A 255,836-nucleotide genomic window follows, 5' to 3' on the forward strand; every position below is an offset into this window, starting at 1 on the left:
CCAGGGCTGCTGCAATGAACAGCTGGGCAAGCCTTTGGAGGCCGAGATGTGAGAGGGCATCGGAGGAGGGAGGGAAGGAAAGAAGGACAGAGGCTACTATTGTCCGCAGCACCCCTGACCATCATTCAAGGCACTCCAGGGTACCATGGCACACTGGTTGAAAACCACTGTGCTGGCCCCAAGGGTTTGTCCATGAAGCGAGGTCCAAGTCCAGTCCTGGGTCTAGGGGTCCAAAGGAGGTCAGTCCAGTGGGGAGCGAGGCAGGGAGCAGGTCAAGGTCCAAGGCAGGTTCAGGCACAAGGTTGCAGGTTGAGCACACGCTTGCAACTAAGTTGCTCACGCAACTTGGGCTGGGTCTGGCTGGCTTTTATCTGGCCCTATGCTTAGGGCGGTCCCGATCCTCCGGAGACTCGCCTCTCCTCCGGGCCTGGAGGCGAGCACTCCTCCTGCAGACACTTAACTCCCTTCGCCTCTCTGCCCTGAGCCTCTGTAGCTCAGGAGAGGCTGGTGGGTTACTGGACCCAGGGGCTGCCTCAGCTTCCTCTGAAGAGACTGGGAGTGGAGCACCTGCAGGCAATGGGTCCTCCCTCCCATCAGGAGCCAGAGCAGACTCTGCTGATGCCTGCACCTGGGGATCCAGCACAGGTGGGGATCCTTCAGGCTCAAGCCCTGGCCCCGGCTCAGCTGGTTCTGGAGGCAGGGAATCCTGTGCAGGCTGGGATCCCTCAGGTTCAGCATCAGAGTCTGACTCCCAGGCCATCACAACCACCATCCTCCACTATCTATCACTTAACTCAGCCCATGCTGGTTCTCTATGGAAAGTTAGCATTGAACAGGAAGCCTTCCTTGAAGGAACAAAATGTTTCATTGTGGCAATTACCGTACTTTTCCGTGTATAAGACAATGTTTTTTTCTTTTAAAATTATGTTTAAAATTTGAGGTTGTCTTATACATGGATAGTGCATAGGGAGGACATGAGATTGGTTGCTGCCGTGAGTCAGAGATTGTCAGCGACTATTTGGCGTGTTATTGGTGGCTGTGTTGATTGGCTGTTGCTGCAGCAATAGGGTGTGCAATTGGCGGCTCAACAACTCTGGGCAATTTCCCACCATTTTCTCAATTTGGAGTCCCCCCAAATAGGGGGCGTCTTAAACACGGAGGTGTGTTATAAACGGAAAAATATAGTAATGTGCCCACAGAATTTAATACATGCCCTTCTTCCCCATATGTTTTCCTGGAACATATTTTCAACACCAGGGTGAAGCCCCAAACAAGGGAAATAATAATAGTCTATTCCCTAAGCCACTGAGTATTCACAGCCCACTTCTACACATCATCTGAAGGTTAAGGGGAGATGCTTCTTAGCTCGGAAAGTGTACTATCTCTCTGGTGGGCTGCAAACCTGTTGGGAGTTTCTTTAAAAAGAAAGAAAGTTTTGCAAACCTCTGACGCAAGAATGAAAAATATGAGAAAGGGGTTGAAAGAGTATTCATTATAAAAGAAAATCTGTCAAAAAAAAAAAAGGTTCAGTGCAGCTGCTGAAGAACTGCTGAACCTACTTAAGAAACATGGTTTATCCAGCGAAAAGCAAAGTAAGCATCACACAAATTAGTTACATACCTTTTCCATACGGTAAAATCAGCAGCAATCAAAATGGCGGATACAGGAAACAAACAGTTTTAGCAAGCTTCTCAGCAGAAGCATTTGAGAGCAAAAGATGGACACACACACCCTCCCAACAAATAACCCACAAAGAACAAGTTAAACACCACAACTTCTCAGATTGAGGAAGTGAGTAAAATGATGGTGGTTAGCTTTGACAGACAGGAAGTGTACAATTATTATAGCGTTCCAAAGCTGTAGCTTAAGAAAATGTAGTTTTAAAAGTCTGAAGATCTCATATTCAACAAAAACTATGCAATAACAAAATACCCTTTACATTTAGATGAAACAGAAGGGAATAATTATATCTGAAAAATAGGGGTTGTCATGTTTAGTTTAGAATAGGCAGCTATTCTGAAAGATTTCATGTTATTTCAAACTTCACGGGGACAGTCTAGAAAAAGTAATGCTCTGTAGAGTTACCTTAGGACTGTATAACTCTAAAGTGGGGGTGGGATAATTTTTATTATTTCTTTTTATTATTATTAAATGTTTATACCTCCCTTCATCCAAGGATCACAGGGTAGTTTGCAATATAAAAACACAAAAATATATAACATAGTAACAAACAAAAGCAATATCCGGCCACACAGTATTTGTTTGTTTGTTTGTTTGTTTATTATTTATTGTTAATTTTGCTGCGTTAAATGTGCAGTCTGTAGTTGTCTTCCTTTGCAATGTTTTATTTTGAAATATTTAAGATAATATTTCAGTTTCCTGTTAATTATGGTGCTTTGAATGTATACTTTATATTTTATTTTGTTCAGTCATGTTTTATTCTAGATTGTTGTAAACCACTTTGAGAAATAATTATAAGTTATGTTTTGCAAGATCTTTATCTCCATCCCCATGCCCCGGGCCCATGTTGACTCATTGGCAGAACCATCCCCCAGTCAATCAATCATCTGGTGTCAGAATGACATCAGGTGGTTGATGTCAGATGGTGTGGCACTTTCTGCAGCATTTCCCAACCACCTGAAAATCAGCTACTCCCTTGAAGTTGATTTGGCAAAATTTGGACTCTGTAAGTAAGGATCAATTGACTTTAAATTTTTTTAAAGATTTGGCACGGAAGGAGATGCAAAAAGGAAGTCCGTCTCCCCCGATTGCGGCAGGACTATTGTAACGGGACTGAAAAGTACAGCCGAGAACTGTTTGGAGTTTTAAAAGTTCAAAATTTGGACTGTGCAAGCCCCCTGAAGGGTAAAACCTTGTGGGGGGGCAAGAAAGTTGGATTTATAAGCTGTTTTAAAGTCTTAATTGAAAGAGGAAGCCCCGCGCGCCCTCTGGAATGCGGAATCCGGGTCAGTCTGCGGGCAGCCATTGTGACGTAACGGACTGAGGGAACTGCTTGATACATTGTTTCCAACTTGAATCTACTGCTACTTTGAAGCCTGTGGAAGCCCTTATAGGACTTTGGAAGGTTTTAAAGAAGCAATACAAGTAACGGATTTGTACAAAGACTTATTGCAACTTTTTTGACTTTGCCTAGACAAAAAAGAAGCACTGCTTCTTCAACCAGTTACTGGTGGATTACAAAGTTGATGGTAAGGGTCCCCCTAGTGGCTACAAATAACATTGTTTTGGATGTTTTGAATAGAGGGTGAAGCTATTGGAAATCTCAGAGCCTAAAAACATCTGCAGCTGTGTGACCTTGAGAGACTGAGATATGGAGGATGACAAAACAACACCAGCACAAGCTGTGAGATCAAAAAGAGACCAAAGGAAAGGCTCAGTAAAATCATTTGGGGAACAAATATTAGCTCAGCTTGCAGTGTTGACAGCAAGCGTTAACGCAAATACAGAGACATTGAAGCAAAACTCTCAGGAGGTTAGAGAGAACACTGAGACTCTTGACAGACTTGGAAAGGAAGTCGGTTTGATGAAAACTGAAATTAAACAAACAAAGGAACAACTAACAGAAGTGCAAGTACAATTAAACACCTTAGAGAATGTCAAGTTGAAGGAAGTTGACAGACAGCAGGAAAACCTTCAGATCCAGATTGCTATGCTCGAACTTAAGGAGAAAGAGACTAACTTGAGGATCAGATCGCTACCAGAACTGGAGAAAGAAGATCTAAAGACTTTCCTAATTGAACAATTTGCAGAATTTTGGGACCTGGACGAGGAGGAGCTGAATAATACAGTGGTGAAGGCATACAGATTTGGAGGAAAGAGCAAGAAAAGGAAAACAGTGAATGATTGCATGATTGTTTTCCGAAGTAGGCAAGACAGAGATAAAATCTTGGAATTACATTACGCAAAGAATTTGGTGATTGGGAACCAACAGATAATACTTTTTAAAGACATTCCACAGCTTCTCCTCGACTTAAGGAGAAAATATACTGACGTGACTACAGTTCTGAAGAAAAAAGGAATCTTTATCCGCTGGGAGTTCCCACAAGGCCTATCTTTTAAGTTTAAGGATAAGATCAGTTGAAGAGAAACAAAAGTTTCTGGATAAATATTCGGAGGAATTCGACACAAGGAAGTGCTTCTGGGAAGATTGGGAAGAAGCGCTTCTGGGAAGAAAGGACATTCCAAAATGTGATAGAAACTTGGTTTTATATGCCACAACAGCAGCTAGAGTTTTAATAGCTAAGAACTGGAAGACAGAAGAATTACCTACTATCGAAGAATGGCAGATGAAAATGATGGATTATATGGAGCTTGCAGAAATGACCAGGAGAATCCGTGACCAGAGAGACGACGCGGTGGAAAAAGAATGGGGAAAATTTAAATTGTATTTAAAAGAACATTGCAAGATTTAAAGTTAGATTTTTTCTTTTGAAGAAAGGATAGGTTGTAGAATTAAAGATGAGTTAAATGATTTGGATTTAGGAATAAGTTAAGAGATAGAGGTAGATATTGATATATTGATATAGCATTGAGTAAGAGATAAGAGATGATAAAAGAAATGTTGTTATTAGAAAAACATAGTATTAGTTTAAATGGGAAGTTACTCAAAGATATTTGCAAGGGACGCAGAAGGAGGAGACAGGAGGAAGTCCGATTAAGATGTGAGAAAAATACAGTTTGTTAAAGATAATGAGATTTTTGTAGTTTTTTGTCTTTTTTCTAAAGGAATAACAAATCCACATAAAGGTAATGGTAAAGGGACCCCTGATCATTAGGTCCAGTCATGTCCGACTCTGGGGTTGCGGTGCTCATCCCGCTTTATTGGCCGAGGGAGCCGGCGTTTGTCCGCAGACAGCTTCCGGGTCATGTGGCCAGCATGACAAAGCCGCTTCTGGTGAACCAGAGCAGTGCACGGAAAAGCCGTTTACCTTCCCGCCAAAGCGGTACCTATTTATCTACTTGCACTTTGATGTACTTTCGAACTGCTAGGTGGGCAGGAGCTGGGACTGAGCAACGGGAACTCACCCCGTCGCAGGGATTTGAACTGCCGACCTTCTGATTAGCAAGCCCTAGGCTCTGTGGTTTAGACCACAGCGCCACCCATATCCCTATGTTTATTACCCTGCCGCAAATGCTTTTTTGCATAAATAAATAAATGAATTTTCACTAAATTAATCCTGGTTAATTTTGGCACCTGCAAGTTTGAGAGCTGTGTGTGTGTGTGTGTGTGTGTGTGTCAAGTCTGGCACGCCCACCCCTTCACACAAAGAGTACATAAAGAAATAGCACACATATGGTTGTATAATTATTTGTTTGGTGTTTGGATGATATGGCTTCCAACTGATTGGTCTTGTGTCTCAGCTGATATGGAGGGCCTTGTTTAAGAACAGGCCATCCCCCCTGTGGCTTACAATGAGTGGGAGGGGGGAATCAGTGAGATGGTGTCAAGCGCCTTTGTGGCACTTTGATTGTCTTACACCAGCAACAGGTTTCTAAACAATGTTGTCAATACCACTAATAATGAAACATATGTTTTAGATATTTTTCCACATATATTATGCTCTTTTTGTGATATACAAATGACATGAGAAAACTTGGTATACTTATTTGTATAACATTATTCTTGTTTATTAAAAAAAAACTGCCTGAGAATAGTAGTAGCAACATTGTGGGTTCGTTTGGGCGCAGGGTTAGCGATGCACACAATGGCGCGCTCTGGCACCACCTTCAAGTTGTTAATGCATTTGATTTTAGCTTGTTAGTGACTTATTTTGATGGGCTGGGGAGTACTGTTCTGGTTAGTATTGTGTTGTGCTTCTATATGTATGATTAAGCGGGGCTGCATTCTTTCAGTATGGGGTGGCTTTGTAGGGTTGCTGGGGTCTAGTGGGGCAGGCTGTGTGGGGGAGATACTTGGGGTAGGTCTGTGGGGTGGAGTGGGGGAGTGAGTAGGTTTTTGTTTGGGATGTATGGTTGGGGTGGGGGGAGTTTAGAGGGATTGAGAGTGAGTTTTGGAGTGGTGGGGGGACAGGATGGGATGGGGGTTGATGGGTGGGCATGGTAGGGGTGGAGAGGGAATGGGGGATTTTACCAGTCTGTCAATTTGGGTAAGTGTCTGGTTGCCACGTCTGGCTGTGGTTTTCATCATGCATTTGGCATTCGGAGTGTGAGGTCAATGGGTCTTGTTGTCTTTGTCAGAGGTTTCTTTTGGTTTGGAAAGTGTGTGTGTATGTCATTTTGGAGCATTGTGAGACGAAGAAGAGAAGAGTTTGGATTTGATATCCCGTTTTATCACTACCTGAAGGAGTCTCAAAGTGGCTAATATTCTCCTTTCCCTTCCTCCCCCACAACAAACACTTTGTGAGGTGAGTGGGGCTGAGAGACTTCAAAGAAGTGGGACTAGCCCAAGGTCACCCAGCTAAATCAGTATACAATCAGCAGCACAGAAACGGCGCACACAAATCTACTAAACCATTCCACGTATAGAATTCTATATTGGTATTCCAATCAACAAGAAAGCAATGCAAAAAGTCAAACAAAGAAGCCACAAACAGAAAACTCATTCAAGTTGGTACAACAGGACAATTTCAGTCTTTAAATGTCTTTAGCCAGGCTCCTGTAGATATTGACGAAAATAGATCCAGTCAGATGATATGTACAGATGTTAATAGATGAAAGCAAGTCCAATCAGATGGAATATTGACGATGTGACGCACAATAATTAAGTGTCCATTATGACAATGGAACCTCCTTTGTCTGCAGGTTTTTTCGTAATTGAACGGTCGCTTGCCAGATTATTTATTATTTCTTGTTGTTCTTTTGTTATATTGTATCGGGTGGGGATATGACGTTTTTCCAATTTCTCTAAATCTTTCAATATTTCGTGATAAAAAGCTTCTATCCTGAAGTCCTGATTATGAGGAATAAAGGTTGATTTGATTTTGAAGGGAGTACTAGAATCCACAATGTCAGTTTTAGATTGAAATAGTAATTTTAATTTAAGTTGTCGAATCATTTTATACATGTCAATACGAGTGTTTATGGCTGAGTACTTTTGAGTGGGAGCAAAATTTAAACCTAGACTAAGCACTTTCACCTCAGCAGGGGAAAGTATACGGCTTGACAGGTTAACTACGGTTACCTGTTCTTCCCTCTGCCCCTGCGCCTGGGAGGGTCATATTGTGCATGTTGTCTAGATCTCACTTGTCTAAATTCAGATGCTGAGTCGGATTATTCTTTACTGGAAATACTGCTTCCATTCTCTCCTGGATTGATGGTATTGGTTGTTACAAGGTCACCCAGCAGCTGCATGTGGAGGAGCAGGGACGCGAACCCAGTTCCCCAGATTACGAGTCTACCGCTCTTAACCACTACACCACACTGGCTTTGTTTGTTTGGTTCTTTTTTCCTTCCAACTTTCCCCCAGCTGTCTTCCATTTTTCCATTGTTGTCTTCTCCTGTCAGGTTCATGATTGCCATTTGGGTGGGGTGGGGGTCAAGGTTGAGGCCAGGGGCGTACCCAGGATCAAAACTAGGGGGGGCAGGCCATGGTTGTTCAGGTTGTGACATTTCAGCACGGAAAAGGTGAATGAAACCAAAATTTTAAGAAAATTATATATAATTATAGCAGTGCTTTATTACGGTAGTTATTACAATGATTTGCTTGAAAAAAAATAATTTTTATTCTAGTTACATGTCTTATACTAATATCATTTTTCTTGGGTTTGAAGAAAACTTGCTCAAAACTTTTGTTTCAATCCAGACCCCATCCACATCCATTATTAAAAAAATAAAGGAAAAACGCACAGATTACCTGAAACAGCTGGCAGCAGGCTCGGATATGGTTGGCTGCTGCAAATGGCGCTGAGCCAGCTCAGTCCATCCCTCTTCCTGCTCTCAGCCATGCAGAGCTGCCCGCCCATTGGCCTGTGCCTCAGCGATATTAGCCAATGGCTGCACCGGGAGGAGGGAGGGAGGAGGGAGTATGCAGTGAGGGAGAGGGGGGGAAATGGTGCTGAGCCGGAAAAAAATGCTTCTGAAAAAAAAATGTAGGGGGGAAAATGCTTTGATAGCCCTGCTGTGTATAGTGTGGGTCCTGCTTGTTCCTATGAATGGGGTCATGGACTTCTGCCCCCAAAGTCCTGCCCTGACGCCACCCCATCCCCCGTTTCCAACAGAGCTGGCCAGATGCCCCGCTTTCCCTCTGTCCCCAGCAGTACCTGAAACTGCCCCTTTCCAAAGAGGCTTCATACATATCCAAACTGCCTTTAGCTACCCCGTGAACCTTGACACGTGCAGGAGAGATGCTGGACCCCCTCCCCCCGAAAAAAAACATGGGCCACGTTTCTGCTCGGTCGGTAGAGTGGACATCTCCTCGTCATTCTGAGGCCCTGCCCGTGAGGTTTACATTCGCACCATCACCACTACCATCATCATTTGGGTCTTGCTGTGAACTTACTGCCCTGCGGGAACAGAAATGCACTCTGCACATTCTCAGAGGCGCCCTGGTTTCTCTTCTTGACTCCCAACGGAGAAGCAGCCAACAGACGGGGACCCAGCCAACGTCTAAGAATATCTCCCCGCCGCCCTGCCAATCCCAGAAGGTTTTGCTGTGGGGGTTGCTGGCGGTTGGGAGGAAGAGGCGCTCTGCACTTGGCTCAGAGGCGCCGGAGCCTCGGTTTCCGTTGCCTCCCGTGGCGCACAGAAGCAGCGCTCTACTTACAGACTTTTCGGGGTGCAAACAGCACCCCAGAATGGATTGCGTCCGTAAGTAGAGATACCACTGTATTTAAAATATTTATGCACCTGCTCTTACATTCAAAATTCCCAAGACAGTTTATAAGAACTAATACAAATTACTTTAAAAACAGTTACAGGTGGGTAGCCATGTTGGTCTGCCATAGTCGAAACAAAATAGAAAATTCTTTCCAGTAGCACCTTAGAGACCAACTGAGTTTGTTCTTGGTATGAGCTTTCGTGTGCATGCACACTTCTTCAGATACCAGATGCACACTTCTTCAGATACCAGATACTTCAGATACTTTAAAAACAGTAATAGGCAGTACTGAAAACAATCTATGTGCAGGTGGTTAGGCAGAGGTTAATAAAGCCTGGGGAGATAAAAAGGTCTTTAGAAGGAAGAGGATGAATGAGTAAAAGCTTATTTATTTGGCACAGAGAGGATTGCCATACTCAACTGTGAAATAAGCAGTGATGCTCCTTCCCTGCCTGCTCCACAGAGCTGTGAGTGCCATGCAGCCTGCCCTGTGCCCACTAGGCCAACCTGTTGCAGCGATGGACTCTGTTTTGTTAGCAGTGAAGGTTCATCTGCCAGTCTGGTGGGCCTCTGTAGTGTGGTCTAGTGGTTAGAGGATCAAGATGAGCAGTGTTCAAAGCCACTCATAGACCCAGACTCTTAGCCTAACCAGGGGTCAGCAAACCTTTTCAGCAGCAAACTGTCCCTCAGACCTTGTGGGGGGCCAGGCTATATTTTGGAAATAAAAAAAATCAACTAATTCCTATGCCCCACAAATAACCCAGAGATGCATTTTAAATAAAAGCACACATTCTACTCATGTAAAAACACCAGGCAGGCCCCCAAATAACATAGAGATGCATTTTAAGGACACATTCTACTCATGTAAAAACACGCTGATTCCCGGACCGTCCGTGGGCCAGATTTAGAAGGCGATTGGGCCACATCCAGCCCTGGGCCTTAGTTTGCCTACCCACGGCCTAACCTCTTCTATAGGCCTGTTGCACAGATAATGGGGGAAAGAGAAATGTATGGGGAGGGAAAGATGAGATAGAAACCTAATAAATTACTAAATGCATAGGATGGGAAGGGTGAACTCTCATCCTTGGCCTCAGGCAGCAAAATGTCCTGCACTAGCCCTCAGGGGAACAGCTCAGCTGGTAGAGTAGGAGACTTTCAATCTCAGGCTTGTGGGTTTGAGCCCCATGCTGGATAAAAGATTTCTTCGTTGCAGGGGGGTACTTGGACCAACTCTACAATTCCATGAAATGCACAAGCCCCATTGATTGTCACCACCACCCCAGTTTTCACCAAAGAAAGCTTCCTTACTGCTTTCAGAAAGCAGTAGCCAAGGGAAGTGTCATTGACTGGGTCTCTGCCTGGGGGCCAAGGGGAAGGGAAAAGGGAATGAAGGGGCAGCAGACCACAGGCTGAAGACAATAAAAGGCGAGAAAGCGACGAAGGAATGAGAGGAGGGGAGAAAAGAAAAGAAAAGAAAAGAAAAAGAAAAGTTGAGTGAGGAAAATGGCAATGGCACAAGAAAGGAGGTAAAGTATGAAGGGTGGAGTGGAGAAGGCTGAAGGAAATATATCTGGGGCTGGGGTGGAAGAAATGGAAAGGACGCAAAGAGGAGCAGGAAAGGAGGAAGGGAAAGGGACAGAAAGTGAACGAGAAACAGGAGGAGGCTGAAGGAGACCGGCAGCGCAAAAGGAAGGGAATATGAGGAGCAAGGGGAGAGAAAAGGGGCGAGAAGGGGAAGGGGCAAAGGCACGCAGGCACCCGATGGAGGGGCAAGGGCGAGAGAGAGAGAGAGAGAGAGAGAGAGAGAGAGAGAGAACCGGGCAGGGAGGGAGGGAGGCTGAGGGAGGCGCGAGAGGGAAGAGCGAAGCCTGACGCAGCGGTGGCAGCACAGTGAGCGGCTCTGCAGTCCCCGCCGCTGTGAGCGCGTGACAGGCACAACAGCCGCTCCTCCTTCGCCTCCGGGACAGGAGCTGCCTTGGACAAGGGGGGGGCAAAGGGAGGAACTCGGGCGGCGGGGACAGCAGCCTCCTCCTCCTCCTCCACTGCCTCCCCTTCTTCTCCGCTCCTCTCTTCCCGCCCTGCTTCTTCTTCAGCATGATTGACACCGATCATTTTTGCTTCGGGGGGGGGCAGCTGGCTTCTAGGGGGGCAGCTGCCCCCTGCTGCCCCCCCTGGGTACGCCCATGGTTGAGGCCTTTTAGCAGTTCTTTGGGTTTGTTGGTGGCCATGATTGCATTGTTTGGGTGTTTTTGATGAGGTGGAAGGGGAAGCCAAGGGCTTTCTAGCGGTTCCCTCACTGTGAGAAGTGAGGTTACAGGGAAACAGACGGAGGGCCTTCTCGGTAGTGGCGCCCATGCTGTGGAATGCCCTCCCATCAGATGTCAAGGAAATAAACAAATATCTGAATTTTAGAAGAAGTCTGGAGGCAGCCCTGTTTAGGGAAGTTTTTAATGTTCGAAGTTTTATTCTTTTTTAGTCGTATGTTGGGAGTCACCCAGGGTGGCTGGGGTATTATTATTATTATTATTATTATTATTATTATTATTATGCCCCATTGGTACTTTAGTCTTGCTTTCTGAGGAAGTAAGATACGAGGCTGTAGATATTTTTCTTTGATTCAAGATTTATTGGGAGAGATCTTGTAGGGTCATGATGGGAGTGTTCCCATGTCTATGGTGGTTAGCTTCTTGAGGTTGTTACAGATTTTGTCTTTTTTCCTGTAGCAGGTGAAGCATACTATGACGTATTGAGGTTGGGGGGGGGTAGTTTATGGCATAGGTCTTAGAGCCCTGTGTGCCCTCTCCACATCATCCACTTTGAGCTCCAGGTCTGGGAACAGTTTTTTTTAGCTAGTTTATTTTTATTTTTATTTTTTTTAATTTTTCTTTATTAAAGATTTTCTTGGTTTACAAAGTTATAATGTCTCTCATATTTTTCCATAAAACATTTTTACAGATCAATTTTAGTGGTTGAGACATTAGGGAGAGAGGGGGGAGAAGGAAGTGGGTGGGATGGGTGGAAGGGTGGGGTGGGGAGATGATGTTTCTATTTTCCTTAATATATGTAGGCTTTGGTATCAGCGTTGCTTGTGTTGGTTCTCTGTTGTTTGCTTGTGTTTCTTTGGCGGTGAGAGGTTGTGATTGGCGTAGGGTTTGATTGTTCATTTGTGATTGGCTGTGATGGTCTTTGGTTTCCTGTGTGAGTGGGGTGGGTGGGTGTTTTGGATCAGGTTAGCCATATTGATTTGTATGCTGTCGGTAGGTTTTTGTCATTGTCTTGTTGGGCTGCGTGTGCGATGAAGGGGGACCATACGGGGGTGAAGGTGTCTTCTTCTGTTTGTCCCCGTGCTAGTTTTAGGTTGCTGGTTAATTTTTCTAGTAGGGCTGTTTCCCATACTGCTTGGTACCATTGGTCCATAGTTTATGATGAAGCTTGCTGGGCTTTTTTCTCCTCTTCTTTGGGGAAGTTGTGGAATCAGATGTTGTAGCATTTGCTGCGGTTCTCAAGGTCGGCTAGCTTGTTTCTCATGTCCAGATGTACTTCTGAAGATACCGGTAGTTTATTTTCTCTTCTTATATCTCAGTGTTCTTCTCCAGTGTAGTGATGGGCTATGGGCCTTAAATGTTTCAATATTCGCCTCTTCTCTCTGTGCCTTTGTTCAGCTCCTGCTATTGATTTAAGAACTTTTCTTGGACTGTGGTAGCTGCATCAACAATGGTGACAAGATGAAAGATAAACAAACAAACAAAAGGACAAACAAGGAAACATACAAAAAACAAACAAGAGTAAAGCCAAAAGGAGAGAAGGGTGGTTGAGGATTTTACACACACACACATCTAGAAGAGGGGGGGGGGGAGAAAAGGGAGGTGTATGTGGAGAGAGAGAGAATAAAAATGCAAAATAAAAATTAAGATAAAAATATAAGAATAAGTCTAGGACATTAAGATAAAAGTAAAAAAAAAGCAAAGAGTCAAGTTAAAATTCAAGGGTAAAATAAAAAAATAAAAAATAAAAATGAGGTAAAAACAACAAAATTTAAAAAGTGAAAAATGAAAGTTGAAAAATGAAGAGTGAAAGATGAGATAGCATAGGAATGGTTTCTTTTGTGGGTGGTGCACATCAGTTACAGGTGAGAGATAATCTAAAGTTAGAGTAAAAGGAAGGAGATTTTAAAAGTAAAAGAAAAATGGAAATTAAAAAAATAGAAAATATGTATATGTAAACACAAACACACAAAGTAAAAATAAAGGATGTATGTGTAAGAAATAAAATCATAGAGGCAGAAAAAAATTAAGTTTCAAAATAATAGAAATAATGGTGGCTGGCTTGTGGCGTTTTCCTTGGCCCATCACCAGCCTTCTCTATTCTCCCTGGCCTGGCAGGTGGCTTGCAGCCAGTAACTGTACATGTGGAGACTATTTATTTACTGATTTATTTTTGTGGGCGCTTAGCTGGTTGGCACCTCCCTCTCCTTGGCCAGGTGATTCTGGCTCTCCTGGTGGGTTAGGTGCTGCAGCCTTCCCCCACCTCCCCAATTCAGCTGGTGGTGTGCAGTGGGTAAAATTTAAAAAGAAAGGGGATATTAAAGAGAGAGAGAGAAAAGGGGGGTGGGAATAAAAGTAAAGCTTTTAAGTTTGGCCAGCGATCGGGACGCTGGATTCGGAGCTCTGGTGCCTGGGTCCCGAAGTGGGGGAGCTGGGGGGCGAGACCTGTCTGGTTTTGCCTCCCCCCCCCCCACATGCGCACTGAGGCTGGTGCCAGTCAGGAGAGGTTTCACTCCAAAGTGACTAGAATGGACAAACCTGGTGGTGGTTAAACTGTCCCGGGAGACCTGCAGGGCTCAAGGGATAAGGCGATGGCCATCTCCTCAGGGGGAAGCCTATTGGGAGAGAGCACCGTTTCAGGCTTCCCTCCTGGGCACCACAATCTTGATCCCTCTCGCATGTCCTCAGGTGCCTCAACCTAGACCCCCACACACACCTTTCTCAATTCCTTTCCTACATGTCTCCTTACTTTTCTTCCTTCTCCTGGGGGTTTTCTGGGCAGCCCTGCTTTGGGGTAGCCTGGGATCTACCAGAAAGCGGGGGATGCTCCCCTCAGTCTGCCATCTTTAGTGGAAGTCTGTATTTACCGGTAACTGATATAAGAGGAAGGTACAAAACTGGGCCTTCTCAATGACTGCACCTAAGCTGGGAAACACTCCTCCTTAGGTTTTTGCTTATGGTTTCCCCCTAGCATTAAAAATCTGCCCATCCATGCCTAATAGCCTACTACTGCATAGATTGCAGTTTGGTGCTGATTGCTGGTTTTTACTTTAGCAGGCTGTTTTCATTCACTTCAGTCTTTATCTGTTTGATTATGTGTTTTGATAGTACTTTTTGTTGGAATTGTATGTTTTATTGCTGTTAACTATCTTGGGTGCCTCAGTGTGGATAGTCAACTGAAATAAGAAATAAAACAATTAAAATAATGAACTACCTATTATGGTGCGGGTGGCACAGTGGTCTAAACCACAGAGCCTAGGGCTTGCTGATCAGAAGGTCGGCAGTTCAAATCCCTGCGACGGGGTGAGCTCCCGTTGATCGGTCCCAGCTCCTGCTGTTCGAAAGTACATCAAAGTGCAAGTAGATAAATAGGTACCGCTTCGGCGGGAAGGTAAACGGTGTTTCCATGCGCTGCTCTGGTTCACCAGAAGCGGCTTTGTCATGCTGGTCACATGAGCAGGCTGTGGTAAAGGGACCCCTGACCATTAGGCCCAGTCATGGACGACTCTGGGGTTGCGGCACTCATCTCACTTTACTGGCCGAGGGAGCTGGCATACAGCTTCTGGATCATGTGGCCAGCATGACTAAACTGCTTCTGGAGAACCAGAGCAGCGCACGGAAATGCCATTTACCTTCCCGCCGGAGCGGTACCTATTTATCTACTTGCACTTTGACGTGCTTTCGAATTGCTAGGTGGGCAAGAGCTGGGACCAAACAACGGGCGCTCACCCCGTCGTGGGGATTCGAACCACTGACCTTCTTTTCTTTTCTTTTTTTTTTTTATAAAAAACTTTATTTTATTTCAACATATTACAGAATATTTAAAAAAAAAAAAGGAGCACATTGCAGGAAAAGGAAAAAAAAACATAAAGGTAACCACTTTACATATCCAATCAAATTGCAAACTGCTTATCAAAACGTATTAGACTATTACAAAGTATCATCTTCTTCCCGCTTAGCTTCTTTCCCCTTCCCTCTTATCTCTGCGTTCCCTCCCCCCCTCTCCCCCCCATCTTGACTTCTCAGCTTACCCATCACTGCCTGATTGTTCTTCTTTCCTCTGTCCGCATGATCTTTCCTTTATTCATAGTCTATTAATCTCGGTTGTTTGGGTCTTTGCTAGTCTGTCAGGAGGCTGGTCTTCCCTACCTGTAAGCTAAAATAATCCTTTAATGGTTTCCAATTTTCCTCTCTTTCTGAATTACTTGTTCCTTTTAACTCTTCATATTTTTGCGCCAGATTGTAATATGTTAACATTTTAAGTTGCCAATCCTCCTTTTCTGGTATAATTTGTGTTTTCCAATTCATTGCTATTAATAGTCTCGCTGAGACCGTAGCATACAAGACTATCTTTCTATCTTTTGGCTGAAATTCATTACCCACCATTCCTAGTAAAAAGGTCTCCATACTCTTCTTAAAGGGATATCTGATTATTTTTTCATCTCTATGTACACCTTCTCCCAGAATACTTTGATCTCCTTGCAAAACCACCACATATGTGGGTAAGTCCCTACCTCCTTCTTGCATCTCCAGCATTGGTTGGATACATTTTTATACATTTTAGCTAACTTGACAGGTGTCAAGTGCCATCTATATTGCATTTTTAGAAGATTCTCTTTGATATCGTAATTTGGTGTCAGTTTACTATCCTTTTTCCATAGGTTTTCCCATTTCTCCAACCTGATTGGCTTTCCCACGTCCTGCCCCCATCGTATCATCGTTTCTTTAATTTGTTCATCCTCTGTTTCCCATTTTAATAATATATGATATAAATTTTTTATATAATCCTTTTCCTTGTCTAATAATATTTCTTCTAATTTCGATTTCCCTTTCTCAAAACCAATTTTTTTATCTTCCTGAAATCTCTGGTTTAACTGAAAGTATTGAAGCCAACTGGTTAAAAAAGTTTTGATTAAGTTATAATCTTTTAGTTTCAGTTCGCCGTTTGCTTCCTCCAAGATATCTTTATAAGTGGGCCAGTTGATTTCCATATTTCTCCTTTTAGATGATACGATCTCCAGGGGGGAAAGCCACCAAGGTGTTTTCATCTCAAAGAATCTTCTATATTTAGACCAAACTGTAAACAATGATTTTCTGATGATGTTAAACATAAATACATTTTGTTTGTTGATCTTTTCTTTCATGAGGTACCAATGCCAGCCGAACCCTAATCCGTCGCTCTCCAAGTCTAGAAGGTCATTATTCTTTAGTTCAATCCAGTCTTTAATCCAATATATTGCCGCTGCGTCGTGATATAGCTCTAGGTCCGGCAGCCCGAACCCACCTCTTTCCCTTTGGTCAATTAAAATTTTGTATTTAATTCGCGGCTTTTTACCATTCCAAACAAACCTGGATATGTCTTTCCTCCATTCCTTGAAGTGGTCTGAGCCTCCTAACAGTGGTAGGTTTTGAAATAGGTAGTTCATTTTGGATAGCACTCCCATTTTGATCAGTGAGATTCTGCCTAATAACGAGATTTTTAATTTCGACCATAAGTCCAATTTTTTCTTTATCTCTTTCCACTTTTCCCCATAATTTTCTTTTACCAAATCTAGATTATTAATCGAAATGTGGATGCCCAGATACTTTAACTTTTTGGAGATTTTTATCCCGGTTAATCCTTCTAATTCTCTTTTGTCTCTTTCTTCCAAATTTTTAACTAGCATTTTAGTTTTATCATAATTTATTTTCAAGCCTGCCAATTTGCCATACTCTTTTATTACTTGTAGTGTGTTCGGAATGCTATGCAGAGGATCTTCCGTGGTTATAATTATATCGTCGGCAAAGGCTTTGATCTTATGCCTCTTCTTTCCTATCACCACTCCCTTTATGCTCTCGTTCTCCCTTATGTTCCTTAATAAGACTAATAGTACAATTATAAAAAGGAGTGGTGATAGGGGGCAGCCTTGCTGTGTCCCTCTTGTTATGTCAATATTTTCTGTCAACTTATTGTTAATAATTAATTTCGCTTTCTGCTTTTCATAGATAATGTCAATTGCCCGTTCCATATTTTCTCCTAAATTTACTTCCTTTAAAACTTTCTTCATGAATTGCCACGAGACTCTATCAAAAGCCTTATCTGCATCCAAAGACAATATTGCGGCTTGTTTTCCTCTATTATTCTCCAAGCATTCCAATATATTTACTATATTTCTGATATTTTCTTTTGTTTGTCTACCCTTGATAAAACCAGCTTGATCTTTATGAATTAGGTCATCCAAAATGTTGTTTAATCTATTGGCCAATATCTTGGCGAAGATTTTATAATCACAGTTCAACAAAGATATTGGCCTGTAATTCTGTGGGGATTCTAAATCTGTGTTCTGTTTGGGTATAAGCGTAATTAATGCCTCTTCCCAGGATGAGGGTATTGCCCCTTTCCTAAAAATGTCATTCATTAATTCTTTCATTGGTGTTATTATTATTTCTTCCAAATTCTTATAATACTCAATTGGTAGCCCATCCGGCCCTGGTGACTTCCCTTTCTTCATACTTTTGATGGCTTCCTTTATTTCTGTTAAGGTGATTTCTTTATTCAGCATATTGGTTTTTTCTTGTAGTAATTTCGGTAGTTTATATTTATTCAGAAATTCTTTAATATCCTTATCCTGTATATTTTCTTTTCGATATAAAGCCTTATAGAAATCTTCAAAAACTCTCATAATTTCCTCTGTCTTATTTATAACCTTCCCTTCTGATTTAATTTTATTTATAATCTTCTCATTTCTTCTCTTGTTCATTTGCCAACTAAGTAATTTGTTGGGCTTGTTGGCCCATTCGAAATTTCTATACTTCCAGGTCTGGATTTGGTACTCTATTTCCTGGTCTATGATATTTTGATACTGAGTTCTTAAGATTTTAAGTTCATGTTCTACTGCCTTTTTCCCAGTTTTATATAGTATTTTTTCTTTAGATTTTATTTCTTCTAATAGATCTTCCTTATTTTTTTCTTTATTTCTTTTGCTTATAATGTTTTGCTGAATAAAGTACCCCCTCGCCACAGCCTTACCCGCATCCCACACTGTTTTTGGCTCTACCTCTCCGTTGTTATTTAATTCAAAGAATTCTCTCATTGTCTCCTGAGCTCCTTTTTTAATTTTGTCGTTGTTTAATAAGAACACATTTAGACTCCATTTTTTGTTTTTCTCTTGTTTTCCTTTGTCAATTATCAGTTTTATGGGGTTGTGGTCTGAGAGTGTTTGAGGTCCAATTTCTATTTTTTGAGTAATTAATATCAATTCTTTCGGCATCCAAATAGTGTCTATTCTGCTGGCAGTTTGGTGTCTGTGCGAGAAGAAGGTGAAATCTTTTTTTATGGGGAATTTATGCCTCCATGCATCTATCAAGTTAAAATTTTCCATCATTTCTGAGAATATTTTTGGTAATTTATAATCCCTTTTTTCCCCCTTGGTAGTTTTTGTTTTATCTAATTCGGGGTCGGTAACTCCATTTAGATCTCCCATAATTATAATCCTTTCTCCCAAGTAGTTTAGTAGCTGGTTTTCCAGCTCTTTAAAAAAAGCAGTCTTACTTCCATTGGGAGCATATATCCCAACCCAGAACCATCTTTCCCCTTCTACCACTGTTTTGATTATTATAATTCTTCCCTCTTTATCGTTCCAGACTAGCTCTGGTTCCCATTTTTTTTTAACATAGAACACTACCCCTCTTTTCTTGCATTGGTGTGATGTAATAAATTCTAATCCTAATTTCCCATTTTTTAATACTCTTTCGTGTTTCTTATTTATATGCGTTTCCTGGAGACAAACAATGTCCCAGTCCTGCTTTCTTAATGTGTGAGTTATCCTATTTCTTTTTTTTTATTGTTCAATCCGTTCACGTTCCAGCTGATCGCTTTAAATTTCATATTTATTCGGTCAAGTAAGGGTAGTTTAAAAAAGAACCAAGGGTTCCCCCTTTTTTACCTCTGCCACTCAGCTAGAGATATAGATTAATGTCCTGGGTATGTTATGTGGGTCAGTCCTTTTGTTCTTCCTCCTCTTCCTCTTCTACTGCGTCTTCTCCTTCCGCGTCGGTCACTACGATGCCTTCCTCTACTTCTTCTGCTTCTTCGTCTTGGTTGTGCAGCTTTCCTTTGATGAGTTTTGCTTTTCCTCCTCCCAGTTCCTGTGCGTATGTCCTCGAGAACCTTTCTGCTTCCAGAGGGGACTCGAACCTTCTTCTTTTTCCCTTTTTCCCTTCTGATCAGCAAGCCCTAGGCCGGGGGTCAGCAACCTGCGGCTCTGGAGCCGCATGCGGCTCTCTGACAGGTCTCCCGCGGCTCCGGCATGCCCCCTTTCAATGCCCTTTCAATAATAATTAAATGGTTATCTGCAGGGGGCAAGAACCGGCCCGCGTGCCAGGCGCTGCCAGCAACCCTGCGGGAAGCTTTCCAGGCAGGTTTCCTGCACTCGAAGCGAGCCGCGCTGACGGGAGAAAGGCATCGCCGACCTTTTCATCTCTCTTCTCCCACCTCTGGCGCAGCGGCGAAGTTTGTTTTGGCCCGGCGGGATGAGCCTTCCTCCCTCCTTCACGCCCTGAGGGCGGGCCCAGCTCCCTTCGCCGACTTCGCCAACGCTCGCATTTTAAACCCCCTGAAGGAACAGCACCATCTTTCTCATTTAAAATGCAACAGAGATTTGGCCCACGAGGGAAAAACCCACGAGGGGAGATTTAAAGGGCCAAAAAAACAATGAATAATCCGCATCAACATTGAACAGCTGGGCGGTCTTTCTCAGCCCTCTCGGGGTTCCCGAGGACAGACCCAAGATTGATGTCCACCTTGACCACTCCCAGAGAGAGGAAGCGACTTCTTCACACCAATAAGCGTGTGGGGAGGGCTGAGCTTTTACCACCTCAGCGTGCCGATTGGCAGGACAGATCGCTCGCCTTGGCGCATAGGCTTGGAGCCAGGGCCTTACCGCCGAGGTAGCCACTGAGGATGAAGGCGGGAGGCGGGCACGAGAGAGCGACGCTTCGTCCGGCCAATGAGCCGCTGGGGAACCTGTTCCTGTTTGAGGGGAACGTGCCAATGAGGGTGGTGTTAGGGCGGGGAGAAGAAGGAGCTGGGCTTTGCGAGTTATCGAGAGAGAGAGAGAGAGAGAGAGAGAGAAAGAGTTGGGATAATAAAGGCGGCGGGAGGTGGCGGCGGCGATTGGAGCGGCCCCTGTTCTGAGCGGCCGCTGTCGGGCGGAATCCTTTTCAAAGCGGCCGTGCGGAGGGCGGAGCAGGCGGGCCAGGCGTCGCCGTGACGGGAGGGCGGTGATGGTCGCCGACAGGATGAAGTAGAGCTGCTTTGGGGCGGGGGCGGCGAAAACGTCCGGGCTGCTTCTGAAACCTCCTCTGCCAACCGGTGCTTCGCCAGCGCTCGCTGCGGGCGGTGTACATGCTGAACGACGGCCCCAAGGGTGGCTCGGGGGCCCGGAGCCCCGAGGCCGGCACGCTGCAGTGCCTGGCACGATCCCCCCCCCAAAAAAACCTGTTTTTTGCTTTTTGCCTTGCTCTCCCACCCCCCCTCTCTTTTTCTTCCTCCCCTCCTTTTTTAATCCAAGGGGAGAAATCCCATTTTTAAAACAAACAAACAAACAAACGAAAAACAAACACCCCCCACAGCTGCTGCAGCCACTCTATTTGAATTTTTATTATTACCCTTTTCTCCCTCTATCCCCCTTTTTCTTTTCTCTTCCCCTTTTGTTTTTGTTTTCAAAAAAAGGAAAAAGAAGAAAAATATTTTCCCCCTTTATTTTTATTTTTTAAACTACTACATATTTTTAATAGATATTCTCCCCACCCCACCCCACCCCCAATTTATATTTTTCCACCCCACTTTTCCATTCCCACCCCCCCCTTTTTCTTTCTTTCTTAGTTCGCTTGCCAACCTATCTTAGAGGGGGAAGCCCTCTCTCCCACCCACCACACCCCCCCAAAACAACTTTGAGCTGAACCCCAAAAACAGGGGTAGATCACTGCTGAAAGTAGATCACAGTTTCTTGGGAGTTGGCCACCCCTGGTATAAGACATGTAACTAGAATAAAAATTAAAAAAAACCAAGCAAATAATTGTAATAACTACTGTAATAAAGCACTGCTATAATTATATATAATTTCCCTAAAATTTTGGTTTCATTCGCCTTTCCGTGCTGAAATGTCACAACCTGAATGACCATGGCTTGCCCCCCCCCCCTAGTTTTGATCCTGGGTATGCCCCTGAGTCAATGCAAAAAAGTAAGAACTTGTTCTTGTTGTTTTTACTAATTATACTTTGCATTGGCTCCTATATGTTATTTATTATTATTGCATTAAGGTAAGAAACAATATATGCAGCGTTATATTTGTTTTAAATGTCGCAATGGTTTTGCGGCTCCCAGTTTGTTTGTTTTTCCTTTGGAAACGGGTCCAAGTGGCTCTTTGTGTCTTAAAGGTTGCAGACCCCTGCCCTAGGCTCTGTGGTTTAACCCACAGTGCCACCCACGTCCCTGGGAATGTTTCCTCTAGAGGGCAGCAAAATTCAGTGTTCTCCGATATTTATTTTAACTCCTTGGCTCAGGCAGTATGGTAGCATGTTTAAACGCTGTAAATAACTGCTTAGTGGCTGCTATAAATGCCAGTTCTCATCTGCAGTCCAAATACATTCTCACTGTGGGACTTATTCCTCCTGAATAAATCTTGCCCACACTCAAGCTAGCCCAAAGGAAATTGCTCCAAAATATTGTAAAGGGTATACTGTGGAACTTTTTCCCTTGTTTCTGTGCACATTAGAAAAAACATCAGAATAGCTCTCACTATCAGTCCTGATGACTGATACCTTATTAGAACAGACACTTATGACACCACTCACCACACTCCTGAGAGCTTCATCAATACCAGTGCCCACCCACCTGCTCACCATGCTGATAGCTACTTTGTCAATATTTATCAACTCCTTGGTACTGCCACCTGTCATACCATTTAACATGCTACTAGTTCCTTTTTCTTCTGTGGAGTCAGCTCTCCAGTATGATATTATCCCTCCATTAGATCTGACCCAAGCTTCATGAACAGCATCAGCCTCAGCTTTAGTTTTGGTAAAGCTTATTGAGGAGGGACATTCAGCACCCCTTCAGCCTTGAGTTCAGCTTCTTTAGGTCTTGTGTCCTATGCTTCCAGCACTGGCTGGTCACCTCAAATATGGCAGCTATGTAGTTCCTCCATAGATATCAACATGGGAGGCTAGAATGCTGCAAAAGACATTAGTTTATTTCCCCACAGTCTATTCTGGCATAAGCTTTTATTGTAGCTGAGCCCTGACACTGGATGTAAAGTATACTAGAGAAAAAGTTACAGGGAGGAAAGCGAAAGGCTTGTGCCCTCCCAGCACTCCACATCCTATTTTTATTTATTTTATTTCAATTATTTCTATACAGCGTGATCACAGTCACCTCTAAGTGGGATATAGGAGATTAAACCATAAAATCAGAACTGAATTAAAAGTCTGCTGGAATAATAATAATAAGTGCTTCATACCAGAGCAGTCAACCACCAATTTAATGTTGCTGTTGTTGTTTTTTTTAAAAAAACCTAACCAATATCTTTTTAACCAGTTAACCAAGTAATATGACTTTTATTGCTAGCACCAACCAGCAAATGAATGAATTCAGTCGCAATCTAATAAATGAATCTCTATTAAAAATCAGACAGAAAGATACATATAATTTTATCTGAGTCCCAAACAAGACATCACTTCAACAATGCACTACAGCAAATTCCAATAATTGAGGTCACATGTAATAAATATTTAGCTGGACTTTCTATTTAGATATGTGTGACATCCATTTGGCATTTTAAAATCTTGGGTAAGCTGATATGGGGCAATTCTGAATTTTGTTTCTACTTTTGATTAATTTTGCAGGTGCAAGTGATGATAGTAGATTTCTCAGAACATCAAACAGAGTGGTAGCCCTGTTAGGGACTCTTCAGATGCCCCTCCTATTGTGCAATTCATGGTGCTTTGTGCTCACATTACAGTATTGGGATAGTCATATACGATCCTGCTTTCAACACTTTTTGCACCTATAAAGGTTTTCAGGCAGTTATGCTGCTTATTTTCCTTCAGTGCATATCTGAAGTTCCTGTTGAAATCCTGTAACTTTTCATACCAAATGTTTGCTTTAGTTGTGATTTTCAGCCCCTCTGTACAACAATGTGGTCACTGAACATCTAATAAAGCAAAATAAACCAGAGAGGTAATCAACAGTGATCTGGTGGCACTTTAAAGACTAACAGGTTTATCACATCATAGCCATTTTACAAACATACTATAGTAAAGTCTTTTTGTTGAGTTATTTTAAAACATCAAGAAGTACTAGACTGGCCTTTCTTCAGATCTTCGGCGCTGTGAACACTTCATGTCCAAGAGTAGCCTAACCCCCACTAAATCCCAGACCAGCTGAGATGGGGATATCGGCAGAAAACCTCCTGAAGGAGGAGCACAGTTTGAAATCACTCGGTTCTGCCCTCCATCGGACCGAGCAGCACCAGAAAGTGAGTCTGTGCAGGAACAGGTGCGATTCAGCGTCTGCACTTCAGGCTCCAATCCGAGCTGCACCGCTCGCCTCATTCAGCGGCGATCGGGGCTCAAGTGCTGCTGGAGAAGGGCGCGTGGCTTCAGAAAGCGGCTGCCCTTCCTCGGGTGGGGATCGCGAGGAGAGCTGCGGAGGCCGCGAGGTCCGCTTCGAGGCCGGGAAGAATGGCAGCAAAGTGGGTCGTGGCTGCGGCTGGATCGGCGAGGCGAAGGGGGCGGCCAAGGGGCCCCTCAGAATGCTCTCGATGCTGAAGGAGCAGCTGCGGGGGCCGCGGCGAAGGCCCCCCTCCGCGCCAGGCCTCTTCGGCGCCCCCGGGGGCCGCTTCCCGGCGGGCAGCAAGGAGCCAAGCGGCCCCGCTCTCTCGGGCCGCGGCGGCGGCGGCGGCGGCGGCAGTGGCAGTGGCCAGTCCGGCAGAGCGCAGGGCGCTGCGCGGATAAGGGGGACACCCGGCGGCGGGAAGAGCAGGATCCCGGCGACGGGGGCCGCGGGCGAAGGCAGCGGGGGCCGCTTGAAGCGCTTCCTGCGCCGGAGGAAGCTGCCGTGGCGGAACATGCCCTGCGCGGCCGGGTGCAGGCTCCAGTCGCTGCCTTTGCCCGCGCGGCCGGGCTCGCGGGGCACCTTGACGAAGCAGTCGTTGAGCGACAGGTTGTGGCGGATGGAGTTCTGCCAGGCGGGGAAGCGCTCGCCGTAGTAAGGGAAGCAGTCGCGGATGAAGGCGCAGATCCCGCTCAGCGACAGCTTCTGCCGCGGGCTCTGCAGAATGGCCATGGTGATCAGCGCGATGTACGAGTAGGGCGGCTTGGCCAGCGCCTTTGCCGCCGCCGCCGCGTCGCCGCCGCCGCCGCCGCCGCCTGGCGCCTGGCCGGCTCGGGCGCGGCTCGCGGACGCCTCCTGTCGACGGAGCAGTGCCCGGCCGCCCGAGACGTCGAGCTCTTCCTCCGCGTCGTCTTCCTCTCCATCGGAGCCCGGGCAGCGGAGCTGCTCGAAAGCTGCCTCCTCACTCATCGGAAGCAAAGTCCGCGCAGCCGGCCCCCGAGGGGAAACTGGTGCCAACCCGCCCCCCTCTCGCTCGCTCTACCCAGGGAGACCCGCGGGGACTTTCCTTACCCTGGAAGAGGGAGGGAGGGATCCTGCTGCCCATTGGCTGCCACTTGAGTAGGCAATGGGGGGTCGGGGAGGGGAATGAGCAGCTGGTGAACACGGGTTGGAAATCAAAGCACACGAGGTTTTTCTTTCATTAGTGAGGTTCTGAACATTCCTTAAAACAGGATATAGCCTACAGCAACAGGCAACTGGGGAAACGGATCATGTCTCACCCACAAGGACGACATGGATGTCATCTCTCCTCCCAAATGTGAACACAACACGGAAAGCAGGTCCAGCTGTCATGAGCAACTGGTCACCATCAGGGATGAGGATGTGTGTCCCTATTCCTATCGGCAGAGCATTGGACTAGAACGGACTTTGAAAGTGGATGTTCAACTGCAAGTGCAGCTGCATCCGCAACGCGGGCAGAAGGCTGCCTAAGGTCCTGCCTAAGATTGACTGCCTCAGTCAATCATCTTTAACCGAGGTGACCCCTGAAACAATTTAGAGCCCAGTACAGCAGTTTAAAAACAACTACTTATAATTGCACAAGTCAGGGTTCAGAAAGTATTCAGGAGTACCAAGATTTGTAATCTCAAATCAAAATCTGAATTTGTTTTCCAGTCTTAAATACAAAATACAAACAAACACAAAACTTGCTACCAAAATACGTGAGGGTGGGAAAATAAGGGAAAACTACTTAGAACAACACGATAAAGCAGTGGTTCCCAATTGGTGGTCTGTGGACCTCGGGGGTGTGCATAACCCACCCAGGGGGTCCGTGGCTCCATTCACATAACAAAAACTACCATAGAGATATCAACGTTTTCAAAAGTAGGGGATCCATTGCTTGGCTTTTGAAAAACAGAGAGTCTGCAGTGCTTAGCTAAGTGGGAACTACTGCGATAAAGCATTTCGCAGCTCTCTAGAGAGCAAGCCAAGATGGGCACCACCACACAGAAAGATTATATAAACGGAAATTATTATCTGCATGGGGGGGAAATAACCAGGGAACATCCGAGGTGTAGCATAAAGAAGAAAACAATTAGGGGAAATGCTGGGGGAACAGCCATGCTGTGTTTATAGTAGTGCCCCCCCCAATTGCATCAACGAAAGAACAACAATTTATCAAAAACCTGGGTTAGAAAAGGATTCTTTACTATCCTTCCCACTTCTCCTGCCAACAGCATTCCAACAGATGTCCAAGCAGACCAAATACGATCATATAGATTTATTATATATATATATATATATATATATATATATATATATATATATATATATACACGCACACACACACACACACACACACACATTAATATAAAAGCACATTTAGTACCAAACAAGACTACTGTCGTTCACTCATGTACTCTGTACGTATTCCCATACTAACCTTAGGCGAATTTAGCCCGCACTCCAAAAGGAAGTAGATGGAGAAAGGGTGCAAACATATATTCTGCTCCCTTGAACAAGGGAAGCGATAACATGAGAATATTAGAGGGTCAGAAAAATCAAATAATTATCGAATAGTATATTCTAGCAGGAGGTACTACAGAGTAGTTGTTCTTTAACAGGAATTTTAAAAGAACTACAATTACTATTTACAATTTAGGAAGCAGCTTCAAGGAAAGTTAATTTAGCAGTCCCCCAAGTGCCATTTAAAAATCCTGCCAAATATGGTGCCCAGTTTTCTACTGAGTGCCTTGAGTTACTTGATGAAAGTACAGTAAAGCACTTTGATTGCAGATCCATACTAATCTGTATCAAGTTGTAGAACATGAGCTTAGCCACACTTTGTGTTTCTTGCTTACTGTTGTGCAAACGATACTTTTTTATTTCATTTTTAATTTCGAAAATTATTATGTTCTGCAAGCTTATTAAACGAAAGTAAATATAAACAGGGAGTTCTTTTGAGCATGTTCAGGGATTATGTTTTTTTTAATGTTTTAAAAAAGAACTGTCTGATTCCATTCAAATATAATATAGTTTTCCTATAAAATTAACACAATGCCATCAGCATACATATATTGCATACAAGTATCAAAGTATATATTTCCATATATTAGCATAGTACGTGTATGACAGTACAAATATCAACCGAGAATTGTCTTGTTAGTAACATCACAATCTTGAAGAACGCGCCCGTTTTCGCTTCCGAATCAGAAGCTGCCGTTTAAAGACTGGCCGTCCAGTCCTAGGCAGTCTGACTCCGAAGCGCACCAGAAGCGCAGCCGACGGAGGGGGAGCAGCGAACGGTGTCCGACCCCCGGGGACACCCGCCGCCCCCTCGAGCAGCCAAGGCTGGGCCGATCGCTTTGGGCCCCTGGGGTGCAAAAGCCCAGCAGCGCCCCTGACCCTCCGTGGACGTCAGAATACGCGGCCAGCCCCTAAAACCTGCCTGGGCAGCTGCTTCGGTCGGGCCGAGTCCTCCCTGCGCCAGAGGCGGCTTACTCCCCGGGAAGCGCGTTTAGGATTGGGGCCGAACAAGAAAGAAAGGCGCGCAGGAGGAGCTGCACGAGGCCGCGGAAGAGCTTCGAACTTCTGGGGGCAACGCGGGCAGCCAGTTGCCGCTTCCCCGTGAGGACGTCTCCATCCTCCAGAGGCAGCCCAGGAGCCCCGTCCCAACATCTGCCAAATTCTCACGAGCGCTGGCTTCGAGTGGCAGTAGGAAACCAGTAGGAGAAAACTTCAATCTCCTAGGACATTCAATACAAAATCTCAAAGTAGCTGTCTTACAAAAGAATTTCAGAAATAGACTGGAAAGAGAAGTTGCTGAATTGCAACTTATTACCAAACTTAAAACCATGGAGAGACCTGGTCTGAATAGAAACATTGGATTCTTATCTCATTATACATGATAAAGCTATTTTTAGCCATCTCACCCCATGCTTTTTCCTGTAAGACCAATTGCAGTAGACTAGTTAACAGTCTTCAACAGGTTTACCACACCTATCAGTCAATCACCCATCTCCCACCATCCGAGTCATACCCCTCCCCACCCTCTCTCACTATATAGAAGGGTCTGGTGACTTCTGTTTCAATGTATCTGAAGAAGTGTGCATGCACACGAAAGCTCATACTAAGAACAAACTTAGTTGGTCTCTTTTTTATTTTGTTTCGAGTGGCAGAGCAGCACGAACTGTTGGGGGGGGGGAAAGCAGGACATTGTTAAAAGCAGCTCCGCCACGGGATGCTCATACCCATCGGAGCCCCCCAGCCGCCCCCACGTCTCCCGTTCAACGTTATTGTCCGTCCCCACAAAATCCCTCTATAATTTTTGTGAAGTGTAGGATGCTTCCCCCATTACGGAATATTTTCTCACCTGTTGGTTCCCCCTTATCTCTGTGCCTCTCTCTCGCCTCCTGCCTCTCCCTCCCTATGACGTCATAATGAGGGTGATGCAACAATAAGCGCGTTGCCGCCAGGAGATCATCGCAGGAGCGAAACCACTTCGGCATGAGGCTGCTTCAAAAATCCGGAGGAATTGTTTCGGTATCTGGCTCGCTTAAACATATTCTCAAGAGTTTCCAAGCACGTGAATGACTTTGGCCGCCTGATACCTTTTCGGGCTCTCCCCTCTTGCTCCAACGCTGTAGCCAAAAGCAAAGCGGGAGCGTGGCTGGGGGGACGCAGCGCGTTCAGGGCAAGCGCAGAGAAACATTTACGTGGAAAACCACTTCGCTGTTCTTTCAATGCACCTTTTGTGATTCAAAAGTAATTGCAGAGGTCACAACTCGCGCATTCTATTTTCTAGTTACATTAAACTTGTTGTTTAGTCGATTAGTCGTGTCCGACTCTTTTAGGTAAACTGCTCATTTGGTCTTTAAGGTGCTACATTATAATTTTTAAATTCTTTTGGAAGGATTCTTTTAAAGACGTTCTTAGAACATATAACTTTTTTGAAGACTTGATTCATTTAAGGGAGTTTTTAGGTTTTCAAGAGGAGTCTTTTTAACTATCTTTTAAAATAATTGTTTTAATTTATGGATAAGATTCTTCTTCTTAAGGTCCACTACAGGAGTTTTAAGGGACGAGAAGCCCTGGCAAGTTTAAAGCAACCTGGGGCTGGGGAAGTTTATTAAGATTTAAGCCAAGCCTGAAATCCTTTTACAGCTGTTAAAATCGTTTCCCCTTCGTGTCCGGGCTCCAAGAAGGGTCGCAGCCCTGGCAATTCGCTTAGAGAGACGCCGCCGTTTCCTCTCCTATAGCAGACAAGAGGAAACGCGATGGCGGGAGGCGCGAAACGGAGCTGCAAGTGTCGCGTGAGCGGCGGGTGTCTCGCCCGTGCGACGGTTTCGTGGGGCCGGTGGCTGCCCGCTGACACATCGCTTCGGCAGCTTTTCCTCCGTCCTCTTCGTTCAACTTCCAACCGCGAGCTACTTCTATTCTGAAAGAGGGGAGACACTTCGGACTGAAGCATCTCCGAGGCCAGGCAGGGACTTCTTTTCTGGAGCTCCAAAACTGGCCAGACCTTCCAGCGGTTATGGTTTCCTTCTTATTTTAACGCGCGAGGTTCACACTCTCGTCTTCCAAGCAACGTAGATACTTATCTTTGTTTTTTTTTTGTTTTTTAAAGTTCACTTTACATTTTCTAAGTGCAAAGGAATCTAAATCTATCCTTTACAGCAGACAGCGAAACCCTCCCGATGTTGCTGAGCTCCAGCTCCCATCAGTCCCAACAAGCATTGCCAGTGCCCACTGCAACAAAAATCCTGGCTATAGCCATGGATTAGAATAGAATTTAAAGTAGAAAATAAAATAAACACAATAAATTCATTCTACCCTGTCCATCTGGCTGGGTTTCCCCAGCCACTCTGGGGGAAACAAACTGCATTAGAATGACTTAATAATGGAACAAAACCCATACATAATTTTAAAATAGATTTGGAGAATTATTAAGGCTATATTAGTTTCAACCTTCAGTTGCTGCTCACTGGGATCAAGAAAGACCAGTCACACAAAAGACACAGACTAGACGAGAAATACTGTTTTGAAATGATGTTGCGTTCACAGTGATGTAATTGGGAGAGTAATGGGAGTTCTCTCATTTCCACCCCCCCCCAGGAACTACCGCTGTCTCCCCCTCCTCTGAGCTTGCTCTGGCAACAAAAGGTGAAATGCAAAAGTGGGAGACCTCTCCGAAAGGTTTACTGGTGCCTGTAATGTACCAGGAGACTCGGAAATCCCTTGAGAAAACAGTAGCCTCCTGGATGCTACTGTCCAGCACTCAAAGCTATAGGGAATGCGCCAAAGGAAGCCTTACCCCTTTTGCTGATGAGACTCCCACTGCAGGTCACGTAACGACAGAGGCAATGGGCAGGAGCCATGGCAAAGGGAGGGATGGCATGTAATTTGATTTGCAGAAGAAAAACAAACTGATCTTAGCGTTGTGTTTACTGTGACCAAACATTCCATGACTTTGGCACAATCTGTCTTGTTTGATCCATATGGATTAATTTTACAACAATTCATTTAATCAGGGTATTGTTTAAATTTTTAGTTCTTGTTCTTTGCCTCCTGCCACACTCTTTGTTCTTTGCCTCCTGCCACACTCATCCTAGACTGATGGATGGGAGGTTGCCCGCCCTTGATGGGGTTATATTCCCTCTGAAGAAGCAGATACCTAGCTTGGGGGTATTACTGGGACCATTGCTGTTGCTTGAGGCTGAGGTGGCCTCAGTGGTGCAGTGCCTTCCATCAGCTTTGGCTGGTAACCTAGCTACACCCCTATCTGGATAGCTGAGCTTCTGCCATCTATGTTCTGGTAATCTACTGCAACGTGGGACTGCTTCAGAAAATAGTTCAGAAACTCAGCTGGTGTGGAATTCAGTGGCTGGGTTTATCAGTGGAGCAACACAGTTTGACCTGACTGCACTGGCTGCCTATTTGTTTCCGGATCCAATATAGAGTGCTGGTTTTCACCTATGAAGAATTATAATGGCTCAAGGACTGCCTCTTGCCATATGAACCGACCCAGACCCTGTGATCATCATCTGAGGCCCTTCTTCATGTGCCTCCTGAGGTCCAGAGGCAGCAACAAGAGGACAGGCCTTTTCTGTGGTGGCTCCCTACTTGTGGCAAGGCTCTCCTGGTGCCTTCAAAAACATTCCTCTTCTCCCAGGCCTTTGGGCTAATTAGCCCATCTATGACCTTTTAAACTGTGCTTCGTGTGTGTGCAAGTGTGTGGGGAGTTCTTTGTTATTATGGTATGTATTTTTGTGTTTTTATATTGTAAACTGCCCAGTGATCTTCAGATGGGTGGTATAGAAATAATAATAATAAAAGGACAAAAGGAGAAAGAGGGAGGGAGGCGAGGTGGAGGGAGTGGATGGGAGAGAAGGACATCTAGTGGCAAAAAGTGGTAATTGCAGGGAAGGGAAATTTTATTTTTTTCTCTTTCTTTTTATATACACCCAGCTACATTTAGATTAGAAATCTTTTTTATATACACCCAGCTACATTTAGATTAGAAATCTACATTTAGATTTAGAAATCAGATTGATTATATTCTCTGCAGCCAAAGATGGAGAAGCTCTATACACTCAGCAAAAACAAGACCTGGAGCTGACTGTGGCTCAGATCATCAGCTTCTTATAGCAAAATTCCAGCTTAAACTGAAGAAAGTAGGAAAAACCACTGGGCCAGTAAGATACAATCTAAATCAAATTCCTTATGAATACACAGTTGAAGTGAAGAACAGGTTTAAGGATTTAGATTTGGTGGATAGAGTGCCTGAAGAACTGTGGATGGAGGCTCGTAACATTATACAGGAGACAGCAACGAAAACTATCCCAATGAAAAAGAAATGCAAGAAAGCAAAGTGGCTGTCCAATGAGGCCTTACAAATAGCGGGGGAGAGAAGGCAAGCAAAATGCGAGGGAGATCGTGAAAGATACAGGAAATTGAATGCAGATTTCCAAAGAATAGCAAGGAGAGACAAGAGGGCCTTTCTAAACGAGCAATGCAAAGAAATAGAGGAAAATAACAGAATGGGAAAAACCAGAGATTTGTTCAAGAAAATTGGAGATATGAAAGGAAGATTTCGTACAAAGATTACCACAATTAAGGACAAAAGTGGAAAGGACCTAACAGAAGCAGAAGACATCAAGAAGAGGTGGCAAGAATACACAGAGGAATTATACCAGAAAGATATGGAGGTCTCATACACCCCAGGTAATGTGGTTTCTGACCTTGAGCCAGACATCCTGGAGAGTGAAGTCAAATGGGCCTTAGAAAGCCTCGCTAACAACAAGGCCAGTGGAAGTGATGATATTCCAGCTGAACTATTTAAAATTTTAAAAGATGATGCTGTTAAGGTGCTACACTCAATATGCCAGCAAATTTGGAAAACTCAGCAGTGGCCAGAGGATTGGAGATCAGTCTACATCCCAATCCCAAAGAAGGGCAGTGCCAAAGAATGCTCCAACCACCGCACAACTGCACTCATTTCACACGCTAGCAAGGTTATGCTTAAAATTCTACAAGGCAGGCTTAAGCAGTATGTGGACCGAGAACTCCCAGAAGTGCAAGCTGGATTTCGAAGGGGCAGAGGAAACAGAGACCAAATTGCAAACATGCGCTCGATTATGGAGAAAGCTAGAGAGTTCCAGAAAAACATCTACTTCTGCTTCATTGACTACGCCAAAGCATTTGACTGTGTCGACCACAGCAAACTATGGCAAGTTCTTAAAGAAATGGGAGTGCCGGATCACCTCATTTGTCTCCTGGGAAATCTCTATGTGGGACAAGAAGCTACAGTTAGAACTGGATATGGAACAACTGATTGGTTCAAAATTGGGAAAGGAGTACGACAAGGCTGTATATTGTCTCCCTGCTTATTTAACTTATATGCAGAATTCATCATGCGAAAGGCTGGACTGGATGAATCCCAAACCGGAATTAAGATTGCCGGAAAAAATATCAACAACCTCAGATATGCTGATGATACTACCCTGATGGCAGAAAGTGAGGAGGAATTAAAGAACCTTTTAATGAGAGTGAAAGAGGAGAGCGCTAAATATGGTCTGAAGCTCAACATCAAAAAAACTAAGATCATGGCCACTGGTCCCATCACCTCCTGGCAAATAGAAGGGGAAGAAATGGAGGCAGTGAGAGATTTCACTTTCTTGGGTTCCATGATCACTGCAGATGGTGACAGCAGTCACGAAATTAGAAGACGCCTGCTTCTTGGGAGAAAAGCAATGACAAACCTAGACAACATCTTAAAAAGCAAAGACATCACCTTGCCGACAAAGGTCCGTATAGTTAAAGCTATGGTTTTCCCAGTAGTAATGTACGGAAGTGAGAGCTGGACCATAAAGAAGGCTGATCGCAGAAGAATTGATGCTTTTGAATTATGGTGCTGGAGGAGACTCTTGAGAGTCCCATGGACTGCAAGAAGATCAAACCTATCCATTCTCAAAGAAATCAGCCCCGAGTGCTCACTAGAAGGACAGATCCTGAAGTTGAGGCTCCAGTACTTTGGCCACCTCATGAGAAGAGAAGACTCCCTAGAAAAGACCCTGATGTTGGGAAAGATGGAGGGCACAAGGAGAAGGGGACGACAGAGGATGAGATGGTTGGACAGTGTTCTCGAAGCTACTAACATGAGTTTGGCCAAACTGCGGGAGGCAGTGAAGGATAGGCGTGCCTGGCGTGCTCTGGTCCATGGGGTCACGAAGAGTCGGACACGACTGAACGACTGAACAACAACAACAACATTTAGATGGTCTGGCTGTAGCTCTCCAAGTAAAGGAGAGGAAAGTAAGAATTGAAACAAAGGGAACAGAGGTTTGAGAGGAAAAAGAGGAACATACAAAGGTAATTTACTTAAAATAATTTACAGGGAAACAAACATAAAGTAAATATGGCAGCAAAAAAATTACAATCAGTTGCAGGAAGTGCAACTACCACACAGATGAGGAGTTCGGTTATAGAGACAGAACCAAAGGTGGAGATTGCAGATATTTTAATGGATTTGAGAAAAGAGTTAAAATGTCGGGAAATTTGAATAGAACACCAAGACCAGGCATAGGCAAACTCGGCCCTCCAGATGTTTTGAGACTACAATTCCTATCATCCCTGACCACTGGTCCTATTAACTAGGGATCATGGGAGTTGTAGTCCCAAAACATCTGGAGGGCCAAGTTTGCCTATGCCTGACCAAGCCAAAAAGGCTCATAATAGGTGGGGGAAATGCCATAATCCTTAAGGAAATCTCGTTGAGATTGCTGAAAAAGAGATCCAATTATAAAACCTTAACTGATGCTCTGAAGACTAACAAGATTGCATGGGAGTTCCCTGAATGTGTCTCTTTCACTGACAAAGGCAAAAAGCAAAGATGTAGAAGCATAAAAGACATGGGAAAGTTCTGGAGGAAATCTAAAAACAAACTGGGGAAGAAAAAGCCTGAAACAATAAGGGGACAAGGAGAAGGAGAAACAGACTCGACTGGAAAGGATGAAGATTCACAGGAAGAGGACAAAAAAGATACAAGGTGAAACTCGAAAAATTAGAATATCGTGGAAAAGTCCATTTATGTAAGCAATTGTTTTCATTAGCTACTGGAGTTTAATATATGAGATAGACTCATGACATGCAAAGCGAGTTACAGGTGGGTAGCCGTGTTGGTCTGCCATAGTCGAACAAAATAGAAAATTCTTTTCAGTAGTACCTTAGAGAACAACTGTGTAGAACAAGCACAGTTGGTCTCTAAGGTGCTACTGAAAAGAATTTTCTATTTTGTTCATGCAAAGCGAGATATGTCAAGCCTTTGTTTGTTATAATTGTGATGATTATGGCGTACAGCTGATGAAAACACCAAAGTTGAAATTGTTAATTTGGGGTTCTCATCAGCTGTAAGCCATAATCATCACAATTATAACAAATAAAGGCTTGACATATCTCGCCTTGCATGTCATGAGTCTATCTCATATATTAGTTTCACCTTTTAAGTTGAATTACTGAAAGAAATGAACCTTTCCACAATATTCTAATTTTTCAAGTTTCACCTGTATTTATAAAATATTCACATTTAAATAAAAACAAAATAATGTTTAACTTGGAATGTAAATGGACTAAATAATAAAACAAAAAGGAATAAGATTCAGCATATATTACAAAAAGAAAATTTAGATATTGTTTGTCTGCAAGAAACAAATGTAACAAGAAAACATAGAAGAATATTGATGAAATACAAAAAATAAGGAAAGGACTTTATCACATCAGACAAGATAAAAAAACGAGGTGTAGTTATTTATGTAAAAGACAAATACGACCCTAAACAGCTATTTAAAGATGAGGAGGGAAGAGTGATGGCTACACAGATAACATTACAAGGCGAGAAAATAGTCATAATTGGAATCTATGTACCCAATGAAAAAAATCGGTAATGCCAGAAGTTAGATTAAGATAGGATATAAGAAGTAGTTAGAAATGTATTATGTTTATTTTTATTAGGATTAAGATTTCTAATAAATAAATGATGATTATTGTTTATAAAGATTAAGATTAGATGAGAATGAGGATTTTACAATGTTATAAAGTTACTAAAGAAGATTAGAAATGAACGCAGAAGAGAGGATGTGAGGAGGTCCCAAAATAATGTTAGGAATAAGATAAGAATAGTTGAATAAGTGTTTGTTTGTTTGTTAAGATTTTTGTATTTTTTGTAGTTTTTGTTGTTTTGTAATTTGTAATTTGTATTTTGTTTTATTGTTAAAAACTTAATAAATTCTTATAAAAAATCGGAAGAGAAATTGTTTGATTTAATGGACAAAAAATTAATTTTAATGGGGGATTTGAACGGGGTAGTCTCACTAGAAATGGACAGGACAATAAGAAAAACAGAATCAAGAGAAAGTAGACTACTCCTGACATTCTTTAATTTGGTGGATAATTTAAAATTGAATGATGCACGGTGAGCTAAACAATTATTTGAAAGAGAATATATCCATTATTCAGAGCCAAAACAAGCTGCCGGGAGAATCGACTCGATATGGATATCAAATGTGTTGACATTGAGAATAAAAACAATGGAAATACAACCAAAGACTTTATTGGACCACAATCCAGTAGTATTAGAATTAAAAGGAGAAGAAAACTCCACATTTAGGTGGAGATTAAATGAAAGTCTTTTAGACAATCAAGTGACTATCAAAAAAGTGGAACAAATGAGAGATCTCTTTATTCAGCAAAGTGTGTACCAAAGGAGAATTAGAAAAAGTAAGAAAAATGAAATTATGGATAAGTTGATTAAAAATGAAAAGAATTAATTAAAAAGCCAGGGAAAGAAACAGTAAAACAGAATATAAAATGTTACAAGCACAATTTTCAGTGTTAGCAAACCAAGAAATTGAATGGAAAACTAAATGGTTGGGACAGAGGAATTTTGAATTTGCAAATAAACCTGGGAAATTTAATGAAATTTAATAAAATAAAATCTGCTAAACTGTAGAAAAATCAAATTTTAACAGCAGTGCAAAAGCTGAAAACAGCTCCAGGACTCTGGCTCATTCATTATAAAAATGAAGTGCTGAAAGGTACTTTCTTCAGAAGATGACATTAACCATTTCCTCCTCTCTTAGTCACAGTAGCTATAAAGGCATCTTTAAGGATATCTCTATCCAAGTTTCTACCTATAGAGAGGACAACACAAAAAAGAAAAACATTTTAAATGAATATTTTGCATTATTAAATAAAACCTAAGCAATCAACACTATTGAAACAAAGCAAGCACTTAGTACAGTGGACTAGCCAAGTACCACTCAAACGACAGATATAGGGATACAGGGCAAGTGTCCCAGCAAAAGAGCAGCATAGCCTCATTATCTTGTCTAACCTGTTGCAAACATTTTCTTTCCCACCTCAATACAAGGATATTATTGTAAATAGTTGAACATATAAAATAGGGGTCTGAAACCTCTCATATTTCCTAACCCTTCATTCATATTGGGAAAGTTCATTTTGTTACCTAATCTCCCTGCTTGTAGTTGAGCAGCAATTGGGGGCAGGAAAGCAGGTAGTTAAAAAACAGCAAATGGTACAAAAGTCCAGTGTGTTCCTTGGATCTGCCTCAGCTATAGACTCAGACAGGACAAAATAGATGTTCACCCCAAGCTTATTTGCACTGCCTCCACCCAGGTGAGAGCAACCCTGGCTTCCGGATTTACCATACTTCACAAGGAAGAAGTCTGCCTAAAAAAATCAGTGAAGCTACTCTGCTGTGAACAAATTGCTATTGATTGAGATGCATGATAAAAACTTACTTGTGGATAACGACAGGTCCAAGTCTTTAGATACAAGACTGTCCAGATTAATTTATAAGCTGAGGAGTGCCATACCATGATCCCCGCCAACACATTATTCACTTCCCTCTAGGTGCATTTTTCTACTAAAGCTTATTTCTAGTTTTAGAACCGCACTGAAGGAAAGGTGTGCAGAGATAAACTACAAATAGGTAGAGAACGTGTCATTCCCTGTTCATGTGTTCCTTTAGCTCTTTTAAATAGCTCTTCCCCACAGCCTGCTTTATATGTCATTGGAAGACACCCCACATTTTAAAACACTCTTCTGTAGCTTGGGCCACAGAGAGAAAAATAGACATGCCAAGAAAAAACAAACAGCACTACTGAAAAGACCTTAACAGCTTGATAGAAACTTGACATTATCTCAGTTTTTTTAGAAGATCTTGCACAGCACTGTATCAAGAACAATTTTATGGATTATCTTTATGTTTTTGTATAATCATTTGGCTTTGCTCAGTGATTTTGTACAATAGGCCTATGAAATGTATAAACTGCTCTTACCTATTACAACCAATCTATTTGTTCGTTCAGCCTCCTCCTTCCATGTTACAGTGGTTTCTTCTAGATCATATAGCTCATGAACACCTTGGACTATCACCTGATGAGGTTTGTTTTTGATAGACACAAGTCCCTGGTTAGAAAGAATATAAATAAGTTACTGGAAAAGGAAAGTATCTATAGATTTAATTTGAGGTGTGGTAATATTATGTAGCCAACACAAACACAAAAATAACATTGTCTGGTGTTCATTCTAATTACTTTGAAAGATTGAGAAAAGGCTAAGCTCATTACAGCAAATACAGAAAGTATTTCTGATGCAAGTGAAAATCTAATTCTGTAACAAATTGATATAACATTATTGTACTTTGGGTTTTTTTAACAATTCCAATACATCTGGGAAAATGTTGTCCTCACATTAAGAATGGTGAATTTAGCACAGACCTTAGAAACTGGGGCATGGGAGGAGGTAACAAGTATGCACAAATATTCTACTTAACTGGACAACAGTATAGAATCATAGAATTGTACAGTTGTAAGGGACCACGAGGGGTATCTAGCCCAACCCCCTGTAGTGTAGGAATCTTTTGCCCAAAATGAAACTCAAACCCACAACCCTGAGATTAAGAGCCTCATACTATACCAACTGAGCTATAGGTCACCCTCAAGCAAAGAAGGCCTGCTCAGTGATCATGGAATGCCCCTCTTCTACAACACTGGGTACTAGTAGAAGTTCTGAGCTGCTTTGGAGGAGCCCACAACATGGCTTCTTCCCACACCACCACTGTCCTAGATTAGAGGTAATGCTTATGTAGGAAGGAGTGATATATCACAGATTCCTCCCAGAAGGTTTAGAGATTCAGATGTAGCTGCAGGCAAGTGCCATGCTGCTTGCTCCAACAGAACTAAGCTAAATCTCAGTATTCAAATGCTACTGATTCAACAGATACATCTGAATTGACACACACTAATTTACGCTTATGTTTGCTGTGCATATAGTCACTTTTTGTGCCCAAGCAAACAAGCAAACAAACAAAAAAACAAAACACAAACAATGCTTCTGAAGACAAGTTTAGTAGGACTGAATACTGAACCTTGAGTCTTATTACTTCCATGGGGTTACCTCTCTTGTCTTTTACATTCTTCTCCCACAGAAGATCCTATAAACAGAAAGGGGATTTTAATAATGAGGCATTCATAATGTGATACACAAGAGTGTGCATGTTCCCTTTTCTGTTCTATGCCTAGTAGATGAATAACAGATTCACAGACTTGTAGAGTTGGAAGGGACCTCCAAGTCATCTAGTCCAACCGCCTACAATGCAGGAATCTCAACAAAAGCATCCATGACAGAGAAATTCACAAGTGATTATGCTTTTAAAGCAAAGCACTTACTTGAACAAACACATTCAGCTCTTCTTCAGTTGTGCTTCCTAGCACTTCAAATGTGAATGTAACAATACTCTGAAAACAGAAATGTAAAACTTGCTGTGATAAGCTCTTTAATAAGGGCAAAATACACCTTAATTAAAAAGTTTTAATGCATATTCATGGCAGTGTACAAAAACAAAATGAAATAAAGCCATAAAACCTGTAGAACGTGTGTGTGCATGTGCGCTTTTGTAATACCCTGGAATGCAGTCTGAAAGTCCGCAATTAAACATAAGCATAGTATCAGCATGTGCCCCCTCCTCCTAGTGCTTTGTATAGGCTGAAATCCCCTGCCAACACTTTCCTATCACATATTGAATTTGTAGTTTATACTGAGGTAGTTATCTGAAAAATATTTCAAGTGGCGTTTCACACATTTCCAATCCACATGACAGCTTTATGCAATACAGCACCAAGCAATGGTGTTTACTCCTGCATGGTAACATTGAGGAACACTGCAATACTAATACAAATCCACGTCATGATGATGTTTGTTGTGAATCCAATTCTGACCACTTCTTTGCTAGTACAATATATTATTACACAGCCTCATTAAAATTGGACATTTTTCATATATTAGTTTCCATTTGGTCCACATAAAATTGTGCCTTTGAAATAAATGGTATCCCCGAAGAAGCGTCTCCACCCCCATCGTTCAGCCCAGACAGTGAGGTCCAGCTCCGAGGGCCTTCTGGCGGTTCCCTCACTGTGAGAAGCCAAGTTACAGGGAACCAGGCAGAGGGCTTTCTCGGTAGTGGCGCCCACCCTGTGGAACACCCCCCCATCAGATGTCAAGGAAATAAACAACTATTTGACTTTTAGAAGACACCTGAAGGCAGCCCTGTTTAGGGAAGTTTTTAATATTTTATTGTGCTTTTAATTCTGTTGCTGGGGGAACCCAGCCAGATGGGCGGGGTATAAATAATAAATTATTATTGTTATTGTATCTGTATCATCATCATCATCAACATCATCATCATTAGTTTTTCCTTTCAACTCTCCTAATGTAAAAAAATCCCATTTGGTTCTAAAGCAAAGAGGGTCACTCAATCCTCAGGAGAGCTTGAGATACACAGAGAGCTGCAATTGGGTGTGGAGAACGACTGTGCAAATGGAGTTTTGCTTGCTGTTCTATGTATCCAGCCTTAATACTAAGACTGAAAAAAACACAAAAATTTGCAAATACATTAGCAGCAATGTCTTTAAAATGTTGCAGGTTAAAAATAAGCAATATGCTGTAAAAATATACCTGCACATGTGCACAAAACTACTAAGTTTTCAAGCTCTTAATTGCTTCTTCCCTTTTTACCATTAATTAGACTGACTTTAGCACATTTCCCTGTATCCCAAGATGACTGATCAAGTTATGAGGGGTGAAAAAGAAAAGATACAAATGCATTGTTATGTACATTTTATAAATGAAATAGATACATACTGTATTTTTCGCTTCATAGGGCGCACCTAGTTTTTAGAGGAGGAAACAAGATAAAAAATATTTTTTTCTGGTTTTCCTCCTCTAAAAGCCCTGTTTTTTTGAGGATCAGTTAAAAGTTTTGCAGCTTTTTTTTGCAAAGAGAAAAGCCCTGTTTTTTTGAGGATCAGCTAAACGTTTTGCAGCTTTTTTTGCAAAGGGGGAAAAGCAAAGCTCCTTTTGCAAAGGGGGAAAAGCAAAGAGGAAAAGCCCCATTTTTATGGGGTTCAGCTCACATTTCTGCAGCTTCTAAAGGAAAGGGAGCCTTTTCTACAGTTTCCAGACAGATAATCTAATCAGCCAGTCACATGTAGCTGGGGAAACAAACAACCTCCCTCTGCAGCACATTCAACAAAGGAGGGCGGGGCTGAAAGGGAGCCGGGACTCTTATCTCTCTCCCTATCTCTTGCTGATCAGCTGCTGAGCGGGGTCCTTTCAACACCCCCTTTTCTCTTTGTAAAATAGAAAGAATGATCCTCTTTTGGCCCCTGGGAAATTCAGCTCCAGGGACCACCATTCGTTCCATAAGACGCACAGATATTTCCCCTTACTTTTTAGGAGGAAAAAGGTGCGTCTTATGGAGCGAAAAATACGGTAAATAATGTGTAAATAGTTACAAACACTTGCCTAGCAAATCAAGCTTAATGTAGAGCTGCTAGATGGATGTAAGATAAAATAAATACCTTATCAAGGTGTGGTTTAGGTACTTCCTCAAGCTGCAGTTTCTGCTGCAAACTTAAAACAAGTAGAGCACAGTCAGCATTATGTTAAGCAGAAATAAATTCTAAGTATCTAATATTGTGAATATAAAATTCATTTAAAAAGCATTTGCAGGATATTAAGCTGAGCAGTCAGAGGTAAATTGGCAAGTGTAGAGTCAAGATAACACCAGAGACAAACATTTTGGCTGTGTACAGATGTTAGAGCAGTGGAAACTCTTGTTGTAGTGACACAGATTCTTCCACCCAGGTCAATCTTCCATTGCAGGGAATACAGCAGCTAGTCCCCAATTGAAGGCTGCTAGTTAAATGCAATTCCTCCCCAGCAATTTCCACCTTTGCTTTTCAGGTTACTGCATGTTAAAGTGATTGTGCAACTGACTAATTCGTTCCCGTGACCTTAATAATTAAATGGAATTCATAACTCCATCCCCAGTCCTAATGGCTTACAGGTGAAGATGGCGACAAATAAGACTGCTTGTCTTTGAGCTCCATGGTTTTGTTTTAATCTTGAATAGTTGAAAAGTCAGTTGGCTCAGCAGTTAATGTTAATTCCTCTAATGAAGGCTTAGCTCACTGGTCACTTGATACAGACTTCTAACAGCAGATATATATGCTCCCAGGCAACCTCAGCTTCCTCCATAACAAAACCTTGACTAGGCATAATCACAATCTTGGCATAATAGAATCGGCCACAACAGAGCCTGAAATTCCCTCACTGTGGGAACTTTTATGTGATCCTGTCTAAACAGACAGCAGAAGGAATCTTTAGCAGAACTGATGCATTGAAAAAGGAAGTTTGGGGTTTGAATGCTATAATTAGTACACTGGTTGGTAGGTCTGGGCAATATATCGTTCAAAACTGGTTTGAAGTCTGATTGATACTGATTTCATAATTTTTGACCTGGCAATATATTGTGAATCATGGTGTGTATGTGTGTGCTAAGCAAAAATCACAATGTAGGAAAAACCATGAAGCCAGCCAATGTTTCTCTCGATTCCTGCAGCCCATTAAATCTGCCGGCTCAGCTCTCTCCTGCCTCCTGCTGGGGGCAGCAAATCACAAGTGCAGGCGCCGACAAAAATCACAATGTGAGGAAAACCATGCACAGCTCTATCTTTATTTCAGACATAATGATATATTGCTATATTGCAATGTTCAGCTGTGATATATCACAATGTTGAAAACCAGATATCGTCTAGCCCTACATGAGTTAGTGGAGACAGGAATTCTGACTGTAGTCCTGCAGATAAGACCTACCAGTAAAGAAACTGAAGTTAGTGATGGTTTGAAGGTACATCAAGATGGGGATAGGTCTGAGTTCATAAGTGCTTATCAGATTCAGTAACCAAACAAAATGACCTCTATCAAGACTGGAACTTGAATACAGAAACCTGATTTACACCAATATGGCCTATTGTGAGACGGAATGCCTCAAAATAAACTACCAGAAGACCAAAATTCTTGCTTTTGGGGAAAAAAACCAAAGCTCAGAAACTGGAAACTTCAAGGCCAAAATTTGTAACAAGTCTCGAATTATAAATATTAAGGAATGGCAGTCCAGGCGCCAGGATCCAACAAAATCCATGTTAACTCAAATGGGTGTTCCGGAGAAAGACCTGCAAATGCTATTCTTAAATTTTTTAGAACTCAATGAGATTTCTATGTCCCCGCGGCACTAAAATTATACAAAGCCAAAACGCTGGCACAGCTCCTATATGGCTCCTTTCTGGGCCCACCTCCCTCCTTGTTCATTCCCCTTGAAAGTGTGCAATTCAAACTCCTCAGAGCCCTTCTACAAGATCCCAGATGTGTCTCCAATGCATGGGTCAGGCTAGAAACAGGGATGATGAAAGTCGAAGCTCACATCAATTTGTTTAACATCAATATATAAGTGGCTAACTTTGAAACTGCTCCCCCGAGGAATAGCCCCATTGATTCTGAGCTACCAGTTTCAGTCTGGCTGGCAGACAGCAGTCCTAAACACACTCCAGAAACTGGGCTTGCTCCCCAAACCCTCTTAACTATGGGATTGGGCCAAGCTAGATCTGTGGTTAGGCAAAGAATCATGGACATAGAGAGACAACAGGACTGTACAAGGGTTCCCGATTATAAAATCATAGAAAACAGGAGATACGTAACCACTCCAGCAACACATCTCTACTTCCTTACATCCTTACATCCAGAAATGCAAGAAGGGCTTTCACTCTCGCTAGAAGCTCGGCCCTGCCCTCACCGGTTCTGGAAGGCTCCTATGGAAGAGTCCCGTACGCACAGAGACTTTGCACATGCCCATTAGGGGAAATAGGAAGCCCTGAACATATATTTTTTAGATGTCCTCTTTACGCTGAGATTCGTAGAGAAACCATCAATCCTTTGCTGAAGAGGCTTGTCAATCTTACAGACAAGTCTAAACTAAATTCTCTCCTCATAGGCAAAGATCATAAAACAGCCTGGCTGGTAGCCAGATTCTGTGCCCCGATTTGTAAGCCCAGATCATCCTCTAGAATAAAATAGCTTTCTAGGGAAAAGCTGAAGTTCCTTTTCTTTTTATGGTAGCCCAAATCTCAGTTGTACGGATGTATGTATATATTTCAATTTTAACTCGTGAGCTATAGAGAGCCAGTGTGGTGTAGTGGTTAAGAGCGGTAGACTTGTAATCTGGGGAACCGGGTTCGCGTCTCCACTCCTCCACATACAGCTGCTGGGTGACCTTGGGCTAGTCACACTTCTTTGAAGTCTCTCAGCCCCACTCACCTCACAGAGTGTTTGTTGTGGGGGAGGAAGGGAAAGGAGAATGTTAGCCGCTTTGAGACTCCTTTGGGTAGTGATAAAGCGGGATATCAAATCCAAACTTTTTTATTGCTGCAATTTATTTTAATTGTATATTCTATTTTTACGAATGCTGTCACTTTTGTGTTATGCGAGCTGGTCTTTGACCTTAATAAATTACTACTACCAATATGAATATTCAAGACATGGGAGGTGTTTTCTACTCTCAGCTTAACCTCTTCAGATCCAAATGGATGAGTGTGATAATAACCCACTTGCTGCCTTCCAAAAAAATGATCTCGGCCGGTCACCTAATCTAATTTGTTCAAGTCCCAATCTGGTGTCTTTCGGTGAAACTCTGAAGGCTTTAGGTAGGCATTCCACTACTCCACTACTCCACTGTGCAGCCAGGAGCAAAAGGAAGTGAACACTGGATTAATAAATGTACTTGGAAAGGTAGTGTATGAGGGGGAAAGTCTTGTTCTGGAAAGAGGTCCCCAGATGTTCTACAGGTGATCATTCATGAATGGTCAGTGAGGCTCCAGTACTTTGGCCACCTCATGAGAAGAGAAGACTCCCTAGAAAAGACCCTGATGTTGGGAAAGATGGAGGGCACAAGGAGAAGGGGACGACAGAGGATGAGATGGTTGGGCAGTGTTCTCGAAGCAACTAGCATGAGTTTGGCCAAACTGCGGGAGGCAGTGGAGGATAGGTGTGCCTGGCGTGCTCTGGTCCATGGGGTCACGAAGAGTCGGACACGACTGAACGACTGAACAACAACAACAGAGAAGAAACCCAGCGGAATAGTGAAAACAGGCTCTGAACTGCAAGCAGGAATTCAAGCCATTATAGGGGCTTTCCTGGATTTCAGAAATAGTTTACATTGTAAATACCTGTCTAATTGTGACCAGAGAGTCAGTATCGAACTAAACTTTCAGGATCCTGATGTATGGGATAAGTTCTGATTTCTAATCTATATGTTTGCTGACCAAGAGCTATTATTTGAATAAAAAGTTATCCAAATAATCCCACCCCCAATGACAAGTTAGATATCCATCCCCCTTTCTAGAGAAAGGGAAATGCAATCTGGAAAAGGCAGTTTGAGAGACAGGAGCATGAAGTTCTCAAGCTACAAGATTTCTGCCTTTGTCTATTATCCTAATAATACTCAGATATGCTCCAATAAGCAAGAAGGGAAGATTCATTATATTGACTTGAATGCAGGTAGTGGGGGGAAATATGCCCAGGTTAGAGGCCCAAAACTCCTACCCTGCCAGCAATCCATTTCCCAGAAATCAAAGGGATTATCCATTAACAAACGATCAGGATAAACCCAGGCCTAGTGGTAATTATAGAAAAGCAAATGATGATACCTTCGGCTCTCCTCTAAGATACCATAACTGACTAGAAAGCATCCAAAAGATGTTGGGAAATTGGATTTTTAAAAGGCAAAATAATATTAGAATTGATGCTGTCTGAGATGTACAAGGGAAACTGTGTTTTAATGGTCAGGAACTTGGTAAAGTTTTTTTGTATTATGGATGTATTTTCTGTATTCTTTTATTAATACTATTGTTAATAATGGCCTTTGGCTGGAACTGAACTGAACTGAACTGAAATAATTTTAATGTAATGTTTGCAGTTGAATTATCTTTACTTAATACTGTAAACAGAAATTCACCAAATAACTACATTTTTAGCTCACTCCTTCTCTAACTTGGGTACCTCCGGGTATAGAGTGGTATATAAATTCAATTAATAATAATAATAATAATAATAATAATAATAATAATAATACCTAAAGACCATGGGTTGTATCCAATGCTAGTTGTAATCAGAGTTGACTCACTGGAGTTACTAGACATGACTAATTCTGATTCAATTAGTTGTCTATAACTGGCTAATTATGGCAGTTCTGAACCTGGGTGTGTACCTGAGACTGCGCTACATGTTGAATTCTAAATCATAACTCCACATAATTCTTATGTAAAAGCTAGCAATCTGCTGATCAAATATAACAGTGTAAAATAAAATCTTACCTTTTTCCTGACAAACTATCAAAAGCATGAAGATCTAAGACATCAGAGATGTCAACTCTAAGAAAAAAACAAATAAATTTACTTTTCCCCTACTGAAGCGTTTTTTGGGTTGCATGCAGCCTATGGATGAACAGAAGGCCTCTTTTACATAAAGGCTTTCCCGCTTTCCTTCTCCCCCCCCCCCCCTGCAGCCCCTGAAAAGCTTCTCTTGATGGTCAAGGGACTCTCAATAAATGTCTGGGATCTAGTGGGGAGAGGATGTATACTATATTATATTAAAAAGACAACTGCAAAACAGAGAAAGGAGTCCTATGGAGTGACCACTTCTTTTTAATTTAAAGCAAGACCTTTTTCTAAGAAAAATCACTGTAATGCACAGATAACAGCATAAGCAAATATTCTCTTTCATTTATGGCCAGCTGTGTTTCAACTATCTGCTCTCTGCAGTGCTCCAAAATCTGTATTCAATAGAAGAAAGGCAGCATGAATGGAATGTAGGGGCTGAAAAAAGCATATCACGGTTACAAGTAGTAAGGATATTTTGAGTTCCTATGGCTCAGTTCAGACACAGTAGGAAACACAGGCACCAACTCCTAGGGGCCGAGGTATTTGAGGGGTCCACCCCCCTAGTTAATGGGCATTGCCATTCAGATGGTGTGCGCACCGCAACTTGTAATTGATTATGTAGGGCAGGGCTTACCTGGGCTCCCTCAATATTTTATTCAAGTTGGCACCTGTGGTAGGAAAATACCGTTTCCTGGACTGTATGAGTTCAGGAAATGAGCCGCTGTGAGCCTTGGACTTGCATGCTCCCTCTCCTTCTCTTTTGTGCTTATGTAAAAGAGAAGTTTTTAATTTTAAACTAGCCACAGTACCCTGTCACTTCAAAACCTGGGGAACTGCAGTTTTAATGCTGGGTTGAGAACAAGCCAGGATCTAAAACTTTGGTTTTAACCTGGCTTGTTCCTATGAAGCAGTTTAAATATAGTTTAAGAATTAGAAAAAAAAATTAAGTTTGTTATTTTGTTTTAAAATATACAACAAAAAAATCATACTTCTGTTCCAGTTTTTTAAAAATCTATTCAACAAGCAACTACATATAGCGCTTAGAAAATATTCTGCTTTGGACACATAATGAAATGATCAGATCTTAAGAATTGCTCAGCACCTCCTACCAACTTCTACTGCTAGTTCTGGAAACTGAACTCTTTTGAGAAGTGTCATATACATTGGCCATATTAACAATACTGTTTATACAGTGCCCTGTGGGAAGAATAGCTCTGATCAACAGAGAATGTAAATTATTGGCAAGGTAATATACCCACAAAATAACAGTGCATTAAAAAAGGTGAGCTATAGTACTTTATATTTCGAGGCCCCTTTAATAGTATTTTTAAAACAAGATAGTAAAGTTTTTGAAGCTATTTTAACACTTCCCTCCTTCCTACCTGAATTACAACGTAAGGTAAATTAACATGGCTGTCACTACAGAGAAGAATCTTCATAGAGCAACTGTTCAGGGCATAAAGCCTCTAGCATGGAGCAGATTGCAGGCAGAATTCCTAATAAGTTCTATCAATGGTTCTGTTAACAGGATTAAAATGTCTGGAAATGCAGTATTCAGCTGGTTACCTTGCAATATATATATATATTGCTTGTGAGCTCATGTATATGCACCAGCAGAAATGTTTGTTGCACTGTATTTTGGTGTTGCTGTCAGATAAAATATAGGATTGTCACACATGACCTTTGATGCCCACACAACTGCCTACCTCAGAAAATATATAAAATATATTATCTTGCTCCATTTTATACTGTGCGATTCATGCAAGGAAGAGGCCTGCACTGCTATAAAGTCCATTATGTTTGCTTATGGTGCTTAGGAAAATACTTCCCAGAACAAATAGGATAGTTAATACGATACAACAAAGAAAATTTACTAGCTTTAGAAGTATTTCTAGCTTTAGAAGCTTTCTCCCCCATCACTGTTGCATTGATAATAATGATATAATGCTGTATAAACATATTTATGACAGTATCTAGTGACTGCTAATTTTCAGCCTGTTTTGCATTGAGCTACTCTTTACAACATTTAGGATGCTGCTTATGTTGGTCTGAATGTTCTTCTCTCAATAAAATAATTTATTTGAAACTTTAACCTTATCTTTACTGGACTACATGCTTTTTATTCCTTTCCATATCAGTGTTAGGTTTTAAAATCTGACATTATAACAAAAAAATCAGCAAATATTCAGTCATTGGATTATAACAAGGAAGTTTATGTAAACTTTCAATAGGTTTCCTCATTAGTTGTCCTCTGCCCCTTTTTGGGAGGGGACATTTTCAATCCAAAAGTAGCAAGGCTACAAACACTTTCACTGTGAAACAGCTACCGTATGTAACAGTCATTTAGTTACTGAAAATAATTTTTTCCATATTTTTTCATATTTCTTTCAGTGTATCTACTTTCCTTTGATGTAATTCTTTAAGCATACTTATAATGGAGGGCTTGGGATCATGATTTATGAATTCCCTACGGAACTCTGAGCTGCTAGCTAAGCAAGGGGAATTTAAGGTAAAGGTAAAGGGACCCCTGACCATTAGGTCCAGTCGTGTCCAACTCTGGGGTTGCGGCGCTCATCTCGCGTTACTGGTCGAGGGAGCCAGCATACAGCTTCCGGGTCATGTGGCCAGCATGACTAAGCTGCTTCTGGCGAAGCAGAGCAGCACACAGAAACGCCGTTTACCTTCCCGCCGGAGTGGTACCTATTTATCTACTTGCACTTTGACATGCTTTCAAACTGCTAGGTGGGCAGGAGCTGGGACCGAGCAACGGGAGCTCACCCCGTTGCGGTGATTCGAACTGCCGACCTTCTGATCAGCAAGCCCTAGGCTCTGTGGTTTAACCCACAGCGCCACCGGCATTTAGAGTAGGACTTTTTAATTTCTGATACCAACTCCTAACTTGCAGATAGGACTTAATTCAAATTAATATGGAGATTATTTACAAATGACCCAGTTGGACACTGTTAGAACAGAATATCTGACTAGCCAAGCCTTTGCTTTGAATAGTGTAATGTGGGGTAGCCTACAAAAAGCCATTGGAAGGCTACACCAGCCTTGCTATGGTCCTTAGTAAAGCAGAACAGACAAAAGAATTTTCTTGTTTTCCACACAGCCTCCAGCTTCCAAGCAACTGGTATAGTCAGAGAAGGAAACGAAACCAAAACCGAACAGGTACCGGGTATGGGCCATATGTTGCCTTCCTTGATCAAATATACATTTCATATCAATATGTAGCGATCACAAGAGGAAGAAAAAGTGGCAATAACTATTTCTAATTTACATTATCATTACCTGGATCTCTTAGTTTCCAAAATTTTGACAACTCCATTTATTGACCTAACATCATTGAAAAGAGAAGAAACATAAATTTAGATTGTGACAAGAACATTTGTACCCAGCCATATATATCTTTACCTATATCTGATACTCTTCAATGCTGGGAGCGTAAGTTCTCAAGAAGTAAAGACACTAACAAAACCCTGAAAACTCTATGCACAGTTTGTGAGGATCTGGGGCAAGTCAAGGAAAAACTGGGGGTAGAGGGGTTTTCGGCCTAATGGTGTCAAACTTCAGACTCATGGCGCACTGTGGGTAAGCAAGGACACATCTGTCAATTTAGTTTTCACTCCATTTCTCATTTTTCCAACTGTAAGTTCAGTTCACTCCTGTTGCATTTCTCCACCCAAAGCATGAATGAAAATCTGTATGCATTATTCTGCACAGACACATTTTTACAAGTAATGTTCCCTAATATAATGTGGTTTTATATGTTGTGCATACTTAAGCATTTTGTGCATACTTTTTGGTTGCACTCAACATTTGGATAAGTTCAAATTTTGAAGAATACCTATTTTTGATTCATTTATTGGTTAGGTACAAACCATTTTTTATTCCATCCCCAACTACACGCACCATTTTACACTCCTTAAATTGTGTCCAAATCTGCTATTAGAACATGTCATTGCCCCTCTTTATTATAAGGCCACAAATGCCTATATTTTAGAATAACTTGAGTACTGATCATTTCTCCTTCTTGAAAGACTGACACTGATCCATGTAAAACCCATCAGAATTAAAAAAGGATTATGCAGCTACTACACTAACACTTTAGAGTCTGCTTGATGCAAGCTAAACATCAAGCTTGCAGCAAGTAAATACAGCTGAGTGCTCTCAAGAAAGAAAGCATACACTTTCCTCTTGAGTCCTAACCCATACTGTCATAGTAATCATGCAATCTGCAATTCCAGTTGCTACCATGCATAGATATGAAACAGGTAGGAGTCGAAGAAAAATTCACCAGCACCTATAATTTATTCCTGCTTACCTGACAGCTGTTCTCAGTTTCATCAGTGCTTCTTGAGAAACCAAATCGGTTTTATTGAGGATTATAAGATCTGCTAATGCAATCTGTCTACACAAGAAAGAGTGAACATGAATAAATAGGAGGTGCAAGAGTGAACTTTTCATTGTCTATCAATACAGGTTTGACCTTTTTGCCACTGTTAACAGAAATTCCATTTATACTGTATTGGCCTAAATATAAGCTGCACTTTCTCCCCAAATTCCGACTATAAAAAGTTAATGTGTGGCTTATATTCGCAACCTTATGGTATGCAGCCAGGAGTGCAGGGGAAACAGGGCCAGGAGTGTGGTGAAGCAGCACCCTCCCCGCACATAGTTCCCCACCCTCTCCCCCAAGGCAGGGAAGGGAGAGAGCCAGGAAGGGGAAAGGCCACTGGCAACACAGCACAGCCCCCCCATATGCAGCCAGGAGCAGCAAGGAATGGAACGGCTTATATTCAGGTATTTTTTCTTTTTTCTTCTCCCCCCCTCCAATTTTAAAGCTGTGGCTTATATTTGGGTGCAGCTTATATTTGGGCCAATATGATATATCAAGACTAGGGTTGTGTTATGTTGCTGCAAAACCCTTCACATAAATTGCCCAAGTAAACTTTACCAAGCTCAGCAGATTGTAGATGGGGGTGGGCTGAAGTTGAGAGAAGGTGTCAGAAGTATTTATGGAGTTCATGACTAAAGTGAGATTTGAATCAGGCATATACCAGTTCACACTTCTAGCCACTGTCCTATGCAGTTTTTCTCTTATTCATGTCCTTAAGAGCAATTTGTCTATATGGCTAGCATCCATCATTTTTAAAAAAGATACAGTGAAATGCTGCTGGCAACTTCACAAAAAGTGGAGTACAAATAAGAAAAAAAGAATACTGGAAATGATATTTTAAAAAATAAAACTACCACAAAGAAACTGGTACAGCAGGATAAATCCACAAAATTAAAACAGCTAGAACAAGCGAGCCAGGTCTAGAAACTAAAACTCAAAATTAATAATGTCCTTGGTCAAGGCTACCTTACAATACTATGCTTGCCAATAAACAGTTCAGGATTCACACACATAGAAAATGGTCGTTGTACTAATACCTAGCTGCTTCATTGATAAGGCCACTGGGTTTTTCTTCTATGAGATGCTGAACAAAGATTAAAAAAGACAGTTACAATAGGAAAATTATTGATTTTATTAACTAAATTGCTGGCAGATACTGAAGGCATTTTATGCAGCAAGTACTGAGGTCATCATTTAGCATAACTGATTTAGAAGGAAAGCTTGGGTTACTTGCAACCATGAATTTACACATTCAAAGTTTTAGGGACCATGTTCTTCAAAGGATGTGAACTAGCTTAAGAGATAGTATGCAAGGTGAAATGCTTTGAGGCCCATGTTATCCAGCTGTCATAATTCACAGACTTTTGGATCTGTCTCAACACTTCTGACTTTGAAACATTTACAGATGGTTTTTGCACAGGAGACAAAATCCATGGGTTTGTGTGTCCACAGAAGAAATAAATAAATTCATTAATGCAATATTGTATGGTATTGGGACTAAATGACCCTTGGGGCCCCTTTCAACTCTACAATTCTATGATTCTATAATGTACATACAGTCATACCTCATGTTGTGAACACTGCGGGTTACGCGTTTTCGGGTTGCGCTCTGTGCCGAACCTGGAAGTACTGGAACAGGTTACTTCCGGGTTTCAGCGCTTGCGCATGTGCAGAAGCACTAAATCGCGCTTTGCACAGAAGCGCCGAATCGTGACCTGTGCATGCGCAGACGTGGGGCTGCGGGTTGCGAACGCGCCTCCTGCATGGATCGCGTTTGCAACCCGAGCATCCACTGTACTACATAATTATGTTCATGCCTGTTTAAAAGTAATTTCTATTAAGTTCAAAGAGAGCTTTCCCCATGTATATACATATAGGACTGCACAGTTAACTTATTCATCTACATGATTATCCATGTTCCAGGACCATAACTGAAATTATTTTAGATTTATGCATATGCTTCAACCTTTACATAGCAGTGACAGTTATACTAACGTACATCATGGGCTCCCAAACTGTAACAAGTGCTTTACATCTACAAACCCCAAATAAATTTATTTACTTTTCACTAACTTAAGATAAGGCGTAACTTATTTACAAACAGCAATGTTTCAATAAGGAAATTCAATATAAATATTTTTCTAATGTAGGCATTTTTTTTCAGCAGCCCCTGAATGGGGAAAAAAACAGCAAACTTCTTTTAACTAGTACAGGTTGCTGCTACTTTAAATGCTACTGAATCCTCAAAACGATTTCATTGCACAATGTGTATTTTCCTGACATCTCCAGTCAAAACTGTTATCTGACTAAGTGGTTTGAAGAGTTTGTGCAATAACAGGATGACGAGAACAAGACCTCTCTTTTGACCTTTTCTCTGTAACTCCAACATTCATTTATTCTTTTGCATGAAATACTGTCAGGCTTTGTAGATTTGCAAAGAACAGTGTCAGTAGCATCACTTTAGGTCCTCAGAGTTGGGACCTGTCACTGCAAGTTGTCCAATCGTTTGCCTTTTGATTAAAACATGAATATTTCAGATTGCTGGGTGACAATCCCATTAGAGTGATAGCCCATGATATCAATTACCACTTCAGTTTCAATTTGGCTTGCAAGCCACAGGATACAATTTCTCAGCTTTACATGGACTAGGCTAGATCCATGAAGCGTGACACCTCTAAATTGCTGCCTATTATCCTAGTGTCATTGTTGTATTGCCTCCAGAATTCTTTAAATTGCAAGCCAAGGTGGAAGTCAAGCTTTGAAACCAGAGGAATTGGAATAGTGCACAAATTCTCTACACAAAGCAAAAGTTATTTGGCATATAACTGACAAAATTCAAAAGCTGCTATCACACTGACAGCATGTCAATATTTGTACCTGTTTATTGATTTAAGAATGCAAGATGATGCATTGAATTCCAAAGCTACTGAATATTATACATTTGTTATTTCAAAACCTTTTTGGAGTCTTTCTTTCTTTGCTGACTAGGATAAGGATAAAATCTGTTTTTATTTTGTGTAGTCTAGAAAAAAGATGCAAGGAACAAGTACTTTTCTCTACTGAGTAATGATTGCAGTCTTACTACTTTACCTGTAGTCCATACTTTGCATCAACAACAGATATGATACCTGCAAAAAGAAGTTTGTAGATACGAGTTTGAACTTAAGGAGCACAAACAGCAAAGTGAAGTCAAAGTTGCTCTTCAGCTTTTCTACATAGAAGTAGGAAAAACCATCTCTAAACCAGTGGTCAGCAACATGTGGCTTGGCTTTGGGCTAGTTTTATGTAGGTGATAAGGAGTCTAAAAGAAGAGAAGGAAAAGGGAGTGGGAAACCGGAATGGGGAATCAAAGTGAATGGAGCAAAGGGAGGAAAAGGGAGGAAAAATCCTTGGCAAGTGTCTAGTTCAGACCTCCAGCAAGAATGTAGTGTCCCTCATCCATCAGCCTGTTGGAAGCGGAGAAAGAGAAGAGAGAAATGGGGTGATCCCGCCCACTTTTGGTTCTGGTCCTGCCCACTGCTAGAAGGCAGCCCTGAAAAAACTAACCATAAGACAATGTGACCCTCAACAGAAAGGTTCCCTATCCATGCTCTAAACTATAGAACCTAGCCATTTTACCCACCTTCACGGATACTGCCTAAAATCATTAGCACACATTATGCACAATGCTATCTTGAACTCATAATGTACATACACTAGATCAGGGCTAGGCAACCTAAGGCCTGGGGTTGGATCCAGCCCAATCGCTTTCTAAATTTGGCCCGCAGGCAGTCTGGGAATCAGTGTGTTTTTACATAAGTAGAATGTGTGCTTTTATTTAAAATGCATCTCTGGGTTCTTTGTGGGGCATAGGAGTTCGTTTTTTTCTTTTCTTTTCAAAATATAGTCCAGCCCTCACAAGGTCTGAGGGACAGTGGATCGGGCCCCTGCTGAAAAAGTTTGCTGACCCCTGCACTAGATTAAAGAGGCTTGGGAAGAGGGAGAGACCTTTTACCGGGGTAGGCAACCAATCGACTTCTAAATCCAGCACGTGGACGGTCTGGGAATCAGTGTGTTTTTACATGAGTAGAATGTGTTCTTTTATTTAAAATGTATCTCTGGGTTATTTGTGGGGCCTGCCATAGTCTGGCCCACCACATGGTCTGAGGGACGGTGGAGAGGCCCACAGCTGAAAATGTTTTCTGACCCCTGCCTTTGACACCAATGTAAGCTGGGGAGGGAAGAGAGAGGAGGGGAGAGAGTGAAAAGTGAAGGGGGGGAGTATGTGTGAATGGATATGTGAGGAGTGAGAAGATATAATGCATGTATAAGAAACCACATAGTGCATGTGTAAGAAACCACAACTGTGGCCCCACCTACTGTCTGCTCTGTGCCAACACACTGCTGGGATGTATCCTCCCCCCTCCCCAAAGAGTGGCCCTTGTGGGAACAAAGTTTCCCAAACAAGCACTAGAAAAACAATTGAGTAACTTGGATTTAATTTCTTACCATCAAGATAAATGTCACTTCCTAATTCAGCATCAACCCAAAATATGGAGGCAACAGCACCTATCAATACATAAAAGTAAAGGTAAAGGTACCCCTGACCATTAGGTCCAGTTGCCGACGACTCTGGGGTTGCGGTGCTCATCTTGCTCTATAGGCCGAGGGAGCCGGCGTTTGTCCGCAGACAGCTTCCGGGTCATGTGGCCAGCATGACTAAGCCACTTCTGGCGAAACCAGAGCAGCGCACGGAAACGCTGTTTACCTTCCCGCCAGAACTTGCACTTTGATGTGCTTTTGAACTACTAGGTGGGCAGTAGCTAGGACCGAACAATGGGAGCTCACCCTGTCGTGTGGATTCGAACCGCCGACCTTCTGAACGGCAAGCCCTAGGCTCTGTGGTTTAGACCACAGCGCCACCTGCCTCAGTACATAGCTCAGGATATATATGCATCACCAAAGGTAGGTTTTTAAAAACTGGTTTAAAAAATTACTTTTCTGCAATTCTTAAAGGCTAAAGAAAATCAGAAAGTCAGGGGGGAAACCCAGTGGTTAATTTTAGGCCAAATCACAGAGCTTACTTGCCACGAATTATTCAAAGGCACATAGAAACATATATTTGATCTGCATTACAAGTACTGAAAACTTCTACCCAGTATCTTGGGCAGTTTTTTGCACTTAAAACAGCACCACTGTTAAGAAGGCAACATTTTTAGCCAGCCTACCTTCAAATTGTGCATTGATAAACACACCATGGCTTAGATATTACAATTGTCATTTCTGACTTGTAGCTGCCATCTGTATGCATGGGAGTGCTCTTTCCCCTAAATTTAAAATAATGTTCAGGACAATCGTCTCTTAGAAGTTATGGCTATAGATATCAATGATACATACTGTCAAGCAGGCATGTAACACTATTATGGAATAGAATTGTTTAGAAATTATGAATTGAAGAATGGAATTACTAGGTCTGAAATCACACACTACTCTTACCCATGGTTGGAGTTAACTATTATATACAGAATTAAATTCTTCTCACCAATATGATTATATGGGAACATCTCCAACCTACATAAAGAACCATGGCTGCAATCCTAACCATGTCTACTCCTAAGTAAACCTCACTGAATTCAATGGAGCTTACTCTTGAGTAAGTGAAGTTAGGATTGTAGTGCAGATCATCACACCTGTAAAGTTTTAAAGCATATTGGATTCCCTGGAGTTAAGGGATACCCATTTTTAATAAACAACAGTCTGAAAACTATTTAGTAGGAATCAGTAAAATTCCTTATCTTTTCTTTGTGGAAAAGTGTGAATACATGAACATTTATTACTGAACAGTAAAGAAATAACAAAACTTCTGCAGGATGCTATATTTAGAAAAATAAGAAATCAAAATTTCTATTGACATAGGCTGATTTGACATGCACTTATGTCACAACATGAAGGATGTAAGAAACAGACAGCAATGAAAGTATTTTATTTTTCAAAGGCTCACAAATATAATTGATTCCAGGGCTGTCTTAAAAAATGAAACACACAGGCATAAACAATAACAGCTGAAGACTTTCCAATGTCTGAAGCTGTCCACCTGAGGTGACAAGATGTGGTCTCCCAAGCATCACTGGGTGTCATGACTTAAATACCTGTCAGCTGTTTACAGTGATTGCTCATGCAATATATAGCAAGAGCCACAGAATCTAATGGTTTCCAGGTACCTTTGATTTTTTTTTCTCAAATGCCTTAATAGTTTTTCAACTAAACTGAAATAGGATTTGTGTATAACAGGAGCAGAATCAATGTTCTTTCTTTTGAAGAAAATTATTTTACCATTACAATTATTTTGCTTTGAAATGTAGAGTGTCAGTCTCCTTAACAGGAAACAACTGAATTGCAAAAAGGAATTTTATTCACCCTCCTAGCCAACAGCTCAGAGGTTTAATTAAAATGGTCCATAAAATATTTAGTCAGCTTTTATTCATCACAGTGAATGTTTAGGCTTAATTTTTTGCAATGACTATGTACTGCTGGACTAGTAAACAACAAATATGCAACTTCAAGAAGTGTTTAAAAAGCGTATTATACTAGAGTACATTTGATTTCACTGAAGCCCCCAAGGGGCTAGAATTAAATAAGAAATATTCCATCTAGCTTCTGTATCTTGTAATAGGTCTAGACACACAGCTTTTCCCATGGAAAACAGGGCATACAGCCAAATCCTAAACATGAATTCTTAAGCATTTTTTTAAAATCCTGGCTTTCTCAGATTAACTTTTAGACCAAATATAATTATAGCTGTTGTGGGCTGGTCTGAGATGTTTTGTCTCAGTAAGCAAAATGCCCAAAGCCACCCCCAAAGTCACCACCACAAGTGTCCCCTCACCTGCCCCCACGCTACTGCCAATGCACTGTGGCAGCAGTGTGAGCCAAGGTGTGGCAGGGCTGGCGGCAGGGACGGGGGTCAGACCTGCCACCCGAGGCAAATGGCTTCACCTCGCCTCACTGACAAGCCACTCCTGGATACCATAAATGTGTGTGTGACTAGAGGTTTGAGAGGAGCAAGAAGATTCTGCATTGATGTTGCTCTTTAGGTTTCAAAAATGCTCTGTTTGTGGTTGGCTAGTGTGAGAATAGGATGCTGGACAGGTCTTTGGTCTGATCCACCAGGTTCTTGAATTGTGGGGGTTATAAGATGCACTATTTACAGAAAGGATGGTTGTTGTGGAATCACCATCGGCTACTCGTTTCCTGACAATTCCATTTTTTCTCTTTTGTATCCAAGCTACATCTACATCCTGACCGACAGGCACAACAGAATTCCCACCCAAAGCATTTCTGCTCATCCCATAAAGAAAAATTCCAACCCAGATTCTCAACACACAATCCTAACCACATCCTACTGAATTCCATGGGGCACTCTTAATCCATCCCCTTCCCCAAATTATAGTTACCTGGATCTGCCAATCCAGTTGTCTCTAGCAAGATGTAGTCAAACTTGCCTTTCTTCTGCATTAAATTTTCAATAGCCTTCAAACCATTGTCCCTGCATGAAAAAAGAAATCATTTAAAAGGAATTATCTTTATTGCTATTTATGCTACAGTACTTTCTAAATGAAAACACAATACTATCCTAAAACCTATTGAGTATCCAAATTACAGGTAGAAATCTACATGGTAATAAATTTTATTGTAATTCACTTATAGAACTTTGGTTATTGGGCAGCAAAAAGTGTAGCAAATAAATAAAATAACAGTAATAAAATGTCTCTCTCTAGCTGGTTCACCAGCTCTTTCCTTACCTGAACTAAGATAGCATGGCTATAGTACTACGTGCTCTTACAACCTCTTGCTTAGACTACTGTAAAGCTCTCAACTTGGGTCTGTCCTTGAAGGTGGTCTAAAAACTGCAGCTGGTGCTGAATGTGGCCTCCAGCTTGTCGACTGGCTCCACAAAATGGGATCATGGAATAGCTCAGTCAGTAGAGCAAGAGACTCTTAATCTCAGGGTAATGGCACAGAACAAGGACCTTTTGCATAATGACACCCCAAATGCAGAGCTCCTTCCCCACAGTTGTCCTCTACTGCTTTTAGGCATTGGCTTAAATTGCATTTGTTACTTCAGACCTATGGGGATTGATGTATGATCTCAACTGCTGCTAGACTGTTTGATCTTTGAGGTCTTTTTCTGATACTTATTTTATTTATTGTTGGCTCTTATATTCACTGTTTTAAGTAGGTTGCTATGTACTGCCCTGAGAATCTTTGGGTTGAAAGCAGAACACAACTTCAATAAACAGCAATATATTATGTATTTTTTTAACACTGGAATTCTTACCAACTGGTTCCTGCCACAGGAGAACTACTTAATAACTACAGGAGAATCAAGCTCAACTATGAAGACAAAGGAATTAAAAAAGGATCAATTTTACAGTCAGTGGTTGTTGTTTTTAAAGGTAAAAGGTAAGGTAAAGGACCCCTGAACAGTTAAGTCCAGTCAAATTTGACTATAGGGTGCAACACTCATCTCCGCTTTCAGGTCGAGGGAGCCAGCATTTGTCTGCAGACAGCTTTTCCAGGTCATGTACTGGTGTGCTTTCGAACTGCAAGGTTGGCAGGAGCTGGGTTTGCAAAGTAATGGGAGCTCACCCCATTGTGTGGATTCAAACTGCTGACCTTGCAATCGGCAAGCTCAAGAGGCTCAGTGGTTTAGACCACTGTGCCACATGGGTCCTTTACCTTACCTTAAAAAAAAACCCTTACTTTACAGAACAGCATAGACATCCATTTCTGAGTTCCAGCCATTCTTCATAGAGTTCTCCACCCTGACTTACAGCCAAGGATTTTTCCAAGGCACTTCCTGAAAATACAAGAAAAACACTACCGTAACACTATGTCTTACACTCAATTTTCATTCTCTCTGATAAAAGTGAGAGAGCAGGCACAATGATCAAAACTCCAGCAGTCACAAAGCAGAATCCAAAATGCCTTGGCTTATATTCTTCTCAGACTAAGCCATTATACCTCAACTGAACTATAAAGGGTGGCCAAAAAAATCCTAGCCTAAGTCCAAATCAAACTCCATTTTAATTAGGCTAAGAACCTTTAATACTTCATACTGCCTCATGCTTCAGTTATAACATACTAACATGAATAAGAGGTAAGAAAGAGGAAACTCTTCAGAACATTTGTATTGCTGAGCCTCTCCTTTAAACTAGATGAAGACCATGGATTGCTATCTGAATGAAGACTTGACAAGTGAGGTGTGCACCTTTTACTAAACAAAATGATAATTCAGGTAGGGTTTAATTTTGTTCCACACCTCATAAAGAGCAGTCTTGATTATGATATCCTGTAACAATGCTATCCTAGCTGAGCAAACAGCTGGAAAAAAGCTGCAGTGAAAACTTCCTTATAGTATAATATGTTGCAGAAATCTCCTGAATCAGTCATGCTATGGCACAAGTGTCTATCTGACAAAAAAGTATGCACTAAAGATCACACAGATGCACTGTCAATGTCCTCCAGAGAATGCTACCTGAAAATGAGAGCAGACAAATAACCCTTCCTTTCCTCTTATAAGTGAAAATGAGTGTTTCTACTCTTCCTAATCTCCAAGGAGTGGGAGGGCAGGCACTAAGTTCCAGTTCCTCACCTCCAAGCAGTAAAACATAGGGAGCAACAACAACTTCCAAAGTGGTTGCATGTTTTGTACCTAGTTATCTTAAACAACCTCTGAAAAATTACTGGTAGATCATGTGTCCAGCTGTGATCTTTTCTGGTCTAAGGAAGAATCCTATTCAATCCTAGGAAGGAGATACTTCATATCTTGAAAAGTCAGCTAAGAACATTTGGGCTTGTTCTCCTTTGTGCTGGTTGAAAATACTATGTGTTCAGCCTGCAGGGATTAGTCTAATACCAAAGAACATCTCTCAAGGATGTAAGTGTGCAAAGCGTTTCAAGAGCATTTTTCTTTTTATAAGATTTAGGCTCTGATATACAAAACCTCTTTGTTTTATGCATATTTATACATACCTTCACCAAATTCATTTAGAATAATTGCTATCCTCTTGTTGTGCTGTTCTGTCAAAATATAATTAAGAAGAGTGGTTTTTCCAGCACCTAAAAAACCAGAACAAACTTATTATGCAAAGAAAAAAGGGGGGGGAGAAGAAGAAGAAGAAGAGTTTGGATTTGATATCCCGCTTTTCACTACCCGAAGGAGTCTCAAAGCGGCTAACATTCTCCTTTCCCTTCCTCCCCCACAACAAACACTCTGTGAGGTGAGTGGGGCTGAGAGACTTCAGAGAAGTGTGACTAGCCCAAGGTCACCCAGCAGCTGCATGAGGAGGAGTGGAGACACGAACCTGGTTCCCCAGATAACGAGTCTACCGCTCTTAACCACTACACCACACTGGCTCTCATACATATACATATGTATGGATACATATACAACTTAGAAATAAAAATATGCTTTCAGATAGAACTTTACAGGCAGTGACCAGAACTTCCTGAAATGTTAATCTTAATTCCTGATCTCTTCACAAACATTGCACATACTGTCTTAAGATGGACCTCATGTTCTTAATATAAATTTATGGGACACAGCACATTTTTCAAGCTACACTAAAAACATTTCTTTCTTTGCTTCATCATGTAATTTTAACACCCAGTGTGTGTATGTATGTATGTGTGTTGATCACTACAAACCCATTTCCCACTATTTATAAACAACTACACCAAACAACAGAAAACTCCTAGATTTGATATGATGGCATATCTTCAGAAACTTATGAAACAAACTTTGAAACTAGGAAATAGACTTCAATGTACTTTGGTCAAATTTCTGGGGGCTAAAAATGCAATTTTAATAAGTTATTGATTCAGTTAAAGTTATAGAAATGTCTTTTGAGTTAAAAATGATATTTCTTAGTGGTCAAGAAGGGCACCATGACTCTACGCCCTTAAAGGATGCCAAGGCACCATCATCACCTTGCTGTCAAAGAACTCGAAAACTTCTTTGTGATAGCAATTTAGCCCTGTATAGATGCTCAAATCCCACAAAGTAGGGAATCAGCATCATGACTGATATTTGCATCTTGACTTCTGATTTCCCTAGAGATTATACAATGCATGTAAGCTTCTGTGCTAATTTAGGTGATGGGCTGCTGCAAACTAATTCTCCATTTCACAAAGAGAACCAGTAAGGCTTCCACATTTCTTTGCTTCTAGAGCCAGGCTTGATGCTCCAACTGCCCTAAACATCCTTGCTCTCTAATCACATCACGTCAACAGCACAGGGATTTAATCCACAGCACAATTTATTTATTTTTTTACATTAGTTTAAATTTCTTACATGAACTCTATTATACTCCTCTCTAGTATAGAGCATATACAAGGAAAACAGAAGACACGTGCAAAAATTGATGTAATACTACTTTTAAATAAAACAAATCATAGCTCCATATAATAATAAAAATGCATTATTAAAAATGCACCCTACAGTGACAATTCGGCATACAGTTTATTACCTAAATAGCCAGTAATAATAGTAACAGGAATCTTATATGGAATGTCCTGTCCTGCATGGTCCTTTATATGCTGTTCTCTTATTGGAATCAGCTCAGGGCAATCCTCTTCTTCCTCCACAGTAGAGCCTTCCATTTCTGAGTCACTATAACCACCTGCCAATCAAAGACAAGTTAAAAACAATGGGGAAGGGCTCAAGAAGGGAAGCCTTTAAACACTAGGAACCAAAGGGCTGTGAATAAGAGACCCTGAAACTCTAACTCTTCACAACCATGTGTGCTGCGTGTCATTTTTGCCCCTCACATACAGGTGAAACTCGAAAAATTAGAATATCGTGGAACGGTTCATTTCTTGCAGTAATTCAACTTAAAAGGTGAAACTAATATATGAGATAGACACATGACATGCAAAGCGAGATATGTCAATCCTTTATTTGTTATAATTGTGATGATTATGGCATACAGCTGATGAGAACCCCAAATTAACAATTTCAACTTTGGGGTTTTCGTCAGCTGTATGCCATAATCATCACAATTACAACAAACAAAGGCTTGACATATCTCGCTTTGCATGTCATGAGTCTATCTCATATATTAAACTCCAGTAGCTATTGAAAACAATTGCTTAAATAAATGGACTTTTCCACGATATTCTAATTTTTCAAGTTTCACCTGTATTCCTCATTAAAGCATCATGAAGCTTCCCCCTAAATCTATATTAAAGCCAGTCTCCTACCTTGCACGCACAATAAAGCAAAACTATCCAGAATGGGGCCATTCAGATAAGAAAAGGTCAGTTGCTCATTGCCTTAGTTTTCAATTGCTGCATCACTAAGAGCAGGACTTGGTGTGAGATGTTCCACTTTACTTTCTCCCATTATACTGAATGGCTCCCATTCACTCCTATAGGATCAGGTCAAGTTCTGCACTTGAACACAGCCTCAAAGCAAGGAAAAACCTGCAGACCATGTGATCGCTGAGATCAACACTGTGTGCAGTACATACTTCAACTGAAGGCATAGCTGGGGGGGGGGCATGCACCTATCACCATTCTGTCTGGCTCTCTAGCAGATTTGGAATTCCTCAACAACAGTTGTTTTAAACTACTTTCTTTGGACCCCAAGTGTTCAGAAAAATCTGTCAAAATCTTCAATCATTGAAAACTAGGAAGTTAAATAAAAAGTAATATTAGGGAGTACCTTTCATGTGGTTGAAATATTTTGCAAAATTACAAAGAACATGACTTTTTCCATCTTATTTTTAAAAGTCTAAAGTAAAATATTTAGTTATAGGTAGGTAGCCATGTTGGTCTGCCATAGTCAAAACAAAATAGAATAAAAAATTCCTTCCAGTAGCACCTTAGAGACCAACTAAGTTTGTTCTTGGTATGAGCTTTTGTGTGCATGCACACGAAAGCTCATACCAAGAACAAGCTTAGAACAAATTAAGATCATGGCCACTGGTCCCATCACCTCCTGGCAAATAGAAGCGGAAGAAATGGAGGCAGTGAGAGATTTCACTTTCTTGGGTTCCATGATCACTGCAGATGGTGACAGCAGTAACGAAATTAGAAGACGCCTGCTTCTTGGGAGAAAAGCAATGACAAACCTAGACAGCATCTTAAAAAGCAAAGACATCACCTTGCCGACAAAGGTCCGTATAAAGCTATGGTTTTCCCAGTAGTAATGTACGGAAGTGAGAGCTGGACCATAAAGAAGGCTGATCACCGAAGAATTGATGCTTTTGAATTATGGTGCTGGAGGAGACTCTTGAGAGTCCCATGGACTGCAAGAAGATCAAACCTATCCATTCTTTTTTTTTTTTAAATTGATCTTTTTATTAATCATATACACAGTATTTTACAAAGATGTACGGTAAATATTCCAAATACAAATAAGAATAAAAACTTTGAACAAAAAACTGTCAAACCTATCCATTCTCAAAGAAATCAGCCCTGAGTGCTCACTAGAAGGACAGATCCTGAAGTTGAGGCTCCAGTACTTTGGCCACCTCATGAGAAGAGAAGACTCCCTAGAAAAGACCCTGATGTTGGGAAAGATGGAGGGCACAAGGAGGAGGGGACGACAGAGGATGAGATGGTTGGACAGTGTTCTCGAAGCTACTAACATGAGTTTGGCCAAACTGCGAGAAGCAGTGAAGGATAGGGGTGCCTGGCGTGCTCTGGTCCATGGGGTCACGAAGAGTCGGACACGACTGGACGACTGAACAACAACAAACAAGGTGCTACTGGAAGGAATTTTTTATTTTATTTTGTAAAATATTTAATGAAAGTATTCTGCAAAAATATATTCTGATTATTTCTACTTTTAGTTTAGTATTTTTATTTGTTTACTTGATTGGGGGGAGGCAGCTCCCCCCCCCCCGCCTACACCCGAACCCTTCCTTAGTAAAGGGCAAACATCCAGCGCTCCAGAGGGTATTCTCACCAGGGGCGAAAGCTGCCCTCCATTTACTGAGAGGAAAGAGGCCTGGAGGTTGAAGAATAATGTCGTCACCCTTTTCAACTCATCGGAGCCAGAGATACTGCGTGAGGTGAGGATTAGAAACGCAAAGTAGATTCCGAATCGGGTCCCCGAAGGCGGAGGGTCAGGGTCGGGTCCCTCTGGGGAATTCCTCTCTCTCCCGCGCGACCCCAAAGGAGATTCGGAAGCACTGCGCAGATCTCGCGGAATCCCGTGCGATCCCGCGCGCACTGATTGCGCGAGGAAGCCACGCTACACTCTGCACATGCGCAGGAGTTCCTGCAGAAGAGGCACCTATTGGACGGACAGCCGCCCTTCCTTCTCTCGCGCACCTGCAAGCTCCTCCCCGTCGCCTCGCCGCTTCCTACCCAGCCACGCACGCATGCGTGCCTCCGCTTCCTTCCCAGCAGTGGACCCACCATGCGAGGAACGTCGGTTCCTTCCTCTGCCTGCCGTACAAGAGGCTGCGACGGACCGCGTCATCGGAGACGTCAGAGAGAATCTTGCGATGTCAGCATCGGCGTCACAGGAAGAAGGTTCGGGGAGGCAGCGGACCCCTCCTCTCACTCAAAGAATTTTGGGCCCTGTAGTTTACAGAGCTTCAGCTCCCAGTGAAACTTAACAAACTACAGTGCCCAGAATTCTATAATAGCACCTTTTAAAAAAGAAACACACACACCAGTGAATTAAAAAAAATAATGCTTTTAAACTCAATTGTGAAAGACCCTGCTTGGGTGAATTGCTCTGCATGGCAATACCAGGCCCCTTACTGTGGATGGAGCACAGTGGGATGGATGTTTCTGCAGAAAAGGTGTTTTGCCTATAGCTAAGGGTGGAAAGAGCAATGGGTTGGTACATTAGAAGCACCCATATCAAATGGCAAATTCTTCTGCCCAGCCATATAGAGCTGGCAGGCAAACAAAGAAACAAACAATTAGTAGTAGTAGTAGTAGTAGTATATTGTAGAGCTAGAAAAGGTTCTGAAAAGGACAACCAAAATGATAAAAGGGCTTAGAGCAATTCTGCAATAAGGAAACAATATCTGGGGCTTTTTAGTTTAGCGAAAAGGTGGATAAGTGTATGGTGGAGGTATGTACAATTATGCCTGATGTTGAGAAAATAAATAGAACGTTTTTCTCCCTTTCTCATAAAACCTGCAGTTATTTAAGGAAGTTAGATGTTGGAAGGCTGAGGAAGGGGACACAACACATAGTTAAGACTATGGGATTTACTCCCACAAGGAATAGTGATGGCCAGCAACTTAGATGTCTTTAAATTAAGTTTACAGAGAAATTAATAGAGTGGGCCCTGGGCTCCTTTGGGAAGAGGGGCAGGATATAATATAAAGTGCCTCTTAATACCAGTTGCTGGGAATCATGAGTGGGAAAAGCACTGTTGCGTTCAGGTCCTGCTTGTGGCCTCACAGGCATCTGGCCGGCCACTGTACAAAGATGCAGGACTAGATGGGCCTTTGACCTGACCCAACAGCACCCTTATGTCCTTAAGGCACCAGACTCCTCCCTCCATCAACTGTAACATGACATTTGCTGCAGAAGAGAAGAGAAGAGAAGGAATGCATGGCCACTCTATCAGTGCAGCTGAGATACCAGCAACTTTTGGTCCCCCCCTTTCAGCACTTTCCCATTTAAGATGGTTATTAAAACAACTTGGAACTAAGAAGTCAAAACTGGGCTTGCTTGTTTCCTTCTCCCACATCCACTTTCCTTTTGTGTCGTCTTGTTGTATTGCAAGCCTGACAGGAAGGACTGCCTTTCTCAGTGACTTACAAACTGTAAAGTGCTGCTGTTGTGACTGCTTTGCAGTCTTTTTAGCGGTGGACGCCCTCACATTGTGCAGTAAATCTTGCAGTTGAATTAAAATAGATTGAGGAAATCCTTCAAAGAAGACAATTTCTGCTTAGAAAGCGAATCTGGATGTGGGGTTCGAGTCATGATTTTCACTGTAGCGATGGAATAAAATTATTATTAAAAAGCTTGACACTACAGCTGTTGCCATTGTGTGGAGCAGCTCTGTATGCTGCTAAGGGTTGTTTTTCTTTTTACCACTCCAGCACGAACATTTTCTTCTTTTTCAAAGGCGTTTACTGCAATTATTTTGGAAGACTAGTAACTCTCAAGCGCCTATAAGAAAACGTAGAATGCTCACGTGTGTGTGTGTGTGTGTGTAAAAATGTTACTCTTGCACTGGCACCTTTGAGGTGGGACAAGAGATAAATGATGTTTGCATATACTTTCATAGGGGAGAGTGGGGAAACAATACTACCTCTGGGGATTGGGAACAGTGGAAGGAAGAAGAAGAAGAAGAAGAAGAAGAAGAGGAGGAGGAGGAGGAGGAGTTTGGATTTCATATCCCGCTTTATCACTACCCGAAGGAGTCTCAAAGCAGCTAACATTCTCCTTTCCCTTCCTCCCCCACAACAAACACTCTGTGAGGTGAGTGGGGCTGAGAGACTTCAGAGAAGTGTGACTAGCCCAAGGTCACCCAGCAGCTGCATGTGGAGGAGCGGAGATGCGAACCCGGTTCCCCAGATTACGAGTCTACCGCTCTTAACCACTAGGGGAGAGGGGGGGCACCTTTCAACAATTTTTACTTAAGAATTATTTGTGAAGTAATACTGATTTAAAAACTAAAGTTCTAAGTACCATTAACTAAATTGATACTTGAGGTATCCTCTCAATTTTTGCCATAGTTTCTAGACAAAGGCAAAATACCAAATTTTACATTTTTAATGAAGCATGTACTTTGTTGAAATCTGCCCCTCCTGGGGGGCAGTTATCAACGGGAGGTGGGGTACATTTCAACAATAGAAAAAAATCTACTAATTTCATACATTTTACCAAAATAAACTTCATTCACAAAATAATATAGTTATTATTATATAACTGCAGTGATTCCTGGATTGCTGTAAGGTTCTCAGTTAGTTGCTCATGAGTAAGCAGCCAGAACCCCGCCTACCATCCTTTCTTTTCACCCCAGGACGTCTTTGGGGCGACGGTAACTGCGTTCCCCCTGTATCGCCCTCGGGAGTGCTGGGACTCTCTTGCATCCCCAGAGCCTCTACTCTCTTTCCCCTGTGAACTCTCCCCCTCCTCGCTGGACGTCTCACAGCTCCTTTCGCTACCAGAGGAGGAGTTGCTGGCAAGGTGGGACTGGGGCTCTCTGTAGCATCCAGAGAGCCCTTCCACCACCTTGCACTGCAGCAGGGACAATTCCCTGACATAATCTGAAAGAGCCAAAATAATGGGGCTAAACATTTTAATTATTAGGATCTTAATATTAAAATACATGTCTTAAACTGTATGGAAAGTAGCATCTTAAACTTTTCAAATCTCCTAAATTTATACTTTATTTTTTTTAATTCAAAAACAAATAATAAATTATCTTGAATATTTTAAGTGATTATTAAAATTTTAAGAGGAAAAAAGATTTTATTGATGCTTCTAATGATTTCTTTGTTTATAAATTCTATTTAAAGCAACAGTAGGCCTAACAAAACGAAGTTGAGTGTTTTAAATGTAACAACCCTGATTAGCCCTAATAGTAGTACTATACACTGTTACAGGCTTAGGCTTATTAATAAGGCAAACCGCAGGAGGAGGCAAGCTGAACGCGATGAAAAAAGAAAGTATCGTGGAAGGAGACTTTTGCTGCAGAGCTGGTTTGAGACCTCTAATTCAGGAAAGAAAGGATCTCTAATTCAGGAAAAGGATCTCCCCTCCCCATTCCCCCAAGCACGCGTTACCCCGGCTTTGCTCCAAACAAATCCACCCCCTCCCCCCAAAGTTGTCATTTTACAAGCACCTGAAATCAGGTTTTGTTTTCCTTTTTTTAAGAGAAAGCTCTTAAATCGCCAGGGGTTTTTTCTTTGTGGGGTGGGGGGTGGGGGGCAGTTGTGGGGAGGAGTTTGCAAAAGAGAAAAGTGGGAAAGTTGCCATTTGGGGATCAAGAAGGAACAGAAGCATGTAAAAGTAAAAAGACAGCAGCTTTGGGAGGAGAAACCTTCGAAATCTTTTTTTTAAAGGTTTGTGTGTTTTCTTTTAAAAAAAGGTTTGTGTGTGTTTCAAGAACCTCCATTCAGAGAGAAAAGGCAGAATGTTACCGAACAAAAGATCCTCTTCCCTGACTCCCTCGCCTCTCGCTGGCTTTTGCATAGCTGAGTGCCTGGAAGGCATTTCTCATGCTTCCCCCCCTCTTCTCTCCCCCACCCCCACTCCCCAGTAGACTCCCCCCCCCCAAAGTTGAAGACTCTTTGCAAACACCGATCGGATACTCTCCATGCACACGAAAACGCATGCGCGCACACACACACACCACCCGGTTCTCCACGAGGGCGCTCCATTCTCTGTTCGCCCACGAAAACTTTCCTCCTCCACCACCACCGCCGCCGCCCCCCTCTCCTGCCTGCGCTCTGCCTTTGAGAAAACAGACGGCAGTTTTGCAAAAGAAATAGAGGTTGGGGGGGGGTGAGGACATGTGCACCCCAGCAACTTCCCAGAGTTACTTTTCCTGGTCGGTTTCATTTTCTTCCTCGCAGCGTCAGCAGCGCCGGAAGAAGAAGAAATACAAAAGAAAGCTGCAGGGACGCCGGACGAGGGGCGGGGCCAGCGAGGAGGCATCACGGGCCGGCCAGCCACTAGCGTGGCGCCTCGCTAGCCCCCCCGCCCCGCCCCCTCCTCTCAGGGCCACCCCCCCCCCCCCAGCCCAGCAGCCTCGAAGAAGAAGAAATACAAAAGAATGGTGCAGGCGCGCCAGCCGAGCCGAGCGAGATCTTGGGCTCAGCTTTTGAGGTGTCGTCGATCGCGGGGGCGCGGCCCCGGTGTCACCCCCCCCCCCAGCAGGCAGCCACGGCCCGCGCCCAAAACCTCGCTCGCTCTGCCGGCAAGCCTGCGGCTTTCTTTTGTATTTTTTCCTTCTTTACAGGCTGACAGGCGGAGGCGAGGGGCGGGGGCGCGGCCCCAAGTGCCACCCCCTCCCTCCAGGGCGGTACCCGGGGCGGCCCGCCCCCCCGCCCCTCTTAGCCCCGCCCCTGTTCACACGCGCCCACCAACAAGGTCCCCTGGTAGGCTGCAGGTGCCACCCTCGTTTGCCACGAAGCAGATGCCCGGGACCCCCGCGGAAGCTGGGATATCCGGTCCCCATTCCCACCCCACAATGTAGGAGAAAGCGAAGGGCAGGATAGGCTAATATCGCTGAGGCACAGGCCAATGGGCGGGCAGCTCTGCATGGCTGAGACCATTGGCCTGTGCCTCAGCGATATTAGCCTATGGCTGCACCGGGAGGAGGGAGAATGCATGAGGGAGAGGGGGGGGGGAATGGTGCCGAGCCGGAAAAAAATGCTTCTGGAAAAATATTAGGGGGAAAATGCTTTGAACCGACGCTGATCATTCTTGCTTGGGGGGGGGCAGCTGCCTTCTAGGGGGGCCCCCCGGTACGCCCATGTGTGATTAATTTGTATTTATTTGTCTGTTAAATCCCCAACCTGGGCTGTTGCTCTTCCCCCACCCCCAGGCACAGAGGCGCAACCTTTGGAAGCCACGTGGGCTTCTTCGTGTTATCGGCGTTTTGCGTTTCGCACGCGCTGCTGCTGCTGCTTCTTCTTCTTAATGTCCAGCTGTACTTCCCAAACTCCATCCCGAGGAGCCCCCCCCCCCGCCCAATATTTTCATTGGATTGAAACCCGAATCTTGTTCACTGAGCGATCATCTCGAGTTTTCCCCCGCAGGGCCAAGACCAAGGGCGGCGAGAGCGTTTCTGAACGGAAGGGTTTGCAAAAGAGCAGCTTGTGCAAGCAGCGGACACGTTCTGGCAACTTAATTTTAACGGCTTGGCCACGGAGTCTTGCGCGCAGCTCAGATGACAAGGGCGGCTCGGTCATTTTGGCACATTATTATTCAGAACAGTCCCAAAAAGCTAAGAAAGATGTTCGGGGAATGGAGGACGAGATCTCACAGCGCAGCGCACCGTCCCCGATCGGGCTTCCAGCCATTAACGCACGTGGAGATCTCCCAAGCGGGACCGACATGTGTTGACCTTACCCCTTCAGACTTCGGGCGGCTGCCGTTCTTAAATGCTTTCTCATAAGGAAACAGATTCCTCCCAAAACGAAAGAAACGTGTTCGATGGCACTTAGAAGCCGTTAAAAAAGGAGTAATAATATTAAAAAATGGCGTTACGTTTTAACAAGCTAGGCAGAGCCGGTCTGGAGTCCGGTCAGTGCCCGGTCTGGGAGCCACAGGTATGGCAGGATACATTCCATGATGTGAGAAACGGCAGGCTAGAAAATGTATGAAGACTTGCACCTAATAATGAAAGCCAGCACCTCAGGGGAAATGGTTCAGCTTCGTCCTCTCCCCGATGAGCTAGACTTATTTTTTAACTTGCAGGGATGTTTTTATTCCAAAATGTGACACACACCCTCCCCGTCTGAGTGGTCCAACCCCCGCCCGCCCTTCGAGCCTCCAGCCCCGCGTGCTCCGTTTGGCTGCGCTCCTTCCGTTGCGGGACAGCGGCTGCCTCCGGCCGGGAAGGCAGCCGCCCGCCGCGGCAGAAGCGTCTCTGGCCCCACCCCGTCGCCTGTGGATTTCAAGGAGGAAGACAGAAAAGACGGAAGTTTCTTCGGTACAGATGAGGCGCCCTGAGCAGGGCTTTAGGTAGAGCCGCCGCCCCTGGCGGAGGAGACCCACCGGCTTTCTCATCGCCGGACCGTGACACCGCGGGGCGATCGCAGCCCGGCCGCTCAGAATGGCCACTCTGCCCAGCTCGGACAGGAGAGCCTTTGCTCTGAAAATCAACAGGTAAGGGCACCTGACGGCATTTCCCCAAGAGCTGCTGTTGAGAGGCCGCGCTGGCCGGGGAAGCTCCGGCCGAGACGCGTCAGGAGAGCAGATCTGCCGCTTGCACAGATCTGCCCACCGCCCGGCACTCCGCCGCAGATTCACGGTCCCCTGACGTTAAGGAGAGGCTAAGCAGAGCGCGCGCGCACACATGCTCCGAAGGAATTTACTTTTTTGCGGGGGGAGTTGAAATCAGTCTCCCTCATTCCAGACTTGTTTGCGCTTGGCATTGGGTTAGAAATCTAGATGCAGATTGTTGTTTTGTCGATTTTGAAGGAGAAGGCCTCACCTCCTGGGGAAAAAACCCTGATCGTATTATTATTTGCACAGAGAGGTGGTAATAACTTCATAGAAGGTTTTTATAGCTCTGAGAAATAGGAATTCTCAGTTGCAGCCAGACTCTAATCCACAAAACTGGCATACTTCCATTAAAAAAAATCCTGGTGAAAATGCTGGGATTATGCCAATTAAGTGCAATTAAGGCTGTAAGTAACTTGTGGCTTGTTGTCGCTTTAATGTTTCACCTTTTCCATACACCATTAATAACTGTGCAAGCAGAAATTCAACAGGCACCACTTTCCTAGGCATGTTGTTCAGTCGTTCAGTCATGTCCGACTCTTCGTGACCCCATGCACCAGAGCACGCCAGGCACCCCTATCCTTCACTGCCTCCTGCAGTTTGGCCAAACTCATGCTGGTCGCTTCGAGAACACTGTCCTAGGCATAGAAATACAGTAATGAGTACACTCACCTGCTGAATATATGGTTAACACAAACTTAAACTAACTCTTGACCTGTTAAGGCCCAGGAAATGGCATGGGGTAAAAAAAAGAAAAAAGTTCTTTGAAACTCTGCTCAGTTTAGGCCCCCCCCCCCCCAATTTTGGTATCTAATAATACAACCCTAATCCTATTAATCCCAGTAGAGCATACTTTCAGGCAAGACAATTTTTCCTACCAGAAAAAAGTATGGAATTAAATTTACTTTTGTGGATGCATACTTTGATCACTTTATTATATATCCTACTGTCCATTTGTCTAAACCACAGAGCCTAGGGCTTGCCGATCAGAAGGTCAGCAGTTCGAATCCCCGCAATGGGGTGAGCTCCCATTGTTTGGTCCCTTCTCCTGCTCACCTAGCAGTTCGAAAGCATGTTAAAGTGCAAGTAGATAAATAGGTAAAGCTCCGGGGGGGAGGTAAACGGCGTTTCCGTGCGCTGCTCTGGTTCGCCAGAAGCGGCTTAGTCATGCTGGCCACATGACCCGGACAAACACCGGCTCGCTCGGCATATAGAGCGAGATGAGCGCCGTAACCCCAGAGTCGTCCGCGACTGGACCTGACGGTCAGGGGTACCTTTACCTTTACTGTCCATTTCAATAATGTTGTTTGTGGATGAACTAATATAACATGTTATTAAATCCTTTATGTTGCTTTACATGACTAGTGAAATCATAGACGTGGAGAGTTTATTTCAGTTCTTTTATTTAAATCAACATAAATTTATGTCCTGATACAGGAAGGGAGAGCCTAGTTGGTCATTGGTATAGAATAAATGTGGGACGAGATGCACTTTTGTCTGCTCCAGTAATGCAATTCATATTTTCATGCTCTTTTGTCAAAGGTGTAGTGTAGTGTAGTGGTTAAGAGCGGTGGACTCGTAAGCTGGTGAACCGGGTTCACGTCTCCGCTCCTCCACATGCAGCTGCTGGGTGACCTTGCACTAGTCACACTTCTTTGAAGTCTCTCAGCCCCACTCACCTCAGAGTGTTTGTTGTGGGGGAGGAAGGGAAAGGAGATTGTAAGCCGCTTTGAGACTCCTTAGGGATATCAAATCCAAATTCTTTTTCTTCTTCTCCTCCTTCTCCAATAATCACTGCCATCAGACTGAAGAATTCCAGGTTGTACTACAAGGTTATCCTGCTTTTTGTACCAGAATCATGCACTTTCTGTGTTTATAGAGCAAATCTCCCTTTCCTGAGCAAGGTTCTAGAGTGGGTGGTTGCAGACCAGCTCCAGGCACTTTGGAGCAAACTGATTTTCTAGATCAATTTCAGTCAGGGTTTAGGCCTGGTTTTGGCACAGAAACATTGGTTTGGGTCACCCTGTATGATGCCCTCTGTCGGGAGAGAGACTGGGGAAATGTGTTCCTGTTACTTCTCTGTGACCTTTCAGTGGCTTTCGATACCCTCAACCATGGTATCCGAATTAGGGGTGGGTGACACTGCTTTGCGGTGGTTGCAGTCCTACTTGGATGGTCATTCTCAGAGAGTGTTGCTTGGAGAGTATTTTTCAGCCCCATGGAAGCTTCGATGTGGGGCTCGATTCTCTCGCCTGTCCTGTTTAACATCTACATGAAACTGCTAAGTGGGGTTATCTGGAGGTTTGGAATATGTTTGTCAGCAATATGTTGATGACACACAGCTCTACTTCTCCTTTACATCTTCAGGTGAGACAGTGGAAGTGCTGGGCCATTGTCTTGTCTTGATAATCGACTGGATGAGAGCCAACAAAGTGAAGCTCAATCCAGATAAGACGAAGGCACTGTTAGTGGGTGGTTCCCTAGACCGGATGGCTGGGAGGTTGCCTGCTCTTGATGGGGTTACACTTCCTCTGAAGGAGCAGGTTCGTAGCTTGGGGGTACTCCTAGATCCTTTGCTGTCACTTGAGGCTCAGGTGGCATCAGTGGTGCAGAGTGCCTTCCTTCAGCTTTGGCTGGAGCTCAGCTATGCCCCTATCTGAACAGGGATAGCCTAAATACTGCCGTCCATGCTCTGGTAACCTCAAGGTTAAATTACTGCAACACATTATACGCAGGGCTGCCTTTGAAGATGGTTCAGAAACTTCAGCTAGTGCAGAACTCAGCAGCTCACTGGGACAAGACGATTTGAGCATCTTACACCAATCCTGGTCCAACTGCACTGGCTGCCGATTAGTTTCTGGGCCCAATTCAAAGTGATGGTTTTGAGGTATAAAGCCTTAAACAGCTCAGGACCGCAATACTTCTTCTTTTTAATCAAAAATGTATTAATTTTTACAATTTTAAGCACATTTCATAACAGTTAAATTTTTCCATAGTCCCCCCTCCCACCGAAGGGAGAAATTATCCAAACCCCCCTCTCACAGGACCACATATTAATACATTTCAAATTTAACCAATTAACATATAGAAAATCATTGCTTAAGCCTGGCCCTTCTCCTAGGCCAGACATTCTTGCTTTTCTCAATTTCATTATCGATTGACTTCCTCAGATCCCCCCTGTTGATTTCATAGACAAACCTAATTAACAGTTTTTCAAATCAATTCTAATTTTACATCACAATAAATTATTTCTTTATCTTTTTAAACAAAATCATATATCAAACTTAATTCCTAATACTTTTTACTCAACCTTAGCCTCTAGATACTTCTGAACCTTTCTAAAACCCTTATCAAATTTTACCTATTCAAACTAATTTTATAAACCTAAATTTTTCTTTTTTCTACCCCCTTCCCTCCCTCAGGTCTCAAAATGTTTGGCTAATAATTCTTAACATTTCTCCATTACACCAGCATTCAAGTCCGTCCGTCTAAACCATATTGAGAGAAAGATATCAAAAACATGTCCTTTTTAACCCACTCCAACCCTCCCCAAAGCCTGGGCCCAAAAGTTAAAACATGCTGTCTTCTCTTTTTGTCTTGTCTCTTGCAAAATTGTCTTCCGTGTGGCATTCTCATTACAAAGTTTGAACCAAAGTGGTTGTACCTCTTTCCTTTTCTTCAGAAATGTAAAGCTTCCATTGTTTATTTCATTTCCATCATCTTCCTCTTTTTGAAACATTCCTTTTGGGTCAACATCAACCTCCACATTCTTTAGCAGGGAGTTTCTGGCTGGTTTTTCCTCTTCCTCCTCAATTAGTACTGGTATTGTCACATCCATACTTTCAATATTTAACTCCAATCCACAGCTCTGCAAAGTTAAATTCAGAAGTCTCACAGCCAGTTTCATCTGCTCCACGTTCTCTACCATCTGTTGCAAAAGTTCCAAAGTCTTTTCCTGAAAATCCACCAACCATTTTTCCTTAGTCATATTCAAGGTCAAAAAACAACTTTGTAGTCTAAACGATTCTATTTTGCTGCATCCGCAGCCATTTTTGCTTTGTTCTTGCCAAACCTTTCAAGACCTCTGGAAGGAAAGAGTAATGCTTTTTCAAAGACAGATTTCAGTCCAAATGAATCCAAAATCCACCCCCCCTGAACAGTTCAGAAGCCTTCTTTGTTTTTACACTTTAACAACAGCCTCGGATACAATGTTGCACTGTTCTTTCTGTTTCAACTGTCAGGGACCGACCTCCGTTTTTAAGTCCCTCCCCAAGCCTAATTGTTCTTTATCCTTTTTAGTAGATTAATACTTACAAAGTCCAAATACAATCCAAATTCTGGAGAAATTGAGCACTCCTTCTGCCAGCAGCTACTACATCTCGCTGCGGAGGTAGTGCTTGATCCACAGCACCTGCGACTTCTATCCCGCTCGCTCTCGGCAGCCCTTACTAGGGCTTACCGGAGAGTAGGGGAGGCGCGCTGGGTGCCCGCTGGATCCCACGTCTCCAGGACGTCCTTCCTGGAGTTTTTCCGGGGGGTCGCAGCGCAGTTGTGACTCCCCCTTCTCCCACAGCGATGGAGAAACCTCGCAGCCGAGGTTTCTCCCGACTGGCCAGAATGGCGCCCAACCGGAAGTCCAGGACCGCAATACTTCAAGGACCGCCTGTCTCCATACGAACCTACCTGGACCCTGAGATCATCCTCTGCGGCCTTTCTTCATGTGCCTCCTCCTTGAGATGTCCAGAGGGTGGCAACACGAGAATGGGCTTTCTCTGTAGTGGCTCCTTGTTTGTGGAAGGCTCTCACCAGGGCGCTTGCCAGGCACTTTCATTACACACCTTTAGGTGCCAGGCAAAAACATTCCTCTTTAACCAGGCATTTGGCTGATAAACATCTAGGTAAAGGTAAAGGTACCCCACCCTGACCATTAGATCCAGTCACGAACAACTCTGGGGTTGCAGTGCTCATCTCGCTCTATAGGCCGAGGGAGCTGGCATTTGTCCACAGACAGCTTCTGGGTCATGTGGCTAGCATGACTGAGCCGCTTCTGGCAAGCCAGAGCAGCGCACGGGAAACGCCGTTTACCTTTCCGCCGGAGCGGTACCTATTTATCTACTTGCACTTTGACGTGTTTTTGAACTGCTAGGTTGCGGGGATTCGAACTGCCGACCTTCTGATCAGCAAGCCCTAGGCTCTGGTTTAGACCACAATACCCCTTTAAAGTGTGTTTGTGGGAGGGGGAAGTTATTGGGGTTTTAAAATCATGTATTTTGTGCTTTTATATTGTATTTTTATGTTGTGAACTGCACTGAGATCTGCAGATGAAGGGCAGTATACAAATTTAATAAAAATAATAACTCATCTGGTTGAATGCCTATATTTAAGGATCTGGTGACTTCTGTTTCAGTGTATCTGAAGAAGTGTGCATGCACACAAAAGCTCATACCAAGAACAAACACAGTTGGTCTCTAAGGTGCTACTGGAAAGAATTTTCTATTTGGTTAGAGCTACCTTAAAATTAGGTTGTGGCTTCTACATGTTTGAAGGATTTGCTAGGTATATAGAAGCATATAAGTTTGTCGGTGAAAATAAAAACTTTTTCTTAAAATGGCAGACAAGGAGCTGTGAGCTTCCAGGACACCTACAATATGTTGAGGTGTTGTTGGGGGAAGAGGTGGGGTAAGGAAAAAGGGGGAGGTTGTCCTGCTCAGGCCTGTAAGCCGTATAGCAAACATCCTAAAGGTAGGGGGTTATGTTTGGCAGGGGATCTTTCAGAGAAGGGGAGGAGGAAATGGCACCTTTTGTGTTTCACAGTATCCAGATCCACACCCACCTGCCACCATTCACAATTACATAGTTATAAAATACTGAGATCTTGAGTTGGCAGCCAGTCCTGCCAACCTCCTAGTAGATTTTGTTTTGTATAGGATTTCTTGAGTCTACTGATACGTTCAGGGACACCCTGCTATTACGTGATACCATCACAGCTCACTTAACTGCTGGCTGCCTGATTTCATGACAAAACTGTACAATTTTGAACAGTAAGGGTTTTTTGAACAGCTTTGTGGTCACTGCCAGCCTTTCCTGTGTGCTGTCTTCCACAAGTGTGTGTCATAAGGGATACGACTTGTGCGCACCAGGGACCCTGGTGGATTGTTGTGACACAGCAACTTCCTATTTCTGAGTTTCCAGTTTTGAACAATATTTGTATGACTGGCAAAACATTGTACCAAATATCCATCCTGCTGTTATGGTGCTGGCATTAATAATCTACACAATTTTGAGATGTCTGCTACTTTTGTTATCTTGCCTCATGTCTTGCCTTGGTAATGGACTGGATGAGAGTCAATAAACTGAAGCTCAATCCAGATAAGACAGAGGCACTGTTAGTGGGTGGTTCCCTAGACCGGATGGCTGGGAGATTACACTCCCTTTGAAGGAGCAGGTTTGTAGCTTGGGGGTGATCTTGCATCCACTACTGTCACTTGAGGCTGAGGTGGCCTCAGTGGTGTGGAGTGCCTTCTGCCAGCTTTGGCTGGTGGCTCATCTGCCCCTATCTGGACAGGGGTAGCCTGACTTCTGTGGCCTGTGCTCTGGTAAGAACTCTGAATATGGCTCAGAAACTTCAGTTGGTGCAAAATTCAGTGGCCAGATTGCTCACCAGAGTAAGGCGATTTGAGCATTTAACACCAATCTTGGAACAACTGGACTGGCTGCTGATTAGATTCTGGGCCCAATTAAAAGTGCTGGTGTTGACCTATAAAGCCTTGCACAGCTCAAGACTTCAATGCCTTAAGGATCACCTTTCCCCTTATGAACCGACCTGGACCCTGCGCTTGTCATCTGATGCCCTTCTCTAGGTTCCCCTCCCAGAGAGTTTTGTTTTTTTTTTTTTTTTTTTTTAAGATTTTATTATTTTCTATTAAGACAAAAGGAAAACATAACATAAACACCAACATTAACAATACAGAAATACAATACATAAACACAATCATACAATTACAATAAAAAGAAACATATACAAACCTTTAAACTAACACTTATCCTCTTACTGTTCTTGTTACTATCTTCTTTGTTTTAGGGGACTTCCCCCATTCCCTCCACTGTCTTCAAAATCATATATATCTTCTAGGTAGCTTTGTATCTTATTCTATTCACATTTGCTCAGTTTTTAATATACTTTTCTTTACTTAATCATGTCTTAACTTAAACACCAAATCTTAACATATTTTCCAACAAATAAATCTTTCACACAAAAATATCTTGCTAACAATTTTATCTAGCATAAACCTGCTAAAGCCGCTATTCTATTTAATTCTGCTCAAATATTCAATTTTACTGATTTAACTAGGTAGTCTTTGAATTTCTTCCAATCCCGTGACACCTTCTCCTCCCTCTGGTCTCGGACTCTGGCGGTCAGTTCTGCGAGTTCCATATACTCCATCATCTTCATCTGCCATTCTTCCACCGTTGGTATCTCTTCGCCTTTCCATGTTCTTGCCAATAAAATTCTAGCTGCTGTTGTGGCATACATAAAAAACACTCTATCCTGACTGGGTATCTCTTCATTAGTTATGCTCAGAAGAAATGCCTCTGGTTTCTTACAAAAGGTAACCTTCATTACCTTCTTGAGTTCGTTATAAATCTTATCCCAGAAAGCATTTACCGCTGGGCACAACCACCACATATGAAAAAAGGTACCTTTCGCATGTTTACATTTCCAACATACATCTGACATTTTGGTATTCATCTTTGCTATCTTAACTGGTGTCAAATACCATCTGTAAACCATTTTCATTATATTTTCTCTTAAACTATGACAAGCAGTGAATTTAATACCTTTTTGCCACAATCTCTCCCAGTCATCCATCATAATATTATGTCCTACATCTTTCGCCCAATCTATCATTGCCGATTTAACCAGTTCATCTTTCGTATGCCACTCTAGCAAAAGATTATACATTTTGGAAAGGTTTTTAAAGTTCGATTCTATCAGTTCTGTTTCCAGTTTTGATTTTTCTACTTGAAAACCAACTTTTTTGTCCATTTTAAATGTTTCATACACCTGATGATAATGCAGCCAGTCGGGGACCTGGCTTTTCACTTGATCGTAGCTTTTTAGCTTAAAAGAGTCCCCTTCCTGCTGCAATATGTCCATATATCTTAACCAATTTGCAGACATGTTCGGTCTCTTATAGGCCTTGGCCTCCACTGGAGAAATCCATCTAGGGGTCTTTCTCTCTAACAAGTCTTTATATCTAATCCAGACCTGATACAAGGATTTTCTAACTATATGAGACTTAAAAGTTCTGTGGATCTTAACCTTGTCATACCAAAGGTATGCATGCCAGCCAAACATATTATCGTGTCCTTCCAAGTCCAATACATCAACGTTCTCTAGTTTAAACCAATCCTTTAGCCAGCAAAAGGCCGCTGCTTCAAAGTAAAGTCTTAAGTCCGGCAGGGCAAAGCCTCCTCTCTCTTTAGAGTCTGTTAGAATCTTAAACTTAATTCTTGGCTTTTTGCCCTGCCATATAAACTTTGATAGGTCCTTTTGCCATTTCTTAAAGCAATCCAGTTTGTCCAAAATTGGTATGGCTTGGAATAAAAACAGCATCCTTGGTAGGACATTCATTTTTATCACGGCAATTCTTCCCATTAACGACAATTTCAATCTTGTCCATATCTCCATGTCTTTCTTTATTTCCATCCACAGTTTTTCATAATTGTCCTTGTACAGGTTCAAATTCTTAGTTGTGAGATTGATACCTAGATATTTTACTGTTTTAACAAAATTGAGGCCAGTGCCTTCCTGTATTCTTTGAATTTGTTCTGCACTCAAATTTTTTCCTAAGACTTTGGTTTTCTGCTTGTTTAATTTGAAACCAGCTACAAGTCCAAATTGTTCAGTTAATTCCAAGGCTCTGGGGACACTGCTTTCCGGTTCCTGCAGGGATAACATCAGATCGTCTGCGAAGGCACGTAGTTTGTATTCTTTCTCTCCCACACGAATTCCTTTTATCTGTTTGTCCTTTCGTATCATATTTAGGAGGACTTCCAGGACCGTAATAAAAAGTAAAGGGGAGATAGGGCACCCTTGTCTTGTTCCCTTTTCAACTTCAAACTCCTCCGATATCACACTGTTTACTATTACTTTAGCTCTTTGTTCTGTGTAGATGGCCTTAATGCCATTCAAGAATTTTTCTCCAACTCCCATCCTTTCCAAATTCTTTTTCATAAATGTCCAAGAAACTTTATCAAATGCTTTCTCTGCGTCAACAAACAGTAGTGCCGCATCTGTGTTTATGTTTCTCTCCAGTTTTTCTAAAATGTCCACAATAATTCTTGTATTATTACTAATTTGTCTTCCTGGCAAGAAACCTGCTTGGTCTCTATGTATATAATCTTTCAACACTCTTTTCAGCCTTGTAGCCAATACATTTGCAAAAATTTTATAATCCACATTCAAAAGGGATATTGGACGGTAATTTTTCATTTGAGTCTTATCAGTATCTGGTTTTGGAATCAGTGTGATAAAGGCTTCTTTCCACGTCTCTGGTGCCCTATCTCCTTCTAATATTTTGTTGCAAACTTCTCTTAGCGGCTGCGATAGCCAGTCTTTCAATGTCTTATAGTATTTTGCTGTTAATCCATCCGGTCCTGGAGCCTTCCCTAGTTGCATGTTGTTTATTGCGTCTTCTATCTCCTGTGTCGATATTGGGTGGTTGAGAGTAACTAGTTTTTCCTCTGGGACTTTTTGCAATCCATTCTTTTCCAGAAATCGGTCTATTTCTGCTTCATCTATCTTCTCCTCCTTGTACAGTTGCTTGTAGAACCTTTGAAAACACCATCTGATTTCCTCCGGTTTCTCCACGTTTTTTCCATTTACTACCAGAGTATTGATGACATTTACCTTTTGTCTTTTCTTCAATTGCCAAGCTAGTAGTTTTCCACACTTATTGGCCGATTCAAATGTTCTTTGTTTCATCATTCTCACTTTCCATTCAATGTCCTGATTCATTATATTGGCATATTGGGATTGCAGGTATTTGATTTCTTTTTGGATTTTAACACATCTGGGGTGTCCTCTTAATTCTTTTTCCTTTTCTTTGATTGATTTCAACAATCTCTCCATTTCTGCATTTTGTTGTCTCTTCTTTTTTGCTTTTTCACTAATGAGAAATCCCCTCATTACAGCTTTACTTGCATCCCAGGCAATTCTTTTCTCCACTTCGGAGCTCCAATTTATCTGAAAATATTCTTTCATCTTTTTCGCCGCTCTTTCTACTAGCTTGGTGTCTCTCATCAAAGCGTCATCCATTCTCCATCTAAAAGAATCCTTGGAAATCATTTTTAGATTTAACTGTACCGGATTGTGATCTGAAAGAGTTTTAGGACCAATTTCTGCCTTTTGTATTTTTGGAGCCAATTCATTCGAAATCCAAATATAATCTATCCTCGACCATGACTTCTGAGATTCGCTGAAATAAGTTGCCTCTGTGTCTGTGGGGTTTTTTAACCTCCAAGAATCCACCAAATTCAAATTATCCACCATTTCGAAAAAGGTCTTTGGGAGTTTCCCATCATTCGTTAATTTAGTTCTTTGAGATCTGTCCATTAATGTGGAAACTGCACCATTAAAGTCTCCAAGGCAAATTAATTTGTAATCCAAATAGTCCAACAGCAGATCATGTATTTTCTTATAAAAAATTGACTTTCCATCATTTGGTGCATAAAGTCCCAGAATCAAAAGTTTTTCACCTTGTATATTAATTTCAATTGCGATGTATCTCCCTTCTTCATCTTTAAATAGCTGTCTTGGGCTGTATTTCTCCTTTGCATATATCACTACTCCTCTCTTCTTGACCTTGTCCGATGATAAGAACTCTTGGCCTAATTTTTTATTCTGTAATAATCTTCTATGACGTCGGGCTATGTGGGTTTCCTGTAAACATATTATATCCAGATTCTTCTTTTCTATACTATAAAACACTCTGCGTCTCTTTGGTCTCTGATTCAATCCCCGGACATTCCATGTCATTAACTTGAGCGCCATTTTCCTTTCTTTAGTCTTCTCCTCCAGTTGCTTCTCCTTTCTTGTCTTTCTCTGATTCCTGGCTTGGACTTGGTAGACTTGGTAGTCCCGGCGGTGGTGGAAATACCTCTGGGAACCTGTAAAGTTGTGCTGGGTCGAGTGGAGTGCCTTTAAATTGTTCCAGATGCTTGTCCAGAAACTTTTGCTTCTCCGCCAAGGATCTTATTCTTATCTTTTTTCCTTCGAACGTAAATGCCAGGCCTTCTGGGAATTCCCAACTGAAGGGGATTTTTCTTTTTCTAAGCTCAGTTGCCAGGTCGTTGTAAGGAATTCTTTTGTCCAGGAAAAATCTGGGGATATCCTTATAAAAAATTACTTTATTCTGCTCTACCACCAGGTTGTTTCTATAATGCAAGTCCAGAAAAAAGTCCCTATCGTGTCGGTCGTGACACACAATCAAACAGTCACTAACTGTTTTGTTACTTTTCTTTCCTCTGGAACCTCTTGGGCCAAATCTGAAGGCCTTCACTATGCGCGCTGAGACGTTAACTTCTTCTACCTCCCAAAATCCTGAGAATAAATTCACAATATAGGCTTTTAGGTCTTCCCCTTCCAGTTCTGGAAGACCCCTCAAGCGGATGTTGCCCTCTCTCTGGTGTAGTTGCAGAAAAGCGAGAGACTCTTCAACAGTTCTCTGTCGTGTTCCAATATTCTCTATCTGCTCCAAATCTAAATTGTCCAATTTTTCTTCCACCTTTTTTATTTTTTCCTTGACCACTTTAATTTCCTCTGAGTCCTTTTTCAGGGTGGTCACCTCCTGCCCAATCCTATTAATTTCTTCTCTATTTTTCTTTACGTTCTCCTCAATTTGCCCAATTGATTTTTCCAGGGTCTGCGTAGAATTTTTAATATCAGCTTTTATGTCAACTTGCAATTTTTCTATTGCTGAATTCACTGCTGTATTTCCTGATGAAACTTGATCTTGTGTCTGCTTCAACCCTTCAGTAACGCTTTTCAGTCCTGCAGCAATTTCTGCCACACTAGCAACCAATTTCTCCATTTGTTCCTGCAGAGTTAGGGAAACAGAGCCTCTTTTTTGTGCAGAGCTAGCACCAGTTGTTTTTGATCTAGTGTCCATGTCCTGTGAGCTCTGCAATTGTAATCTCAAGGTCACTCCAGTTGCTGTGGTAACAATCTCAGACATTCACAGCAGAAGGCCAACAGTCCCAAAAGTAAACACCAGGTGGCCAGCAGCTCAGTTCTGAGAACAAAGAGACTGCTGAGCCTGGAGCCCACACCAGTCCCAAAAATCCACCTTTTAGGCAAAGAGTTAAAGTTTTTCAAAATATAAATTCCTTAAAGCCAAGAAGGGTTTATTTTCATATAGCCCAAGTCAGTAACAGTTTCTAACTTGCAGTGTTACCACCAAGGTCCATAAAGTAACTTGTATCTGGTTACAAAGAAGTCAAAATGTCTCCACTGGTAAACAGTCACTGAGACACCAACAAAGAAAAAATGGCAGCAATGTATCACAGCCCGCTACTGACCCGGAATCCTAATCCAGAGGGTGAGGGGCATCTTCTTTTGCCATATCAACTGTTTTTAAGTCTTTAAACATCCTTTAAACAACTTTTAATCCACTTTTAAAAAGTTTGGCAGAGTTCGCAAAACTTTCCCGTTAGTCGCGGCTTTGATCTTTTAGCGCTACCAAGCTCGCGCAAACAGTTCAAAGGGAACAGGCTTCCTTTTGCAATTCCCTCTGCAAGCGATGCTCTTTAAACTTGTAAAATAATCCAATTCTTTAACTTACAGAGTTTCTTTGGAGATTTCTGTGTAGGAAGTGCCGGGTGCTCAGGTCTGGCGGGATCGCTGCTTTGATCCTCCGCAGGCAGTCGCTTCTTCAGTCCCGTGCTGGGGCTCCGCTCGCCCGATTCTCCCCCTTACGAGGGTAAATCAGGAGCGGAGACAGCACGTCTGGGACCCACGAAGCCGTCGGTCCACGGGACGCTCTTCCCGTGGCTTTAAGGGACCCGTGGCGCAGGCACGGAGATCCCTATCGCCTAGCGGAGGACGGAGCCGTCGGACTCCCGTCCGCCATTGACTCGGCACCTAACCGGAAGTCCCTCCCAGAGAGTTTTGGAGGGTGGCAACAAGAGAACAGGCCTTTTCTATGGTGGCTCCCCAATTGTGGAATGCTCTCCCCAGAGAGGCTTGCCTGGCACCATCATTACATGTCTTTTGGCACCAGACAAAAACATTCCTCTGAATAACTACCAAAGAGACTGCCTGCTTCAAATCTGTTGCTTCCTCTTTGCAGTCAGTAGATTCACACACACACACGGTTTTAAATATTTATGTAAGATACAGAATGAATGGAACATAGTACTTCTGAATAAATAAAGATTGCTCAGAGTGTAGTTCCACCTAGCCTTTGGGTTGGTTTCAGTTTAACCCTGATGTTTCGTTCTTTTGGTGTGATTGGTGGGCTACTTAAAAATGAGGCTGCAGTTTAGATTTAATTTTAAATTGTATTTTAATCTGTATTTTAATGAATTGTTTTATGTTTTTGTTGTGATTTTATTGGTGTTAGCCGCCCTGAGCCCGGTTTGGCGGGGAAGGGCGGGGTATAAATAAAAAAATTATTATTATTTATTATTATTATTAAATCCATACTTGATGTAGTATTGTAATCGTTTTCTTTCCACCATGGTCTTAGGAATAAACTCCCACCAGCCCAAGCCACCTTGGCCATGGTTCAAGCATTCTAGGGGTGGCCCACAAATTCCCCACCCCTGATCTAAGGGATTGTTTTGCTTTGTAGTCACTAGAGGCTAGACATAGAAATATTGATAATTCACGCTCTGCTAAACATTTCTGCTAAACATTTTTATGGGATTCTTAAATTGGTGGTTTGATTTGACTTCTTTCCCTTTTCTTCACTTGCTATATAGGCATAGAAGCTCCACTTGATTTATCTTGCTGTGAGTTCATTATGCCTCGTTTAGAGGCCATGAGCATATTTTTATACAAATACTGTACATGCAGGTCTCACTATCCAAACACAATGTGTTCTCAGGAAATCATTTGTTAGGCAAGCATTTACATAACGAGTCTGCAATTTCCATGGATTTCTATGGGAAAATTTCTAATGCGTACCTAACCACAGAATGTTGACCCCAAAAGGATGATAAAACCATGGAAAATTATCTGAAACCTTGCAAAAGCTAAACAAGGAAGGAAAAAATGCTCTATTATTTGTTGAACCTCCCCCCTTCTCCCCCGGGTTTCTGACAAAGTGGCTGCTGAGGACCAGCAAAACACAAAGAAGTAAGGCTTGTTTAAGGTGCTTATTTATTTATAGTACTACATGCTACATGTTTGGAAATCTGAATTTGTTGTCTGTATTTGGGTGCTAACTCCTCATGTTTGGATAAGTGAATTTTTGTATGACAAATGTTTGGATAGCAGGACTTGTATGTATCCTTATGTGTCAAAATACTTAAAGTAAAATAGGACCTAATTTGGGAATGCTTGGTATCTTCTTCCTTCTTATGTCAAAGGCATTCCTCGGCAGAAATAAGACGACACTTTGTGCAGCAGGCAAACCATGGACCGTTGTCTCAGCGAAGTATCAGCAACCCTGGTTTCTCTTCTCTTCAGCTAGTAAGTATGGAGCTCGTGGTGCATTTCTGTGCTTTTTAAGTGGCGTTAGTTCCAGTTAACACAAGGAACGGAGCTTTGAGTGTGTGGGATGGGCTATAGGATGGAATTTGGAGTGGAGAAACTAAGTAGGGAAGAGGTTATGCACATTTTACCTCCTCCCTGAAAAAACTCAACAACTTTGACCTGAACCCCGAAAAGGGGGTAGATAGCTCACTGCCATTTTTTAACTCTGTGAGTAGATCGCAGTCTCTTGGGAGTTGGCCACACCTGCTATAAAACAATGCTGTTAATATGTTTGCATGTAACATACATTATTACATAAATAGGACAGCCCATTCTTCAGAGATGTTGTTTGACCAGAGGCGTAGCAAAGGGGGGCGATCCGCCCTGGGTTCGGGGGGGGGGTGACACTTTGGCCAGCCCCCTGCCCTGCCCCGCCGGATGCAGCCTTTTCCCCCTTCCAGCAGCTATTTTTCTTTTTCTTTTTTAAATAATATTTATTGAACAGTTTTTAAACAAAACATATAACAACAACATCAACAATTAAGACACACTACATAAAAAAGAAAAAAGACAAAAAACTACAAAAATCTCATTATCTTTAACAAACTGTATTTTTCTCACATCTTAATCGGACTTCCTCCTGTCTCCTCCTTCTGCGTCCCTTGCAAATATCTTTGAGTAACTTCCCATTTAAACTAATACTATGTTTTTCTAATAACAACATTTCTTTTATCATCTCTTATCTCTTACTCAATGCTATATCAATATATCAATATCTACCTCTATCTCGTAACTTATTCCTAAATCCAAATCATTTAACTCATCTTTAATTCTACAACCTATCCTTTCTTCAAAAGAAAAAATCTAACTTTAAATCTTGCAATGTTCTTTTAAATACAATTTAAATTTTCCCCATTCTTTTTCCACCGCGTCGTCTCTCTGGTCACGGATTCTCCTGGTCATTTCTGCAAGCTCCATATAATCCATCATTTTCATCTGCCATTCTTCGATAGTAGGTAATTCTTCTGTCTTCCAGTTCTTAGCTATTAAAACTCTAGCTGCTGTTGTGGCATATAAAACCAAGTTTCTATCACATTTTGGAATGTCCTTTCTTCCCAGAAGCGCTTCTTCCCAATCTTCCCAGAAGCACTTCCTTGTGTCGAATTCCTCCGAATATTTATCCAGAAACTTTTGTTTCTCTTCAACTGATCTTATCCTTAAACTTAAAAGATAGGCCTTGTGGGAACTCCCAGCGGATAAAGATTCCTTTTTTCTTCAGAACTGTAGTCACGTCAGTATATTTTCTCCTTAAGTCGAGGAGAAGCTGTGGAATGTCTTTAAAAAGTATTATCTGTTGGTTCCCAATCACCAAATTCTTTGCGTAATGTAATTCCAAGATTTTATCTCTGTTTTGCCTACTTCGGAAAACAATCATGCAATCATTCACTGTTTTCCTTTTCTTGCTCTTTCCTCCAAATCTGTATGCCTTCACCACTGTATTATTCAGCTCCTCCTCGTCCAGGTCCCAAAATTCTGCAAATTGTTCAATTAGGAAAGTCTTTAGATCTTCTTTCTCCAGTTCTGGTAGCGATCTGATCCTCAAGTTAGTCTCTTTCTCCTTAAGTTCGAGCATAGCAATCTGAATCTGAAGGTTTTCCTGCTGTCTGTCAACTTCCTTCAACTTGACATTCTGTAAGGTGTTTACTTGTACTTGCACTTCTGTTAGTTGTTCCTTTGTTTGTTTAATTTCAGTTTTCATCAAACTGACTTCCTTTCCAAGTCTGTCAAGAGTCTCAGTGTTCTCTCTAACCTCCTGAGAGTTTTGCTTCAATGTCTCTGTATTTGCGTTAACGCTTGCTGTCAACACTGCAAGCTGAGCTAATATTTGTTCCCCAAATGATTTTACTGAGCCTTTCCTTTGGTCTCTTTTTGATCTCACAGCTTGTGCTGGTGTTGTTTTGTCATCCTCCATATCTCAGTCTCTCAAGGTCACACAGCTGCAGATGTTTTTAGGCTCTGAGATTTCCAATAGCTTCACCCTCTATTCAAAACATCCAAAACAATGTTATTTGTAGCCACTAGGGGGACCCTTACCATCAACTTTGTAATCCACCAGTAACTGGTTGAAGAAGCAGTGCTTCTTTTCGTCTAGGCAAAGTCAAAAAAGTTGCAATAAGTCTTTGTACAAATCCGTTACTTGTATTGCTTCTTAGCACTTCATGAATACTGTGTACAACATGAGCTGCAACTAAATTATGCTAAGACTAAAGTTATGGTTTGCTCTGCTCGACCAAAATTGCTCTCGTGGTCGATGAATGGTGTTACACTGGAACAGGTTAACAGCTTTAAATATTTGGGCGAAGTGATCCGATCAAATAGGTCCTTTGTAGCTCATAAAGAGTATATATTTGCTAATGCCTCTAAAGCAGCCATGATGATCAGATCTTTATATGCTAAGAACCAGGCCCAATCTGTGAAAGTTGCCTTGAGGCTCTTTCAAATGAAAGTTCTCCCTCTTATGTTGGCGGGCATATCTTTGGGAACACGCAGGGACTTTCTTAGATTGGAAGCTGTCCAAACTCGATTTCTCAGAGCTATTCTCAGGATTCCCCCGTCTGTAGCGGGTGCAGTCATGAGATTAGAAGTGGGTTGGCAAGCCTTTCGATATGTGGCCCTAAAGACCAAGCTTTGGTTATGGCTTAAACTTTGTTTTAACCCGGTAGGCATGGCACCCCTGATACTAAGGGATGATTTCCAATCTATGTGGGAAAAAGAAATTTTAAACGAAGTGCAGACTTGCGGACTGTCACAGCTCTTTCTGGAGTCCATGACATTCTCTCATGCCAAAGCTGTGATCTCTCAAAGACTGAGGGACATTGCAAGACAAGAGGACATTGCTTGTGTGAAACCAGGGATGTTTTTGGGGGAGCAGATCTTCCGGAATTCACCAGCCCCTTACCTGGTGGAAATCCAATATGTAGAATATCGCAGACTCCTCACAGCAGCAAGATTAAACGTCCTGGAAACAGAGGTCCTGTTGGGAAGATATAAGGGAGTCCCATATGCTCTGAGGGTCTGTCCCTGTGCCTCGGGAAAGGTTGAATCAACCGAACACATTCTCCTGACCTGCCCATTTTATGTTGCTCTTAGACAGAAACTGGTAGCTCCACTCTTAGGCCACCTTAGCCTGGTAGATGGAGAATGTCAGGTTTCGTTTTTGCTGAATAATTTTACTGGCACCACAACTTTTGAGGTGGCCAAATTTCTTTTTTTGGCCCTTAAACAGCGTAAGGTCAAAATCGATGGTATCGATATGGGTTTTTATGTATAATTTACTTTTACTGTATGTTTTAGTGTAAACCCCTCTGAGTTGTCTCAGGTTTTTAAAATTTGTATGGATGATTGTGTTCTGACTGACGGTCGAATAAATTGTTATTGAAAACCTTCCAAAGTCCTATAAGGGCTTCCACAGGCTTCAAAGTAGCAGTAGATTCAAGTTGGAAACAATGTATCAAGCAGTTCCCTCAGTCCGTTACGTCACAATGGCTGCCTGCAGACTGACCCGGATTCCGCATTCCAGAGGGCGCGCGGGGCTTCCTCTTTCAATTAAGACTTTAAAACAGCTTATAAATCCAACTTTCTTGCCCCCCCACAAGGTTTTACCCTTCAGGGGGCTTGCACAGTCCAAATTTTGAACTTTTAAAACTCCAAACAGTTCTCGGCTGTACTTTTCAGTCCCGTTACAATAGTCCTGCCGCAATCGGGGGAGACGGACTTCCTTTTTGCATCTCCCTCCGTGCCAAATCTTTAATTTTTTTTAAAGTCAATTGATCCATACTTACAGAGTCCAAATCTTGCCAAATCAACTTCAAGGGAGTAGCTGATTTTCAGGTGTTTGGGAAATGCTGCAGAAAGTGCTACACCATCTGACATCAACCACCTGATGTCATTCTGACACCAGATTATTGATTGACTGGGGGATGGTTCTGCGAATGAGTGAACATGGGCCCGGGGCATGGGGATGGAGATAAAGATCTTGCAAAACATAACTTATAATTATTTCTCAAAGTGGTTTACAACAATCTAGAATATGTGGATCATAATACGGAGAGTGATCATCTCCCACTGACTTTAGTGTTCGAAGGCCCCTCTCTTAATAAACCCATGGCCAAGCAATATTATACCCCTATCGTTAACTTGGGTATACCCGCACCCAGAAGGATCAAATGGACCTCTAAATTCAATGCAAAGTTTACCCACCTCCTTCATGCAGGGGACATGAAGACTACCCACTCTGCCATTGTGTCAAATAATTCTTTGGACAAGCCCTTGGACCTGTTTAAGAAAATATCAGATAGGCTGAAAACCCATCTCACAACAGAGATATCAAACATCACCACAAAGAGGGTACAGGACCCAGCGAGCTGGTTTGACATGGAGTGTAGGCTAACAAGGAAACATCTGAGACTTGTCTATCGCAAATATAGGCATACCGGAGAACCCTCTTTATTTACTGCATACATTGTTCTAAGACGGAACTATAAACTATTAAAGGAAAAAAAGCTGAAAGCTGAGAGAAATGCCTGGCAGAGCTTGGTTAAGGCCTCAAAGGAGAAAGACATATCTTGCTTTTGGCGTACCATCTCGGGTCTTCTGGACCAGGAGCGCAGTGGATTCATCTGCATGGTTGAACCCCAAGAGTGGAAACGTCATTTTCAATCCTTGTTCCATGACGAGGAAGCCCAGCACAGTACGATAAGCCTGAGCTTAGAGAATTTACCACAATGGCCCCCAGTTTCTGTAGAAGAGGTCGCAGATTTAATAGCACAACTCAAAAACAATAAACCCCTGGCATAGATTACATTCCGCCAGAACTTCTGAAGAATAACATTGGCTGGTGGGCTCCCCTATTGGCGGCGATATTCTCACATATCGACTTAACAGGCTCATATCCAGATTGCTGGGCCGAGGCAATAATTATTCCAATCTATAAGAAGGGTCCTACGTCCAACCGGATGAACTATAGACCCATCAGCCTGCTTCCCATACCCAGCAAATTATATGCCAAACATCTCGAGATCAAACTTACTAGTTGGATGGAGTCTGAGGCTATCCTGGCGGAGGAACAAGCGGGATTCAGACAACGCAGATCGACTATAGACCATTGTTTTATCTTAGCACATCTAATAGATAAATATGCTAAGAAAACGCGCGCGGGGGGGTGTTATATGCAGCCTTCATCGATCTGAAGGCCGCGTTCGACTCAATCTCACGAGTCAAACTTTGGGCAAAACTAAATAAAACTAACATGGATAAAAGGCTATTATTTCTAATTAGTGGCCTATATGAAGACTCCAAGCTGTACGTTAGAACTGCTCCGAATGGACAACTCACAGGCCCAATCCCAGTTTCTAGAGGGGTTAGACAAGGATGCATTTTGGCCCCAGCCTTATTTAACCTATACATTAACGATGTGATTAAATGCCTAGCAGCCCCGGAATATCATGCCCCCAATTTAGCCGCAAAACCAATTACAATGCTACTATACGCAGATGATGCGGTTCTACTATCACGAACAAAAATAGGCCTTAAAAGTTTGATAAGAGATTTTTCAGCATACTGCAGGAGAGAGCAGTTGGTGGTGAACCACCAGAAAACCAAGGTTGTGGTTTTCGCGAGAAAACACAAAATACACAGCTGGAGAATGGACAATCAACCAATTGAACAAGTCAAAGCCTTTAAATACCTGGGCATCGTTTTCCAGTCTACGGGGCCGTGGGTTGCACATCATAAATATGCCAGAGAGAAAGCAACCCAAAGCGCCAAGACATTGTCCCGCTTTTTTTATACCAAGGGTAGCAAGTACATTCCAGCAGCCATAGAAGTTTTCAAGGCAAAACCTCTAGCGCAGCTAACATATGGGGCCCAAATCTGGACGGGGACCCAATGCAATCTTCTTGAAACGGTTCAATCTAACTTTTTAAGACAAATCTTTGCCGTTCCATCTTGTGTACCAACTGCAGCAATACGCCTTGAAGCTGGTCTCCCATCTGTGGAAACACAGATCTGGAAAAGAACTCTTAATTATTGGCTCCGCTTAAACCAAAATCCAACAGGACTCTTGCCCCAGGTGATACGGGATGCCCACGAAAGCGCATGGTTCAAAATGGTGAGACTCAAACTTCTCTCATGCGGTCTACATGCTCAGCATTTGTTAATGTTGGGCCCCTCTAAAGCAAAAAGCTTAATTGATCAGCGCCTGATGGATTTCGAGCAACAAAACAACTTGGCCAAAACAAAGAAATTTTGTGCATGGTTTGCCCACCTGCCCCCCTCGCACTTCGATGCCCCGGCATCTTATCTGCATAATTTAAATATCCCAAAGTATAGACGTGCTTTTACGTTGGCAAGATTGGACGTACTACCCTCTGCCGTGCTCGAAGGCCGATATCAGAAACTCCCCAGGGAGAATCGACTCTGCCCGTGTGGAGATGGAAACTTGGAGACAGCGTCACATGTTCTTCTGACCTGCCCCTGTACAAAGACCTGAGGAGCGAGATTATTACTCCCCTCCTACTTTCCATCCCAGGTCGCTCATCAGTGGCTGCAATGTTTTATTTGTTAGCCTACCAGAACATCCAGACAACAGAGAAGGTCGCCAGATTCATTGAGAGGGCAATGAGACTAAGGGCCACAATTTGAAAGACAACTCGAACGAGGCCACCATTTGAACGGCCTTTTAGCCTGGGGGTTTCATATGATTTATCAGTATATTTATATATTTGTGTACTTGACTGGTCTTTCTCCAGTATTTTTATCTTGTTTTATCTGTATTTTTAGTCGCAATGGCCTGTTGGCTACATGAATAAAGTTTGATTTGAATCTAGAATAAAACATGACTGAACAAAATAAAATATAAAGTATACATTCAAAGCACCATAATTAACAGGAAACTGAAATATTATCTTAAATATTTCAAAATAAAACATTGCAAAGGAAGACAACTACAGACTGCACATTTAACGCAGCAAAATTAACAATAAATAATAAACAAACAAACAAACAAACAAATACTGTGTGGCCGGATATTGCTTTTGTTTGTTACTATGTTATATATTTTTGTGTTTTTATATTGCAAACTACCCTGTGATCCTTGGATGAAGGGAGGTATAAACATTTAATTAAAAAAAAAAGAAATAATAAAAATTATCCCACCCCCACTTTAGAGTTATACAGTCCTAAGGTAACTCTACAGAGCATTACTTTTTCTAGACTGTCCCCGTGAAGTTTGAAATAACATGAAATCTTTCAGAATAGCTGCCTATTCTAAACTAAACATGACAACCCCTATTTTTCAGATATAATTATTCCCTTCTGTTTCATCTAAATGTAAAGGGTATTTTGTTATTGCATAGTTTTTGTTGAATATGAGATCTTCAGACTTTTAAAACTACATTTTCTTAAGCTACAGCTTTGGAACGCTATAATAATTGTACACTTCCTGTCTGTCAAAGCTAACCACCATCATTTTACTCACTTCCTCAATCTGAGAAGTTGTGGTGTTTAACTTGTTCTTTGTGGGTTATTTGTTGGGAGGGTGTGTGTGTCCATCTTTTGCTCTCAAATGCTTCTGCTGAGAAGCTTGCTAAAACTGTTTGTTTCCTGTATCCGCCATTTTGATTGCTGCTGATTTTACCGTATGGAAAAGGTATGTAACTAATTTGTGTGATGCTTACTTTGCTTTTCGCTGGATAAACCATGTTTCTTAAGTAGGTTCAGCAGTTCTTCAGCAGCTGCACTGAACCTTTTTTTTTTTTTGACAGATTTTCTTTTATAATGAATACTCTTTCAACCCTTTTCTCATATTTTTCATTCTTGCCTCAGACGTTTGCAAAACTTTCTTTCTGGAAGTGACAAGCACACAATTTTAGAGCAGCAAATTATGCACAATTTACATGGATGGAAAGCAAAAACACATGGCACAGCCTGTGTTTATCCACAAGTACATTTAGATTTCGTTTATTAATTTTAGAACTCTTTGCAGCCTAATGTGATAGAATTGTGTGTGCCTTATATAAATTCCAGAGGGGCCAAAAGTGGATCCAGTTTACAAAATCTGATCCTAGAGTATATTTGTTAGTCTTTAACTAACCTCAAGGTGTCATAAGGTATCATAGTACATTGTTCTTCTCAAATGAAAATGGGTGTGTTCAGTTATGAACATGTAAGCGCCATTGACTTAAAAAGGATTTAAGCTTGGAGAACCAAGCAATGGATTGTGAAGCAAAAGACTTCTCTGATAGCTTCCTTTGATTATACCAAAACAGTTAAAAGGTACATCTAATGGAAAGCTTGTGTCCTTGAAAGAAATTATTTGACTGTGAAAAATGTTATATGGTGAAATAATATTTTTGGCTACTGTCCAGTAAATGAATGGGATTTAAGCACCCTAACATGTAGTAAGATTGCAGTCTCAACAGTTAACTTATCTAAAGCTGCTTAAGAACCTCAAGTGGCATTGTACTTCTCCACAAGAAGGGTTGCGATCACACTAGGTTTGGCAAGCAGATACAGAATAAGAATGCTTTTTTTACAGCACACCATTTCTCTTGGTCACATCTCTTGAAGCATCTTTTAAAAAATGAACTCACTGAAATGCAAAAGCACTTTACTTTTCATTTTATACTAGCAGTTAAGCAAAACTTCAGTGAGATTGAGAAAATAAAGCAAGGACTTGAAAAAAATAAAACTTAATTTATACTTATCAAAATATTCAACCCAATAAGTTATTGACAGGACTGTTTAAAAAACTGGTGAGGTGAGCAAGGATGTAAAGAAGGGCTCACTTTTTAATACTATCTCAGGATAGAGAATGAGTTTCCAGCAGCAGGATAGAAAACATGCTAATTTCCAGGGTTTAATTTGAACCCAGGCTCACCAGGACTAACTGTGCAAGCCTAACAATGTCTATTCAGAAGAAAGTCTTATTGAATTCAGTGGGGCTTCCTCCCAGGTACGTGGGGTTAGGATTGCAGCCATAGTGCTTAAACCAGTTTCAGTATGAAGGCTATTTTGAAGAGCATAGGAAGTCCTGAGAGTGTCCCCCTTCATTAACTAGAAATGCTTGTTCACACATCCTTGGATGTTTTTAGTCACTACCCTTTTCTTGGCTAGATTGCACAGTGATATCTAACCCGTCAAATAATGTTGCCCTTTGCAGTCTCCCACCATTGGGAGCTATGTGAAAAGTAATGTTTTTAGAAACAACTTGCTTTACTTCTGACTTACAGTTAAGAATACAGTGGTACCTCGGGTTACGAACTTAATTCATCCCGGAGGTCTGTTCTTAACCCGAAACCGTTCTTAACCCGAGGCGCGCTTTCGCTAATGGGGCCTCCCGATGCCGCCGCGCCAAATGTGCACTATTTCCGTTCTCATCCTGGGGCAAAGTTCGCAACCCGGAGCAACTACTTCCAGGTTAGCGGAGTTTGTAACCCGAAGTACCACTGTAGCTCCTTCAACCCTAGGCCTTTTACCCTCAAATTATCATGACACCTCCAGATGACATTGCTAAATCACTGCATTCAATATTTTATGTGTTATCCTACTTTTTCAGACTTAACTTTGGGTAGGTTTTGCTTTTTTTATATAAACACAGTTGCTGTGTCATATTGCCTACTTACTGTGGAGAGGCTTTTGAGGATTTTAAGGGATTCTGTTTCTTTAATCAAAAGCTTCCTGCTTGCAAAGTTTCACTGCTTCCTGTTAATTGCTGGGGGATTAATATTAATTCCCTTGTAATTATCTAGCATCTGGGGATACTGTTATATTGAAGTAGTGCTGTTTTTCCATAAAAAGAAAGAAAAGGAAAAATGGTGGAAAGGGAGCAAATAATTAAAGCCAGTCAGTGCTTTATTTCGGGGGGGGGGGATGCAGGGATACGCATACCCCTACACATTTGTGAATCTAAGCTTGGCCTCATTGAGGGGCAGTATTTCAATATGACTAAGATAATGAGAGTACCCCTAAACATTTTTTTTTTAGAAAAAAAGCACTGATTAAAGCCCACCCACCCAAGAAACAGAAGGCTGATCCATGTTTGCCCTACTGCTTTTCTTCAGGAAAACCTGGGGGCACCATTAATTTAATTGGGTTTACCCTAAGTAAAACTTAACTGAATATAATCCATATTCATTGACTGTACTTAGAACATTCCTATATAAAAAAGTTATGAACCACTTGTTTCTGTTTTGTAACATCTAGCCTCAGTTCTATGATGCTGTAGAACCAGTGGATTTTGAAGGTTTCCTAACAATGCAGCTGAATAACTTGGATTTGGAACTCCTGCAAGAACTTGGTGACTTTCCTGAAGATGATTTGGAGGTAGTCTTTACTCCAAAGGAGCACAGGACCTTGCAGCCATCATTGCCAGAAGAAGGGTACGGAAACAGTGATTACTTTTTAAAGAAACTCCCAACAGGTTTGCAGCCCACCAGAGAGATAGTACACTTTCCGAGCTAAGAAGCATCTCCCCTTAACCATCAGATGATGTGTAGAAGTGGGCTGTGAATACTCAGTGGCTTAGGGAATAGACTATTATTATTTCCCTTGTTTGGGGCTTCACCCTGGTGTTGAAAATATGTTCCAGGAAAACATCTGGGGAAGAAGGGCATGTATTAAATTCTGTGGGCACATTACTATATTTTTCCATTTATAACACACCTCCGAGTTTAAGACGCCCCCTATTTGGGGGGACTCCAAATTGAGAAAATGGTGGGAAATTGCCCAGAGTTGTTGAGCCGCCAATTGCACACCCTATTGCTGCAGCAACAGCCAATCAACACAGCCACCAATAACACGCCAAATAGTCGCTGACAATCTCTGACTCACGGCAGCAACCAATCTCATGTCCTCCCTATGCACTATCCATGTATAAGACAACCTCAAATTTTAAACATAATTTTAAAAGAAAAAAACATTGTCTTATACACGGAAAAGTACGGTAATTGCCACAATGAAACATTTTGTTCCTTCAAGGAAGGCTTCCTGTTCAATGCTAACTTTCCATAGAGAACCAGCATGGGCTGAGTTAAGTGATAGATAGTGGAAGATGGTGGTTTTCAACCAGTGTGCCATGGTACCCTGGAGTGCCTTGAATGATGGTCAGGGGTGCTGCGGACAATAGTAGCCTCTGTCCTTCTTTCCTTCCCTCCCTCCTCCGATGCCCTCTCACATCTCGGCCTCCAAAGGCTTGCCCAGCTGTTCATTGCAGCAGCCCTGGCTACAGGCTCCCCAGGAGAATGGTGCCTCTGGGGCTGCTCAGGCGGTGCTGGGTGCCAGGAGCTGAGGCAGCCTCAGAGTAAGCAAGCAAGCAAACAAACAAGCAGGGGAGGGTGCCCAGCCAGCCAGTCCGCCAGTGCTTGCTGTTGGGAATGGACAGACTAGTGGGAGTCTGGGCAGGCGGGCAGGCACTGCATTGGCCTTTCTTGTGCTTGCTGTATGCAAGGCCTGCCTGGGAGCTGAGTGCCTGGTGCTGAAGGGGAGCCTTTCCCACACACAGGCCGGCCCAGCAGCACCCGCTGCTTCCACTGCCGCCTCCCAAGGTGAGTAAGGTGCTGGCCTCACGTTCATCTTTGGCCAGTCTCTGTTGGGCCGCTAAGGCTGGGGCCATCCTCTTCCCAGGCCCCTGTGGGGCAGTGTGAGGAGGCACCTCTCTTTGGAGCAGGGGAGGGGCAGGAGACCAGGGGTGGCAGCAGCAGTGAGAGGCTGCCAGCTCTGCAGGCAAGGGGGGACATAACTGGGCTCCTGAGCCCCAAAGGGGTGCTGCAGAATGAATGTAGTTGTCAAGGGAGGTGTGAACTCAAAAAGGTTGAAAACCTCTGCTTTGGGGGATTCACTCCTCATCCAGCAAAGCTGCAGAGATTGCATTTTGAGCTGGAATATCTGTGTAGGATGAAGGGAGAGATGCACTCATGTACTCAGATTTGAGTGGATGTATAATTATCAGGATTTGGAGTGATGTACTGTATCACCCTTACCAAAAGCAATAAGAGGAAGAATGGTACAGATGCTGCACTCCCCGCCCCCCACGAAGCTAACAGCAGTTCCCTCTCCCTGTCTCTGTTACAGTGAAACCTCGGTTTTCAAACTTAATCCATTCCAGACGACTGTTCGAGTTCTGAAATGTTTGAAAACTGAAAATTAAATACAGGAGCCTCAATACAATAGGGAACCTCAAAACGGAAGCTGCCTTGGAAGTTCTACTTCTGAGGCGTGTTTGAAAACAGAAGCATTTACTTCTGGGTTTATGGCGTTTGGGTTCCGAAATGTTCGTGAACGGAGACATTCGAAAACCGAGGTTCCACTGTAAAAGCTCGATGTTGTACCTCTCATTCTACCCACCCCTCCTTCAGAATTAGTAGCTATAAAAAAATGATTTAGATTATTACATTTATCCCAGCCCAACTGCATTGGCTGCCAATTAGTTTCTGGGTCCAGTTCAAAGTGCTGGTTTTGAAATATAAACCCACAGCTCAGAGCTGCCTCTCTCCATGTGAACCTACCCAGACCCTGCAATCACCACATGAGGCCCCACTCCACGAGAGGCTTGGCTGGTGACAACACCAGAAAAGGCCTTTTCTGCAGTGGCTCTCCATTTGTGGAATGCTCTCTCCAGGGAGGTTTGCCAGGCGCCTCCATTACATACCTTTAGGCGCCAGGCGAAAATGTTCCTCTTTAACCAGGCATTTGGCTGACTGACATCAAATGTATTGTGGGGTTATTTCTTTTGGGGTTTTTTATTATGTATTTTGTGTCTTGTATTTTTATGCTGTGTACCTCCCTGAGATCTACAGCTGAAGGATTGTATACAAATCTAAATATATAATTAAATTAAAAAAATAAGGACAGGATTAGACACCTTCTCCTAGAGTGCCACTGCCCAAATCTAAAAAACAACAACATTTGCTTAGGGTTACTAATTAAATCTTCCAAAAAAATTATGTGGGGAGGAACATAGTCATAGCTCACATATTACATAATGTATAGGCCCTCAACCTGGATGTGACACTTGACGTGCCACAGTGAGTGCATTGAAAAATCCCTTCTGGATCAGACCAAAAGTCCATATTCTGTCACAGTGCCCCCCCCCCCGAAGCCCAAGGAGAGTCCACAGGCAGGACACGAGTGCAACAGCACTTTCTCCACTTCTGAGTCCCAGCAACTGGTATCCAGAGGAATATTGCCTCTGACAGAGTTTTAAAATTGTTAATAGTCACTGAGAGGGTGGGTTTACATCAGAACTGTGGCACATAACCAGTGAAGATCCCACCCCCCCACTTCCCCACTAGTACACACACAGTGGCTGTTCGTTCCAAAGGCATTATTCAACTGGAGAGGAAGGAAAGGTTCCCCCCTTCCTGCACATGGTTCAAACTTCCATTGAAAGTCAGGTCACAAACCTGACAGCGGTTAGCCATTTAAAAGGCCCAAGTAAGTTTGTCAGGGGATGTATTTAGCACCATGTTTGGCCCTCAGTCAAGGGCAGCTTTCAGTGAGGCAGCCAGGCCCCTCAACGTTCTGTGGCGGCTGTGCATGCACGCTGTGGGGCATGCTCGCATCACATGAAGCCGGGTGGCGCCTGCAGGACACGTCAGCATGGCAGTGCATGTGCCCTCAGTTTAGACCATTGAATGACTGGCTTATAAAACATGTAAAAAGTGAGGTATAAATATGAAGCTATCTGTCACGGCAACCTTGCCTTTGGTGTTGCGGTGAGATAACACCCGGCTCGTTTCTCGCTTTTGAAAGCATTTTATTGTCCTTACTAATTACAGAGCTATAATTCACGTCTACACTCCATTAAAACAAACATCCTAACTGCTATCTTCCGTTACGCGCCTTTTCCAACACAATAACCCCTTGGTGCTCCGGAAGTGACGCGTGAATCTCTTCTTCCCGCTTTTGTTCCCCTCCCCCTGTTTATTACTGACATCAGCACTCCCCCTTTCTTCTGGCGATACCTCTAAGAGATTGCTGTCCTCATCGTCGGACGTATCTGTTGAGATTAATGGGCCCGGTTCTCGATACCTCGCCCCCTCCCCCTGCCTGTCTGTTTTGCTGCTTTCCCTCACTGATCCTCCTCCCACGCTCCTCTCCCTATCCAGGCTTGTCTCCGTGACATCCACTCCCTCCTCCAAGCCCCCTTCCTCCCCGGAGTCGCTGGACTCAAGCGGATGGTGTATGATCGTGCTAACATTCTCCACTTCCCCGTTCCCATGCTGCCACTGTTCCGTGCGCGGTGGAGTGACAAACCCCAGGAAGTCTGTGTCCTCATTTTCATCCGACTCAAACACCGTCTTCCACTGTTCCGTCGTAAAGGGTGCGAATGACACTACCTCGTCCACCTCCTCCTCTGACCAGTCTGGATGGGGTTCCTCTGCCTCCTCCCCTCCTCTGGACCCTTGGTCCCCCATGCCCTCCTCCTGATGTCCCTGCCAACATTCATACCCCGGTGGGGCTGGCTTTTGTGGGTATAACGCATGGAATTCAGCCTTGAGGTATTCCTCCTGAATATTATCATGGCGCATCCATGTGTTGTTCTCGGGGTCCTCCCCTTCCCAGGCTACCAAGTATTCCACCTGCCCCTCCCTCCACCGGGAATCGAGGATCTCAGTGGCCTCATTGCCTGCCCCCACTTCCTCCACTGAAGGCCCTGTTGTCACCCCCCCTTCCCCTTGATAAGGGTGCCCTTCCCTGTATGGTGTTAACAGCGCTCTGTGAAACACGGGGTGAATTCTCATGTCCTCAGGCAACCTCAGCTTGAAGGCTACGGGATTGACCTGGCCCACTACCTGGAAGGGTCCCAAACGTCTGTGCTCTAACTTCCTGCACCTGCTTCTGGTGGGCAGCCCCCTGGAGGACAACCACACCCTGTCCCCCACCCTGATGGCCTCCCCCTCCCTCCGATGCTGATCCGAAGCCCTCTTATAGGCTTCTTTGGCCCTGTCCAGCGTGCTCTTGAGTTGCTCGTGCAGTTGGAGCATCTCCTCCGCAAAATTTTCTGCCGCTGGCACACTCGGGCCCCGATCCTCTCCCCTCGGGAACGACTTCGGATGTCCTCCATAGTTCGCAAGAAAGGGTGTCATCCCTGTGGAAACATTAACTGAGTTATTATAGGCAAATTCCGCTAAAGCTAGGAACTTTGGCCAGTCCGTCTGTCGTCGGCTAACGTAGCAACGTAGGTACTGCTGCAGTATAGCATTGGCCCTCTCTGCCTGTCCATTCGTTTGCGGGTGCCTGGCCGTCGACAAGTTGAGTTCCACACCCAAGAGCTCCATGAGCTTGCGCCAGAACCGCGACGTAAATTGGCGGCCTCTGTCGCTCACGACCCTCGATGGTACTCCATGCAGCTTGAAAACGTTGTCTACAAACAACCTGGCTGTCTCCTCTGCCGACACCGCCCTGGGACAAGCCACAAAATGGCACATCTTGGTGAGCATGTCCACTACGATTAACACTGCCGTCTTGCCCTTCGACGCCGGCAGATCTGTCAGGAAGTCAATGGACACCATCTCCCATGGCCTCCCCGGGGTGGGCATGGGATGCAACAGTCCGGCAGGGGGTCTATTGTCACTTTTGACCCGTTGACACAAATCACAAGCTTGCACGTAGCCTTTGACGTCCTCCTGCACCCCTGGCCACCAGAAATCCCTGGTGACCAACTGCAAGGTCTTTTGCTGTCCCGGGTGCCCTGCCGAAGGGCTATCGTGCAGTTGCTTGAGAACCTTAGCCCTCAAGTGATCGCCCGGAACATATAATGCTCCCTTGTAGAACAACAGTTCATCCTTGGCTACGAAGCCGTCGTCCACCCCTGTACCTTGTTGAAGGTCTTTGAATTTCTGCTGCGCAAACGCATCTTCCCTAGTTAGACGTCGTATGAGAGACTCTTGATCCCTGGCTCCAGCGCACTGCCATCGGCTGGGTGGCATCACATGTCTCTCCTCCGGCACTCCCTCGTCCTCTAGGTACTGCGGCTTGCGAGACAAGGCGTCCGCCCTCGCATTCTTGTCCCCCGGGACATAATGGATCCTGAAATCAAAGTCGGCAAAAAATTCCGCCCATCTGAGCTGTCTCTGGTTGAGCACTCTGGCTGTTCTCCAGTACTCCAGATTCTTGTGATCCGTGTAGATCTGGATCTGATGGCGGGCTCCGATAAGGAAATGCCTCCATTTTTTGAGCGCCGCTACAATGGCCAACAGCTCCTTATCCCAGATGGTGTAGTTGCGTTCCGATTTGCTGAGTTTTCTTGAGAAAAACGCACAAGGTCTCCAGTCGCCTGCTGCATCCTGTTGCAGCAGTACCGCTCCTACCGCCCTGTCCGACGCATCAGTTTCCATGCGTATGGGCCGCTCCGCGTCGAGGTGCAGCAGCTGTTCCTCTGAGGCGAATACCTTGCGTAACTGCTCAAACGCCTCCTGCGCCTCTGGAGTCCACTGAAACTTCTTCTTAGTACTCAACGTGTCGGTTATTGGGCTAGTGAGCTGCGCAAAATTCCTGATGAACTTGCGGTAGAAATTGCTGAACCCAATGAAGCGTTGTACATCTTTTCTGGTCTTGGGTGTTTTCCAATCCAACACTGCCTTTACCTTCTCCCCGTCCATTGCCAGACCTTTGTCCGACACCCTGTACCCCAGAAAGTCCACTTGCCGCACATGAAATTGGCATTTCTCCAGCTTCGCATACAGTTGATGCTGTTTCAACTTCTGCAACACCTGTCTCACATGCTGCTCATGCTGCTTCTCATTTTCCGAATAAACCAAGATATCGTCCAAGAAACATACACAGCTCCGGTACAACAAGGGACCCAGCACATGGTGCATAAAGGCTTGAAAGGTGTGTGAGCCCGCCTGGAGGCCAAAAGGCATCACTGTGTATTCGTAGGTGCCAAACGGGGTAAACATAGCTGTTTTCCACTCATCTCCTTCTCTGATCCTTATGAGGTTGTAAGCTCCTCGTAAGTCCAACTTCGTGAAAATCTTCCCTTTTCGCACTGCCGCCAACAAGTCGTCGATCCTGGGCATCGGAAAGGCGGTCGGTTTCGTTCGCGAGTTTAAGATCCTGTAGTCACAAATAAGGCGTTTTTGTGCCGTATTTTTCTTGTCCACGAAAAAAATCGGACTTCCTCCCACCGCTTTCGATTCGCGAATGAATCCCCTTTCCAAGTTCAGTGTGAGGAATTCCTTCAGCTCCTGCAACTCCTGCTCCGACATAGAATACAACTTTCCTGCAGGCAACTTTGCCCCCGGCAGCAACTCAATTTGACAATCATACGGCCTATGGGGGGGCAGTCTGTTGGCTTCCTTTTCACTGAACACTTCCTTGAAATCTTCATACTGTGGTGGAATTCCCCTGGAGTCTTCCAACCGTACCGTGGCGATCCTCCCCTCCGTCTCCGACGTTTCCACCTCCATCAGGCAATTCTCCGTGCAATGCGAAGATCCGAAGGTGAGCGACCTCTGGTGCCAGGCAACGACCGGATCGTGAAGATCTAACCAGCTCATGCCCAATATGATTGGCGCTCCGGACAGGTGTGTGACATTGAAAGCAATCACTTCCTGATGCCTCGAGACGCTCATCCTCATGGGCGGTGTCTGATGTCTCACTTGGCCCCCCAGCAGCTCTCTCCCATCAATTGTGGTCACCACCAGGGGAAAATCCAAAGGCAGTAAATGGATCTGGTGGGCCTTGGCGAAGCTTTCGGACATGAAAGAGGCTGAGCTGCCCGAATCTAGTAGAGCTTCTACCTCTAGGGGGTACCCGTTTGGCAATTCCAGCCGTACCCTCAGCACAATTCCCGGCCTGGGCTCCCTTGGAGTCACTGCACTCTGCTGTTGTGGGGGGTTTACTTGCGTGCCGCCTGGTCGGTCTGCTCCTCTCTTTTTTCCAACCAGGCGTTTGGCGTCTCCCTGCTCCTGTGCTTCCCCACTCGCCTCCTGCCCCGCAGCCGCTGCCATCCCTTGCCACACTCGCTTCTGCGAACAATTACGGGCTAGGTGTCCCGTCCTGTCACACACAAAGCATTTGCGCGTCTCCTTCTCCCCCTTGCTTAGCAGCTCCCTGCGAGGTTTCTCTTTGAGGCTTTCTCTTGTGTCCCAACGACCGATTTCCATTGGCTCTTCGGGGGGCAGATGCTGCCTGTTTCCCTGAACCGGCTGAACACCCTGGGAAGGCCTCCTGTAAGCATGGAATGTCTTACTGCCCGGTACATTTCGCCCTTCCCATTCCCTTAGTTCCTGCCGAACCCCCACTTGCAGGGCCAGTTTGATATAAGCATCCGTATCCTTGGGTTTCGGTCCCCTGCTTATTTCATCCAAAATTTCCGGGTTCAGCCCCTGCTGAAAGAACGCTTCAGTTTGTGGGGCTAAAATCTCCCATCCCAGTCTATGGCAGAGAAGGGTAAATTTAGCCACATAATCTCTCATTGTCCCTTTCCCTTGTCTGAGACTCATGAGTTCCTGCTTTGTTATCTCTTGATCAATGTCACTTGTGTAATGAGCCGCCATGGCATCCAAGAAATCCTGGAGATTCCCAAGCGCTGGGTTGTTACTTGCCAAAAGTGGGCGTACCCATTCTCTCGCTGACCCCGTCATGTGTGAAATAATAAAGGCTACCTTCTCAGCATCAGTCTCAAAGTCTCTCCCTCTCACCCTCAGGGCATAATCAACCTCAGTCCTGAACCCCAAATATCCCCTGGGGTCCCCATCAAACTTACTCACTGATGCCAGCTGTTGCCTCTGAGTCACCACTGCTGTGGCTCCTCCTCCACCGGTCTTGCGAGCCTCATCAAGCCTAATTTGAAGATCTCGTAAATCTTCCTCCAGTTTAGCAACTCGAAGCTCAGAACGCTTATTTATCTCTTCCAAATCATCAGCTCTGGCTTCTTCTTCCTGCCGAACTTTCAAAATTGCTTCCTTGGCTTGAATCTCCCAGCTGGCCCTCGCAGCTTTCAGCTTCTTTTCGACCCCTTCCATATCTCCTTTCCAACAGTCCCACAGCAACGCAGTGGAGTTAGGATGTGTTGTCACGGCAACCTTGCCTTTGGTGTTGCGGTGAGATAACACCCGGCTCGTTTCTCGCTTTTGAAAGCATTTTATTGTCCTTACTAATTACAGAGCTATAATTCACGTCTACACTCCATTAAAACAAACATCCTAACTGCTATCTTCCGTTACGCGCCTTTTCCAACACAATAACCCCTTGGTGCTCCGGAAGTGACGCGTGAATCTCTTCTTCCCGCTTTTGTTCCCCTCCCCCTGTTTATTACTGACATCAGCACTCCCCCTTCCTTCTGGCGATACCTCTAAGAGATTGCTGTCCTCATCGTCGGACGTATCTGTTGAGATTAATGGGCCCGGTTCTCGATACCTCGCCCCCTCCCCCTGCCTGTCTGTTTTGCTGCTTTCCCTCACTGATCCTCCTCCCACGCTCCTCTCCCTATCCAGGCTTGTCTCCGTGACACTATCTGTGAAATAATATTGATCTCTCAGTTAGGACAGGTTTGTTTTAAAAATTAGATATAAGTTTCATTAGTCTTAAGAAAGCAGAATATATGTGTGTGTGTGTGTGTGTGTGTGTGTGTGTGTGTGTGTGTGTGCGTGCACAATAATACTAATTACCACAAGAGAACACAACTGGGTATGTCCATTTTCTGTGATTTAAAACTGCTGTTAAACCAAGGAGTAACAGCACAATCTTGTGCATTTTCCCCCCAAAAGTAAACCTCACTTCTGAGTGGGCTTAATCCTAAGTAAGTGTGCATAGGATTGCAGTCTAAGTCTTTCTCTAATTCAGTGGGATTTGCATTTGAGTATACCTACATAGGATTTGGTTACAATAACCCTATAAATAATTCCATGTCTAGCATGAGAAACTGTGCTAGTAGCTAAGAGATAAAAGTACAAACCACCTTTGAGGCAAGTACATTTTTAAATACCTGACAGTGAAACTTCAATGACAGCATCTCATATGCAACAATTTGCCCTTGTAAAAAGATTGGTCAGCAGACTCCATTGTAGTTCAAATATTCAAAAGCAGGTATGGCTGGACAGAGATAGAGACTTTACATTGCAGAGATCACAGGTATCTTGCAGAGAGCCAGTCTATGGTATTCCTGCAGCTTTCCTATTAAATTGGAAGTCTCCCACAATAACACCACCTTCCAGATCAGTACAGTGGTAGCTCTGGTTACAAACTTAATTCGTTCCGGAGGTCCATTCTTAACTTGAGGTACCACTTTAGCTAATGGGGCCTCCCGCTGCCGCCGCACCGCTAGCACATGATTTCTGTTCTCATCCTGAGGTACAGTTCTTAACCCGAGGTACTACTTCCAGTTTGCCGAGTCTGTAACCTGAAGTGTTTGTAACCCGAGGTACCACTGTATTCTAAAGGGGCTATAAATCTTATGAAATATTTGAATCTGAGAGTTTCCATACTTTATGACAGATCAAGTCTGGTACACTCGAGCCTGGTACATCAGCAACAGAGGATGCAGATGGAAACTGGACTGCAATCCATTTCAGATACTGTAGGAACTATCACTGTTCACTATTGACTTAGGAAACTAATGAAAACATTTTGAAATTCACTTTGACGCTCTGCTGACACCTTGTGGTCTTTTCCTGCTGCTATATTGACACATGCAAGCATCTGCCACACATGAGCCACTCACTTCATTTGAGCTCTGTATTAATATAGCTGCTCCCTCCTCTATCCACTAATCACTATATTCTCTTTTCACTATATTGTGGGTGGGACAGAGTAAGAATTTTTTAATCTACCTGTGCTTTGGAGAGAATTTAGAATTTAGAAGAAGTTATGGATAAAGCTGACTGGCACTGCATTTTGACATTTGCTGAGTTACCCATTACAGTACTGCAAACATCAAGAATGGGCAACTCAGCAAATTAAGTACTTAGCAGGTGCAACGTTACCCCCTGGCCAAATATAAGAGTGAACAGATGAAGATGTCTAATGCTGAGTCTCTTTGTTGGTCTGTCTTGTTCCGTTTAGTACTGCCTACTTTCCAGATGTTGCTGCATCTGTAGCTCCTGTCCTCCCTGACCAGTGGCCATGTTGGTTATGGACTGCTGGAAGTTGGAGTGTGAGGGCACCAGGCTGGGGAAGGTTACACTACCTGATCCTTTAAAACCTAAGGAGCCTGCAGAATCAGGCCAATGGTCCATCTAGTCCAGCAGCCAGCCAGATGCCTATGGGAAACCCACAAGCAGGATCTGAGCACAAGGGCCCCCTCCCCTCCTGTGGTTTCCAGCAACTGGGATTCCCAAGGAGACTGCCTCTGAACAGGGAGGCAGAGCATAGTCACCATGGCTACTAGCCACTGATAGGAAAGACCCAAGCATCACTTAGCAATTCCTCATTCCAGGCTTGAGATAAACGAATGTTTATCTCATTTGAGGGACACAGGTGGTGCTGTGGTCTAAACCAGTGAGCCTCTTGGGCTTGCAGATCGTAAGGTCAACAGTTTGAATCCACACATCCAGCTCCTGCCAACCTAGCAGTCTGAAAGCATCCCAGCACAAGTAGATAAATAGGTACCACTGTGGCAGGAAGGTAAACAGTGTTTCCATGTGCTCTGGCTTCCTTCACAGTGTCCCGTGTGCCAGAAGTGGTTTAGTCATGCTGGTCACGTGACCCAGAAAATCTGTCTGCAGACAAACGGCGGCTCCCTCAGCCTGAAAGCGGAGATGAGCACCACATCCCATAGTCGAATTCGACTAGACTTAACCGTCCAGGGGTCCTTTAGCTTTTTTACTTTTATCTCATTTGAGCCAGAATGCATTCTCCCTCCACTCCAGTTTTTCCACTCCAAGAAGACCAATCATTTAGTCTCCTGCTGCTCCTCACTTCACTGGCTGGAGATTGTATGGATTATTTTTTGGAGCTTAAACAATATACTCCTTTTAAAAATGATATTTGTATTTGTGTGGTTTATTATTTGACTTTGTATGGTTTGTTCCTTTTTAGCTATAATTCAGGGGTGGGGAACCCTTTTGAACCCAAGGACCACATCCTCTTCTGAACCATGTTTGAGTGGGGGCAGTTGCCAATGGGGAATGGGCCAGAACAAGAAGCTGTCAAAGGAACAAATGTAAATGTTACATTTGTAATGGTAGGCAATTTCTACACACTCTCGCACACTCCTCAGTATCTTCCTTGCAGACAAGCTAGGGGCATACTCAAAGTTTAAAGATGCATTTTGGCAAGGCCAAAACACTTGGGGAGTAAATTAGTGCTGTTGAGGGATGTGACTTGGGGAGAGTTTTAAAGGCTAGATAGAGAAATTTAGCAGGTTGTGTTTGGCCCCCAAGCCTGGAGTTCCCCATTCATACTCCTAAAAAATGAGTTGTGCATTGTAATTAGCTATGCATATTAATATTCTTGTACCCTCTCCAGGGCTGAGTTGGATCCGCATGTCCGGGATTGTATTCAGACCTATATTCGTGACTGGCTGATAGTGAATCGAAAGTAAGTGCCACATTTGCAGCAAAGAGTCAAAACAAGGATTTTAAATATTTTTTCTTCCCAGAGGAATATTAACACCTTTTGTTTTGACTAGTCCCTTAACTTGTCAAGAGGTAGGATTAGTTTCTCACTAGATATTCACACTGGCTCAGTCTAGAAAGGCCTGGCAACTAGAAGGAGGAAGGACCATAGCTCAGTGGTAGAGCATTTGCTTTGTAGGCAGAAGGTCCCAGGATCGATCCCCAGCATCTCCATGCAGGGCTGGGGGGGGGGGAACTCTTGCCTGAAACTCTGGAGAGCAGCTGCCAGTCAGAGTAGGTAGTGCTGAGTCTGACTCAGTATAGGGCAGTTTCCAATGGCGTGGCATAATTTTGATGGTTATTTGCCTGTCCTGGTATATTTTGAAACATGAAAGCAGCAAAGCATTAAATGCTTACAAAGGAAGTGTCTACATTTTCACCACATGAAAACAATTCTCAGACATTACAGCTTCATAATAAAAACTATCCAGCACTCTTGTCTTTAATGCTATGTAGTTAATTGCATGACCTCCTACATTTCTCCAATGAAAATAGGTACATCCCATTCCATAATGATAATTTTACTATTTATACCCCACACATCTTACTGGGTTGCCTCAGCCACTCTGGGCAGCTTTCAACATATATAATAACACAATAAAACATTAAACGCTTTTAAAAAACCTATACAGGATTGTCTTCAGATGACTCGGGGGTCGGATAACTCCATACCCTGCAACTTTTCTCCAATAAAATGAGGACATCATAAGGAAAAGTGGGACATTCTAGGATCAAATCAGAAACCGGGATGGCTTCTCTAAATCAGGGATGTCCCTGGAAAATAGGGACACTTGGAGGGTCTGCAGTTGTTTATTGTAGCATATTTGTTATGCAAGACAACAAAGCATTTCAGTGTATTGCTGTTGCTTTGGAAAGAAAGAAACCTGAATTAATCAACATGGTAGGCCTGGCTGCAAAAAGTTGTTTTCTCAGTATCTCAAAATGAAAGCGGCTCTGCTCTGGTCATAGCTATGGGGACACCCATGGAGAGTCTTGGGTTTCATTCTATCAGTAAATGAAGCTGCTTGTAGAGCAGAAGCTCAGTGGGACCTAGTACTATGGGTGGATGCAGGTGACGCTGTAGGTTAAACCACAGAGCCTAGGGCTTGCCGATCAGAAAGTCGGCGGTTCGAATCCCTGCGATGGGGTGAGCTCCTGTTGCTCGGCCCTTGCTCCTGCCCACCTAGCAGTTCGAAAGCACATCAAAGTGCAAGTAGGTACTGTTCCGGCGGGAAGGTAAACGGCATTTCTGTGCGCTGCTCTGGTTCGCCAGAAGCGGCTTTGTCATGCTGGCCACATGACCCGGAAGCTGTACGCTGGCTCCCTTGGCCAGTAACGCAAGATGAGCGCTGCAACCCCAGAGTTAGACACGACTGGACCTAATGGTCAGGGGTCCCTTTACCTTTACCTTTAACTAGGCCAGAAGTAAGACTAGATACAACCAAAGCAATGGCAGTAGTCTCTTGGTGGCTTCTGCTGGAACACATTGTGGCTTGGAAAGTTGTGCAGAGTATGGCGTTGTATGGAGACCGTTGTAAGGGCAGCTGCTGTCTTGTATCACTCCACATGCCATATACTTCATGCCTCTGACCTTTCTGAGATGTCCTTGCCCAAAACTTCATAACAAAATTATTTGAGTGACTTTTGGAGCAGGGCATTCTTTTGATGAACAATATAAATATAACAAAATAAAAAATGAAAAAATTCCTTCCAGTAGCACCTTAGAGACCAACTAAGTTTGTTCTTGGTATGAGCTTCTTATCTGAAGAAGTGTGCATGCACACAAAAGCTCATACCAAGAACAAACTTAGTTGGCCTCTAAGGTGCTACTGGAAGATTTTTTTCTATTTTTTTATTTTGTTTTGACTATGGCAGACCAGCACAGCTACCTACCTGTAATATAAATATAAACATGGAATATCTTTTGTAATCTGCTTTAAGTTGAACTTCATAATAAGGATATAGCATTTCAGTATATTATGATAAATTTATATTCCTTTTAGGCACATCTTATGTTAATTCATTAGACTGGCACTATTTATGGATGCCATGATATTTCAGCTGAAGTTATTTATTTGATAGTGATTGTGCTTTACCCTCCCCCCCCCCTTTTTATTGAAATCTAACTTGCTATTTTTTATTATTTAAGAAACCAAGGAAGTAATGAGACATGCATCTTAACAAAAAGGGGATCCAGGAGTGATTTCCACAAGTCCCTTCAAAAGCAAACATTTGAATCTGAAGTTTTAGATGACCGTGATTCCAATTATCAGGTATTTTCCTTTGAGATAGCTTCTGGCCTGGGCTGAACAGGGAAGAGGGGTAGAACTAGCAGCAGCAGCAGCAGCAGCAGCAGCAGCAGCAGCAGCAGCAGCAGTATCAGTATCATTTATTTATACCCTGCCCATCTGGCTGGGTTTCCCCAGCCACTCAGGGCAGCTCCCAACTAATTGCATTCTTGCCCGCTACATACCAGATACCTGTATGTATTTGGTACATTAGACAAACTAGATATTTAATTCATCACTTGCTCTTTGGTAAATCTAATGACTCTAAAGGGCAAATCACTTGTAATTTTTAATATTGTTGCACAACACCCCAATCTCCAAGCGATGTGAGATTCCAGGGGTTATTAGAATTCAATCACTTCTCTTGTGAGAACCCAAACTCCTGCCCATTTTTGCAGAGGAGAAATGATCCCACAAAAACGAAGGGGGATATATTTGGCTTGGCCTTAGTCTATCAATATCATCTGTTACTTGTTTTGGGGAATAGTTATTTCAAAAGTATTATTGCAGTGAGTTGAAAAAGAATTATGGCAGAGAAATACTGAGTATCTTTAACATCTGCGAACTAAAGTGATTAATGATGTTGCCTCCTACTTCATGCCCTCTTGAGCAGACAGCTCCCAGGCATTTAAAAGTCCTCTGTGATGACTCCATTCAAGCCACACTCACATCTGGGGACTTTGACCTGCGCAGCCTACAGCCAGATGCTCGTCTGGCAGACCTGTTGCAGCACATTAGTGCAGAAGACTTTCAAAGGCAAAATGAGGAGCAACGGCAAGCCAACAGGCCTGCAGAACTATTTGCACTGTATCCCAGTATAGATGAGGTGAGCCATAAACCTGCATTGCACAGTTGCATGCTTAACAAGGAAATATCTCACAAAGATTTAAGATTCAAACAAGAGTTGTGAGCTTGCCTCAGTCTGTGCCCACAAAACATCTCACCATTGTGCTTTGCTTGCTGTCTCTGTTTTGACCACATTATGTTAGCGCAGGTTTTTGCCAACCTGGTCGTGCCAGATGTTTTGGGCTACAACTTCCAGCATCCCCAGCCAGAGCACCAGGTTGGCAGAGGCTGTAGATAGGCAACATGCTCTTGGAACATGTCTCTGTTGGTGCAGTTATATTCCTCCTTAAGTTGAATTGGAACAGTAGCATGACACAATGTGTAGTTCCATGTGATGTTTAAGAGGAATCAACTCGGGTTGACAGCAGCTCTACATGCTCTTGTCAGTGGTGCACTTAGATAAGTTTAGACTCTGAATTTAATATGTTTTCAGGGGGAGGTTCTTTCTATAGTAACATTCTTTGCTTCCAAATGTGGTCATCCAGCCTTCTGTCCTGCATTTGGGGACCCTCCTTCTCATGATGCCGAATAGAGCCTTGGATATCTGCTCCAAAGAGTGCACATATTTGGAACAGATAGTACATTTTACCATGACTGTATAGGGGAAATATGTGTCACACACAGATCCCACAGCCTAGAAGTGTGCCAAGTGTATCCAGTAAAGAACCTCAACCTGTGGAATACCAGAACCTCAGACAAAGCCTGAATTGTGGCTTTTTGCCATGATAAATGAAAGCCTGTTATGGCCTTGTGGATCAGCCTTACTTTGCTTAGGTTTCATGTGCAGATATCTCATCCTTTCATTAGAACTGGAAGGGTTTGTGAGGTGGGTTGGCATTTCCGACTTCAGCTGAAAGAGTACATTAAAGGGATTAGCATGTGGGTTATAAATTAAATTAAAAGGATTAATGACTTTGCTCCAACTTGTTGGTGGCAGACTTGTTGGTTGAATTACCTGAAACATATGGTTTGGGAGATCTGTATGTGAATATCTTACTGAATGTTACCAAACTAAGTCATGCACAAAGTCAAAAGTAGGGAGCGTTTTCAGACGGAGGACCTATTCTGCTCTTGGAAACATTCCAAGTGCCACATGCCAGGCCAGAGGCAAAATTAAGGCCTGAGGTTCCCCACCCCCTTCTCAGAGGAGACCCATTGAAATCAATGGACTTAAGTTACTTGTGTTCTTTGATTTCAGTGGGTCTGCTGTGGATATGATTTAGTTGGCTATCACCCTTGTTGTTTTGTGTGCACCCTGGGTTACATCTGCTTTTGTTGGTACTGATAACACAGAAGCATCAAATATTTGGATCAAAAGGAACTGTTCCATCTTCGAATATTTTCAAATAATAATTATTTGATTGGGAATACTTAAAGTTAATTTCAGTGTGTATATAAATATAACGGGTAGAGTCCGCCTTATATATATTTAGATTTGTAAGAATGTTAATTAATCATATATTTCATAATCCATATGTTAAATATAAGCATGGTTAATATATGACTCAGGTTGGAGTGATAATAATTGTTAGTATATCTAGTTTATATTAAGCCTTCCAAACAAATTTGCTAAAGATACAATAGATGACAAGAAAACCTATAGATTAAAGTTATAATGAGAATTATAAGTATGAATGTCAAGGGGTTAAAGGAAAAGAAATAAAAACCTAATACTCAGATATCTACAGTCATTAAAGGCTGATATAGGTCTATTACAGGAAACACATTTGACAGAACAAGGGGCTCAAACTTTGAAATGTCAATGGGTAAAAGAAGTTTTTTCAACAAACAGACAGAAATGCTAGGGGAGTCACAATTTTATTTAGGAAAGGCTGGAAATACAGTGGTACCCCGCAAGACGAATGCCTCGCACAACGAAAAACTCGCAAAACGAGAGGGTTTTGCGAGTTTTTAGTTGACTCGCGAGACGAATTCGTCTATGGCTGTTTTTCGCAAGACGAATTCGTCTGGCGAGGTACCACTGTGAGCCGCCGGAGCCGCGTTTTAAGGCTCCAGCGAGCGCTGCAGCTTTAAAACGCGGCGTCGCGCCGCAGCTAAAAAGGCTTACCTTTTGGCTCCGGTGGTGGGGGGGTGTTTTCTGCATCGCGCCCGCCATTTTGGATCGACTCAGACATGCGCAGTCGATCCAAAATGGTGGGCGCGACGCGGAAAACACCCCCCCACACACCGGAGCCAAAAGGTAAGCCCTCCCGACCGGCACGGCACTGCGTTTTAAGGCTCCAGCGAGCACTGCAGCTTTAAAACGCGGCGTCGCGCCGCAGCTAAAAAGGCTTACCTTTTGGCTCCGGTGTGTGTGGGGGGGTGTTTTCCGCGTCGCGCCCGCCATTTTGGATTGACTGCGCATGTCTGAGTCGATCCAAAATGGCGGACGCGACGCAGAAAACACCCCCACCACCACCGGAGCCAAAAGGTAAGCCTTTTTAGCTGCGGCGCGACGCCTCGTTTTAAAGCTGCAGCGCTCGCCGGAGCCTTAAAACGCGGCGCCGTGCCGGTCGGGAGGGGCGCGGCTTACCTTTTGGCTCCGGTGGGGGGGTGTTTTCCGCGTCGCGTCCGCCATTTTGGATCGACTGCGCATGTCTGAGTCGATCCAAAATGGCGGACGCGACTCGGAAACCCCCCCCCCACCGGAGCCAAAAGGTAAGCCTTTTTAGCTACGGCGCATTTTAAAGCTGCAGCGGGCGAACAGTTCGCTCGCTGCAGCCTTAAAATGCGGCGCCGCGCGGCTCTGGTGCCGGCCGGCGCCCCTTCCGACCGGCGCTCCCTGACTTTTTTCCCATAGGAACGCATTAATTAAATTTTAATGCATTCCTATGGGAAACGGTGCCTCGCAAGACGAAATTTCCGCAAGACGAAAAGTCTTGCGGAACGAATTAATTTCGTCTTGCGAGGTACCACTGTAATAAGAGAGAAAGATGGTAGTTGCTTAATAATTGTAATTAAAACAGAAGAGACAGAAATAGCATTTAAGTTACATATGATAGAATACAACAACAAATAATACCTTTAATTAGAAATGAAAATAACATCATAGTGACCCCATCAATAGATATTAATAATGATTTTTTTAAATTCTACAAAAAATTATATGAAGGGCCAGAAAATATATCAGAGGATGAGGTGGAGAACTTCTTTCAAGATATTAAACTACCAACTATTGAAGAATATCAAAAAGATATGTTATTAGCACCCCTAAATATATCAGATATTGAGAATGCAATAGAAACAATGGGGAATGGGGAATCACCTGGACCAGACGGCTTTGCTATAGAATGGTATAAAATATTCAAAAATCTACTAGTCCCCAGACTTCTGGAAGTCTATGAGGAAATAGCTTATAAAGGTACAGTGGTGCCCCGCTAGACGAATGCCTTGCTAGACGAAAAACTCGCTAGACGAACAGCATTCGTCTAGCGGAAGCTGCCCCGCAAGACGAAAAAGTCAATGGGGCTGCTTCGCAAGACGAAAAATTTTCGTCTTTTTTTTCCGTTTAGTGGAGCGCAGCTGTCATTGCCGCTTCGCTAGATGAAAAAACCGCTAGACGAAAAAATTCGCAGAACGAATTATTTTCGTCTAGCGGGGCACCACTTTATATCGGCTACAACATTCAATGAAGCTTTAATAATAATTATACCAAAACCTAACAAAGACCCTACTAAATGTGCAGATTATAGACCAATATCATTAATGAATGTTGATGCAAAAATTTTGAATGCAATATTGGCTGCAAAATTACAAAACGTTATTCAAGATTTGATACCTACCCGGTAATAATCAAACAGGTTTTATAAAAACAAGACAAGCTACAGATAATATCAGATTAATAATAGATTTGATAAATTTAAATAAAGATGAAGAGGAATTTATGATATTGTCATTAGATGCAGAAAAGGCTTTTGACAGAATATATAAAGAATTCATAGGGTTTGTGTTATGTAAATTTGGTTTCCCTATAGAATACTGTAATTGGATTAAAATGATTTATAAAAACCCAACGTCCCGGATTGTTACAAATGGAAGAATTTCGAATTTGATTAGTTTAAATTGAGGAACGAGACAAGGATGTCCTCTTTCTCCATTATTATTTAATCTATGCTTGGAACCATTAACAAGAGCAATAATTCAGGATGAGCATATCAAGGGTGTAAAACACAACAAAGATAATTACAAAATTGTATTATTTGCAGATGATATCCTTTTATTTATTACAAAACCAGAAGATACAATTCCAAAAATTATGGAAAAAATAAAAACCTTTGGCAAAATATCGGGATATTCCATAAATTGGACAAAATCAGAGATTTTACCAATAGGGCCAAGGGCTACAGTATATAGAAACCATCAATTTTGGATGTGCAAAGACTTTATTAAATATTTGGGTATAATTATTTCATCTGATATAGACCAAATTGTAAAATTAAATTTGAATCAAATTATAAATGAGATTTCTTTTGATATTGAAAGGTGGGGACCTCTAAACCTCTTCCTTTGGGGAAAGGTTAATGTCTTCAAAATGAATGTTGTTACAAAGCTTTTATACATTCTTAGAGGATTACCAATATATATCCCCAAATTATACTTCCAAAAAATAAATCAACTATTTAGATCGTGTCTGTAAGGACTCTCAGTGGTTGCTCATGAGGAATCAGGCTGACTCTGAACTTCTACAAACTAAGTTCTTTATTGTGCAGATATTTACAGTGGAGCTACAGTAAAGATGTCCAGCTCATCCCTCTGCAGAATCCAGGAATGTCCGTTTCCGGTTCTTGGTCCAACATAAGAGGCGCGGGATTCTGAATCCTCGCCTCCCCCTTCCACGTCCTTCCTCCCTGCGAAAACAGGGCACGGGAAAAGGTCCTTGTCCCCCACTTCCTACTTGGTGCTGAGGCTCTCCAACGCTGTCACAGCCCCTGCCCATCTCCCCCTCCCCACTGGAGGAGCAGTCGCTTCCTCCGCTCGAGGAAGACGACGAACTGCGTACTGGGGATGGTGGTTCCCTGTACTGCAAATGACCCAGGAACGCTACCTGCTGTGGCGAGGGGGGTTTCCTGACAGTGTCTGTGGGGGGTACAAAGCCACTTAAAATATCACTACATAAAATGCAACTCCCAGCTAAGGAAGGTGGCTTTGGGCTCCCAAATCTGGAATCATATCACCAGGCTTACCTGCTGAGTAAGACTAATTCTTGGAGAGCTAGCAAGAATCCCATTTGGGCTTCTCTCGAATATAGTTTCTTTGAACCTCTTGTAGGGTGGACTAAACTTGGCTCCAATTTTATGAAATATCCCATTATCCTGGAGACTATTAAAGCACCTTTAAAAATTTGGATGAATATAAATAAAAATAATAAGGATGACTCCTATCAGCATGAGAAATTAACAATATGGGCCAATCCAAAATTAAAAATTGGAAACCAAGTAATAATTGGGCAAAATTGGATGAAAAAAGGTATTTATTTATTTTTTTAAAAAAAGAATACAAAAAACAAAACACTACAACAAAAACTACAAAACTACAATTACAGGTGGGTAGCCGTGTTGGTCTGCCATAGTCAAAACAAAATCGAAAATTCTTTCTAGTAGCACCTTAGAGACCAACTGAGTTAGTTGCTGGTATGAGCTTTCGTGTGCATGCACACTTCTTCAGATACACTGAAACAGAAGTCACCAGATCCTTAAATATAGTGGGGGAGTGGGGAGGGGTATTACTCAGAAGGGTGGTGGGAATGGGTGATAGGCTGATAAGTGTGGAAAACCTGTTGACGACTCTAAACGGCTGCAATTAGTCTTGCAGGGAAAGGCAAGGGGTGAGATGGCTAAAGATAGCTTTGTTATGTATAATGAGATAAGAATCCAATGTCTTTGTTCAAACCAGGTTTCTCCATGGTTTTAAGTTTGGTGATTAGTTGCAATTCAGCCACTTCTCTTTCCAGTCTATTTCTGAAATTTCTTTGTATTAAGACAGCTACTTTGAGATCTTTTATAGAATGTCCTGGGAGATTGAAGTGTTCTCCTACTGGTTTCTCTGTCTTGTGATTCCTGATATCAGATTTATGTCCATTTATCCTTTGGCGTAGGGTTTGGCCTGTTTGTCCAATATAGAGAGCTGAAGGGCACTGTTGGCATTTGATTGCATACACAATGTTGGAAGATGAGCAATTAAATAGTCCTGAGATGGTGTGTTTGATGTTGTTGGGACCAGTAATGGTGTTATCCGGGTTTATGTGGCAGCAAAGTTGGCATCTGGGTTTATTGCAGGCTCTGGTACCAGTGTCCATGTTGAGTCCTGTTTTTGTATTATTGTGGGTGAGGAGCTGTTTGAGATTGGGTGGCTGTTTGTAGGCGATGAAGGGTCTTCCTCCCAAGACAGAGAAACCAGTAGGAGAACACTTCAATCTCCCAGGACATTCTATAAAAGATCTCAAAGTAGCTGTCTTAATACAAAGAAATTTCAGAAATAGACTGGAAAGAGAAGTGGCTGAATTGCAACTAATCACCAAACTTAAAACCATGGAGAAACCTGGTTTGAACAAAGACATTGGATTCTTATCTCATTATACATAACAAAGCTATCTTTAGCCATCTCACCCCTTGCCTTTCCCTGCAAGACTAATTGCAGCCGTTTAGAGTCGTCAACAGGTTTTCCACACTTATCAGCCTATCACCCATTCCCACCACCCTTCTGAGTAATACCCCTCCCCACTCCCCCACTATATTTAAGGATCTGGTGACTTCTGTTTCAGTGTATCTGAAGAAGTGTGCATGCACACGAAAGCTCATACCAGCAACTAACTCAGTTGGTCTCTAAGGTGCTACTAGAAAGAATTTTCGATTTTGTTTTTACAAAACTACAAAAAATACAAAAAACAAACACTTATTCCACTATTCTTATCTTATTCCTAACATTGTTTTGGGACCTCCTCACATCCTCTCTTCTGCGTTCATTTCTAATTATCTTTAGTAACTTTATAACATTATAAAATCTTCCTTCTCAACTAATCTTAATCCTTATAAACCATAATCATCATTTACCTATAATCTTAATCCTAATAAAAATAAGCATAACACATTTCTAACTACTTCTTATATCCTATCTTAAAATAACTTCTGACATTACTGTAGCCTTATATGTCCTCTGATTTTAATTCCAAATGTCTATCTTTTCACGTCGTTTCAAACAGTCTTTAAATTTCTTCCAATCCTCATGCACTGTTTCTTCCCTCTGGTCTCGGAGTTTTGCGGTCAGTTCTGCGAGTTCCGTATAGTCCACCAACTTCATCTGCCAGTCTTCCACTGCTGGTAGCTCCTCAGTTTTCCAGTTTTTAGCTATTAAATTTCTAGCAGCTGTTGTGGCATACATAAAAAATGTCCTATCTTTGTTGGGAATTTCATAGTTGGACATGCCCAGCAGAACGGCCTCTGGTTTCTTAGTAAATGTGTTTTTCAACACTTTTTAAAGCTCATTATATATCTTCTCCCAGAAGTCATTTACCTTTGGGCACGTCCACCACATATGAAAGAAGGTACCTTCTACTTGCTTACATTTCCAGCATTCATTACTCAAACCATCTTAGCCAACTTTACTGGAGTTAAATACCATCTGTAGATCATTTTCATAACATTTTCCCTTAACACATTGCATGCAGTAAACGTAGTACCTTCCCTCCACAATCTCTCCCAATCCTCAAACATTATGTTATGTCCAACATCTTTCGCCCAGTCAATCATAACTGATTTAACCATTTCATCTTTCGTATGCCACTCTAGCAACAAATTGTACATTCTGGAAAGATTTTTAATACTTGGTTCTATTAGCTCCGTTTCCAACTTAGATTTCTCTGACTCAAAGCCTTGTTTCTTATCCAACTTAAAAACTTCATTTATCTGATAATATTGCAACCAGTCAGATACTTTCTCTTTCAATTGTTCATAACTTTTCAATTTAAAATTCTGACCTTCCTGTTCTAATATATCAGCATATTTCGGCCAATTAGCAGGCATATTAGGTCTCTTACAGGCCTTAGCCTCAACTGGTGATATCCATCTGGGGGTTTTCCTCTCTAACAAGTCTTTATTCCGAATCCAAACCTGGTACAATGCATTCCTAATAATGTGAGACTTAAAAGCTTTGTGGGCCTTAACTTTATCATACCAAAGATAGGCATGCCAGCCGAATACATTATCATGCCCTTCCAAGTCCAAAACAGCAGTATTTTCTAGCTTAAATCAATCCTTTAACCAGCAAAAGGCTGCAGCTTCAAAATAAATTCTGAGATCTGGAAGTGAGAATCCACCTCTTTCCTTCGAGTCAGTCAAGATCTTGTATTTTATCCTAGGTTTCTTCCCCTGCCAGATAAATTTAGATAGATCCTTTTGGCGCCTTCTGAAACAATCCAACTTATCAATAATTGGAAGCACTTGAAATAAAAACAGCATCTTTGGTAGTACGTTCATCTTAATAGCTGCTATTCTGCCCATCAAAGACAATTTCAGTCTCGTCCATATATCCAAATCTCTTTTTATCTCACTCCACAATTTCTCGTAATTATCCTTGAAAAGGTTCAGATTCTTGGGTGTTAAGTTCACTCCCAGATATTTGACCTTGTTAACAAAACTAAGTCCAGTTTGAGCTTGTAATTTCTGTACCTGCATAACTGTTAGATTCTTAGTTAAAACTTTGGTCTTTGCTTTGTTCAGCTTAAATCCTGCTACCTGTCCAAATGATTCAATTGTCTCTAACGCTTTAGCCACACTGGTTTCTGGATCTTGTAGGGAGAGCACTAGATCGTCGTCAAAGGCTCTCAATTTATATTCTTTCTCTCCCACCCTTATCCCCTTTATCAGCTGTTCTCTTCTAATCATATTCAGAAGGAGCTCCAGGACTGTTATAAAGAGTAGAGGGGAGATAGGGCAACCTTGTCTCGTTCCTTTTTCTATTCTAATTTCTTCAGATATCACATTGTTTATTATAATTTTTGCTTTTTGTTCTTTATAAATGGCATTTATACCATTCATAAATCTTTGACCGGCCTCCATCTTTTCCAGATTCTTCTTCATAAAACTCCAAGAAATGTTGTCAAAGGCCTTCTCCGCATCTATAAACATCAAAGCAGCTTCTGTATTTATATTCTTTTTCAATCTTTCCAATATATCCACAATATTCCTTGTGTTACTGTTCATATGTCTACCAGGTAAAAAACCTGCTTGGTCTTTGTGGATATATTCCTTCAAAACTCTTTTTAACCTAGTGGCCATGACATTTGCAAAAATTTTGTAATCCACATGTAAAAGTGATATTGGTCGATAATTCTTCATCTGTGTTTTATCAGTTCTGGTTTCAGAATCAGTGTGATATATGCTTCTTTCCATGAGTCTGGTATTTTGACATTGAATCAATTAACTGATGAAAATTATAAATTTGTGGAATATAAGACTTAGCAAGTAAAGTATGGATTAACTAGTGAAACGCAATGGCAATACATCCAATTGAAACATACTGGATGTTGGAGAGGCAGTTTGGCCCTGATGCTATAGCAGCATCGGAAACACCTATGCTGCTACAAGATTTAATCTCTGCAACAAAAACAAAAAACTCTACACTTGCACTATATAAAACCGTACTGAACAGGAAGAAATATGATTTAGAATATGATAGACAAAAATGGAGTGAAGAGTTAGGGGTACAGATAACAAATGATATATGGGAGTCAAGTATAAAATGAACAGAAATAGCCTCTATGGATTTAAGACTAATACTTATTCAACAGAAAATAATATTTAGAGTCCACTGGACTCCAGCAAAACTATACCAGAAGAAAATAACAAGTGCAGACAACAGCTGGAGATGTGGAAGTAAAAAGGCGAAGTTAGTACATATGTTGATTAATTACCCGATGATAAGATCATTTTGGTGCGAGGTAAGGATATTTATAGCAAGTGTAATAAAAAGGAATTGTTATTTAGGGGAACTGAATTTCATTCTAAATTATATTCCGGAAACGTGAGAGATTTCAGGGGGTCAAAAAAAATGGATGTACCGTGCTATATTAGAAGCAAAAAAACTTGTTTTGATGAATTGGAAGAGCCGTAAAAAGATTCCATTGAGCACATGGATTGATAATATGGACAGATTAGCTACATATGAACGAATTGCATGTCGTCGCAAATTAAGAATGGATAAATATGAAGAAATCTGGAATGAATGTTTAAGCGATAAGGCGGACAGTGGTGGGAGGTAGAAGGAGGTGAGAGAGGTGGGGAAACAGTGTTTTAAAAAAGGTGTAGTCATAGGTATATCAGTGTATTCAAATTTGAATTGCCAAATTGTGCTATTATTGTTATTACTAGTGGTTTAAGCCCGTTAAAATAACGGGCGCTAGAACATATGTGGTTTGGGGTGAGGAACCTACAGCCCTCCAGATATTGTTGGGACTCCAACTGCCATAAGTCATAAGTACAGTATAAAAGCCTCTAAGCAGAGTCCTCTCGCATCAATGGTGATTTAATATGAAGCTACCAAAAGAGCCTTTTCTTTGGACAATCCACAAATTGTCACATGAAATAATTTATGCAGCATGATGACACTGGGGAAGTGAGCTTCCTAAATGTTTAGGACCGCTTGAAGGCTTTTAAAGGGAACTTTATTATGGCTTCTGCCTCTGCAAAAAAATAAAGTTGTAATTGCAGTTTCATTCATTTTTTTCTTTTATTATTCTTGCTGACCGTCCAGGGCTGGATTTAGGGAAGCCTCAGCAGTTCCCCTCCACAGGATACTGAGCTGAGAGGGTGCAAAGCCCATTTAAAAAGCAATTTGTGTGGAAAATAAGAAATATAGGAGGTCTCTTGGGACTTGTTTTACTGCTTGGGAAAATTTCGACACTTCCCACGGTTTGTTTGTTTTTTTTACACTTTTGTGAGCCGCACTGCAACCGGCCAATATCAATACCGCTTTGGGGGGGGCAGTTAATATGCCACAAACTACTGTAATATTCCTACTGAGAGGAATAGACGCTTTAAAAAGGGGGTAGGGAGAAAAGCATTTAGGAAGCAGCCTCATTTATTTACATGAGGAGTCTTTAATTATGGCGCCTCAGCTGAGCAGCCTGTTGAAGTCATGGGTCTGCTTAGGAAGTCAATTTTTACTGTTTTCTTCTAGCAGGGGAGACACTTTAGGAGGATCTCATCAACATGCAATCAACAGCCATAAACTGCTGTTGATGAGGCGCTCCCTTTAGGCTCCTCGTGGCAAGTGTGGCGGCGGCGGCGGAATTGCGGGCGCGGTGCATGCGGTCCTGAGGCGGGCTGCACCCGCCGCCTCGTCACTTGCACTCGCGCGCTCTCTTTCCCTCGGCGGCTAGTCCGCCGCCATGTTGCTTTGGGCCCTGGCTGCTCCCGCCCGCCCCTCAGTCTATTGTCGCCTGCCCCTCGCCCTCGCGCTGGCCGGGCCCCGGCAGGAGGCGGATAAAGAGAACCGCAGCCGGGGCGAGTAGAGACGCTGAGGGACACGCCGCCGCCGCTACTCTCGCCGCTCGCGCCATGTCCGGCAAGGAGGGGAGGAGGTGAGACACCTGTCAGGGGCTCTTGGCCCGGACAGGCCGCCGAGGGCCGCCCGAGCTGGCCGGCGTGCTCCCTCCCTAGGGCTGCCCGGGACCTGTCGGCCTGCCTGCCTGGGTGTCCCCTGGAGGCCGAGCGGGCGGCGGGAAGCCCGGCTGGTGGTGGAGCCGAGCGCGGGAACCTTCCTCCCCCGCCCACCCCGCGCAGTGTCTCAGGCACCACCGCCGCCTGCAATGGCGTGCAAGAGGCGAGTCGGAGGAGGTTGCTGCTGCCGGGCAGGCTTCGGGCGGCGGCAGCAGCACCATTGCCGGGAGGTGGCGGGCCGGTGGACAGCACGGCGGCAATAGTAGCCTGAGCAGCAGGAAGAGAAGTGGAGGGAGATCGAGAGGCGGCGGGGCTTTTGGAACTCGACTCTTCCGGGTAAGGTGCCGCGGTGAGCCCCCCCCCTCCCGCTCTTTGCAAGGCCTCGGGGCTCGGTTTTCAGCGGCGAGAGCAGCAGCGTGACCTGCCTTCTTGGCCTCCCCTCGTCCTCTGGAGCGGGCGTTCGGATTCAACCGCCCCGCTTGAACTGCCGACACTGCTTGCGCCCATCTCTCTCCATCCAATCCCTGTGTCCGTGGGGCACATGCGCAGTAGCGCAAACCCAGAGACACACGGACTGGACGCAGAGACACTTGCATTTTATATATATAGATGGTTTTTATTGTTTGTGTTTTTTTGGTTGATGTTTGTATCGAAAAAATGTGTGTTTGTTAATAGGAGGATGCTGTGGAAATACGACCGGTGCCTGAGTGCCCCAAGGAATATCTGGGCAATAGGATATTGGTGAAAGTACAGACTCTGAAGTAAGTATCTCTGTAACTTCTGGTTCCACAGGGCATGTTTTCAGGTTTGGACATTGTTCCATCATGTGACCTTCAGAGGTTGAGGTTACACCTGCACATGCAGCAGAATGAGGTAGGATACTTCTGAGATGGTAGAATGGACTCTGCAACTTCAGCCTACAGATGTGAGATCATATTAGTGGATTCTTCTCTTATTTACCTTTTTTTTAAGGGAAAAATAAAATTAGCAGATCAGTGAGAGGACAGGTCTTGAACTTTTCTCTCTAACATGGTAGTCTTTTGCTTGTGTGAAATGTTTCTGATTCTCTCACAGTCAGTACACCATCTACAGAGGTAGCCTCCTTCAGGATATTAAAAAAAAACCTTCTCCTGTCTTAGTTTAACTGAAGTTTTTTTTTCTTTGAATGCCACGAAGAGGGGAGAAACCCACCTACGGATCTGCTCTTTTCTGCTGGATTGAAAATAATAATACCATATTGGCCTGAATATAAGCCATACTTTTCCCCCCAAATTCTGACCATGAAAAGTTAAAGTGCAGCTTAAATTTGCAAACTTACAAAAACTGGCTTTTATGATATCGCTGCTGAAACAGACATACACTAAAACGGAATGGGTGTGAGTGCTGGCGGAATTTTAAGGGAGCGGCTCATATTCAGGCCCATACGGTAATATGGAAAAATTGCCAAAATGCACTAATAATAGTGAACAATTAATAGTAACCCATATATTCCTCTTGATATTGTCACTGACAACCATTTTGCTCATATCTGACAACATGCTCTTCTTTTTAAAAATGGAACAAATTTAAGTTAACAAAGACCAAATGTAATCTCAAATGCTATTTTACTATGGCAGAAGTCAAAATATAGTGGAGTGATAATCAAATGTGTATCTCAGATTTTATCATCAACATCTGTCAGGGACTGGACTTAAGGGGGGGGGGGAGATTGAGGAGACTGCGCTCCTCCACCTGAAGCTTCCAGAGAAGAGGAAGACAGTATTGATTTACAGCAGGGGTTTGAGGAAGATCCCAGCTCAGAGACAGGCAAACAGAAGAGTTGGGATGTGTTGGGAGAAGAGAAGGGGGAGACAGAGACAGAGCAGCCAGCTGACATGTTGTCACTGGAGAGTATAGCTGACCCCCCCCCCCTTATCTTTGAACTTGTGTGAGAGCAAAGGATGCAGAGACAGTTGGCCTCGGCAGACACTGTAAGGGGAGGTGCTGTTGCTAGGAAGGGAGGGGGGAGGAACTCAGTTGGAGCAACGCCATTAATTTATTTCTCTCTCACCGTGATGATTAAATAAACTCATTAGTAAGGCCTCTCTTTGTTATTCCCTGCTTCTTGCTGCCACCAGGGGAGGGATAGAATTCCCTGAGCCTGACATCGTCATCTACAGTTGGTCATAGGCAGAAACAGCCAGGTCTCTGTCCCCAAGGAGCTTACAATGTAAAATGGACAGTGGAGAAAAACAGAAGGAAGGATGGAGAGAGACGGGTCGGAAGTGAAGAATATGCAAAGCACATACACTTAAAACTTGGTTAGAGTAGGGAAGGAGGATTAAAGGAACCAAAACTTGAGATAAATTAATGTTGCCAGTGCACAGATACTGCACATTAACCCTTGTGTTGTGTTTTGTTTACATGTGTCAAATGTGCCTAGTTATTTATCAGTGCCCCATCTTTTCCTGTTTCAGATTTGAGATAGAAATTGAGCCACTATTCGCAAGCTTAGCCCTCTATGATATAAAAGAAAGGAAAAAGGTAAGAGTGCAGATGAACAAAACCAAGGGTACCATATTTTCCAGCGTATAAGATGACTGGGCATATAAGACGACTCCCAACTTTTCCAGTTAAAATATAGAGTTTGGGATATACTTGCCATATAAGACTACCCCTCTTCCAACACACACCAAATAAAACGCACACCAGTCCCAAACCATCTTTTCTGTTACTCCATATTGTCTTGCAGCAGCGCAGTTATTATGTTCCATGGCAAAGTTTACAACTTTAAGTTTGAAACTGGCTTCAGATTTCTTTCTTCTTGCTGGTAGAGCCATGATGGGGTTTTAATTGCTGGACATTTGTATACTGTATGTACCAGTGGCACCGCTTCTGGTTGGGCTGCAGGAAGCTCCTGCAGCGAATCAGAAGCCGTGGATGCCTCTGGGTGGGCAGCAACAGCGGAGATGCGGCCATGGCTGTTTTTTAGCTCCCTCCACCGTATGCAGCGATCGCAGATTCTCCAGTCCGGCTCGGAAGTTTCAGCACCCGGCGTATAAGACGACCCCCGACTTTTGAGAAGATTTTCCTGGATTAAAAAGTCATCTTATACGCCGGAAAATACGGTAATGATAAAATAATGTAAACAAGGCATTAGTTTATAGTTACCAGATTTTTTTCAATGAATCCGGGGACACTTCTTTTTCTTTTGAAGCTGAGTAGCAACAGGGAATCAGTAGTGGGGATGGTGAGGCAAAAGACCCTGGGCCCAAGCACACATGCATATTGTATAAAGGTGCACAGCCCTTCTTTCACACCCTGTGAAACATAAATGTGCAGAGTTTTTTAAAATTGGGCAATGGCGCACCGCCCGCCCGTGACTCCCAAGCCTTCCCCGATCTCCTGCCCCCTTCCCCCTTTGTTTTAACAGATTGGGGGAGGCTCAGGAGTCGCGGGCAGGCAGCCGTTGCCCAGGAGGGGCACAAGGTGCACGGTTTCTCTGCCAGGTAAGGTGCCAAGCCCCTTCTTTTGCTCCCTGTGAAACATAAATGCACAGAGTTTTTAAAAAACTGGGCAATGGCTGCCCACCCGCAACTCCCGAGCCTCCCCCGATGAGTCAAAACAAAGCAGGAAGGGGGCAGGAGATCTGTACTGCCGGACGTCCCCGGTTCCCCTTCGGCAGTGGCGGCAGCCTCAGCATCCAGGAGCCAGCCTGGTAGCGCAGTTGGCTTCGGGAGCTGCTTGCTGCCATGGTGCCCACCATTTCTCCTCGCCTGAAGTACCAGCCCAAAATGGTGGGCACCACAGCAGCAGGCAGCAAGCAGTTCCTGAAGCCAGCCAGAGCTAACTGTGCTACCAGGGAACATTCCGGAGATGGAATTTTTCCGGGGACAGATTTGCAAATCTGGGGACGTCTGGTAACCCTACATTATTTAACAACATCACCCCCTCCCACATTTCAAAATTGTTCACATATGAATTGTTGGGACTGTGCTTTGGGTGGCTACAGATGACTGTGGGAGATAGGAAGCCACATGGAAAGTTGGTCATGTGAGCACCTGAACACATGGTGAGGCAACCTTTACCAGAGCTCTGCAATCAGTTGAAGCAGTAAGGTAACAGAGGCATGGGACGTGTCCAGATGTGATAGGTAGCCATAGATTTCCCCGTAGCTGCATGCATGGTGCAACAATATACTGACAAATGGTCATCACACGGTAAATATCCTTTGGATGTACCCTATCCTTAAGTTTGTGCGACTCAACATTTTCACAACTGACTATAGTTTATGAACCATAATAATCAACCATAATAAGCTGCTTGCCATGTCTTGCAAAATAAAATCAGTCTGTATGAAATTAATTCAGCAGTTTCTAAAATGTGCTTTGAAAAAACCACCATTTATCCACTGCAATTAATTAGACACAGTGATGGATGAGTGAGAACTAATTTTGGCGGACTTTTGAGATTCTGTCTCTGGGTTGTATCCAGCGCTAATTAAATTGAGAGCAGGCCTGTTGACGGGCATAACTAATTTAGGGCAATTGATTTCAGTGGGTCTGGTCTGAGTAGAATTTACTAGGCTAAAAATCAATATGTGCATTTGTGTGATTCTATCATTTTAACCTCACCATAATCCTGCAGAGGGACCATTGGGATTAGAGAGAGTTCCTGAGTGTAAAAATCCACATTTCTCTGGCTCCCCATGAGCCAAAATGTCCACTGAAGCTGGAGGCTGTGCAATCTCACCTCTAAAGCAACTTGCCCTGTTTCAGTGCTTAAAACAACACCCACACCAGAATTCACACACACATTAGTATAATAGTAGTAGTAGTAGTAGTAGTAGTAGTAGTAGTAGTAAACTTTTATTTGTATCCCGGCCGAGACCGGGCTCAGGGCAGCTAACATCAAATATATAACATTGATATAAAATCAAACAATAATTAAATCATCTCTAAAAAACAAGTCAGGATCAAATTAAAATCTGAATTAGATGGCTTTCTGCAGGATTAGAGTTGGGAACAGTAAATGCTCATCAGGCCCAACTGTGTACGCTGATCTTATATGGGCCTGTGAGAATGCTGTGATTGTTTACTTATGATAGGTTGCACACCAGTTCCTGCAAGAGTTGTGAAATATCTTTTTGTTTTTACATTTTTTTAAGATCTCAGAAAATTTTCATTGTGACTTGAACTCTGAACAGTTAAAAGGGTTCTTGCGATCACATTCACCATGTATTGACTCATCTAGTCAGGCAAGGTCTGCAGTATTTTCTGTAACATATCCATCTCCAGATATCTATCTAGTTGTGAAGGTAAGTCATATTTGTATCCTAATTATGGATTTTAAAATTGTATTTTCTGACTCTTAACTAGAACTGATGCAGAATAAGCAAACTTGTGTATATCAACTTTATGGAAAGATCAGACATGATAAAATTCTCTTGAGTCTACTGAGCATGACCTGATTCACACTAAGCCAAACGAAGACTTAGCAACACCATGTAGACTTGCAGGCTCCTGGAGAGGAGCACACAGCCACTTGGCTCCTGCTCAGTCTTATTTGCTGCCACGCCATATGGAGCATCAGGGGCACATGGTTAAGCTTTTTCTTCACCAACCAGATGTTGTAACAAAGATCAAACCTGATCAGGGAGTAGAGAGCTTAACTGCAAACCTTGGTTCAGATCACGCACTAAGCCAGGGGTCAGCAACCTTTTTCAGCCGTGCACCGGTCCACTGTCCCTCAGACCATGTGGTGGGCCGGAGTATATATATATTTTGGGGGGGGGGGAATGAACAAATTCCTATGCCGCACAAATAACCCAGAGTTACATTTTAAATAAAAGCACACATTCTACTCATGAAAAAACATGCTGATTCCTGGAACGTCTGTGGGCTGGATTGAGAAGGCGATTGGGACGCATCCTACCCCTGCACTAAGTCAAACCTTGGCCTAGCTTAGTTTAGTGCGACAGTGAAAAGGACTGGGGAGAAGCAAAATGCTTCATTCTCCCTGGGCCCTTGCATATTCATGCAGCCTCTCTAAGCCATAGTTTGGCTTACTGATTTATGTGGATCAGCCACCTCTCTAAAGCAGGGGCAGGCAGTTAGGGCCCATGATCCACATCTGGCCCATTAAGTATTTTCTCCAAAGATAAGCTTCCCCCACCCCCAGAAAAGTTTCATAGGGTGACAGTACATAGATAAGTTGATGCTGTCCATGGGCTTATCATGCTGCCAATTATTTTTATTGATTTTCCAAATTACAGCCCAATTTTTACAAATTATTAGCAAATTAATACAGTTTTATTTAATGACTTTCCACTCACCATTGTCAATGCGTCTTAGTTTTTATGTTACTGCATTGGGTTTGTGCTCCACGTTTAGTCCAGATAATATTGTATTTTGTGGGGAAACAAGGCCAATCCTGGCATTGAAGTCACCTCCCAAGACAAGCAGAGGGTTGGGTGACAGAGAGTCTATACTTTCAAGTACCGGTAGTTGGTCAAGTTTTTCCCAATATGATCTCAGTTCCCTGCAAGACTTTATTGGAGGTACAGATACAAATAAGTATTTCTCCGGAGACTATCAGAAAGGGACAACACTAAAAAATTAGGGGTGGTCAGCGAGGGACATTGTTGAATTGATACATTAAGAGATGTTGACACCAGCACCGCCAGCCCCCCGCTAGGCCTTCCACACAGTTTTAAGAGCTGGTTGAATGTAATTTGTAAAACCCTATAATTCAACCTTAGTGCCCTCTTTTGCCCAAGTTTGTAGATAGGAACAGAAATCACTGTCTTGGATCTTGTTCGACCACCCTGTTACATTTCATGAGAGAAGTTTAATTGTTTTACAGTGGTTTACTCAATTGCTGGCTAATATACTCTCGGAGTTTACCAGTTTTTGAGGCAACAGTATCGCTGATGCTAGTGGAATGATGCAGAAAAGGTAAAGGTAAAGGGACCCTTGACCATTAGGTCCAGTCGCGGATGACTCTGGGGTTGCGGCAGTCATCTCGTTTTACAGGCCGAGGGAGCCAGCGTACAGCTTCCAGGTCATGTGACCAGCATGACAAAGCCGCTTCAGGCGAACCAGAGCAGCACACGGGAACGCTGTTTACCTTCCCGCTGCCACTTTTTACTTGCACTTTTTGGCGTGCTTTTGAACTGCTAGGTTGGCAGGAGCAGGGACCAAGAAACAGGAGCTCACCCCATCGCGGGGATTTGAACCACCAACCTTCTGATCGACATTCCCTAGGCTCCATGGTTTAACCCACATCGCCATCCGCGTCCCTGATCCATATGTCCGTGTAATAAGAAAAAATCTGCCCTTATTCCCTTATGGGGTACACAAGAGCCCTTGCAAAGTCCTTTGAAGGTTCTCCATTGGTAGGAGTAAAAAACAGAGGCCAACCAGAGAAGATTGAGAAGCAAAGCAGCTAGTAAGCTTGATCTTTATTGAAGCTGTTGCAACAGTGGTGATTTTCAGGGAAAAGACCCAGAACAATGCAGGCATGCTCTTATAAAGACATTTCAAAATCCCTCCTGGAGTCTAGCCCACCCCCAGAAAAAGCATCCAATCACAGAAGAGGTGTAACCCAAGACCCCCCCCCCCAATACATCAGAGCTACATCACAAATTGGGGAGGGTCAGAGGAGATAACTTGGGAATTTTCCACACCTGTGCCATCTCTCCCTGACCCCTCCCAGACACACATTTCTGCAAAACAAAAGGTTTCCTCCCTGGCTGGTAGGACTAATGGCTGTCCTTTGTGAGGGAAATGGCCCATCCTCAGGCAGAGACTTCTCACCTCCTCCCTGCAGATGAAAACACTTGGCCAGCTAGGAGTCAAAATGGAGTGAGGCCTGTCTTTCTGTGCTGTTTTCAGACATGTGGCCTTATTTGTTTGGTAAATTAATAACAATTATTATATATATATATATATGAAAGACCTTGAAATTCTTACAACATCCGATTATTTCAGTTGTTGTACATAAGGTACTCACGTTTGTGTTCGCTGGGCCTTTTCTTTGCAAATTGCTCACCAGTGGGGATTCCTTGGGCGTAGTTCCTGACTCCTCCTCATCTAAGTATCTCATCTTTGTCCAGTACTCCAGTGGTTCTATAGTTATCATTCTGTTGTGGCCATTGGGTCTATTGTCAGTCTCTACCTCCAATTCTTTAATCTCTTTCAATGTCTGACTCATAAGATCAAGCCTCTTGATGACTGTTTGTTGCTCTTCCTGAGGAAGGTTCCTAAAGGAGCTGAGAAAATCCTCTTCCAAAGGATTTACAGTGTGCTCAGATTCCTGAAGATGATTGTCTAGAGGAATCAGCTGTTCCATTTGGCTCACCTTGTTATTTTGATGTTGGGCATGATTCTGTGAATTCAGCTCGGGCATGTTTAGCCTGGAGAAGAGAAGGTTAAGGGGTGATATGATAGCCATGTAAAAGGATGTCATATAGAGGAGGGAGAAAGGTTGTTTTCTGCCGCTCCAGAGAAGCGGACACGGAGCAATGGATTCAAACTACAAGAAAGAAGATTCCACCTAAACATTAGGAAGAACTTCCTGACAGTAAGAGCTGTTGGACAGTGGAATTTGCTACCAAGGAGTGTGGTGGAGTCTCCTTCTTTGGAGGTCTTTAAGCGGAGGCTTGACAGTCATCTGTCAGGAATGCTTTGATGGTGTTTCCTGCTTGGCAGGGGGTTGGACTGGATGGCCCTTGTGGTCTCTTCCAACTCTAGGATTCTATGATTCTATTCTATGTCTGTTTCCTCCCCACCTGTCAAGTTTTTTTTTTGTTTTTTTGTTTTTTGCAATGTCATTACTTCTATTGAGGATCCAGGTTTTGGTTTTGTGGGCCCCTCTGTAGCACCAGTCCTCATCTTACATAAGGGTGCAACAATAGAATTGTGAAATACCCGGGTTGGAAAAACTCCTCTGCTTAACAATCTGATTTTAGCTTGTGAATCTGTGAGGGCAGGTTTAACATAGGTTGGGCGACAACGATTTATAGCCCTGGGGTTTTTGAAACAAGGCCAAAAACATCCCTCGGCAGTGGAAAGCTGACCTCAGAAGAGAAACGCTGAGTCACCAAGTGCCTTAAGGTGCAAAGCTATATGTTACTCAGACTCTTTCTTTCTTTCTTTTGTAAATCCAAATTATGGGATACGGGAAACGTCCTAGAGACCCCGAGGAGACACTGCCCCCTTCCCTCCTGAGATCTAAACAAACAAGGGCTGATTCATGACACTTTAAAGAAGGGAGAAACTTGCTGGAATGTACTTATGCAGTAGAAACTCGGAACCGCTTCAATCCCTTGATTGACTCTGTGCCAGCACTTAAAGATGAAGAGCAAATTATGCCTCAGATAACAAGCATTGTGACCAACAGTAACAGAGACGGCCCTCCTCGGAAGGAGGAATCGGACCTTGGCACGGCTAATCATATGACATTTGAACAGCTACATCTAATAATCAATACCCTGCACTGTATATTCAACAGAATTGAGGGCCTTTCCTTCCAGTTGCATAGCTTACAACAAAAGCTAGTTACTACTCCACTGTCGTCAACCTGTGTCAAGGTACCAGGTGAGAAAGGGGAGAAAATGTGGACGAGGTGTTTACCCTTAAATAACAAACATACTGACAAATTCAAATACAACCTTAACCTCCAAGTAGACCATCAATCCTTGATTCTCCAAACAAGGAAAGTTGGTCTAACTATTCAAAATGGGGACTCAAGATGGCGAACTTTGGGTGGAGCCAAGGAGCTCCTGAGGGCGCTCTTAAACATTGAGGTATCACAAATAGACCTCTGTGCAGTCCTCCCCCTTGCCCACCATCGCAGATCCCAGAGAGTGCTTCTTGCGTTTCAATCTTCAAGAATTCCCTCCATCATAATACGAAGGAAAATATTTTTTATCACGTCATGGGATAACACCAACGAGAGTCTTTATAGACTCTACACTTAAACCTCTATTGTTGAAGGAAATATCTAAAGAGATCTCAAAACCATCCAATCCTGAAACACCAATGGATGACGAACCGGGTGTTCCGATACAGGAGCAGAGCTATGTGGCCTCCACCCCTCAAATAAAGAACAGTGATTCTGTGGAAATTGGCCTGACGCCACCAGAAGAAATTGAACTTATTGCCTCCTTTGCTGATTTACCAGAGACGGAACAAAAAGAGATTATTGACAGGCTGGACTCACTTAAACTCCAGCTTATCAGGAAGCTCAGCAGCAGACCGTCTTGAAAGAGTGAACATTATATCCCAGAGGAACCAGATCATATGGAACTTGAAATAACTAATCCCAGATGTACGTCGGCAATGGAGGATAAGGTACAACTCCAAGAAGTAACCACTGGCCCCTTCCTTCAAGTAGAACAACCCTCCTTACTTCTAATAGATCTACACGATCCGCCCTTGTCAAACATATCTGAAGAAGGCGTTCATGACATATTACAGCTGGACAAATCCCCTTCCACCCATTCCTCGATGCCGGACCTGGAACTTTCATATAGCACCGATCAACCAAGAGAAGATAAAATTTTGCCAACTCTCCCAAATAGTCCACTCTCCCAGTCTTATTCTTCATTGCGGAGAAACACGGACTTAATAGCAAGACCAGAGATGGAACTGATTGAAGATCCAACAGGTCATATAAATCAAGTAGTCCAGAAGACTAGCAGCAGACCCCAGAGAGGACAAACATCTGCCATGCTAGTTGGGTTGCACAAGTCGGCCCACCAAACTTCTCTGGAAAAGGCGGCCTTTTACGCCCGAGGATCCACTCCTAACAGAATAAGTGGCCAGGATCAACAGCTAGACAATATTGGCAATCCTCCTACATAGTCTCGATGGGGGGGTTTTCATCAGAGGAAAATAACTGATTTCTTTGCTGCCCCGTTCCTTCCTGTATCAAATTTGAGCCAACCTTCCAAATGACAGTTAGAAAGAGCTGGGAATTTTCAGCCTTCAATATTAAGTTGGAACATTGTGGGGTGGAAAAGTAAAAAATCAGATCCAGAATTCCAAAAATATATAAATTCTTTTCCCATTATTTTATTACAAGAAACCTGGGTAGAGGAGGAACTTGTGATAAATGGTTTTGAGCTTATATCTCTACCTGCTAGCCCTTCATTGAAAGGTGGCCGCCCTAAGGGAGGTCTCATAATTGGCATATCTCTTAAACTACGGGCAAAACTCTCCCTTGTGCATGCCTTACCGCCTTATGCCCTTACTGGGCTGATCTCTGGGGGAAAGTTTTCTTTACTGATTACAAATGTCTATCTTCCTCCAGGAGGCTTAATTGCCGAACTCACTTCTAGATGGGAATCCCTAGAATATTTTTTACTATCCGGTTATCTCAAGTTTCCAAATGTTCCATCTATTATAGGAGGCGATTTCAATGCCTGGATAGCCTCAAATCGGTAGGCTCTTATGAAGTCCAAATGGTGGGTTGACTCCGGTTCTCAAAACTATGATTTAGACCATACCCCCCCCCCCCAGAATTTCTAAGGATATAAAGGCTAATGAAGCAGGAGTGATACTTTATCAGATGGCCACTCGCCTAAATTTAATAATATTAAACGGCAGGTGTCCTCCTGATATACCGGGAGAATTCACCCACCTGGGACCAAAATCAAATAGTGTCCTAGATTATGTTTTGGTTTCTCGAGATCTATTTCTGAATGTTGCCCTCTTCAAAATTGATAATGCTCAATTCAATGACCATCTACCTCTGATAGTTAAGTTATGTGTTGACTGGCAGCTGACTGAGCGTTTCCATCCAATCTGGGTGAACGAGGAGTCGACTACCAAAATAAGGGCGACTAAATGGTCTCCCGCCCTTGCCCAAAGATATGCGGATTTTATCCAAAAAGAACATCCTGGGGTCCAGCCGGACATAGGACTAGCCACATGTGACCCCATCAAGTGTTTGAATTTTTTCTCCTGCCTGACAGGAGTTTTAACTTGTTTTTTTAATTTATCTGTGTATAGTGCTAATAAGGATTTTAAACTTGGCGCCCCTTGGTTCAACTCCTCCTGCAAACAAGCCAGACTCCATCTACGTACTATATATAAGGACTATAAACTTTCTGGTGCTTCTACTTTACCCCCAGCTTACTCCCAGGCTAAAACGGCATACAAACAGGCCCAGAAAATGGCCAAACGGGAGTGGCAATTAAATCGCTGGCAGACGATAGTAGCGGCCTCAAAATCTCAAAATTCCCGGAAATTTTGGTCCTTAATAAATAGAAGAACGAGGAAATACCCCTTGGCGGTTATTCCGGCCCCTACTTGGGAACAGTTCCTGAGAAAGTACTTCTCCGTGGCAGAGACCTCAACCACTCACTTGGGTCCGTCTTTTAGTTCCCTTCCTGTTCGGCCAAATACCGACCCCACCGAAATTCTTGAACTGATAGCGCAGCTGAAAATTGGTAAGGCCCCTGGGCCGGATCTGATTCCGGCTGAGGCTATAAAGCTTCATTCTGTATGGTGGGCAGGGATACTGGCTAAAGCTTTTGATGCAATTAATGCCACTGGCTCAATACCAGCAATATGGAAGGAGGCCATTATAATTCCTATCTATAAAAAAGGCCCCCCCGGTGACCCAGGGATCTACAGGAGCATTAGCCCGTTATCAATCATCGGGAAAATATACGCCCGTTTTCTGTTGGTAAGGTTGATGAAGTGGTCTGACGAGGCTAATTTGATTGGCCACAAACAAGCCGGTTTTAGATTAAACCGATCCACAACAGATCAGGCTATTGTCCTACATCACTTAGCCCAGAAATATTCGACACCCCGACGGAGCCAGCTATGCGCTGCCTTCATAGATCTGAAGGCGGCGTTCGACAGTATCCTGAGAAAAATACTATGGGATAAACTTGCCCATTGGGGAATTGACAGAAGACTTTTGTGGCTTATTTCCCAACTTCATGATGGGTCTGTGGCCAGGGTGAGACTAACACCTGCTGGCGATCTAACTAACCTTGTGCCAATAAATAGGGGAGTACGCCAGGGTTGCATTTTAGCACCATTTCTTTTTAACTTATTCATCAGTGACATGAGGAAGCCTCTAGCCGACTCACACAAATTCATCCACGCTCCGCGCATAGCAGATTATCGTTGCCCACTACTTTTCTGAGGGGGCGTTATACATCCCTGCGGCTTTGAAAGTGTACAGCATTAAAGTGTCGGCCACAATGGCCTACGCTGCCCCTTTATGGGCCGCTTTTGCAAATCTCGCACCTTTAGAGTCGCTTCAAAGCCAATTCTTACGTCGACTCTTAAAATTACCATCATGCGTAAGTAATGCAGCCATTCGCCTAGAAATGAAGATCTCCTCAGTGGAGTCAGTTTTGTGGAGGCGAGCTTTGATTTACTGGCTAACCCTTTGGCATAAACTCCCGAACCACTATCTTATTCAGTGCATGTGGCGGGATGATTTCACAAATCTGTGGGCTGGAAAAATCCATGCCAAATTGCTGACCTATGAGATCTCACCTTCTGAATTACTCAAATTGGATCTTACTGCAGCAAAAAGGTGTATAAATCAAAGTCTGGATGATGTGGAGCTATATCAAAATCTCTTAACTGGTGGGGGAGTTTGTTCGCCGTTAAATATCGGCATTACCCCTATCTACAGAGTTCCATCTTATTTAACATCACTCACGGTTGCTTCACATCGTTATGCCTTCATTAGAGCTAGGTTTAATGTTTTTCCATTGAACGTGCCGAGTCATAGATTTACTAAGGGCCAAGTTTCTCCTATGTGTGCCTGTGAAAATAAATCAACTGAATCTCTACAGCATGTAATGTTCAATTGCCCTATGTACAGATCGATACGTGCCAGTATATTAAATCCGATAATTCAGTCCATTGCTGATAAGCCAGTTGACCTACGTCTTGCTTGGGTTCTCCAAGATGTGGACCCTTATATAACTCTACAGGTTGCTAGATTCCTAACAGCCGTCATCTTGCACAAGAGACAAAATGGGATGTCAGCCGGTTACTGATAATTAGATATGTTTTTCAAAAATAGACATTGGTTTTAGTTTTGGGTGCCTAAATTTTAACCTTAATTCTTTTTAGATATGTTTTATCAAAGTGATAATATTGGTCCTTGTGAGTTTTGTTATTATATCCGCAGCCTGTATTGGGTCGTCGTTTTATTTGATTTTATTTGATTTTTGATTGACTGCTTGTTTTGTATTGTATGATTGTATTGTATGATGGGCGCAAATGCCGAATAAACATCTATCTATCTGTGAGGGCAGTCTAGTAGAGGAAAGAGTTAAGATAATTTTTTGGTCAAAACAAAATAAAAAATAAAAAAATTCCTTCCAGTAGCACCTTAGAGACCAACTAAGTTTGTTCTACTGGAAGGAATTTTTTAATTTTATTTTTTGTTTTACTGTGGCAGACCAACACGGCTACCTACTTGTAACTACAGTAAAAAAAATTGGATTTGGTTTGTGGTATTCAAGGGTTCAGTCCCAACTAAGTCGGTCTCTGTAAGTCCAATACCAAGTAAGCCCAATAAATGTTGTTTGGAGTGCTGGGCACCTTTCCAGTTAGGAGTTTGACCTGGCCTTCCACAAATTGTCATGCAGATCTTTTTTGGTTGGAAGGTTAAATAAGAAGAGTTTGTTTTAAGAGCCTCTGCGTGTTCTACGTCGAGCTTAGGGGTCTGCTCTTGATGTCGCCATTTCACTTTGGTGCTTTGGTGTTCTGTTAGTGCCTGCTTGTTATGATCTGATAAACTGTGGGCCTCTTTGGATAATTGGGTTATTTGAGAGGCAGTACCTCTAATTTGTTGCAAGATATGCTCAACCGTTCTTGCAATTAGAGTTAATTGAGTGCTCTCCCTACTTGTTATTCCTTCCTCTCTTAGAGGCACAGGGTCAACTTGCCCCATTGTTGGATCCAGTTCTACGCTCTGCCCTTGAGTATTCTCCTCATGTTCACAGTCATCTTTAAGGGGAGAAAACTGGTTTTTTGTTGGAACTGTAAAAGCAGATTTGTTAAAAAAAATTCCTGCATTTTAGATTATTTGGGAGTTGGTGAAAGAACTGCCTCCTCTGGGTCCCTGTAGCATTTGCTAGCAGGCATTGTATTACAGTGGGGAGTAGACAAGGAGAGGTTTCCTTAACTGAAGAGAAGAGAAAAAATAGAAAGTGCTCTGTTTGTTCAATTTAAGAGCTTCTCTGTGTGGTGACTGCCAGGAGTTCCAGGAACAAAGTATAAAAGGGCGTTGGCGGTTAATAACTAACAGCTGGCGGCCTGCCCAGGGGGCTTCGCAGAACTTGCCCAAGGTGTTTCTCGTAGCATAGATAAGAAGGTGCTGATAGAATCTCAGTAGGTTGGTAAGTTTAAAAGTAGAAAAGGAAAAAAAGGAAAAATTACTTCCCTGGGTAGCAATTGGTGCTAATTACAGTCCTGTTATCTGCAGAGCTCCGAAGCCTGCTTGCCAAGCCGTAGCCATCTTTGAATCCCCTCTCGTTACTGCGTTGAATATTTTAAATTATTTCCAATTGCAATCCATTACTCAAAATTATCACTTAATCATCAGCTGTATTCTTGGCAATTTCCATTCAAGTTGGTTTGTTTATTCTAAGTTCCTTTTATATATTTATATATTTATGATTCCGAACCCTCTCCAGAATACAAGATAAAAAGTGAGGCAGGGACATAGGGATAATATTGATATTAACAAGCAAAAATGGAAACTGCGTGTGATCTGAAATGAAGAAAGGAGGGGGAGGGGAAGCTCAAGTTTGACTGTGTTCGAAAGACAGAGTAATTCCCCTCACCTATGTTTAAAAACAACAGACAAGGAAAAAGAGACTGAGATTTGTGTGTTCTACTGACAGAATGTAATATAAAATAAAGTTTAACTGAGCCATAAATCTCTTGCTGGAAGGAAAATAATTTGGGGGCTGTGATAAGAACGCTGCAGAGGTTCTGGGAGGTGGAAAGGAGTATTAAATCTTCAGCATATTCGAAAACTGCCCACCTTTTTCTAGGCTGAGGGAAATATGGCGAAGATCTGGGCAGCGTCACTGTGGAGAACACCTTCAGTGTCTTCATGGAGTCCATCTCTTTCTGCATTGCCTGGTGCCACTTCTTGGCTTCCGGCTCAGGCAATTTCTGCACTTCTTCAAAGCTCTCTGGCTCACACAGAGCCATACAAGCCCACACGCTAGTGGCTGTGTACCTTTCAGGAGGAATTCCTTTCCTGGTTCTCTGGGACCTCCTCAGTGTGTCATCGGAGTCCCCCTCTGACCCAGACGAGCTGGACTCTGCCTGTGAGTCCCTGACGTCTGGTGACTCTCCTACTGACCTGCTCCGCTTGAATGGTTCCCCTGGACCAGCCTCTGGAGACGTTCTACTGCGCTTGAACTATCTTCCAGATCTAGCCTTTGGAGAAACTGGTGCACTCCGCGGCTCTTGCTTCGGAGTAGCTACTGGACGTGGTGCAACCTGGCCTTGGTTGGGTGCTCGGCCCGAACCACCAGAAGCGCCAGGAGTGGCAGCACCACCACCTCTCGGAGCTGGACCAACGGCCGGGGCTGGTCCGCCAGCTGGACCTGGTCCACCACCCGGACCACCACCCGGACCACCACCACCAGCCGATGGTGCACCTGCTTGTCCCACATCTTCAGGACCTTCCAGAATGTCAGTGAGAACTTCTGGATTGCCGTGAACACGTTTCCACCCCTCCTGCTCGCAGAACTCAGCACTGCAGCTGAGCACTACCCTAGACTGATCCTTCCCCTCAGGGTTGACGAACCTCCAGGCCTTGGAGGCTGGCTCGTACCCGACGAAGATCATCTTTTGGGACCTAGGTCCACCTTTACGGCGCTTGGCTTTAGGCAGCAGCACATAAGCCTGGCAGCCGAACACTCTCATGAAGTGAACCTTTGGCTTTTTGCCATACAACAGAGCATAGGGCGTGTCACCTACCACCAAATTGTAGGTGCGGTTCAAGCAGAAAGAAGCACACTTCCATGCTTCAGCCCAGAACTTCTGAGGCAACTTAGCATCGAAAAGCATGGCTGACACCGCCTCTTGCAGCGTCCTGTTCCTCCTCTCAGCAACTCCGTTCTGGGGAGGAGCATATGGAGCTGACAACCTGTGCTTGATACCTTTCTGGCGGAAAAACCCCTGCAGTGCGGACCCTAAGAATTCCATTCCTCGGTCCGACTGAAAGCTGTGAACTTTGCAGGAAAACTCAAGTTCAACCGCAACGACCCACTCCTTGATCATGCTGGCCGCCTCCCCCTTGTGTTTGAGCGGAATCGACCAGCCTACTCTCGAGTGGTCGTCCGTGAGAGTTAGAATGAATCTGGCTCCGCCCATGCTGGGCGTCTGGAAAGGACCACAGAGGTCTGCATGAACTAGGGCAAAACACTCCGTGGTGACTCTATCTGACCTAGGAAAATGGCACGTTTTTACCTTGGCCTGTTTGCATGCTGCACAGTCAAGAAACCGTGAGCATGGTGAAAACTCGCACCCTTGCGTGTTACCTGGGGCCTTCTTTACGTACTGCCAATTCCTATGAGAAAAGCGTCGGTGCCATAAGTGTAAACAATCGCGATGCATCGGCGTATTGGCGCACAGCGCCTGTGCTGTGTCAGAGGTACTGTTACCTGTTTCCAAAACAAAAACTCCATCATCATTACAAGGAACACTGACCAACAGTTTACCCCCTTTAGAGATGGTACAGACATCATTCTCCAAATGAACCACATACCCATCCCTTAAAAGAGAAGACACAGACAATAAACAGCGCTTCATGCCTGGAAGAACAAAGCATTGAAGATCAGCCTGTAAAAAATCAACAAAGACAGTAGCTTCAGTCTGTAGCTTTTTCTTTGAACCATCAGCAAGGGAAACTTGTTTGCCTCCAACAATGTCCTTGCAGTCCCGAGCATGGTCACCAGATGGCACAAAATGATGCGATGCTGCTGTGTCAATCAGGAACTGTAACTTAGCAACAGGAACGTCCTTGACGGTAGCCATAGCAGCAGCAAGATAACGTGGGTCTCCTCCAGTCGAGCCCCCACCTGTGCCTCTCCTACGTGCGTTTCCAGGCTTGCCGAAACCTCTTATCTGTGTGTTGACATTAGCAGTGCCTCTGGCCTTGCAGTCTCGTTGCAGGTGGCTACTCGAATTACAGAGATAACAGCGACGTGTAGCAGCATAGGCCTGCACAGTAGACTCATCATGGCTTTTGTTTCTAGCTGCCCCCCCACTCCTGCTGGGAACAGGGCAGCCTCCAGCATATCCATTGCCGGAGTCACTGTGCCTCCTACTCTCCTCCTCCTGTAAGCGTCCCGCAATCAACCGGAGATTAAGATCTGCGGCTGGCATGGCTTCCAGAGTAAGACAAAGGCTCTCATACTCATCAAAAACAGAAGTGAGCAAGATATACGACTTCTGCTCCTCCGTGTACGTGATGCCCAAAAGCCTCAGCTTTTCCAACGTGGCTATCACCTTTTGCACATGGTCTTGGACGCTCTGTCCATGAGCCAGTTTTAAGCCATACAGCTGCCTGGTCAAATGGATTTTTGCACCAGCTGTAGGTCTCATATAAATTCCTTCCAGCCCGTTCCAGATAGCGTGGGCACTCTCAAGTCCAGCTATCAGGGGCAATTGGGAACCTTCCAGGGCCATTATGAGCATTCCCCTGGCTCTCTCATCCCTGCGTTGCTCAGCTTGCGCAGCTGCGACCGCTGCAGCTCCAGCGCCAGCAGCAGCTTGGACAGGGGGGTTTTGCAGGGTCTCACTAAGCCCTCTGGCAAGAATCCAAGCTTGGGCTTTGACTCTCCATTCCAAATAATTTTCTCCATTCAGTGGAGGAAAGGGGCAGGAAAAGGATTCATTTCCTTCAGCAGCGGCAGCCATTCTCTCCCCCCGGGGCTTTCCTACTTACTGCTGTAGAACTCAAGCTCCCGGCTCCGGATTAATGGCGTCGTCCCACCAGCGAATGCTTGCCAGCCCTGGCTGCACTCCAGCTGGGTTTCACTGCCTTGGCACGCTGTCCATTCCTCCCTTCTAAGACGATAGCAGGCAGGCAATTAGCAAAGCCATAACCTTTTGTGTTGCGAGGGGTCAGGAGCAATAAACCCCCCCCCCCCCCCGCGTTCAGAAGCCATAAATCACCAAAATGGGTCCGGCAGGCTTCCCGATCACGCAGTTCCAAAATACTTTCACTTTCATAGCAGAGTTTAAATGCACAGCGTTCATGAAGCGAAACCCCCTGCAATATCGTCTTTGTTAAATCAGCAGTCTTTAACAAACGTACACTGACTCCTCCACTGTCAGCAAAGCAGATTTATTACAGCGTAGCATAAATCAAATGCCCGGAGATGAGGCGTTCATGGCTCCTCTCCGGTACAAGCAAAAACGAAACCAACCTTCTCACACAGACTTCAGACTCGGTCTGAGAATCATAGAAGTCTCATATTACAAAGTATAACATCACACGTCAGTTCCTGTGTGACGGCGTAGCTAGATCTGTGTGTAACCCTTTCAGATCCTCACAATGTAGCTGTTGCCTAAGGGATTATTATTATAACTGAAATGTAACTAAATAATAATAGTAAATTCCTTCCAGTAGCACCTTAGAGACCAACTAAGTTTGTTCTTGGTATGAGCTTTTGTGTGCATGCACACTTCTTCAGATACACTGAAACAGAAGTCACCAGACCCTTATATATAGTGAGAGAGTGGGGACGGGTATTACTCAGAAGGGTGGTGGGAATGGGGGATTGGCTGATAGGTGTGGAAAACCTGTTGACGACTGTTAACGACTGCAATTGGTCTTACAGGAAGAGGCAAGGGGTGAGATAGCTAAAAATAGCTTTGTCATGTATAATGAAATGTTGTTGTTGTTCAGTCGTTCAGTCGTGTCCGACTCTTCGTGACCCCATGGACCAGAGCCTGCCAGGCACGCCTATCCTCCACTGCCTCCCGCAGTTTGGCAGTGATGAAATGTAACTGATATTAATTAAGTTACAGATAGGTAGCTGTTTTGGTCTGCCATAGTCAAAAAATAAAATAAAAAAATTCCTTCCACTAGCACCTTAGAGACCAACTAAGTTTGTTATTGGTATGAGCTTTCGTGTGCATACCAATAACAAACTTGGTCTCTAAGGGGCTATTAGTAGGAATTTTTTAATGATATTAATTAGCATTATAGAACACAGTGATATAAGATTGGAAATGCACCCAAACCATCATGCGGGGAGCCACTTTAACTAAAATGTATTAATTGGAAGTAGATTGGCATTTTGAGAATTGTATAATTTGGGAATTAATTGTTATAGTTATAATTTGGCTATTATTGGAGGTATATTAGAGAATTAATTTAAAAAATTTACAAAAATGAGAAACACCGATTTAAAGCATTTACATACTTTTGTAAAGCTTCAAGTGATAATATAATACTGCTTTCATTTCATTCTCTGTATGGCAATTCTAGTATATAATTTTCATTGACCTTAACCTCTGCCATTTATATCAATCATCACCATTTCCAAAGATGACCCTTTCTGGGTGCCTGCAGTGCTGTTGTGGTTGTTATTCAGTGCATAGCTGGTTTCTCAAGATTAACTCAGCCCCTCCACTCCCCAGTTCAGCACTTCTCTTTTTAAAATAATAATAATATTTTTTTTAATTTTCACCAGCTTAGCACCTCCATCCCATAATACTCCAAAAGCAACAGTCCTTGCCTTACGCACATCTTTTTCAACAAGTCTGAAGATCTTTCCATTTTCTTCTCCTTTGAATCTCATCAGCACAGGGAGGGAAGGTATTTCTCTCAGTACTGACCCAGGTTGTAATTGCGTGGCTATATCCCTCCCTCCCAGGTGAATAATGACACAGGACACATTGAATCGAATTAAATGGGCGTAAAGGCCACAACTTTATTGGTTACGGATGTTGAGCGGCATTGGTTGGCTTAGGCATTGGATCCTAACCACTATATCTGACCCCCAACCCGAGTGTTGGAGGTCCGTGAAGGGTTAACCATCAAGGGCAGCACCCCTGACACTTATGAAGGGGAACTGCCCCTGTGATCACTGTTGGGGCGTGGCTTAGGCCCTAACCTCCCTAGGCTTCAGATGGGACCACGCCCCCGGAAACCTTTTAAAGGAATACCCTTCCAGTGAGGGGCAGGTGATGGCGCTACCTCCCCTTTTAACCTCTATTGATGTTATCCAATGCCTAACCGCCAAAACCAAAGTTGTGACGAATTGCTACAAGGTAGGTGAAAAAACCCAATTTGGCTAGTCCAATGGGAAAAAGTCCTACCTGGCCCCCCAGCCAAGTGAGGCGACCAACCAGAGTCCATAGCAAAGTCAATAGCTAACCTAAAGGGTGGGTGGGCGGGAGAACCGATGCGGCTGGGGGCAGCGAAAAGAGAGGGGGAAGGATTCCCGCCGTCTCGAATTAAAGGGTCTGTTTTCCCCTCCCCTCGGCCGACCTGATTGGTCGGCCACTGGGGAGAAGCCTCGGGAATCCACCAATCGTGCAGGGGCTGTGTATCAGCCCCTGCACGCGTGCTCGGGTCGTGATGCCCGCAACGCCACCTCCTGCCGATAGGCAGAAGTGGCTTTAGTAACTATAGCTTATGTTCCAAATTTTACTATGTTGACATATACTAGCAATGTACTTTATTAAATTTCATTTTCTTTTCAGTTTTTTGAAATCTATTTTTTCTTTTATTTTCTTTCCTTTTTGGTAGATTGAAAAAGTTCTTCAACAAGGTGAAATTGGAGATTGTGCAGAACCCTACTTGGTTCTAAAAGAAAGTGAAGTTGGGAAGGTACATGTGATATAATAAAGACCTGCTCCCCTGATACATCTGTCTGTCAAAGATGGCTTGCGAAAGCTTAAACCAGAAATATTATTAAAGTGCTCCTATTTGAGTCTAAATTCAGTGCCTCAGGACTGTTGTGGTTTTTATCTATGTATAATAACTGGGGGGCTATGTTTCTGCTCTCTCTGCTTACACACTCCACCTGCCATTCCCCCACATTTTGGCTTATCGTTGATTTTATTTATATATTGGCTGTTTCAAATAGTCATTTTTATCTGTTTTTCTACTGATGATTTTGTTGTTTTTTATAAACCAATTTGAGGTTTGTTTCCAATCAAAACAGTATATAAATCTTGTGAAATAAAGAAATTAATAAATAAAATAATGAATTAGCAAACCCTGTAGACTTTCCTCTTCCCATGCAATTAATAAGCTCACTTTTCTCCTTCCCAATCCCATTTCTGAAGCTATTTCTCTCTTCTATTCTGCCGCTTTGCTTTTCTCTCCACCCCTGTTCTAACAACCTTAATTTATGGCATCTATAGAGGAATAAACAGAGGTTGCTAGTGTGTGTTACAAACTAATTTTCAGAGTGTTTGGATCCATGTCTTATTTTAGCTAACCCCTTTTTCTGCTTTCTTTCAGACCAAAGAAAAAATTGAGAAATTAAAAGTGCATGCTGAGTCCTTTTGCCAACGTTTGGGAAAGTATCGTATGCCTTTTGCTTGGGTTCCAATAAATTTAGCAAATTTCTTCAGTGTTTCAACACTTGAAAGAGATATAGCAGAATTAGAAGTTTTAAATGGTAAGTTTAAATGTTGTGTGTACAGTATGTGTACATAATAATTAATACTAAAACAGGAAGTTTTAACAATATAATGTCAAGGAAGTGGCTTTGCTCCGGCCTCTAGATTATAATGTAATTTGTGTCCTGTATTTGTAAAGCACGATTTGGAAGATCCATGAAGTCGGCAGTTTACAAGGATATGAAGGAGAAAAACATATGGCAAATAATAACAGGTTACTCTCCAAGGCAATGCAGCCCTCCACAGGGGAAAAAACCCAGTCTTCAGTTGGAGCTTAAAAGTGCACTACATAGGCACAGTCACCCTTTACAGCAGCATTGCTAAGATTATTTTATTAACACTTGTTGTGAGAGTCGGATGGGAAGCCATTGACTCTGTTCAGACCCAAAGGAATAGTACTAAACTTCTCAGTGAGATGTAACTCAGCAATTTCACACTGCTGCCTTCGCTGATATGTTAGTTTATAGCAATGACAGGAACAAGCCCTTATGGAAAGGCTTTCTTACCCTGTGGTAATACAGAGCTTGACCTTTAGCCCTGTAACAGGGGAATCATAATCTCACAGCCTCTGGTTATGTTTTCAGCAAGGCTGTTATGGAAATGAATGAAGTATGGAGGTGTTTACAATTTTCTTGAATTAAGTATGTGATATTCTTTATTTACTGCTTAATTGTAAGACTTGCTTCTATGAGCATAGTTGTCAACCTTTCCCTTTTTTGCAGGAAATTCCCTTATTCCAGCCATAGCTGGAATAGGGAAGGTTGACAGCCTCCCCAGAAGGGAAGGCAAAAAAGGGAGGGTTGACAGCTATGTTCTATCTATCTATCTATCTATCTATCTATCATCTATCTGCATTAAGTGATGTCTTCCAGCTTCAAGATGGGATGATGGAAAATGTAAGCAAATGAGGAAGTCTTTCAGTTTTTTACATCCCGAAAGTGTGTAACATAACAATACAGTAGTAAAGTGATTCATTTTTTTAAATTGAAACCAAGATGAATTTGAAATTTTTCCTCTGAAGGCAAAGGGTCCACTGGTGACAGAAAATCAATGGCAATGCAAGGTAGAAGACTTTCTGAAAGAAGCCTTGTGTTGGAGGATGTTCCTGCCTTGCCAACCTTCAAAAACACCACTCTGACTTTCAGCACATTTTTTAAACAGGTATAGTATAGACTGACATTTTCAAGATTTTTGTGGTTTCCCCCCTCCAGTTACCCAGAAACAAGTAGCCAAACAAAATAAGTAAGAGGAGTACTTTTACCACTGTATTTTTGGGTAGTGATGTAGAGGAAATTGAAAATACCAGTATGCAGTTTCTGAGTTTTTCTTGTCTAATAAATATTGAAAACAAAAAAGTTCAGCATTTTTAATTCTGTTGCAGAATTATGAATTGTTTAAGCTGTAACTTTAGCCCTACTTCCCTGGGAATAAGCTCCACTAATTCAGTAGGACTTGTTTTGAGTAGACAAAAGTTCTCTTCTGTCAAGGCAGTTAAAATAACTTGGTTCCCATCAAACTTACTTTTTCAAATTATGTACCTTTCAAAATGAGTAAAATTTTGAATATATTATATTTTGCTTAGTTTTTGTGATTGTTTCTTTTTGAATGCTATATTTTTTTAAGTGAACACAAGGGATAAACTGAGTTGTATTTAACAGTGATACATAATTAGTATCAAGGTACATGATAAACATGGACATGGAACATTGATACCTACCAGGCCTAAGTCACCCATCATGTGTTTCATATATAGTTAGCTGCAAAAGAAAATATTTGATTTTTTATCATGAGACTGTTATCAAATTTCTCACTGTTTACAGGAAGGAGATCGGCTGACTGATGAAGACTTATTCAAGTTCTTAGCTGATTACAAGAGATCGTCTTCTTTGCAGAGAAGAGTGAAATCTATACCAGGTACTTTTAATATTAAAGCTAGGTCCAGCCATATACAGTGACTGGATTCAGACAGGCTTTCCCAGCTCCATAAGCGATGGCTTATTATCCTGGTTTGTTCACTGACATTAAGCCACTGTCCACCATTTTGGACGCAGTGAGGAACTTGGGATTAATACAAGTCAGGAATGAAATACCTAAAGATAGATGGCTGAAGGAAAAGCATTCTGCACAGCACTCCTTCCCTGCTTCATAAACCCTGGTTTGTCAAGCTGAGAAAGATTATCCAAACCTGGCCAAGTTTGTTTCTTGGGATTCCTCAGGTGTTGGAGCAGGCAAACAGTATTCCTGCTATTGGGGATTTGTGCTGGACTATTTGCCTTGAAGGATTCATCCTGTTCTCCTTGCCACCCCGGGCTTCTCTTAGCACTCCTTCTCCTGGGTGGAGGCTGAGGCTACCTTACCCCAGTTCATGTCATTCTCCTACAGTTATAATTTTCCCTAATCAATGCTTTACCTCTGCTCCCCATTCCCATTTGTTCCCCACTGCATCATATCGTAGGTGCTCCTGTGAGAATCACCTCATGCCAAATATCCTGTGGAGGATGGTGTACCTAGTGTTCACACTCTCAGCCATCTCAGGCTGTGTACATGCTAAGACTATATGTGAATCGGAGTGTATTGACCTGTCTCGTTTGTTAGATTTGGCATTTTCTTCTGTCTTGTTTATTTTTAATAAAGCTTTTGTCTTCCATGTTACTATATTTTGTTAAAGGATTGCTCAAGTTGGAGATCTCCCCTGTTTCAGAAGCTCTCAGTTGCTGCCTCAGCCCAGAGTTGTTGCTGGTGAAGCCATTCCCTGAAAACCGCAGTCGGCCTCATAAAGAGATTCTGGAGTTTCCAGTACGAGAAGTCTATGTCCCCCATACTGTATATAGGTAAGAGGATTAACATGATCAAGGTAAATCCTTTCTCTTCCTGAATTAGGACCCACATATCTAAATCAAATGAGCTAGACCTCTTGTCTAGTTAGTCATGGGTATCCCAAGGCTGGCCCTGTCATTAGGCAGAACAAGACAGGTGCCTCAGGCCATAAATACTGAGGTATGTAGGGGGGCAGTGACAACAACTCTTCTGGCCATTCCTCCTTATCCTCCTTTTCTTGAAGGAAAAAGCCATGTGTGTCATGCAGCTTGCCCAGTGGCCCTTAAACTAGTTTGCTGTCCTCACAGTGGAGAATGCAGTTCTGTCTCCTGTTTTGAAATTCAGTTCAGCATCTGGTCCAGTTGGCCTTTGTTGGTGAGACGAAGGTGGTGCCATCTTGTCCTCTGCCTCCAACAGCATAATGGCTTGGTCCAGTCCTATGTGTGTCAGTGTTTAACAAGAAACAAATTTAGTTTGTAGGAGACAATATGCACCTACAAAGTTCAGTATTTCAAGTCATAATATTCCTGAGTGGAAAAGGGCACCCAAGCTATATGGGCCCACTAAACTTTGGCCAATGGTTGTAGTTCATTGGGCCATGGGTTTCATTCTTTAGAGCAGTGTTCGGGTGAGTCAAGTATGAAGACATATGGGGAAAGTGATTCATAGCAAAGTTATCAGACGATAAATGTTGAAGACTGTGGAAGTATGACTAGGTGAGGTTGTTGAATGCCTCCTCAAACTTTATTTGTGGTAATTCTAGTGACAGAGAATAACTACTGCATGTGGGGTGCAGTGGCTCAGTCAAGATGCACACTGGGAGAGGATTTGAGAAAAGTCTTGCCCCTTTCCTGGGAGCCACTGCATTTCCATAGAGAAATCTGCCTCCTTTTCTGAGAATAGCTGCAACTGTGAACAATTGGGAGAAAATGTTAAGTGGCGTTTGAAAGGATTAATAATGTCCTCCTTGTGTGTTCAGTGCCCCTCTGCATATATCCCAGCTGTCTTTATTTACCCAGGATAGCCACTGACTTCTGGTTATGTATGGTTGTCCACATTTGGAGAGATAGGGAGTGGGGGATGCTCTTCTAAAATACTGGTAAGGTGAATTGCTTGGACCTCCTACCCATCTTACCTCCTGGTCTTGAAAGGTTAAATCTGTGAGACTGGGCAGGGGGTATGGAAGACAACTGCCATCTGTCCCGAGTCTGTGTGCATGCCAGTGCATGTCCATGAACACTTAATACATCATCCAGCACACTGCCTGCAGTTGCACACATTGCAGCAACTGATGATGTTTGGTTTGAATAGTCAGCAGCCTATCATCAGGCAAATAAGTGTTTTCCCCCTGTGTCTATTCAGTGTGCTGTTTGCTTATAAGTCTGTGCAGAATAGGCTATGAATGAATGAATACAGCTTATAAACGACTGAGACTTTTGGAACGTGCAGTGGGAGTGCAGTGGTTGGGCAATCTGTTAGCGATCCTTGACATGAAAACAAGAGTCTTACACAGTACATTGTGTGCTCATTTCCAGCTGTGAAATGTTAAGAGGGTGTGCATGCCAGATACCGAACAATTATTAGCACCCACTGCATTCACAACAACAACAACAACAACAACAACAACAACAACAACACCAATTTATTATTTATACCCTGCCCTGGACACAGAATTGTCCAAAATGACTCCCAGGCTGCGCACCTGGTACTTCAGGGGCACAGTTACCCCATTCAAGACCAGGGAGTCCTCCATAACTGCCCCCCAAAACAGTATTTCTGTGTTGTCAGGATTCAACCTCAATCTGTTGGCCACCATCCATCTTCCAACCGCCTCCAGACACTCACACAGGACCTTCACCGCCTTCACTGGTTCTGATTTAAAAGAGAGGTAGAGCTGGGTGTCATCTGCATACTGATGATCACCCAGCCCAAACCCCCTGATGATCTCTCCCAGCAGCTGCATGTGGATGTTAAAAAGCATGGGGGAGAGGACAGAACCCTGAGGCACCCCACATGTGAGAGCCCAGGGGACTGAACACTTATCCCCCCACCACTTTCTGAACATGGCCCAGGAGGAAGGAGCAGAACCACTGTATAACAGTGCCCCCAGCTCCCAACCCCTCTAGACGGTCCAGAAGGATGTTATGGTCGATGGTATCAAAGGCCACTGAGAGATCCAGCAGAACTAGGAAATAGCTCTCACCTTGGTCCCTAGCCCGCTGGAGATCACCGACCAGTGCGACCAAGGCAGTTTCAGTCCCATGATGAGGCCTGAATCCCAACTGGAAGGGATCCAAATGGTCCACTTCTTCCAGGGTTCCCTTTAAATTTGCTCACCAGTGTGGCTACCTTTCTCCCTATCGGCGCAGCCTTAGCTTGCTGTTCCAGCAGTCTCCTCTCCTCGAGCCTTGCTGAAAGATCGGTTATGCGTGCCTCCAACTCTGCGTTGCGACGCCACAAATCCTCGAGCTCCCCGCCAGCCCCTTGCTGATCGCCATCGCCACTGTCCCCAGCGGCTCCACACCCCTGCTGCCCGGCTCCCTCTTCTTGGCTCATTGTGGCACTGACCCTTTGCGATCATGAGAAACCTCAATGACTTCCGGGATGCTGTGAGGTTTCTGTAGTGGTTTCTCACGAGTAAGGAGGCTGGATTCTGGTCCGTCTATTTACAGGTTTTATTGTGCAAGTATATACAGTACAATGCAGAGCTCAAGAGTTCGCGTCCACCTTAGTCACTCTCAGATCCTGGAAGTGGCACTTTCCTGGAGTGCCCCCAGCAAAAGAACTTCGGCACCCCCAGTCCCCCCCTTCCCTCTTTGCGTTTCACCCCTCTACGTAATTGGGGCAACAGAAACGTCATTGCTCCCTCCTTTCTAGCCTGGCTGGGTGTGTGTCTGGGCTCTGGAACATCCCCCAGCCCTCTCCCCTCCGGGCTTCCCTCCTGCCTTTTGTTTCCTCTGGATGCTGTCCCACTCTCCTTGTGGCGCTGGGGCTCTGTGTCCTTTGACAGCCCCTGCACCGCCCCGCTGGTCTCTGACGGTTCCCTGGCAGTGACCAAGACAAAAGTGGGCATCCCCATCTTACTCCAGTGTGTGCATGTACACACATACAATACAGCACATCCCACTCAAATGCATGCATTCACCACACACACAGAGACACACATTCATAATTTGCATTTAACACACACATTCTCTCAGAGGATCTCCCAGCATAATCCCTGCAATCCCTGTTTCCTTCCTGCAACTTCTGCTTCTAAAATCAGTAATTTGGATCAAAGTATATATTCCTCTGTTGCCCACCCCCAAATAATCCAGAGAAATTCCAAGTACACCTTCCTTAGTACCAATTGGCATTAATGCCAAACCTCTTGCTGTAATATAGTTCAAGCGGCCTTTGTCTGGCTCACTTCTCCAAAAGGATATGGGAGAATGTGATGCTAATGTCTAATACCAAGATGGAGGTCTATCAAGCCGCTTTATGGAAGTGAGGCATGGGCACTGGTGCCAACTTCAGGGTGCCCTAGTGCCACAATTCTTATGTTGGGGGGCCTGGCCTCTGCCCCCCACTACCTTTGCCCCTCCCACCACTGTGGTGCCCCAGCACCGCCCAATCTTCTTCCCCCGCCACCACCACTCACCAGCACCGCCTTAACTCCAGCACTCAGATGCCGTAGTGGTGACTGAGCTGGGGCCTGTGTCTTCATCATGGGACCTTTGTTGGGACCCACTGTGTCCACAGATGGAGGTTTCGCAGTGGCTGGAGTCCTCATGGCGGAGGCGCAGGCCCCGGTCCAGGTGGGTGGTGGCACTGGAACACGCAGTGTGTGCATGCTGGGCACCCACGGTGTGGGGCCCAAGTTGGCGCAGTGTGGGGCAAGTTACAACTGTCAGGAGTAACACCTCAGCTCATTCCACATATGCTGCATCAGGAGGATTTGGGGTATCAAATGGCAGGACAGAATTCTAAACAAATGCAAAAGTGACATAAAATTATCTCTTGGTTTTCTGAAATTTCATTTCCCCCCAGAAATCTTCTATATGTGTATCCACAACGGCTGAATTTTGCAAACCGCCTGGCTTCAGGCCGAAATATTACAATTAAGATACAGTTTATGTGTGGAGAAGACCCTGCCTGTGCAATGCCGGTAAGATTGTCTATTGTGCATTTCTAGCCAAAATGAAAATAGGCAGCATTTTAAATTTAAAAGTAGTCCAATTTATGACAACATATATTTACTAGGTGGCAAAACAGATCAGATAGTAGCCGAGCTAATTAAAGCTGAAATTAACTATGGTGAGATCTAATACCACCAATTAAAGCCACTTCTGTTAACAAGTCAACTTTAATTTTTATATTTCAAATTGGCATTTGCATGACCTGAGCCTGATCCAAACCTGAGCCTGTCTTCAAATGAATGCTTAATACTGATGCATTATGTTATAACCATAAGCTGTATGTCTTGGTCACTTTTTAATTGATGTTGTTTAATGTATTATGTTTTGTCATGTAGGTGATTTTTGGGAAATCCTCAGATCCAGAATTTGTTGCAGAGGTTTGCACACCAGTTACATATCATAACAAGTAAGGTTATCATTACCATCTATGGCATGGGTTGGCAAACTAAGGTCTGCAGACTGGATCAGGCCCAATTGCCTTCTAGATCCAGCCCGCAGACGGCCCGGGAATCGCTGTGTGGATCGCCGGCACGTGCGTTCTTTCCCTCTTCTTTTCTTCTCAGGGATGGAGCAATCTTGTCCCACGGTGGGAGTTGGCTCGCCCGTCTGCCCACCTCAGCAGGGCAGCGCTGTGAAGGGGGCATGTGACACTGGCTGCCAGCTGCTGCTGCGTTTTCCTCCTGCTCCTCCTCCCTCTCCCTTAGCCTGCCCTTCCTTCCTTCTCCACGCCCCTTTTCCGCATGCTTTCTTTCCTTCCTTCATTCCTCCCATGGTGTTCATTCAGGTGGGTCGCAGCTGCCACTTGCGCGTTGGCGGGCGGCTCTGTCTTCTCCGCGTTGCCTTTCGGGAAGCAGCAGCAGCAGGTGGTGGGTAAAAGCTCTGGCGACGCCCCAGTTGCTCTACCTCCATCCACGGCTCCTCCGCCAAGGCTATTGCTTCTGTCTTCGCCAGCCAACGCAGCCTTCTGCCCTGCCACAGCACCTGGCTGGCTGGAGAAGCCCAACTGCAGCTGGGACAGGTAAAGCAAAGCATCTTGAGGCCTCTTTGCGGGCGAGTGAAATTTGTTCACCGCCACAGCTTAAGAGGCTCCAGAGAGGGCTCCGGGACACTGCTGCTCCTGCTGCTCCTGTGAGTGTTTGGGAAGACAGCTCCCTCCTCCAGCCAATTCCATCGGGCCTAGGAGGCACACATAGCCTGAGCAGCTCTCTGCAGCAAGCGGCGCAAATGTTTTTAATTTTTTTAAAGTGTTCTTCATCTGCTGTACCTTGAATGGTGGTTTTAAAAAAATATTATTTTGTTTTATTATTTTCTTTCTGTTTGGGGAGGGACAAATGTTTAGTCAGGGTGGGGAGTAGTTTAATTTTAGCATAATTGGTTCTTGCTTTGTTTTTACTTTCACTATTTAATTAAGTTATTGTATAGTTTGTATTTTGCTTTTTAAAGGGAAAGGGTCAGGGCTGCCTAGGAGTGGGCCTCAGCCAACAGAATAGCTGGGGCAGGTTCCACCGGGTGTGTGTGTGGTGTAATGGGACACCTGATCTCAGGGATCACGGGCAAGAGGAGGAGTTACGCCAGGACCAGACCATATCATTACCGAGGAGGCAGGTTTAGTTGTTGTTTGAAGACTATCCCTGCTTCCAGGTCTGGTCTTGACAAGATGGATACTGGAATCAGCAAGGGAGACCCACATAACCTGAAGGTGCTGCTGTGCAATGCCAGGTCAATGATTCATAAGACCACTGCCATCCCCAACCTGATTGTGGATGGAGGACTTGACCTGGCATGTGTGACAGAGACTTGGTTGGATGAAGCAGATGGGCCTGTCCTTGCTGCTGCTTATCCACCAGGTTTCTCTTACGCACAGTAACCCAGGTCATGTGGGCGGGGGGGGGGGGGCTGCAGTGATTTTTAGGAAGTCATTAGTTTGCACCAGGCATCCTATTGGGAAGACCCAGTTTTCTGAGTGCATGTTCTGGAAGTTGGGCAATAGGGGCAGTACAGGATTCCTTTTTGTATACCGACCTCCCCGCTGCACCAAGGATTCCCTGCCCAAGCTGCTTCAGCTTGTTCTGGAGACACCTAGTTTGGTTGTCCTGGGGGATTTTAACATCCATGCCGACATGAACTTACAAGGGGCCGCTTGGGACTTCATGGAGAGCATGGCCTCCATGGGGCTGTCCCTGAATAGGTTTGGCGCAACTCATAGCTGCGGACATGCCTTAGACCTAGTGTTCACCTCTACAGATGTTGGTGATCTGACACTAAGTAAAAGCGAAACGAAAGAAGTGCCATGGTTAGAGCACTTCCTGGTGCAACTGGACTTCTCTAAGACCCTTCCCCTCTGCAGGGAGGTGGGACTGATTTGGATGTTCCGCTCATGCCACTTAATGGATCCAATTGACTTCCAGAGATTTTTATCCCATGTTGACGGCCTCTCAGCTGATTCCCTGGTTGCCTGCTGGAATGCAAAGTTAACCAGGGCTATTGACTGTCTGGCTCCGAAGTGCCCTCTCTGGTTGCATGGAGCCCGGACAGCCCCGTGGTTTCCCCCGGAGCTGAGGGTGATAAAACAATCGTTGAGATGGCTAGAGATGGTGGTGGAAAACTCATTTTGAATCAGACCAGACATGGGCCAGAGCTCAATGTCAAGCCTACCAAGTGGCAATGGCGATGGTGAAGAGGACCTTCACTATTGCATCTGCAGAAAACAACAGCAGGAGACTCAGGCGGTTCACAATTTATTGCAACTACCTTAGTCACCGGAGCCTGGTAGGGACCCCAAGATCTCCTGCAATGCTTTTGCAAAGTTTTTTTGCAGATAAAGTCACTCAGATTTGGAAGGAGGTGGGAGCAGGGCTGGGGCGGGAGAGTGCTGGAGTCCTGACTAGTCATGTTACACAGGATCAATTCCAATCTGTTACCTCCGAGCATGTGGACAGGCTGCTTGGACGAGTGAAACCGACCACCTGTCTTTGCCCATCCTGGCTAATAAAAGTGAGCAAGGAAGGGTGATGGCCTCTGTTGGGTGGTGAATGCTTCCCTCTGCGAGGGAGCCTTCCCAGACCTGCTGAAAGAGGTAGTCTTTAAACTGCTTCTTAAAAAAACATCTTTAGACCCGACCAATATGGCCAACTATCACCCAGTCTCAAATCTACCATTCTTGGGCAATGTCAGGTTTAGCACTTCTCCCACACAAGACATGGAAACGCTGGCAGTTTAAGTAGCTGAGGTTTATTTCTCAATAACAGGCTTACAGCAGTCCAAGCTTCCACAACTCATCCTTCGCCGTCGGAGTCAGTTGACTTGACTGGCTTCTAACCCCTCTCAAGGCCAGATATACGCCATGTCCTCCCCTGCCTCCTGCTGGCCTGTCTCTGCTCTAATTGCTTGCTCCACCGCCTACTTCTTGGCGACTCAGGTGCAGCCAATTACTCCTCTGAAGTTGGAGACTCGTTGTTGTTTAGTTGTGTCCAACTCCCCGTGACCCCATGGACCAGGGCACGCCAGGCACTCCTGTCTTCCACTGCCTCCCGCAGTTTGGTCAGACTCATGTTGGTAGCTTTGAGAACACTGTCCAACCATCTCGTCCTCTGTCGTCCCCTTCTCCTTGTGCCCTCAATCTTTCCCAACATCAGGGTCTTTTCCAGGGAGTCTTCTCATGAGGTGGCCAAAGTGTTGGAGCCTCAGCTTCAGGATCTGTCCTTCCAGTGAGCACTCAGGGCTGATTTCCTTAAGAATGGATAGGTTTGATTTTCTTGCAGTCCATGGGACTCTCAAGAGTCTCCTCCAGCACCATAATTCAAAAGCATCAATTCTTCAGCGATCAGACTTCTTTATGGTCCAGCTCTCCCTTCTATACATCACTACTGGGAAAACCATACGGACCTTTGTGTTTGCCTTATAAGGGTTCTATTTACGATACAGTGTCTTGTAGTATCCAAAATGACCCGCCGTAGGGTTATCATGACATTGTTGTAGCACTCGAGCCCGAAGTTCTCCCGCCGAAACATAGAGCACCTCCCCCTTTAACACCTCCCTCTTTCTCGCTGAGGCCCTCGACACTGTCCCCACTTCCTTGCACCGCTTCTAGTTTATCTCATGCGAACTCATCTTCTACCACCTGCCTCTTAAACTCTGCAAGGCCCGCTACCTGTGCCGCTGCTAGTTGCAATTGGTGTGGTTTCAACACATATCTCAACCCGGTGTCTGACTCTCCCTCCAGGTATTCGGGCTTTCGGGACAGAGCGTCTGTTCTCTGATTTTGATGTCCCGGTACATATCCGGAAGTTGAATTGGGCAAAAAACTGCCCATCGGATCTGTCTCTGATTCAGGTGCCTCACAGTTCTCCAGTGCTCCAAGTTCTTGTGGTCAGTGCGCACCTCTACCTGGTGTTGGGCCCCTTTGAGCAGATGCCTCCACACGCCCAGAGCTTCCTTTATGGCAAGCAATTCTCCTTCCCAAATGGTATAATTCTGCTCCAATGCATTCAACTTCTGAGAATGAGACACACACAGTCTCAGATCTCCATGCCTGTCCCTTTGTAGCAGCACCGCTCCTATTGCTCTTTCTGATACGTCCGTCACCACTATCATTGTCTGGTATGGGTCTGCATGGTGCAGGTACTCCTCTGTGGCAAACGTCTCTTGTGCTGCCTCCGTCCAGATGAAAGGCTTCTTCCCCCTTAAGCAGTCTATTTTTTAAAAAAATAATATTTATTGCATTTTTTTAAAAAAAGCAACAAACAAAACACAGCATACAAACAAAATACAAAAATTTCACAATCCATCACATTACTATTTTCCATTGTGTGGGGACTTCCCTCAGTCCCCCTCTCTGAGCTGCATTGTCCAATTATCTCCTATAGCAGGTTCCTCTTCTCAAATCTTAAATTTTAATAAAAAGAAAATCAGTCAATTCTGTCCAAAAATTAAATCATATATATTACCGAAAACCTATCTGCACTTCCATAAGGATACATTATATATTACAATACTTCTTCAGATACTCTCTAAATTTCTTCCAGTCTTCTTTCACCTTCTCTTTCTGGTCGTGGATCCTTCCAGTCATCTTGGCAAGTTCCATGTATTCAAATATCTTTATCTGCCAGTCATTTATCGTAGGCATCTCTTGCGTTTTCCAGTGTTTGGCTATTAATAACCTAGCTGCTGTTGTGGCGTACAAAAAGAATGTATAATCTTTCTTTGGTATCTCATCTCCTATAATTCCAAGCAAGAACCTCGGGGCAAGTCCACCACATGTGGTAAAAGGTACCTTATTTTTCCTTGCATTTCCAACACTTATTATCAGATACATGATGCATTTTTGCCAATTTCACTGGTGTTAAATACCATATACATCATTTTCAGCATATTCTCTTTCAATAGATTACAAGCAGTAAATTTCATACCTTTTTCCACAGTCTCTCCCAATCATTCAACATAATCCTACATCTTTTGCCCAATCAATCATCACTGACTTCACTTGCTCATCTTTTGTGTGCCACTCCAGCAACAAATTATACATTTTAGATATATATATATTTTTTTTTGTATCAAGCAACTCTGTTTCCAAACGTGACTTTCAAATGAAAAACCAAAAATTTTCATGTCCGTTTTAAATACTTCATTAATCTGATGATATTGTAGCGAATCATTTAACTTGTCTTTAAGCTGTACATATGGCTTTAATATATATTTATCTTCTAGCTCAATCAGGACGTCTCTATATTTTAGCCATTTGGCCTCTGTACTCAACCTTCTATGGGCCTTAGCCTCCAACAGTGAAATCCACAAAGGTGTTTTTCTTTCTAACAAATCTTTGTATCTAATCCAAACATTATATGATTTTTAAAACCTCTGTGGGCCTTTATCTTATCATACCAAACATAAGCATGCCAACCAAACACATTATCAAAACCTTCTAACTCCAAGAGATCTGAATCTTCCAAAGTAAACCAATCTTTTAACCAGCAAAATGCTGCAGGTTCATAATAAATTTTTAGATCTGGCAGGGAAAATCCACCTCTCTCTTTTATATCCGTTAACAATTTATATTTAATTCTTGGCTTCTTCCCCTGCCAGATAAATCTAGATAGTACCTTCTTCCATTCACTGAAACATTTCACCTTGTCTATTATAGGGATCACTTGGAATAAAAATAGCATTCTTGGTAGCACATTCATCTTAACTGTTGAGATCCAGCCCATCAGAGATAATTTCAGGTTTGACCATATATCTAAATCTTTCTTAATTTCATTTCACAACTTTTCGTAATTATCCTTGTATTAATTCAATTTTTTTAGCAGTCAGTTTTACACCCAGGTATTTCACCTTTTTCACAAAACTCAAGCCAGTGGCTGCTTCCAATCTGGTTAACTTCATTTTTAATGTTTTTACCTACAACTTTAAAGGTAAAGGGACCCCTGACCATTAGGTCCAGTCGTGGCTGACTCTGGGGTTGCAGCGCTCATCTCGCTTTATTGGCTGAGGGAGCCGGCGTACAGCTTCCAGGTAGTTTTTCTCTTACTTAGCTTAAAACCAGCAAACTGCCCAAATTCTTCAATGAGATCCAGTGCTTTAACAGCACTGGTCTCTGGTTCTTGTAGAGTCAAAACCAAATCGTCGGCAAAAGCTTTTAATTTGTACTGCTTTGACTCTACTCTAATGCCTTTTACATCAACATTCTTTCTTATCAAATTCAGCAAGACCTCCAGTACAGTTATAAATAAGAGAGGGGAGAGTGGGCACCCTTGCCTGGTACCCTTTTCAATTATTAACTCCTCTGAAACCACATTGTTAACTATAACTTTTGCTTTTTGTTCCGAATAAATTGCATTAATGCCATTTTAAAAAAAATTTGGCCAACCTCTATCTTATGCAAATTCCTTTTCATAAAACTCCAGGATACATTATCAAAGGCTTTCTCTGCATCAATAAACATCAAGATTGCTTTATAATCCTTTTTTTGCCTCCAACAGTTCTAAAATATCCACAATATTTCTAACATTATCCTTCATATGTCTACCACGTAGGAAACCCGCCTGGTCTTTATGAATGAAGTCACTTAAGACATTCTTCAATCTTCTTGCCAATATATTTGCAAAAATTTTGTAATCCACATTTAATAATGAGATTGGTCGATAGTTCTTTACTTACATTTTATCCGTATCTGGTTTAGGGATCAGGGTAATAAAGGCTTGTTTCCAGGTTTTGGGTGCTTTGCCTCCCCTCATGATTTTATTGCAAACATCAGTTAAAGGTTGAATTAGCCATTCCTTTAGCGTTTTATAATATGTTGCCGTCAGTCCATCTGGCCCTGGGGCCTTGCCAATTTCCATCTGGCCTATTGCCATCTCCACTTCTTGCATCATTATTGTGTCATTGAGAAGGGTCCTTTTTTCTGTGGGAATTTTCTGCAAACCTTTAGAATCCACAAACTGATATAGTTTGTCCATGTCCTCTTTTTCTCTTCTATACAGCTGTTTATAAATTTTCCAAAAAGATGATCTGATCTCTGCAGGGTTCTCAATATTTTTTCCTGCATCCACAATGGAGGTAATTGTATTCAATTTCTGTCTCTTTTTCAATTGCCAGGCAAGTAATTTACTACATTTATTTGCTGATTCGAATGTCCTCTGTTTCATCATTTTAATTTTCCATTCAATTTCCTGATTGACAATTTGAGAAAATTGCGTTTGCAAGGCCTTAATCTCTTTTTGGACTTGTTGATTTTTTGGGTTTTTCCTTAAATCCTTTTCTTTTTCTTTCAACTGTACTAGGATCTTGTCCTTTTTATCATTTTGGGCCTTCTTTCTAATTGCATTTTGTTGTATTAGAAATCCTCTCACCACTGCTTTGCTTGCATCCCAAACAACCCTTTCTTCCGCTTCTGTCCTTAAATTCAGTTCGAAATAATCCTTGAGGATCGTTTGGGCCTTCTTCAATATTTGATCATTCCTAAGCAGTACTTCATTCATCCTCCATCTGAAAGAACCCTGCAGAGACAACTTGATTTCCAGCAATACTGAATTATGATCCGAACAAGTCTTTGATAAGATATCTGTCTTAGCGATTCTTGGAGCAAGTTCTTTGGATAGCCAGATGTAGTCTAGCCGGCTAAATGACTGATTAGCTTCAGAGTGGTATGTGTAATCTTTTCCCATCATATTCCTTAATCTCCAACTGTCCACCAGGTCAGAATTTTCCACCAACTCAAAAAGGTTTTTGGCAGTCTTCCATCGTTTGTACACAACTCCATTAAAATCTCCAAGTAATCCCTCAAGCAGTCTAAGTGGAGTCGTCAGCTGAGAATAGATTCCTCTCTGCTGGGCGTGTCCCTAACAGACAAGGTGATTGAGTGGGTGGTTGCTGAACAACTCCAAGCATGCCTGGAGGATGCGGACCATTTGCATCCCTTCCAGTTGGGATTCAGGCCTCACCATGGGACTGAAACTGCCTTGGTTGCGCTGGTCGATGAACTCCGGCAGGCTAGGGACAAAGGTGAGAGCTGTTTCCTAGTTATGCTGGATTTCTCAGAGGCCTTTGACACCATTGACCATAACATTCCTCTGGACCATTAGAGGGGCCAGGAGCTGGGGACACTTTTATACAGTGGTTCTGCTCCTTTCTCCTGGGCCGTTTCCAGAAAGTGGTGGTGGGGGATGAGTGTTCAGACCCCTGGGCTTACTTGTGGGGTGCCTCAGGGTTCCGCCTCCCATGCTTTTTAATATCTATATGAAGCTGCTGGGAGAGATCATCGGGGTTTGGGCGGGGTGTTCATCAGTATGCAGATGACACCCAGCTCTACCTCTCTTTTAAATCACAACCAGTGAAGGTCCTGTGTGAATGCCTGGAGGCTGTTGGAGGATGGATGGCAGTTAACAGATTGAGGTTGAATCCTGACAAGACAGAAGTACTGTTTTGAGGGGATGGGGTGGGCGGGTGTGGGGGACTCCCTGCTCCTGAATGGGGTAACTGCCTCTGAAGGACCAGGTGCACAGCCTGGGAGTCATTTTGGACTCACAGCTGTCCATGGAGGCACAGGTCAATTCTGTGTCCTGGGCAGCTGTCTACCAGCTCCATATGGTATGCAGGCTGACACCCTACCTGTCCACGGACTCTCTCGCCAGAGTGGTGCTTGCTCTAGTTATCTCCCGCTTGGACTACTGCAATGTGCTCTGCGTGGGGCTACCTTTGAAGGTGACCCAGAAACTGCAATTAATCCAGAATGCGGCAGCTAGACTGGTGACTGGGAGTGACCACCAGGACAATATAACAATGAGATCTGCATTGGCTCCCAGTACATTTCCAAGCACAATTCAAGGTGTTGGTCCTGACCTTTAAAGCCCTAAATGGCCTCGGTCCTGTCTACCTGAAGGAGTGTCTCCACCCCCATTGTTCAGCCCCGACACTGAGATCCAGCGCCAAGGGCCTTCTGGCGGTTCCCTCATTGCGGGAAGTGAGGTTACAGGGAACCAGACAGGGGGCCTTATCGGTAGTGGTGCCCGCCCTGTGCAACGTCCTCCCATCAGAGGTCAAGGAAATAAGCAGCTATCCTATTTTTAAAAGACATCTGAAGGCAACCCTGTTTAGGGAAGTTTTTCATATTTAATGCTGTATTGTTTTTAACACTCGATTGGGGTCCACACAGAGTGGCTGGGGAAACTCAACCAGATGGGCAGAGTATAAATTAATAATAATAATAATAATAATAATTATTATTATTATTATTATTATTATTATTATTATTATTATTATTATTATTTCAAAATATAGTCCAGCCCCCCACAAGGTCTGAGGAACAGTAGACCAGCCCCATGCTGAAAGTTTGCTGATCCCTGATCTATGGCCTCATATATGAGAAAAATTCTTTAGTTAGGGAGGCTCACCTGGCACCTTTGTTACATATCTTTAAGCACCAAGCAAACACATTCCTCAACTCCCAGGCCTTTGGCTAATTAAACAATCTGTGGCTTTTTAAACTGGGGGAGGGCATATTGTTCTGTTAGTTACTAGGTTATGTATTTTTGCGTTTTTATATTGTAAACTACCCTGTGATCCTCAGACGAAAGGTGGTATAGAAATTTAAATGAATGAATGAATGAATGATTATTATTGGGTTGGGTTTTAAAAACCAATTCATGGAAGAAAATCAGTGGTTAAGATGGCTGCATCAGTTGCTCTTAAATATTAGATGGCAAAGGGAAGAAAGTAATCAGTCAGGAATAGTCAATCTCGAGCCCCCAGTCAGTGGCAAATCAAGGTCAGGTGGTATCCGGTGTGGAAAATTTCTTGCCTCCCCCTCACATTGGGAAAAAAATTTGCCTGCAGAAATGGTTTGACTTTATTTAAAAAAAAATTTTTACACACTTGATCTTAGCCAAAAGGGACTTCCGGCGAGACGCCATTGCTGACGGTCGAGGGTCGTTTCGGCAGCGAGACGACCCTGGCCTTCCTGGGGGTTAGGAGCTCCGCTACCGCACAGCGGGCTCCGTTAAACCGCGGGTCGAGCATCCCGCGGCGTGGGCTCTCCAGCTGGCCCCATATTGCGCTGAACCCTTCTCCCGTTCCCCATGTAAAAGGGGCGCGGGAGTGAAGGAACAACGGCGCAGGGCTGTGGAGGCTATGCCCCAGCCGGGAAGGCGAAGTGGCGGTAGCCGCCAGCAACGAGCGTGTCGTTCTTACCTAATCTGAAGCAAAAGATGAAGAACCCTGTAAGCCGTAAGTACGGAGTTTAATTGGACTGAAAATTTTTAATTGGCTTTCCGGGAGGAACGTTAAAAGGAAGCCCGTTCCTCTCCCTGCCGAACGGAAGAAAATAACAAGGTTTCTAGCTGATACAATGTCTTCACTGAGCTCTCTTTTTGACAAGTACGATCGGTTGAATCCCCGTCAGGGGAGGATTAAGATGTTGGAAGTATTTCTTCTTTAAAGCTGTTGGTTTACAATTTCTGCACCCTGATTAGGGGGGAAATGGCGGCTGAAACTTGTGGCTTAAAGATGGAAAAGTACTGAACTTTGATATTCCCTGCCTACTTCTACCATGCTTGGTTTCGTTTTTAAACTGGCTTTAGATCCGGGTATAACCCAAGAACAAAGGATAATTCTGTTGAAGTTAGAACTTTTAAACCAGAAATTAAAACTGTTGAACCAGAATGCTGATGGAAAGTTTTTTGGAATCGGAAAGGCTTCTGAGAACTTTGCTAAATTGGAAAGAAACCTTGCCAGAGAACTTGAGGAAATATTTGAGGAACAAGATACAGTGACTATGCAACTCCAAGAAGAGGAAAAACCCTGTTGGTGTGAGAGGTCCAGGGTTGTATTGAGACATATTATATCCGATTTCTGGGGTGAGAGCCCAGAAATGAAGGAAAAACAATTTTGGAAACTACAATTAGAAGATGACTGGAAGTTTGAAACGGAGATGCTGGACGGTGACGTATCGTATTTCCTGAGGAGCTCTGCAAGGATGTTTGTGGACAGTATCTTGGCCTTTGGATACAAAGAAAAAGAGGATATTCTGGACAATGATGTTGGAAAGGGGTGGAGAGAGGTTTGGTGGGTGATCCCGAGATGGCGAGGGAAAATGGCAAGAAGAGGGGTAGGGTGAAAAATCTTTAAAATGTAACTAGGACGGCTCATCATGGTACCCTGAAGTCAGTATGTTAAGAATTTTTTGATTTGGTTCTGAGAAGAGATACTTGGATTGTTTCTGTATAAGAATAGTGTGATATTATATAAGGTTAGAATAAAAATATTAGCAGCAGTTTTAGTAAAATAAGGAGTTAAGATTTGTTTTAAGAAGTACCGTATTTTTTGCTCCATAAGACGCACTTTTTTCTTCCTAAAAAGTAAGGGGAAATACCTGTGCGTCTTATGGAGCGAATGGTGGTCCCTGGAGCTGAATTGCCCAGGCGCCAAAAGCAGATTGTGCTTTTTATTTTACAAAGAGAAAAGGGAGTGTTGAAAGGACCCCGCTCAGCAGCTGATCAGCAGGAGATCGGGAGAGAGATAAGAGTCCCCGGCTCCCTTTCAGCCCCGCCCTCCTTTGTTGAATGTGCTGCAGAGGAAGGTTGTTTGTTTCCCCAGGACATGTGACTGGCTGATTAGATTATCTGTCTGGAAACAGTAGAAATGACTCCCTTTCCTTAAGATTTTTCAGAAATGTGAGTTAAACCCCATAAAAACAGGGCTTTTCCTCTTTGCTTTTCCCCCTTTGCAAAAGGAGCTTTGCTTTTCCCCCTTTGCAAAAAAAGCTGCAAAACCTTTAGCTGATCCTCAAAACAAAAACAAAAACAAAAAAAACCCCTAGGGCTTTTCCCTTTGCAAAAAAAGCTGCAAAACTTTTAGCTGATTCTCAAAAAAGGCCTTTTGCCTTTGCAAAAACAGCAGCAAAACCTTTAGCTGATCCTCCAAAAAAACCACCCCCAAAACCCCAGGGCTTTTCCCTTTGCAAAAAAAGCTGCAAAACTTTTAGCTGATCCTCAAAAACAAAACAAAAAACAAAACAAAACAGGGCTTTTAGAGGAGGAAAACCAGAAAAATATTTTTTTTTTCTTGTTTCCTCCTCTAAAAATGAGGTGCGCCCTATGGTCCGGAGCGTCCTATGGAGCGAAAAATACAGTAATATTTTGTATTATGAAGCTACATTTTGTATTAAGAAGTTATATTTGGATATTTTGATGGTAATTGATTTAAATTTCAGAGATGAGAAAGTTATTAAAGTAAATTAGAACTGGAAGCACAGGAGAGAAACGGGGGAAGTCCCCTAATTAGATTTGAAATAAGATTTTAATTAGTGAAAGGAGTGTTGGTGTTCCAGTGTGGGTTTGTATTTCTTTTATTTCTGTTTTGCTTGTTGTATTTGTCTTATTGTATTTGTTTTTGTTTTGTTGTGGAAAACCAATAAAATCTTTGTAAAAAAAAATAAAAAATTTTACAGAGCCAAAGTTGTTGAGCTTTTTGGGGGGAGCGGGCGGACAGTTTCGGTAGTGGAAAGCCTGCATGTGCCAAAGCCACAGCATCTCTCACAGATGTTGAGTGTCACGCAGCATTTTGTCACCCCCTCGGAGGTGTCACCTGGGGCAGAGGCACCTTGCGACGCCTCAGGGCAGATGCTGCACCTGATCTCCGCCGAGGTGGCTGCCAGATCCCTTGCAGGAGAGGGAAGGTGGTCTCAGTTCCTACTGCTGTTTATTATAACCTCAACTCTTGTGAGCATCTGTTTAGGGAGCAACCCTGCGCTTTGTTCCTACCCTCCCCCCCCTTCTCCTCTTTAAGGTCCTGATGTGATGGGTTGTAAAACAGTTCAAAAGAAGTTGAATGAGTTGCCTAAATTCTCCAGGATTTTCTTTCTTAACAGTTCCCCCCACGCCACCCAGATTTGTTGTCATCAGTCCTTCCTCCCTCTCCTGTGTCATAGTTACGCTGGGGAAATGCTGTGCCTTTGATGGAGTTTTATGCCAGGGATGCCCTCCCTCAAATTAAAACAGGACAGAGAGTGGGCTTGAGATGGGAGCAGGGAGGAGGAGGAGGAGGAGGGCACAGGTTTGCGGGACAGGCGGGAGAGTTGGGGTGTGTGTGTGGGTGTGGGTGTGCTTGCCACCCTTCCTGTTGTGCTCTGAGCGCTGGCGGTGGGCTGATGCTGCCGGCTCAGGGAGAGCTGTGTGTGTGTGTTTGCATGCTGACTTGCCAACCTTCCCATGGGAACTGGAACTGCTGCACCCTGCCTCATAGGAGGAGGATTCCCCCCCATTAGGAACGGGATCCTAGCCTGCACCCGTTTTTGGCAAATGGGGATGCCGGCTGGGACTTGGGCTGCGCCAGGGGGCAGAGTGGGCAGAGCCGATGGAGGTAACATGTATTTTGTTAAAAATATTGATTTATAACAAGCTCTTCAGGTTTTATGGAAGCGACTATCATTTGTTATTATTTTTATCATAAGCTCAGCCAAATATAATATGTTTAAGTTGAAGAATGACCATGGGAGAGTGTGGTAGATAACTACCAGTTTTTGATATTGAAAAGTGGATCAAACCTTGCTGGAAGTTGGACATGCCTGGTCTAGGACATCAGGTGCTACGGTATTAAACAAGCAATACCAGTCTTGATGGACCACTGATTCACCCTAAGGCTATGAGAGCACAATAGAGGCAGGAATCTTCAAGGCAACATTTTTAGCATGGGAGCATTATCTTCATTTTTCTCCTAGTATCAGACTCATTATTAGGAAGTAGGTAGAGCAGGGCTTGCTGCTTCTTTTTTGATTCTTTAGTCAGAAGGCTTTGCCCAACTGTTGCACTGCCAGAAGGCTGTGTTCTTTTGCTGTGCTCTTTTGCTGGACAGCCATCACTTGGGAATTGCTGGATGGAGCATCTTTGTGATGGATAATGAGTAGTTTAGTGGGGCTGGTTGTGTTGGTGAACAAGGTGTATAAATCATTGTCTTCCTGAAGAGTGAATATTTCTGCAAAGGAGTGGTGAAATTGATCTAATAAATTTGTTATTCTGATCCACCAAAGATTTTTTGAACAAAATAGTGGCACTGAAATATGAAATCTTCAGAGGTGGCTGATGAAGCTACAGTGTTGCCAATGGCTGCATAGTGCTTAAAAAGCCAGGAGAAGGCTGCAGGTTCACAGGCTCCTCTCCACCTCCTTGGTCAAGTTGGAATTCCGCTATTCGGCCTTAACACTGCTACATATGTTTGTTTTATTTTTTGTTTTCAAATGTAGATCTCCTGATTTCTATGAAGAAGTGAAAATTAAGCTGCCAGCTAAACTCACAGAAAAACATCACCTGCTGTTCACATTTTACCACATCAGTTGTCAGCCAAAGCAAGGAGCCTGTGTAGAAACTCTCCTGGGATATTCAGTAGGTCAATTTTGGTTCATGTTGGCAAGTTCTTAAGGAAATAGACATTTTCCACAAAGCTCAACAATGTTCCACTGCAACAATTTCCCCCTGCAAAACTTGCAAAAGATTTTTCAACCAAAGGCAAAATTATTTGAATTTCTTATGCATGGATGCAAGATTTCAAAGGAGCATGAGTGAAATATAATCCATCACACTATCATGTTTGTAATGTGTGTGACAAAAGCATACTAGAACACAGCTGCAACACACTTGTACATATGTGAAAGGCATATGTAACATAGTTCAAATGACAATAAAATGAGACACGCATAGGTCACAGACAGATGTGCCAGTGCCTGTTGCATCTGTTGCATGTATGATAGTGTATGGACTGGGTACACATGTCTTAGTTCCCACATATAACTCATGTATATCACACCTGTCATAGGCATGTGGCATGTCATCCGTCATCCCAACTAGGAATGACTCCATCCAGGGGCAGCTGCAGCTCTGGTGTATAAATGTATAGCCTACCAAGAAGAGTACTCTGCCTTCATTTGGTTGGACTCTTAAAAAGCTATTCATGATTTTTGATTCAGAAACTAATTAATCACTTTTAAAGAATGAAAGATGGTGGCAGTGATCCACATAACATGTCTACAAAGTAGCTATCGAAGAAAATAGACTGTAAAAGTCTTTACAGTATTCACTATAGGAAGGAATACAATATCAGTTGGTATTTAAATCTTTTACTCAAGAATATAATTAAGCCAGATCAGTATCCAGCATCATATGAAGTAATAATATAACACTGCTTTTCCATTCATTTCTTCAGTGGCTGCCAATTCTGTTAAATGATCGTCTCCAAACAGGCCATTATTGCCTCCCTGTTGCCTTGGATAGACTGCCTGCCAACTATTCCATGCACTCAGCAGAGGTAATGGACAAAACCACAGAAAGAAACAGTTTACCCTTTTAAACAGACATCAAGTATTCAGTCTGAACAATTTATTTTCGGTATAATGCATAGGTGGGCCACTTTCCTTCAAGGGTAATCTGGGTGGACCCAGAGACAAAAGTGTTCTGCATTATCTAACCTGGAATAAAGATTGTCCAAGTCAATTGACTGACTTTTTCCCAAGTCAAGCATCCAGGATAAAAGACAGGGGTGGCAGGCGCGCCGAGTTCCACCCAATATTGGGGGGGGGGCTGGTACGCATGCATGATGTCACATGGTGGGAGGAAGCCCAACGGGGCCTAGTTGCAGCTGCAACCTGACAGGGCCTGCCAGGCTGCGGAATATTGAGGGGCCACAGCCTTCCCTGGTGTGCCGGGGGGGGGGGCACCATTTATTTTTTATCAAATAAAATACCACCCCTTCTAATTGTTCTGAAACTTAATAAAAGGAAGAAGAAACCACTTTGGGGGAAAATAAGGAGGGAAACAAATAGGAAGGAAAGAACTCTGATGAGATGGAAAACTGAGGAAGCTTCCTAGGCCCTTTTTTAGGGGGGTTATTGGGTTGTTGTTGTTTTTATTCTGATTATGTATTTTGTGATTTTGTATTTTGATTTTGTTCTGTGAACCGCACTGAGAAAAAGAAAGAAACCTTCAGGAGGTGTAAGGGGCTGTATAAAATGAAGTCCAGGCCACAAGTTGCCTACCTGCATACTAATATTTGCCTTCCTTAAATAGAGTATCATATATAAATGCAAGGGGTGTATACACTAGGGGTGCAATTCAACATTGCACTAAGATGAATTTATCAGCTTGCCAGGCAGAATAACCCTCTTCTGCCATGTGCTGTTCTCGGGGTTCTCTTGGCACCACCAGAGCTACACAGGGTGGAAGCAAGGTTGGAAAATCCCATGCATAGGAATCCTACTGAAGGGGTTCATTAGGTGGATCCTGCCCTATGTATGTTAAATCTCAGCAAAGATGAAGAGATACTGAGGGGGGCGGGAATTTTTCTATATGCAAGCACAGCCACTAGAGTAGCTACAAAATGGAAATCACAGAATATACCTACCAAGGAGGAATGGATTTGTAAGCTAAATGAATATCTAATCTTGGCAAAATTAACTGCTATAATAAGAAATCAATAGAACCAAAAATTAAACAAATTGGAAATGCTATGAGGACTATATGGAAAAGCACTGTTCAAAAAAAGATATTCTAATATGCCTAGACTAAAATGTGAAGTATGTGACAGAAGAGAATTCAGTAAAGAAAGAAAATAGAAATAATAAAAAACTGGGGAAGATCACAGAATGCAAAGAATACTGTAATATATGTACTGGAAGGAAATCGAGGGGGGGAGGGAAGTAAGAGGAGAGAGAAAAGAACAAACGAGTGATTAAGGATACAGAAAGGGGGGGAGGGAAAATGGTGGTGGAATTGACAGATCTGTAATGTATTGTAATGTATTGTAATACAACAGAAAACTAATAAATAAATAAAAATGCAATTTTAAAAAATCTCAGCAAAGTCTCTGGAAGTAATATGGGGAGAGACATAATCTGGTTCTCCAGCATGAAACAAAAACCCAGATGAATTAATCACATACTGTAAGCCATATAAAATGCCATGCCATAATCACAGCAACCTGATAGGCTGAGAATGACCTGGACTGGATTGCAAATGTTAATGTTGGGTGTAAACATTACGTGTTAATTGCAAAAAAGGCCAAAAACTTAGTAGAATTGTATTGGCATCTTGAATACATTGTGTGTGTGTGTGTGGTTTGATCAAGTTGTTTTATCTTCAATACAGAAAGTTCCTCCACAATCTCCTCCAGTTAAATGGGTTGAAGGACACAAGGGAGTGTTTAATATTGAGGTGCAAGGTATATCATCAGTTCACACACAGGTGAGGATTTAATTTTTACCTAGAGACTGGCAACTGAAATCCCAAGCATCAGAGGAGTTATTTCAAGTTCATCACTTGGATAAAATGACTTACTTAAAAAAATTCTGGCATTAGAAAAAACATTTGTTGGAATACCTGAAGCCTGAGTTAGAGCTGTCACTAGCTTCCAATTCAAGGAAACCCAACTTAAAATATAATGCAACTTGCTTATTTGTGTGGTTCCATGAGACTTTTTTTTAGAGTCTTAAAAACCACAATGCAGCACAGGTGCTGAGCAAGACTGGTTTGCAGTCCTGTTGTGTTCCCAACGAAGTTCTCAAAGAAGCCCCCTAGACGAAAATGGTGTCATAACTTCCAATTGAAATCATGTGCATTGCCCTTACAAGTATCCATGAAAAGAACCAAGGAGAAGGTGTCAACTTCCAGTAAATTTGGAGCCTGTTCATATACCAGTTTTAGCGGAAGGGGTGCTTCATAAGCCTTTCTCATTAGACCATTTTAGGCATGAACCCCCAACACACACAAACCGGTTCTTCTGCTACTTGGGTGTGTGTGGTGTGTGTGTGTGTGTAATGGAATATGGGTGCACATTAAGTTCAACAAAGTTTATTCATGTGTATCTTAGAATAGGGTTGTGCTTCAAATGGGGAAATAAAACCTGTTCCAGGATAAAAGGTATGATGTGGTGTTCTCCAAATGTAATCTTAGTTTCATTGCTTTGTTGGCTTTTTCACTTTAAATTAAAGCAGTTAAGATTACAATCCTGAAAAAATTACACAAAATGATGTGTTAGATTGACTTAATGGAATTGTGAGTAGGATCACATTGTCATATTTTTAAATGTTACTGAGAAGTTTCTAGATTCTGGCACAAATACATAAATAGCAGACTAGCGTGATTGCATTACAACTTAATTTCTATAAATATTGTCCTGTATTTCAAAGCAGTTTTGAATTTTAGAGAAATATCAGACATAATTAAACATTGATCCCTTATGATTTCTTACCATCTTCCATTTTCTGTTTGGATTAATAATTAGTAGTGGAATAGATTCCCCACATCATATACATCTTTCTGGCTTATATTTATAGGACAATCACCTGGAGAAATTCTTCACCCTGTGCCATGCACTAGAAAGCCAAGTTGCATTCCCCATTCGAGTGCTGAATGAGAAGATCACAGAAGCCACTCTTGAACATGAACTAAAACTCAGCATTATCTGCTTGCATTCCTCCCGCCTGGAGCCCCTTGTGTTGTTTTTACACTTGGTGTTGGATAAACTCTTCCAGTTGGCTGTCCAGCCTATGGTTATAGCTGGCCAGACAGGTACTTATCATTGTAGTTTCATAAAGTGATGCTGTTGATGGCCAAACCCCATCATACTTTCTGCAGCGTTTTGGTTTGGTTTTACAATAAAATGCTATTTGCTACATAAATAGGAAGAAAAGTGTTTTGAGGAATGTATTTGCACAGGGGTGTCTGTGATAAAGTGGACTTGGATCCTTTTATACATTTTCTTTGATGTATCAGAAACTAAGTGTTTTCTTTTTGTCTCCAGCCAACTTCTCCCAGTTTGCTTTTGAATCTGCAGCTGCGATAGTGAACAGCCTCCACAACAGCAAGGACCTGAGCAAGGACTTGCATGGCAGAAACTGTCTCCTAGCATCTTATGTCTACTATGTCTTCCGCCTTCCTGAAGTACAAAGAGATGCTATCAAGCTAGGTATTGTTTTTGGGCTTCTAGTAAAAATAAGCTGCTTATGAACTGAACCTTCTGGTTGTGGGCAGCAATTAAGAAGGTCCTGAAACCCTCTTTGCTCATTTATAGCTCAATCATGTGGATAAGTGCTCAGAAATAAATTGCAGTGAGTGCTGCTGGTCTTAACTCCAATTAAGGGTGCACAAGGTAACAGCGTCACTGAGGATGAGCCAGATGAGGAGATGTATGTGACATAGTAAATGCTATGTATGTTGAGTGATGCAATGTCTGAAATTGCATCATCACTAAAGGACCTCTGGACAGTTAAGTCCAGTCAAAGGCGACTGTGGGGTGTGGCACTCATCTCGCTTTCCGGCCGAGGGAGCCGGCGTTTGTCCACAGATAGCTTTTTGGGTCATGTGGCTAGCATGACTAAACCACTTCTGGCACAATGGGAAACCATGACGGAAGCCAGAGCACACGGAAACTCCATTTACTTTCCCACCGCAGTGGTACCTATTTATCTAATTGCACTGGTATGCATTCAAACTGTTAGCCTGGCAAAAGCTGGGACAGAGCAACGAGAGCTCACCCCGTTGCGTGGATTTGAACCTTGCCAACCTTTTGATCAACAAGCTCAAGAGGCTCAGTGTTTTAGACCACAGCGCCACCCATGTCCCTGATGCATCATCATCACTGTCAGGTGGATGTCTAATCTTTCACCAAGGGCAATGACATACCTCCACAGTCTTCCATGACTTAAGGATGGAACCTAATACATAGATTATAAGCACAGAAGAATGACATAAAAGTATATGTACATCTGCAGTGGCCTGCCAATCCTCCTCCCATGTGTGGAGTGGACAGAAGAGGCTGCCTAGGGAGCCAGGGCATCGCATGAGGTGCTGGATAGCACGTGGATGAGCATCACCACTTGAGTTAGGAGCAAAGGCTGATAGGACATGGGCTACAATAATGTTTTCCTCTTGGCAGGTGCAACAGGCAGCACTAACCCAATTGAATCTCGTTATTACACGTATGGCCGCACCACAGCTATCTCCGTGGGCTCTCGACTCTTGCAAAGCCGGGTAACAAGCTGCAGTAATCCAGACATTGCTGGGACACAGGCTTCTACTGATGAAGAAGTCAGAAACATGTCTTCCAAGGTAAGGGGCAAGAATAAGATCCTGGAAAGCTGAAATTCAGGATGGGTTTCATTTTTGGTGCTTATTGTTGCTACACCCAGTAGCTAATGTAGTGTAGTTTATTGGAGCAACTAGAGTCGCTTCATGGACTAAGCACTAAGTGTTAACAGTTGTTTAACACTTATAGCAAGCATTATATTGCTTATGTTTACAATTATTGGATCATCAAATGGCTAGAGCCAGTTACTGATCTCATTTGAGGCTTTGAGGCAGGTAATGCAAAGGATGCCAGTGTTTTTTACAGTAGCAATCATTACTTTGCATTGCAGAATATAGGAAATCACAGAATACAAACAAAAGAGGAATAAAATCCCAAATGCACCTCAAACGTTCCAAATAACTTCATAATAAAACAGGGCAAAAATACAAAATCTGCACTAACTTTCATGTAATGCCCTTCTGGTTGTTGTTGTTGTTTAGTCGTTCAGTCGTGTCCGACTCCTCGTGACCCCATGGACCAGAGCATGCCAGGCACTCCTGTCTTCCACTTCCTCCTGCAGTTTGGTCAGACTCATGCTGGTAGCTTTGAGAACACTGTCCAGCCATCTTGTCCTCTGTCATCCCCTTCTCCTTGTGCCCTCAATCTTTCCCAACATCAGGGTCTTTTCCAAGAAGTCATAGAATCATAGATTTGGAAGAGACCACAAGGGCCATCCAGTCCAACCCCCTGCCAAGCAGGGAACACCATCAAAGCATTCCTGACAGATGGCTGTCAAGCCTCTGCTTAAAGACCTCCAAAGAAGGAGTCTTCTCTTCTCATGAGGTGGCCAAGTATTGGAGCCTCAACTTCAGGATCTGTCCTTCCAGTGAGCACTCAGGGCTGATTTCCCTAAGAATGGATAGGTTTGATCTTTTTGCAGTCCATGGGACTCTCAAGAGTCTCCTCCAGCACCATAATTCAAAAGCATCAATTCTTTGGCGATCAGCCTTCTTTATGGTCCAGCTCTCACTTCCATACATTACTACTGGGAAAACCATAGCTTTAACAATACGGACCTTTGTCGGCAAGATGATGTCTCTGCTTTTTAAGATGCTGTCTAGGTTTGTCATTGCTTTCCTCCCAAGAAGCAGGTGTCTTTTAATTTCGGGACTGCTGTCACCATCTGCAGTGATCATGGAACCCAAGAAAGTAAAATCTCTCACTGCCTCCATTTCTTCCCCTTCTATTTGCCAGGATGTGATGGGACCAGTGGCCATGATCTTAGTTTTTTTGGTGTTGAGCTTCAGACCATATTTTGCACTCTCCTCTTTCACCCTCATTAAGAGGTTCTTTAATTCCTCCTCACTTTCTGCCATCAAGGTTGTGTCATCAGCATATCTGAGGTTGTTAATATTTCTTCCGGCAATCTTAATTCCGGTTGGGGATTCATCCAGTCCATCCTTTCGCATGATGAATTCTGCATATAAGTTAAATAAGCAGGGAGACAATATACAGCCTTGTTGTACTCCTTTCCCAATTTTGAACCAATCATTTATTCCATATCCAGTTCTAACTGTAGCTTCTTGTCCCACATAGAGATTTCTCAGGAGACGGATTAGGTGATCAGGCACTCCCATTTCTTTAAGAACTTGCCATAGTTTGCTGTGGTCGACACAGTCAAAAGGTTTTGCGTAGTCAATGAAGCAGAAGTAAATGTTTTTCTGGAACTCTCTAGCTTTCTCCATAATCCAGCGCATGTTTGCAATTTGGTCTCTGGTTCCTCTGCCCCTTCAAAATTCAGCTTGCACTTTTGGGAGTTCTCGGTCCACATATTGCTTAAGCCTGCCTTGTAGAATTTTAAGCATAACCTTGCTAGCATGCGAAATGAGCGCAATTGTGCGGTATTTGGAGCATTCTTTGGCACTGCCCTTCTTTGGGATTGGGATGTAGACTGATCTTCTCCAATCCTCTGGCCACTGCTGAATTTTCCAAACTTGCTGGCATATTGAGTGTAGCACCTTAACAGCATCATCTTTTAAAATTTTAAATAGTTCAGCTGGAATATCATCACTTCCACTGGCCTTGTTGTTAGCAGTACTTTCTAAGGCCCATTTGACTTCACTCTCCAGGATGTCTGGCTCAAGGTCAGCAACCATACTACCTGGGGTGTATGAGACCTCCATATCTTTCTGGTATAATTCCTCTGTGTATTCTTGCCACCTCTTCTTGATGTCTTCTGCTTCTGTTAGGTCCTTTCCTCTTTTGTCCTTTATTATGGTAATCTTTTTCCAAAATTCCTTTCATATCTCCAGTTTTCTTGAACAGATCTCTGGTTTTTCCTGTTCTGTTGTTTTCCTCTATTTCTTTGCATTGCTCATTTAAGAAGGCCCTCTTGTCTCTCCTTGCTATTTTTTTTTTTTTTTTTTTTTTTGAAATCTGCATTCAATTTCCTGTATCTTTCACTATCTCCCTCACAATTTGCTTGCTTTCCCCCACTTTTTGTAAGGCCTTATTGGGCATCGACTTTGCTTTCTTACATTTCCTTTTCATTAGGAGGGTTTTTGTTGCTGCCTCCTGTATAATGTTACGGGTCTCCATCCATAGTTCTTCAGGCACTCTGTCCACCAAATCTAAATCCTTAAACCTGTTCCTCACTTCCACTGTGTATTCATAAGGAATTTGATTTAGATTGTATCTTACTGGCCTAGTGGTTTTCCTTCAGTTTAAGCTGGAATTTTGCTATAAGAAGCTGATGGTCTGAGCCACAGTCAGCTCCAGGTCTTGTTTTTGCTGACTGTATCTTTGGCTTCTCCATCTTTGGCTGCAGAGAATATAATCAGTCTGATTTCAATGCTGCCCATCTGGTGATGTCCATGTGTAGAGTCGTCTCTTGTGTTGTTGGAAAAGAGTGTTTGTGATGACCAGCTTGTTCTCCTTACAGAACTCTTATTAGCCTTTGCCCTGCTTCGTTTTGAACTTCAAGGCCAAACTTGCCAGTTGTTCCTTTTATCTCTTGACTCCCTACTTTAGCATTCCAATCCCCTATAATGAGAAGAACATCCTTCTTTGGTGTAATTTCTAGGAGGTGTTGTAAGTCTTCATAGAATTGGTCAGTTTCAGTTTCTTCAGCACCGGTAGTTGGTGCATAAACTTGGATTACTGTGATGTTAAAAGGTCTGCCTTGGATTCGTATTGAGATCATTCTATCATTTTTGAGATTGCATCCCAGTACAGCTTTCACCACTCTTTTGTTGACTATGAGGTCCACTCCATTTCTTTTACGGGATTCCTGCCCACAGTAGTAGATATGATAGTCATCCAAACTGAATTCGCCCATTCCCGTCCATTTTAGTTCACTGATGCCCGGGATGTCAATGTTTATTCTCGCCATCTCATTTTTGACCACATCCAACTTACCAAGGTTCATGGTTCTTACATTCCAGGTTCCTATGCAATATTTTTCTTTACAGCATTGGACTTTCCTTTCACTTCCAGGCATATCCGCAACTGAGCGAACTTTCGGCTTTGGCCCAGCCGCTTCATCAGCTCTGAATCTACTTGTACTTGTCCTCCGCTCTTCCTCATCTTCCAGCGTCATAACTTTTATATGCCTGTTGTCTTTGTCCATGGAGTTTTCTTGGCAGGGATACTGGAGTAGCTTGCCAGTTCCTCCTCCAGGTGGATCACGTTTGGTCCTTCTGGTACCTTCAGCATTGTTTAGGATCAATTGGCAATAAATCCCTATGTTAGAGAGTTGAATATTAAAAGCAGATAACTTCTCCAACTATTTCCACTATAAAACTTACTTTATTCCAGAGGTGTGTTGTGTCTACGTAACAAATGAATCTGACCCTAAAGTCTATGCAAGAAAGGTTCACTCAATGCTGGATGGGATTGAGAGTCAGCATGAAAACTGGGAATATAATCCTAAACTGAAAGATATGAGGCCAGTTGTGTATTTGCATTGTTTAATTTATTGAGTGTATAACACTTGCACACTCCACCACGGGTAATGGTGTTCATGTTCTCTTTCTTTTTAAATATTTGTATTTTATTCAGCATTCATAAAACATATAACACATAAACAACCATAGCCAACTGAAGTACTATTGGATACAACATTGTGATATATAATGTCCAGTTGATTTAATTCTGTGTGTCCCTCCAGAGAAATCCATGAGTCAAAGGTGGCTATTGGGGGAATCTGCTGTATTAACATTAGAAATGAAACAAAGCACTCCATTCCAAAATTGTCAGCATGTCCTCTTGCCTCCTTCATTTGGCAACTTAATTTCTCTGCCAGAACAATTTGTTAGAAATCTAGTATACCATATGCTAGTATACCACCTGTGTAGGGTTAAACCAAGTTTATTCTTCCAGTGTAAGCAAAGTTGCCAAGCAGTCACCATAAAAAGTCACCATGTCTTTATTTGGTAAGACTGTGTGTGTTCAGGCATTCATTCACTTCTGGTAATTTTATCCAGGTTGCAGATCGGAGCTTTAACCGGATGTCTTGCTATAGTGAGCCCACCAGTGATATGTCAAGCCCCTGTGGAAGCCCTCGACCGTCCAATAAAAAGGTAGTCTGCCACATAATGCAACACCAGTCACTGATGAGGTCTGCAAGCACACCAGTTTTGGCAATAAATATTCCTGTGAAGAAAAAGGAAGGTGTGGAACCCTTTGCATGGAGGGTTGTACTGGGCAGACAAATGAACCATTTTGCAGAGATTCAGGTGATCAGTAACTGAACACCTAAGTCCAATCATCTTTGGATAAATTACTTTAAGGGTCCATTTGGACCAGAATAGTAGCATATGAAATTGAAAAATAAATAAAACCAATGTGTTTACAAAATTACTCTTAAACAAGTGATCTCTACAATGTAACAGAGTGGTTTAACTAAAAAAAAAAAAAAAAAAAACCTTTTTGGAAATATACTCAATCAGCTTTCTCCAGTGCAGCAGAAAAAGAGTGAAAGGCAAATGATAAAAGGACTGAAGTTACCAGCAAATCACCCTGGGGGGCTGCGGGGAGAGTGGCTACGAATGGCAGGAAGCCCAGTGTTCAAGGGAGGCAGCATATGGCCAGGCAAATGAAAAGAATGAGCCCATTTTGGTGTTCACGCCTAAATGCCCAAGTGCATTCAGCCAGCCAGAATGTTCAGCCACATTTGAAATATCTTATTCGAAAAATGATGCCTACATTGATTTCAACATTGCTTTAAATAATGGTAGTGGCTCCCGTGTTGTTTTTATGTGCCATTTTCCTTATGCATATATATTTTTTATGAAATTAAAGATTAAAAATGGTGTCTGGATTCCATGGAATTTGTAGGCCAACCTGGCTGCACATTAGCCAATTTACCGTCGCAAGGTCTCTGGCAGATTCAGCAATGTGTACCTAATATTGTAATACCTCCAAATTATTTTGGCCTTCAGTAAATGAACTTAATATTTAATATATTTATATTTATGTATTTTGTTTTGTTGGTATTGTTAATTCATTTTACCCGAGATGTTAATGATCACCGCTGCCCTGTTTTCCTTCATGCTGTTCTGCCTCAAACCTGCTACTTAGGGTTGCAGCTACCTGCTTTTTCATCTACCAGTTTTCTCTGTTTTCTATGCATGTGTGTGTGCACTAAAAAGGTTCTCATTTTAGATTTCCCCTCTCAGTGTTATGTTGTGTTGAGGTCCAATGTTGAAAACCAGATTATCCTTTTTTTGTTTGTTTTTAATATACTGTGTAGCACTTCCATGAAGAGTTAGCACTTCAGATGGTAGTCAGCACTGGCATTGTGAGAGAATCTGTCTTCAAGTATGCCTGGTTCTTCTTCGAATTGTTGGTAAGATTTTATAACGGTGCTTTGTTTTCAGTAACCAGGCAAGTTCAGTGCATTCTCATTGTTGGAGGTTTTGAAGAGGCCCAACTGAATGAAGGTGAAGAACGTTTTAATCCCAACATGGTTCCTTGCCCCTCGTAGCTGTTGAGCCTTTCTCTGTAATCATATGAAAGTGTGAATTATGGGCAACCTATAAATGATAACAGCTTAGTCAGGAAAGGGGCTGTGGTGAGGGAATAGCTTTCAAGGAATCGGGACCATTTCTCCAACAGCACAGTAGAGAGTTCTTTAGGCTCTGCTTAAACTCTGGGTCACTGATAAGCCTGTGAGGATTTGACTGCCAGTGAAAGGGAGGAAAACTGACTCAGCTGAGCTGATCACTTGCACAGCAAGAAACAAAAGGAGAGAAATTTAAACATGATGTGTGTGTGGTTCATTTTTAAAATAAAACTCTGTGTCTAGTGTTACATTTAACTATGGAAACCATTCACCATGTTTGCACACCAGGATTTTGTGGATCAGATGTATGCCACACCAGAAGATGCTCGCCTGATGGAGCGGAGCCACAACACTAGCTTCCTGGCAGTTGTGTCACTGCAGGGAAGGCAAGGGCTGATATGGTGCACCAGTGAAGTCAATTTAGCAATGCCGCTGGTGCGCCCACAGCACCCCAACCTCCCTGCCTTTCCTCCTCTCACTCAGTAACCCAGATGCCAGAAAACTAGCATTGCAGTTCTGTCTCACTCGGCAAGCCTCTCATGTGCAGGCAGAAGCAGAAGTACAAATATAGGCCAATTTAAACATGACACCAGTTGCATGAATCCCTACACTGATGTCGTCGTGATTTTTTTATCTAAAAAAACCACCAGTATTATATTAAAATCAAGCCAGGGGGCTTGTGTATTATTGCATTATATGCAGGAATTCTGGAAATTTGGGTATTGATTCTGAGTTGAGAATTTGCCTATATGTTTGAATACTTGACATTCCTTGCAAAGATTTTTGGTAAGATTTTAGAGGTTTTTGTCTCAGGTTTCAGGGAATGCAGGAAAGGCTTGAGGGTTTCTTAAGGGGCTCCAGAATATGCTGATTTTCTCAAGTTCCCAGTTTGGCCCCATTTCAAAGCCTCACATTTGCTTATTCTTTTAAAGATCAAGAGCATGGCTCAGTATGTTGATAACATGAACAAACAGGATATGCCCCGCCGAAGTAGATTTTCCAGTCGCTTCAAGGATGACATCACCACTATAGTGAATGTGGTCACCTCAGAGATTGCAGCACTTTTAGTCAAACCTCAGAAGGTAATTTTCTCTCATTAATCAGCTTCATTGGATGACTACTGGCTCTAGTATTATAAAAGGCAGAGCAATCGAAAAACTTCCCTTTCTCTGCTTTCTCTACTCCATCGATAAGACAGAAAGACATTCTGAAATTTGGTAGAAATGGTTTGAACACCAATAAATTGCATTCCAAGGTATTTGTTTTGAAGGAAGTGAATAACTTTTGAATATGTTCCCCACAACTGTTACACTCTGATTTATGTTCTCTTTCATATTGCTACGTGAGCAGACCAACAAAGGTATTTTAAAATATATTCATTTTCTTACATTTACATCCTGCTTTTCTTGTGTCATGAAACCCAAGGTGGTATCTCAGGTGCTGGTCAGACCTTCTTGGCTGTAACAAGATGGTAGCCTCGTGTGTCTTCAGAACATACCATGGGACCTAATCATTAAACGTAAATGGAATTTCTGTGTGCTGTGGCTTCCGTCAGTGTCCCATTGCACCAGAAGTGGTTTAGTCCTGCTGGCCAAGTGACCCAGAAAGCTGTCTGTGGACAAACGCCAACTCTCTTGGCCTGAAGCGAAAGGAGTGCCAAACCCCATGGTCGCCTTTGACCGGATTTAACTGTCCCAGGGTCCTTTACCTTTACCTTTTTCACTATGGGACCTAATTATTATATAAGGCAGTCAGGTTAAGAACTTTCTATTCTTGCAGGCTTCAAAAATGTAACAGCAACAAATTTGATATGGTCTTATACAGATTTTCTGCCCTAAAGTGGCAAAGTTCCAGGGCTTCAAAATAATTTTGTATTTTAGGATGATTTTGAAATTTGAATTTTATAAGACACCAGGATTAATTTTATTGAAGGGTGGATAATAAATTATATAAAGATTACAAAACCCATGGATTTTACACCATTGAGATTTATTACTTCAGAGCTGGCCCAATGCATTTTACTACCTCAGGTTGAACAGAAAATGACATTTTCCTCACCACACACACCTTCGCAGGTCAAGGTTCATTGTACTGAAGGCTGGCCAAGTTATTTTGACATGAGGCAGACAATTGGACAAGTGCTTCTCTGGCAGTAAAAGAAAAATAGTAATATATTAAACAAGGAACAAATACTGCCCTTTTGTGACTCTCAAACATCCTCATGCTGCTTAATGCTAAGGCTGGCCAATGTCTTTTATTAAAATCAGTCAAGCTTTAGATTGCCAAACAGGTTTTTGCACTTTGTGTTACATGTTAAAAGTATTATCATGATTAATTCAATGCAGAATGAGCCTTAAATGACAAGTTGCCATTTTCATTTACAAACGCTAATGTTGTTAAGTTTCTTGCAAGCCTGTCAAAGTTGTGGTTTCTGGGCTATTAGCTGCATGGCAGTCATGTTATGTGGCTTTCCAGGTGCTTGACAAACTTGCATGGCTGGTCAAGAAGGCACTCACATAAACAATGACCAGAAAAGTCCACTCTGATTATTTTATAGGTTTCCCCTTTCAAAATATGTGTAAAAAGAAAGCTAATTTTAAGTGTAGTAACATATATTAATTATTATTTTAAAGGAAAGTGAACAAGCAGAAAAGATCAACATTAGCCTAGCATTTTTCCTGTATGATCTTCTATCTCTCATGGATCGTGGATTTGTGTTTAACCTCATCAAACACTACTGCAATCAGGTAGGCCTTACTGAAACCTCCACCAGAACATGGAGCACCATCCAAGGAAGCCCCACAATGTTCAGTGGGAATAGTGTGCCCTCCCTAGTGTGCATAGATGGCAGCCTTAGTTTCAGTTCATTTCTTCATATAATTAACTTCTGTTTTAATTATATGGCTGGGACAGTTCCAGTTAATAAGCCCTATTAGCTTATTAGAGCTGGATAATCAGTTCCTTGAAAGTCATCCTGCACATGCAATGCTAATTCATTTGGCAGAAGGCTTCTTGTTAGTCAAAAAGCCATATTGGAAGAGAGGTGGGGTGTCTGAACAAGTGATCATCCAGGGGGCTTCTGGACTATTATACAGGCCCATGAGGACTGTGTTATGAGGGCATGGTCTTCCTGAATGTCTGAGTCAACGTTTAGTCCAGTGGGGTGGTGTCAAGCAGAGAGCAGTTTCTGTCAGAATCTGTTAGGGGATGAGTCTTTCCCCCACTCTGACACTGATAGAGCTTGGTTCTTAGACCTTTGTCATTGAGCCACATACCGTATACACAGATGGTAGTCTTATACAAAGACTTTTGGCTTGGGCGATTTGTCTGCTTGGACAAAAAAGGCTTACCGGTAAAAACTTGGAGAGTGATCAGCCAAAAAAAGCTCAAGAACTTGCTGCCGCTGCCACTGATCGTCCCCAGGACATGGCTATCTCAAGCTGAGCTCCTCTGGTGGCAAGGCCCTGCAAGCTGAAGACGGCTCTCGCCCAGTAGCTGTCACTGTTTGTTCTGCTGCTGCAGCAGTAACAGCAGCGAAGCGCTCAGCTCCACCATTCAAGCATCAGGCGGCAGCAGGTGGAGGAGTAAAAAACAAGTCACAGCAAAATCCACCACCAACCCAAGCACTGCTGTTGCTGCCGCTCTCATCCGCCAGCCAGCCAGATCTGAATGTGAGCGAGCACGATCCCTCTGCTGAGTCCCAGCCCCCTCCCCTCAGGACACACACAAAAATGCCCCCAACCCTTCACTGCCTTTCCTTCAGGTAACCCTCCCTGGAGTTGCGTGGTGGTGTTGCTGCCCTCGCCCAACCTCCCCGCCTTGGAGAGCCCTGCCTCTCCTCTCACACACAATGTGCTTACTCTGGACTAGTTCAGGGACCATAGGCCCCCCTGGGCAAGGCGGCAGTGAGAGACTCCTCTCACCCTCGCTGGGCTAGGGACTTTTGGGGGAGGGGGGAGCAGGCTGGAGCGGGCCTCCTGCCTGTCCTCTGCAGGCTTTCTCTTCCACATGCCTCCTTGCCCCCTTTCAATGCTACAGATTTCCATCTGCTTGTAAGCTACAATGTCATTCATGGTTTTGGCAACCCTAATTTAAAATATTGATTTCTTAATTTGGGGTTCAAAAAATAGGGGTCATCTTATGCATGGGGTGTCTTATGCATGGAAAAATATGGTATTTTGTTTTTATACTTTTGCGCAAAGAAAGCTAAAGCTCTCTCATCAACTTCCTGTATCCAAAATAAAGTGGATGAAAAACACTTCAAAGCTTGCTGATGTAATACAGTTGTGTGAAGGGCCTCTGTATGTGTTTACTTTGCTGTTGGTAACAATTGCAAGTGTTATTTTTAATTTTACAAGCAAGGAACCTACTTTCCAGACAAATTTTCTAAAGCATTGCATTAGTGGAAAGTCGGTCAAGTGATAAAACTTTATCGCTAGCAAAGAACATCAAACCATTAGATTCTAATGGATGGAAACTTGCAAGATGCAAGTATTAAAAGGAGCATTTTACAGTATTTGATGCTCCTTCATTATTTTTATTAAACAATAAGTGATGCTAAAGTGAGGCAGGATATTTCTTTCTGTTTATACAATTATTCACTCTAGTCATGTTTTCCTTTGTAATTTCTTTTCAGTTGTCAAATAAACTTAATACTCTTCCAACACTGATTTCCATGAGGCTGGAGTTTCTCCAAATTCTCTGCAGTCATGAACATTACCTCAATTTGAATCTCTTCTTTATGACTTCAGGATCTGCTCCAACATCTCCCTCTCCTTCTCTGTCATCTCAGGTAGTTCCCCACTCCTACAGTTTGCTATGTGCGATGAAAGTATGAGTAAACATCTACTGGGTAGTGTTATGAATTTGGGGTGTTAAGCTGTGTGCTAGAGTCTTCTAATCCCTGGATCCAGCAAGTGTTAGAATTTAACCAAGGGTTCTAATGACTGGAATAGCCAGGCTAATCTCTGGTAAGGTTATAGCCTGGGTGATAGCCTGGGATCCCTTAAGGGGGGTTTGGTGCAAAATGGCAAATGAGCTCAAGTTGTATATACAGTCATACCTCGGGTATGCATTTTTCATACCTTCAGGTTGCATTTTTTTGGGTTCCGAACATGGCAAACCCGGAAGTAAACACTTCCAGGTTTTGCCCTGCGAGCATGCGCAGATGCATTCTGTGTGTTTTGCACATGCACAGAAGCATTCTGCGCAGTTTGCGCACGCGCAGAAGTGCAATATCGCCGCTCGGGTCACAGACTTTTCGGAGTGCTAACGACACCCCGGAATGGATTGGGTCCGTAACACGAGGTACCACTGTATGTGTAAATAAACCATACTGTATATCATAAAGACACCACAGTTGGCACTTTGCCTCATTCCCAAAGGAAACACGAACCTTGGGTGAGTGCCTGGAAGCCCTGTAATCTCACACCGCTTGGTGATTGGGGTGGCAGGCAATACTATAATGTTCAGCTTGTCATGTTGTTTTTATTGGTTTTATTTTATTTTATTATTTCTGAGCAGAAATGGCTCAATTGGTGAGGTGAAGCCACAGCTCTACATTCCTGTTCATGTAGTCACTGCCACATACCAGGACAGGGAGAGATGGTGTAAGATTTGGGGCTGCTCAGGTGTTCTGGCAGGAGCACCAGATTGGCTCCATTGTTGTTCCCTCACAGCCAGGTCCATAGGAAGGGGGTGCCCCAGGTGTCATCCTTGGCATGTGTGTGACAAAATGGCACACTGCGGGGGGCAGCGGCCTGGCCTGCAGCGGGCCTGAGTCACACATCTCTCCTGGGTGACGCAGTGGCTCGGGCCCGGTGCTGCCAGAAACGGCAGCGTGGGGCTTGCGTCCGCCAGGCAGACTGTGGGCAGGTTGCCACGCCGCCCTGCCCCCACCGCTCCAGGTACCGGAGCAGCTAGTTACGGCTCTCCAACACTCATCCCTCCCCCAGAAGGATCAATGACTCTGCATACAGGAGGTCAGGTGTGGTGCCAGCCTCCCCCACTGGCCACTACTGATTTGTGCAGAGAATAAAAAAGGTTTCACAGCTTTGCCTTGTCTGAAATGCAAGTTCTGTAGCTTTTCAAGCAGGAGAGCACTTACCAGTTCCAGAACTGCCAGGTCATTCCATGTCATGCCACCCACCGTCTCAGATTTTGATGAAACTTGGTGTACACCCTTCCCTTATGGTTGAAAGAAACCCCCTTAATTTTTTCCCCTCTTTCTCAAACTGTTTCAATTTTATAGCACTTCAAAGTTTCATGAAATCTGCGTTTCTGTCCCTCTTGAGATCCTCGGCCTTGTGTACATTTAATTTTTTTCTCCATAACCAATGATTTGAAATTTTACACAAAGCTCAATAACATGATGAGGATTTCAGGAAAAAATACACCAGCACTCAAAACATTTTATGAATGCCTTGCCTTAAAAAAATTATCAATGTAGTTTTTTGGGTGGAAAAACTAGGTTTAGAAAACCTAAATTTTCAGCATGTGCGCATGATGAAATCAAAAGGTTTTGATGGTGAAAATTATTGCAAAGACATGCTATTTCTCGACAAAGAATGAAATTTATGGGTTTTTATGTATTGTAACAAAATTTTACGTTTTTGGGACATTGTGGAGGAATGGCTACTGGGTACAACGTTTGTACAATCCATAGCTGTGACAGAAGAAAATTAATGAAACAAAGTTGTTCATCTTAAAATTTAAAATAATATTGGATATTATAGGTTTGTTTCTTTCTGAAAGTGCAGAATTGTTTTTGGTTTTGGGGTATTTAAAATTATGAAAATTGAAGACTGGAGTAAATTTACAGAATATTTAAAGGATCATTGTAATCAATTAACAATGCTAGCAGTATTGTAAAAAGTACCTTTTTACTTTTGTTTAAAGATTGAGCTAAATTTAAAAAGAAAATGTAGATTCAAAAAATGTATAAATGCAAGGATATATGAGGAATTTTGAAAGCCATGGGCGGGATGGAGGGAAGTCGCTAAGCTGAAATGAGCAAAAAAATTAATTGTTGTTTAGTCATGTCCGACTCTTCATGACCCCCTGGACCAGAGCATGCCAGGCACGCCTATCTTTCACTGCCTCCCTCAGTTTGGTCAGACTCATGTTGATAGCTTTGAGAACACTGTCCAGCCATCTCATCCTCTGTCGTCCCCTTCTCCTTGTGCCCTCAATCTTTCCCAACATCAGGGTCTTTTCCAGGGTGTCTTCTCTTCTCATGAGGTGGCCACAAAATTAATAGAATGAATAATTTTATTGTATTTGAATATATAAAATGGAAATGCAATAAAATATTTTTTTTTAAATTATGAAAATTGGCAATATCATGAAATAAAAAAAGGTCAGAAACTTTAAATGCTGAGAATTAGCCCAAGGTAATAAGACCTAGCAAAAGAAAGATTAAAAGAATTTAAAATTGTGCATTATATTCAATTATGCAACATTACATGATCCCCAATTTGTTTTTCAGAATATTATTGCATACAAAGACATGTCTATCTGAGGGAGGTTGGAGAATTAAGTTGGCATGCCATCTTGAAATAATAGGTGCATGGAGACTTTTTAACGTTTATGTTAAATATTGTTGTTCAGTCGTTCAGTCGTGTCTGACTCTTCATGACCTCATGGACCAGAGCACGCCAGGCACCCCCATCTTTCCCAACATTACAATGAGGCAGTTTTATGACTGCAAATACATTAATAACAATGAGGACAACAATTAAACTAAAGTAAAAAATTACCATAACAGAACATGCGCTGGATTATGGAGAAAGCTAGAGAGTTCCAGAAAAACATCTACTTCTGCTTCATTGACTACGCAAAAGCATTTGACTATGTTGACCACAGCAAACTATGGCAAGTTCTTAAAGTAATGGGAGTGCCGGATCACCTCATTTGTCTCCTGAGAAATCTCTATGTGGGACAAGAAGCAACAGTTAGAACTGGATATGGAACAACTGATTGGTTCAAAATTGGGAAAGGAGTACGACAAGGCTGTATATTGTCTCCCTGCTTATTTAACTTATATGTAGAATTCATCATGCGAAAGGCTGGACTGGATGAATCCCAAGCCGAAATTTAGATTGCCGGAAGAAATATCTACAACCTCTGATATGCCGATGACACAACCTTGATGGCAGAAAGTGAGGAGGAATTAAAGAACCTTTTAATGAGGGTGCAAGAGGAGAGCGCAAAATATGGTCTGAAGGTCAACATAAAAAAACCTAAGATCATGGCCACTGGTCCCATCACCTCCTGGCAAATAGAAGGGGAAGAAATGGAGGCAGTGAGAGATTTTACTTTCTTGGGCTCCATGATCACTGCAGATGGTGACAGCAGTCACGAAATTAGAAGACGCCTGCTTCTTGGGAGGAAAGCAATGACAAACCTAGACAGCATCTTAAAAAGCAGAGACATCACCTTGCCGACAAAGGTCCGTATAGTTAAAGCTATGGTTTTCCCAGTAGTAATGTACAGAAGTGAGAGCTGGACCATAAAGAAGGCTGATCGCTGAAGAATGGATGCTTTTGAATTATGGTGCTGGAGGAGACTCTTGAGAGTTCCATGGACTGCAAAAAGATCAAACTTACCCATCCTTAAAGAAATCAGCCCTGAGTGCTCACTGGAAGGACAGATCCTGAAGTTGAGGCTCCAGTACTTTGGCCACCTCATGAGAAGAGAAGACTCCCTAGAAAAGACCCTGATGTTGGGAAAGATGGAGGGCACAAGGAGAAGGGGACGACAGAGGACGAGATGGTTGGACAGTGTTCTCAAAGCTACCAACATGAGTTTGGCCAAACTGCGGGAGGCAGTGGAGGATAGGGGTGCCTGGCGTGCTATGGTCCATGGGGTCACGAAGAGTCGGACACGACTGAACGACTGAACAACAACAAAGCCGTGTTGGTCTGCCGCCGTCGAAACAAAATAAAAATAAAAAACTTCCTTCCAGTAGCACCACTGGGGCCAACTAAGTTTGTTCTTGGTATGAGCTTTTGTGTGAATGCTCACTTCTTCAGATACCAGACACCAACTAAGTCTGTTCATACCAAAACAAACTTAGTTGGTCTCTAAGGTGCTACTGGAATGAATATTTTTTTGTATTCATTTGGTAGGGCAGTTCTCCATTTGCCCTAGTAGACCTTCCAACACTGCTAATAGCTGAATCAAACAGTCTTGACTCCCTTGTTGCCCTGTAAGGATATGAGCCACTACAGATCAGGAACTACACACCTAAGACCTATTTCATATTTTGCACAGTAGCCGATTTCCATGGGTGATTCTCATGGTAATGTAAATGCATGCATTGACCTCCTGAATGTCTCCAAGTGGCTGTAGTGGCTAATGGGGCATGAAAATAATAATAATAAGGCAAATTCCATACATATAAATTATTATGTAAACTTTAAAGTCTACAGTTGGACATGTCCTGTAAAACATCCGAAAAACATGACAATTTTTTGCATTCTTGGGGTTTTTCATCAGAATACAGAGATAGAAGGGAAAGACCTGAGTTCATGAGTGCCCCATTGTGGTAAAACAAAATGAAATGAGTTGAGAGCAGTGATGTGGACCTTTGTTGAGCTGGACAGTTTTATGTTGATGCTATTTTTTTGAAAAGATTTAAAGAGTTTATAAGGAGCAATATTTTCAACAAATGTTTTAAGTACTTAAAGAATGTTCAATTGTGTGATAGTGGTGAGGGCAGCTCTCTGTTACTACATGCATTTGAATTGAATGCAATCACCGATTTTCTTTTTCTTTTGCAGAATTCAAGTTCCTGCTCAAGTTTCCAAGATCACAAATTTGCCAACATGTTTGACCTGACAGCAGAATATCGGCAGCAACATTTCCTAACAGGGTTACTCTTCACTGAACTGGCAGCTGCCCTGGACACAGAAGCAGAAGGGTAGGTTTTGTTTCTTCTTCTTTTTCCGGAGAACATGCTATGTGAGCAGATTATAGGAATTGACAGTGCCAGATTCCTTGTGCTGAGTCCTTCTTTCTTACTGTGTCAGGGCTGGGTTGAAGTTCCCTAGCTCCCTAGCAGTCGAAGGGCAGAACTACATGTGACCCTGAGTGCAGCCCCACTCCACCTGCAAACTGCCAGTGAGGGGGTGAGATCCAAATCAGTACCCTAGTGTAAGGGGTGGAGAGTTTAACCATTTGCCCCTCTGAATGCACTCTGAATCTGGATTGTGTCCTCTCTCCAAAGGGGACTGCAATTTACATTGCAAAAAAAGAAGCCCATTCATTTAACATGGTTGCAGTTAATATCATATGTTATTTTCATATTTAGTTATCCCTTGAAGCCTGCTTAATCCATACTGTCAACATATGCACCAGTCACAAATGTTGTTCTCTTGTTTGTGCTGACAGAATAAGCAAAGTGCAAAGGAAAGCTGTCAGTGCCGTCCACAGCCTGCTGAGTGCCCACGATTTGGACAAATCCTGCTTGAAACCAGAAGTGAAAGTGAAAGTTGCTGCCCTTTATCTGCCCCTGGTTGGAATAATTTTGGATGCACTTCCACAGTTACATGACTTTACAGGCAAGATAAGTTTGTTGTTGCTGCTGTTGTTAAAGTACCTAACATTTTCAAAGTGTTGCACAAAGATTTTAAAAATACAGTCCCTGTCTACAGGCTTACAAGCTAACAGACTAGGAAGGGATTGTTGTTTTGGTCAAACTTCAGAGATAATGTATTTTGTCACCCCATAACATCATGGGGGGTGGGAGGAGCACAAAATGTTGGGAAAGAGTAAAACCGGGTGACAGTTTGGGGGAAAGAAAAAGTTATTAGAGAAGATGCTGAAAGAGTTGGAACAGAAGAGAGAGACAGAGAAGATAGACAAGACAAAAGAAAAGGAGAGATAGACAAAGCAATAAGAACAAAAACAGAAACTGCTGTTTGACTAGCAATAATTAACGAACACTGTGGCATTGGCTCAGTTGGGTCCTGGTCATTTATGAGTTTTATTGTTTTTGTTTATTTGTTGCTTTTCGTGTTAACTGATTGGTTATATGAACTGCTTTTAATTTATAAGACAAATATTCCTATTCACTAGACTTCAGAGAGATTCCCACACCTATAGTCCAGAAATGTATATATTGCACATGCCTCCAACTACAGAGAGCTTTGTAGTAATGGCAGCTTCTTTTTTGTATTCTTGGTGTAGACACACAAGTGGAAAAACCTGTGCCTGCTGAGTGCATTCCTGAAACAGTGTTAGTCTATAGAGACTTCTTGGTGGCAAGGTCCAACCTAGTTCCAGTGCATGTGCAAATGCTTGGTTCCACTTGCTTAGTTCTTCTTCCACAGCTGCAGTTGTGACATCATGAAGAACATTCCCTTGGTCTGCAGACCAAGTGAGCAAGACACTGAGTCTTTGTTTCTATAGCTCTCCCTCTCTTTCCTTTACATTTCCCTCTCCATTGGTTTTGTGATTTTGTTTTCTTCCCTTCTTTGTTCCCCCCTCCCCGCACCTTGTGGCATAGCAGCCTACATTTAAGAAATGCAAAAGTTGAGATGGGAAATTGGCCATCACTGACAGTCACAAGTCTTTTGAGTAGAGGATTTTGATGGCTTCTTGTGAGCATTGCCAAAAAATCACTAAGCAGGCTTGCCAGAACCATTTACTCTTTCTCTCAATTGTGCTTTGGTTATTACCACCTTATTTGGTTCTGGCCAAAGGCTGTGTACCCATTAGCATTGAATCTGGCTCCAGTGCACTCTCACCACTGGCTTTTGAATCTGTGTGCACACAACATTACCCATTATGAAGCACTATCTTGTACAGTGGTATCTTGGTTCTCAAACTTAATCCATTCTGGAGGTCCGTTCCAAAACCAAAGCGTTCCAAATCCAAGGCACGCTTTCCCATAGAAAGTAATGCAAAATGGATTAATCCATTCCAGAATTTTAAAAACAACCCCTAAAACAGCAATTTAACATGTATTTTACTATCTAACGAGACCGTTGATCCATAAAATGAAAGCAATAAACAATGTACTGCAGCCACACAATCAATCAGTAGCTGAACTGGGTTCCACACAGTCACAAAACAAAAAAAGAGTCACAAAAACACAAAATAAGTAGCAAAAACACTCCAAACGGAAATGTGGCACTCATGAAGTGTGGCACTCATAACGGAAGCATGGCACTCAAATCAGAAGTGTGGCACTCAAATAGGAAGTGTAACACTCAAAATGGAGCATGTTCAGCTTCCGAAAAAAGTTCGCAAACCGGAACACTTTATCAATGACTTGGATGATGGGCTTGAGAGCATCCTGATCAAGTTTGCAGATGACACCAAATTGGGAGGGGTGGCTAATACCCCAGAGGACAGGATCACACTTCAAAATGACCTTAACAGATTAGAGAACTGGGCCAAAGCAAACAAGATGAATTTTAACAGGGAGAAATGTAAAGTACCACACTTGGGCAAAAAAAATGAAAGGCACAAATACAGGATGGGTAACACCTGGCTTGAGAGCAGTACATGTGAAAAGGATCTTGGAGTCTTGGTAGACCATAAACTTGACACGAGTCAACAGTGTGATGCAGCAGCTAAAAAAGCCAATGCAATTCTGGGCTGCATCAATAGGAGTATAGCATCTAGATCAAGGGAAGTAATAGTACCACTATATTCCGCTCTGGTCAGACCTCACCTTGAATACTGTGTCCAGTTCTGGGCACCACAGTTCAAGAAGGATACTGACAAGCTGGAACGTGTCCAGAGGAGGAAAATTTAACTCAAGGAAAATTTAATGAAAATGATCTATAGGTGGTATTTGACACCGACCAAACTTGCTGAAATGTATAGGACCCAAGATAAGGTTTGCTGGAAATGTAAGGAAAAGGAAGGGAATTTCTGTACTAAGATCAAAGCCTTCTGGAATATGTTATATAATGAATTGAAAAAGGTATTTAAAAATACTTTTAGTAAAAAAGTATAATAGGAGATGAAATTCCCAAAAGGGATTTAAATATATTTATGTATGCTACCACTGTGGCAAAGACACTTCTAGCCCAGAAATGGAAGCAGCAGGAAGTTCCAACGTTGGAAAAGTGGCAGACCAAGATGATTGAATATGCAGAATTGGCGAAGCTGACAGGGAAAATCCAAAACCAGTGTGACAAACTATTTGAAAAGGACCGGAGTAAATTTTTACAATATATGAAGGAACATTGTAAACATTTGAAAATGTTTGCAGGATGGATTTAAAATATTTTGTAATGTTAATATTAGATACCTGTTTGGAAATATTTGAGTTGATTTATAAGCATAGAAAGAAGCTAAATAGGGTAATATGACCATTAGGTCCAGTCGTGTCCGATTCTGGGGTTGTGGCGCTCATCTCGCTTTACTGGCCGAGGGAGCCAGCGTACAGCTTCCGGGTCATGTGGCCAGCATGACTAAGTCGCTTCTGGCAAACCAGAGCAGCGCACGAAAACGCTGTTTACCTTCCTACTGGAGCGGTACCTATTTATCTACTTGCACTTTTGACGTGCTTTCGAACTGCTAGGTGGGCAGGAGCTGGGACCGAGCAACGGGAGCTCACCCCATCACGGGGATTTGAACCACCGACCTTCTGATCAGCAAGCCCTAGGCTCTGTGGCTTAACCCACAGAGTTATAGAGAAATGCTAAGATGAAGGTTAGTATTTATGGAAGCCGGGGAATGGGAGGGGGGAGTCAATGCTCTGATTGAGCAAAGATTTATGTAATGATAAAATTTTATTTTGATTGTATTAAAAAAAAGAAAATTTAAAAAATATTATAAAAATAAAATAAAATGAGAGTTGGCAAATGTGTCCTCTTTTTTCCTTCTCAAACTACGGCAACCCTACTTCAACATAACCACGGACTGTCTAACTTGTTGCAATCAAGTTTTTCTATACACATATTAATGGAGTTTTTTCTGGAAGTATGGAAACTGTTGCCTTAGTAAAGCCTTTAACTGGTGCTGACACAACTTATGCATCATCCTTTCAAACCTTTGGCAGTATGCCTTCCTTCTTTTTTGGAGTGTAGCCTTTCTTGGGGCAATTAAAGCTTCTGAGGATGTAGGGTAACTTGCAGCTCTGCACTCCAGTCCTCTCTTCCTGACATTATATTGGGACCAGCTAGTCTTCCATCCAGATTCTTATTTTCTGCCAAAGACTTTGTCAATCTTCCACCCCAACTTTATATTACCTTTTTTCTTGTCCCCTGCTCTGTGTTGATCGTTGATCTTTGTGTTGATTGGACCTTGTTCTCCTAAATAAAAAAAAACCCTAATATTGTCATTGTTAATGCTACTCTGTATAAAGTTCACAAACTTTCTCCTCGGTTGGTTACAAGAGTGCTCATCGTCCCCTAAGAGAACGTTAATCCCAGAGCCATGTAGAACTACAACATTGTCACAGCTCTTGACTTTCAAATTCCACTGTGCTCTTGATACTTCAGCCTGTGCTGATGTATTTTTTTGAGCAATAATCCTCCAATGTGTTAACTCTTTAGGACAACCTCCTACAAATTTCAGGTGAGAAAGCTTGCTAGTCTCCCATATGTGTGTCTACACAGAGACCATGAAGAAGGATGGATAGCTTAACCTTAACTGAACTTCTCTTGAGTGGTCATTTGTGGAGTCACACAACTTTCCCAGCTGCACACTGTGGTTAGATATTTAATGTTGGTATGACAATCTTTGAACTGAGCAAAACCTCTTTGGACTTGCAAACTGGAACTTAATGATAGAGTATGTGAAGATGCACTGCATAGACATAAGTATTTCCATATGAATGGTTCTACAGATGACCATTCTTAAGAACTTCAGTTACAAGTGTGCAACATATTTTCTGATATAGTTTCAGATGGTCGCAATGGGAAAGGCCGCATCGGATCTCCAGATGAAGAACAAGAAGCTGCAAGCCAAATTAACCAAAATATTGCTCTGGCCATTGCTGGGAATCAGTTTAATCTCCTACGGTCCTATGGTTCATCTGTGTCCACATTGGTAGGTCTACCTACACTATGTGTTTGCATAATTTTTCTTGCTTTGTTACTCCCTATTACTGACCCAAATTCTAGGAGCCAACTTTTTGGGATTTATTATGTTCTTTCATTTGATCTAGTGGGCATACTGGGCATATTTTCCGGGGGAAGGGCCGTAGCTCAGTGGTAGAGCATGCATAAGGTCCCAGATTCAGTCTCCAGCATCTCCAGGTAAGGCCGCAAGAGACTCCTGCCTGAAGTCCAGGAAAGCCACTGCCAGCCAGTGTAGACAGTACTAAGCAAGTTGGACCAAATATCTGTCTCGGTATCCAGTAGCTTCCTATAGCTCTATGCTTCTTGAGCCTCCTTGCTGTTTGGAGCTGATGGGACTTGTAGTCCAAGACTTCTGGAGGGCCCCAGATTGAGTAAGGCTACTCCAGAGTATCAGGTGCTGTTTTTTGGTTGTTGTTTTTTTGCAAGTGTGCCGTTCACACCCGCAAAAAACCCCGGCAGAACTACACTTGAACAAGTAGCTCAGTGTGATCTGATAACTGGAAAGATTCCAGTTATATGCTTAAAGCAAAGCTATTTTTAGCTGGTAATCTCCTGCAGGCAGTAAGAAGTGGAATGGTGCCTTTTCAACTGGAATTGCTAGAGCCCTCTCTGCTAGTAGAAGAAGATGCTTATAAGTAGCTCATTTTCAGATAGGGCACTGGTGCCATCTCTGCTAGCAAATGGAAAACCTCCCCACACCCCGCATTGACAAGGTGTACTCTAGCCCACCACCTGAAATATATTCCCAACTCCCAAATCTAAGTGGCTACAGCAGATTTATTATCTGGAAACGGCACCTTAAACAATAGAAAGGAGCCCTACCAATTGTGTGACTGGTCACATTCGTTAGGACTATTAAATATGCCCTTCTTTATGTTTAACTTTCTTCAACTTCTTATTTTATTTGTTCCAAGCCCTACAAACAATACAACACTTTAAGTCCAGAAACTACACGTCACCTTTTGATCTGTTTCCTGTGGATCATGAAAAACGCTGATCAGAATCTTATTCAGAAATGGGTTGCAGACCTGCCATCTATGCAGCTAAACAGGATTTTAGATGTCCTTTACATCTGTGTCTCAGGCTTTGAGTATAAGGTAAATAGAATGGTGTCCAATCCATACTTGTTGAATTACAGACACAGTGTACAGATTTTCTTGGATAGAAATATGCTACAGCTACATTTATTTTTCAAGTGTGCTGAACTTTTCAAGAGGTACAAAATACTGTAATTGGTTTGTAAATTTCTTTGTACAGGGTGAGTCTTTTAAAAGAGGCCCATGGAACATGTGTACTCTGTATCCACGGGGCCTCTTTTAAAGGACTCACCCTGTACATTTAAAAGACATACTAACCTTTTGATACTGGTGGTTTAGGTCACATAATTTTTTATGTCTGTGCAGGGCAAGCAAAGCTCAGACAAAGTCAGCACTCAAGTACTCCAGAAATCAAGGGATGTAAAAGCTCGGCTAGAAGAAGCCTTATTAAGAGGAGAGGGAGCCAGGGGTGAAATGATGAAGCGGTGCAGGATGCCTGCTGGTATGCTCCTTGCTTTTTTTATCTCATTTGTGAAACCCAAAAGAAATTGTAGATATAAAAACACAGTTTTCCATAACAAATTTGACAGGAAAAGTGTCTGAGGAAATATTTGAAAAGAGTTAGTTTATTAATGAATGAATTAGAAAATTAAGAAGTTGCCTTATACTAAGAGTGCCTCTCCAGATTGTTACTCTTTTGTGGGAGGGATTCAAGAGCACACCGGAACTTTAGGCTTGTGCAATTAAAGTGACTGAGAGCAAGGAGAAGCAAGAGCCCTTACTGTTGAGCTCTGCCTTTCAAATCACAACCAGTAAAGGGGGTGAATGTCAACAACAACAACAACAACAACAACAACAACAACAACAACAACAACAACAACATTTTTTGTTGTTGTTGTTAAACTTAGCTTCCTACAACTAGATGGGATAAACTGTGCTTGTATACTTGAAAATGCCTGGGGGGAAAGTGTCAGCAGTAGACAAGGCACTGCATCTAACAGGATTATCATTGACTATTCTTTTCCAAGGCCTTCTTTAAGCAAATCACTTCTTTAAGCAAATAACTGCACTAGTTTGGCTTTTTCTTGATTGCTTAGTACTGCTCGCCCTCTTCTTTCATCCTCGAGTTTCTTTCTAGGAAGTGACCAGAAAGCTGGTTTAATAATTGTTTCAACTCCCCAATTTGATCCTTACTACAGTGTAGGCAAGAAGCTACAGTTAGAAATGGATATGGAACAACTGATTGGTTCAAAATTGGGAAAGGAGTACGACAAGGTTGTACAGTATATTGTCTCCCTGCTTATTTAACTTACATGCAGAATTCATCATGCGAAAGGCTGGATTGGATGAATCCCAAACCGGAATTAAGATTGCCGGAAGAAATATCAACAACCTCAGATATGCTGATGACACAACCTTGATGGCAGAAAGTGAGGAGGAATTAAAGAACCTTTTAATGAGGGTGAAAGAGGAGAGCGCAAAATATGGTCTGAAGCTCAACATCAAAAAAACTAAGATCATGGCCACTGGTCCCATCACCTCCTGGCAAATAGAAGGGGAAGAAATGGAGGCAGTGAGAGATTTTACTTTCTTGGGCTCCATGATCACTGCAGATGGTGACAGCAGTCACGAAATTAAGACGCCTGCTTCTTGGGAGAAAAGCAATGACAAACCTAGACAGCATCTTAAAAAGCAAAGACATCACCTTGCCGACAAAGGTCCGTATAGTTAAAGCTATGGTTTTCCCAGTAGTAATGTACGGAAGTGAGAGCTGGACCATCAAGAAGACTGATCGCCGAAGAATGGATGCTTTTGAATTATGGTGCTGGAGGAGACTCTTGAGAGTTCCATGGACTGCAAGAAGATCAAACCTATCCATTCTTAAGGAAATCAGCCCTGAGTGCTCACTGGAAGAACAGTTCCTGAAGTTGAGGCTCCAGTACTTTGGCCACCTCATGAGAAGAGAAGACTCCCTGGAAAAGACCCTGATGTTGGGAAAGATGGAGGGCACAAGGAGAAGGGGACGACAGAGGACGAGATGGTTGGACAGTGTTCTTGAAGCTACCAACATGAGTCTGACCAAACTGCAGGGGGCAGTGGAAGACAGGAGTGCCTGGCGTGCTCTGGTCCATGGGGTCACGAAGAGTCGGACATGACTAAACAACAACACAGTATAGGCCAATTGAAGATGCCCATTTTATGAGGAAGTGCATGGAACTAGTCCTCACCTGCTGCTGTTGCTTGCCTTGGCTGCCAAAAGCAGCCTACAGGCTGCTTTTACTGGTAGCTATGACAGGCAGCAAACAGTTCAGTAGCACAGCCACTTCTGCAGAAAGGTGAACTGAGTTCTGGGACTGGATGCCAGCCATTCTCTCTTTCTGCTTGCAGGGGTTGGTTACAAACATTTTACATTAAGAGTGTACATCCTATACCTAAGCTGGTGTGGTAGTCCTAGATGTTGTTGGGCTGCAACTCCCATCACCCCTTACCATTGGCCATGGTGCCTAAGGCTGGTGGTAGTTAGAGTCCCAACAGCATCTGGTAGCACCATGTTGGCTACTCCTGCTGTACCTCACCCAAGTCTGGACTTCTGGGCCTCATTCCTTTGTCTGCCTCTGTCCAATGTTTTGCTTCTAAAAGGTAAAGGTAAAGGACCCCTGACAATGAAGTCCAGTCGCGAACGACTCTGGGGTTGCGGTGCTCATCTCGCTTTACTGGCTGAGGGAGCCGATGTTCGTCCGCATACAGTTTTTCCAGGTCATGTGGCCAGCATGACTAAGCCGCTTCTGGCGAAACTAGAGCAGCGCACAGAAACACTGTTTACCTTCCCACCGGAGCGGTACCTGTTTATCTACTTGCACTTTTTGGTTTGCTTTCAAACTGCTAGGTTGGCAGGAGCTGGGACCGAGCAACGGGAGCTTACCCCATCGCAAGGATTCGTACCGCTAACCTTCTGATTCGCTCAGTGGTTTAGACCACAGTGCCACCCCTGTCCTGTTTTGCTTCTAGGTTGGTTTTATTTCCTGGCTCTAAGCCTCATTGTTCTCAGGGGCACATTGTTTCCATCTGTTGTATTTCAACAATTTCATACCAAATGTGCTCTTTTAGTTTGTGTGTAAAAAGATATACTTTCCTTCACTGCTAGCACAGTGGATGTAGCCTCTTGCAGTAGGGAAACATTGATATTAACGTTTCATTGTGATTCTATGTATGTTGCCATTTGTAGGGAACGATAAATTCCCAGGATTTAATGAGAACCTACGATGGAGGAAAGAGCAGACACACTGGCGGCAAGCAAACGAGAGGCTAGATAAGTAAGTAATTTAATGAATTTATATTGCTTTAACCAGAGCAGCTTCTCTCTGTGGCCATCTAGTTTCGTTCCTGAACCAAGGCAGAAAGTTCTATCCTTAAAGCATCCTGGACTGAAACATTTGGTAACTCTAAACTGTGGTTCTGAAATCCCTTTATTCTTCATCTTCTATGTCTATTTCTGAGTAGACATTTAGAAGAATGTATTCTTAGAGCTTCTTGCTTGCTTCTCTCCCCACCCCACCCCCCAAAAAATAATTCTATGGTGAAGGTACCTCTTGTCAGTATTGCAGTGTTTCATTCTCTCAGCCCACTCTCAGGTGGTTTGTCAATTTTAGACTTCATGATAAACCAGAGTTATCATAAACCTTGTTTTGTAAATCCGGACAAGAAGGCACCCTATCTGTCAGAGAACGGGACTCTCTGACAGGACAGAAACAGAGACAGTGGAAAAACAGAGAGAAATCCTAAGGAAAGGGGGGGGGGAGCAATTAGCAAAAGGAATTTGACCTTTGTACACAGAGAGGAAAGAGAAACACAGCAGTAATACAGTTGCACAGCTCAGATAGTGATGCAGACACAGATTTAGGGGGAGTAGAATCTCCAAGATCCTGTAGAATAACAAGATTAAATGAGAAGTGCGAAACTACCTGGAAGAGAAGGTGGCATTTTTCCTGTTGGGGAGAAAGGAGATGGAGCTTAATTCCGGCAACTGGGTTATTGCAGGAAGACTGAAATTAGTGGAGCTCCAACCGGGGCTTTTTGAAATGCCAGTAAATCTGAAATAATATCATGTACCTAATGGCAGCAAACCTAAGGGGCGCTAGTTAGGCTGGCATACACCAAATTGTCTTCCACCATGTCAGTGTCACTAGCATCTACCAGCTGCCCCACTCCTTCTAATGAAAGGGTTTAACTAATTCTGTTAAACTTGTTTAACCATGGATCACGACATCTGAGCTGAATAAAAGAGAAACAAAGAAGACAACTATTTCTGATGATAAACTAAAAGTAGACCCAGCATTGTAGTTTCAGGGGTAGTGTAGGTCCTGTTTCTAAAGCCTAGTATGCTAAAGTAAGAGGCAATTTGATTAATGAATTAATTTGGTAACTTGATTTGTCATGCTCCTAGAACAAAAGCTGAGATTGACCAAGAAGTGTTGGTTAGTGGGAACCTAGCCACAGAAGCTAATCTGATTATCCTAGACATGCAAGAGAACATCATCCAGGTAAGAAACTGGCTGCATACAAGTTCCTCTACCCTTGGAAAGGGAGGCTTACTTTCTGCCTCTGTTTTTGTTGTTGTTGTTGTTGTTCAGTCGTTCAGTCATGTCCGACTCTTCGTGACCCCATGGACCAGAGCACGCCAGGCACGCCTATCCTTCACTGCCTCTCGCAGTTTGGCCAAACTCATGTTAGTAGCTTCGAGAACACTGTCCAACCATCTCATCCTCTGTCGTCCCCTTCTCCTTGTGCCCTCCATCTTTCCCAACATCAGGGTCTTTTCCAGGGAGTCTTCTCTTCTCATGAGGTGGCCAAAGTACTGGAGCCTCAACTTCAGGATCTGTCCTTCTAGTGAGCACTCGGGGCTGATTTCTTTGAGAATGGATAGGTTTGATCTTCTTACAGTCCATGGGACTCTCAAGAGTCTCCTCCAGCACCATAATTCAAAAGCATCAATTCTTCGGCGATCAGCCTTCTTTATGGTCCAGCTCTCACTTCCGTACATTACTACTGGGAAAACCATAGCTTTAACTATACGGACCTTTGTCGGCAAGGTGATGTCTTTGCTTTTTAAGATGCTGTCTAGGTTTGTCATTGCTTTTCTCCCAAGAAGCAGGCGTCTTCTAATTTCGTGACTGCTGTCACCATCTGCAGTGATCGTGGAACCCAAAAAAGTGAAATCTCTCACTGCCTCCATTTCTTCCCCTTCTATTTGCCAGGAGGTGATGGGACCAGTGGCCATGATCTTAGTTTTTTTGATGTTGAGCTTCAGACCATATTTTGCGCTCTCCTCTTTCACCCTCATTAAAAGGTTCTTTAATTCCTCCTCACTTTCTGCCATCAAGGTTGTGTCATCAGCATATCTGAGGTTGTTGATATTTTTTCCGGCAATCTTAATTCCGGTTTGGGATTCATCCAGTCCAGCCTTTCGCATGATGAATTCTGCATATAAGTTAAATAAGCAGGGAGACAATATACAGCCTTGTCGTACTCCTTTCCCAATTTTGAACCAATCAGTTGTTCCATATCCAGTTCTAACTGTAGCTTCTTGTCCCACATAGAGATTTCTCAGGAGACAAATGAGGTGATCCGGCACTCCCATTTCTTTAAGAACTTGCCATAGTTTGTTGTGGTCGACACAGTCAAATGCTTTTGCGTAGTCAATGAAGCAGAAGTAAATGTTTTTTCTGGAACTCTCTAGCTTTCTCCATAATCCAGCGCATGTTTGCAATTTGGTCTCTGGTTCCTCTGCCCCTTCGAAATCCAGCTTGCACTTCTGGGAGTTCTCGGTCCACATACTGCTTAAGCCTGCCTTGTAGAATTTTTGTTGTAGTACACAGTATATAAATTGTTACATGTAGAAATTTTAAAAATGATTTTTTGCTTATTGCCCAATTGCTAAGAGTAAATTGTTTTCATGCTATTACCACCACCCTATACTTTCAGATAATATGAAATTGCATCTTTCAGTTTGCTGTTAAGGAGAGTCCACAGAGTACTACACAGGTCTCAAGTCCCATTGACTTCTGGGTCATACGCTCATTGAATGTAATGCTTGAAAATCCCTGTACGTGAATACACTCTTAACAAATCTTTTCTAGGTATATGCCTTCTCCCCTCTGCTGTGAAGGGCATCAAGGTAATTTCTGTCTATTGCGTAGGGTTATCTTATTGTGTCAAGACTGGCACTAGTATAGCATAAACTCTGTTTTTTAAGAATCCTCTTCTGTGATGTAGGCAACTTCAGCTATGGATTGCAGAGATAATGTCTTGGGAGGTGTGTTGAAAGTCCTTGTAAATTCTTTGACCTGTGATCAGAGCACAACCTACTTGACCCATTGCTTTGCTACTCTCCGAGCATTAATTGTCAAGGTAAGTATTTGGCTTCTTTGTTAGGATCCTGAAGGGCACATTATTGGAGCTCAAACCCCTTGTGATACCCTCAGAACATTGCACTGCAAGAGCCCTCAGGGTAACCTTTCCACAAAATTGTACATGCATTTGATAACTCAGTGAGTGGAGACTTCTGTTTCCAGAGTTTGAGTTGCTGGTGGTACACATAGCAGATAATGAGATAGAATAAGATTGATGGGTTATTACTTAGATTTCTTTAAATTTTAAAGGCAGGCCTTGTGATCCATCCTCAGAAAGGGAAAAAAATACAAACCTGGGCAAGATTTTATGTAATGGTTTGCTTAGTTGTCATCAAGGTGAAGTGCAGGAGACAGACCTCATTAGCTACATTTACCATCCCGCAAATGTTTTATTGTTAGGAATAAACTTCTGAAGAAATTGTACATACCCAGTGTTGTGGGAAAAGGTCATGGGGTGGAGCAGCTCAGCTATGTGGAAAGGATACAACCTTCTTAGCTTAGGAAAATGGAGAATAAGGAGGGACATGATAAAGACTTACAAAAGTATGTGTGATAGAGAATAAAACTAGGAAATGTTGTCATCCAGTGAAGCTGAATAGTGGGAGGTTCAGGACAGACCAAAGGAAGCACTTATTCACATAGTGCCACCAAATTCAGCTGTTGATGACTGTGATGGCTATACTGTATGCGACCTGCAGAATCAGAGGCAACATATTTCTATATTATTATTATTATTATTATTATTATTATTATTATTATTTTATTTGTACCCCGCCCATCTGGCTAGGTCCCAACAAATATTAAAATACATTAAAATGTCACAGATTAAAAACTTCCCTAAACAGGGCTGCCTTCAGGAACATACCAGTTGGGTTGGTAAAACAGTATGAGATGGGCTATTGCCCTTGTGCCGTGCTTGAGAACTTGCTGGAGAAATCACATTGACCCCTGTAGGAAAGATCTAGGAGTAGTTGGCCTTTGGTCTGATCCATCAGAGCGGTTCTTAAGAAATATATTGTATAGGTGTAACTGTAAAATCTCAGGATAGCCTTTCTAAATAAGGGCCAGTGTTGCCTGAAATGTGACTGGATTAACAAGTTACAGAGCAGTGCCATTAGTAGTTTTGAAATTCATGATTAAACTCTTATTTCATGTTATCTGTCCAATCTCTCTTACAATTATAATTACTGTACCATTGAAGAGATTTCCAGTGAGAGATTTCACTTTCTTGGGTTCCATGATCACTGCAGATGGTGACAGCAGTCACGAAATTAGAAGACGCCTGCTTCTTGGGAGAAAAGCAATGACAAACCTAGGCAGCATCTTAAAAAGCAAAGACATCACCTTGCCGACAAAGGTCCGTATAGTTAAAGCTATGGTTTTCCCAGTAGTAATGTACGGAAGTGAGAGCTGGACCATCAAGAAAGCTGATCGCCGAAGAATTGATGCTTTTGAATTATGGTGCTGGAGGAGACTCTTGAGAGTCCCATGGACTTCAAGAAGATCAAACCTATCCATTCTCAAAGAAATCAGCCCTGAGTGCTCACTAGAAGGACAGGTCCTAAAGTTGAGGCTCCAGTACTTTGGCCACCTCATGAGAAGAGAAGACTCCCTAGAAAAGACCCTGATGTTGGGAAAGATGGAGGGCACAAGGAGAAGGGGACGACAGAGGATGAGATGGTTGGACAGTGTTCTCGAAGCTACTAACATGAGTTTGGCCAAACTGCGAGAGGCGGTGAAGGATAGGCGTGCCTGGCGTGCTCTGGTCCATGGGGTCACGAAGAGTCGGACACGACTGGACGACTGAACAACAACAACAACAACAACAACCATTGAAGAAATATGTCTTCTAGACAAAATGACTTGACACAGTGCTTTATGCTACCATTGTAAATAGTTAATCATGCACCATAGGTATGCATAGTTCATTTTCCTTTGACAATGGAATTCAAAGAATTTTAGCAATGTTAGGATAGCCAGAGAAATAAGCAAACGGAATATCTGGTATAGTGGAATCTGTCGGCATCCTTCGGGGGTCGGGAAGCCAGCTGGCTAGCCCCCAGCTGGATCATGCTCTTCCAGCTGCCTCGATTCCCCGATCTCTGATGCGACGTAAATCAGCAACTCAGACACCAAAGCCTGAGCACAATTCTTTGCAGAGCGAACGGTGCAAACAGAACAGGCTTGTGGAAACATACTATTCAAGCTACAGATTTATTACTCATAAATCAGAACAAAGAAACATGTCGTCCCTCTCTCTCTGCTCTGAGAGAGTCTCAAAAAAAAAAAAGCTATACACAACGGAAGTTCCCAGCAATCTGTGCTGGTGTGTAAACAGACATGTGACACACAACAGTTCCATGTCTGCAACTTAAGGTGGAATGGAATTTTCCCAACATCCTCCCCCTTTCCATGTAACCTGTGGTGCAGTGTTTCAACCTAACTGCAACCGCTGTACATAAACCTGAAGTTGTCTCTGTTAACAACTTGAGACAACAGATCCACAGGAATTTCACTTCCTGGCATGTAGGACACCTGAATAAGTCCTTTCCGGATACACTCCCTTGCATGATGTAACTTTATCTGCAAGTACTTGGTTCTTTGTTTGCAACGCTCTGAAGCTAGCAAAGCCGAGCAGGACCTGTTGTCTTGATACACCTGTATAGGACATTTCACACTTACCCTGACATCCTGAAACAGTTGCAACAACCATTCAAAATCCATAAGTGAATATGACAGTGCATTGAGTTCAGCTTCACAATAACTTAAGCTCACTGTCATCTGCTTCTTGCACAGCCAGTCAAACAGACAGTGGTTGTACATGTAGCACACCCCGGAAGTACTTGTGCCATCTGTGGTGTCACTTCCAAAACTTGGATCTGCAAAAATCTCAAGACCTCCAGACTTCTGACTAGTGAATCTCAGACTGTAGTGCATAGTACCTTTCAGATAACGTGCTATGCGCTTCAGAGCTTTCCAGTCCTGAACTACTGTTAGCATGTCTGCTAAGCAGATTAGTGCTTACAGCTATATCAGGTCTTGAACATCTGGCAATGAAATTCAGTTTGCCTAGAATGCATCTATACAGTGTTGTGTCAGAAAATGCTTCACCAGTATCACTTCACTGGAAACCTGTTACCAATGGTGTGTCCACAGGATTTGCATCAACCAAATTTAGTCTGGTTAACACATCAGCAATTTTCTGAGATTGGTGTACCAGAAAGTCACCTGCCTGGTTTCTCTCTACTTCCAGAGAAAGATAGTTGGATATTTCACCAATATCCTTCATGTCAAAGTGCTCCTTCAATTGAGCTAGGGTGCTCTGGTATAGAGCCTGATGCTTCCCCCCCCCCCAAAAAAAAAGTTCATCAACAATGCACACACAATACAGTTTGTGCTGCCCCTCCTCTTTGACAAACACATGGATCAGCTTTACCTTGGTGAAAACCTAGAGAAAACAATGTCTCTGTTAGTTTTGTATTCCAACACCTGGCACTTTGAGACCATATCAGGATTTCTGTAGCTTACAGACCATTCCCTTCTGTACCTGCACTCCATCAGGTGGAAGCATGTAAATCTCCTCCCCCAGAACCCTGTACAGAAAAGCTGTGTTCACATCATGATGTGAAACATGAAGCTTCTCTTCTGCAGCAATCTTGAGCATAAGCCTAATGCTCTCATACTTGCTGGTGGGTGAGTAGGTCTCGTGGTAGTCCTGTGAAAAACCTCTTGCGACCAATCTGGCTTTGTGTCTGTGCCATTCTGGTCTGTCTTGGCCTTAAAGACCCATTTGCTGTCCACCAGCTTCATTCCTGGGACTATTGGAACCGGCTCCCAGGTCTTGTTCCTTTCCAAGGAATCAAGTTCAGCCTTCATGGCTTTAAGCTGTCCATGGAAGCAAAGGTTAATTCTGTGTCCAGGGCAGCTGTCTACCAGCTCCATCTGGTACGCAGGCTAAGACCCTACCTGCCCGCAGACTGTCTCACCAGAGTGGTGCATGCTCTAGTTATCTCTCGCTTGGATCACTGCAATGCGCTCTATGTGGGTCTACCTTTGAAGGTGACATGGAAACTACAACTAATCCAGAATGCAGCAGCTAGACTGGTGACTGGGAGCGGCCACCAAGATCACATAACATTGGCTCCCAGTACATTTCCGAGCTCAATTCAAAGTGTTGGTGCTGACCTTTAAAGCCCTAAATGGCCTCGGTCCAGTATACCTGAAGGAGCGGCGTCTCTATCCCCATTGCTCTGCCTGGACACTGAGGTCCAGTGCCGAGGGTCTTCTGGCGGTACCCTTGCTGCGAGAAGCCAAGTTACAGGGAACCAGGCAGAGGGCCTTCTCAGTAGTGGCACCCACCTTGTGGAACACCCTCCAACCAGTTGTGAAAGAGAAAAACAACTACCAGACATCTGAAAGCCGAATCAACCCTGGCAATCAACGGGGTGAAAGATCGCAGCCAGATCACCTTCACATCTGAAAGCATGCACTTCCACTTGAGCACGATGGGTGATAGCTGACTATAACATCGCTGCGACCCTCACTGGGTAATTAGAGGCTGAGATGGGAGTAATCAGACTCCCAAATCTTCCTAGGGGTTGTGGGAAGACACTGCCTCACCCGCAGATGCCCATTAACTTGGCTCCAAACTCTGATGGAAGGAGGGGCCAGGGTGGATAGCCCCCGAGAGGGTTTGGCACTCCTGGAAGATACCCCGCTAGCGCATAAGTACCAATTCTTAAAATGAAAAATTGGATATAAAGATTTGGACATGCTTCAAACGAGAAGGAGGAAAATATTCTGCTGAACAATCCAGCCACTGAGGTGCCAAAAAAGATAAAGAGGAAGAAGATTCAGCATCAATTTGGTATGTGGGAACAGGACGGAAAGGGGGGGGGAACCCTTCTGCTTTGTTACGGTACTTTGTTTCATTACATTATATCAATGGGCAAATCTCCCCTAGAAGAACCGTTTTCATCATTTATAACAAGCGAGATTTGAAAGTGTGATATATGTGGACATAATATGGCTCCCAAATTATAAACTGTGTGGAAATGAAAATATGATATAATAGCACTGTTCCTATAAATAAGGCACTACATTTCTGAGTAGTTTGGAAGAGGATAAAAGGTGCTTTAATTTGTTAATTGGCAGAGAGAAGCCCCTTGCCACTGGATGTTTTCTTTCTTTGTAAGGGATTTTGGACGGTTTCCTGAAAATGTCTGGCTCTGTGAGCAGTGTTATAGTTTTAATTAGGAACCCGCCATGTTGAAGACCGGGCTGCGGAACTTCAAATTCAGAGGGGGAGGGGAGCCCCTCTGAAGCTGTGGTCTGTCTGTGGCCGGGTGCTTGGCCCTGACCACCAATAGACACACCCTTCACAGGACCCTGACCACTAGGAGGAGCACCTCCAGCGGGACCCTGATCACCAGGAGCACCTCCGGCAGGGCCACCTGGCGCAATAGGCTGTTACTCTGCATCCAACTCACTGAACCTGTCAATCAGCACTTCAGGGTTTCCATGAATCCTTTTCCAACCCTCTTGCTCACAGAAATCAGCACTTCTGCTTACCACTACACGCGTCCTGTTGCCCTGTGGATAAGCAAATCTCCAAGCTTTCGATCCTGGCTCATAGCCACAAAAGATCATTTTCTGAGACCTAGGGTCACCCTTCCTGCGCTTCGGTTTTGGGATCAATACCCAAGCTTGAGCTCCAAAAGTGTGAAAATAGTGCACCTTGGGGTTCTTGCCATACAGCAGGAAATAGGGTGTGGTCCCTACCACAGAGCTGTATGTCCTGTTAAAAACTTGAGTACAACAAAGCCATGCCTCCCCCCAGAAGTTTCTGGGCAATCCTGAGTCAAAGAATGGCCTTCAAAGCCTTCCTGCCGATGCGGCCGAAGTACGCTCTACATACCTCTCAGTCCCGGAACACTGCAGCAGCTGACAGCAGCCTTACTCCGGTGTAAACGCCATGGATCTCAGCCCCATAACCTCATTGTTGGCATCCTTGGGGGGTTGGGAAGCCAGCTGGCTAGCCCCCAGCTGAATCAGCTCTTCCAGCTGCCTCGATTCCCCGACCTCTGGTGCGACGTAAATCAGCAACTCAGACATCAAAGCCTGAGCACACTTCTTTGCAGAGCCAACAGCACAAACAGAACAGGCGTGAGGCTTGTGGAAACATACTATTCAAGCTACAGATTTATTACTCATAAATCAGAACAAAGAAACATGTCGTCCCTCTCTCTCTGCTCTGAGAGAGTCTCAAAAAAAAAAAAGCTATACACAACGGAAGTTCCCAGCAATCTGTGCTGGTGTGTAAACAGACATGTGACACACAACAGTTCCATGTCTGCAACTTAAGGTGGAATGGAATTTTCCCAACGTAATCGTCTTACCAGTTTACAGTAATAAGGGATGGTGGGTGTGCCTATTGCACAAACGTTCATTCTTATCTGTCTTCTTGCAGGAATCATTTGCCCAATGTGGGGCTCAAGCCCATGACCCTGAGATTGAGAGTCTCAGGGCGCTCCCACATGCCAAATGAGCGTTCCCACATGCCAGTTTATCAGAATCATTTTTTGTTTTGTTGTATTTATGAAACTGTTCTGTAATTAAAAACAATTTTTCAGAATGTCATGCATGTAGTTAAAACTCACAACATGCAACACATCTCTTAGAAGAAGAAAGAAGTATAAGGAGTAGTTCCCCCTCCCTCTCAAGCTTCCAGCTTGTCTCAGCATCTTGCTGTGCATTATATATAATGTATTTCAGTAGAACTGCCTGGCCAAGGGGGTCTATATCTGATGTGTGCTGTGTTTGTACAGTGTCTGATGTTGTGGTGCCTCTTTGGAACCATAATCTGGACTGATGAATTCTTCTTGCTGCCGCAGAACATGAAGAATTCAAAACTGGCAGTCATCACTGCTGACTTGGTGTTCCTATATCATTAGATTAGGTCTAATAAAATTCATGAATTGCCTTATAATGAGACATCTCAAGGCAATGAGCAATACAAAACATGTTAATTAATTTAACTTGATATTTAATGTATTTTTTCTTTTTTAAATATAAAAATACATTAAATATCAAATTTAATTGATTAAGTGGTGAATTTGGTGAAGCCATCAAAACCATCATACACCAAAATCTTTCACAACTATGACAGGATTATCACAAAATAATCTAAGTACTGCAGCCATTCTCAAGAGCAATAACATTCAAACATCTTCTGATACAAAAAAGTTTTTGCTTTGTGCTAAAATAAAAGGTGGTGTCAGGCAAGCATCTCTGAGAACATTTTTAAATGAAGGGCTGCCTCTAAAAGGGTCCCCTCCCTTGTTGACTCTCTGAACTTCTTTCAGAAGAGATGGAGAATCAATATGGTTGCACTGCCCTTGTCACTTTCCTGGCACAGGGTGACCTTCCATTGGACTTGCAGTTCCAATCTTCCCTCACTAAAGGCTGGTGTCAGAGTCCAGCAACATCTGGAGGACCACAGGTTCTGAACCCCTGGGTGAGGCACCCCTTGCATAGAGCTCAGAAGGCAAAGAGACAACTTTTTTTTAAATAACAAAAAACCTCTCACTGCTACCTGGTCTTTTTAAAGCTCTTATGATGACACCAGTCTTTTCTTCTGCTTCCTTTAGTTTGGAGAGTTGCTCTTTGAAGAGGAAGTGGAGCAGTGTGCTGACCTGTGTCAAAGACTCCTTCAGCACTGCAGCAGCAGCATGGATACCACTCGGATTCAGGCCTGTGCTACCCTTTACCTCCTCATGAAATACAGCTTCAGCTGCATAAGTGTAAGATGATAGATACTTCCTTAGTACCATTCAAAGCCTAAATCACAGATTCAGTGTTTGCATTTATTTTGTTTCCCCACAGAATAATTATATTATATTGTACTTCATTGTCTGTTTGCCTGATATAATTACTTTATATTAGAATAAGTTATTTCCTTCTAGCTGAAAATGGCCTGGCCATGCTACACTGTAGCGCTCTATGCCAGGGTCAGCTACCTTTTTCAGCTCTGGGCCAGTCCACTGTCTCTCAGACCATGTGGTGGGCCAGACTATATTTGGGGGGGGGATGAACGAATTCCTATGCCCCACAAATAAGCCAGAGATGCATTTTAAATAAAAGGACACATTCTAATCATGTAAAAACACGCTGATTCCTGAACTGCCCGCGGGCTGGGTTGAGAAGGCAATTGGGCCGCGTCCGGCCCGTGGGCCTTAGGTTGCCTACCCTTGCCTACGCAGTTTGAGGGATATATGATAAGGATGCACTGGCCCAAGATTTTTGGCCTTCATGTACAGAATTTGTAACTCTGAATCCCATAATATGGAACTATATGATACATTAAAATCAGTATGCATGCAAACCATTAAGAGTAAACTGGAACCTGTAATTGAAAGAAGGTAGGTAAGTGGCAGCTGCGTCCCATTGCTGACAGAGGGGGAGAGTGTGGAGACAGGAGGAGGTAGTTAGGCAGGGATGTGGAACGAGAGAGGAACAGCCTAGTTGCAGTAGAAGACTGAGCTCTTAGAACAAGGAGAAGGAAGGGGGGAGTTCAAGGGGGAAGACACAGACTGACAGTTTAAGCTTGGACTCAGAGGGAGGGCCCCGGAAATAGCCCATCCCATGACGCATAGGCACGCAAGAATTAATGAGAGGTGTGGAGAGGAAAGGAAGCGAAAGTGGGGCTTTAAATATGGGAAAAGGAAGGGGTGGGACTCAAACTCGGCAACAGCTAATTTAGAAGCTGTTATTGTCTTGAGCAAGTTGTCTCGCTTCTGTGGGAGAGACCCAACCATTACAGGAAGGGAGAATAATAGTCTAGTAGCCATTGGTTTGAGAAGAAGTAACATTTTAATGCTACCGCACAATTGCGCTCATTTCACACGCTAGCAAGGTTATGCTTAAAATTCTACAAGGCAGGCTTAAGCAGTATGTGGACCAAGAACTCCCAGAAGTGCAAGCTGGATTTCGAAGGGGCAGAGGAACCAGAGACCAAATTGCAAACTTGCACTGAATTATGGAGAAAGCTAGAGAGTTCCAGAAAAACATCTACTTCTGCTTCATTGACTAAGCAAAAGTATTTGACTGTGTCAACCACAGCAAACTATGGCAAGTTCTTAAAGAAATGGGAGTGCCGGATCACCTCATTTGTCTCCTGAGAATTCTCTATGTGGGACAAGAAGCTACAGTTAGAACTGGATATGGAACAACTGATTGATTCAAAATTGGGAAAGGAGTACGAAAAGGCTGTATATTGTCTCCCTGCTTTTTTAACTTATATGTAGAATTCATCATGCGAAAGGCTGGACTGGATGAATCCCAAACCGGAATTAAGATTGCCGGAAGAAATCTCAACAACCTCAGATATGCTGATGACACAACCTTGATGGCAGAAAGTGAGGAGGAATTAAAGAACCTTTTAATGAGGATGCAAGAGGAGAGCACAAAATATGGTCTGAAGCTCAACATTAAAAAAAAACTAAGATCATGGCCACTGGTCCCATCACCTCCTGGCAAATAGAAGGGGAATAAATGGAGGCAGTGAGAGATTTCACTTTCTTGGGCTCCATGATCACTGCAGATGGTGACAGCAGTCCCGAAATTAAAAGACACCTGCTTCTTGGGAGGAAAGCAATGACAAACCTAGACAGCATCTTAAAAAGCAAAGACATCACCTTGCCGACAAAGGTCCATATAGTTAAAGCTATGGTTTTCCCAGTAGTAATGTACGGAAGTGAGAGCTGGACCATCAAGAAGGCTGATCGCCGAAGAATTGATGCTTTTGAATTATGGTGCTGGAGGAGACTCTTGAGAGTCCCATGGACTTCAAGAAGATCAAACCTATCCATTCTCAAAGAAATCAGCCCTGAGTGCTCACTAGAAGGACAGGTCCTAAAGTTGAGGCTCCAGTACTTTGGCCACCTCGTGAGAAGAGAAGACTCCCTGGAAAAGACCCTGATGTTGGGAAAGATGGAGGGCACAAGGAGAAGGGGACGACAGAGGATGAGATGGTTGGATGTGTCCTTGAATCGACTGGCATGAGTTTGGCCAAACTGCGTGAGGCAGTGGAGGATAGGGGTGCCTGGCGTGCTCTGGTCCATGGGGTCACGAAGAGTCGGACACGACTGAACAACAACAACAAACATTTTAATGATGTAACCTCATTTTAACTTGTTATTACTATTGATTATGGAAGGAGGGAGAGATTCAATTCAGTTTGCATTTAAAGGGAAACCTTCCTAATATGCGCTTTCTGAAACTATATGAGAGTTGTAACACAGCTATCCCTTGATATTCACACTTACCAAATGTTTCAATGCAGTTATCCAGTCAATTAATGCATACAAATATGCATGTGTTAGGAGAAAAAGATACATGCATTTGTGAAGGTAATGTACAAAACTGCTTATTAGATGAAATTGCTTTGCAAAAATGGGTATATTTGGGGAAATTACATTAAAATATGTATATTAGATTAGAAGAAAATCACACTAAAAAGTATATATTTGCAAACTGATATGAAAATGTGGCAAACAATTTAAGAATGAGAAACTGAGAAAAATAATAATTGACAGATTTGCCCATTTCTTATTTGATCTGGTTTATTAAACTCACTCTTACTTTGAGAAGCCCAGAATAAATCAGTGAGTTTCTGCAAAAAGTCTCATTAAAACTTCTGCATATACTATGCAGGTGAGGCTATCCTGTATATGTAAGGAAGTCAATCCCAATTGTTGGAGGGAATGTGCAGTCAAAAGTGCATATTTCCAAATGTGGTGGTGGTGTGACATCATCAAATCTTCCTGGAATGCTGTCTTCAAAACAATTGAAATGTCCCCTGCACTTGGGCTTTGGATCCCATCTGCTCATGATTATCCTGAAGATGACCTATTAGCCTTTCTATTGACTGTATGGAGGTAGCCAGATGCTATGATATGATCTGAAATTTATTACAGTCAGAGACCAGCTTGTAAAACACAAATGGAACTACAATCCCAAAAGCAAAACAAACATTTATAACAACAATGGATTCTAAGTTTTAAAATGTGGTAGGCATATAAACACATAAAAACTTTAAGATAGACTACCATAGAGAAATGATCCAGAGTCGCCCGTGGATCTGACTTTGGGAATTTTCTTAACAAACTAGATTGAAACGGGGGATGGTCTGCACCTACAGATCTGTGCACAGAATCTGGCAACCGACCGGGTCGTATTGTGATCTTTGCCTAAAAGCAGAAGATTTAATTTTTGTTTTACCAGGTGGTCAGCAAGCCTCACCAGCAGGGGATCAATGGTTTCTCTACTTGCCTCATCGTAAAAGGGACATCTAAAATATATGTGTTCAGGGCTTCCTATATCCCCCAATGGACAGGCGCAAATTCTCTGGTCATATGGGACTTTTTAAAAGGATCCTTCCAAGACTGGCGAGGGCAGAGCTGAGCTTCTGGCAAGTGTAAAAGCCCTTCTTGCATTTTTGGATACAAGAAAAAAGAGATACGTTGCCGGTGCAGCTATATCTCTCTCTCGATTTCTACAATTTTGTAGTCGGGGCACCTTAAGCAGTCCTGTTGTCTCTCGGTGTCTATAATTCTTTGCCTAACCTTAGCTTTTGCTTGGCCCAAGCCCAGACTTAGAAGGGCTTGAGGGGCAAAACCCAGGACTGCTGTCTGCCAGCCTGACTGGAACTGGCCACAAAGGATCAGTGAAGCAATACCACGGGGGAGCAGTTTCAGTGACAGCCATTTGTAGATTGATGTTAGGCTGATTTGAGCCTCCACTCTCATCATCCCCGTTTGATATGCATCTGGGAACTTGTAGGAGGGCTCTAAGGAGTTTGGATTGCACTCTCTCGAGGGGAGAGAAAGCAATGGATGGCAGGCCCAGAAAGGATCCATAAAGGAGCGGTGAGAGCGTTTTGGCCTTGTGTAATTTTAGGGCCGTGGGGACGAAAAAGCCCCCTTGGGTTCTAAAAAACTTGAAGATACAATTTGCTGTTTTTCCCCCAGAGCTCCCGATGGAATTTATGTGTAGTTTATTGGATCCTGAAGTCTGGACCACCATTCCTAAAAACTTGTAGTTTGAGACTTGTTCTAGTTTATGACCTTGGAGTTCCCAGCTTCTAAGCTTTGGTTTCCCCCCGTAAGCGAGAATCTTGGTCTTTTGGTAGTTTATGTTAAGACATTTGGTTTCACAGTAGGCTGCAAGCTTTATTAATGCTCTTTTGAGCCCAATGGGGGTTCTGGATAGAATTACCACATCATCAGCGTAAAGCAAAACCGAAATATGCCGATTTGCTAGCTTTGGGGGTGGAATTCTGGGTTATTGAGAGCGGTTACTAAGTTATTGAGATAAAAAGTAAATAGTAGGGGGGCCAAAAGGTTTTTATGGGGTCCGCTAACTCTAACTCTGAGAGCTATATTTGAGTGAAGTGCCTAGGTAGCCATATGTTGGAAAACTGGTGTTGGTCTGAACATGGATTCTGCATGGTCAATAGCATTGGTTCTTGGTATGGTCAATAGCATGCCAAGTGCGAGCAGCAAAGGGCAAACACAATCCACAATCTTTTTATAACATATGACAAATGTTTATTGAATACATAAATTGTTCAGACTCTTAGAGTAATCAAATGAAACTTTAACACATGGTATGATAAAGGTAAAGGGACCCCTGACCATCAGGTCCAGTCGTGTCCGACTCTGGGGTTGCGGCGCTCATCTCGCTTTATAGGCCAAGGGAGCCGGCGTTTGTCCGCAGACAGCTTCCGGGTCATGTGGCCAGCATGACAAAGCCGCTTCTGGCGAACCAGAGCAGCGCACGGAAACGCCGTTTACCTTCCCCTATTTATCTACTTGCACTTTGATGTGCTTTCGAACTGCTAGGTGGGCAGGAGCTGGGACCGAGCAACGGGAGCTCACCCCGTGGCAGGGATTTGAACCGCCGACCTTCTGATCAGCAAGCCCTAGACTCTGTGGTTTAACCCACAGCGCCACCTGGGTCCCTTTTCATCAGGACAAGTTATTTGTATCTTGTAACAATTGTTTTTGCAAAATTTATCTTCTGTACCATGAAAATAAATAAAAACATAAAAAAGAATTAATCAGTGAGATTCCTAGTGCCTATGAAACTGAATTTTATTTGTTCCACAAAATGAACTAAGAGTAGCTTTCATAATGCCATGATTATTTGGAAGGAAATCCCATTTATTTCAGTGGGGCTTACTTAATCCATTACCAGTGGCGATTATAACAAATTCTATCTAAGCCAAATGGGAAGTTTAAATTTCATGCAAACAGAAACCAGCTAACGGAAAATCAGTACAGTACATTTCATTTGCACAATCTGACACTCCCTTTTCTGTTTTATAAAAGAACTTTGCAAGAGTCAAAATGCAAGTGACAATGTCACTGGCTTCTCTGGTTGGTAAAGCATCAGATTTTAATGAGGAGTATCTCAGAAAGTCTTTACGAACTATTTTGGCATATGCAGAGGAAGATGTAGAAATGCAGCCAACTCTCTTCCCAGGACAGGTAAGACATTTTGCTACTTTATTGCAAAATTTGAGTAGGTTACTGGACAAAAGTTAATTATTTGTATGCTCACAAAAATCAGCTGGCATTCATGTGAGTGAGCATAGAAGATGGGGAGGGCTAAGGGAATCAGCCTTCCTCATCTTCAATGGAACGAAGGAAAGCAGATCACACACAGCTGCCAGAACAACCTGGAAAACCATTTTCTGTCTTGCTCCCAGCCCAAGGGAGAAGAAGCAGGGCCCATTATCAGAGGTCAGCATTCTCTGGCAACCTACCAAGACCCATGCTCCCAATGTGGGGTCACTGCCAACCCCTTGTGCCTTTTTGCGCCACTGCTGCTTTCTCTTTTGGGCTCAAGACACCCTCTTGAGCATTTTGGGGTGTGCTTTGCCCTCACACCACCCCAGCACACACACACCCGCAATGGTGCTCATCTCCGAGTGACCTGTTTCAGGATGCAGCCAAACCAGAAATCCTCAAAAACTCTGCATGTCTCGTCCTTTGTGGATTGTCTCAGAGGGAGAGGCAGGTGGCAACAATGGTAAGGAGGAGGAGAGCTCACTGAAGGCATCTTGATAAAAGGCCCCCTTAAAGCAAATAACCAGCACTGAACATTGAAAGATCTGCCCAACCAGAATCTAGTTGTGGATTTGCTGGCAAAAAAAGTTCTGAATGGCATTAAAACACAACTTTGCTGAGTCTTTGTGACATGCTTGGTGTAGTGAATCATTCAGTTCTGAAACCTTAAGGATGGTAGTTGTGTTTACTTGCAGGGTCTACCACATTATCTAGTTGTTCCCACTCACCAAATTTCATAATTGTCACAAATTGAACACTTCAGAAAAATATTGCGATATGCCATTTTTGTAGATTAACCCAACAAAGAGAGCCAGTGTAGTGTGGTGTACTGCCATGGTTAGAGTGTTGGATGAGCACCTGGGAGAACAGGGTTAAAATCCCTGCTCAACTATGAAAGTAATTGGGTGACCTTGAGCCAGTCACAATCTCTCAGCCTAACCTGCCTCATAGGGTTGTTGTGAGGATAAAATTGGGGGAAAGGTATGATAATGCAATAAACCGGGGGTTGTCAACCTGGTCCCTACCACCCACTAGTGGGCGTTTCAGGATTCTAGGTGGGTGGTAGGGGGTTCTAGGGCACAAGCTGAATCCTTCTTCCATCGAGCACTGGCAGGTGGTAAGGAAATTATACCATCAAGAAAGATGCAGTAGTGGGCAGTAGGTATAAAAAGGTTGACTACCCCTGCAATAAACAAATAAATATTCAAAATAAAATTTCATCATAAATATGACTTTTCAAATATTCATTATGAAAAAAATAATTATATTATTATAAATTATATTTCTTTGCCCTTCAGTAATTTGTTTAATGTTGCACTTGTTTGTTTGCTTAGGTGGAAGAGCTGTTGTATAATCTGAACAGCATATTGTCAGACACAGTGAAAATGCGAGAGTTTCAGGAAGATCCAGAGATGCTCATGGATCTTATGTACAGGTTGAGCTCACTAATATTTCTCTTTAGCAATTTCCGATGAATGATCCAGAACATTTCAGATTTAAATTTGTCAAAAACAAAATATCTGCTGTGCAATTAGCATCCTATTAAGGGCATACATCAATGACAGATTTATGTCAGTTATCAGTAACTTGGCTTCTGACAAACAATCCTGGGAATTCTCTACACAATATCTCTATGTCCATTTAGAAAATGGTGCTTATCAGATTCCATGGGTAATCTTTAAATGAATCCTGGGGTTACGTCTATAGTGTAGCTAAACATTTTGACCCAGATAGACTATTTTGCTGGTGAGAAAGTCAACATGATGGGGCCGAGCTTTGTGTTGATGTGTGCCTTCTCATAGTCCCTTTACTGTGAGTACAGTATAATATCAAGATTCCTTTAAATGTTATCCTACACATGTGGGACCACTTTTCTGTGAATGGCAACTGTGCAGTTACACCCCACTTGATTTGACTTGGTGATCTGCCTGTTCCCCTCTTGTTCTGAAAATAGGATGAGATCCCTGTGTGCATACATAGTATAACTTGGATCCACCGGATAGGTTCTCTAGCAGCACTGTTTCTACTCAGTCAGTTTTTGCCTGGGATGTTACACATTGACAATAACTCAATATTAGCAGGTCTGAAAATATTTTTTATAATTTTTCTTTCCTAATCTATCTAAAGAGAACAAAGAGAGAATGTTATAGAGAGTATTAGAAAGGAGGTGTTTGGAAAGGTATTCTGTAGTGTCAGTGTCAGAGTAATGCCAGGTTTGGTGGAACAAATGAAGTATTTAAAATGCTATAGAGCAGAGTATCCTAAACTTGAAGACAGGAGTGCCTGGCATGCTCTGGTCCATGGAGTCACGAAGAGTTGGACATGACTAAATGACTAAACAACAACAACATCCCAAACTTGGGTCTCCAGCTGTTTTTAGAGTCAATTCCCATCATCCCTGACCACTGGTCCTGCTAGCTAGGGATGATGGGAGTTGTGGACCAAAAACAGCTGGAGAACCAAGTTTGGTAAATTGCTGTAGAGAATATTTAGTTATCTTCAAATCCACAATTCTCTGTAAGAATTAAAACCTAGCAAATGATGTGGCATCTCCACAAAAGAAAAGGAAGTGCTTTTAATTTAACCCCAAGGCAAATGAAAGATACATCTTTTATGCTCTGTTATTAGAATTGCCAAAGGATATCAGACATCACCTGACTTAAGGTTGACATGGCTCCAAAACATGGCAGAGAAGCATGCTAAGAAAAAATGTTACACAGAGGCTGCCATGTGTCTAGTTCATGCTGCTGCTCTTGTTGCTGAATACCTGAGCATGCTAGAAGATCACAGTTACCTGCCAGTTGGCAGTGTCAGCTTTCAGGTAAAAACAGACAATTGTTATTTGTGTAAGTGAGTGTTCCTCTGGTGCCCTCCACTTGTTTTTGTTGAATGACAACTCCCATCATCCCTGACCATGTTAGCTGGGGATGGTGGGAATTGCAGTCCAAAATATCTAGAAGGTACCAGATTGATAAATGCTTATATAGGTCCTTTCTGACAATGTCCTGATTGTGTTAGATGGGCCCCACAGGTACTGACCACTCTTTTTTGCCAATTATTTTTATTAATTTTCCGAATTAATTCAATTTAATACAGTTTCTTGAAAAATGGTTTCCTGCTCTCGATACAGGATATGTCCAAGATGTACCCCCACTGCTTCATCAGTTCTCACCTAGTCTCTAGTTGAGACTTGCCAATATTATATTCACACTTGCCAGTATTATTAATTCAGTTGCCCCTTTACAGCCCTGCAAACAACAAATAGCTCAATTAAACCTAAGTATATATAGTCCATAACAACATATGTAGTTTCCAGTAATCTTTGTTTCCAGACTTTGGTGTCTTATTCCAACTTAAGTCCTCTCGCTCTTTGTTCTAATCATAAATCTTTACCTAGTTGAGTGTCAAATTCCATCTCGATGATAAGACAGTCACACAGTGATCAGACCACAGTCAAACATTTTGGAGGGCGAATCTTCCAGAACTTTTCCCACCCTACTATGCCTTCTCCAGTACAAAACACATCCATTATCTCTCAAATTCAGCCTCTCCTCAGCTCCATAACAGTCCACCCCATCAGAAAGTAGTCATAAATTTCATCCATTCACTCCTCAGTCGAGGGGGGAGGGATAAACGTAGTAAAACCATATTAAATTCCTTGTAATACATAAATCAAAGGTCTACCTCCCCTTCTTCTTCTTCCAATGAAGAAATGACTACACATTCCATTGTGCAGGGGAGGGCAGAGGGAAAGAAAACTGCATCCAATAATCATAAGAAAACATAAAGCACCCTGCCCTCTTCTTTCTCCAGTCATGGCTGTTGCAGGGATTTTCAAAGCTCTCAAATACCTTCAAAAGTTCTGATTCTTTAAGCAGTTGATTAACCACAGACTGCTTGCATATCTTGCATCAAAAACACCTCATGAATTAGCCAATTAGTCAAATTAAGGCGGAACCTTTCCACAAATCATGCTGGTAACAGAGGAGGCTCGTTTCTTGGCAGAGGCTCGCTCCCAGGTTGCTCCTGTTCTGCCTTCTGAAGTAGGAGACATGGGATTACATGACTCAGTGGGTGCCTTAGCCCTTCCCAGGGGTGTACCCAGGATCAAAACTAGGGGGGGGGGGCAAGCCATGGTCGTTCAGGTTGTGACATTTCAGCACGGAAAGGCGAATGAAACTGAAATTTTAGGGAAATTATATATAATTATAGCAGTGTTTTATTACGGTAGTTATTACAATTATTTGCTTGAATTTTTAAAAAAAAATTATTCTAGTTACATGTCTTATACCAGGGGTGGCCAACTCCCAAGAGACTGTGATCTACTTTCAGCAGTGATCTACCCCCGTTTTTGGGGGTTCAGCTCAAAGTTGTTGACCTTTTTTGGGGAAGAGGAATGCCCCGTTTTTTAGGGGTTCAGTTCGTTTTTAGATTACTGACCATATTGTGTGATATGGTCAAAAAACAGAAAAACGTTTCGCCCACCCCAACAGAAAGCCCCCAAATGGCTGAAAAACTCAGTTTCCTAGGATCCTCAGCCATCGCAACTCACCATGCAAGGGAACTGTTTCTAAAGCTCCTTTGCAATGATCAGCCGGCGCAACACACACACACACACAGTGGCCGGCTGCCGGTCGGCAGAGCTCAATTGTTATTTAGACTTTGGGAGGGGGAGAAAGACCGGTAGTTGAGCTTTTTAGGAGAGCTTTTTTTTCCTTTTAGGCTGCCGATAACCATTTAATTATTATTATTATTTGCTTCTAGGGGGGGCAGATGCCCCCTCCTGCCCCCCCTTGGGTACACCCATGGCCCTTCCAGTACCTCTGGAAAGTTTCAGGAGGGTTCATGCCTCATTTTTTCCCTCCTCACTGCCTGAACTATTTCACAGCCCCCAGAGGGGCTGCGGAGAACATCCACCATGAAATGAGGGCATGGCCAGAAACTGTATTGACCACTCTTATTGAAGCTCAGCTAGGCTGAAAGTCATCAGTCTGCAGCAGAAGCAAAGGGTTGAATAGCTTGGAACCACACAATTGTTCTGTCTTTCAGAATATTTCCTCCAATGTGCTTGAGGAGTCTGCTGTTTCTGATGATGTTCTGTCTCCAGATGAAGATGGAGTATGCTCTGGAAGGTATTTCTCAGAGACTGGTTTGGTGGGACTGCTGGAACAAGCTGCAGAGCTTTTTAACACCGTGAGTAGTATTATATTTTAACGCAGAGCTTTCCAAACTGTGTGTTACAACATGTTAGTGTGTTGGCTGCAGTGTTAACATTTCTTTAAAAATGTTTAGTGGTATTTTCATTTTGACTCAAGAAAATCATTTTATAGTTCAAATTGGGGAAAATAAATACAGTAAATGGACAAAAGTACAAAGATTCATGAAATGTTTAGGGATCTGTGTCCCCCCAGAAAAAAACACTGCTCCCCACGCTCCTCCTGGGGCTGGAAAGGGATTAGTTTAACCTCTGGTTTGCTAGTAAAACTGAATTACCTTGTCACAAAATGTTGCATGCCTAAAAAAAATGTGTCACCAACATGAAAAGTTTGGAAAGCTCTGCTCTAAGGTCATGCTTGTGTTAGGATTTCAGAGGGCTTTTGTTCATTTATTTAGCCACTTTTATCTTGCCTTCCTCTATTGTTTGAGCTGGCTGACAAAACTATAACAGAGTGCATGTGTGGCAGCAACTGGTAGCCTGCTTCTTTGTTTGCAAGCATAAACATGAATCTGGAACTCCCATGGGGTTAAAAGGTGCAGCAGCAGTGTGAAAAGGGTTAAGCAATCCCTGTCAGCTTGTTGGTGAAAATCTGTCTGTCATCAGAAACTTGACACCAGTTTTAATTTTATTTCTTCATACAAGGGAGGACTGTGTGAAACTGTGAATGAGGTCTACAAGATTGTCACCCCCATCTTAGAAGCACATCGAGATTTTAGGAAACTTTCTTCCACTCACAGTAAACTTCAGAAAGCCTTTGAGAGCATCATAAATAAGGTAAGTTAGCTGCTTTTGTTTTTGGTCTGCAGCATTTGTTGATCATCTGTAGTACAAAACTGCCCTGTTTCTCTTCTTAACTATTAATGTCCATTTCCACTCCATGGTGTAACTCAGATACTGCCTATAATTTAAAGTCTTGCATCAGCATAGTATAGAATTGCTAGCTATTTTTGAAGGAGCTCCACAAGCACAGAGGACACTCTGCTGACTAAAAGGCTTATTTGCACACATGGACCAATTGTTTTTACTCCAGGTAGAAAAAACAGTTAAATAATAAATTATTAATTTTTGGTTTTTCCATCAACAATATCCTAACCCAAGGATACAATAAAGCAAAAATGAATATTTCACAGAGAATCAGAGATATAGAACTACAAAAACACTTAGCCCAAGCTGATTGTCCCACACTCAGGACAAACAGATTGGCTCCAGTACTTACCAAATATTTGACAAATTTGACCATCTCCAAATTTAGAAAAAACCAAATTAAATAAAAAATTCCTTCCAGTAGCACCTTAGAGACCAACTAAGTTTGTTCTTGGTATGAGCTTTCGTGTGCATGCACACTTCTTCAGATACACTGAAATGGAAGTCACCAGACCCTTAAATATAGTGAGGGAGTGGGGAGGGGTATTACTCAGAAGGGTGGTGGGAATGGGTGATCAGCTGATAGGTGTGGAAAACCTGTTGACGACTGCAATTTTTACAGGGTCTTACAGGGAAAGGCAAGGGGTGAGATGGCTAAAGATAGCTTTGTCATGTATAATGAGATAAGAATCCAATGTCTTTGTTCAGACCAGGTTTCTCCATGGTTTTAAGTTGGGTGATTAGTTGCAATTTGGCCACTTCTCTTTCCAGTCTATTTCTGAAATTCCTTTGTATTAAGATAGCTACTTTGAGATTTTTTATAGAATGTCCTGGGAGATTGAAGTGTTCTCCTACTGGTTTCTCTGTCTTGTGATTCCTGATATCAGATTTATGTCCATTTATCCTTTGGCGTAGGGTTTGGCCTGTTTGTCCAATATAGAGAGCTGAAGGGCACTGTTGACATTTGATGGCATACACAATGTTGGAAGATGAGCAATTAAATAGTCCTGAGATGGTATGTTTGATGTTGTTGGGGCCAGTAATGGTGTTGTCTGGGTTTATGTGGCAGCAAAGTTGGCATCTGGGTTTATTGCAGGCTCTGGTACCAGTGTCCATGTTGAGTCCTGTTTTTGTATTATTGTGGGTGAGGAGTTGTTTTAGATTGGGTGGCTGTCTGTAGGCGATGAAGGGTCTCCCTCCCAGAGCTTGAGAAAGAGAACTGTCATTGTCTAGGAGAGGTTGTAGATCTCTGATGATGCATTGTACTGTTTTAACTTGGGAGTTGTTCTTTTTTGGGTCTGTCTTGCAGCAAGTTCTCTCTGGGTATCAGTCTGGCTCTGTTGACCTGTTGTTTAACTTCATCAGGTGGATATTTTAGTTCTAAAAAGGTTTGCTGTAGATCTCTTAGGTGAGAGTCTCTGTCTGTAGGGTTGGAATAGATGAGGCTGTAACGTAGGGCCTGGCTATATACAATGGATTGTTTGGTATGTTTGCGCTGGTAACTAGAAGCATGTAGATTTGCCGGTCAGTTGGTTTATGGTAAAAGGTGGTGTCTATGTGTCAGTGCTGTCAAGTATCCCGTTTTCCCCGGGATTCTCCCTTATTTCAAGCAGTTTCCCGCTGCTCTCCCTTATTTTTTATTTCCCTTAAATTTCCCATTTTTAATGGAAGCAGCTCCTCCCCTGCTGGCCAGGGACTGGGTGGGAAGACCTCGCCTACTTGGAGAGAAAAGCCTCAGCCCTCAAAGCAAGTGGGAGCCGTTTCCTGTGCTTACAGGGGGGTGTATTCCTCCCCCTACATCAGCCCCTATCTGTTGCCGCCGAGCCCCTCAGCCGGCCAATAGGGTTAGCTGGTGGGTGGAGCCTGGCTGCCTTTGAGCAGCTGCTGCTTCCTGTCCTGTTTTGATGGGATCAGACAAGAAGACGATGGGGCTCCATCGCGTGGAGCACATGGCTGCCCTCCTCTTTGCTCCACTCTGAGCCCGAGCCCGCTTGGAGTTTACATTGCTGCTTCGCCCACTTTTGCTTCTGGCTCCGCCCACCACTGACATGTGACTGTCACCGGGATAGGTGAGACTGCTGATCCCTTATTTTCAATTCCGAAACTTGACAGCTATGCTATGTGTCCATCCTGTATTTTTATAATAGTGTCCAAAAAATGTATTTCTTGCATAGATTGGTTCACTGTTAGGTTGATGGTTGGGTGAAAGTCATTGAATTTCTGGTAGAAGGTGTCCAGGGTCTGTTGACCATGTGTCCAGATAATAAAAGTATTGTCAATGTATCGCAGGTACAAGAGAGGTTTGAGTGGGTAGGAGTTTAGGAAACGTTTAGGAAAGTGATACATTGACGATATTTTTATTATTATTTCATTATTTTATTATGGCTGAATTGCAACTAATCACCAAACCTAAAACCATAGAGAAACCTGGTCTGAACAAAGACATTGGATTCTTATCTCATTATACATGACAAAGCTATCTTTAGCCATCTCACCCCTTGCCTTTCCCTGTAAGACCCTGTAAAAATTGCAGTCGTTAACATTCACGGTTTTCCACACCTATCAGCTGATCACCCATTCCCACCACCCTTCTGAGTAATACCCCTCCCTACTCCCTCACTATATTTAAGGGTCTGGTGACTTCTGTTTCAGTGTATCTGAAGAAGTGTGCATGCACACGAAAGCTCATACCAAGAACAAACTTAGTTGGTCTCTAAGGTGCTACTGGAAGGAATTTTTTATTTTTATTTTTTGTTTTGACTATGGCAGACCAACACAGTTACAGGCAGGAATACCTACCTGTAACTCAAATTTAGAAAGACAGAGAAATACTATTTAAATTACCTTTTGTCTGACTGGAATTTGTATGTTACTAGAAATGTAGCTAGATTTTGTGCAATAGCCATAAGTCACAGAAAGCAAAAGAGTACACAGCTGCATAAATTTTCATATGGTTCTTAGTTAAATCTCTTATTCTTTTAAACTTTTATGATGTTGTATTCGTCTGGACACATATTTCAAGTGCATTCAATTAGTATATTGATTGTTAAATCCCATATTGATTGTTTTTATTGCTTATGTAGAAATTCTGGTTTAATATGCTGTCTGTTTGCCATAAAAAAGATTGATTGATTGATTGACTGAATCAATCTCTTGTAACTGTGTGCTGTAAGAGAAATAAAGCCAGAAATTAAATTAGCAACAGCAATACATTATTTTAACACCCCTTAAAATGTATGCTTTCCTATTCTTCAGTCAGTTATGCATATTTCATTGCACATAGTGGGATTTATGTGCAATGAAATTGAACACAGCGTAAGCTGTTAGATCATTGGTCCATCTAGCTTGGTATCATTGACAGTGTTAACGGAGAAATCTGAGGGTTCCCTTGGACAAAAAACAAGGACAGCAGCCAGGAATACCAGAGCAAACAGCAGGCTTGGTCTTTATTGAAGACTGTCACAACAGGTCTCCCACCTGCTCTGAGATGAAACAAGATGGAAGCCAAAAGAGAACCCCAAACTTTTATTAGTTTGGGGTTATCTTTTGGGGTTCAAAAGAGAACCCCAAACTTTTATTAGCCACTAATCCCCATGTTACACCCCCCCCAAACTACATCATGGTTACATCATGGCTACATCATGAAGGGGGAGGTCTGGTGGCAGTAACCTGAGCATCCTGGACCCTGCCCCATGGCTCCCCTTGCCCTGCACCAAACACCCATCAAGTGAAACAAAAGAGATATTTACATTTCCCTGTTTCCCAGCCAAGTTGTTGTTGTTGTTGTTCAGTCGTTCAGTCGTGTCCGACTCTTCGTGACCCCATGGACCAGAGCACGCCAGGCACGGCTATCCTTCACTGCTTCTCGTAGTTTGGCCAAACTCATGTTAGTAGCTTCGAGAACACTGTCCAACCATCTCATCCTCTGTCGTCCCCTTCTCCTTGTGCCCTCCATCTTTCCCAACATCAGGGTCTTTTCCAGGGAGTCTTCTCTTCTCATGAGGTGGCCAAAGTACTGGAGCCTCAACTTCAGGATCTGTCCTTCTAGTGAACACTCAGGGCTGATTTCTTTGAGAATGGATAGGTTTGATCTTCTTGCAGCCCATGGGACTCTCAAGAGTCTCCTCCAGCACCATAATTCAAAAGCATCAATTCTTCGGCAATCAGCCTTCTTGATGGTCCAGCTCTCACTTCCGTACATTACTACTGGGAAAACCGTAGCTTTAACTATACGGACCTTTGTCGGCAAGGTGATGTCTTTGCTTTTTAAGATGCTGTCTAGGTTTGTCATTGCTTTTCTCCCAAGAAGCAGGCGTCTTCTAAGCAGGCATCTGCAGTGATCATGGAGCCCAAGAAAGTGAAATCTCTCACTGCCTCCATTTATTCCCCTTCTATTTGCCAGGAGGTGATGGGACCAGTGGCCATGATCTTAGTTTTTTTGATGTTGAGCTTCAGACCATATTTTGCACTCTCCTCTTTCACCCTCATTAAAAGGTTCTTTAATTCCTCCTCACTTTCTGCCATCAAGGTAGTATCATCAGCATATCTGAGGTTGTTGATATTTTTTCCGGCAATCTTAATTCCAGTTTGGGATTCATCCAGTCCAGCCTTTCGCATGATGAATTCTGCATATAAGTTAAATAAGCAGGGAGACAATATACAGCCTTGTCGTACTCCTTTCCCAATTTTGAACCAATCAGTTGTTCCATATCCAGTTCTAACTGTAGCTTCTTGTCCCACATAGAGATTTCTCAGGAGACAAATGAGGTGATCCGGCACTCCCATTTCTTTAAGAACTTGCCATAGTTTGCTGTGGTCGACACAGTCAAATGCTTTTGCGTAGTCAATGAAGCAGAAGTGGATGTTTTTCTGGAACTCTCTAGCTTTCTCCATAATCCAGCGCATGTTTGCAATTTGGTCTCTGGTTCCTCTGCCCCTACGAAATCCAGCTTGCACTTCTGGGAGTTCTCGGTCCACATACTGCTTAAGCCTGCCTTGTAGAATTTTAAGCATAACCTTGCTAGCGTGTGAAATGAGTGCAATTGTGCGGTAGTTGGAGCATTCTTTGGCACTGCCCTTCTTTGGCACTGCTGAGTTTTCCAAACTTGCTGGCATATTGAGTGTAGCACCTTAACAGCATCATCTTTTAAGATTTTAAATCGTTCAGCTGGAATATCATCACTTCCACTGGCCTTGTTGTTTGCAAGGCTTTCTAAGGCCAATTTGACTCTCCAGGATGTCTGGCTCAAGGTCAGCAACCACACTACCTGGGGTGTATGAGACCTCCATATCTTTCTGGTATAATTCCTCTGTGTATTCTTGCCACCTCTTCTTGATGTCTTCTGCTTCTGTTAGGTCCTTTCCACTTTTGTCCTTAATTGTGGTAATCTTTGTACGAAATGTTCCTTTCATATCTCCAATTTTCTTGAACAAATCTCTGGTTTTTCTCATTCTGTTATTTTCCTCTATTTTTTTGCATTGCTCATTTAGAAATGCCCTCTTGTCTCTCCTTGCCATTCTTTGGAAATCTGCATTCAATTTCCTGTATCTTTCACGATCTCCCTTGCATTTTGCTTGCCTTCTCTCCCCCGCTATTTGTAAGGCCTCATTGGACAGTCACTTTGCTTTCTTGCATTTCTTTTTCATTGGGATGGTTTTCGTTGCTGTCTCCTGTATAATGTTCCGAGCCTCCATCCACAGTTCTTCAGGCACTCTATCCACCAAATCTAAATCCTTAAACCTGTTCTTCACTTCAACTGTGTATTCATAAGGAATTTGATTTAGATTGTATCCTACTGGCCCCGTGGTTTTTCCTACTTTCTTCAGTTTAAGCTGGAATTTTGCTATAAGAAGCTGATGATCTGAGCCACAGTCAGCTCCAGGTCTTGTTTTTGCTGAGTGTATAGAGCTTCTCCATCTTTGGCTGCAGAGAATATAATCAATCTGATTCCGATGTTGCCCATCTGGTGATGTCCATGTGTAGAGTCGTCTCTTGTGTTGTTGGAAAAGAGTGTTTGTGATGACCAGCTTGTTCTCTTGACAGAACTCTATTAGCCTTTGCCCTGCTTCATTTTGAACTCCAAGGCCAAACTTGCCAGTTGTTCCTTTTATCTCTTGACTCCCTACTTTAGCATTCCAATCCCCTATAATGAGAAGAACATCCTTCTTTGGTGTCATTTCTATAAGGTGTTGTAAGTCTTCATAGAATTGATCAATTTCAGTTTCTTCAGCACTGGTAGTTGGTGCATAAACTTGGATTACTGTGATGTTAAAAGGTCTGCCTTGGATTCGTATTGAGATCATTCTATCATTTTTGAAATTGCATCCCAGTACAGCTTTCGCCACTCTTTTGTTGACTATGAGGTCCACTCCATTTCTTTTACGGGATTCCTGCGCACAGTAGTAGATATGATAGTCATCCGAACTGAATTCGCCCATTCCTGTCCATTTTAGTTCACTGATGCCTAGGATGTCAATGTTTATTCTTGCCATCTCATTTTTTACCACATCCAGCTTTCCAAGGTTCATGGTTCTTACATTCCAGGTTCCTATGCAATACTTTTCTTTACAGCACTGGACTTTCCTTTCGCTTCCAGGCATATCCGCAACTGAGCGTCCTTTCGGCTTTGACCCAGCCGCTTCATCAGCTCTGGATCTACTTGTACTTGTCCTCCGCTCTTCCCCACTAGCATGTTGGACGCCTTCCGACCTGAGGGGCTCATCTTCCAGCGTCATATCTTTTATATGCCTGTTGTCTTTGTCCATGGAGTTTTCTTGGCAGGGATACTGGAGTGGCTTGCCAGTTCCTACTCCAGGTGGATCACGTTTGGTCCAAACTCTCCACTACGACCTGTCCATCTTGACCTGTCCATAGCTTCCCTGAGTAATTCAAGCCCCTTCGCCACGACAAGGCAGTGATCCATGAAGGGGCCCAGCCAAGTTAATCACACCCTTTTGTCTTCATCTGGGTTTGTTATTTCTGGAATGGCTACCTGTCTGGCACTCAGGTATCAGGATGCCAGGAATTATCACTCAGGCAGAGGGGCTGCTGAGTAGCTGAGCTCACATGTCTCTATGAATTTCTGAAGTTTTCCCAGTGAGGTAGTGAATTGTTACATTTGGTATTGTGCAGGAGAGGCTCTTTGAATAGATAGGAAGAAACTGTGATTTCTTGTGGGGACAAATCACAAAAGTCACAAAAGTGTTTGTGCTGATTTTGGTAGTGGGCTGCATGTGCATGATATCTGCTGGAGGGGCAACCCCCCCCTTCCTATACATAAATTCCTGCAACAACAGTCACTGATACAATAGTGGCTTTGCAGGGTTTCAGGCAGGAGTCTTTCCCAGCCCTATATACTGTAGAAACACCAAGGATTGAACCTGCACCATTTGCAAATAAAGTGTGCACTCTGCTACAGAGCTGCAGTCCTTCCCACAAAATTCCGAGACACAATCATAGCCTAGTGCTTTTATTACTCGTCAGACCACCATTGGTTATGATGCCACAGAAGACCCTTGTTATAGAACACAAAATCTCCTATTTCTTAGTCACTGCTTAGAGATGTTCCATGCGGTGATTCAAACTCAACTGTATGGCTATTGTGAACAAATAACCAGCTCTCCCCATGATTGAAGTTATGAAGCAGGACATGCTTCACGAGTGGTAATCTGCTTTCACCTATATATAGTCAACTGGCACAATCCTAAATTCCACAAGTTCAGGATCTTCCAGAAAGGAAGTGCATCAGAATCCCCCTGGAACCTTTGAAGCATTCTCTTGTATGCAAAAGAGAATGGGAGTGCATCAACATTCACATACCTTTACTAAATCACTAGAGTCCATGTATGCCTTTTTGTCAGCAACAAAGAGTGTCCTCTGTGCTTGTGGAGCTCCTTCAAAGATAGCTAGCAATTCTATACTATGCTGATGCAAGATTTTAAATTATAGGCAGTGTCTAAGTGCAAATGGGCATTAATAGAAGAGAAACAGGGCAACCCTTATGTCTGACAACCTTTACTAGAAAGCAGGTTTTTTTAATTTTAGGATTTAGGAGAATGGGCAAAGCGCACTGAGAGGTTCTTACCTGCAAGCTCAATTTAAATCAAACAGGAGGAGTGCTATGGGGCTGGTGTAGGAGGGCAAGCCAGTGGATTCTGCCCAAGTTTTATTTGTTCTGATGATGTCTTCCTTCATCTTCTCTTCTTCTATTTGTCTGCTTAGGAATGTGTTTGTTGCTCTTGAGATGTAGAAAAGCTTTTTCAAGTTTTCTTAAATCTTTAATTTACAGACCATATATGAGAAAGCTCTTGGTTTCTTTTAACTCTACTTAGTTCTACTAAGATACGGCTGCTTTGTAGAATAACAAACACAAATTTATAAATTACCATAAAAATTAATTTCATCACTGCACAAAAATAGAAAGCTATGAAAAGAAATTTAAATTCAGTGACTTCATATTCATCAAACAGGGTCAGAAGAGAATGTTTGGCACTTACTTCCGTGTTGGCTTCTATGGAGCCATATTTGGAGATTTAGATGAACAGGAATTTGTTTACAAAGAGCCTGCCATTACCAAACTTCCTGAGATTTCTCATAGACTGGAGGTAAGTGGTTATACTTCTGTAAACGTTAGGACATCACGGCAAAAGGATGCCATTCAAAGAGGAATAGCATCTATACCTAAAATGATGGGGAATGAAAGAGATAATGCAGATAAACACTCCACAATTCAGAACCTGGCAGTTTGCAGAGAGGGGGGGGGTGAGTACCAAAGAGCCTTTCCAAATGGGAAATAATCCAGCACTATAATTTCCAGTGAAAACAAAATAAAAAATACCTTCCAGTAGCACCTTAGAGACCAACTAAGTTTGTTCTTGGTATGAGCTTTCGTGTGCATGCACACTTCTTCAGATACACTGAAATCAATTGGAGGTGCAACTGCCCTTTCCTCTTCCATGTCCTGACCTCAGGATTTCTGGCTCCATCTTCAACTTTCCTCAACATGTTTAAGCAACGTACTGACATACTTTTATTCCCCATAAGCCTAGATTATGTTGTCAGTGCACAAAGGGAGCTTGCCACTGTGAACACTTTAGAGAAAATCCATTGCTGAAATTGCTTAATCTTTTGCTTGGTACCTTTGGAGTAGATTTAATATAAACGGCCAAGTAGTACAGCCAGTGTGGCACCTCTGGTATTTTTAGCTTGGATGATTATCATATTTAGCATTTCTATTCCACTTTTTGAACATTCAAAGTAGTTCATATACACAATCACAGTAATTTGTAAGGTATATGAGCATTGCCATTCCTAATTTACTCAGGGTCATATTTCCTGTATGACCAGTGTATGGCAAGTAGCTGCCTTTATTCATTACAGTTGTGGAGGGAGAAAGAGCTTATCAGAACCCAGTTCATGGGGCGGTGAGGCTTATCTATTCCTACTGTGATTAGAACTAAAAACCCCTCTATAGGGCTAGAATGCTTGGGGGTGGGAGATGGAATTCTATGAGTTCCAGCCATCAGGGGTTGATATAAACCAAATTGATAAGGACAGCCTGCAGTGTTCTGACCATAGACTGATATGTGTTTTGAAGAATGTCTATAGCAAGATTATGGCCTCGTTCACATGACACATGAAGCCAAACCTTCACATAGCAGAATTACACAAACATGCAGGCCCCTATAGAGCTGCTTAGAGCTACTTTACTCCTCTTTGTTATTTATTTATTTATTTTGCTTCTGCACCATGCTAAGCAAAGCCAGAGTTTGGCTTAGTGTGTCATGAGAACCAGGATTTGCGGCTACACTTTCTCCTCACTAACCACTAGGTGTAACAAGTGGTTGCACAGCAGCTAAAAGGACTGAGCAAGAGAAAAGAGGCAGTGAGCTCTTCTCACATTTGCTTATCTCACTAAGCCAATATTTGTTTTAGTGTGTTGTGGGAACACAGTTGGTTTCACTTTCAGGTTTCACTCTTTTCAAAATGACAGGACTGAAACCTGCAACATTTCTATGTGACCTTTTTCTTTGTGAAAACTGGTGTTTAGTTGTAAGGCTATCTTCAGTTAATAATCTCACCTTTTTTACTACTTGTAGACACAACTAAGTACATTGAAAAGGATTGTAAATGAGAAAGCCCCTCAACCATAATATTGTTTTCCTTTTCAGGGCTTTTACGGTCAGTGTTTTGGGGAGGATCGCATTGTTGTGATTAAAGATTCTACTCCAGTAGACAAGGGCAAGCTAGATCCCAGTAAGGTATGGAAGGCATTTCTTCCTTTACTACAATTGAGTTTGGAATTCTGTATTGAGCATTCTTACATTTTACAACTGTCAAGGAACTGTCCCCGGCGCAGCGCAAGGTGGTGACCTTGCCGACAAAGGTCCGTATAGTGAAAGTGAAAGCTGGACCATAAAGAAGACTGATCGCCGAAGAATGGATGCTTTTGAATTATGGTGCTGGAAGAGACTCTTGAGAGTCCCATGGACTGCAAGAAGATCAAACCTCTCCATCCTTAAAGAAATCAGCCCTGAGTGCTCACTGGAAGGACAGATCCTGAAGCTGAGACTCCAGTACTTTGGCCACCTCATGAGAAGAGAAGACTCCCTAGAAAAGACCCTGATAATGGGAAAGATTTAGGGCACAAGGAGAAGGGGACGACCTAGGACGAGATGGTTGGACAGTGTTCTTGAAGCTACCAACATGAATTTGGCCAAACTGCAGGAGGCAGTGAAAGACAGGCATGCCTGGCATGCTCTGGTCCATGGGGTCACGAAGAGTCGGACACGACTGAATGACTGAACAACAAAAAATTACCATAACAGATTATGCTATTCTCACAGTTGATTACGTTACAAGTTCAATGCTCCTCAGTTTCTTTGCTGTAGCCTCGGTATCACCTGTAAGTTTCTCATTTTCAATGCCGTACACTCGTTGGGAAAGAAGTATCTTCTGCCAGTTATTGACTGTGGGGGTTGTACAACACCAAGCATATGAGGAAATGGTATTGCACCAGAATCATCACAGCTTGGCCAGCAGAATGAAGGTGAAGGTCCATTTGGGTGAAGAAATTTTACAAAAGCATCTGCATCTCCCTCGTCTTGATATCATTCCAAAGTCCGACTTTGGAAGTGGCAGAACATCCAGGATACAGATCATCAGCATTCACAGGAAGTTTAGGGAGGCTCCTCAGGTTGAAGCTCATTCTTGCTTCAATTTTGCTTGTAGAATTGAGTGGTTTAAAGTTGTGGAAATTGCGAGTTCCAGGGAGCATGTGCACGTCTCTGAAATGGATTTCAAAGGAAGAGCGGATTATGTCTCTGTCTTTCCTTGCAATATAACCTTTTCAATTTTTTTGTCACAGAAATAAAAAAAATGTTTTTGTAGTAGTAATCTGCTTGTCAAGACTCTCTTTTCTAGCTAGGCATTTTGGAGTTCCACCAATACTGTCACATTCTGACTTGCCATGACTAGTGGCAAGTGACATGACTAGCAAAGAAAGATCACTGTGCGTTTATTTCGAAATCTTCCTAATGATGACAGAGATTTAGGAAAAACAAAATCGAAAATTCTTTCTAGTAGCACCTTAGAGACCAACTGAGTTAGTTGCTGGTATGAGCTTTCGTGTGCATGCACACTTCTTCAGATACACTGAAACAGAAGTCACCAGATCCTTAAATATAGTGGGGGAGTGGGGAGGGGTATTACTCAGAAGGGTGGTGGGAATGGGTGATAGGCTGATAAGTGTGGAAAACCTGATGACGACTCTAAACGGCTGCAATTAGTCTTGCAGGGGAAGACAAGGGGTGAGATGGCTAAGGATAGCTTTGTTATGTATAATGAGATAAGAATCCAATGTCTTTGTTCAAACCAGGTTTCTCCATGGATTTAGGAAGTTGAACTTACTGTACTGTGCTGTACTGTACTGTACAGCAATCACTAAAGTAGTGTATCTGTTTGATGTGAGGAAAATTATATTCTTGAGTTTTGCATACTATATTCACATGCTTTTAATCATCAGAAATAATGCAATAGGATGAGATCATCTTCTCACCGTCTGGACTTTTATAATGCACTACCACAGGATGCAAAGTACATTTTGGATAATGAATGAAGAGTTTTCACTGAAATCTAGTAGAATAACAGCAGTGTGTGATGGAAGGTTTTCTTTTAAATTTTTAAGAAGGGAAGACTGTGACTTGCTATGAAAAAATGATGAATCAAATGTTCTATTTTGTCTGTTAGATCATCAATGAACTCATCTAGTGTTGAAGTGGTTTTTGATCAAGTGTGTTCGATCTGTGGAAATCCATTGTGAAAATTCAATGGGGTCACTTCCATCAAAATCTTCAAATTGAGATTCCAAGTGGCTGACAATATTATTCTTTGCAGGACATTTATTACATGCATTTCCTCTTTGGATTCCCCCAGAGTAGAAGCTTCATTATGTGCTTCTACGTGCCTTCTATTCGCGATGCATGCAGAAGTAAATTGGCATTCTGGTGAATGGTACACACACATATACTGTGGGTTCCACTAGAACCAGCCAAAACATACCACTTTGGCTTCAAAGCACAAAACTTTGAGAAACCTACTTTAACACTGGGATATTCCTTCTTGAAGCCTGCATACAGTTCTCGGAGGTTGCCCAGTATTAGCCGCTTCCTATGATACTCTTTTCCAATGCTGACCACATCTTTCATTCCCGGGATTATTTTGGACTGCTCGTCACTGTGATAAAAGTTCAGAACCTTGCTTTTATCACTTCAATGGAGTGGAAGCTTTTCTCCACCTCTGGCATCTGGTTCAGCTAAAATTCCTCTTTCTTTAAAATGTTTCTGTGCCTGGTGAACTGAATAATCAGATATACTAAATGTTTATTGAATTTTTATTCGTGGCCATGAAAGAGAAGCAGGAATGGTCAGCATCTGGATTTGCTTCTTCCTTGAGGTGCATTTTATGGAATTTTTCATCACCTCTACAAGTTTGTCCATGTCACTCACTCTTTAATCACCATCTCTACTTCAGTCTCTTTAGTTGGGATTTCAACCTGTAGCACTTTTTTTCATTTTATCACGAACATTTTCCTCAAAATTTTCTATCTTCCTCTTTCCATAAGGTGTCTTGCAGTGTTCACGTAAACCATGTAATTTTAAAGGCAAACAACCTACCTCAGTAAGAGATGTGTTCAGCTTTTCTATGGATTCTCTTCTCTCCAAACTGGTCTTTTCTTCTAAACTTGGATCTTCAGGTTGAACGCAACTGTCTTCAACATCATCTGATCTACATCTCTGCTATAAATAACTTGTCTACATCTTCTGGCTTTACTTTAATTCCTGTCTCTAGCAAATCTTTAGACTGCTGCGTAGATGCATACAGGACGTAGATATTTTTTGACTGGTCCTTTGTGCTTTTTAAAAGGATCCCTGCAGGTTTTTTTTTTTGAGACATTCAAATTTCTTCAAATATACACTTTGGTAGTGTAAGCAAATAGTTTCTAATTCTTCAGCTTTAGCTTCAGTTCTTAAATGCAACAGCTCTCTGTCCTCTTTGCTTAAACAATTAACATTCTCAATCCCTTTTCTATGATTGTTAACTTATGGCATTCACTACATATTGAGTTACAGGTGGGTAGCCGTGTTGGTCTGCCATAGTATCTGAAGAAGTGTGCATGCACACGAAAGCTCATACCAAGAACAAACTCAGTTGGTCTCTAAGGTGCTACTGGAAAGAATTTCCTATTTTGTTTCCTATTTTGTTTCGACTACATATTGAATCTTCCATCTTATTCCAGTTGAAAAACACAGCAAGAACTAGCACACAAAAAATCAAAGATTGGATAAATTATAAGAGTGCTTTGCTCACAGATACCAGAAGTAGATTGACTGCAAGGTGGAAGAAGGCCTTGCCTGATGGAGTCTCTCCCCTCACAGTTCTTCCTCCAGGCACAGCTTCCTTATGAAGCTCCTAAGGCCGGAGGGCAAGGCAGGTGGAAGAGGGTCGTGTCTCTCCCCTCCCCTCATAACAGCATACACAAAGACTTCTCTGAACTGCAATCTGAGAAAACATGTTTTTAATATTTCTGAAATGAATTTTTAAAAAATAATTTAAGCCTAATTTGATGTACTCATAATTGAATATAATGCATAATTTTACATTCTTTTAATCTTTTTTTTGCTAGGTCTTATTTAAGTTTCTGGCCATTTTTTTTTTAGATTGATTTCATGATATAGCCAATTTTCATAGTTTTTAATACCCCAAAACTGAAAAACAAGTCTGCACTTTTGAAAGAAAAAAACCCCCTGTAATAACTAATATTATTTTAAATTTTAAGATGAACAACTTTGTTTCATTTTTTTTCTATTACAGCTATGGAATGTAGGAAAGTTGTAGCCAGTAGCCACCCCCCCCCCCCCGATGTCCAAAAAACGTAAAATTTTGTTACAAGGCATGAAACCCATAAATTTTATTCTTTGTGGAGAAAGAGCATGTCTTTGCAATAATTTTCACCATCAAAAACTTTTAATTACATCATGCGCTAACACTGAAAATTTAGGTTTTCTAAACCTAGTTTTTCCACCCCAAAAACTACATTATTTAGGCATTTATAAAACCTTTTGAGTGCTGGTGTATTGAGCTCTGTGTGAAATTTCAAAGAGATCTGATCATTGGTTATGGAGAAAAAAAATAAAATGCACACAAGGCCGAGGATCTCAAGAGGGACAAAAACACAATTTCATTAAACTTTGAAGTGCTATAAAATTAAAACCGTTTGAGATAGAGGTAAAAAATTTAAGGGTGTTTCTTTCCACCATACACCAAGTTTAATCAAAATCTGAGACAGTGGGTGGCGAAACCCTTGTTTTTTTGGGTTGATTTGATGTGGAATGGTGAGGGCTTTTGTGCTGAGTTCAATCGTTTTCAATGCCCATGACCCCTTTGGTAAAGGCTGTTCTCTAACTGGAGCAGGACAGTGTTTGCCAGTTTTTGGTGTTTGGTTCATTTCTTTCAGTAATTCAATTTAAAAGGTGAAACTAATATATAAGCGAGATATGTCAAGCCTTTATTTGTTATAATTGTGATGGTTATGGCGTACAGCTGATGAGAACCCCAAATTAACAATTTCAGCTTTGGGGTTTTCATCAGCTGTACGCCATAATCATCACAATTACAACAAATAAAGGCTTGACATATCTTGCTTTGCATGTCATCTCATATATTAAACTCTAGTAGCTAATGAAAACAATTGCTTACATAAATGGACTTTTCCACGATATTCTAATTTTTCGAGTTTCACCTGTAGTTGCATCCAAACAACATGACCAGTCCAACCAAGTTTGCCCAGGCTTTTGTGGAGGGATGAAATGCATGGTGCTATTTCCCACCACCACCTCTGCAGCCTGTTAATTAATAACAATTTGCAATTGTTATTAATGTTATGGTGTTGATTTATTTGTTTTGTTTTATTTGTTGTTTCCTTGGGACTCTTGGGTGACAGATGAACTAAAAATACCTCCTACCCACTCAAACCTCTCTTCTACCTGCGATACATTGACGATATTTTTATGATCTGGACACATGGTCAACAGACCCTGGACTCCTTCCACCACACATTCAATGACTTTCACCCCACCATCAACCTAACAATGAACCAATCTACGCAAGAAATACATTTTCTGGACACTACTATAAAAATACAGGATGGACACATAGACACCACCTGACTGACAAACATATCTACATGCTTCTAGCTACCATCCGAAACATACCAAACAATCCATTGTATATAGTCAGGCCCTACGTTATAGCTGCATCTGTTCCAACTCTACAGACAGACTCTCACCTAAGAGATCTACAGCAAACCTTTTTAGAACTAAAATATCCACCTGATGAAGTTAAACAACAGGTCAACAGAGCCAGACTGATACCCAGAGAGAACTTGTTGCAAGACAAGAAAACAACAGAACATCACTAGTAATCACATACAATTCACAAGTTAAAACAGTACAATGCATCATCAGAGATTTACAACCTCTCCTAGACAATGACAGTTCTCTTTCTCAAGCTCTGGGAGGGAGACCCTTCATCGCCTACAGACAGCCACCCAATCTAAAACAACTCCTCACCCACAATAATACAAAAACAGGACTCAACATGGACACTGGTACCAGAGCCTGCAATAAACCCAGATGCCAACTTTGCTGCCACATAAACCATTACTGGCCCCAACAACATCAAACATACCATCTCAGGACTATTTAATTGCTCATCTTCCAACATTGTGTATGCCATCAAATGTCAACAGTGCCCTTCAGCTCTCTATATTGGACAAACAGGCCAAACCCTACGCCAAAGGATAAATGGACATAAATCTGATATCAGGAATCACAAGACAGAGAAACCAGTAGGAGAACACTTCAATCTCCCAGGACATTCTATAAAAAATCTCAAAGTAGCTATCTTAATACAAAGGAATTTCAGAAATAGACTGGAAAGAGAAGTGGCCAAATTGCAACTAATCACCAAACTTAAAACCATGGAGAAACCTGGTCTGAACAAAGACATTGGATTCTTATCTCATTATACATGACAAAGCTATCTTCTGCCATCTCACCCCTGTAAGACCAATTGCAGTCGTTAAGAGTCGCCAACAGGTTTTCCACACCTATCAGCCAATCACCCATTCCCACCACCCTTCTGAGTAATACCCCTCCCCACTCTCTCACTATATTTAAGGGTCTGGTGACTTCCGTTTCAGTGTATCTGAAGAAGTGTGCATGCACACGAAAGCTCATACCAAGAACAAACTTAGTTGGTCTCTAAGGTGCTACTGGAAGGAATTTTTTATTTTATTTTGTTTTTTCTAAGTTTGGAGATGGTCAAATTTGTCAAATATTTGGTAAGTGACAAAGCTATCTTCAGCCATCTCACCCCTTGCTTTTCCCTTAAGACTAATTGCAGTCGTTAACAGTCGTCAACAGGTTTTCCACACCCATCAGCCAATCACCCATTCCCACCACCCTCCTCACTCTCTCACTATATATAAGGGTCTGGTGACTTCTGTTTCAGTGTATCTGAAGAAGTGTGCATGCACACGAAAGCTCATACCAAGAACAAACTTAGTTGGTCTCGTAAGGTGCTACTGGAAGGATTTTTTTAATTTTTTAATTTTATATTTTTTTAAAAAAAATACCTCAAGTCAGTCAATATGTGTGTCCAGTTGTTTAGAGCCTAGTTCTTTACACAGCTCGTATGGTGTAGCCCAAGGGGGCAGTTCCTTCCCTGATCAGTTAAATAAATAACAATACTTAATTAACTGACCAGAGAGCTAGGTTCTCCCCCCCCCCAACAAAAGTCCTACCTTGCAAATAAATAAATAACTGGCTACACCCGTTCTTCTTTGCTTGTATAAAGAAGTCATGGCTCCTTCTGTCCCTGCTGTCCAGTTATTCCTGGCAAAACCTTTTTATCTTCTGTTGTTTGCCTCAAACTCCTTATCTTCCCTTAACCCGATTATATTTTTATAATGGGGGGAGAAGAAACCAGGGTTGCAGTATAGGGTGCTGTCCTCCCACCTCCTCCAATAAGCAGAGCTTGTGCAAATCAGCTTTAGAGCATTTAGACCTGGCAGTTGGAGGAGCAGTTTCATTTGGCTTTGGAAAGACAAGCTCCCACTGGAAACAAGTTGCCTTGCTTGCTCTCAGTTTGTTGCACAAGTGACTATGATGCCATAGGGAAAATCAAGGGGCAAGCCAGCACTTCAAGCTTCTTTGCTTATAGGGACTGTTTGTAGAAGGATACCTTCATTCTTCCGTCTAAACAGATCATCTTATGTTTGTTCTATGAGTAGCATAATATGTCTCTCAGTTGCAGGTTCAGCTTCATGCTTAAATAATTTTTATTGACATTATATTACATATAAGAGATTTTTCCCTTTCCCTGTCTTTCCAGGCCTACATACAAATTACCTTTGTGGAACCCTATTTTGATGACTATGAGATGAAAGACAGAGTGACCCATTTTGAGAAAAACTTCAACCTCCGACGATTTATGTATACCACCCCTTTCACTCGGGATGGACGCCCACGAGGAGAACTGAATGAGCAGTATAAGAGGAAGACCATTTTGACCACAATGCATGCTTTCCCCTACATCAAAACTAGAATCAATGTCATTCAAAAGGAGGAGGTAATGTCTGCTTCCAAAGCAATAGAACTAAAACAAAATGTGCAGTAGTCATGCAAGAGTCAAAGGGATCATCCACATTGAGACAAAATGAATATTAAATCACAAAAAACTGAGCTACAGAATGTGGGATTAGACACTCTTAAAATTGTCATTTCTGCTTTCCCTACTCTTCTTCCCCTCCTATTTCATTTATGCTGTCTGATGGGAGTGGTTCACTTAACTTCCTCCCATTTAACTCTTTTGCCAGTCTTTTATCAAGTGGCAGAGAGTGGTAAGACCATGCTATCTACTTTTGGCTTAAATAAACCTCATTAAAACAGCTTGTCATCCTTGTGCCAACTGTTATTTGCAGTTTCTTTGTGAAAGAGTTGCAACATACCTGTCCCTCTGTAATTTCAGTTTGTTTTGATGCCAATTGAAGTAGCTATTGAAGACATGCAAAAGAAAACGCTTGAGCTGGCTGTTGCCACAAGACAGGTGCCACCAGATCCCAAAATGCTGCAGATGGTGCTTCAAGGTTCTGTGGGGGCCACAGTAAATCAGGTATATTGTCAGAATATTGTTGATTCTTATTCTTATTCTTCTCTTCTCTCTGCTTAGCCATGTTAGCAGCATAAACAAAACATTAAAATGGCATGTGCACATGCACACATATGCATGGAAATCAGTCTGACATATCCCAGCGACGTCTTAGGCCCAATCATCCTGTAATACCCAGGGTATCTCAGGGTAGCTTTAGAGAAAGCTGGGTGTCCAAAGGCTTATCATTTTCTTACCAATTCCTGTTTTAGAGTACTGTCCCACTGAAATCCTCTCCTGCTCCCTCCTGTTGCAACTGAGTTGCCCTGAAAGTTGTGTCTTCCTGATATCTGACTAGAATAGTGCTTTGCCATTTATTGGGTTTTATATGATAGTAATTCTGGTTGATAAGGGACGCGGGTGGCACTGTGGGTTAAACCACAGAGCCTAGGGCTTGCCGATCAGAAGGTCAGCAGTCCGAATCCCTGTGACAGGGTGAGCTCCCGTTGCTCGGTCCCAGCTCCTGCCAACCTAGCAGTTTGAAAGCACGTCATAGTGCAAGTAGATAAATAGGTACCACTCTGGCAGGAAGGTAAACAGCGTTTCCGTGTGCTGCTCTGGTTCGCCAGAAGTGGCTTAGTCATGCTGGCCACATGACCCGGAAGCTGTACGCCGGCTCCTTCGCCCAGTAAAGCAAGATGAGCGCCGGAAACCCAGAGTCATCCACAACTGGACCTACTTCATCAACTGGATACTTCATCATCTTTTCCTCAAGAAATAGGCTTTATGTAATACAATTTTATGTTCTTCTGTAAGGGACCACTAGAAGTAGCTCAAGTGTTCCTGGCTGAAATTCCAGAGGATCCAAAACTTTATCGACATCACAACAAGCTAAGGTTATGCTTCAAAGAATTCATAATGAGGTGAGTCAAGTGGCAAAGTAAAATCTGTTAAAATTGCAATTACACTAAATCTGTGTCGGCACACAGCCCAAGGACACAGTGTGGTGTAGTGGTTAAGAGCGGTAGACTTGTAATCTGGGGAACCGGGTTCGCGTCTCCGCTCCTCCACATGCAGCTGCTGGGTGACCTTGGGCTAGTCACACTTCTCTAAAGTCTCTCAGCCCCACTCACCTCACAGAGTGTTTGTTGTGGGGGAGGAAAGGAAAGGAGAATGTTAGCTGCTTTGAGACTCCTTCAGGTAGTGATAAACCATGATATCAAATCCAAACTCCTCTTCTTCTTCTTCTTCTTCTTCTTCTTCTTCTTCTTCACCACAGCAAAGGTATAAACAAATTACACAACCCCCACTGTAGCATGGAAGGTAGCCTCTGGTGAAATTATTGTCCCATTGAACACCAAATTGTTCCTGGTAACAAGACTAAAAATCTTCAAGTTCAGGTCCAGTCAAAAATGAAACTTTATTACAATGTGCACATGGTCCAATACTGTGTGGTTATATTAATCAACAAAATTGTTTTCTTCATTTTTTGGGAACAGATGTGGTGAAGCAGTGGAGAAAAATAAATGCCTGATTACTGCTGACCAAAGGGAATATCAACAAGAATTGAAAAAGAACTACAACAAGTTGAAAGAGAACCTCAGACCAATGATTGAGAGGAAGATCCCAGAGCTGTATAAACCTATTGTGAATGTTAACAGTGTTTCAAGGTATAAGAATAGCCCTTTCCCCCACACCCCCAATAACCATAGCAAAATACAACATAGGACAGGGGTAGCCTGTGTGGTTTACTCCAGATGATGTTGAACTATCAGCCTCAGTTATCATGGCCAATGGTTGGTGATGATGGCAGTTAGTCCAACAACATTTGGAGGGAACCACCTTGGCTAACCAAAATCTGAAGGCAGTCCTGTATCCAACTTTTTTTAGTGTCTAATGTTTTACAATTTTTTAACAGTGGCTTCGGAAACCAGGGTATTTTATTTACTTACTTACTTACAATATTATTATTATTATTATTATTATTATTATTATTATTATTATTATTATTATTATTTGACTTGTCCAGTCATTTCTATTCTCATTTTCTTCTTATTTATTTTAGGGGCTCTTTCCTTAATTCTAGTTTTAGGAAATATGAAAATCTGCCTCCACAGAACAGTTAAAAGCATCTTCATGAAAAGGAGCTATCTACTTGCAGTGGATCAAATACAAGAGGATATCCAAATGCTGTTCAAAATCATAAAATTTCCCCACAATTTCTCATGAACACATTTTGGAAAGATTGCTTTCTGTACAAGACTCAAGAAGGAAGAGTTATAACTAATCACATCTGGGAGTGGGTATTGAAACTAGTTGCAGAAAAACAGATATTTTATTATAAATTGACATGGATATTTGCACACACAGAGAAAACAGCTTTGTGTTTTCTCCAATATTCTAAAGGCCAGTTCACAATATTGCATTGTCAACAAATGTTCCTTTCATCTGTGGATGTTTGATCATACCAAGCTCATGGAAATGTTCCTGAATGTAACCCAAAGACCCTTCTCGCCAATCATGGATTTGCATCAAGCACATTCACCAAACAGCAGATATGAACAGTTAAACCAAAACAAGTCAACCCAAGTCACATTTTAAGCACATTTCAATCGCATTTATTGTAATAAGAAACTTAGTCATTTATAACTAGATTCCAACTTACATAAAATTATTGTTGTTTGAATGGAAAGCATTGCAATGGATCTGGTAATAACTTTTCTCATGGAAGACATTACAGTTATGCTTTTAACAAGTAGGATCAAATATTACACTCTGTAATATTTAAATCTCAAAATGGAGACCACTCAGGTGTGACCAATATTCAAATGCTACTATCCTTTTACTGTGGAAGTTATATTTCTTTCTATGGGCTCCAGAGATGCATTCTAGTTAGAATGTTTCATTATTGTAATAACTATAATTGTTATTTAAAAGTTATTTCTTCTAATACTTGAAATACAGTGTTTGTTCCTGATGACCTGACTTGTATTTTTGCTTCATGTTGGGTGGGACTCATTTCCTTCAGTTCAATGTTCACGAAATTGCAAATTTGTATACATGTGAAACGTTCACATTTTGGAGAGTATCGTGGGACCTTTTAGCACTTAGCAGTTCTTTTGTTCTTAAAGGCCTAAAAGTAATCTATGAAATAAAAAAATCTAAATAAAAAACTGTATTAACAGAAAAAAAACATTTTATTTCAAGTTCAAACATCACTTTGTTTTTCTCTCTCTTCCAAACACTATACTTGAAAAAGTTAGAAATAAAGATGAATTTGCAAAGCGTTTTAAGTTACTCAGTGTTAAATAGATTTATAATTGTTAGAAAGCTGATAGTACAACTTTGGAGTTAGTTGTAAAAATGGATTCTTTATTTTTGTGGTATGTGCCCAGGAGGTTTTAAGAAAAGGCAAGGCTTGGAGGGAGGTCCAGTTCGATTTGTGCACCATTTGCTTTAATTGCCTAAGACCTGGGCCCCCGAGACCTTCATTGGTCTTGGGACAATGTAAAGTCTGACATGTCACTCTACTTCTCCTTCTTTCTGAAATAAAATAAAATGCTTGAGAGCAGTACATGTGAAAAGGATCTAGGAGTCTTGGTAGACCACAAACTTGACATGAGTCAACAGTGTGATGCAGCAGCTAAAAAGTGTGGTGTAGTGGTTAAGAGCGGTAGACTCGTAATCTGGGGAACTGGGTTCGTGTCTCCACTCCTCCACATGCAGCTGCTGGGTGACCTTGGGCTAGTCACACTTCTCTGAAGTCTCTCAGCCCCACTCACCTCACAGAGTGTTTGTTGTGGGGGAGGAAGGGAAAGGAGAATGTTAGCCGCTTTGAGACTCCTTCGGGTAGTGAAAAGCGGGATATCAAATCCAAACTCTTCTTCTTCTTCTTCTTCTTCAATGCAATTCTGGGCTGCATCAATAGGAGAATAGCATCTAGATCGAGGGAGGTAATAGTACCACTGTATTCCACTCTGGTCAGACCTCACCTGGAATACTGTGTCCAGTCCTGGGCACCACAGTTCAAGAAGGATACTGACAAGCTGCAACGTGTCCAGAAGAGGGCAACCAAAATGGTCAAAGGCCTGGAAACGATGCCTTATGAGGAACAGCTTAGGGAGCTGGGTATGTTTAGCCTGGAGAAGAGAAGGTTAAGGGGTGATATGATAGCCATGTTCAAATATATCAAAGGATGTCATATAGAGGAGGGTGAAAGGTTGTTTTCTGCTGCTCCAGAGAAGCGGACACGGGGCAATGGATTCAAACTACAAGAAAGAAGATTCCACCTAAACATTAGGAAGAACTTCCTGACAGTGAGAGCTGTTCGGCAGTGGAATTTGCTACCAAGAATTGTGGTGGAGTCTCCTTCTTTGGAGGTCTTTAAGCAGAGGCTTGACAGCCATCTGTGGGACGCAATGAAAGCAGTCACCAGAGGAGCTTGCATAAAAGAGAAAGCACTCCTTAAAAAACAAACCACCTCTAAAATTAACAACTTAGAACAAGACATCAATAATCTTTCATCATGCTACAAACAAACAGGATCTAAAAAACTCCTTCAACTTATAGAACAAAAAAGAAGAGAAATAGACTCCCTAGAACAGTGTTTTTCAACCTTTTTTGGGCAAAGGCACACTTGTTTCATGAAAAAAATCACGAGGCTCACCACCATTAGAAAATGTTAAAAAATTTAACTCTGTGCCTATATTGACTATATATAAAGTAATTTTTCAATTTTTCCCACGGCACACCAGGCAACATCTCGCGGCACACTAGTGTGCCGCGGAACAGTGGTTGAAAAACACTGCCCTAGAAATCAACAAAACAATGATCAACATTCTATACTTAAAACAGCGCTTCTATGAATACGGAGGGAAAAACTCCAGACTATTAGCAAATAGATGTAGGAAAAAAACACTTAAAACAAGAATACACTGCATCACCAAAAAAGGTGGCAACACGACATTTCCCCCCAAAGAAATAATTGCAGAATTTGCAAGATTCTACTCTGATCTATACACCTCCCGTAACCCACCTGAGAAGGAAATCAAAACATTCCTAACAGAGATGAACATACCCACTCTAACTAATGAGGAACAAGAATATATGGACAGTCCCATCACCCCAGAGGAAATAGACACAATCCTCAAAAACTTAAAACCACACAAAGCTCCAGGCCCAGATGGCTTCACAGCAGAATTCTACAAGAAATTCAAAGAACCCCTGATGCCCTACATGACACGTCTCTTTAATGACATCATGAAAGGAGGGCCCATCCCCAAAACCTGGACCCTCTCCAAAATAGTCTCCATCCCAAAACCAATGAAGGACAACCTCAAGGTAGAATCATACCGCCCGATTTCATTAATAAACCAAGACTACAAAATATTCACATCAATCTTGGCCAACCGCCTGAAAAAAATCTTATCCAAGCTAATAGCTCCAGACCAAACTGGCTTCGTCCCTGGTCGCAACATTACAGACCCCATCAGGAAACTACTGAACCTAATTGAACATAGCAAGGCAACTAAACTCCCATTAACAATTATGTCCCTAGATATCCTCAAAGCTTTTGATTGCCTAGAATGGAAATACCTATCAGCAGTACTAACTAGCATGAAATTTGGCCCCTACTTCCTACAAACCATCAACCAAATATACTCCCAAGCCTCAGCAAAATGCAGAATTAATAATATGGACTCAAATACCATAACAATCCAAAGAGGCACAAAACAAGGGTGCCCTTCCTATTTATCCTGGCGCTGGAACCCCTAGCAATCCGAATCCGAGCAGCCACAGACATCAAAGGGGTGGAAATAAAAGGCAGAACATATAAACTAGGACTCTTCGCAGATGACCTAATGGTCACAACACCAGATCCCTCAAACACAGCACCCTCCCTGATCAGAGAACTCAACACATTTGCAACGGTTTCAGGCCTACAAGTAAACTTTGAAAAATCGGAAGCCATGAGCTTCAACACCCCACCTTACATCCAAAGAGAACTCACTAACACCACCAAGATAAAACTCTGCCACACCAAGTTCAGATACCTAGGAGTACAAATAACCAAAAACCTTAACAAACTATACCTCCACAACTACAAACCCCTATGGCAGCAAATAAACAAAGACTTAAAGAGATGGAACAACATGAAGTTCACTCTCTCAGACAAAATAGCCATGATCAAAATGGTCATCCTTCCAAAACTAACCTATCTGGGGGGAACCTATTTGGATCCCCCCAACCCAACTTCACAAATGGCAAAGAAAACTACAATCTTCTCACACAAAAAACCAAGAATATACACCAAATACCTACACCTCCCCACCGCAGAAGGAGGGTGGGGAATCCCCAATATAGAAGCATACTACAGAGCCAACCAAATACGCCATATAATCCCATACATATTAGAAGACGAGACAAAACAATGGATACACCTAGAAAGGGACACAATTGAGAATATCTGCACCACAGCATACCCATTCCTCCCAAACAAACTAAGAAAAATCCCCACAACACTTAATAGATACACACAAACCATGTTCAAAGCATGGAAAGCAGAAACAGGCAAACTATCCCCAACCCCATCCCCGCTAACTCCCCTGACCTACCACCCACTATTCCACAAAGCAGCACAAAACCTCCAAACCAAAACCTGGCAATCCAAAGGACTATATCGCCTAATAGACTTTTATAAAAACAACAAACCTCTGTCAACACAAGAAATACAGGACAAATTAGAAGACACCCAAATGCCCTGGTTAACACAACACCAACTACATGCCGTATTAAACAATCCAACAGTAAAATCAGCAGCAACCAGACCCCTGACAACCTTCGAAAATCTCATCCTAATGACAAAGGGAAGCGATAGAGGGCTGGTATCCGCAATTTATAAAATACTACTCAAAAATTCCACGAACTCCCTAGACACAATCAAAAAACAATGGGAGGATGACATAGGATATGAAATCAACCCCACCCAATGGACCAGAATGTGGTCTAAACCCCCCTTTAAATCCATATCAACAAAAAGAAGAGAACTCACCCTAAAACTAACCTACAGATGGTATCTAACGCCTAGAAAATTAGCGCTAATACGCCCAGGAACCTCACCAAAATGCTGGAGAGGGTGCACCTCCACAGGCACATACTTCCACATGTGGTGGGAATGCCCCAAAATCCAAACATTCTGGACAACAACCACACAAGAAATATGTAAAATGTAAAGTGTTAGAAATCACCCCAGAATTGATTTTACTAAACATCTTCCAAGACAATAATGCCCACCTACAACACAAAGAACTCATAATCCATCTACTCTCAGCATCCAGAAACATCATAACCAGACACTGGAAAGACCTGTCAGGAGTAAACATGGACCAATGGGAAACAGCCCTACTAGAAAAACTAACCAGTAAACTGAAACTGACACGGGGACAAACTGAAGAAGACACCTTCACCCCAGTATGGTTCCCCTTCATCACATACACAGCCCAACAAGACAATGACAAAAATTTACCAACAGCATACAAATCAATATGGCTAACCTGACCCAAAATACCCACCAACCCCACTCACTCAGGAAACCGAAGATCACCACAGCCAACCACAAACGAACAACCACATCCCAAGCCAACTCCGACCTCTCTCACCACCAAATGAGCACAAGCAAACAACAGAGAACCTACATAAACAATGCTGACACCAAACCCTACTCATATCAAGTAAAAAAGAAACACAGTCACCCCACCCCACCTACCTCCCCGTCCCACCCACTTCTTCCCCCCTCCCCCCCTTTCTCTCCTAATGTCTCACCAACACTAACTTATAAAATGTTGTATGGAAAAGCTTGAGAGAGACATTGTACTACCTTTGAAAATCTTTAATTAAAAAAAAAAAGAATCACATAGAGCCCATAGAGTTCAAAAGCAGATCAGCCCCTTTTAGCTGAATGCTGCAGACAAGTCAATCTCGCTCAGAATCGCACAAAGCCCATAAAGTTCAACAGCAGATAAGCCCCTCTTGTGTAACTGCTGCAGAAACAAACACTCACAAAAAATCACACAGAGCCCATAGAGTTCAACAGCTGACCAGCCCCTCTTGGCTGATCGCAGCAGATACAGACTCGCCCAAAAAAAACAAAGAGCCCATAGAGTTCAACAGCCACTGCAGACACAGACACACTCACCCATAATCACACAGAGCCTAAAGAGTTCAACATTCACTGCAGACACAGACAGACTCACCCAGAATCAGACATGGCCCAGAGAGTTGAACAGCAAACCAGTCCCTCTTGGCTGATTGAAGTAGACAAACACAGAATCACAAAGAATCACACAGAACCCATAGAGTTCAACAGTGAACAAGCCCCTCTTGGCTGATGGCAGCAGACACAGACAGACTCACAAAGAATCAAACAGAGCTTATTCAGTTCAACAGCAAACCAGCCCCTCTTGGCAGATGGCAGCAGAAACAAACAGACTCAGCCAGAAACACAAAGAGCCTATAGAGTTCAACATCCACTGCAGACACAGACAGACTCACCCAGAATCACACATGGCCCAGAGAGTTGTCTTTGTTCAAACCAGGTTTCTCCATGGTTTTAAGTTTGGTGATTAGTTGCAATTCAGCCACTTCTCTTTCCAGTCTATTTCTGAAATTTCTTTGTATTAAGACAGCTACTTTGAGATCTTTTATAGAATGTCCTGGGAGATTGAAGTGTTCTCCTACTGGTTTCTCTGTCTTGTGATTCCTGATATCAGATTTATGTCCATTTATCCTTTGGCGTAGGGTTTGGCCTGTTTGTCCAATATAGAGAGCTGAAGGGCACTGTTGGCATTTGATTGCATACACAATGTTGGAAGATGAACAATTAAATAGTCCTGAGATGGTGTGTTTGATGTTGAACAGCAAACCAATCCCTCTTAGATTATTGAAGCAGACACAGACAGACTCACATAGAGCCTATAGAGTTCAATAGCAAAGCAGCGCCTCTTGGCTGATCACAGCAGACGCAGAATACTCACCCAGAATCAAACAGAGCCCATAGATGTCAGCAGGAAACTAACCCCTCTTGCCTGACTACTGATGGCAGCAGACACAGACAAATTAAGCAAAACTAAGCAAAAGTAAGTGTAGGAAACCCAAACCTTACCCAATGAGCTGTTTTCGGGCCCAAACGCACTAAAAGCACACCAATAATCTTTTATTATGCTTATTTCACCTAGTTTGGAGTTTCTGAAAGTGCCTTGTTTCGCAAATTAAGCAAAAGTAAGCAAAACTAAGCGTAGGAAACCCAAACCTAGCCCAATCAGCTATTTTCGGGCCCAAACGCACAAAAAGCAGACCAATTAGCTTCTACCATGCATATTTCACCTAGTTTGGAGTTTTTGAGTTGAAAGTGCCTTGTTTCGCAAATTAAGCAAAACTAAGCAAAACTAAGCAAAAGTAAGCAAAAGTAAGTGGAGGAAACCCAAACCTAGCCCAATGAGCTGTTTTCGGGCCCAAACGGACTAAAAGCACACCAATAATCTTTTATTATGCTTATTTCACCTAGTTTGGAGTTTTTGAGTTGAAAATGCGTTGTTTCGCAAATTAAGCAAAACTAAGCAAAACTAAGCGTAGGAAACCCCAACCTAGCCCAATGTGCTGTTTTCAGGCCCAAACGCACAAAAAGCAGACCAATTAGCTTGTTCCATGCTTATTTCACTTAGTTTGGTGTTTTTGAGTTGCAAGTGCGTTGTTTCGCAAATTAAGCAAAACTAAGCAAAACTAAGCGTAGGAAACCCAAACCTAGCCCAATGAGCTGTTTTCGGGCCCAAACGCACAAAAAGCAGACCAATTAGCTTGTTCCATGCTTATTTCACTTAGTTTGGAGTTTTTGAGTTGAAAATGCGTTGTTTCGCAAATTAAGCAAAACTAAGCAAAACTAAGCGTAGGAAACCCCAACCAAGCCCAATGACCTGTTTTCAGGCCCAAACGCACAAAAAACAGACCAATTAGCTTGTTCCATGCTTATTTCACTTAGTTTGGTGTTTTTGAGTTGAAAGTGCGTTGTTTTGCAAACTAAGCAAAAGTAAGTGTAGGAAACCCAAACCTTGCCCAATGAGCTGTTTTCGGGCCCAAACGCACTAAAAGCACACCAATTATCTTTTATTATGCTTATTTCACCTAGTTTGGAGTTTTTGAGTTGAAAGTGCCTTGTTTCGCAAATTAAGCAAAACTAAGCGAAACTAAGCAAAAGTAAGCAAAAGTAAGTGGAGGACACCCAAACCTAGCCCAATGAGCTGTTTTCGGGCCCAAACGCACTAAAAGCACACCAATAATCTTTTATTATGCTTATTTCAAGTAGTTTGGAGTTTTTGAGTTGAAAGTGCGTTGTTTCGTAAATTAAGCAAAACTAAACAAAACTAAGCGTAGGAAACCGAAACCTAGCCCAATCAGCTGTTTTCAGACCCAAACGCACAGAAAGCACACCAATAAGCTTCTACCATGCTTATTTCACTTAGTTAGGAGTTTTTGAATTGAAAGTGCGTTGTTTCGCAAATTAAGCAAAACTAAGCAAAACTAAGCGTAGGAAAACCAAACCTAGCCCAATCAGCTGTTTTCGGGCCCAAACGCACTAAAAGCAGACCAATTAGCTTGTTCCATGCTGATTTCACTTAGTTTGGCGTTTCTGAGTTGCAAGTGCGTTGTTTCGCAAATTAAGCAAAACTAAGCAAAAGTAAGTGTAGGAAACACAAACCTAGCCCAATGAGCTTTTTTCGGGGCCCAAACGCACAAAAAGCAGACCAATTAGCTTCTTCCATGCTTATTTCACTTAGTTTGGCGTTTCTGAGTTGCAAGTGCGTTGTTTCGCAAATTAAGCAAAACTAAGCAAAAGTAAGTGTAGGAAACCCAAACCTTGCCCAATGACCTGTTTTCGGGCCCAAACGCACTAAAAGCACACCAATAATCTTTTATTATGCTTATTTCACCTAGTTTGGAGTTTTTGAGTTGAAAGTGCGTTGTTTCGCAAATTAAGCAAAACTAAAGAAAACTAAGCGTAGGAAACCGAAACCTAGCCCAATGAGCTGTTTTCAGGCCCAAACGCACAAAAAGCACACCAATAAGCTTCTACCATGCTTCTTTCACCGAGTTTGGCGTTTCTGAGTTGAAAGTGCGTTGTTTCGCAAATTAAGCAAAACTAAGCAAAACTAAGCATAGGAAACCCAAACCTAGCCCAATGAGCTGTTTTCGGGCCCAAACGCACAAAAAGCAGACCAATTAGCTTGTTCCATGCTTATTTCACTTAGTTTGGAGTTTTTGAGTTGAAAATGCGTTGTTTCGCAAATTAAGCAAAACTAAGCAAAACTAAGCAAAACTAAGCGTAGGAAACCCCAACCAAGCCCAATGAGCTGTTTTCAGGCCCAAACGCACAAAAAGCAGACCAATTAGCTTGTTCCATGCTTATTTCACTTAGTTTGGTGTTTTTGAGTTGAAAGTGCGTTGTTTTGCAAACTAAGCAAAACTAAGCAAAAGTAAGTGTAGGAAACCCAAACCTTGCCCAATGAGCTGTTTTCGGGCCCAAACGCACTAAAAGCACACCAATTATCTTTTATTATGCTTATTTCACCTAGTTTGGAGTTTTTGAGTTGAAAGTGCCTTGTTTCGCAAATTAAGCAAAACTAAGCGAAACTAAGCAAAAGTAAGCAAAAGTAAGTGGAGGACACCCAAACCTAGCCCAATGAGCTGTTTTCGGGCCCAAACGCACTAAAAGCACACCAATAATCTTTTATTATGCTTATTTCAAGTAGTTTGGAGTTTTTGAGTTGAAAGTGCGTTGTTTCGCAAATTAAGCAAAACTAAACAAAACTAAGCGTAGGAAACCGAAACCTAGCCCAATCAGCTGTTTTCAGACCCAAACGCACAGAAAGCACACCAATAAGCTTCTACCATGCTTATTTCACCTAGTTTGGAGTTTCTGAAAGTGCCTTGTTTCGCAAATTAAGCAAAACTAAGCGTAGGAAACCCAAACCTAGCCCAATGAGCTGTTTTCGGGCCCAAAGCACAAAAAGCAGACCAATTACCTTGTTCCATGCTTATTTCACTTAGTTAGGAGTTTTTGAATTGAAAGTGCGTTGTTTCGCAAATTAAGCAAAACTAAGCAAAACTAAGCGTAGGAAAACCAAACCTAGCCCAATCAGCTGTTTTCGGGCCCAAACGCACAATAAGCAGACCAATTAGCTTGTTCCATGCTGATTTCACTTAGTTTGGCGTTTCTGAGTTGCAAGTGCGTTGTTTCGCAAATTAAGCAAAACTAAGCAAAAGTAAGTGTAGGAAACACAAACCTAGCCCAATGAGCTTTTTTCGGGGCCCAAACGCACAAAAAGCAGACCAATTAGCTTGTTCCATGCTTATTTCACTTAGTTTGGCGTTTCTGAGTTGCAAGTGCGTTGTTTCGCAAATTAAGCAAAACTAAGCAAAAGTAAGTGTAGGAAACCCAAACCTTGCCCAATGAGCTGTTTTCGGGCCCAAACGCACTAAAAGCACACCAATAATCTTTTATTATGCTTATTTCACCTAGTTTGGAGTTTTTGAGTTGAAAGTGCGTTGTTTCGCAAATTAAGCAAAACTAAAGAAAACTAAGCGTAGGAAACCGAAACCTAGCCCAATGAGCTGTTTTCAGGCCCAAACGCACAAAAAGCACACCAATAAGCTTCTACCATGCTTCTTTCACCGAGTTTGGCGTTTCTGAGTTGAAAGTGCGTTGTTTCGCAAATTAAGCAAAACTAAGCAAAACTAAGCATAGGAAACCCAAACCTAGCCCAATGAGCTGTTTTCGGGCCCAAACGCACAAAAAGCAGACCAATTAGCTTGTTCCATGCTTATTTCACTTAGTTTGGAGTTTTTGAGTTGAAAATGCGTTGTTTCGCAAATTAAGCAAAACTAAGCAAAACTAAGCAAAACTAAGCGTAGGAAACCCCAACCAAGCCCAATGAGCTGTTTTCGGGCCCAAACGCACTAAAAGCACACCAATTATCTTTTATTATGCTTATTTCAACTAGTTTGGAGTTTTTGAGTTGAAAGTGCCTTGTTTCGCAAATTAAGCAAAACAAAGCGAAACTAAGCAAAAGTAAGCAAAAGTAAGTGGAGGAAACCCAAACCTAGCCCAATGAGCTGTTTTCGGGCCCAAACGCACTAAAAGCACAACAATAATCTTTTATTATGCTTATTTCACCTAGTTTGGAGTTTTTGAGTTGAAAGTGCGTTGTTTCGCAAATTAAGCAAAACTAAACAAAACTAAGCGTAGGAAACCGAAACCTAGCCCAATCAGCTGTTTTCAGACCCAAACGCACAGAAAGCACACCAATAAGCTTCTACCATGCTTATTTCACCTAGTTTGGAGTTTCTGAAAGTGCCTTGTTTCGCAAATTAAGCAAAACTAAGCGTAGGAAACCCAAACCTAGCCCAATGAGCTGTTTTCGGGCCCAAACGCACAAAAAGCAGACCAATTAGCTTGTTCCATGCTTATTTCACTTAGTTAGGAGTTTTTGAATTGAAAGTGCGTTGTTTCGCAAATTAAGCAAAACTAAGCAAAACTAAGCGTAGGAAAACCAAACCTAGCCCAATCAGCTGTTTTCGGGCCCAAACGCACAATAAGCAGACCAATTAGCTTGTTCCATGCTGATTTCACTTAGTTTGGCGTTTCTGAGTTGCAAGTGCGTTGTTTCGCAAATTAAGCAAAACTAAGCAAAAGTAAGTGTAGGAAACCCAAACCTAGCCCAATGAGCTGTTTTAAGCAAATTAAGCAAAACTAAAGAAAACTAAGCGTAGGAAACCGAAACCTAGCCCAATGAGCTGTTTTCAGGCCCAAACGCACAAAAAGCACAGCAATAAGCTTCTACCATGCTTCTTTCACCGAGTTTGGCGTTTCTGAGTTGAAAGTGCGTTGTTTCGCAAATTAAGCAAAACTAAGCAAAACTAAGCAAAACTAAGCGTAGGAAACCCCAACCAAGCCCAATGAGCTGTTTTCAGGCCCAAACGCACAAAAAGCAGACCAATTAGCTTGTTCCATGCTTATTTCAGTTAGTTTGGTGTTTTTGAGTTGAAAGTGCGTTGTTTTGCAAACTAAGCAAAACTAAGCAAAACCAAGCAAAAGTAAGTGTAGGAAACCCAAACCTTGCCCAATGAGCTGTTTTCGGGCCCAAACGCACTAAAAGCACACCAATTATCTTTTATTATGCTTATTTCACCTAGTTTGGAGTTTTTGAGTTGAAAGTGCCTTGTTTCGCAAATTAAGCAAAACTAAGCGTAGGAAACCCAAACCTAGCCCAATGAGCTGTTTTCGGGCCCAAACGCACTAAAAGCACACCAATAATCTTTTATTATGCTTATTTCACCTAGTTTGGAGTTTTTGAGTTGAAAGTGCGTTGTTTCGCAAATTAAGCAAAACTAAACAAAACTAAGCGTAGGAAACAGAAACCTAGCCCAATCAGCTGTTTTCAGACCCAAACGCACAGAAAGCACACCAATAAGCTTCTACCATACTTCTTTCACCGATTTTGGCGTTTCTGAGTGGCAAGTGCGTTGTTTCGCAAATTAAGCAAAACTAAGCGAAACTGAGCGTAGGAAACCCAAACCTAGCCCAATGAGCTGTTTTCGGGCCCAAACGCACAAAAAGCAGACCAATTAGCTTGTTCCATGCTTATTTCATCTTGGTTTGGCGTTTTTGAGTTGAAAGTGCGTTGTTTTGCAAACTAAGCAAAACTAAGCAAAACTAAGCAAAAGTAAGTGTAGGAAACCCAAACCTTGCCCAATGAGCTGTTTTCGGGCCCAAACGCACTAAAAGCACACCAATAATCTTTTATTATGCTTATTTCACCTAGTTTGGAGTTTTTGAGTTGAAAGTGCGTTGTTTCGCAAATTAAGCAAAACTAAGCAAAACTAAGCGTAGGAAACCCAAACCTAGCCCAATCAGCTGTTTTCAGGCCCCAAAACGCACAAAAAGCAGACCACATTAGCTTGTTCCATGCTTATTTCACATAGTTTGTTGCGTTTTTGAGTGGACAAGTGCGTTGTTTTCACAAAATTAAGCAAAACTAAGCAAAACTAGCGTAGAAACCCAAACCTAGCCCAATGAGCTGTTTTCAGGCCCAAACGCACAAAAGCACACCAATTAGCTTTTATCCATGCTTCTTCACCGAGTTTGGCGTTTTTGAGTTGAAAGTGCGTTGTTTGCAACTAAGCAAACTAAGC

The 255,836-nt window shown here is 42.7% G+C and overlaps 3 protein-coding genes across 10 annotated transcripts; 1 reads left to right on the forward strand and 2 right to left on the reverse strand.

Moving 5' to 3' along the window:
- Positions 1–23,620: 23,620 nt before the first annotated feature.
- On the reverse strand, positions 23,621–24,625 carry LOC117054757 (forkhead box protein D1-like). The gene has a single exon (XM_033163806.1). It carries the CDS (start codon positions 24,623–24,625, stop codon positions 23,621–23,623), a length of 1,005 nt encoding a protein of 334 aa, XP_033019697.1.
- An 11,494-nt stretch (positions 24,626–36,119) lies between these two features.
- CBWD3 (COBW domain containing 3) lies at positions 36,120–64,887 on the reverse strand. 8 transcript variants are annotated; one of them, XR_004427541.1, is made up of 16 exons: positions 64,730–64,887; positions 61,918–62,070; positions 60,422–60,508; positions 59,150–59,246; positions 57,841–57,932; positions 54,896–54,955; positions 53,498–53,535; positions 51,445–51,491; positions 50,333–50,419; positions 49,300–49,344; positions 45,943–45,999; positions 41,095–41,146; positions 38,905–38,973; positions 38,633–38,669; positions 37,513–37,642; positions 36,120–36,342 (listed from the first exon to the last, which is right to left on the reverse strand). XR_004427541.1 is itself a non-coding variant. In XM_033163737.1 (16 exons), the coding sequence occupies exons 1-16, from the start codon at positions 64,878–64,880 to the stop codon at positions 36,269–36,271; spliced, it is 1,305 nt and encodes a 434-aa protein (XP_033019628.1). In that variant the 5' UTR covers positions 64,881–64,887; the 3' UTR covers positions 36,120–36,268. The 8 variants fall into 8 exon arrangements, 7 of the variants coding, with proteins under 7 accessions (XP_033019628.1, XP_033019632.1, XP_033019633.1 ...); XM_033163737.1 differs by having other exon boundaries at positions 38,604–38,669; XM_033163741.1 differs by lacking the exon at positions 64,730–64,887 and adding an exon at positions 64,362–64,554 and having other exon boundaries at positions 38,604–38,669.
- A 6,228-nt stretch (positions 64,888–71,115) lies between these two features.
- On the forward strand, positions 71,116–243,381 carry DOCK8 (dedicator of cytokinesis 8). Its single transcript, XM_033163798.1, has 48 exons — positions 71,116–71,212; positions 85,925–86,027; positions 96,294–96,469; positions 108,504–108,575; positions 110,802–110,925; positions 111,554–111,766; positions 124,116–124,201; positions 125,897–125,963; positions 128,587–128,736; positions 145,197–145,277; positions 145,917–146,076; positions 147,099–147,238; positions 147,898–147,991; positions 148,746–148,908; positions 152,924–153,041; positions 153,408–153,478; positions 167,804–167,942; positions 168,760–168,861; positions 170,697–170,792; positions 171,884–172,118; positions 172,351–172,515; positions 173,485–173,657; positions 178,101–178,196; positions 179,369–179,464; positions 180,613–180,762; positions 182,314–182,427; positions 184,317–184,472; positions 189,463–189,602; positions 190,073–190,242; positions 194,544–194,692; positions 195,639–195,821; positions 196,128–196,263; positions 198,988–199,075; positions 200,206–200,302; positions 202,035–202,169; positions 209,821–209,973; positions 215,563–215,721; positions 217,137–217,237; positions 218,431–218,623; positions 220,852–220,995; positions 221,663–221,794; positions 230,354–230,488; positions 232,055–232,144; positions 239,838–240,074; positions 240,474–240,617; positions 241,410–241,516; positions 242,093–242,263; positions 242,659–243,381. The coding sequence occupies exons 1-48, from the start codon at positions 71,160–71,162 to the stop codon at positions 242,717–242,719; spliced, it is 6,318 nt and encodes a 2,105-aa protein (XP_033019689.1). The 5' UTR covers positions 71,116–71,159; the 3' UTR covers positions 242,720–243,381.
- The last annotated feature ends 12,455 nt before the right edge of the window (positions 243,382–255,836 follow it).

This window comes from Lacerta agilis, chromosome 11 (assembly GCF_009819535.1).
Source record: "Lacerta agilis isolate rLacAgi1 chromosome 11, rLacAgi1.pri, whole genome shotgun sequence".
Taxonomy (NCBI): Eukaryota; Metazoa; Chordata; class Lepidosauria; order Squamata; family Lacertidae; genus Lacerta; species Lacerta agilis.

Bases quoted from the DNA above. Each gene is read 5' to 3' on its own strand.
- LOC117054757 (XM_033163806.1), bottom strand. From the start codon at position 24,625: ATGAGTGAGGAGGCAGCTTTCGAGCAGCTCCGCTGCCCGGGCTCCGAT.
- CBWD3 (XM_033163737.1), bottom strand. From the start codon at position 64,880: ATGACGCGGTCCGTCGCAGCCTCTTGTACGGCAGGCAGAGGAAGGAAC. The intron at 49,345-50,332 runs GTAAGCAGGAAT...CAATGATGTTAG, and splicing joins AAACTGAGAACAGCTGTCAG to GTCAATAAATGGAGTTGTCA. The intron at 46,000-49,299 runs GTAATGATAATG...TTTTTTTCTTAG, and splicing joins TTGGAAACTAAGAGATCCAG to AGTTGACATCTCTGATGTCT.
- DOCK8 (XM_033163798.1), top strand. From the start codon at position 71,160: ATGGCCACTCTGCCCAGCTCGGACAGGAGAGCCTTTGCTCTGAAAATC. The intron at 71,213-85,924 runs GTAAGGGCACCT...CTTATGTCAAAG, and splicing joins TTTGCTCTGAAAATCAACAG to GCATTCCTCGGCAGAAATAA. The intron at 202,170-209,820 runs GTAAGTATTTGG...TGCTTCCTTTAG, and splicing joins TCCGAGCATTAATTGTCAAG to TTTGGAGAGTTGCTCTTTGA.